General features: G+C 58.3%; 13 protein-coding genes and 2 long non-coding RNA genes across 35 annotated transcripts; 7 read left to right on the top strand and 8 right to left on the bottom strand.

Annotated features, from left to right (window-relative positions):
• Nucleotides 1-13,504: 13,504 nt before the first annotated feature.
• UBXN6 (UBX domain protein 6) lies at nucleotides 13,505-25,626 on the top strand. 6 transcript variants are annotated; one of them, XM_058282063.1, is made up of 12 exons: nucleotides 13,515-13,661; nucleotides 15,276-15,350; nucleotides 16,399-16,562; nucleotides 16,924-16,988; nucleotides 17,965-18,093; nucleotides 21,906-22,003; nucleotides 22,307-22,382; nucleotides 23,060-23,144; nucleotides 23,219-23,438; nucleotides 23,912-24,042; nucleotides 24,340-24,488; nucleotides 24,981-25,626. In XM_058282063.1, exons 1-12 carry the CDS (start codon nucleotides 13,579-13,581, stop codon nucleotides 25,107-25,109), a joined length of 1,404 nt encoding a protein of 467 aa, XP_058138046.1. In that variant the 5' UTR covers nucleotides 13,515-13,578; the 3' UTR covers nucleotides 25,110-25,626. The 6 variants fall into 6 exon arrangements, with proteins under 6 accessions (XP_058138048.1, XP_058138046.1, XP_058138044.1 ...); XM_058282064.1 differs by lacking the exon at nucleotides 13,515-13,661 and adding an exon at nucleotides 14,640-14,665; XM_058282066.2 differs by lacking the exon at nucleotides 13,515-13,661 and adding an exon at nucleotides 14,731-15,190.
• An 886-nt stretch (nucleotides 25,627-26,512) lies between these two features.
• Nucleotides 26,513-56,825, bottom strand: CHAF1A (chromatin assembly factor 1 subunit A). Of its 4 annotated transcripts, none has more exons than XM_004464207.4 (15): nucleotides 56,705-56,825; nucleotides 54,243-54,293; nucleotides 52,011-52,879; nucleotides 44,914-44,970; nucleotides 42,345-42,574; nucleotides 41,958-42,018; nucleotides 41,479-41,547; nucleotides 37,780-38,006; nucleotides 36,693-36,861; nucleotides 36,430-36,510; nucleotides 35,929-36,021; nucleotides 34,636-34,894; nucleotides 33,638-34,128; nucleotides 27,868-27,964; nucleotides 26,513-26,990 (listed from the first exon to the last, which is right to left on the bottom strand). In XM_004464207.4, exons 1-15 carry the CDS (start codon nucleotides 56,754-56,756, stop codon nucleotides 26,890-26,892), a joined length of 2,907 nt encoding a protein of 968 aa, XP_004464264.1. In that variant the 5' UTR covers nucleotides 56,757-56,825; the 3' UTR covers nucleotides 26,513-26,889. The 4 variants fall into 4 exon arrangements, with proteins under 4 accessions (XP_004464264.1, XP_058138050.1, XP_058138052.1 ...); XM_058282067.2 differs by lacking the exon at nucleotides 56,705-56,825 and adding an exon at nucleotides 56,076-56,535; XM_058282069.2 differs by lacking the exon at nucleotides 56,705-56,825 and adding an exon at nucleotides 56,239-56,534.
• On the top strand, nucleotides 41,676-54,343 carry LOC111765529 (uncharacterized). The gene is made up of 4 exons (XR_002797842.3): nucleotides 41,676-41,909; nucleotides 42,012-42,129; nucleotides 42,218-43,792; nucleotides 54,129-54,343. It is a non-coding gene; the product is annotated as an uncharacterized lncRNA (long non-coding RNA).
• Nucleotides 56,826-59,283: 2,458 nt separating the features above from the next.
• On the top strand, nucleotides 59,284-85,527 carry SH3GL1 (SH3 domain containing GRB2 like 1, endophilin A2). Its single transcript, XM_004464205.5, has 10 exons — nucleotides 59,284-59,483; nucleotides 79,250-79,318; nucleotides 79,646-79,718; nucleotides 80,531-80,674; nucleotides 81,281-81,414; nucleotides 81,491-81,649; nucleotides 81,955-82,058; nucleotides 83,811-83,935; nucleotides 84,103-84,159; nucleotides 84,461-85,527. Exons 1-10 carry the CDS (start codon nucleotides 59,439-59,441, stop codon nucleotides 84,655-84,657), a joined length of 1,107 nt encoding a protein of 368 aa, XP_004464262.1. The 5' UTR covers nucleotides 59,284-59,438; the 3' UTR covers nucleotides 84,658-85,527.
• A 219-nt stretch (nucleotides 85,528-85,746) lies between these two features.
• MPND (MPN domain containing) lies at nucleotides 85,747-93,301 on the bottom strand. 2 transcript variants are annotated; one of them, XM_058282071.2, is made up of 13 exons: nucleotides 92,804-93,301; nucleotides 92,046-92,305; nucleotides 91,157-91,393; nucleotides 89,651-89,786; nucleotides 88,397-88,481; nucleotides 88,147-88,243; nucleotides 87,831-87,903; nucleotides 87,675-87,751; nucleotides 87,434-87,602; nucleotides 87,273-87,343; nucleotides 86,888-86,977; nucleotides 86,408-86,449; nucleotides 85,747-85,966 (listed from the first exon to the last, which is right to left on the bottom strand). In XM_058282071.2, exons 1-13 carry the CDS (start codon nucleotides 92,808-92,810, stop codon nucleotides 85,880-85,882), a joined length of 1,431 nt encoding a protein of 476 aa, XP_058138054.1. In that variant the 5' UTR covers nucleotides 92,811-93,301; the 3' UTR covers nucleotides 85,747-85,879. The 2 variants fall into 2 exon arrangements, with proteins under 2 accessions (XP_058138054.1, XP_058138053.1); XM_058282070.2 differs by having other exon boundaries at nucleotides 86,408-86,500; nucleotides 92,804-93,299.
• A 5,586-nt stretch (nucleotides 93,302-98,887) lies between these two features.
• Nucleotides 98,888-112,210, top strand: STAP2 (signal transducing adaptor family member 2). Of its 2 annotated transcripts, none has more exons than XM_058282074.2 (14): nucleotides 98,888-99,098; nucleotides 101,988-102,059; nucleotides 102,213-102,335; nucleotides 103,201-103,257; nucleotides 104,093-104,193; nucleotides 105,450-105,584; nucleotides 106,441-106,510; nucleotides 106,613-106,715; nucleotides 106,832-106,897; nucleotides 107,830-108,000; nucleotides 108,106-108,198; nucleotides 108,272-108,346; nucleotides 108,523-108,588; nucleotides 109,057-112,210. In XM_058282074.2, exons 1-13 carry the CDS (start codon nucleotides 99,012-99,014, stop codon nucleotides 108,585-108,587), a joined length of 1,218 nt encoding a protein of 405 aa, XP_058138057.1. In that variant the 5' UTR covers nucleotides 98,888-99,011; the 3' UTR covers nucleotide 108,588; nucleotides 109,057-112,210. The 2 variants fall into 2 exon arrangements, with proteins under 2 accessions (XP_058138057.1, XP_058138058.1); XM_058282075.2 differs by having other exon boundaries at nucleotides 110,720-112,210.
• Nucleotides 108,839-119,418, bottom strand: FSD1 (fibronectin type III and SPRY domain containing 1). Of its 2 annotated transcripts, none has more exons than XM_058282073.2 (13): nucleotides 119,330-119,418; nucleotides 118,335-118,430; nucleotides 118,031-118,162; nucleotides 116,848-116,949; nucleotides 116,300-116,322; nucleotides 115,985-116,106; nucleotides 114,690-114,899; nucleotides 112,443-112,541; nucleotides 111,567-111,726; nucleotides 111,160-111,239; nucleotides 109,472-109,632; nucleotides 109,200-109,288; nucleotides 108,839-109,116 (listed from the first exon to the last, which is right to left on the bottom strand). In XM_058282073.2, exons 1-13 carry the CDS (start codon nucleotides 119,342-119,344, stop codon nucleotides 109,092-109,094), a joined length of 1,314 nt encoding a protein of 437 aa, XP_058138056.1. In that variant the 5' UTR covers nucleotides 119,345-119,418; the 3' UTR covers nucleotides 108,839-109,091. The 2 variants fall into 2 exon arrangements, with proteins under 2 accessions (XP_058138056.1, XP_058138055.1); XM_058282072.1 differs by having other exon boundaries at nucleotides 109,381-109,632.
• Nucleotides 119,419-120,095: 677 nt separating this feature from the next.
• TMIGD2 (transmembrane and immunoglobulin domain containing 2) lies at nucleotides 120,096-127,705 on the top strand. 2 transcript variants are annotated; one of them, XM_058282076.1, is made up of 5 exons: nucleotides 120,096-120,753; nucleotides 122,707-123,060; nucleotides 126,838-126,882; nucleotides 126,967-127,077; nucleotides 127,359-127,705. In XM_058282076.1, the coding sequence occupies exons 1-5, from the start codon at nucleotides 120,573-120,575 to the stop codon at nucleotides 127,679-127,681; spliced, it is 1,014 nt and encodes a 337-aa protein (XP_058138059.1). In that variant the 5' UTR covers nucleotides 120,096-120,572; the 3' UTR covers nucleotides 127,682-127,705. The 2 variants fall into 2 exon arrangements, with proteins under 2 accessions (XP_058138059.1, XP_004463336.2); XM_004463279.3 differs by having other exon boundaries at nucleotides 126,967-127,065.
• A 652-nt stretch (nucleotides 127,706-128,357) lies between these two features.
• On the bottom strand, nucleotides 128,358-133,725 carry SHD (Src homology 2 domain containing transforming protein D). The gene is made up of 6 exons (XM_058282078.2): nucleotides 133,051-133,725; nucleotides 131,942-132,047; nucleotides 131,675-131,863; nucleotides 130,557-130,680; nucleotides 129,497-129,616; nucleotides 128,358-128,729 (listed from the first exon to the last, which is right to left on the bottom strand). The coding sequence occupies exons 1-6, from the start codon at nucleotides 133,321-133,323 to the stop codon at nucleotides 128,543-128,545; spliced, it is 999 nt and encodes a 332-aa protein (XP_058138061.1). The 5' UTR covers nucleotides 133,324-133,725; the 3' UTR covers nucleotides 128,358-128,542.
• Nucleotides 132,216-151,796, top strand: LOC111765320 (uncharacterized). Of its 4 annotated transcripts, none has more exons than XR_011646569.1 (7): nucleotides 132,216-132,390; nucleotides 135,428-135,521; nucleotides 141,728-145,278; nucleotides 146,197-146,327; nucleotides 147,549-148,848; nucleotides 149,333-149,424; nucleotides 150,380-151,796. It is a non-coding gene; the product is annotated as an uncharacterized lncRNA (long non-coding RNA). The 4 variants fall into 4 exon arrangements; XR_011646571.1 differs by having other exon boundaries at nucleotides 151,151-151,796; XR_002797700.3 differs by lacking the exon at nucleotides 135,428-135,521.
• YJU2 (YJU2 splicing factor homolog) lies at nucleotides 140,022-156,256 on the bottom strand. Its single transcript, XM_058282077.2, has 8 exons — nucleotides 155,808-156,256; nucleotides 153,992-154,092; nucleotides 152,221-152,365; nucleotides 150,599-150,733; nucleotides 147,754-147,935; nucleotides 146,661-146,781; nucleotides 143,203-143,353; nucleotides 140,022-142,327 (listed from the first exon to the last, which is right to left on the bottom strand). Exons 1-8 carry the CDS (start codon nucleotides 155,829-155,831, stop codon nucleotides 142,215-142,217), a joined length of 972 nt encoding a protein of 323 aa, XP_058138060.1. The 5' UTR covers nucleotides 155,832-156,256; the 3' UTR covers nucleotides 140,022-142,214.
• Nucleotides 156,257-158,804: 2,548 nt separating this feature from the next.
• On the bottom strand, nucleotides 158,805-164,248 carry EBI3 (Epstein-Barr virus induced 3). The gene is made up of 5 exons (XM_058282080.2): nucleotides 163,949-164,248; nucleotides 163,320-163,443; nucleotides 162,014-162,189; nucleotides 160,181-160,338; nucleotides 158,805-159,252 (listed from the first exon to the last, which is right to left on the bottom strand). The coding sequence occupies exons 1-5, from the start codon at nucleotides 164,016-164,018 to the stop codon at nucleotides 159,100-159,102; spliced, it is 681 nt and encodes a 226-aa protein (XP_058138063.1). The 5' UTR covers nucleotides 164,019-164,248; the 3' UTR covers nucleotides 158,805-159,099.
• Nucleotides 164,249-164,928: 680 nt separating this feature from the next.
• On the bottom strand, nucleotides 164,929-188,432 carry ANKRD24 (ankyrin repeat domain 24). The gene is made up of 23 exons (XM_071209694.1): nucleotides 188,255-188,432; nucleotides 186,621-186,697; nucleotides 186,011-186,082; nucleotides 180,238-180,315; nucleotides 180,006-180,136; nucleotides 179,839-179,927; nucleotides 178,778-178,842; nucleotides 178,255-178,312; nucleotides 176,716-176,786; nucleotides 176,413-176,519; nucleotides 176,066-176,253; nucleotides 175,615-175,643; nucleotides 174,911-174,991; nucleotides 174,701-174,808; nucleotides 173,084-173,128; nucleotides 172,902-173,000; nucleotides 171,517-171,589; nucleotides 171,314-171,432; nucleotides 169,851-171,224; nucleotides 167,605-167,772; nucleotides 166,041-166,166; nucleotides 165,723-165,788; nucleotides 164,929-165,472 (listed from the first exon to the last, which is right to left on the bottom strand). The coding sequence occupies exons 1-23, from the start codon at nucleotides 188,430-188,432 to the stop codon at nucleotides 165,395-165,397; spliced, it is 3,480 nt and encodes a 1,159-aa protein (XP_071065795.1). The 3' UTR covers nucleotides 164,929-165,394.
• Nucleotides 188,433-189,425: 993 nt separating this feature from the next.
• SIRT6 (sirtuin 6) lies at nucleotides 189,426-197,792 on the top strand. Of its 4 annotated transcripts, none has more exons than XM_058282087.2 (8): nucleotides 189,426-189,538; nucleotides 190,719-190,846; nucleotides 191,898-192,080; nucleotides 194,560-194,619; nucleotides 196,094-196,189; nucleotides 196,271-196,351; nucleotides 196,721-196,844; nucleotides 196,927-197,792. In XM_058282087.2, the coding sequence occupies exons 1-8, from the start codon at nucleotides 189,473-189,475 to the stop codon at nucleotides 197,218-197,220; spliced, it is 1,032 nt and encodes a 343-aa protein (XP_058138070.1). In that variant the 5' UTR covers nucleotides 189,426-189,472; the 3' UTR covers nucleotides 197,221-197,792. The 4 variants fall into 4 exon arrangements, with proteins under 4 accessions (XP_058138070.1, XP_058138071.1, XP_058138069.1 ...); XM_058282088.2 differs by lacking the exon at nucleotides 189,426-189,538 and adding an exon at nucleotides 189,698-189,949; XM_058282086.1 differs by lacking the exon at nucleotides 189,426-189,538 and adding an exon at nucleotides 189,959-190,327.
• A 563-nt stretch (nucleotides 197,793-198,355) lies between these two features.
• CREB3L3 (cAMP responsive element binding protein 3 like 3) lies at nucleotides 198,356-208,240 on the bottom strand. Of its 3 annotated transcripts, none has more exons than XM_058282085.2 (11): nucleotides 208,083-208,212; nucleotides 207,506-207,664; nucleotides 207,283-207,411; nucleotides 206,577-206,862; nucleotides 205,532-205,641; nucleotides 203,478-203,615; nucleotides 202,671-202,777; nucleotides 200,683-200,751; nucleotides 199,546-199,630; nucleotides 199,237-199,289; nucleotides 198,356-199,048 (listed from the first exon to the last, which is right to left on the bottom strand). In XM_058282085.2, exons 2-11 carry the CDS (start codon nucleotides 207,548-207,550, stop codon nucleotides 198,799-198,801), a joined length of 1,272 nt encoding a protein of 423 aa, XP_058138068.1. In that variant the 5' UTR covers nucleotides 207,551-207,664; nucleotides 208,083-208,212; the 3' UTR covers nucleotides 198,356-198,798. The 3 variants fall into 3 exon arrangements, with proteins under 3 accessions (XP_058138068.1, XP_058138066.1, XP_058138067.1); XM_058282083.2 differs by having other exon boundaries at nucleotides 199,237-199,333; nucleotides 208,083-208,210; XM_058282084.2 differs by lacking the exon at nucleotides 207,506-207,664 and having other exon boundaries at nucleotides 199,237-199,333; nucleotides 208,083-208,240.
• Between the last annotated feature and the right edge of the window lie 21,451 nt (nucleotides 208,241-229,691).

Below are 229,691 nucleotides of genomic sequence, written 5' to 3' on the forward strand. Positions count from 1 at the left end.
GCTGGACAAGCCCTTGGAAGGGGTGCACCCCACGAGGCCCCGAGAAGAAACCATATTCTGCAGATGACGCGCAGACTTTGAAATCGAATGGAGTACGCCCTGCAGGGTTTCGGGAATTGTCTGGGACCCGCGATGCCTGTTTTCCCTCCAATTTCTCCCTCCGGCACTGGAAACGTCTAGCCTGTGGCTGTCCCTCCTTGGTATATTGGAAGCAGATAACCTGTTTTCTAAGTTTCACAGGTCTACGGCCAGACGGGAATGTTGACCGAAGACTGGCTGTGTGCCTTTCGTGGATTTTTATGCCATTTTGTACTTAGCATTGCAACGGAAGTAATTCGAGGCTTTTGAAATGTGGTGAGGGAATGAATGTACTTTGCATATGGAAAGCACATGTCTCTTTGGGATTCAGAGGGTGGAGTGTGGCGGTCTGAATTTGGGTGACTCCCACTCCCCCCCCAAAAAAGATTATGTCTTTGAATGAATCCAATCCTGTGCCCGTGAGACCCTTGGATTGCCTTGAGGCACCTAGATTAGGTCACTTGATTAGATAGCCTTTTTTTAAAGTATTCTTGTATTTTTAAAAATTAATTAATTTTATTTATTTATTTCTCTCCCCTTCCCTGCCCTCACCCCACCCCCAGTTGTCTGCTCTCTGTGTCCATTCGCTGTTTGTTCTTCTGTGTCCACCTGCATTCTTGGCGGCACCTGGAATCTGTGTCTCTTTTTTGTTGCGTCATCTTGCTGCATCAGCTCTCCATGCACATGGTGGCACTCCCGGGCAGGCTACACTTTTTTTGCACAGGGCGGCTCTCCTCCCAGGGCACAGTACTTGCGCGTGGGGCTCCCCTACGCAGGGGACGCCCCTGCATGGCACGGCACTCCTTGCGTGCATCAGCACTGCGCGTGGGCCAGCAGGCCCGGGGTTTGAACCCTGGACCTCCTATGTGGTAGGTGGACGCTCTATCCGTTGAGCCACGTCCGCTTCCTGGTTAGATGGCTTTTGACTGGACTAAGTCAGTGAGGTGTGACTCAGGCTGGGTCTTCGCCCTCTTAGTGGAGTCCTACAGAAATGGAGACGGAGAGGAGGCAGAGGAAGGAAGACGCCATCTTGGTCCTGCACACCAGCGAGGGCTCAAGGAGGCCTGGTGGCCGAAGCCGGGAGAGGAGGCCCAGACAGGGGCAAGCCCTGTTTCCAGCTGCCCACAGCCGAGCTCTGGGAGACGGTGAGCCCGGCGGAGGCCAGGGACCTCGCAGCCATCAGGCGCCATCTTGCCTCGCCACGTGGCAGGATGCCAGGCTCACCAGTGGCCGACTTTGGCGAGACAACAGCTCTGCTGGTGCCTCGATTTGGACAGTGTCACAGCCTCGGAGCTGTCAGCTCTTACCCTAGTGCATTTCCCATGATAAAAGTCCACCCCTTTCTGGTACTTTGCATCCGCAACCGTGGTGGCCAATGAAAACACATCTCCCTGTGGATTTTCCTCGTGTTGCCATCCAGTTCCCACGACCACGCTTCCTGATCGCTGTAGAGTATTCCAGCGAGGGGGCGATTGGACAACACATTGCTCGCTCTTAGCCGGGACTCTCCTCCCCTCTCTCCTTCACTTGCTGTTCTGTGAATTATCCCCACCTTGGGGCCTTCTGCCTTTTTTTCCTCTCTGCCTGGAATCCCCTTCTCCCAGATAGCCTCATGATTTGGCCCCTCGCCCCCGTCAGAGACCCCTACTCAGGTGTCCGGCCGTGTCTAAATGTCCGTCCCTCTCTGCTCCTTCTCCCCTTACCTTATTTTCCTTCCTAGCACTTCTCGCTCTCCAGCAGTAGCTGCACTCCGACTTGACCGTGAGCCCTGGGGGGGCAGGACCCCGTTTATCTTGCTCCAATTGCAGTTCTGCTGGCACGTGATAAAAGTTCTGCGATTGGAGGAATGGCTGCTCTCGCGCTCCGCTCCATGCAGAGAATTCCTACCCAAATGTTCCCACGGGCATCCGCCACAGCTGCCGTCTCCCCCCGCCACCCAGTTCTGATTGAGAGGGGGTCTGAATCCCAGCCCCCTCCACCATCTCTCTGACCTCTCCTCTCCTCTTGGGAGTGGCTGGGGGTTCAGATCTCAGCTGGTCAGCTTTCTAGCTGTGTGACCACAAGCAGGTTCCTTAGCCTCTCTGGACCTCTGCGTCTCCACCTGTAAAACAGGCACCCAAAGTACCTGTCTTGCCAGGCAGTCGTGAGGACAAAGGTGCTCACAACAGTTCCTGGGACACGGAACGTAACTTGGAGTTTAGATGTTTTTGTGCCAACAGCCTTTGAGCACATTCGGGCTGTTTCATCTTCAAACCTCGTTGGGAGACCCACAGGTCTATGGTCCTGGCAGTTGTCTCTGGGGTTCAGGGCCATGTCCGTTGGCCCTGCTTTGGAGCGTGTGGTCCTGAGTGTGATGGAGCTGGACTCAAGTGTGATCTTTGTTCACAAGCCCCCCCTGTCACTTTTACCAGACCTGCGTTTGACGCTGGGGTTTCAGTGTATACTCAGGGGACCTGAATCTCTGGACTGTCCACGTGACGGCCAGGCCCTGAGCCTCAGCAGACTTGCGACTCCTACCCTCTCGTTTATTGGACTTACCCCAGCCAGCTAACAGGGAGGTGAAGAAGGTCAACCACCACACCAGGGAGCCAAGAGTGCCTACAACTGAAAGCAGGAGGATTTCACCCAGCATCCATGTGGGATCTAAGCCCCCTCTCGATACAGAGGTGGAGTGGACATCACCATCCCAGGGTCCACAGGATGGCGGAATAGAGTGTGGATTAGAGTGGACTTGCTGATACTCTATTCTGGAACTAATGTGATTAGTAATGGAAGAAAATGTGGCACTGAGATGGAGAGAGTGGTCATGGTGGCTGCTGGGGGTAGGGAGAGGGAAGAAGAGATGTGATGTGGGGGTGTTTTCAGGACTTGGAGTTGTCCTGGGTGGTGCTGCGAGGACAGTTACCGGACATTGTAGGTCCTCCCATGGCCCACTGGGTGGACTGTGAGAGAGTGAGGGCTATGATGTGGACCATTGACCATGAAGTGCAGCGGTGCTCAGAGATGTGTTCACCAAGTGCAATGAGTGTCCCAAGATGATGGAGGAGGTTGTTGCTATGGGGGGAGGAGTGGGGTGAGGGGGGTGGGGGGTATATGGGGACCTCATCTATTTTTAATGTAACATTAATACATAATTAATTAATTAAAATAATAAAACATTAAAAAATAAAATAAATCACACATACACAAAACCTCATGGGGGCAGCAGATGGGGCCCAAGCGACTGGGCTCCTGCCTACCACACGGGAGGCCCGTGGTTTGGTTCCCAGTGCCTCCTGGGGAGGACAGCAAGCTGGTGCGATGGGTAGGCGTGGCACATCGACACAACAAGATGACGCAATAAGAGACACAAGAAGAAAAACATAATGAGAGACACCACAAAGCAGGGAGCGGAGGTGCCTGAGGCAATTAGGTGCCTCCCTCCCACTTCAGAGGTCCCAGTTTCCGTTCCCAGTGATCCTAAAAAGAAGATGAGCACACAACAAGCAGACAGAGCAAAATGCAAACAACGAGGGGGTGGGGAGAAATAAATAACTAAATAAAATAAATCTTAAAAAATATAGAATGAGCTGAGGGTTAATCAGCAGAATTAGCAGAGAAGTTATTTGTAAATCTCTAGAAATGAATAGGAATGGTGAAAGCACATGATAGTATTTGTAACTAACAGAGCTGTTACATGGGTATGACAGCGGTTGAAAGGGAAAATCTAAGAACATGTATATAATTAGAAGGACAGCTGAAAAATGTAGCAGGATTGTATGGCATAGTAAAACCTCGTAAAAGTATGAGTATGGGTGATATTGCATATATATGACTCTTTTTGCAAAATATAAATACAAATAAACTAGAGAGATGGAAACAATAGCAGCTCTGTATGGCAAGAGAAGCATAGAGAGATTGAGAGGTGATGAGTTATTCGTCGTTTTATTATTATTATTGGAATAGTGAAAACACTAAAAGTGATTGAAGTGGTGAGTGCACGACCGTGTGATTATACGAGTACTGTTGATTGTACTCTTTGGATGGCTTTAAGCTTTATTAAAATGAATCAATAAAATTGATTTGTTTAAAAAAAGAAACTGTGAGTTATCGAGTTTGTTGTACTATTAGAAAGAATAACCACAATTATCTGAAAGGCATTAAAGTAAACTTTCCTTTTCCAACTTAAAAAAGTGAAAACAAAAACACCTGCTGTCTTGACACACTCGCTCTTGGAAACCAGCTGGGCAGCCTCTGGCACAACCTGCAAGGAGAGAAAGCAAGACTTGCAGCCTACCAGCCCCAGCCGAGCATCCAGCAGACACTGAGGGGCCACCTACCAGCTGCCCCGAAGGTGTCCCACCAGCCCCTGGGTCTCGATGGCCCGATTAATGATGTGCAGAGTAGAGATGAGCTGGCCCCCCTGAGGCCTGCCCAAACTGCAGAGAGATTTGTGAGCCACACAAATGATTCCTGTGGTTTTAGGCCTCTAAGTTTGGGGGTCTATTTGTTACACAGCAGTCGATAGCTAATACATGACACTGTTTGGGTTTTGTTATTTTTTTTCCTACCTGACTGGCAGTTCAGTCTCCTCTGTCGGATCCTGGGAATGATGGAACTCTGTTTTAGTTTCCTGGGTGCTGAAACTAAGACCACACAATGGATTGCCTTAAACAACAGGACTTACTGGCTCACTGTTTTGAGGCTAGGAGAAGTCCAAAATCGAGGTGTCACCAAGGCAATTCTTCCTCCCTGAAGACTGTGGTGTCACAGGGCTGGCTGCCTTCGACCCTCGGTCCTGGTTTTCCCATCACATGGTATCGTCTTCTTTTAATTCTGGTTCCCATTGCCTTCCAGTCTCTTGCTTCCCTCTGTGCCCGGCTTTCACTCTGCTGATAAAGGTCTCCAGAGATCTGGATTAAAGTCCAGCCCGATTCTGTGGGGCCGCCCCTTCCCTGAAGTAACTTCTTTTTTTTAATAAAGATTTATTTTATTTATTTCTCTCCACTCCCCCTCCCCCCCCCCGCCCCAGTTGTCTGTTCTCTGTGTCCATTTGCTGGGTGTTCTTCTTTTTGTCCGCTTCTGTTGTTGTCAGCGGCACGGGAATCTGTGTTTCTTTTTGTTGCATCATCTTGCTGTGTCAGCTCTCCGTGTGTGCGGCGCCATTCTTAGGCAGGCTGCACTTTCTCTCGCGCTGGGCGGCTCTCCTTAGGGGGCGCACTCCTTGCGCGTGGGGCTCCCCTACGCGGGGGACACCCCTGCGTGGCAGGGCACTCCTTGCGTGCATCAGCACTGCGCATGGGCCAGCTCCACACGGGTCAAGGAGGCCCGGGGTTTGAACCTTGGACCTCCCATGTGGTAGATAGACGCCCTAACCACTGGGCCAAGTCCACTTCCCTGAAGTTACTTCTTGAGGAGCTCTTACGATAGGTCCACACCCACCAGAAGGCGGACCAAGGCCGAGAACACGTCCCACCAGGCTCCGTGGGGGACAGTCCTGAACCGTCCTCTTCTCCCGCCACAGATTTCGTCTTGAAGCATCCTCCCCCTCTGCAGCAGTTTGATGTGGTTATGAGTTCCAAAAATAGATATTGGATTATGTTTGTCATCTGGTCTGTACCTGGGTGTGATGGAGTTATGATGAGGGCTTTGATTGGGCCACGTCATTAGGGCACTGATTCCCCGCCCCTTGGTGGGTGGGGCTCACAGATAAAAGGCATGGCTCAGGACACAGGTGAGGGTTTCTGATGTTGGAGGTTTTTGGTTTTTTTAAAAGATTTATTTATTTATTTAATCCCCCCCCTCCCCCGGTTGTCTGTTCTCTGTGTCTATTTGCTGCGTCTTGTTTCTTTGTCCGCTTCTGTTGTCGTCAGCGGCACGGGAAGTGTGGGCGGCGCCATTCCTGGGCAGGCTGCACTTTCTTTCGCGCTGGGCGGCTCTCCTTACGGGGGGCGCACTCCTTGCGCGTGGGGCTCCCCTACGCGGGGGACACCCCTGCGTGGCAGGACACTCCTTGCGCACATCAGCACTGTGCGTGGGCCAGCTCCACACGGGTCAGGGAGGCCCGGGGTTTGAACCAAGGACCTCCCATGTGGTAAGCGGACGCCCTAACCACTGGGCCAAGTCCGTTTCCCCAATGAAGTTGGAGTTTTGATGGAGTTTGATGCTGAAGCCTTAAGCTGGAGCCCTGGGAAGTAAGCACACAGAGGAAACAAGAGAAAGCCCCGGGAAAGGAGGAACCCTGAGCCCAGAGAGAACCAAGACCCTGGAAGGGAGGAGCCCAGGAAGCCTGAGCCCTCGCAGACGTCTGCAGCCATCTTGCTCCAACACATGGAAACAGACTGGTGAGGGAAGTAATTATGCTTTATGGCCTGGTGTCTGTAAGCTCCTACCCCATTTCTGGTATTTTATAAAAACCAACCCATTTCTGGTATTTTGCATCAGCACAGTGTCCACTTGTGCCACTCACTCACTCTGCCTCTTGTCACCAGTCCCCACCTCTGGGTGGAGAACCTCTTGGGTGGATCCACTCGCCTCCTTGGGGTCTTCTCCAAATGTCCCCAGGCCCCTCAAGGTCAATGGGAACCAAATTGCCCTTTGGGGACCTCCCATCCAGCTTCTCCTTCCAAGCCCCACAGACCCGGGCAGTGGCTTCCGCTCTCTCGCGCTTGGCTGCCACTGCCCCCGCCCTGTTCTTTGGCCCCCAGGCCATTCCCTTTACAGCAGCCGGAGCTTTTTAAAAAGTCACATCCCTCCTACCACACTCCATCTCTGCCTGCTTGCACCCAGCGGTCGCCTCCCCGCTGCGCGGCGCTCCCTGCCCTGCCCCCAGCCTGTTCTCCCTGCAGCCGCCAGAGGGCGCCGGGGAGCACCTGTCTGTACCGCGTGCACGTGCTCTGCTCCCAGCCCTCTGTGGCTCCCCAAGTCCCACCAGCAGCACCCCTCCTGCTACCATCTTGTGCCTCACTCACTCCGCTGCGGCCACCACGGCTTCCCTGCCGTTCTTGGAAACACCTGGTCTGCTCCCACCCCCGCACATCGTTTTCCTTCTGCACCAGAAGGTTTTTCCCTGTCTGTCTGGAACGATCTTCTTCGACATACCCTCACCTCCTTGGGCTCTTTGCTTAAAGAAATGCCTTCCCGCAGTCTGCGCATGTGTACAAAAAGCTTAACCAAATTTCCAAAGTGTAACACGCACACGGCAAAGCCTGAAAATCCTAACCGGTGAAGCACGATGAAAGAGCACGAAGTGAATACACCCAGGCAAGCACCACCCAGGACAAGGAAGAGAACATTCCAGATGCCAGAAGCCTCTGGATTCCCCTTCCCGGTTACCCCCAAACCCTCATCCCCCACATCACCCCTGTCCTGCCTCCGAAGAGAGATTGGATGGACTATTTTTGGTTTTTAGAGAAATGGAATTGTCACCTGCCTACTTTCATATGTGGTTTTTCTTCAACATGTCTGAGAGTCACCCAGAACGGCTGTTGCGTATAGCAGTAGTTCATTCCTTTCTGTAAAATTTATTTTTTTATATCAATATTACAAGTTACTCAGTTAACACAAGATAATAACTACAATAACAATGAATCTGCTTTAGTTAGCAGTTATACTCTCCCCGTATTTTATTTTTAGATTTATTTACTTAAAAAAAAATTATTTCTCCCCACTCCCCTTGTTTTTTTCACGTCTTATGTTTGTTCATCTTCCTTGTTTCTTTAGGAGGCACCAGGAGCCAAACCCAGAACTTCTGATGTGGGAGGGAGGTACCTAATTGCTTGAGCCACCTCTGCTCCCTGCTTTGTTGTGTCTCTCATTATGTTTTCCCGTCTTGTGTCTCTTGTTGTGCCAGCTTGCCATGCCCACCCGTTGCACCAGGTCACTGTCTTCTTTAGGAGGTACCAGGATCCGAACCAGCGACCTCCCATGTGGTAGGCGGGAGCCCATTCGCCTGAGCCACCTCTGCTTCCCTATTTACTTTTATTATCTCCTCCCATCCCCCAGACGGTTCTCTCATCTGTCTGCTTATTGTCAGCTTCCCTTCCCCAGGAGGTACCAGGAACCCAACCGGGGACCTCCCACATGGGAGGCGAATGCCCACCGGCCTGAGCCACATCCACTCCCCGTGGGCTGCAGCGTCTGCTGGCTTGTGGCATCTGCTCGTTGTGGTGGGTGCGGCATCTATTCATCTTCTTTTGGAGGCACTGGGACCTGAACCCAGGACCTCCCATGTGGTAGGCGAGCACCCAACGGGTTGAGCCACATCTGCTTCCCTCCCCCCCTTATTTTTGTTCATTCCTCAGTTGTGAGGGATCTGGGATGACGTCCACTCTGATAGCTTCAGACTGAGAAGGGGCATAGATATTAGAGGGCAGAGGAATGGGCTTCTTTTGCTTGCAGTTGAAGGCATTCCTTGCTTGCAGGATGGGGCTTGTCCCTCTCCATCATTTTGTTGGGTGTCCAGGGCAAACCTGAAGAACTGGAGAGTAGAGCTGACCTCAACTCTGCTGGGTTTCAGGACTCCACTGGCATAGGATGACTCCAAGGTCTTTAAGTCCCTGAGAAGTGTACTTAATTAAACTGAAAATTATAGGTTAAATAAAAGAACTAGAAGAATCATGATTAGGTGACATACAAATGAGTATAACTATGTTATATTGGGTAAAGAACTTTTCATGTATTCCCTCTGAAGGGGTCTTAATTTCATACGGCCATGTGGCTTACCTCTGGTGTCCAGGCATCCCAGTACCATCAGGAGCACTTTTATCTGAGCCTTTGGTTACTGGGGTATTTTGTGAAGTCTGGTTGAGACCTACATAAGCATGACCTCTGGGATGACCTCCTGACTCCTTAGCCATAAAAACTCTATTTTAGTTCATATTTCCCCCTTTGGGTCAAGGTCTCTCTCCAGATGCAATGCTAATTAATACCAGGTAATGATCCCTCTGTACCAGGGAGGCTTATCCCTGGGAGTCATGTCCCACATCAGGAGGGTAGGTAGTGAGTTCGTTTGCAGTGTTTGGCTCAGAGAGAGGCCACATTTAGGTAACAAGGAAGTTTTAATGCAACTCTTAGGCATTAATTATAATTAGGCTAGGTTTTATTATTACAGGAATAAGGTTCATAAGTGCAAGCATTAAGATCAAAGGCTTGGGGAGCCAATGTAGCTCACTGAGCTCTGGCTTGCAACAAATAAAGTCCTGGGTTCAATCTCCAGTCCTCAGAATCTGGAAAAAAAAAAAAAAAAAAAAAAGGGCTTGACTTATTAGCCTGGATCCCACTACTTCTTATTTGGCCATCTCATTTGAGAAAGTAGCAAGACTTCCCCATCTTTTTTTTTTTTTTAATTGCTGTGCTGTGTCCCCTTGGGTCAGTATATGGCTAGTTATCTATTCAGTCTACGGTTGATGAACATTTGGGTTTCTTAGTAGCCCCAGTTGGAAAACTGCTCATCTATGAACACTGTACAAGTCTTTGGATATCCAGATGGATCCATTTTCCTTGGCTGTGGAAACCAACTGCTGGGTCATGGAGTACGGACGTGTTCAGTTGTAGCAAACATTCTCAAACAGTTTTCCAGAATGGTTGTGCTCATTCACGCCCCCTGCAGAAGCACAAAACACAGCAGGAAATGACGAAAATGTTCCAGAAACAGATCATGGTGAAAGTTCCACACCCTTGTCCATTTACTTAAAGTCAAGATTTGTCCACTTACATTGCCCAAATGAAATGACTTTATTTAGTTTGCCACTACTGTTTCTGTTTGCCAAAGGGCTGCTGATGCAAAGTATCAGAAATGGGTTGGATTTATAAAAGGGATTTGTTTGGGGTAGACGCTCACAGTCCCAAGGCTGTGAAAAGTCCAAATCGAGGCACCGTAAGAGGTGCTTTCTCTCCAAAGTCAGCTGCCGCGTGGCGAAGCAAGGCGGCTGCGGAAGTCCGCCAAGGTTTGCCTTCTCTCCTTGTAGTACAGCTGTGGGCGAAACTGGAGATTTTTTCCCTCACGGGCAGGATCAAATATGGCAGTTTCCTTGTCCTGTGGGTGTGTCTCTCTCTTTGTCCACATTTGTATCAGATCCAGCAAGAGGGCAGAGACTCCACCTGAGTCATGCCTTATTGACATAGTCTGATTAAAAGCCCTGGGCAGCAGCTTTAGCTCAACTGATAGAGCATCTGCCTACCACACGGGAGGTCCGCGTTTCAAACCCCGGGCCTCCTTGACCCGTGTGCAGCTGGCCCATGCGCAGTGCTGATGCGCGCAAGGAGTGCCCTGCCACGCAGGGGTGTCCCCCACATAGGGGAACCCCACGCTCAAGGAGTGCACCCCATAAGGAGAGCCGCCCAGTGCAAGAAAGTGCAGCCTGCCCAGGAATGGTGCCGCACACACGGAGAGCTGACGCAGCAAGATGACGCAACAGAAAGAAACACAGATTCCCGTGCCGCTGACAACTACAGAAGCGGACAAAGAAGAACACACAGCAAATAAAAACAGAGAACAGACAACTGGGGTGGGGGGGAAGGGGAGAGAAATAAAGAAATAAATCTTTAAGGAAAAAAAAAAAAGGCAGGGCAAAGGCCAGAGTTGGAGCTTTTGATGCGAGGGTTTCTGATAGTGGCGTTTTCGTGTCGGAGTTTGATGCTGAAGCCTTAAGCTGGAGCCCTGGGAAGCCAGCTCACAGAGGAAAGAGAAGCCAGCCCCAGGAAGAAAGGAACCCTGAGCCCAGAGAGTAGCAAGCCCCAGGAACATAGGAACCCAGGAAGCCTGAACCCTCGCAGACGTCGGTAGCCATCTTGCTCCAACACGTGGCACCAGACTTTGGTGAGGGAAGTAACTTATGCCTTATGGCCTGGTGTCTGTAAGCTCCCACCCCAAATAAATACCCTTTATAAAAGCCAGCCGATCTCTGGTATTTTGCATCAGCGCCCCTTTTCCTAAGTAAGAGAGCTATTGAGAGGAGGAGCTAGTCTTCTGGATGATTAGAGTGAGTGCTAAATGCCGTCACAGGTATCCTGATAAGAGAGACCCAGAGGGAATGTTGAGATAGACACACGGAGGGAAAAGTGACGTAATGGTGGAGGCGGAGATGGGGATGCAGATTCCAGCCAAGGAATGCCAGGGATGGCAGTACCCGCAGAAGCTAGACGAGGCAAGGAACCGATCGTCCCCCGAGAGCCTCTGGGGAGCACGGGAACCTTGCCGGCCCCTTGATTTGGGATGCCTGGCCTCCAGAGCTGCGGCGTCATCAATCTCTGCCATCTGAAGCCTCCAAGTTGGTGATAGTGGGTTACAAGAGGCCCAGGAAAATGATGCATGTTCACAACTTTATTCACAACGGCCCCTGACAACCCACTGTGTCCTGTCCATCAACAGTAGAATAAATACATTTTGGTGTCTTTAGATGATGGAATTTTACTCAGCCAGGAGCAAGAGTGAACCGCTGCCTGGACCTGCAGCGTGGATGTTTCCCACAGACATAGTAGTGAATGAAAGAAGCTAAACACAAAAAAAGTACATGCTGAATGAATCTATTCCTGTGGCCTTCAAGAACAAGGAGAGGGAGTGATTGAGGCTGAGTGGTTGAGCACCTGCCTTCCATGTATGAGTCCCCGGGTTTGTTCCCAGGTACTGCCTAAAAAAAACAAAAGAAAGAAAGAAGAAAAAAACCACACACACACAACAACTCTCCTGGGCAGAAGGAAATCAGATTGGCAGTTACTTTTGAGAGAGGTTTTTTTTCCTGCTATGGCTCAAGGAGACTGACTGCTCAGGACCAGGAAATGCTCTGTAACTTTAGCTGGTCAATGGTCACACAGAGGTATCCAAGTTAAAAATCCATCCATCTGTACACCTATGATTTGTGCCCTTTAGTGTATACAAGTTATAACCCAAATAAGAAAGTTAACACCGCCATCACTACCATAAAAAACAGCAACCCTGCAAACAACTGGCAAAAATTTAAAACATCTAATTTTATAGTATTTTTGTAAAAAAAAAAAGTGGTGGGAATGATATAATTAACTCTGACGTATCTAACACCCAGCAACAGTGATTGTGAAAATTTTACCCATTTTGTTTCCTATTTTCCTCCCACGTACATAACAATTTACATATGTAGGTGTGTGTGTTTTGATTTGGTTTTGCAGAAGTATTTTAAAGCACAGCTCATATATCATGTAATTTCACCCAGAAATAATTCAGAATGCATCTCTGATAAAAACTTATTCTTTAACACAACTACCGTGTCTGTATCACCCCTAATACAACTAGCAATGATGGGGAAAAAAAATAGCAATGATGCTTTATATTATCTAGTGTCCGAGACATTCGAATTTCCTTGATGGTGTCAAAAATGTCCTTTTACTGTTCCTGATTCCCTCATTTGATGTTGCAAACTGCCTCCACCCCCCTCTCTCCTAATTTTGCTTTCAACTTTTTTTTTTCTGCTAACCTACCTTAGACTTTATTTACTTATCATAGTATGTCTTTCTTTCCCACCCCCTCAAAAAAAAATCGTGAGCTCACTGGGGCAGGGAATTCTGTTTTCTTTGCTGCTGGTACAGAGTAGCTTCGGAAGAAATAGTAAAGGAGTAAATCATTACAATAGCTGCCATTTATTAACAGCTTCGTACTTGCATGAGGTGGGTGCTATGTAACTGCAGTTCAGAAAGATTCAAGTTTGGGTTGCACTGTCTTTCTTTTACAACGATACAAGGCCTGCAGGATAATCTCGAATCCTAATTTAAGCCCCGTTAAAATCAGGGTTGTGAACGACCTGAATTCTGAAGAATTCTCTCTCCCCACCCGTTACCCCAGCGACAGCCCATGATATATCTCTGTGCAGAGTTTTTGCTCAATCTCCTTGTCTAGCCCTCAGGTTAGGTATCTCCTCCCTCACGTCCCGTCCAGCGCGGAAACTCCAGTTCACTTGCCCGCCCCCGGGCCCCCCAGCCTCGAGCTCGGTGTACCCTCTTCTCCAGAGTCTGTCACACAGTGGGCACGGGGGTGCGGATCCGAGGACTGAAAACGGGGTTGGGTTGTCGGATCCTGGCAGACCTGGTTGAAATGGGAACTTGATCACGTAAAGCACTGGAGAGCCAGGGAAGGTTGTTTTTTTTTAAATACATATTTTTATTATCTTTTTTTAAAAAGATACATAGATCATACAAAACCAGAGAAGGTTCTTGAACAGGGAAAAGGACAGGGCCAGCGCTTCCTCCCTGGGATTCAGTCCACTCGCTTCAAGGAGCCGCCTCGCCAGACTCCAGCGAGACGCGCGCTCGTCGCCCCTGGCAACGGAGTCCGGAAGAACCACCGAGACGCGGGTCGAGAGGGGCAGAGCGGCCGCTCCGGAGCGCGCAGGCGCGCGCGGGGGACGATTGTCACGTGGGCGAGCGCGCGGAGGCGGGATTTCCGGCGGCGTGGTGTTTTCCTTCCGGGTGCTGGCTCCCGCCGGCCCCTCCCTGCCTGGGCCCCGCGCCCCCCGCGCCCCGCGGCCCCCCGCCGCCGGGCCCGCCGCCGCCATGAAGAAATTCTTCCAGGAGATCAAGGCAGACATCAAGTTCAAGAGCGCGGGGCCCGGCCAGAAGCTCACAGACCCGGCGGGGTGTGTGGCGGGCGCGGGAGCGGGGTCCGCGGTCTCGGGGCCCGGGCTGGGGGTCGGGGAGCCGGGGGGGAGGGGCGAGACCCTGGGGGCGGGGCGAGACGGGGTGGAAGGGGGGGTGACAGGAAAGGGGGCGCCCCTTAGGGGGCGGGGCGAAAGGGGCGGGGCTGCCAGGAGGCCGGACCTCCAGGGGCGCTGGCGGGGGCGAGGCCCTGAAGGGGCCGGGGTGGTGTGGGGGGATGTCGGTGACCAGAGGTGGGGGCTGGTCCTGGAGACGCCACGACAACTGGGGGGTCCCCGAGGAGTCGTCGTCAGGCTTGAGGGGCCTGGGAATAGGGATTTGGGCCCTGGGTCGGGAGTGCATGGGAGGATGAGGCGAAAGAGGGAAGGATCTGGAAGCCCCGGGAGTGTGAGGCGGTTGTTGCAAGGGAGACTTGGGAGGTCTGGGGGAATTGGGGTGCTGGCAGGGGCCGAGGAAGGTCCTGGAGGAGATTGGAGGTTGGTGGGCGCAGCGGGGGATGTCTGTGCTGGGGAGAGCTGGTGGCCTCGGGGTTGCTGGTTGGGTCAGCGGGGAGGAAGCTGGAGGGGAGGCTTCTGGGACTTGGCTGGAGCCGCGGCCGGAAGAGAAGAGCCTGGAGCAAGGCTGGAGACGCAGGGAAGCGTGTGAGGGGCCAGCGCCCTGGAGGGGATGGGGAGGAGGTGGAGAGGCGTTTGCGGGGTGCTGCTGCAGGGGAAGATGGGCTGGGAGGGGCTGGGGCTGCTGGCCGGACGGAGGGGGCGGTAGGGCCAAGTGGGTGGGTGGAGGCTGAGAGAGGTGTCAGCCTGAGGAGGGGTCTGTGGGGGAACAATGGAGGTGATTGTGAAGAGGCGGCGACATTGACATTGAGGGGGCCGAGGCAGCAGGATGGGGGTGGGCAGGGGCGGGCAGGGGCTACAAGTCCCGATAATTGGGAGGCTTTTGGGGAAGACAGTGCCAAGCAGGGACGAAGGCGGCTCATGAGGGCCAGGTCCGTGAGTGGGAGAGGGGAGGGGAGAGGGGAACCAGGCTTTGGAAGGAAGAACCTGGTTTTGTCTGGGATCAGGGGCCTGAGGAGGGAGGGGAGGGCAGCTTGAGAGGGGCCGTGGGCCAGGGGAGGGCAGCTTGAGAGTGGTGGGCAAGACATGGGGCTCTTTTCATTTATTCAATAAACAGTGGTCAGGGGGTCGCTGGGGCAGCTGGGACTCTTTTGTGACGGGAAGGAAATGGGGGCTGTGGGTGGGTGGGGGGTGTCACAGCCTGGAGGTGCAGGAGAGGGGAAGTGGGGCACGTCTGGGGCAAGACTGGAGACCCAGCGGTGGGGGGTGGGGACTGTCTGCTCCCACTAAGACTAAGAGGGGAGGCAACGGACAGAAAGATGGATAAATGTATAAGTCAGCTGGCACTTGGCACCATGGAAAAAATAATCAGGGTCAGGGGTGTGGCCGGGAGGACCAGCAGGTGCTCCCGGAGCCCCTTTCTGAGAAGGTGATGTTTGCGCCGAGGCCGGGACGAGGTGAGAGACTTGGCCACGCGGTTGTCGAGCCCTTCTGTCGCTCCCTGCAGGAACCCCAGCCTCATTTTCCCTCTCCCACCCCCAGACAGAACGTTCCAAAGGGAAGCCTGGCCTGGAGACCAGCGCGGATGGAGAGGAGTGCGCCAGGGAAGGAGGCCAGGTGGCCGAGAGCCTGGTGGGCCGCAGGGTGGAGGGTTTTGTGCAGAGGAGAGTGACGGGGGCTGGCAGAGGCTTGAGGAAGTGCCCTCTGGCAGCTCAGCACAGTGGGATCCAGCAAGGGTCACACATAAGCAGTGTTTGGGGAAGTGCAGTTTTTATAGAAAGATCTAGACGTCGGAGGGGCCTGGAGTGGGTCTGCGTGATGCATTTTTCCTCCCACCTTGAGGTAGTGGGGGGAGGACTGGAGTGAGATGGGGCTGGTGGGGCAGAGGCCCGGGGGCCGGGAGAGGACGGCTGCCTGGGATGGTGGGTTGGAGGGGGGTGGGAGGAACTTGGTTCCTGGGACGGTCCTAGGGAGAGCGCACAGATGATTTGAGCAGCTGGGGTCGGTAGAGGATCTGGAGGGACGCAGGAAGGCACAGGTGGGAGAAAGGACTGGAAACGCACCGTGCTGCCAGGTCTTTTCGAGCTAAGAGCCCAGCAGTGGTGAAACTGGCGGAGGGAAATGTGGTGTTTGTAAGGTGTCCCCCTGCCCGTGGTGGCTCACGTGGCCTGGCCCCCTGGCCCCTCCACAGGGCCTGAACTTCTGTCTTCTGCGCGCCTCTCATTTGTGGGGAGGGATCCGAAGAGCTCCCTTGGGGACCGGTCAGGAACTAAACGCGTGGAGTCGCAGGCAGCACCGAGCCTGGGCCCCGACATGCAGTCGGCGCTCAGTCAGTGACGCTGCCCTGCTGTCGCAGACCGGCAGGGCCGAGCATCCCGTGAATAGGGGGGGAAGATCACGTCCCTTGGCCCCGTCAGCTCCTTAAGACGTCGCGGCTCTCTCGCTCCTTCACCCTGACGGGCACCCTCTGGGGGTGTTAGGGGCCCGTTTTGCAGCTGCAGACTCAGGCCCCAGCCGGCTGCGGGGCTGGCCCAGGGTGGCAGAGCCGGGGAGGGGCCACGCGCCCCTGCCTGCTGGGGGTCCCCTGCGTCAGGACCGCCTCCGGCCCCACCGGGGTGGCGGCAGAAGGGCTTCCCGAGGGCCGCTCACTCGCCCTCCGCCGCAGGGAGAAGGCGCCCAAGGAGAAGGCCAACCCGCCGGCCCTCAAGCAGCCGCGCCAGGGCCCCACCGATGAGGCGCAGATGGCGGCCGCGGCCGCCCTGGCCCGGCTCGAGCAGAAGCAGCCGCGGGCCCGGGGGCCCACGTCGCAGGAGTCAATCCGGAACCAGGGTGAGGCGGGGGCTGGGGACCGATGCCCTCGCCCTCCTCCCGTCCTCGTGGCCGGGTCCACGGCTGTTGATGGGTCCCAGAACCCTGGGCTTGGCTCCATGTGAAGGGGCTCTGCGGGGGGAGGCGGTGAAAGTCGCTGGCACCAGAGCCTCTCCGGAGGGGAGCTGCAGCTTGAAGGGGTGGAACTGGGGGCTCATCTGATCTGGGGGCCTGGATGTCAGGGCGCGTCCTCGGGCAGGGGTTGGAGGCAGAGGCTTGGGGGAGGGCTCTCGGGTGGTCGGGTGGGGGGTGGCTGGGCCTGGGGAGGAGGGGGCTCCGGGCAGGGCCCACACCTGCCCCCCTCCTTGTGTTGCCCTTCCAGTGAGAAAGGAGCTTCGGGCGGAAGCGGCGGCCAGTGGCAACCCCGAGTCCCCAGGGACCAACGCGGTAAGAGCGTCAGGGGGCGGCAGTGCGGGGAGCCGAGCCCCCGGGAAGGCCCGATTTCACGCCAGCCCTGTGCAATGAGCACCTGGTGCTGGGGGGGCGGGGGGAGGGACCCGGGGCTCCAAGGCAGGTTGGGGGCACCCCCACTTGATGGCCAGAGGCAGGGCATGGGTGAGTGGGGCGTGGCTCGTCAGCACCTAATGACACCAGGCTCGGGCGCTCGGGCAGCACTTAGCCCCTGTGAGCTCGTTGTTTCCTTCCTGTGACTATGGGGGAGGTGATTTGCAGGAGAGAGAACTCTCGAGGTTGTGAGAGGTAAAGCCAGCTGTTCTTGGTCATACACCCTGAAACGGGGGGCCAGGACTGGAACCCCGGTTTGTCTGACTCCAAAGCCCATACCCTTAGCACCGTCCTCTGCTGCCTTCCTCAGAGGACCTGGTGTAATCCGGGAGACCTTCCCGTAGGAGGCAGGCTTCAAAGGAGAGTGAAGTGCAAAGGGGCTTCCAAGCAGCTTGGCCATGAGGACTCACTGCATTTCCAAGCAGAAGGAACCCCTGAGATTGCCTAGAAACCGAGGCCCAGAGACAGGCCGGGGCTGGCCCCGGGTACCCTGCGACTCCTGCTCCCAACCTAGGACAGCCTTCTTGCCAGGGCACGGGGCAGGATGTGGCCCGGCCCGAGCAGGTGACCACCACAGCTGTTGTCGGCCCTGCCCCTCGGCGAGCGCTTGCTCACGTCAGAAGCCGCTGACGGCTTCCCAGCCCCGCCCTTGTTTCACCCCGTGGCTCCCCGCAGGATGTTTTACCAGAAAACAGGCTCGGGGGGCTCGGTTCACTTGGCCGAGGTGTCCCACGGCGAACGAGCAGAGGGGCCCGGGCTGTCCGGCTCTTTAAGGGCCGCCCTCCAGGGCCCAGGGCACTGGGCTGGCTCGGGAGTGCCCCCCCACCCCGGGCCAGGCTCAGACACCTCCCCCCCCCAGGTCCCTGAGCCCAAGGAGGAAGGCGCGGCGCACCTGGCTGTGCCTGGAGTCTACTTCACCTGCCCGCTCACGGGGGCCACCCTGAGGAAGGAGCAGCGGGACGTCGGCATCAAGGAGGCCATCCTCTCGGTGAGCGGCGGGCCTGGGCGTCCCCACCCTTTCCATCCCAGAGGTTCCAGCGCCCGAGCCACCCCCAGGGAGCCTGGGGGTACGAGTCCCTCGTAGAGTTGTGCAGTGGCTTTGTTTGGTGTTTGTCTGTTTTTCTGTTTGCTGTTGCAGTCTTTGTATAGAGGTAATATTTATATGTATGGGGTAGGGAACTCAAGAGGTACAGAAGGGGTGTGTGGAGAAATACCTTCCCCCGTGCTCAGCCTCCCTTCCTAGTCCCCTGCTGTAAGTACTCTAGGTCCCCGGCAGAGCTGTCCCTGGTACATTTGATCCTCATTATTCAGGTTCTGTACTTAGAAATCACTAGGATCTGCTCCCCCCCCATCAACACCCAAGGCTGCCTTGGCGGACATTCGCTGACACACGCAGGGCGGTGAAAAATTCGAGCCATCCGACGCGCGTGCTCCCAGCTGAGGTCAAACAAGGTGACGCCGTGCCTTCCCGTTTGCACTTCTGTGCTGTAAAAAGTGCCCTGCACACGGTCTACCGAGCGTCACACTTTGTGCACCGTCGTGCTTTCTGCAGCCGCTCCCGCTGTCGAAGTGGCCCCTCAGGGTAGTGCTGAAGTGCTGTCTAGTGTTGCTCAGGAGACGAAGGCCACAGCGTGCCTCGCGGAGGAGACAGGCACTCGGGGAGCTTCGTTCAGTCGTGCGCTGTGGTGCTGCTGGCCCTGGGTTCAAGGTTAATGAGTCAGCACTACCTAGAAAATAAGGTCTCTGAACAGAAAGGCTAGGTATCGATTGGTTGGGAAAAACGTGACCAGAGTCTCACAGAATCCTAAGCCTGTGTCCCCCCGGAGCAGTGGGTCCGTGTTTGCTAATTCAGCATTCACGCCTGACTACCGTGAAATCTGAGAATTGACTCTCTAGAGAAACCACTGATGTTTTTACATCTCATCCATCTGCTTTTGTTTTACATAAAAGGTAACATACTGTGTCTGCCCAACGTTATAAACTTTATGCCAGGGACTCGGACGTGGGCATATTATTCTGCCGACCACTCCACTCCACACTTACCAGGTGTTGACATTTTTGTTCCGTTCGTTTCGTTGTTGTCACTCTCGTCTGAGGCATATGAGGGAAGTTTCCACATTCTCTTTGGCATCTCCCTAGCATTCCACTGCAAGCTGTTCCAGAACTTACTTACCCAGCCCGCACTGATGAGCAGAGGACGCCCGTTTCCCATCTAGTAAGAACAGTTATGCAAGAGAGAGGCTGCATGTCCCTCGCTGTGCACTGTAGGCTCAGCTCCAGAAGTGGCTTTCTTGGGACAAAGGGCACAAGCATCTGTGATTTGGATACTCATGACCAGATGAGTATCTTCTTAGCGTCATGGAGAAAGGACAGTATGCAAAAGTGCCCCCTTTTCCCTGTCCCCTCACCAGCACTGAGTCCTCCAAGCTTTTTGGCCTTTACACAAATTGATAGGTGAGAAAGCATCTCAATTGGCATTTCTGTAATTTTGGGTTAGGTTGGTCATGTTTTCCAGGAGAACGCATCCTTTGTCCATTTTTCTATTTGGTGATCAGTTTTTTATCTTATTGATTTAAAGATGGTCTTTATTTTTTAAAGATTTATTATTTCTTTCTCACCCCCCAACCCGGTTGTCTGCTCTCTGTGTCCATTTGCCGTGTGTTCTTCTGTGTCCACTTGTATTCTTGTCAGCAGCTCCGGGGATCTGTGTCTCTTTTTATTGCGTCATCTTGCTGCGTCAGCTCTCCGTGTGGGCGGCGCCATTCCTGGGCAGGCTGCACTTTCTTTCGTCCTGGGCGGCTCTCCTTACGGGGCGCACTCCTTGCGCGTGGGGCTCCCCTATGCGGGAGACACCCCTGCATGCCACAGCACTCCTTGCGTACATCAGCACTGTGCACGGGCCAGCTCCACACGGGTCAAGAGGCCCAGAATTTGAACCCTGGACCTCCCATGTGGTAGGCGGACGCTCAATCAGTTGAGCCAAATCCACTTCCCTAACGATGCTCTTTATATATTAGGTGAAATTGCTTCTTTGTCTCTAATATAAGTTGCCAATTTTTTTTTCCAGTGACTTTTTTTTTTTTAGTTTTTCCATGCAGAAATTTTGATCTTGGTGTAATTGAATTTGTCAGTCTTATTTTACGGCCTTTGGATTTCGTGTCACACTTAGAAAAACCTTTCCCAAGTCAATGTTGAAACAATCTTCCTGTGGTTTTTCTGGGATTTTTTTGTTTTGCTCTTCACTGCTGTTTTGTTTGCTTGTTTTAATACTTAATGCTTAGATCCAACTAGTATTTATCTCGGCATAAAATATGAGATAAGAATCCATTGTTGTCGTTTTTTTCCCCAGATAGCAATGCGGTTTGTTCCCAACCCTGCTTATTAAAAACAGCTGTCTTTTCCCCACTGATGGGAAATTCTACTTTTACTGCAAAGTGAATTTCTTTATAGACTCAGGTCTTCCTGGGCATTCTGTCCCTCTGTCCCTGGTGTGTCCACGTGCTGTGACTGCAGTCACCTAGAAGAGCAGCTGCCCTCCGAGGCGAGGTGCTCGTCCTGGTAGCACTGGGAACACATGGCCGCGGCCCAGGCGTGCCCTCTGCGTCTCTCTCTCTCTCTGCCCCTCTATGTCCCTACCTGCTGCCTGCCCCTGTCCCCTAAATTGGCAGGCCGGGCTGGGCCCCAGGCTGAAGTTTGCAGAGAACTGGCTCAGTCTGGATTAGAAGCCCAGAAGCTCAGCCAGGCCCCGGCCTGCCCCCCTGGGCTCTCCAGCAGGCTAGGCCAGGCGCAGAGGGACCGTCCTGGGCCAGGCCGTACATAATCGGATGTGTGGCCCCAGCTGGCCCCGTCACACCCCCAGATGAGAAAGCCGCTATTTCCTGGGTGGCGCAAAGCCTTTGGGGCCCAGAGTGCCAGCCCCGCTTGCTGTACGACAGTGGACTTTTGAGGGCAGCGGGGACTCGGGCTGCGCGCCCTGGCTGCCGTGGGCGTGACAGCTTTGCTCCCCAGTCTTGTTCCTCGCCGAGGTCACTGGTTCTTGGCCTGCCCCCCCTGCCCGCCGCCGGCCACCGTGGGTGGCACCCCCCGGGCTGAGGCCAGGAGAGGCTGCGAAGCCCTCAGCGCCAGCCGGGCCTCCTCCCTGCCTCGCTCGCGCTCGCCTGGCAGCCAGTGGCACGCAGGGCGCTGCGTCTGTCAGGAGCAGGCGCTGGCGGGTCGGCAGTTGGCCCCCTCTCTCACCCCCGGGCCGCAGGCTTCAAGAGGTCGCCGGGTGCACCTGCCGCCAGTCCCTGTCGCATGCCATCTGTGCAGCCCTGGACGCAGGGCCTGGCGTCCACCTCGTCCTTCAGAAACTGGCGGTCGTTAGGGACCGTCCAGGGAGCACCAGGAGGTCGGGAGAGCCGACGCCCGCGGCGGCTCAGGAGGCAGCAGCGCTCGGGCCGGGGGCACGCGTGCCCGTGGGCTGGAGGTTCCAAGCCGGGGTGCAGGCCGAGGTCAGCGGAGCCAGCTGGACCCCGAGCTCTCAGCCTGCGCCTCCAGCAGGCGGAAGCGCGAGGCACGCTTCCGTGTTCACAGGCTCCCTTCGCCTGGAGGTGGGGACGTGGGGACGCGGCCGGGCCCGCAGCCCTGGGAAGGGCCTCCCCCCTTCCGGTTTCGCCCGCACATATGGTTGCGTTTACTCTGTTAAGCGCTGCCGCGAGGCCCTCACCATCACTCTGTTGTGCTTGTCGCGCCGCCTGAGTGGCGAGCCGGCCCGGCCGCTTGGGCACGGGACGGTCCCCGACATGCCTCCCCCCCCCCCAGCACTTCTCCACGGACCCGGTGGCCGCCTCCATCATGAAGATCCACACGTTCAACAAGGACCGGGAGCGCGTGAGGCTGGGCGTGGACACCATCGCCAAGTGAGGCGGCGCCCGCCCTTCCCTCCCGCCAGCGGCCCCCGCGTCCTCGTCCGGCCCGCGAGCGGGTCTAGACCGGGACCGCCCAGCCCTGGCCTCCCTTCAGGGCCATCCGGGGGCTGCGGGGGGGGGGGTGCAGGCCTGGGCGCCCGCAAGTCCGTGTTCTGAGGAGCCCCCCCTGCCCCAGCGGACCCCTCTCGGCGCAGGAAGCCCGGCCCGCACCCTGGCCGGGGCACCCACAGGACTGAGGAGGCGGTGTTTTCCCGCGTGGGGGCTCCTGCCTCAGCCTCCCCTCGCGCTCACCAGGTACCTGGACAACATCCACCTCCACCCCGAGGAGGAGAAGTACCAGAAGATCAAGCTGCAGAACAAGGTGTTCCAGGTGGGCTGCCACTCGGGCCAGGGCTGGGGACGGCGGGGGCACGAGCGGCACGGGCCGGGCGGGCCGGGGACGGCGGGGGCGCGGGCGGCACGGGCTGGGCGGGCCAGGGACGGCGGGGACGCGGGCGGCATGGGCCGGGCGGGCCGGGGCCGGCGGGGGCGCGGGCGGCACAGGCTGGGCCGGCAGGGTCCGGGCAGGTTCTGAAGGAGCCGGTGGATCTGGCCGGGCCTGCGCCACAGGCCGCGGCCCCCCCGCCGCGCGTTTTGTTTGGGCCTCGAAGCTCGTTTCTTCCTCTGTTGGAAGCTGCGAACACATCAGCTTTGGGGAGGTTTTACCCACGCAGACCTGGGGCGTCTCTTGAGAACTCCATGTTCTGGCCAGCCTGGCCTGGGTCCCCTCCACTCTGCCGGACACCCAGACAGCTGCTTCCTGTGGGCCCTGCAGGCCCGGCGCCCCCAGCTCCCCCTGCCTTTGTGACCCCCTGGCCCGCGCCCAGCCTGTGGGCCTGCACCCCTGCTTCCCGCCCTCGGGCTGCACACCCGTCTCCCAGCTGCCGAGCAGCCTGCACCGCCCCTTAGAGATGCGGGTCTGCGTCGGGCAGGGTGGGTGGCGTGGGCTGGAGGCTGCAGGTGCCGCCCAGGCCCGGGGCCCTCACGGCCCGCGGCTCCCCCCGCCAGGAACGCATCAACTGCCTGGAGGGCACCCACGAGTTTTTCGAGGCCATTGGCTTCCAGAGGACGATGCTTCCCGTTCCCGGGCAGGGTAAGAGGCGCGCAGGCGGGCGGGGGGCGCGGTGGGCGCGGGGCCCAGCGGCAGTGCCCTCCGTGCGCCCGCAGACGACCCCGAGGAGTTCTACGTGCTGAGCGAGGCGGTGCGGGGCCAGCCGCAGAGCCTGGACAGGCACAAGGAGCAGCTGCTGCGCGCCGAGCCCGTGCGGGCGCTGCTCGACCGGCAGCGCAGGGTCTTCCGGCCCTCGGCCCTGGCCGCGCAGTTCGACCTGCCCGGGGACTTCTTCAGCCTCACGGCGGAGGAGCTGCGGCGTGAGCAGCGGCTCAGGTGGGCGGGGCCAGCCTGGACAGCGGGGCGGGGCCAGCTGGGGCGGGGCCAGCTGGGCGGAGCATGGGCTAGGGGCGTGGCCAGCCTGGGCAGTGGGGCGGGGCCACCTGGGCGGAGCAGGGGCCAGGGGCGTGGCCATCCTGGACAGTGGGGCGGGGCCAGCTGGGGCGGGGTACCTGGGCGGAGCAGGGGCCAGGGGCGGGACCAGCCGGGGCAGTGGGGCGGGGCCAGCTGGAGCGGGGTACCTGGGCGGAGCAGGGGCCAGGGGTGGGGCAGCCTGGGCAGTGGGGCGGGGCCAGCTGGGGCGTGGCTACCTGGTGGTGGTGGGGGGGACCAGTGGTGGGGCCAGCTGGGGCGTGGGCAGCCTGGGCAGCGGAGCGGAGCCTGCTGGGGACTTGGGCGGTGGGGCGGGGCCAGCTGGGGCGGGGCTACCTGGGCGGTGGGGCGAGGCCGAGCAGCTTCTGGGCGCCCAGGGCGGACGCAGTGGAGCGGCTGAGCGTGCTGCGGACCAAGGCCATGCGGGAGAAAGAGGAGCAGAGAGAGCTGCGCAAGTACACCTACACGCTGCTGCGCGTGCGCTTCCCCGACGGCTGCCTCCTGCAGGGTGCGTCCCCGCGGCTGGCGGGCCCTGGTCGCGGGGCCGAGAGCGGAGCCCCTGGAGCCACGGTGTGGTGGGAGACTTTCCCGGGCAGCAGTGGCCTGTTTCCCTGTCGCTGAGGCTTTGCTGCCCCTTCTCCTCTCCTGCCATCTCTCCTCTCCTCTCTCCCCCTTCCCAAAGTTGCTTCAAGTCCCCTGGGTCTGTGTGCCAGTTCCCAGAGGAAGCTCAGGGAGCGCCGTGGGTCAGGCAGAGGGCCTGGGTGGGCCCCGGGGTGCCCGCTCTGACACCCCCTCATTTCCGCAGGGACCTTCTATGCCAGGGAGCGGCTCTCGGTGCTGTACAGCTTCGTCCGGGAGGCCCTGCAGAGTGACTGGCTGCCTTTTGAGCTGCTGGCTTCGGGAGGGCAGAAGTTGTCGGAGGAGGAGAATCTGGCCTTCAACGAGTGTGGGCTGGTGAGTGGGGGGCGTCCCCAGGACTCAGGGTCCCTCTAGCAGCCCCCTTGGTCCCCCGTGCTGTCTGTTAAATACCCGGTCCACTCCCTTGCAGTGACTTTGCGTGAGTTGCTTTCTCTGCCTCTGTTTCCCCCTGTAGGACGGGGACAGGGCTGTTACTTTGGGTCTTCCCAGAAGCAGAACCAAGACGGGGTGGGAAGCGCAGGGACTCACTGGGGGCGTGCCTGTGCAGGACAAAGGGGAAGCCGCAGGAGGCCACGGAGGGGCAGGGAGGGGAGGAAGGGGCTGCACAGGTGAGTCAGGTGCTGCCGGGGTCAGAGCTGCGGCCGGGCTGGCAGCAAGGGCCGCCTGCGGGGGGCTGGCTTGCTGTCACCCCGTCCTTCCGGCTGGCCGGGAGCAGCCCGGGGCAGGTGTGGCTCCAGCGCGAACACGGGCTTCACGGGCTCCCGAAGGCCGAGGCGAGGCTGACGGCTCCGACGCCCTGTGCCGCAGGTGCCCTCGGCCCTCCTGACCTTCTCGTGGGACGTGGCCGTCCTAGAGGACGTCAGGGCTGCAGGTGCCGAGCCAGATGGGAGCATCCTGAAGCCCGAGCTCCTGGCGGCCATCGAACAGCTCTCGTGAAATAAAAGCAGGGGTGGCCTGAGCCCCAGCGGGCCTGTGTCGTGCGGCCCCTGCTTCCTGCTCCACCCGGTCCCTCTCCCTCCCTCCCTCACCTTCCTCCAGGAAGTGAGTCCTGGCCCCAGAGCACCCGAGAGGCCTAGGGAGGGGGCCCAATGGTTTTGGCCCTGAGTCCCATCCTGGCGACCAGCGCGGGCCTGGGGCCACAGATGTGCACCTGTGGCCGTGCCTGGCGCGGGCCATGGCGGGGCCCCCGTGCCTGCCCTCGCTGCCCTCACCAGCATTTACGCTAAGCATTCTGGCCGCTGTGAATGTATTTAGTGGGAACCTGGGTGTGCGAGTGACGCGGGCACCGCCCTGGGCAGGAGGCAGAGCAGGTCTGCAGCACGGGTTGGTGGGGCACGGCTTCCCGCGTGGTGGGTTGCCGTGGACAATGGCAGAAGAGGAGACACTGGCCGGCCAGTGAGCAGATCTGTGGTTGCTGAGCGATGAGCCTGAATAAACAGATCTGTAGATGTTCTTTGGAGGCTGATTCCTAGGAGTGGGCGGCACGGGCCATGGGCAGCACCGGGGAGACGGGACCCCAGGCTGGGCCCTCCCCTTGGGCGGGTGTCAGGGCGTCTGGGGCTTTTCTGGGGAGGGGTCACAGCCACAGGCGCTCCCTCCACCCTTAGCGAGGGCACCCCCTGAGCGCCGTCAGCAGCCACCAGCTCTCAGGAGCCCAGCTTTACTCCTGTGGGCAGACGGTGGCCCCCAGGGACACAGAAGTAACTCCCAGGGCCTGGGCACGCGGCCCCCTGCAGATGGAACTACGTGAAGGATTCTGGAGATGGGAGACCATCTGGGCTAGTCGGGTGGCCCTGTGGGTGCTCGGCGGCTGCTACTGAAGCAGCCCAGGCCCCAGCTGTCCTAGGACTCGGTTACAAGCATTTGACACGCAAGCGTTGGGGATGGGGTTGGTTTGGGGAGCGTGTCCCCGGGTGGTCTCTGCTTCGACACCGCTGGATCAGGGTCCCTGTTCCAGGGCCGAGGTTCACTGGCCTGAGACCAGGGTGACGTCAGCCCTCCCAGGCTTAAGGGGACACCGGGGCCGGCTGCCTCCACACTTCACCCCAGGAAGGCCCGGGAAGCTGGGGGGACGGGTCCTCAACACGCCTAGCAGGAAGGCACAGCCCTGAACCCCCAGGACGGGCAGGAGGGGCCTGCGTGCTGAGAAGCCCCAGGAGCCGGGTGCGGAGGGGAAACTGCAGACAGACGGCTTCCGCGAGTCCGTGAGCAGCGCCGCAGCCCCATGCGGGCCGGGCCCAGGAGAGGCGCGGAGGCCGGGGGGCCAGGGGCGGCGACGGCACAGCACGGGCAGAGCCAGGCACGCCAGCCTTTAAAGAACAGACAGACCAGAGCAGGGCTAGAGAATAAGAGTTTATATACTCCCTCTGCGCCGCCGGGTGCCCACGTCCACGGCTGGCGCTCCCCCCGGGCCTCCGGGTCCTGTACAAGCGTCTGGTGGCAGCTCCTGCCCGAGAGTCTGGAGGGTGAGCAGGCGCCCCGTGCAAGCACATCTCCATAATGCTTTATTAAAGGGCAGGTCATATGCAGCTTTAAAAATTTTTACAAACATCCAAAAGAACTAATCAAGCATCCTATATAAAATTTTCCAGACTTCCGGGGAGGTCTGTGAAGCAGGACAAAGTGCTCTGTACACGGGGACGGCGGGACTTTCAAGTATCTGGTCTGCGCTGGCGAGTTCACCCTGCCGTCCTACTCTGCGCTTAGCCGGGAGGGCTCAGGAGGGGCCGAGCGCGCTGGCGGGCAGGGCGCCCTCGCTGGTGTCCATGGCCGCCAAGCCCTCAGCCTCTGCAGTGGCTCCACAGGGGGCCTGGGCCTCTGGAAGGCAAGGGGGGGGTCTTCAGCTGGCCACGCCCACCACGCTCCCCGAGGAGGCGCTGCGCCACCCACTCAGGCCAGAGCAGCCCTGGCAGCCTTTGAGGGGCAGGGGTGGTGGAAGAGTGGGGGTGGTCCCGAGCCGACCGCGGGAAGAGGCGCAGCTCAGCCCACCAGACAGAGGCTCAGGTTGGCCGGCCCTTCCAGGGCCTTCGACCCTGCCCCCTCGGCTCGAAGTCCCCCGGGGGTGACCCCCCCGACCCTGCCCCTCGGCTCGAAGCCCCCCGGGAGCGACGCCCCCCCCCCCGACTCCTGGCCTGCAGAGCCCGGCGGGGCCCGGCACTCCAGCCTTCCCGCTCTGCTGTGCACGTCCTCAGCCTGGAGCGCAGCCCCCCGCTGCCCCTTCCCCACCGGCCTGTTAACAGGGACCTGAGAGCCCCCACGCCTCTGCCCTGGCCCTTTCCCCTTTCAGCACTGAGCCCACAGGTAACGGTCCCTATGTCATAGCTCTGGGCAGAGCCCCCGGGCACCACCACGGCCCAGCACGCCTGGGGGACCAAGAGGAGGGCCCTCCACACGGTCCTCCACGAAGAAGGACGTTCCCATCACGGGAGGGGGCTGTCGGGGGAGCTCGGCGCCTCCGCGAGGCCGGGTCCAAGCCCAGCCGCCCGCCTGGCCCTGGCAGAGGCCGCGCCTCCCCGATGCGGCCCGACCACCAATCCTCTAAACGTAACTCCACAGGCGGGCTGGAACCCACCGCCCAGCACGCCAACCAGCCCCCAGCGCCTCTCCAGACCTCTGCACTCCATCCCGTTGCGCAGGGAAGGAGAACACGCGCGCTTGACGGCAGGCGCCTACGAGGGTGTGGACCCCTTCTCACCCCCAGCGTCCGGGATATCCATGCTCGGGCACTCGCCCTCCTCTTCCTCCTCCTCCTCCGTGTCCGCCTGGAAGCCGTCCATGTCCCCAGCTCCAACCTGAACAGGTAAGGATGGGGGCCGTCAGCAGGAGACGCCGGCCAGCACGCGGCGGGGCCTTTCCACCAGGCTGACGCCGGAGGCTGCGGCGCTGGAGTCCCGGGTCTTGTGACGCACCCTTCGGGCCTACTAAACCCCTAACACATCCAGACAGTCTGGGTGTCCTCCACCCATGGTGGCATCTGAGTCACCAGCTTGGAGAGGCTTGTTTGCTGACCCGTGGCCATGGGAAAGTGCTGGCGTTCTCTGCTCTGAACACTGCCGTCATTGTCTGACCTGAGTATGGAAATTATCTGTGACTAAGGAATTCTTGATGTTTGGTTTACTTTGAAAAGAAACTGGTAAAGCACTTTGAATTTATTTTAAGTCAATGGCTGATGGGAGCAGGTGTAGCTCAGTGGTTGAGTGCCTGCTTTCCATGTATGAGGTCTTGGGTTCAATCTCTGGTACCAACTGAAAAAACAAAAAAGGGAAGCCGATGTGGCTCAAACGACTGGGCTCCTGCCCGCCATACTGAGGGTCCCGCGTTCAGTTCCCAGAGCCTCCTGGTGAAGAGCAGCCTGGCCCATGCGGCGCAGAGAGCTGGTGCGACAAGGTATGATGCAACAAAAAAAGAGACAGTGAGAGACCCAACAAAGCAGGAAGCTGAGTGGTTCCGGCAATTGAGCGCCTCTCTCCCACATCGGAAGGACCTGGAATTGGTTCCCACTGCCTCCTGAAGAAAAGACGAGAAAAGAAAGACAAGCAGACACAGAATGCACAGCAAATGGACAGAAAACAGACAGCGAGCACAAGCAGCAGGGGTTGGAGAAGGGAATAAATAAATAAATAAAACAAAAAGATGATAAACAGGGAAAAAGTAGCGGGGCAGGTGTAACTCAGTGGTTGAGCACCTACTTTCCATATACGAGGTCCCAAATTCAATCCCTGGTACCTCCTAAAGAGAAAGTAACAAATGGCTGAGAATTCTTTGCCCGTCCTCCCAATAGCTTAACCCACCCTGCCCCAGCGCCTGACAACTCGTTTAAGTTAGGTGTAGACCAGTTTTGCCAGCGAGAACACCAGGCAGCCGTGGAGGGGTCAGCAGGGACAGGGACCTCCGCCTGAGGGGCGGCATTTCCTACGACATTCCACGTTTTCCCCAGAGAAGGCGGACGACAGCAAGCAGCAGGACTGACTCCAAACCTTAACCTCTCACACGAGCGCTTGCAGCCTCTGTAAACCCAGAAGAAAACCCAGCGGCGGAAAAGCGCATCACCACCTCGAGGGTCCGCAGCGCTCGCGCGCCGGGAAGCCCTCACTGCAGCATGCCCGTGAAGGATAACAAAAGCCGCAAACCCGTCAGACTGGGAAACAGGTCCCCGCGTGGCGTTAGGAACACAGACCTGGCCCGCGGCCCCGTCAGCTCTGAGCGGCTCAGCCCTGCCCCTGGACTCACAGGCAGATGGAGACTGAACGGACCCCCGCCCGGGCGCCCGGGAGCAGTGCCGAGACGGCTCCAAGGCCTTTGAGGAAAGAAGGTAACACTTAACTATGTCGATGGAGGCCACTGGTGGGAAGACATTCATCAGAAGGAACAGACCAATTTCTTTATAGCCATCCCAAGTCCCTGGGCCCACCAGAAAGGAAATGCAAGCGTTGATGAACTAGGTTTTCTTAATTTTTCTTCTAGTACCAGGGCCGGGGAATGAACCTGGGACCTCCTACGAGGGTAGCTGGCGCTCAGCCACTGGGCCACATCAGATACCCCGAATTGGTTTCTTTGTTTGTTTATAGGAGAGACCGGGGATCAAACCCAGGACCTCATATTTGGGAAGTAGGTGCTCAACTGCTTGGGCTACACCTGCTCCCCTAGGCTTCCTTCTGATGCAAAACTTTTTAGAGGAATGACACCCACCCATAATCCTCCAGGCAAAGCCTGGCTTTTAAAGCGTTCTGAGAAATGAGGACAGTTCAGGTCCCGCTCTGCTGAGCTGTTGTCAGCAGCTTACTGCAGTGGGAGAAGTCATTACTGTACCTGACATTACTGCATGTGGTATGTCAGAGATAGAAATGGGGGACTGTGTAGACATGCCATAGTTAAGAAAATAGCAAATACACAGAAAGAAGATCGTGCAACACCTAGTATTGAGTTTCATTTTGATCATAGAATATATTTTGTTGGAAAGGTCAAAACACCCTTTCAAAACTTTAAAAATAAACCTGAGGGAAAATGTGGTTTAAGCAGCTGGGTGCCCGCCTACCACCTGGGAGGTCCTGGGTTTGGTTTCTGATGCCTCCTAAAGAAGACGAGCAAGACAGCAGGCTGGCATGGTGGCTGACACAACAAGATGATGCAATGAGAAGACCCTATGAGTATACACAAAGAGAGACACAACAAGCAGGAAGCAGATGTGGTTCAAGCAATGAGGTGCCTCCCTGCCACATGGGAGGTCCCGGGTTTGGTTCCCAGTGCCTCCTAGAAAGCCGACGAGCACACAACAGACACAGAGCTGCAAACAATACGAGGGGGAGGAGAAATAAATAAATCTTTTTTTTTAATTAAAAAAAAAAAACAAACACCTGAGGCCCAAGGTCACAGTGAGTGTCACAAAGACATCTGGCAGGGAATTGGACTTGGCCCAATGGATAAGGCGTCCGCCTACCACATGGGAGGTCTGCAGTTCAAACCCCGGGCCTCCTTGACCCGTGTGGAGCTGGCCCAAGCGCAGTGCTGATGTGTGCAAGGAGTGCCGTGCCACGCAGGGGTGTCTCCCACAAGGGGAGCCCCACGCGCAAGGATTGCACCCTGGAAGGAGAGCCGCCCAGCACAAAAGAAAGTGCAGCCTGCCCAGGATTGGCACCGCACATGGAGAGTTGACACGGCAAGATGACGCAACAAAAAGAAACAGATTCCCAGTGCCGCTGATAAAGATAGAAGCAGTCACAGAAGAACACGCAGCAAATGGACACACAGAGCAGACAACTGGGGGGGAAGGGGAGAGAAATTAAAAAAACAAAAACAAAGACATCTGGCAACCAAGCTGGAGCCTAACCCAGCCCCACTAGATTCTGAAGCCTTTTGAACATCTGACTATTATAACCTCTACCTTAAAAGATTTAAAAATTCTCAAAAAGTAAAAGACCAACTCCCGTTTAAAACATTCATATAACGTGGCAAGTTTAGCAACAACTCTCTGAGGGTACAAAAACATTACCAGCGGCTTTATCAGAATGCAGGGGAGATTTCATCTGTGGGTGTGCGTTTCCAATCCAGCACTCTCAGTTTCATTCAGTTTCCCATTTTGTCTAAGTGTCATACTGGGGAAGGCCCTGCCGTTGGTACCCATTCCCTTCCCCTTCCCAAATGGCTCTGGGATTTGTTTGGGGGCTAAGGTCTCATTTCCCCAGATTCTGGCAGTCAGGGGCGGCTATGCCAAGGAAACCTGGCCAGGAAGACAAGGGGAGCCTGCCAGGAAGCCTCCTAGGGAGGGCTCTGGCCTCCCCCAACCCCCTGCACACGAGAAAGGCCACACGCCAAGGAAGGTGGGAGCAGAAGATGGGAGGAAGCAGCCCTGCCCAGGACGTGCTGCTGTGGATAGACCCCTGTGGTCTCCGCCACAGTGGCAGGGCGTCCTGTTCTTGCAGCCCAAGGCAATCCTAGCAGGCTTGAAGTGCTCAGGGAGGCTGCTCACAGGACCCCACACCCCCAAGGCAGCTGCTCTCGAGCTTTCCTTCTATGGTGCACCCCCCAGCGCGTTAGAACCCTGAGAAAGCAGAGGTGCAGAAACATTGCTCAGGCCGGACATGCCCAGGAACCTGAGCTTTTAACCCACTCCTTGAGTGAGGGGTTTAGACCCCCAAGTGCAGCGGTCAAGCAGGCAGCTGGTGTGTGCCCATGTTCCCAGCTGCGTGGCCAAGTACAGTGGTCAAGCACGTGGCTGGTATGTGCCCGTGCTCCCAGCTGCATGGCCAAGTGCAGTGGTCAAGCAGGCAGTTGATGTGTGCCTGTGCTCCCAGCTGCATGGCCAGGTGCAGTGGCCAAGCACGTGGCTGGTGTGTGCCCGTGCTCCCAGCCGCGTGGCCAAGTGCAGTGGTCAAGCACACAGCTGGTGTGTGCCCGTGCTCCCAGCTGCGTGGCCAAGTGCAGTGGTCAAGTACGCAGCTGATGTGTGCCTGTGCTTCCAGCTGCGTGGCCAAGTGCAGTGGTCAAGCGTGCAACTGGTGTGTGCCTGTACTCCCAGCTGCGTGGCCTCAGGTGGGTCCCTCTGTGCTGTGAAGGGATCAGAGACCGTGGGGAGCACACGGGGCCCTGGCCTACGGGGTTCATTACCACACGGTGCATGCTTCCCACCTGTCAACCTCTCTGACCTTCATTTAATTGGGAGCATTTTTTTCTTGGCGATTAGTAGGCAGCTTTCCATCAGTGAAACTTGGCAATTCCTGCCAGGGAGCTCAGCACAGTGCCTGGCACATGAGAATGTGTAATGGTGCTCAAGTGACTATTTTCCACGCAGAGACCCTCAGGCACACACACTGACAAGCAGGGGGTAGCGAGGTATCACATTCCCCATGGGGACAGGTGGGTGGGGGTGAAGCTGCCCAGGACTGGGAGACCCAACCAAACCTGCACCGGGCACAGGGGCTCCCCGAGGCAGGGCTGAAGTTGCGAGGCCTGTAATGGAAAAACAACGGGAGCCCGCCAGCCCCAGGGACGGCGCGGCAGGGCGCGCGGCCGCTTCGGGCTCCCCCAGCTTGTTTCAACCCAAGCTGCCACACCTGGGTGACGGTGAGAAAACCATTCTGTGGCTCAAATGTAGCTGGGGAGGAACGGACCCGAGGGAGCACGTGACTCGGGGGCCGGGCCCAGGGAGGGACGTCTGCAGAGGGCTGGAGCCGTGGGCCAGCAGAAGCTGTGCACACCCCACCAGCTGCACCCACACAGGTGCCGGGGAGTGACCGGGAAGAGAGACGACACGGGACGCTCCTTTACGGTCCCTCTCCACCTGACAGGTGAGGCACCAGGGAGACGGCTTCCAGGAGCAGTTTCTCTTGCCTCCTGCCACTTTATTTTCTAAACTAAACAGCACGTAAGGCCAGAGAGGACAAGACAAGAGCTGCCAGGGGCTGGGGGAGCACACGCGGACCCCATCCTCTTTGTTACCACCCGAGCAGCCACCCCCTCTTCAAGGGGGCGTGGACATGAGCCAGGAGACCCTGGCACCTGCCACGCCTTCTCTCATCCTTCCTCCCTGAAACCCAGTCTCTAAAACGCTGGTTTCCAATCAGAGTAGATACATGGAAAGCAACTCATTTACATTCACATTTCAATAGGGAAAAAATACATCCAACCTCAACAAAGGCAGTGGCGAGGGCAGGGACGTCCCGGGGGACTCTTCCTTTTGGCTCCACAGATGTCACTGAGCATTTTTTTTTGCTCCTCAGCATGAGGCCAGTGCCACCCGCTCTCCATCTTTGGGGCCCCGTGCACCCCCCTCGTGGTGATGGGCCCTGACGCCTGCTCCTGCTCCACAGTGGCTGCCCAGCACCACAGGGAGCCTGGCACAGGCCAGGGGCTCCAGCTGTGCGCACAGAGCACGGAGAACACAAGACAGTGGAGAAGGTGCCACAAGGGGGCTGCTCACCCCGTCAAGGCCCTGCCCACAGCTCACGGCCAGGGGCGCGGGCGCTCACCTGGCCCTCGTGCCTCCGCTTCTTCATGAACTGGGTGATGCACATGGTGCCTGCAGACTTCCTCTTCAGCGAGACGGGTGTCATCTGCCCGGGCCCCACGGCAGGGATGCTGCCACTGTCCTCTCTGGTGGCCGAGGGCGGCGTGGTGACGTAGCTCCACTGGCACGGCACGGGCAGGTGCTCCTGGTCAAAGCTCCTCAGCACCTGCGGGTGGACGTACCAGCACATCCTGAAGTCAGGCCTCTTCTCGTACACCGAGTTCTCAGAAATAATCCGCTTCAGCCTGGCTTTGGAGGGGACGGCGGCGTCCTCGCTGGCAGTGGGAGTCTGCGGGCGGGAGGAGCTGGGGCTGGGGGGGCTGGCGGAACTGCTCGCGGGGCTGCCGGCGTCCTTGCGGAGCAGCCCTTGGCGGCAGCACTCCTGGAACTCCCGGATGATCACTTTGCTCCCGTTCACGTTCCCGTGCAGCAGGGGGAGCAGCTGGGCCAAGACTGGAGGGAGAGGAAGGGACACGGGTGGGTGCGAGGCAGTGGGGCTGGGTCGTGCAGACAGCGCCCTCCTGCCCAGGCCCAGCGGCGGGCGCCGTGGTGGAGCTCTGGGGAGGTGCGGGGCAGCACAGCGCACACGCAGAGCTCCAGCCTCACAGGGCGAGCCGGGTCTGGGGAAGGCCTCACAGCTCAGCCCCCGCGCTCATGCGTCCTCACTGGAGTTGGTATCCCTCCCCTGGTTTGTCCTGGGGGCCTGGCTCTGCCCCTACCCACCTCTGTAACCTTGGGAAAGGCACTCTTCAGGCCCGGGTCCTTGTTGGCAAAACGAACTCATTATGGCACCTGCCTGGTATTGCGGCCGTGCACGTCAGACAAGGAGGAGATGTGCTCCTTAAGCCATTTGCGGAGGGAACGTGTGGATTCTCATCCAACGGCCTGAGAAGCCCCCTACCTGCCCTAAGGCCTGGAACCACTGGGCCTCCAATCCCCCCTGCCCCAAGCTGCACTCACTCTGCTGGTCCTTCTTCTCTCTCTTCGAGGCCTTGGGCGTCGGCTCCTCCTCAGAGGGGACCGGGGCCAGGAGGCACTTGCTGAACTGCTGCAGCACCTTCAGGTCACCGCTGGCGCAGCTGTCCTTCGCCGCCGCCCACACGCAGCCGATCTTCAGGGGCTGGAGGACGCGAAACCTCTTCCCCTTGGCTAAAAACTCGTCCCACTCCTTGGCTTTCAGCTTCTGGCGAACCTTGTAGTTCTCGGGGTCGGCACACTCCTTGCGGGTTAAAGAGCAGAAGCTGGTTTACGATGCCTGGCCCCCTCAGACCCAGGCGCCCGGCGACAGTTCCAAATACCCCGTCGGCTCAGGGTGCCTGGGGAGCAGCGAGGAGGTGCAGGCTATTCTTGGAGTCAGGGCTAGCACCTGTCCAGTCACTTGGAAGAGACCCAACGGGCAGACAGCATATTGGGGGAGCATGAGAATTTGTGCATTCGCTAGGCCTGTTTCCTCTCTGGTGATCAGATGTTTTTATAACTCTGATCCACTAAAGCCTCTTAATACCAGTTGGTGAGTTTTCTGGCACAAGACAAAAAGCTGGCCCATCTGCTGGTCAGACATGCATAATGAACCCTTCGAAGCCAACTTTGAAATACAAGATCAGATCCCTAGCCACATCCTTCCTTTCACTTTTCCCCCACTGGCCAAATGATTTCACCCAACAGCCTTTGGAGCCCTGAAATCAGCTTTCTCACAGGTTCCACAGTCTGACAGAACTTAGGAAGTCATGTCGAGGGTTTAACTGTAAAGGGTGTGAGGAAACATTCTGGCGGGGACGGAAAGGTGATTTCACAGGAGTAGCCAACTGTCAAAACTCTTCAACCTGAATGAAAGCTTAACATCTGTACGCTTTGTTGTATGTGAACACTTGCACTAAAGGAATATATTAAAAAAAAGGAAAAGAGTTTCACCACCTGCACGAGTCCCCTGAGTCCGTCTGGCCCATGCCCACCAGCCTGCCACCACTCCCAACTGGCCCCAGCAACTCCCCTCACCAGGTTTCCTCACAGTTCCCTTCTCTTGGAATTTTTTCCTACTACACTCCCAGGCAAAACCAACTCCAGCTTCAGTGGCCCCACAAATGAAGCCACACACCAGGAACCCCCTTTAGGGTGGAGGCGAGGAGCTACGAGGGAGGAGGGAGGGCATCAGCTGGCTGCAGACGGTCTGGACCCACCTTGGCCATCCCTGGGCCAGCAGCTACCGAGCCCCGGCCTCTGAATGAGCTCATTCCTGACCCAGTCACCCCTCACCTCGGTCACTCCTTCGTCCTCAGACAGGTACCCATGGGGCACAAAAAAACCATCATCCTCATCTTCGTCTTCTCCCACGTCATCATCATCATCCTCAAAAAGAGAAAAAGATAAGTTCAAAATATGTGGACACACTATTTCTGCTTCGTGAAGTGTTCACACCTGCTGGCACCCGAGGAAGAAAAGCCCACCCGCTGCTTCGGGGGCTCTCTGTGGCCGGCATGAGGACAGCGGAGCCCATTCCCCTGCTCTCTGGCGCCGCGGGGGCTGGGGGGGGAGGCAGAAAGCCAGCAAGGGGCGCGGCCCGCGGCAGGCCGAGGGCGTGGCGGTGCCAGGGGTGTGCGCGCCCTGACTTCAAGGGCGGGCGCTGCCCGGGTCCCACCCGCCGGGGCCACAGGGGCCCACTGCCACCAGGGAAGATTTCCCAAGAGTGGGTGGAATCCCAGCTGCCTGTGAGCGGAACCTGCCTAGGGAGGCGGACACCGGGCCACCAGCTCTCACCCCTTCACTGTGGGACAGGGATTCTCCTGGCTCCTCTTCTTCCCACTCCTCATCACTGTCGACCTCGTAGTCAAGGAGCGTCTGAAAAAAGAAACACACAGCCCATCATGATTGTTTTCAGGGCTGGAAGAAAAGGCAGAACAGAAGAGCTAGAATAATTATAGAACCCAAGAAACCAGTGTAAGAACCAAAAAAGGCAAAACTGGGAGGAAACACGAGGAAGCCCGAGGCGCGTGCGCCCCAGCAGGCCTGCGCACGCTTACCCTGTCTTGGGCCCAGGGGTTCTTCGGTCGGATGGCGGTGGTCCTCTTATTCCACGTTCCCCAGTACGCCGGCCGGTGGTTCTCGGAGAACTGCAGGAGCTTCATCCTGCCAAACTTCTTCCTTTCAGGAACACCATCTGCTTTGCTGCTCTCCACGATCACAACGTCACTGCGGAGTAAAACACAAACTCATGACGACTTCCTTTGCCCCTCGTTCACGTACCACCTGGGAGTCTTCCCAACGAAGCAGGCTGCACACTTCTAACAGGACAGCACCTCCACCAGCTCCTAAGGAAAGCTACAGAACGTTTCCCCAAACCAAGAAGGATCAGCACAGGGAGAAACAAGGAAGAAGGAAAAACCAAGCTTGCCAAATCAGGCAGCCTTTTCTTTTTTTTTAATTTATCTATTCCCACCCCCGCTGTCATTTGCACTAGCTGTCTGCCCTCTGCGTCTGTTCATTGTGTGCCAGATTTCTTTTTGGGAGGCACCGGGAACCGAACGAGGGACCTCCTATGTGGGAGGGAGGTGCCCATTGGCTTGAGTCACCCCCATTCCCCGCTTGCTGTGTCTCTCACTGTGTTTCCTCGTTGTGTCTCTTCATTGTGTCATCTTATTGCGTTACCTTGCCATGGCAGCCCGTCACATCAGCTCGCTGTCTTGCTTGTTCCTTAGGAAGCACTGGGAACCAAACCCAGGACCTCCCATATGGTAGGCAGGTGCCCAACTGCTTGAGCCACATCGGCTTCCCTGTAGCCTTTTTAATCAGAGACAGGGAAATGCTCCTCTAGGGAGCTCAGCTCTGAAGCGAGAAGACCCTTCTGGCAGCGTGGGGAGCTGGAACAGGCAATCTATACTCTGAATCAGCACATTCCTGATATTTTTGATAATAGAGGGAGAAAATCAGAGCGGAGAAGCCTGAGCCAGGAGGGAAGCCCAGAGCCAGAGGCCAAAAGAAAACGGACTTGTCCAATGGCCATGGCAGGTCGGCAGCCCAGCGAAACCCAGACCCCTCCCCAGGGCTCCGGGTCTCAGACAACTGCGCTCCGGCTCCGCCAACGGGAAAGGAATGGTCTTGGGCACAAACCTGCTAAAAATGCCCGCATTCTGGTTACAAACAATGGTGGGTCCAGATCTGAGAGGCTGTCGGCCTTTCAGGTTGTTGAGGAAGGAAAATCGGCCACTCTGCTGCTGGAGGAGCTGGTCGAGCTGATCGCAGAGGTCTTGATCAAAGGCAACCCGGCAAAGGGGGGCGAGAACCATGTGCTCTTTAATTTCAAAAGGGGCAAACTTCCCACAGGAGCCGGCCAGGGTCTGAAATCAAGAAGAGACTGGATGGTGGATCCAAGTGACGGACTAACAGCCAGCAATTAAAAGGACGCACTGCAGACATCCAGAGCCACCTGGAGGGCACCCAGAAGGGATGTGCTAAGTCAGGAGCAAAAACGATATCACTGCTGTGACTCCATTTCTAAGTTTCTGGAAAAGCAAAATGATAGGGGGAAAATGCCCAGTAAGTTTTGGTGAAAATCAAGGGAAACTGGAACCCTTGTGCATTTTTGGGGGAAATGTACACCAGGACAGTCAGTTTGGAATAGAGTCTGATGGTTCCTCAAAAAGTTAAATATAGAATTACCATACAACCTGGCAGTTTCACTGCTAGGTATAGACCTAAAAGAACTGAAAACAGGGGCTCAAAGCTACTTGTACACCAGTGCTTATAGAAGCATGATTCCCCATTGCCAAAAGGTGGAAAAAAGGGTGTACTGGCAGATGAACAGAGAATCTAAATGTGGTATTCCACGTAAAGGAAGTTAAGTTCCTGATTCAGGCTACAAGATGGATGAACCTCAAAAACATTATGCTGGGAAGTGGACTTGGCCCAGTGGTTAGGGCGCCCGCCTACCACATGGGAGGTCCGCGGTTCAAACCCCGGGCCTCCTTGACCCATATGGAGCTGGCCCACGAGCGGTGCTGATGTGCGCAAGGAATGCCGTGCCACACTGGGGTGTCCCCCACATAGGGGAGCCCCATGCACAAGGAGTGCACCCCGTAAGGAGAGCCACCCAGCGTGAAAGAAAATGCAGCCTGCCCAGGAATGGTGCCACACACATGGAGAGCTGACACAATAAGATGACGCAACAAAAAAGAAACACAGATTCCGTGTGCTGCTGATAAGGACAGAAGTGGTCACAGAAGAACACACAGTGAATGGACACAGAGAGCAGACAACTTGGGGGGGGAGAAATAAATAAAAAATAAATCTTTAAAAAAAAAACAAAACAAAAAACATTATGTTAAGTGAAAAGAGCCAGACACAAAAGGACAAATACCGCATGGTTCCACTTACATGAAATATCTTAAATAAGCAAATCCATTACTTAATGAATGTGTACAGCGTTTCTGTCTGGCATGATAGAAAAGTTTTGGAAATAAATAACTGTTATGGTTGCAGGACACTGTGAACATACGTAACGCCATGAGTTGTACACTTAAAAATCACTAAAATGGCAAGTTTTGTTATCTATTTTTATGACCAAAAAAAAATCAAAAACAAAAAAACAAAAAGCCCACAAAGTCTACAAGAACAGAGATCAGAGCTGCGGTTGCCAGGGGCAGTGTCGACCAAAGGAGCACCAGGCTCCGATGACGCGCTAGGTCTTGATCACAGTGGTGGTCACGTAATCATATACAATTGTCAAGACTTATCGACTGGTATGCCTAAAAAGGGTGAATTTTACTGTATGTAGATTATACCTCAAAAAAGCTGGCTTACAAAAAAAAAAAAAGCAGCAGCAGCCACGAGCCGAGACAGAGGCAGAGTCCCCAGCCCTTCTCTCCACGTCCCCCAAGAGCACAGGAACTGGGACCTGAGATCTGGACAGGGTCCAGCTCACTCAGAGCCAAATCATCACGAAATACTAAAGCCTGACGTGAACTTGGAGCGTTACTGCCCATCTCCTTGGCACTGTCACGAGCTACATTTGGATAGTTTTGATTTCCTTCTCTATACCAGTGAATTCCAAACTTGGCAGCATGTCAGGACGACTTTGAAAGTGAAGAGAAAATGCTATGTCTGTAAAAATTACATATAAGAAAGCTAGCCTCGCCTCAGTGGGAAAAGAGTAACTGAGACCAGCAGTTCAACGCCGGCTGCACGACAGTCACCTGGGGAATAGCTAGAAATCCCGATGCCCAAACCAATCCCGCCAGCATCTCCAGGGTGGGATCCTGGCACCAGTGCTTTTCAAAGCTCCCCAGTGAGTCCGACAAGCAGCCGTGGGTGAGGACTGGCAAATCGCTCTCCTCATTCAAGGGAGCTGGGACCATCGGTTATCCAGAAGGGCAACCGTTAAAGACCCTGCCCTGAACACAAGGAATTCCAGATAAAATAAAGAACTAAACATCAAAAGCAAAACTGAAGCCAAAAGAAAAGAGAAAACTGGAAACATGAGGAGGATATATTTATAGGCTTTTCAATCAAAGGCCAATTGCCATAAAGTAAAAATGCTGGCGTTAAAATGAGAAACTTCTGTATAATAAAGGATACCATTAATCAAATTAAAAGACAAGTAACAGACTGAGAAATATTTGCAACTTATGTCACAAGGGATGAAAATTCCGACTACACAAAGAACTCCCACAGGCAAGGGAAAAAAGCCAATCTTGTATAAAAATGGGTAAAAGATAGGAACTGGAAGAGGAAGAAAAATGAAACAAAACAACAACATAAAAAAACATGAAAAGATGTCAACTGCACTAGCATTCAAGGGAAAATGTAGAGTCAAACAAGGATTTCAATTTTTTACCCATCAGATTGGCAAGCATAAAAAAGAATTCCTAATATCCAGTGCTGGCAGTGGTGGGAAGAGCGCACTGTCACGTAACACTGGAAACGTCTTACAGCAGTGTTTCCTGCTTAGAGAGTGACCTGATGATAACTGATAGGATTCTGTCAGCGTGCGCATCCTGTGACCCTGCAGGAAGACTGGGTCCAGACGGAAGTCCTAAAGAAACGCACATGTGCGATGAGGCGTGTGCTGGGGCATTCGCAGCAGCCTTAACGGGCAGGGGTGAGAGGGGGCTGTGAAGAAAACTCGATAGGGGAATGGGTCTGTAAAATGGATTCCATCAACATTATGAAATGTTACACAGCAGTGAAAAAGAACAAAGAAGATCTAAATGGGGCAAGAATCCAAGATACAGAGAAGTAAACAAAAAACCCCAAGTTCAGGATGACCCTGATCTATCCGTGTATATAAATGCACACATATTCACAGGGATGTAACCACAGAGAAGGATCTGGAGGAGATGTGTCACCTCTGGAGACTGGCAACAAGGGGGAAAGGGGGTCCCGGGGCGCCCCATGCAGGTGCTGGCTCAGGAGGTCTGAACTGCCAGGTGACTGGATGATGCCACACGGAAGAAGCAAAAATTGCGCTAAATTCTACACTACCTTTATGGTTAATTTTGCCTCCTGTCCTGAGGCATAAATTTGCCGAAAGTATGGATTAGGTCTTTTTCTCTTCTGTCTTCCTACAAATCTAACACAAAACTGCTCATGAAGCAACCTCTAAAGATTTGGCAATTCTATCAAACCATCACTCCTTGCCTTTTCAGAACAGAGTGAGTGGCCAAATCTCCAACTTCCAGACTTCACCAGAAACAAAAGCTCCCCCTGTTGATGAAAGAGAAGCTAGCTGGTCAGGCGACACCTTTTATTCTTAAAAAGAAAAAAGCCCAACAAAACACAAAAAGGTAAAACCAAAAGAAGCCAGTTTCTCACCTTGGGGGCTTGTGGCGTCTTTGGTTTCTGAAAGAACCTGGTGATTTCAGCCTTCTCCGCTTTAATGCGCTGCAGTTTAAAAGAAGATGAGGAAGAAGAAATGAAGAGCACAGGGGGTGTTTTAAAACAGGCAAAGCCCCCAGAATGGAACCCCAAGCATTTTTATGTTGAAGACATTATTTTGATTTTGGCTTTAAAAAACCTATTGACCAGCAACTGAGTCCCAGCCCTTCTCAAACGTCAGGGCTTTTCTTGGTGGATGTGGAGCTGGCAGGCACGAGCGCGGCCGGCAGGGACAAAAAGCGACACAACCGCCCAGCTCCACACGCACACACACCGGTCCCTGCGGGGCCAAGACCTAAGGAACGCAGGCAGCAAATTCAGGCAAAACCCCCAAGTTTACGACAAACCCGGGATCTGTATGCTGAAAGGTCAAAATCAAATAGACTGGAATGTTGACGTTCTGTGAGAATATTTACCTTTTCTTCTTCTTTTAACCGTTTCTCCTCTTCTTTTTTCCTTTTCTCCTCCAGTTTAGCCCTGTGAAACAGGAAATTAAATTTTGGCCAATCAATACAGACTCTTCAGAGACAAACTACCTTCCTGAGACGAGAACCCCCGAGCTGGTGCGAAGTCTGAAGAAGCATCACAGTAAGACAGAGGCAAGAGGCTCGGCATGGGGGTGGGGGCTGGGGATGGTGGCAGAGCCCGACACTTCTTTCCATCCCTTTCACCTCAGGGACTTGGCCTATAACCCACACAGAAGGAGGAGAAAGGAATTAAACACTATAGCCACAGACATGTCAAAATGGCCGGCTCCAGGAGCTAACAACGGAGAGATGAGAGCTACAATGAAAGACGCTTACTCCAAAGCTTCCTGTCTCTCCTTGCGCCTCTCCTCCTTTAGCCTCTGCTTCTCGGCCTTCTCCTTTTCATCTTTCTCCCTTTTCTCTCGCCTTTCCTTTTCTTTCAGTTCCTTCTCTTCTTCTTTCTTCCTTTTGGCCTCTTCCTTGGCCCGTTTGGCCTCTTCTTTGAGCTTCTCCTTTACTTCTTTTTCTGCTTGTAACTTTAATTGTTTGCCCAAACGCTCTTTCTCCTACAGCCAAAAGACAATTCAACAGATGTATTCCCTGCAGATCTCCCAGGAAGGGTCAGGTTAGAACCCTGAGGAGACTGTGTTTAAATAGAAGGGAGAGAAATAAGGAACCAGCTACAAGAGAGCCTTTAAGTTAAATGTCCTCATACGTTTCCATTTTTTAATCCATTACAAAGATTTCCTTCTGTTATGGGAAAAATGGTGAGGATTAGCTGTTTGCCACAGTACCTCATGGGCAATTCAAAATAAGATCCATCTAAAATAATATACCTTTAGACACAGGGTAAAGTTTTTCCTATTAAGTTTGAACTGTGTTCGTTTAAGCAGAAAGTTATGGTAAAACAAATAAGCAAAAACACCCACAGATTTTGCCTCCCCTACCTTTAAAACAAAAACATTTTTCTCCCTCACAAAATATACCAGATTACAGGATTTATTTCTTTCAAAATGAAAGAGTGGGGTGAGGCAAGGACAAGGAATCAGCTGGGTAAGTTTTTAAAACAGTAGAGAATATGTGAGAAAACATTTGAAAAATAAGAACAAAAAAACAGTGAAAATTTTCTTTAAAACCGTTTCTCAGGATCTGGGGGAAATAAATGTTAAGTACTTAAGAAAGGACAAGAGTGATCTCTCTTACTATAGCACTATCATTTCATTTCTGTCAGTAAAAACAACTGGTTTCTTCTATACTCTTTAGTCAGAACCTTTTACTTTGTCACATCAGTTCCTCATTCCAAAGAACTGGTGCACTGAGTGCATCTGAAACCAGTTCAGCTCCTGACAGAAAGGAGGGCCACCTTTAACACACTCCAGGAGATTCTCGCAGGACTGTCGCCCACCAGCCGTGGGTTTCCCAACTGTCGAGAACATGGCAAATCAGTTTTCAGTCTGGGCATATGAGGGAGAACATTCTAAACTTCCCAAGTAATCCTCAACAGCTTGAACAAAAGCCACTGGGACATGCTTTAAAAAGATCTGCGTATCCATGTCTTGCCACATATCCTCCACACTTTCATCTGACATGCAGGGTATTTGGCGGAGGCGACTGGGCTAATGATGAGACCCCCAGACAGGAGGATGGCAGGAAGGAGTCTCTTTCCCTGTTGTTAAATAGTAAGAAAACAGATGACTTCTAGAATCACGGAAAACCTTCACCAGCCACACTTGAGTTTTTTCTCGTGTGCCGGGCCCAACTTGGAAATCCCAATGAGGAATGAGGTAAGTGCAAATAAAAAAAAATAAAAAGCCATTAAAATCTGACATGCAAAAATTGAGTGCAGCCATGAAAAGGTCCAGAAACTTCCTGGTGAATACACAGGCAACTGTCATGGGGACCTCTTCTGTGCGCTAGCACAGGGTGGAGGAGCCCAATGGCCTTCTCGGCTCTCTATGGCCAAAGAAGGCTCCCACACGTTGTGGGAAATGTGGGGACCCCCAGATAACTGAATGCAATCCTCTTCAGGGAACTGCCGAACCATCATCACTGCCTAGTGCAGGGGCCATTAGACTGTGGGAGCACTTGGGAATGAGTGAAACTTAAATTCATCCGCAGAGGGTAGGGATGCAAGGAAAGGCCGTGGGTTTTTTGGAAGGCAATTTTAGGCTACACCAGGAAGCACAACTATTACAGTTGTCTGTATATTGAAGTACTAATAATAGGGGAGCAGATGTGGCTCAAGCACTTGAGCTCCTGCTTCCCACATGGGAAGTCCCCAGTTCAGTCCCCTGTGCCTTTTGAAAACAAAAAAACAAAAAAACAAACAACAAGCAAACAAATGAAAAAACCAACTCAGGAGAGCCCATGTGGCTCAGTGGTTGAGCCCGCTGTTCGCCACATATGAGGTCCCGGGTTAACCCCTGGCCCTGGTACCTCACTGTTACTACCATTTAGCTATTTTACATATGCCACATTTCAGAGAAATGTGTGAAAGACTGTAAATTTTATGTGGTCAATCTATCAGTGTTACATATTGCCTTTTTCCCCATTCCTTTTCAAATGTGGAAAGTTTTTCTGCATGCCTTGTGCTAATGAACTGCTTATTTGTTTTAAAAAAATAACTATTAAATATCTTTTCCAGCAAAAAAGAAAAAAGAAAAACAAATAATAAAAACTTAGAAAAGACTGCACAGAAAACCTTAGGATTTAGCAAAGCTAAAAATGATGCAGTCCACAAGCCGTGAGGCCCAATTATGTGACAGGAAGCAAGAATCAAAATGATGGTCAGAATAAGCAGGGCAAAGGGTAAAAACTGGGCCAAAGGAAGCACAAAGGGTCTTGCTCACTATTTACTGCAAAAAGCACAGCAGGTTAATTTTCTATTTCAGGGAAAATGTCTTACTCTTTGAAGTTTCAACTTGTTCTTCTCTGTAGAACCTTTGACGACTTTCTTAGTTATCTGAAATTAGAGACATATACCTTTAAACATGGACCTTCCAATCACTTTAACATGCTAACTATATCACACATTTCTTAGGGGAGGGGAAGGAGGAAATAACTGACCCAGACTATTAACTTCTTTACAAAACAAGAAAAACACAAACAAACAATGAACACTTTTACATTGACTGGGTTCCACAAAGAGAAACAAAGGATCCTGGTGGGATCACAAACTCCAAAGAGGTGCTCCCCTATGTAACTGGGGAGGAAAGCGGGGACCATGGAGGCAGATAACGCAATGAAGTGGGCCACACTCAAAGACAAGGGAAGCTTGAAAAGAACAGCCTTGTACCGCCAAGCCCCAGGGCACCTGCCCTGGCACCGCTAGAGATTTTTCCCAAGAAAAGCTGATATTGGGAATTCTAGGTTGATTTTTTTTAGGTAACTTTAAAAAAAAGAGTTAACAGTGTGAAAACAAATACAGTGTAACACAAATCACATGTCTACATGTCACATTTCCTGGGGGCCACTAACTTGTACTCTATGCCTAGTACAATGCTGCTTCTTTGAGTGAAAGCTCAGTTTGCCAGAAGGAGCAGTCTGGTCTAGAACCCCTATATTCTAGAACACAATGGTGTTTATTGTCCAGCTTCAAACTGAACTCAAACTATAAGGAATTATCAAGTTAAGAGTGAAACTTAGACGTACAGGTAAAGTTACCCCCTCTGGCTAGACGGTCCTAGTTAGAAATGATGAACAGGGAGTTCAGACTCTTGCTACTGGCCTAAGCCATCTCTGGAGCAGGGAATGCTGGTAACCAAACTATAAGACTAAAGAGCAATGGGAAGAAGGAGCTAAGGCTGGCAAGAAATGACTCTGCAGGTTCATTTTAGCTTTGTCGAAGCAGTAAAGAACGAGATTCAAGTTGCAATGAAAAACTAAAAGGCCATTTCTCTGAAAATGGTCTGATGAGAACTCTATTTTCTGCATGATTTTTCTGAAACCGTCAACTGCTCTAAATTTTTTTTAATCTGGTGCTTAGATTTCAAAAACTATGATGATTAAATAATCAGTGGGGGAAGTGGCTGTGGCTCAAGCAGTTGGGCTCCCATCTACCTATGGGAGGCCCTGGGTTTGCATCCCGGGGCCTCCTTGTGAAGGCAGGCTGGCCCACCTACTGCGGAGAGCTGACACAGCAAGATGACAGATGCAACAAAGGGAGGACAAGCAGACACAGAAAAAACACTCAGCGAATGGACACAGAAACAGACAGCAAAAACAAGTCGTGGCGGGGGGGAGGGGCGTGCGTGTGGGAAATAAATAAATAAATAGATCTAAAAAAAAAAAAATTCAGTGGCAATTATTTTTTAAAAATGGCCTGGCATGTCCATGAAACTAACAGTGACTTCTTCATCTGGGAAAGCCTCTTCTTAAAGAATAAAATTTACAGGTTAATAAGCTCAAGAAGACATCCTTCTCACTTGGGACCCACAAAATTCCTCTTGGACTAAACGTTTCCTTTAGGAAGGAGCCACGTGCAGGCCTAGGAAAGCCATGCTTTTCAGCGCTGGCTTGGAAGCTCATCTGCCCAATGTGATCAGGCCTTAGTTTTCAATCTTGTCTCCAACACTGAGAGTGCACCGACAGAAGTGCCGGTGACCAAAGCAGCCTTACCAAACGCCTCAAAAAAAGCATCTGCTCCTCCAGAACCAACTTTCCCTGCCAAGTCTGTGGACTCCACCCGCTTGTGAAAGTATGAGAGCGTTTTGGGGAAAAAATGTTGAGTCTTGTCCATACTTGTTCTTGAACTTCAGCTGCAAAATCTGCTGCCTTCTACCATGTGAGTTCAGGAATAACATAGTTGACATGATTATCAAGACCCAGCTCAGTAACAGACAATAACCAGAAAAAATGCCATTTAATTTAATACCAGTACCTCTACAGCTTTACTAAACATTCAGATGGACCTTACTAGTCTGATATAATTTTATCTTCTTGAAATTCGGCCCAAGCATTTATTGAACTATCTCTCAAAATTACATGCCATAATGCCACATTTTACCGATATGGAGCTCTGCCAAATGGCAACCTCATCTGCCAAAGACATGACCAAGGACCTCAAAAGGAGCTGAAAAATAAAAACCAGGGGAACACAGAGACAGCAGCAGCTGAGAAGGAGCCAAAACCCAAAAAGCTGAAGGTGGAGGCACACTCATTCCTTTTGGAACGGAAATCCTCTTCTGGGACCTCTGCTGTATAGGACAAGGATGTCCATCCTAAGTATTTAAGTATTCTCTGAAACCAAATGACCAAATCTCAGTGGAAGGCAACACAAGGAACCCAATTTAAAGCCATATCATGAAGACTAACTGAAGAAACTGTAGTTTTAACTTGGAGAAAGAGAATCAAAATGAACAAGATGGCACTCTTCATTTGAAAGGCTTCCTGCATGCGGAAGTGAGAATAGTTTTATTGATTTATTTGTAAAACTTCAAGGATAGAAGAACCAAAGAGGAAAGACGCAGGCTGAATCATTTTACCTCAATAAAGGAAAATCTTTCTACTCGTAAAAAAAAACAAAACGCAAAAATAGAATCAGCTTGTTTTAGAAGTAGTGAGGTGCTTTTCCCAGGCAGCCGGATCACCGGCTCTCGGTAGGACTGTGGCAGGTGAGAAGAGGCGCTCTCCCTCACTAGGCTGAGGGCCTTCAGGATTCATTCTGTTACTCTGTGTCTGTGTATATTTATTGAAAAGAATTTATTAAGGATAAGAGTTTATTTCAAAAAGACAACTGGGTTGGCAGATGTATTCTATTTTTTTTATCAGCTGGTCAACAAACATGAAGCTATTAGGTAGGAGAGGGGAACAACTACCCCAAGTAGTCGAGACAGATTTAATGCAAAGGCGTTGCATGGCAATGCCTGCACTCTACTCAGGTGAATTCTCTCTGAGGCGATACACTCTGATTTTATACATCAGGATATCTAACTTCTAAGCCCACCGAAGACAAGCAGCAGCGAACGAGGTGCGCAAGGGGCTGCTGAGGGAAGGCCTGGCAACAGCAGCTAAAAGTCTCAGAGCAGGGAAGAGAAGGCAGCAGGGAAGAGAGGACCCCGAGTCGGTCCAACCTCACGGAGTGCACACTGGCAAAAATCAACGTATGCACTCCCAGGAGGGAGCCACCAATTCCATTCGCACAACAGCCCACGGGGGAAATACCAGGGTGCTTATTACCAGTGTTGTTCTGTAAAGGCCAAACACCAGAAACAGCAGAAATCTCCATTAAGAAATTGGTGGTATAGACTGCAGTATAGCCACCAGAGAAGCACAGTAACAGCAGTCAAGAGGTGGATCTCTCCATCCAACATAAAAACTATCCAGGACACCCTTGAGTGATAAGGAACGTATTTACCATGTGTCTCTTGTGTAAGAGAACCAACAGCACACCACAGAAAAATACAAGCCGATACTAATGACAACCGGGTGGGGGCAATGAGAGAGGAAGCCGAAAGGGGGCTATAATGTTTCGATGATTATTCTTTTGGAGGTACCGGGGGACAGGGATTGAACCTGGGACCTCGTATGTGGGAAGCTGGCTCTCAGCCACTCAGGTACATTGGCTTCCCTGAGTTGGTTTTCTCTTTTTCGTTTTGTTGTTTTTTCCGGAGGCACCGGTTTCCGAGCCCAGGACCTCCTATGTGGGAGGTGGGCACTCAACCACGTGAGCCACATCCGCTCCCAACAATTTTTTTTTTTAAACAGTTTTGATTATTTTTTCAAATAGAGAGAACGTAATGTCTGTATGGGATCATGTGGTCATGAGGCAAACCAAGTATTCCAGTAACGCATCTATCATAATAGGCATTTATGGAATAATAACCTTGAATCATCAATAAAACATACTAAATTACATGTCTAACTGCAAATAAATTTGAGAAATGTTTCTAACCTAAGAGGTAAAAAGCTCTAATGCTAAAAAGAAACTCTTCAGAAGAGCTATTCAAGACCTTGGGATTACCTAAAAATATGTTCCTAAATCACTATTTTTCCAAGTGAGATTCTCCTGATCCCCTGGAACACTTTTTTTTTCCTTTAATGAAACTCTCCCAGGCTACATCAGAATCCCTGGGAGGGACCTCGGGATCTGCATCTTAAGCTTCCTGGGAGGTGATGAAGTCTACAAAATAGAGGACTAATAAATGCCTGGGGTTCCAAATGGAGGAGGTTTTACTGTCTGAGCTCAAGTGCCAACAGACCTCAATAAAATTTAAAAACACACACACACACAAATTACAAAATAATATCAAACAGTCTATAACCTTCCAAGTCTCTACCAGTCTGGAAGTGGGGAAGGGAAATGGAAAATAAACATATTTACCAAAGGAACAGAGGCCAGGAAACACAAGCCCCATGGCAGGAAAAGGTGAGACTAAGGTACCAATTATAAAACAGACAGACCAGGAAGTGCAGCATTCCTAAGAGGTAAGGACAGAAACCAGGAAGATGCGTATGTATGGGTAGAGGCAGGAAGCACCTCTTGAACACTAGCAAAAACGAATCTCTCCCAGCTGGGCTTGCAGGCGGGTCTTGCCAGAACCCAGGGGCCTCCTGATAACTATCTGGCTCTTCTATCTTTGGTGTCACCAACGTCAGGAGACTCTACTTCCATTCTTGTAATGGACAGACTGTGCCCATCAGACTATGTCTGCTGTGGGTGGCTGTGGCAATTTTTGCTGCAGATTTTGGGGCAGCCTGAAGCCTTTACCACTTGCGGTGCAAATTATTTGAAAAGATGAGCAATGACACTGTCTTCAGTGGCATCAGAGAACAGTCTGAGAAGCTTCAAGCCTGTGTTCAGAATAGACCCAGGATCTTAGATGCAGGAATTCTAAAATTTAGCATGCTTGATCTCCTTGCTCCATTGTTTTCAAAGAGTTTGGGCAGTGACAAAAATAAAATTGCTTATTCCAATTCACAACTACGTGGCTTCCCAGTGTACTCAGCTATGGACATAAAAAGAAACTGATGGGCCTTACCTTGGAACTTATGCTCCCTAGTGTGACAGAGTTGGACTCACTTGTAGTTTCCCAACACATGGCTCTTCTGCCCCTTCTATTGGAACCTATAGTTAGTACTACTATACTTAAGTCTCTGGGACATATATTTACAAAGTATAGTGTCCAAGAGACTTAAATCTTTGGTCCATCCAAGCGCCAGTTGGGTCCTGAATCTCAGCAGTTGCAGCACCTACTCTCCAGTTCATTGGACTCACCCAGGACAACTAACAAAGAGATGATGATGGACAAAGAATAGTGTCCACAACTGTAAGCAAGACAGTTCCATCCATCTGCCCTAGGGATCTAAGCCCCCTCTCAATTAGAGGCAGAGCGGTCATCACCATCCCAAAATACTCAAGATTGAGGAATGAGCGAAGGACTTAAGTAGATTTACTATTATTCTACTATAGACTTATTGTTATTCTAGCAATGGAAGAACTTTTACCATTGATGTGAAGGCAGTGGCCACTGGAGGTTGAATAGAGGGAGAGGGAAAAACAGGTATAATACAGGGGCATTTTCGGGACATTGGAATTGTCCTGCACAACATTGCAATGATGGATACAGGCCATTATATCTTTTGTCATAACTTACAAAATTGCACTAGACAGAGTATTAACTACTATAATGTAAACTATAATCCCCCATTAGTGGCAATGTTTCAATATGTGTTCATCAATTGTAACAAATGAAGGATGTTGTTAATGTGGGGAAGTGTGGGAGGGGGAGGAAGTGGGGCTTATGGGAATCCCCTACATTTTTATGTAACATTTAGGTAATCTAAAGTTTCTTTTAAATAAATACATTTTTAAAAAACTGAAAATTAAGCTGCTATGAAGAATGGAAACATCTGTATCCATCCTCTTCTCAGTACAGCAACTGGCTCTATTACATTATGTGACAAAGTTCTACAAAGCAGAAACAGTAGCCTGGAAGGGATTCAAGCACTGAATTTACAGAAGATGGCTGACAGCAAGAAATTAAAACTGATTTTGAGAGTCTGACTAACAGCTGAAGTAGAAGATTAAAAATGTATATTCCAGCCTGTCACATTTAGAAGCTTTGAAGGAAAAAAAGACTGCTCCGTTCTTGATCGCCATTTTGCCAACCTAAGGAGATAAGTCTTTTTTTCCCTTTCTCCTATTCTCCTCAGGAGATGAAAAGAAAGACAAAAATGGAGTCACCTGGAAAGACAAAGTGAAATAGTCCCTTAAGAAACCAAATTCAGAACATTATCGAGATTGAGGTTTCATGGCATGGCCAGATGAAGCAGGCATCACAGAGATTAAATGGTCCAATCTCCATGCTGCAAAACCCAAAACAAAAGAAGGTGGTTAAATGCATGAGAACAGAGACACCTGCCATTTTGGGGGTCAGGAATCAGTAATAGAAGCGGACATTTCAAAAGTGGTCCTTCTGAGATCCTTAGGATGACGCCGCGTTCCTCACCCTTCCATCCTTGGCACTCTGGGCGAGTCCTAAATATGGGCAGCCACGCTTATAAGAGCTGACTCTACAGAATTCCCCGTTTTATTCTTCCTGCTGGCACCACTGCTTAGCAACTTGTCACCAACACTCCTACAAGTCTGTGTTGCAACAGGAAGGAATGAAGGAAGCTGAAGCTAAAATCTGAAAGGAGGGGCCAGAGGTGTCTGTTCACACTCATGAGTCACTAAAATGACTGAGTTGGCTGTAACATTCTTTAGGTGTGAACGAGAGCCACCACAGTGGCAGTGCATCATTCATGGAAGACACTCGACAACGCTGTCGGTGAATCAGGTTACTAGCACGTCACAAGGCACACATAAGTGAACAAGAACCGGTTTCTAACAGTGGAAAGAATTCCTCATTGGAAGTCACGGGACCTGGCTTCTGGTCCCACCGATTCAGTCACTAACCCTCTGGGGGACGTGGTATGTCTACCTGAAAAGTGAGGGGGCAGTTGAAAGCACTCCAGGACCCATCAGCACCGACGTGCTGGGATTCTGTGGGAAATACTCACCCTGTGAATGGGTGTGGAGGTAGGAAAGGGGCTGACACTGCTGTGCTGCTTTTCGGGAGCAGACTGTCCCTCAGGAGAACTGGTAGGCGAGGAAGTGCTCAGAGACAAAGGGCTAAGAACAGAGTCTTCTTCGGGACAGGACTCCGGCACCTCACCCTCTGAGGTCACGCTCTTCTCTAAAGACGTTGTTTGAGGAGACTGGGCTCTTGGCGGTCTCAGGGCCAGAATATCCCGCAAGACCACTACGGGCACCTTCCCCTTAACCAGGATGCCCCCAGCGTCATTCCACCCGTCCCGTCCCTGCTCGGAGTCAGTTCGCTGACCACCTGTCAGTCCGGGGCAGCTTTCCGGCAAGCCTTTCTGCAAGTCTCCACTCCTCTCGGTGCCTCCAGAGCCAGCTGTCTCCTCTGTCTGGCATGGAATGTCTGAAAGGGTCTCTTCTGGAAATGCCAACTTGCTGTTGTTCTGATGGGCCTCCAAAAGACCCCTCTGATCCTCGTCTTCTTCTCTGACCCCATTAATAGCCTCCCTGGAGGGAGAGACTCCGGAAATTAGTTCATTGTGGTCCATGGTACTTCCCGGTTGGTCACTGGAGTCCTCAGTCAAATCAATTATGACTGCGGTCTTGCTAATATTGGCTCTGACTCGTGTTCTTAAAAAATTATCTAAGGGACCCTTTCCATTCACAAGTTTGGGTCTAAATTCTACATCAGAACCCAAATGACAGTCGTTCTCCAAGTTGTCCAAACTGATTTCTAAATCGGGGACTTTATTTTGTACAGAAGAACTCTGAGAACTTTTCACATCATCCAAACTGTCGTCAGTTTTCTCCTTTGGGGCAAGATTCAAGCGCTTGAAAGGCAGACGGGCTGGAACAAAGGTAGAAGGAGACCATCTTTTTAGTGACAGTGTAAAGATGTGAACAAAAGCTATAACAATGTTCCCAATGCTTGAAAATTATCGACCTTGTTGGGCATGGGGGGGTGTTAAAATGTGAAAAGAGGCTTTCTCGTTCCATACTTTCCCAACACCCTAACTAAAAAAAAAAAAATCTGACAATACCCTAAGCAGGGATGTTGTCAATTTCAAAAGCGACATTGTCTGATCTGTTCGAGACCCAGTTCGAATTACAAAATTATTTCTGATGGGTGAAAATCCCATTTTAAGACAAGTCTGCATCTGTCTCTGAAGAGCAAAATACAGAAACCCATTCCCGGAAAGATGTCTCTGCTCTCAGCATCCCAGGCTGTTAGCTGCTTACAGCAGGAACGCAGTGACTATGCAAAAAGCCAGAGTTGCCAACCAAACCATTACTTTCCCTTGGCCTGCCAGGCTTCAATCTGCTTGTAAAGGATACACAGGGTAATGAGGAAACTCAGATGAGTAAGCGTCTCAAGTGGCCCATGTCTACTTAAATGCCTGTTTCTTCATTAATTTTTTTTTCATAGACCAAACAAACCTATTCTTGATCATTTATGCTTTGCCAGCTCCTACGACAGTGATGCCCTCAGATTCTTTGGTTGGCTCCTAGGCCTAAACGAGGGTTTTACCCTTAACATGATTCCCACCCACACCCCAAACCTGCTGCCAACCATCACACAGGCAAACTGCTGAGAGGGTTGTGGGGGGGGACAACACCAGATAACCAAGTTTTAAAAATCAGGAAACCACAGTTTAAAAAAAAGCCAAAACAATCCTGTCACTAAGCTGGCCTAACAGTAAATGCACTCCCTCTTTTACACTAAAGGATTTGGGGGCATTTATCCTCCCGAAGAGAAGTTCCCAACCACAGGCAATCCTGCACACATATACACACCCCTCCAAAGGGACATCCGCCATGTCTGGAGACATTTTTGGCTGTTCTGACTTGTGGTGGTGGCTACTGGAACCTGGGAGGTGGAGGCCAGGGATGCTGCTAACCCCCTGTAGTATGCGGGATGGGCCTGCATGACAAGGAATTAACTGGCCCAAAATGCCTCTACTACCGAGGTGGAGAAACCCTGGTGTGGAAGCAGGCACCTCTGGTTTTGCTGCTGGGTGCCCAAGGGAATCTCAGTGTAAGGAAATGACTTCCCAACTTTCTCTTCTGAGGAGTTACTGTTTTTCTCTCCTCTCCAGGTCCCTCTGCTGAGGATCCCAATGGACGGCCATTGTCCAAGGGGAATTGAAACATGATTGAAAATATGATGAAAGATATAAATGGACAACTGTTCAACCCATTCCCAAAGTTACCTTGTTTTAACTTCTTGACTGGAAAAGCTTGTCTGTCTTTGCAATCCATGGCTGTGGATAAAAGTGTCAAAGAATAAGGTATTAAATGTTGGAAATAATCATATCAAACACATATGCAGAACTTATTTGTGTACAAAGCAATGGGGGCCATTTGGCACAAAAGACATTTTTGGTTGTCAGGACTGGGGATGGGGGTGGGTGCTACTGGCATGGAGCAGGGAGGGGTCAGGGATGCTGCTAAATATCCCATAGGACACAAATGACCCAGCCCTGAAGGGGAGCAGTGCCTGGGCTGAGAAACCCTGCCCTGGAGACCATCACATCCTGTTTTACTTTCCTCATGGCACCCATGCTTCTGAAACTGGTGTGTTTATGAAATCTCCATCAATAGAAGCTTTTCTGTGGCAGCGAAGAGACTTGTTCCTCACTGAATCTACAGCACTGAACTCAGGGAGTGGCACGTGGTAGGAAGTCAATGAATACAGTTGCAAGAACAGCAAAAAGTTGAGTGGGCCAAAGAGCAGGTAAAAGAAAGCCTTGTATTAGCCATCTCATCATTAGTACGACCTCCAAAACATCCTCTTCCTATCCATACCCCCGCCGCACCCCCCACACAAATTTGTAGAATTAGAATAAGGCTCACTTTCTTTTTAAAGAGTTTATGAAGTTAATACAATTCAAAGTACGGTGAACTTGTCAGGCAGGAGCTGAAATATGGGAGAATGTTTTCCTGTGCCAAAAAAATTTCAAGGAAAGCATCTAATAATATCAGGGCTGATGCATAAGGAACCATAAATAGGACCAAGTCTTCGGATAAGTAACTTTAAATGAACCAGTTTAGAAGTATGCACCTGCTAGGAAACCTGGCCTGGAAAAATCTGATTTATTCTGGGTAACTACATATGGTTTTGCAAAAGATACACAGAAGTTTAAAGGCAAATTGGGCTTTTCTAAAAAATTTAACTGTCCCTAGATGAAAATGCCCCCTCCCGTGCCCACCCCTGCAAGGCTCAGAGAATAAGAAAAGCTATCCAGAAGATTCACATTTCCCTTCCACCCATTTCCAGGGAATGAAGGCAATACCATCAAGTTGCGAAAATCATGAACTTTTGCCCCTCAGATAATAATTTTCAGCCACTCCAACTTATATTTATTTCCAAGGCCCTGAATCACTAGCTTTGATGCAAGCAGAAAAGAAGCAACAGGGCCCAGAAGCAACTTTTACGTACTTTTATATACATAGCACATAAAAGTTGCCAACTGCTCTTCTTTTTTCTTTTCCCTTGTATCTTCATTTTGAGATTACAACCTTCCTAATCATTTGGTGTTAAAACATCCCTTCCTTTTATAATTGTATGATCATAGTAGGTGTTGCTTTTTTAATTTTTCCTTTAAGGATCCTTAGTCAAATAAAAGTATCACAGCTTCATGACAGTCAACACCCTCCCACACACACACACTTTATAAAAATATTACATCTCTGTGACACTTCAAAGTCTGGAAGCAACTAGAGCACGAGTCCCCACAGCGGGGTGGGGAGGGGATTCTGCCCTCATCGACCCCTCCAAGGGGACATTTGGCAGCAGTGTCTGGAGACGTTTTTGGTTGTCATGCCTTGGGGGGGGCGGGCGCTACTGGCATTGAGAGGATGGGGGCCAGGGATGCTGCAAAACATCCTAGAATGCACGAGATGGTTCCCATACACACACGAAGAATGAGCTGGCCCCAAATGTCAGCAGTGCCCAGGTGGGAAACCCTGGATTAGACTAGTTGGTGGCCCTTCCGGATCTTCATTCATTGAGCCAAAACATATTTATCTGGCACTTACTGTACCTCCGAGAGCTGGAGATCCCATGGGGAGTCAGGCAGGGGAGAGGGGGCAGTCTGGTCTTGCTCGGTACCCCCACTGATGAGGGGACCTGTTATGTGCCAGAAGATGCTGGGAGAAAATACAGGTCTTCAGCCTCCTGGCACTCCCCCCTTCCAGGCCTCTTACCAGGACCTGCCGTGATCTGCAGGCCCAGCTGTTCTGGTCCCTACAGTCCGTGCGGCCTCGGGGCCTCAGTTTCCCCACTCGGCCATCCGGCCGCTGCCCGGTTCAACGTGCTCAGGGGTCGCAAGCGCACTCGGTATACCCCGCAGGGCCGACCCTTTCGCCTCGCCGGGCCTCAGTTTCCCCCCTGGGACTCCACCGACCCGCTGGCCCAGAGGGTCCTTGGAAGGACCAAGTGACTGCAAAAAGCGCCGGAAGAAAATGGTCGCGGCCTCAACAATAACGTCAAGGAGGGCGCCCTCCGGGTCGCAAGGCCGTTCCTCGGGAAGATACCGGCCCCTGCGGCTGACCGCCCGGCGCGGAGCAGCAGGCCCGGGAACCGGAGGCCCGGCAGCCCCCAACCGCCGCCTCGGCCCGCACAGGCCGCGCGCCGCGCCCCCCCTTCCCCTCGGCGCGGGCCCCAACCGACCTGCGGCCGCTCCCCTGGCGCCCGGCGCCCCGCACCCCAGCTCCTCCAGCATCCCCCCGGCGGCGGCTCGAGCTCCCCTCAGGCAGCGGAGGCGGCGGAGGCGCGGGCTCCCCTCAGGCGGCCACTGCTGCTCGCCCTCCCGCCGGCGCCGCTGCTGCCGCGGCCGCCGCGCTCGTATTTGGCGGGAACCGCGGCGACCCCTGCAGCCCGCGCGCCGATTGGGCGAGGCCGCATCACGTGACGGCCCGCCTCGGGAAGAGGGGAGCTCCGGGAGCATCCTCGCGAGAGCCGTTGCTTCCATTCCTCCCAATGCTCCTCTATTGATATTCCCGCGGAGGGGGGGGGACTTCCCCTCGGCGGCCTGTCATTGGCTGGGGGGGGGAGGTGCCCTGCGATTGGAGAGAGGCGGTGTCAAGCTTAGAGCTGGGCGCTGTGATTGGCTGGACGCGTGGGATAGGTTGTTGGAGGAGGGATGGCCAGGCTCTGACGTCATGATTCGCCTGTCTTACGTAAGGCGGTGGGTGACCACCTGAAAGCCCTTGGGCAATTTAGATGAAAAGATTTAAATCGCAGTTTTGGGTTCATCCCAAGTGGACATCAACTGAATATAGCAACAGCAGTTGATTTGATAAATTACTTTTAATATGAGCAATGAACTAACAGCGGAGTAGCGCTTCAGAAGCATTTGCTCTGCAGCAGATATATTTGAGTGAATGAATGAAATGGATGTTCCTGGTTTAATCCTCAGGATTTTTGCACATGCTGTTTCTTCTGCCTAAGGACGCTCTTTTCGCAGCTCTGCGCCTTGCTAATTTCTAGCTAACCTTTTTTTTTTAAGGTAATATTGCTTTTTTTTTAAAGATTTATTTATTTATTTAATCCCCCCCCCCCCCCCCTTGTCTGTTCTCTGTGTCTATTTGCTGACTCTTGTTTCTTTGTCTGCTTCTGTTGTCGTCAGCGGCACGGGAAGTGTGGGCTGCCCCATTCCTGGGCAGGCTGCTCCTTCCTTCACGCTGGGCGCCTCTCCTTGCACGTGGGGCTCCCCTACGCGGGGGACACCCCTGCGTGGCAGGGCACTCCTTGCGCGCATGAGCACTGCGCATGGGCCAGCTGCACACGGGTCAAAGAGGCCCGGGGTTTGAACCGCGGACCTCACATGTGGTGGTCGGACGCCCTAACCACTGGGCCAAATCCGTTTCCCTCTACCTAACCTTCTTTCCTCTTTGACTCCCATCAAGATCAAGCTACTCTTCTTCTCTTTGAAGCAATTACGATTTGTGTCTATTTGACAGCGTATTATTTGACTAATGAATTCATTTCTGTTTTTACTGTTAGCTCCATGAGTGCAGGAATCATGTTGTTTTTGTTTATCACCATATCCCCAGGACCTGTCGTTACTCGATGCATAGTAGGTGCCCAAGAAATATCATTCGATTGCATCGTGCAGATCATGTAGGTTAAAAGCTTCACACAGAGCAGAGGCCTTTAGTATCAGTATGCAAGTCTTAGAAATAAGTTTTCTTCTGCATCAACTTAATCTCTCAAACGGAGCAGAAGCAGGGATGAGGAAAGAAGAGAGACACTTAGCTCAATCTGGAACTCTACCTAGGTAGATGTATAATTAAAATTAGTTGGAAAAAGATGCTGGAGGAATAAGAGAACTGGAGGATATCACTTCCGACAAGTTGTGCCATCACTCAAGCGTTGGTTTCCCAATCTCAACCATGACGGTGTTTTCCTTCTCTTCTCTGACATTCTCACATTGCAATTCTGCAATGATTGAGATGGTTGAGTGAGCACATCAGAATCACGTGGGGAATTGTTTCAAATTATTCATAATAGACCCACCTACTGGATCAGGATCTTGGGGAGCAAGGTTGAGACATAATTAATATGTATTCCGTAAAAAAAATAAAAATAAAAACTCCCCTGGGGATTCTGAAGCAATCCTCTGACTAATCTTCTGTTGAGACACTTGGAAACGTTCGGTAATCGTTTCCCTTCAGAAAATCGCTCAAGTCTATCGGAGACTTCGGCATAAAAGTTCAAGGCACGTTGGCTCTGATCACTTTTTTGTTCATCTTTCAGTCTCACTTATTCTAACTCATGTGTTATTTCTGAAGGGCAGAGAGGGCAGGGGATAATAGAAAGGTGGTAGAGAGTAACGCCCATTGTCTGACTTGGGTAACCGAATGGATGAACACGAGGCAGATTGAGGGGAGAGAAATAAACCCATAGAAAAACTGGGCATAACTGAGATTAGCAAACAGCTGCCTGAGACTCTAATTCCACCTGCACCTCCGCCTTCCCGCTTTCCTAAGACTTTACAGCGACCTCCGAGGCTCTAGCGGTCGCTGCAGCCGCCACGGCCCCTCTAGGCCCGGCCAGGGGGTCACTCTCTGGTAGAGGCGTCCTCTCCCGCGGCCCGTGAAATGCGCGTGCGCCCTCCCCTACCCCGGCCGGCAGGGGGCGCGCGCGCGCAGACGGGGGCCGGAGCGGGGTGGAGGGGCGGTGCGCGCGCGGCCGGCACCGGAAGTGTGCGGTTGCCATGTAATATCCTGGCCGCGCGGGCGCGCGAAGGGCTGAGGCGGCGCCGCGGCGGGCGCGGGGAGCTGGCTTGCGGGCGGCTGAGGCTGACACCGAGCGGGGCCGCGGCGGCGCGCGGGAGCCTGTGCGTGGCGCGGTCCCTCCGGTTCGCGGGGCCCGGGCGGGAGGCCCGACGGCGGGAGGCAGCATGTCGGTGGCGGGGCTGAAGAAGCAGTTCTACAAGGCGAGCCAGGTGAGCCGAGGCCGGGGCCGGGGGGCTCGCCGCGGGGCCCGGGCCGCCGGGAGGGCGAGGGGGCCGGGCCCTGGCCCGGGAGGGGCCCCGGGGGCGGCGCTGGCACGTGGCCCCCTTCCCCGCCGGGGTGGGGAGACCCCCGGAGGGACGCGGGCGCCGTGGTGGCCCGGGCCCTGCCCGCCCCGCGGGCCCCGGTCTCCGCGAGGAGGGCGGACCGAGCCCCTGGGATGCGCCCAGAGCTGTCCGGAGTCGCGGGCCTCTCTCCTCCTTAACCCCCCGAGGGGAAGAAACGAGGCGATGGGCCCCGGAACCTCCCTGGGGCAGGCAAGACGGGCGGCTGAGAGCTGTGCTTGAAAATGACTTTCTGGTCGAAACTTTCAGGCCCGCGTTCCAAGGGTGGAGGGGAGAGTCATTCTCCCGCCCCCCCCCTTAGCCGTCTGGTCCCTCTCCAACAAGGGCTGTCACCCATTTCTGACGCCTCTTGCCACGGACATGCACCCTTCTTTTTCATACACACACACAGCGGTGGAGTATCCTACATACTCCCCTGTGCTTTGGAATTTTCTTCTCTGTGCCTTGGAATCAAACCGGACTTCCTCAGCCTCGGCACCCGATGTTCACCCTTCATTCTCTGGGGAGTGGGGCGGGGGCCATCCTGGGCCCTGCAGGGTGTTGAGCAGCCTCCCCGGCCAACCCCCACTCGATGCCAGGGGCACCCCCCTCTCCCCACTCGGGACAACCAAAAATGTCCCCAGACATCGCCGAGTGTCTGGGGGGAAGGGGACAGTCTCGCCTCTCCTCCTTCCCTCCTTGTCCCCAGAAGCACCGGGCTAGAGCACACGCCTAGCTCTCCTTGGATCCTTTTCGTGGGTACGTGGCGTTCTGTGCCGCGAAGTGTACCGTCGTTATTTAACTGGTTGTCTCTGATGGAGGTATAGATTGCCTCTGGTCGTTTCCTACTAGAAGCAGTAACCGTGAAAAGACAGCATCTATCTTTGCTCACAGGAAGGATTGGATTCATAGCATAAATTTCTGGAAGTGAAGTGCTGAGTCCAAAAATCTGTGCATTTTACGTGTGACAGATAACAGGTTTTTTGGGAAGCCTCTGCTCTGTTGTTCACGAATCTGGCAGAAGCTGGGCAGATGCAAAAATGCCATATTTAATACTTGAGGGTTCCCTGATGGCTTGATTCCTCTTGTATCCCAGGGTATGCATTGTCAGTTTGTGTGGCTCGACTCCACGAAGGAATGAGCACTTAGGAATTGTTTGGGCCCTGCCGGCCAATGGGGCTCAACCCACAATTTGGAAAGCCCAGGGGGAGGGAGAGAAATGAGTGCCAGTAACAGACAGCTGGTCTCTCTTGCCCCTTGGGGGGGGAAAAAACGTAATGGCCTTTGTGACTATCTGGGAATAAAAATATTTGGGGTCTACCTCTAGACTCCCAGCTGATGGCTCAGTTCTGAGAGAAGGGAGACTCAATCCAGAGGAATTGGGGGATTGTTGTTGAACAGGGCCCCAGGAAGAGGGAAGTGAAATGACCTGGCCCTGGGTTAAGCCTAGTCCAGCAGGCATCCTCCTCCTGCGGGTTTGGCCAAAGTTCCTCAAAGCGCTGCCCAGTAGCTTGGACCCTGCGATAGTCCTTTTAGGATGGTGCCTCTCGAGGTCTTGGAAGAATTCCTGAGACCCTTTGCCCTGTCGTAGAACGGCCCGCAGTAAGCGTCCCGATTCTCACGCTGCTGGCCCAGACAGGCCCTCTGCCAGAGGGATTAGCCAGCCTCAAGCCAGCCACGAGAAGGTGCTCTCCAGGGGGGACGCGGGACGGGCAGCGGGATTGGTGCAAAGCGCTTCGAAACCTGGAAAGCAGAGCACGGGCAGTAGCTGCTTGTTACGCACAACTTGCTGTTTTGACAAATGGGGCGCAGTGGGAAGAACGGCGGCAGCGGCCACCTCCGCTCCGCGAGCTGTCTTCTTGGCCGCCTGCTCCGCCTGTGCTGAGCTGTGCGTTCAGGAAGCCCCCAGCCACCTGCACTTCTTTCCTGCCACATCTTCCCACGGTCCTCCAGCCGCCCGCCTGCTTATCTGTACGTGGCCGCCTGCTTGTGGCTTTCTTTTCTCGTCTTTGATAACAGCTTCTCTCATCTTCTTCTTTACCGTCAGAATAGGGTGGTCTGTTCAAGAGGGACGTCCCTCCGTGTGCGGCAGCAACGCGTATTTATTGCATCCTCACCAGGCGAGCAGGCAATATGCTTTAAACCAGTTGGTCCCGTCGCGGGGGCGATGTTGTCCCCCAGTGTCTGGAGACATCTGTGGTTGTCACGACTTGGAAGGGCCGGGTGTGACTGGTAGATAGTGGGTGGAGGCCAGGGAGGCCGCTTAACATCCCACAGCAAAGAGCTGTCCGGTCCTATGTCAGCGTGCCTCAAGGTTTGAGAAAAGTGAGCGTGATTATACCAGGGGGAAAAAGCAAAGCCCCCTGGGCCTTCCTCGTAGTAGCTGCCTGACTTGCCTGGTTTTCAGAACGCAGGTGGCCATGGAAGAAGTTAGGAGCGTCTCTGGCCTGCCCGCCCCCACCCCGGGGCATCCGGCACTATCTGGAGACATTTTTGGTTGTCGTGGGCAGCAGGGGTGAGGGCGTTTTGGTTGTCGTGGGCAGCAGGGGTGAGGGTGTGCTCCCGGCCTCCAGTGGGTGGAGGCCAAGGAGGCCCCTAAACCTCCCACAATGCACAAAGAACGAAGCAGGCCCCTGTCGGGTGCAGAGGTCGAGAAACCCTCCTCAAGGCTTTTATTGTCGTCTCACAATTGAGAAACAGAGGCCAGGTGGATGCAAGAGCTGGGGGGAAAAAAGATCAAGGAACTTGGTCTCCAACCAGCGAGTGTGCGACACTGGTGAAAAGTTCCTGTCTCGCCGGTGGTGGCAGGAGCCACAGCTTTAGCAGGTTCCTCGCCGGTGCAGCTCCTCGCCTCTCGGGTCACGTTCACCATCGGTTTGGGCTGGCGTGGAAAGTTTGAGCCTTTTTGCAAAGGCATGGACCGGCTGTGGGCTGAAACTGAGGCCGTGCGTGAAGGAAAGCTGGAGAATCGATAGAGAGAAGGGCAGCAGAGGCCGCCAGCTGCCTGTCCCCTGTCCCATCGCTCTGGTCTGCCTCAGCTCTACCCGGGGAATGCTCACCACCCCCCCACCCCGCCCCCAGCCGGCTGCAGCACGTCAAGAAGTGGGGGGAGGCTTTCAGTCTGGGTGTTTCTGGGGAACCAAGGAGGATAAAGGAACTCCACCAGCGAGATCCGGACCTGAAAGTTCACCTCTCAGCGTGGTGTGTGTTTGGGTGAGGTTACTGCCAGACTTACCCTGCACCCTGCTTTACTGATAATTCTTGTCGCCTGACTGTGGAGTTTGGAGTGCCACCAGGGATGGAGCTGGCAGCTGCCTGGCACGCGAGGGGGAAGAGCATTTCCAGCCGAAGGTTTGGTTTGGCTTGAGCTCGGAGGGAAATTCATGAGCTTCGGAATTCCTTGGACGCGCTCTAGGCCTTGGGTTGGTGCCTGGGAGGAGGCTCCGACTTCACGCGCAGGGGCGCAGGGGGTGGCTCCAGGCTGCAGCTGCGGCCTGGGGGCACAGGACCCCCGACCTGTTAGAAAGGCAGGCCCTTCTAAAACCCACAGGAAGTCACTGCTGCCTCCCAGCCTGTCCTTAAACCTGATCTTGCGGGATTCCGCTCCTGATTTCCTAGCAGAGTGGCTGGCTGGTTAAATCATAAACGCGGGCGGCTCTTAGTAAAAGGAGGACAGCACCGTAGACCCGGGCGCCCAGTTCGCCCAGCGGTCTGGGGAGGGGTCAGGTTGGCGTTTCAAAGACCTGCTCTCAGCAAGAGGGCCGGCCGGCTCAGCAGCTGCGGCCTGACCTCCGGAAGTCCCCTCTTCCTCTGGAAGTCTCCGGCACCAGATGTGGGAAGGGGTTCTGTAGCTGCCACGTCCACACGCGACGGGCTCTGGGCTCAGTCCAGGCGCACAGGAAGCCACGAGCGCGTCCGAGAAAGCGTGGCGCCTGCTGACTTCGCGCTTCTGGGCCGGGAAGCACCGCCCTGGGCCCTCGACGGCTCGTCAGCTGGCTCTTGGCGTCGCCAGGCATTTTAAGAGCTGGACGGCAGAGATAGGGAGTGCGAGGGCGCCTGCCCAGAGGGGGCCCAGGGCCTGGCCGGGGGACAGGGTCCCCCGACCTCCTGCCCAGGGGAGCCTTGGAAAGCCAGCATCCCCCCGCACCCTGCTCCTGTCGGGGTTTTGCTGCCCGAGCCCCTCAATGCGCCCGCGCAGGCCCCTGTTTACTGGAGGGAGGCTGCGCCCCGGCAAGCTAATCGCCTGCTTATCTGGGTGTGTTGGAACCCAGAGCCCCGTGACACTTCATTAAACTCCAAGTGCGGCTTAATCACAGCCCACAAGGCGGGGTGCCGCCTTCCCTCCCTGCCTGCTCAGGTGCAGGAAGTGGGGCTGCCGCGTGTTTGGAGACCCTTGACCTGCCGAAAACGGAGCGAGGGTTCTGTGGCCCACCCGTCTACCTCTCCACCCAGCCTTTGGCTCCGTCACCAGCCCCTGAGCACGTCCTAGGTTTGGGGGCCCGCGCGCCTCTGGCCTCCCCGTTTTGCCCTTCGGTCGCCCGAACATGCCTCAGCAGGTTGTCACTGGTTCCACGCCGCCACCCCCCCCCCCCCCATTTCTAGCTCTGTGTCCCGCGACCTTTGGACCCGGGATGGGGAAACACTTGTCCCCTCACTCCCCCCTCTGCCCTCCTCCTCCTCTCCTGGTTGTTGCCATTAGTTTGAAACACATCTCATTTGCGGAAACGTGGTTTGGACCCGTGGGCACGGAGGCGGGCAGGGGAGGCTGGCTCTGCGTTTCTTCCAGGGGGAGGGCGCGTTTGCCAGCTTGCGGGAGGCTTTCCCGCTGCAGCATCTCCAGCCGCACGGGCCTGTGCCGCTGGGGTTGGGGCCCAGCAGTCCCGCAGCGCCTTGGGCGGGGGCGGGAGAGCTGCCTGGAGAGCTGCTGCAGGGGCGTGTCAGACCGCGGGAGCAGCTGGGCCCCCCCCTCCCGCCGGCCCTTCACAGGGGTGGATTTGGCAACCACTTTTCCTGAGCAGTGCAGTCCTGTTGCGTTTCTGTTCATTTCCTGTTAAGCCGTGACCAGGGCCCCGCACGCCCGGCTCCCGGAGGACCCACGCCGGCCTTTCCCGCTCAGCTCCTCCGAAAGCCTGCTGACTCGACCCCCAAACGAGGTCACAGGGAGGCTCCCCAGCCCCGGCAGGAAAATACACGTGTGACTTCCCCAGGGGGCCTGACTCAGCACCAGCTGCCGGCGCTTTCGGGGGGGGCTGCTCCTGCCCGGCTCGCTTAGTCTCCACACATCTGTCTTTAGCTCCCCGGCATGCCCGGCGCGCAGTGGTGGGTGAGGCGGGCGGGCCCATCCCGTCAGCAGTCGCCATACATCCCTGTATGGGGCTTGATGTCCCTGGGACACCCACCTCTCAGCAGCCTCAGGCACAGTGTGTGGGGGCTCGCCCTCCATGTGGAGCCTGCCAGGCCCCCAAGTGGCCAGACCTCCCCATCTCAGAGCACTGTGGGCCCCTGCGTCGATTTGGGTCCTCGTCGCTGGGCTTGGGAACGCCTCGAGCTCTTTGAGTCAGGGATCATGTGCTTCTGCTCGCTGCTGTCCCCGGCATGTCCCAGAAACTCCGTGAATATTGGGCGGGTGGACGAGCAGCCAGATGGCCGGGCGCCTGCAGATGTGCGTGAGCAGGGGCACAGTGGGGCAGGCTCGGCTCAGGGGCACGTCCCGGGGGAGCAGAGCCAGGCAGGGTGGGCAGGGCGACACGGCGACTCGCCTGGAGCTTGGGGCCACCACGCGTGCGTCAGCCTTTCCTGCTGCCTTCGTTTGGGTGGCACCGTGCCCCCTCACCTGCCTGTATTCTAGTTTCATCTGTGGCGTCCCCCCATCACCCCGTGGGACCTGCGTCTCCACCCAGACGCCCCGGGCCGAGCCCACCCTTGTGTCAGGTGTGCTTCGTGCCTGCCTTCCCCCCGACGGCAAGTCCCCGAAGGCCCGGGCTGTGCCTGGCACCACCTTGTGACGGCCCTTGCTTGCTGGTCCTGGCCTGGGAAAGAGGCACCGGGAGAGCGTCCTGGAAGGCCGTCGGGCGGGTGGCTCCTTGGAATGGGAGGGGAACTGTCCGGCGACAGGGCGTCCCTGGCGGCAGCTCTGGCCCCAGAGGACAGCAGGCAATCTGCTTGGTTCCCAGGGCCTGGCCAGGAACAGGTCCTGCAGGTTGAAAGGATGCAAACTGTAAAGGGCAGAGATGACCCCTGGGGTTCCCGAGCTGCCTCACACGTGCCTGGGGTGCCGGCCAAGAGCACCCCGCACCGGCCTCGGCCAGAGGGGCCCGGCTTGGGCTGCGGGCAGTGGGCAGTGTGCTCGGGCCCAGGCCCGGCTCGATCAGGTGTGCCCGCCCGTGCCTGGCCTAGCCCAGCTGCTCGAGGGCAGGGCAGCTCTCCTCAGCTCGCCCGGCCCCGCGCTAGGCCGCTCTCCGGCCTGGGGAACGCGGCGCAGGTCGTCCTTTCTGGGGCCTGGCCGCCCTCGCCCCGGCAGCCAGCGCTCCTGCTCGGCCCCGCTGGCGCTCCCTGGGGGCTTCCCTTTCTGTTTCTGGACCTTCTCCCTTGGGGTCTCAACACCCTCCACCCCTCTCTGCACCTGTTCCCCCAACTCCCTGACGTGACGGGACGTCGGCACCTGACCGCCCTGCTGCGTCTGAATCCCGACAAGCTTAGGGCACCTGGTGCGGCGTCCCCAGCCCCTGCTCCACGCCAGGCTTCTCCTTCCACCCCTGATGAGGGGCGGCTCCGCTCGGTGACCCCAGCTCACCGCCCCCCCAGCAGCGCAGCATCAGCCTGTTGACACCGGCCCCCCGAACGCCGAGTGGACCCTCGGAGCCGTGGCCTGCTGCTGAGACAGCTCAGTGAATTTGACCTTTCTCCTTTAAACCGATTCACTTTGTAAAGCTTTGATTTGCTTTGAAAGGAGTCTTAAAGGTAACCCTTGCTATAAAGAGTAGTAACCGGAAAGCACCTCCCGTGGAAGAACTCCAGTGTCATCGGTTCTTCCAGGTCTGGGCCTCCTGCTGAGGAGCTGGAATCATGGTGGCGCCCCCGAAAGCGTCTCCTTGCCAGTGGAGCGAGCGGCCGCCAAGGCTTGCTGTGGGCAGCGTTTCTCCCCACATGCGCCTGCCAAGCAGCCCAGGCCCCTGCGAGCCAGGTGAACCCCCTGCCTCCCCTCGCCGGGAGCCCACCGCCCCACCCCTCGCGGCTCACGGGAAATCCGGAGCTTCCGTGGGCTCGATGAAGGCTCCCAGGCCCCCGCGTGGAGAGGGCTTTGGGGTGCCGGTGGCCTTGGGAGGGGCCGCGGAAAGCCCAGCAGTAGGCGGGCGGCTGAGTCAATATTCTAAGGGAACCCCTGAATTGTACGCGGGCAGTAATGTAAATGCCTCTCCCCCCGAAACCTCAGACGAGGCCTGCGTGCTTTAAAGCAGCAGCAGGCTGACTGGGGACGTTTTTCCTGCTCTCCTTTTGGACCTCAGCCCCAGGAGCACGTGGAAGAGAGACTCTGCTTCTGAGGAAGCTGCCGAGCGGGCAGGCTGGGGCCCTGCCACCCTGCCTGGGGGGAGGCGCCCCGCTGGCTGGGCGGTGGGCTCCACGCACCGGGCCCCCTTGTGGGCAGCCCGGCCCGGCCTCGCCACTGGGGAAACAGGGCCGCGGGCCAGTGTTTCCTGGACCCACCTCGCCACGGTTCCCTTCCCATCTTTCCCGAGGCCTCTCACCCGGCCTTGCGCTTTCCCCCTGTTGAAAAGTCCTCGCTGGCATTTTAGGAGGGGGCGTTAGCGTCTGACTTCCTGCCCTCTCTGGTCGAGTCAGCACTTCCCCCAGGAGGAATCTTGGAGTGGTTGGCGGAGGCCACCAACGCAGCAGCCACTGCCCGCCGTGCCTCTGTGAGGGCCGTGCGCCCCAGCTTCCCAGGAGGCTCCCCCTCTGCCTTGGCACGGGCCCCTCCGGGCAGCCTGGGTGCCTCTGCCACCCGTGGACGGGGGATTCTGGGTTCCTAAGGGGACGCTGCAGGGACAGGGAGGGGCGTTGGGCCCCGGCAGGAGCGCACTTGTCAGGGCGGGTGGGACCGCATCTGCTGTGGACACGGTTCTGGGGCCCAGGGCTCTGCTGAGCCTGGCCGAGCAGCCTGACAGAGAGCTGACCTCCTTCCAGAAGGCGCTGCCCTCTCGCCGGCCCAGGACATGCTCACCAGGCCTGCAAGCCAGCCGACGCCAGCAAGACGCAGCCGGGGCCCATCCCTTGCCAGGCGTCTCGTTAAACGAGCTTTGTAAAGTGTTGCAGACGTGGAGACGTAGCTCAGCCACGACCAGCGGGTAACCAAGTGCCCGGCACGAAGCCCCCCATGGCGGCCCCCTCCTTGCCCTCAGGACCACGTCCGTGGACGGGGTGCTGGTCACCCCTGGATGCTCGTTTCCTTCGCTGTGGAAACAGCACTGAGGACCACACAGGCGGCCCTGGGATCACGCCGTGGTAGATGCTTTGCCCTGGCCCCATTGTGGGCGAGGCTCATGCCACACGCACAGCCCTAGTTCCTGCCCACAGCGTTGGCTCGCTCCCTGGTGGCTCCCTTCTCCTGGCGGTGGCATCTAGGCGGTCTCAAGTGTTGGTGGCCCCCACTGCTGCTGTGCATGGCCGCTAGGCGCTCCTTGGGCCTGTGTCCGCAGACCTGCCTGTGGCTCAGGTCTTGGTTCACGTCAGCACACGGGCCTGGAAGACAACAACCTGTTCAATTTTGCATGATCCAAAGTCTTGGCCTTCACGCCGGAGGATGTCTTGTGTCTGTGTGCCAGCCAGGTGTGCGGTTTCAGCTGCACCCTGTTGTGCCATGGGTGCCCGGAGGCCTTGGCCTGTCAGCGCAGGGGGCAGGGAGGAGCTCTGGGGTCCAGGGTGAGCACAGACTGCAGAGAGCGCTCTGCCAGCCACAGAGCTGGCCGCTCGGCCAGAGAGACCCGTCCCCTGGCAGCACCGCCACGGCCTCCACTTCTTCCCAGCTAGTAGCTCCATCGAGAACCTCTCTTTCCATGTTGAGCCTGAGCACCTGGAAGGCTTCTAGCATTTAGCATCGTCCCAAATTGCTAGTCAGGCTAGTAGAGAGCTCCTGTGGCCTTCCTAGACCCCGGGTCCTTCCTCGTAAGACAAGGGGACTTTGCAGGTGGGGTGGAGGGCGTGGCCTTTGAGGTGGAGACGTTCTCTTGGATTGTCTGGGTGACCCCTAGAAGGGGACGGGGAGAGACCCAGGGGAGCTGGCAGCACAAATAGCCTGGCCGGCCTCAGAGCCAGAGGGAGGGGCCCGAGCCCAGGAAAGCGGGCGGCCTCAAGGAGCCCCAAAAGGCCAGGGCCCCCCAGCGCTTCCAGAAGGAGCGCAGCCCTGCCGCCAGCTTGATCTCAGCCCCGTGAGCTCCGTGTCGGACTTCCGACCCTTTTAAGAAAAGGAATTGGTGGCGTCGAGTCACCAAGTCCCTGGTGATTTGTTTCGGCGGCACTGGGATGACCCCGCGATGCCGCAGTGGCTGGCCGCCCCAGCCCTCGCCTCAGTAGGGGTTTTCAGCTCCGTCCTTAAGGGCGGCGCCTGCTCCTTTGTTTTGTTCGCCATGACCTTCGCCTCCAGCTCGAAGGCTGAAGTCGGCAAGAAAGTCGATAAGTCGCTCTGCCAGGTTGACTCCCATGAGCTTCTGCCAAGAGCCAGCTGCCAGGCTCCAGGGCCCCGCCGTACCCCCTGCAGCAGCATTTCCTGGATCCTGAGCCCCTCCTCGGGGGCCTGGGCACTTTAAGCCAGTGGACCCGGAGGGAACCCTCCGTCGCCCTTGTTCAGCGTGAACTTGGCAGACTGGCCCTGTGGTCGGGCTCCACGCCGAAAACGCTCCTGCCCGGTGAGACCTGAGGGCACCGCCTCCATCCCGGGCGTGTACCAGGCACCTGTTCCTTGGTGACGCCCCTTCAAACTCACAGCCAGGGCTTCGTCTCCTGCAGCCAGGCGCCGTCTTGCCGTCTCGGAGCCGGCCCCCACCGCCCCCTCTCCTGCCTTCCTCCATGTCGTGCCTCCTCCTTCTTCCTGCTCCACTGTCACCCCAAGGCGCCTCCCCAAATCTAGCCCCATTCCCGCCCACAGGACCTTATCTCCCTGTCTTTTGGGGGGGACTATATTGCACACTATTTTCTCCCCTGCCTGCTGCATAGAAATAACAGGTATCCGTTAAATGAGCAAGTACCACCTGCTTGAAATGGGAATCTTGGTCATCCGACTCGAACCCAGAACCTTGCTGGTGGAGGGTGTGCGCCCTCAGCACCCCCTCCAGGCAAGGGAGGGCCTCAGCGCTGCTGTGCTCTTGCCCCTCGCCCCAGGCCACCAACACCATCCTGGGTGGGGAGGAGGCCCTGGCCCCCAAGACTTCCGGGTGGGTCGAGACTGGAGTGCCCTCCTGGCTCGGGACGTGGGAACGCAGACACTGGTTACCCGCGGGGGTGGGGGGGCGGGCAGGGCCGTCGCCTCCTGCCGAGAGACTCTGCTGCCAGCAGTCCTCACAGCCAAACGCAGCAAGACACCCACATGTCTGAGAGGACGTCACGCACAGACGGCACAGACTCCTGGAAGCGCCGCGCAGGCGGGGGCGGTCCTGGGTGGTGGGGAGGTGGGGGCCAGCCCAGGGGGTCATGGTGATCTGTGGGTGGCCGGTGGTCAGGGTGAGCAGGAAACGGAGGGGCGCCCTGGTCCGCCCAGACGTCACGGCTGCCCAGGGGAGCCGTGGTGGCACTTGTGCACTGGGCCTGCGCTGGCCGAGACACAGGATTCTTGGCCAGCTCCCCTGCGCAAAGGGTCATTTTACCCCTGGTCTCCGTGCCCTCCCGCCGGCCTCCGGCTCGCGCTTCAGGAGTGCTCATCAGAGCCACTGGCAGGCGCTGGGACGCTGCCGCGCGTGGGTTAGCCCCGCTCCCAGCTTCACGTGCTTCCTGCCGCCAGCCTGGCTTCTAGAGCTGCCCTGGCGTGTGGGACCCTGGGGGCACAGCCACAGAGTCTCTGGCCGGGGGCCCTGCTCAGGGGAACAGCATTTCTGTCTTCAAGAGGCATCTGCACGAACCCGGGCTCCAGGAAGACTGGCACTCTAAGGGTTCCCCCACCGGGTGGGCTCCTCACAGAGCCCCGGGGCCTGCCTCATCACCACATCGCACCATCCATGCGCAGTCCTCACGCTGACCCAACAGCGGGGACCAGTAGTCAGGCCAAGGGGCCAGCCCCCAGGGCTTCGCCGTTCACCTCTGCCCATTGGCAGCTGTCGTCCCGGGTGCCATGGGCGGCCCCACCCGAGGAAACCGGTCTCGCTGGCCGCCATTCCCATGCCTGAGTCACCATCTCCTGGGACCCATGCTCACCTGCGGTGACAGGTGAGTGGTGGCGTTCCGTCCAGAGAGGGCACATTCCCCGGCTCCCACTCAGCCCTTCTGTCTCGGGGCTGGGTCACGGACAGGTCCAGATGCCGGCCCCACCCCACGTCCCGTAGGGGACCGGAATCACCACTCTGGCTCCTGCGGGGCAGTCGCCCTTCTTCCTTCCTGCTGCCTGGTTGCAGGCGAGTCAAGACCCCAACGCGGGAGCACGGCCCCCTGGGTGCGGGCCATCAGGTGCTCCGGCATTTTCTTTTCAGACTTCCCTGACCAGGGAGCCAGCTCTGGGCAGGCCTCGAGCTGAGAGGGGGCATAGGCCAGGCAGCCTCCAGAGCCAGTGCCACCCTGACTCAAGAGCCCACAAGTCACAAGGAGGAAGCCGGGGGGCGGGGGCGCCGGGAGCTGCGGGCGCCAGCTCAGCCTCAGGCCCGGCCGGCCCTAGCAGGTGACCCAGGTATCTCCCTGCGAGGTCACGGTCGGGCGAGGTCCGCGAGCCAGCGAGATGATTCAGGAACACGATGCGGGGGACGGAGATGAGAGCACAAGGTTCTGCGAGCGAGGGCCGTGTGTGGGACGGGCAGGGCCAGCCTCTCTGAGGACATTTGCACTGAGAGCTGGTGACGAGACCCCGTCATGGGCAGACCAGAGACAGCCGGGCAGGGCAGGGCAGCCAGGGCAGAGGCTCTGGGGGGGTGTGAGGCTTGTGCTTCCAGTGACAGAGAACGCGGGCGAGGGAGCCCGGCACCAGATGAGGCCCCGAGCGGGCAGGGGCTTGAGGGAGGGGGTCGGCGGCTAGCTCGTGCCCATCTGGACAAGGAGGTGGGTGGTGGAGAATCAGGAGGGACTTCCTGGAAGAGGCGGCTTCCGATGAGTTAGGCCTTTACGAATGGAAGCGGCCTTAGAGGCGGGGAGCTGGTGTCTCCCTCAGGAGGGCAGAGGAGGGGCTCGGGGGGCCCTGCCGGGGCCTGCGCAGACGGTGTTCTAGTGCTTTCCGGAGGCCTGCTGCCCGCCTGCCTCCTGGAACTTCCGAGCCCCACTTCCAGGCTCTTCCTGAAGGGCAAGCTCAGCGTCTGCCCTGAAGACCTACTTACCACCTCTGTGCGCACAGAGCAGAGCTGCTGCCCCGGGCAGGGAACGCCTGGTCGTCGGAGCAGAGCAGCCGTTTCCCTGCTGTGAAGGGACTTCGGGGGTGTGTCTTATTTGCTTGTGGGCTGGCTGTTTCTTTTTATAAGTTTTCTTCTGAAATCAGTCTCACAGGTTGTGCGACCTGCAGCCTCCTGGCCTTGTCCACAGGACAAGAACGGAAAATCTGTACGGCTGGCTGGTAATGGGTACCTGAGCCCCGGCACGAGCCCGGTCCCTCGGCGACAGCCCCTGCGTGGCCCCGGGCAGGAGCTGGCAGCACGCCCCTGCTCTCCAAGCCGGGCGGGAGCCAGCAGGTGCCTGCAGCACCCCCAGAGCTGCTGCTTCTCACAGCGCCGGGGCCGTTTCCCAGTTTCCCGCTCGAGTGCAGCTGCAAGCCCGGGAGGGGCTGAGTTGGCCACAAGGAGCCCCCACAGCGCGTCACCAGCCACTGGCATCTATCGAGGCTGAGAACATTCCGGGGCCTTTGGTGCAGGTGGTCCCTCTGGAGGGTCACTCAGCTCCTGCAGTGGGTATCGTTAGAATTCCTGTTTTACCTGCAAGAACAGCATTCTAGGGGTAGCTGGCCCTGGGTGGGCAAGGAGCAGTTTGAGACGGGCTGGATCTTGTAGAAACACTAGAGTCGCGTGTCCGGGAGCCATCCCCTCCGCAGCTCTGCTTCCCGCCGCACGCGGCCACGTGGGAAAGAGGCCCACAGAGTTCGGGGCCCTCTGGCCACCAGCGGGACCCTGGCCGGCTGCAAGGGGAAGCCGAAGGCGCTTTGTGTAAAGGCCACTTCTTCCCTTGGGGGGAATTGGAGGGCTTTCGTGGACCTTGGACTTGAAAGCCGGCCAGATGCCCACTGCCCACTGCCCAGGTGAGGGGACACAGTCACTCCGAGAGGCCCCACCCCCCACGCATCAGGGTTGCTCAAGACACACTTCCGGGCAGGTCAGCTGCACGGGGCAGCCCCGTGCCCACACCGTGCCGCCAGCCCACCCATCCCTTGCCACCCCGTCCCAGGACTGCTGAGGCGCCCAGGGGGCTGCACCTCGTCACCATGGGCACCGCACCAGCAGGAGGCGGCCCCGGGCTGCCCAGACCTTCCCCGGGTCAAGAGCTGGGGCGCGGCAGTGCCCGCTCGCCCGGCCACCCTCTGGGGCCCCACCCCCATCCTCGGCCCTGCCCTGGGAGACAGGCGCAGCCCCAGAGGGGGAAACGGGAGCGCGCGGAAGGCCTTGCGGACACAGACAGGAAGTGGCGCCGAGTCGAGACGTCTGAGCGCGCCGCAGGAGCCAGGCCGCCGAGGGGCTGCTGGGGAGGGCACCCTTCCGAGGCGGGGAGGCCTGGAAGAGGCTTCCACTGGAGCCCTGGGGAGCGGGGGGGCCCAACCAGGCAGGCGGGGGCTCGGGGGCGGCGGGGGCAGCAGGGGCTGCATGCCTCAGCACTTCTCAGGGGCCGGGCGGCCCAGGGCCCCCCAGGAAAGCCAGGGTTAGAGGGCCGTGGGGAGTCGGTGCCCACCCAGGGCTGGACCTCGGCCGTCAGAGCTGTGCGAAAGGGGCAGCTTGTTCTCGCTGCGGTGCTGGGGCCTGGTCCCTGCAGAAGTGGGGTTAGGGCTGTGGGGTGGGGGCCAGGCCCCCTCTGGCGGCCACTCCTGCTTTGGGACCCGGACCCTGTGGTGTCGATCCCGGGCTCTGGATCAGGCTGCAGGATGGTCCCTAGAGGCTTAAGCTTTAGGCCCCACTGCCCCGCACAGCGGTCCCCGCGAGCCACGCGTTCCTAATGGGGCGTGCCACCGCGCAGGGGGCGGCAACCACATCACCAAGCGACCGCAGCCCCTGCTCCAGCCGGGAGAGCCGAGGAAGTGGGCGCCCACGGCCCCCTGAGCTGGCTGGAGGTCCGAGCGGCGTCCTGCTCGGGTTCCAGATCCGAGCAGCTCCCCCAGCCCCGGGGCCGCCCTCGGGCTTCCAAAGCCTTTCGCTGCCAAAACTAGGTTCCCACGTGAGCTCATGAGGTGCCTGTCTCCATCTGGCTTGGGCGGCGACAGCGCCTGGTTTGGGTTTCCACTCGAAGGTGACTTCAGGCCACGGGGACTCACTATGTCCACGGCTGTCGAGGTGCCCACGTGGCCTGCGAGAAAGGCAGGAGTCACGTGCCCCGGCCATGCAGGCCTGGAGCCTCTGTGTTCTGGGGGGTTGGAGGAAGCTGGGGGTCAGGTCGCCCCTCCTCCCGTGCTGTAACGGGGTGGGGAGCGCGGGCGAGGTCAGCGCCCGGGGCCCGGCTTGAGGACTTGGCTTCCTCCCTCGCCTTCCTCACGTCCAATACGCGGGCCGCGTTTTTCCAGCTGCTTCCCACTCCCCTCCTCTCCCCTGGGAGACCCCTGCCGGGTGCCCGGGTGCTCTCCTGCGGGTGTCGCAGGCACGCTTCCATCGTGCCAGTCCCGAGGGTTCCGAGCAGGGACCCCAGAACCAGAGGCTTCCCCCGCTCCCGTGGCTGCTTTCCCAGAAGGGAGCCGGTTCTCCCGGGAGCGCGTCGCCGGGCGTCCTTAGCGGCTCCGAGCTAGGGACCAGGGCACCAGCAGAGGGCAGGGAGGGGCTGCTGCTGACGGGCGGCGGGCAGCAGACCCGTCCCGGGCCCCTGCCGTCGTGGGCCTCTGCCGCGCGGTGGAAACTGTCACGGAAACGCACCACGGTTGCTGTGGACGGGTTTGGACGACACCCTCCAGGTGGGGGCACCTGCGGCTGGAAGGGCCTTAGAGCCCAACGCCCCCGTCCTCGCGCCCGCCCTCCCCTGCGCCCGCACACCGTCGTCGCCGGTGAAGAAGTCCCCCAGGCCCCTGCCCCACGCTTCTGCGACAGAAAGTCGTCAGCGCCCCAGCCTTCCAGGCCTGGTCACCGGGCAGCCAGGGGCAGGCCCGACGCCGCCCCAGCCCTCCGCCGCCGGGTGCCCGGGGGTCCTTAGCCAGCCGTGGGCCGGGCGGCCGGGCGGGCTGAGGTCCCATCCCGCTGCTCCTCGAGCCGGCCCCGCGACTTGAAGCTCTCTGGGCTCTGCAGTCCTCGGCTTCCTCCTGGGGTGGGGGTGCTGGTCCCGCTGGCGTCACCGCGTAGACGTGACCCCCGTGACGGGTACGATAGGTGCCCCCAGCCCACCTGCCCTGGGTCCGCTCTGCCGTGGCTCTCGCCACGTCCCCGCCGCCTGGCCTTCTGCACTAGGCCCTCGTTCCCCTTGGGGCACAATCGCTGCTTGCGCCCAGGTCGCTGAATAAGCGTGTCGGTGCCCAGAGCCCCCCAGGACGCCCGTCCCTGGAGGAAGAGCCCCGCAGTCCGCCCGTTCTCGTGAAGGCTCACAGGCCTGCGTGGGGGCGCGTCCCCTGCCCCGGAACGGAAACCCACCTCCACGTCAGGGGCACTCCCTTCCCCAGCGCGAAACCGGGCCTGGGGCCGGCCCTGGCCTGCCTGGGCCAGCATGTCATTGAGAGCAGCAAAGTCCAGGCCGGACCCGGGCACGAGGGTTTCCTGGGGGAGCCGCCCAAGCCGCCTGGACAAAGCAGGGCAGGATCGGGGCCCCCCAGCACGAGCCTGTCCTCGGGGCGACGCTGCCTGGGAAGGGCCTGCGCAGTGGTGCTCCCCGCACCCGAGGCCCGGGCGCCCCGCCGCAGCACCCTGTGCCCTGTGCCCGCGCATCTCTGGCTGGCGGCCAGCACGGCAGGCTGGCCTGCACGGCCGTGCTGCTCCCCTCTTCCCTCATGCCCTTCAGCTTCTGCCAGCCCAGCCGCCTCCCCGCACCCCCATGTGCAGCCGGGGTCTCCAGCGGGCCTGGCGTCAGCCCTCGTCCCCGAGCCACGGGGGCTCTTGGCATGACCAGGGCACAGGGCTTGTCCCCTCCAGCCGGGTAGGGCCGGGCAGGGAGCCGGTGTCAGCCCCGTGGGCGCCGTCTCCCCACCACTTGGGTGGGACTCTGCCTACGGCCACATCAGCTCCCCTTCGCCGTCTGGCCTTGCTGGACACGGGTCCCCGCGCACAGCGCCTGTCCTGATGCTTCTTCACCCGAGCCAACCCCTGGGCCCACAGCTCCCTTTCCCACCCGGCAAAGCCCTGCTGTCCCCGGAGGCCTGCCCCTGGGTCACCGCCTCCGGGAAGCAGGGGGCGTGGGCGCCCCGTCCCAGCCGTCTCAGCAGTATGCGTGGCGTCACCGCAAGCGTGGAGCTCCCGGACATCTGCCCGCGTTTGCACCCTGAGCCCGCGCTGCCCAGGAGACACGGCCGCCCCGAGCCTCGGCTTCCTCAGCCCTGCAGTGGGCGGACCCCACTCCGTCAGGTGGCCGTGAGCAGGAATGAAGATGGGGGGTGCCGCACCGCCGGGGCAGGCTGCACCAGGGCTGTCGTGGGTGCTGGGGGGGGCCTGCCCACGTGGCAGCCCGGGGAGGTGGGACGGGGGTGCCCCTCCAGGGAGGGGAGGCGCACGGTGGGGAGAGGCGATGGGGGCAGGCGGAGCTCAGAACGAGGGCAGAGGACAGGGGTCCCCATGGCGCCGAGGTTGAGGACGTGGGGGGGTGAGACACCCAGCCAGGCTCTGCCCCGCCCCCTGGGCACCCTGAGCCCTCGCCGGTGCTGAGACCCGCCTGCTGCAGAGCAGGCCCTGGGCAGCCCCTCTCCTGGCGGGCTCCTCCGCCCACCCGCTCGGCAGACCTGCCGAGACCAGCAGTCCTGCCCCCTCCCTCGGGGGTCCACGGGCCTCACGGCCCAGCTTCTCGCCCGGCTGCGCCCCAGGCTCGCGGGCACCGCCCCTGGGGGCTGGCGGTGTCACGGGGCGGGCAGACCGGCCCTCTGCACTCCAGGCGAGGACCAGGTCGTGGAGAGCTGCTCGGGAGCGCTGTGCCTCCAGCAGGGCGCCCCTTCCTTGGTGGTCCCCCCGCAGAGGCCACGTGAGGTCGGCTTGCCCTCCTGGTGCCCCCCCACCCTCACTGCCTCTCCTCCCTTAACTGCATGCACGTGGGGGCCGTCGGGCGCCCCGTCTAGATCGGGAGCTCATCGGAGCTGGGCTCTGTGTCCCCCCCAGGCCGGGGAGGGTCAGGTTGGGCCGGCGACTGACCAGGAGGGAGAGTCGAGGCCCCTGGCGGGCACCGTCCTGCAGGCGTCCGTGCCTTTGTCCGCCAGCCTGGCGGCCGCTCTGCTCACCTAAACAGGAATGGAGGCTGCTTTGGGGTCCCTAGCGGGACTGTAGGGGCTGGGGATGGCCAAGGCCTGCCCAGGTCCTGCCCCTCGGGGCCACCCCCAGCCCCGGAGATGTGGTTTCTGCACCGTCGGCCGCGGCGCTCCCCCCCACTTACCAGAAGCGTCTGCTGCCCCGCGGCTCATTTCCTTTTCTGGCAATCACCAGATTTGAGAATGTCCTGTTTTACTATAATCACGAGAAGCGAAACCACCCTGTGAGAGACTGTGGGACACCCCAAAATGCCTGGGAGAGGTGGGCACGCCTCTGGAACCTCACTGAGCAGAAAGGGGGAGGAGCCCGCCTCCTGCCTGCGCCCCCTCAGTGCTGGGGCTCTGCCTCTCCCCTGGGCCCGCGCCCACGCCCCCCGGCTGGGACGGGGTGTTTCTAGGGTGCCTCTGGGCAGCAGAGCTAAGAACCGCGGACCCGCGGGGGTGCCCAGCCCCGTCCGCTGACTGCGGGGCTGTGGGACTGAGAGATGCGTGGGCCGGACCCCACCTGGAGCTCTGCACAGCCCCGTGGAGGGACAGGCGCGCGGGAGGTAGGCAGCAGTAGGGGCGCTGGGTGCTGGTGCCTCCCCTCGGCCCGCTGATCCCCCAGCAGCCCCTTTCGCCGAGGGGAGACAGGTCAGGAGGGCCACGGGTCAAGAGCACCCAGGTGGAAGGTGGCCTGCCCCGGGGGCGCAGCCTCACCCCCGCGTACCTGCAGGCGTTGCCCCTCGGGTCCCAGGGCTGAGCCTCCGGGAGGGCCGGCCTTCCTCGGGCAGCGGAGGCCGGTCTCTGGGCACTGGGTGCTGGAAGAGCCCGGGAGGGGCCCGAGGAGGGCGCCCTCCGCTGAGTGCAGGGGCCGGGGCGGGGGCAGGGGGCAGGGCTCCACTGAGGGGCAGAGGGCAGCTCGGCGTGCCTCTCCCTGGGAGAGCGAGCACCCGGGTACCGGCCATCCCCGCGGTCCTGCCCCTGCCCCCTGCCCCCAGGGGCTCCCTGCCCCGGGCCCGGCCCCTCCTGGGGAGAGCCACAGGCCTCCCACTCGTGCCTTCCTCTTGTGACGCCTGGCTCGTGTTGCCCACGGGGCTGTGGGGACAGCCGCCCCTGCTGAGTTGATGGGGTCTCACTGCCACCAGAGGGGGCTCTGACTCAGAACACGTGTGTCCTGCCGCCGCCACACCCCCAGGCCTGCGGGCTCTGTGCCCCCTCATCAGGCCACACGGCCATCTAGCCGTCACAGCAGCGCTGAGCGGTCCCCGAGGGGCCAGACATGTGCGAAGTGCAGCCCAGGTGTAGGGGCGCAGCCACCGCCACCCCCTGCTCCCGACCTGCCTGCGCCGCCTCTCAGCCCCCACACTCGGGGCTGTGGGGTGCCTCCGGGACCACCCCCCAGGGCGTGTGCTTCCCACGCTTAGCCTCACGCCCAGCTGAGCCACCGCGGCAGGGACACTTGTCCCTTCCCAAGAACCACTGTCCCCGGGGCCACCTCCAAATGCCCCACGGCCCCGCAGGCCGCCCGTGACCCGCCGTTGCTGAGATGTGCCGTCGGGCGGTTCTGGCCCCCCGGTGTGAGCGCGCCCTGGTCGTGGCCTTGGCGTCACCCTGGGTGTTGCTTCCTGGGCATCTGGAGTCCCCGGCTCAGGGGCGAGCGCCCCCTCGGCACGCAGCCCCGGGGGCCCATAGAGCGAGGCAGGCCCGTCCCCCCCCACTTGCCGTCCTCCTCCCTGCGCCTCCGCACGCAGCGGCCACTCCCTCGTGGTGGGTTTGGGGCACGGGTCTCGCCAGCGCGCCCGGCTTAATGTTTGCCCCCGTGTTCAGCGTCCCTGGGGGCCCTCCGGGCGCCCGGTCGCCCACCGTCTCCCGCCAGCAGGGATGGGCGGCAGAAGGCCAGGGGCCCCTTGGGCTCATGCTGCTCCCTCCTCTCTTCCAGCTGGTCAGTGAGAAGGTCGGAGGAGCCGAAGGGACCAAGCTCGACGATGACTTCAAGGAAATGGAGAAGGTGCTGGGAAGAGGGAGGGCGTCCCTGCCAGTCGGCGCAGCGGTGCCCCCCGCCAGTGCCCACGGCCAGAGGGGAGGGGGCGGGGGGGCACGGCTGTGATGGGCCTGAGCCGGGGGTGCTTGGGCTGGGGTAGGGGGCAGCACCCTTCAGGAGAGAACTGGGGGCAGAGGCACCCTGAGCGGGCGGCGGGCAGGTGCGATTTAGTGAGGACGGGGGGCAGGCCTGGCAGGCAGTGGGTGCGAGCGCGGGCTCCTCCAGACCCCCGAGCCCCGGCTTTGGCTCCGGGTCCCCGGCGGCTGCAAGCCCCGTGCTCTCCTTCCTCGGCAGAAGGTGGACGTTACCAGCAAGGCTGTGGCGGAAGTGCTGGCCAGGACCATCGAGTACCTGCAGCCCAACCCAGGTAGGGGTGCCAGGCAGCGCCCAGGGCCTGCCGGCCCCAAGGCTTCCAGTTGCTGGGGCCCACAGGGGCCGTGTGGGCACGCAGAGGTGACGAGCCCTGGCCGGCAGGCCTCAGGCGTGGCTGGACCCAGGCGTCACTGGCAGCTCAGCTTCCTCCACGGCGGGCTCGTTCCTCGGGGCGGCCCTGGGCTCCCGCCGTCCTGACAGCTCACAACCCCAGCAGGAGGCCTGTCTTCTCCCACCGTTCGTGCGCCAGGCCCCCACCCCCTCAGCTGGCCGGTCTGAACTGGCCGCCCGCCCCCCGTTTACTGACCTGCACCACACACCTCCCTTGCGTGCATGGGGCAGGGGTCTCCTGGACCCCGGGAGGCTGGGGCACCTCCCCCAGGAAAGCGGGAAGCCAGTGCCAGTTCCGCAGCAGAGGCGGTGGGTGCAGGCCGGCAGCTGTGCACTCGGCCTCGAGGGGCGTGGGCCCAGGTGGATGGCGAACGAGGCCGGCTGCTCACCCCCTCGGCCCCCAGGCCTGGGTAGTGCGGGGAGCCCTGCGGCCTGGCCGCCACCCTGCGGGGCTCCCCTGCCAGGAAGAGGAGGGGCTGCCGCAGCCTCGGCCCAAGGCCCTGGGGCTGCTGAGAATCCACGATGGCACCTGGGCCAGGAGGGGCTCACGCTGCCCACTGCCCCTTCCTCCTGCCCAGCTGCAGGGAGCAGCCGGGGGGGACCGGGGAGCCCTCAGGCCGTGGACAGAGGCCCCCGCAGGCCTGGGGGCAGGGAAGCGGCCCCCCGAGCCCACGCCCGCCTGCCCGTCCTTTCCAGCCTCGCGGGCCAAGCTGACGATGCTCAACACCGTGTCCAAGATCCGCGGGCAGGTGAAGAGCCCCGGCTACCCGCAGCCGGAGGGGCTCCTGGGCGAGTGCATGACCCGCCACGGCCGGGAGCTGGGCGGCGAGTCCAACTTCGGTGAGCCCGCGCCTGGGGGTGCCGGGGCCCCCTCCCCACCCCACCTGCTCAGCTGGAGCCTGGCTCCGGCCGAGGAGGCGTCGTGGCTTCCCGGGAAACCCCGTGCCCACCGCCGCCCGGGTCACCGGGGGCCTGAAGGACAGGGCGCGTGAGGCGTAGCACAGGGCCGGGCGTCCGGAGGGGGCTGGGGCAGTGCCACTGTGGTGACTGCGTCCAGAAAACGCTTCTTGAGCACCTGCTGTGTGCCGGGAACCGTCCCGGGCATGCGGCTGTGCAACGGGTGAAGTGGCGTTCCTGCGGGGGGCTGAGCAGACAGGCGGGTGTCCGTCAGGGAGGGGTGGGTGTGCGGAGCAGGGGCCGCTGGGCAGGGTGCCTAAACGGGGTGGTCACGGGGGTCTCCGAGGGGGCAGCGGGCGTGAGGACGGGGGAGGCGGGCGCTGCCTCCCGCGGCTCTGGGAGCTGCAGGCGGCTGGTCCCCGGGCCAGGGAGCAGCTCGTGTAGTCCGTCCCCGCCAGCGCCGGCCGGGCTCCGGGGCCCAGTCCTCGGGCTGCCTCTGGCGACCCGTGGACCACAGCCCCGAGCGCAGGTGCTTGCCCCTCCCCGCAGGCGACGCCCTGCTGGACGCGGGCGAGTCCATGAAGCGCCTGGCCGAGGTGAAGGACTCCCTGGACATCGAGGTCAAGCAGAACTTCATCGACCCCCTGCAGAACCTGTGCGACAAGGACCTGAAGGAGATCCAGGTGCCGCCCCCGCCCCCGCCCCCCGGGAGCAGCCCCCTGCGCCGCCCCTGACGCCCGCCCGCCCCTGTCGCCGCAGCACCACCTGAAGAAGCTGGAGGGCCGCCGCCTGGACTTCGACTACAAGAAGAAGCGGCAGGGCAAGATCCCCGACGACGAGCTGCGCCAGGCCCTGGAGAAGTTCGAGGAGTCCAAGGAGGTGGCGGAGACCAGCATGCACAACCTCCTGGAGACCGACGTGCGTGGCCCGGGCAGGCAGCCTCCGAGGGTGGGGGAGCTGAGGAGCGGCGGCTGCTGGGGGGCCCTGGCGGCCCAGCCGGGCAGCGGCCCGCCCCCTGCTGTGGCGGGCAGAGCTGGTGGGACCCTGGCCCGGGGTTTCGGAGTCCCCTCTGGGGCCTGTGACCTCCCCCGGCTTCTGTGTGGGGTCGGAGCTGATGGGGCGGCGGCCGGGTCCCTGTGGGCTGGCGTGGCTGGGAGGGCTTCCTGCAGGGGGTGGCCTGGCAGTGGGAGGCGGAGCGTGTGCTCAGGGCGGGCCCCTTGCAGATCGAGCAGGTGAGCCAGCTCTCAGCCCTGGTGGACGCCCAGCTGGACTACCACCGGCAGGCCGTGCAGATCCTCGACGAGCTGGCCGACAAGCTCAAGCGCAGGTGAGCCCGGGCCCCACCCCCGTCCCCAGGTCTGCCCGGCGTCCAGGTGGCCGTCCATCAAGGCCCCTTCCGTCTCTGCCTGGCAGCGGGCACTGTGGGTCCCAGGGTAGGCTTGCAGGGATCCGATCCAGGTTTTCATCGAGGAGGCCAACGTAGTGCCTCAGTTTACAAGGACGGTGTTGAGCACTTGCAGGTTACACACCCAGCTAGGAGCAGGGAGGCCCCTGCAGTAACCCTCGGGGAGGTCATGGGTCACAGGTCACGGGTCCTGTCCTCGGCGCCTCAGGACCCCGTGTTTCGTGGCGGTTGCGCAGCGCCCAGGAAACGTGGTCAGCAGAGAAGTCGCTCAAGCAGTGGCCCCGCAAACCCCTCCCCTCGCCAGCCCAAGGGAGGGAGCAGCTGGGCCTCTGCGTCCGAGAGGAAGAGGGTGCGGTCACACCGTCACGCCGTGGCGACAGCCCTGCCTGGGCGTGCCGAGCCTGCCGTGCGGTGCCCGAGCGGGGTGTGCGCGGCCGAGGCAGGTGCACACGGGCTGAGAACGAGTGCCGGCTCCGCAGACCCAGGCCGCCTCGGGTGGGGTCTGGGGCGCCCCTGCACCCCAGCGCGGACCAGCAGGAGGCAGCCGCGGTGCCCGCCCGCCTCCCTCAGCTGCTGGGTGTGGACAGAGGTGCTGCCAGGGTCCCCCGCCCTTGCTTTCCTGCCAGCGTGGGTGGAAGCCTGTCCCTGCCCCTTGTGGTGTAAACCGGGCTGCCCCCAGTAAGGGCTGGGTCCCCACTGGCGAGTGTCCCGGGCATGAGGGGCCCACAGGGGCCCGCTGGGTGGGGGCAGGTGCAGCCGCCTCCACTTCCCGCCCCTGAAGCAGGCGCCACCCCCTGGGCGACAGGACTCGACTGGCTCCAGTTTCAGCTGCTCAGGTTCCCCATCACGCCATGGCGGCGGCTTCTCCTTTCCCTTCCTGTCCAGCTGACTCCCAGCCCGCGGCTGCTCCTGCTGCTCTCGCGTTCAGGCTCGTTAGCGTCTGGAGCGGCAGGCCTGCTGGAAGAGTCTCCTCTCCCAGTTGGGGCCCAGGCTATTTGGGCGCAGACTGTCCCCAAACTTAGGGCAGACTGTCCCCAGAGGGCCTCGTGCCCGTGGGCTCACACCCGGAGCGGGTGAGCAGAAGCATCCGTGTGGGGCTGCGGCTCTGTCTGGGCCACACAGGCCCCAGCGAGCAGCACTGCTGCCACGCTGTCCCAGGCCCCAGGGTGGCTCTGCACCCACCACGTGCGCCGGCGAAAGAGGACGTGCCCCTTCTGCCCATGCAGGCAGCGGGCAGAGGGGCTGGCCGGGCACGGGCGGGGGGCCACCAGAGCGCTGTCCAGTCGCGCCTGCCCGCCTCGGTGCCGGGCAGCTCGGGGCGTGTTTCTCCAAGAGCGTCCTCACAGCCGCCACCACCGAGGGCCCTCGGAGGGCAAGTGGGCGCTGCCGCACGTCCTGGGGGTGGCAGTGGTGGGCACCAGGCCCCCAGGCTCCGAGGGCGCTTTGCAGCGCCCTGCACACGTCGGCGGGTAGCGGCTTTCCACAGGCCCCGGCTGGCGGCCTCACGGCACCCGGGCCCCAGGCCGCGTCCACAGGCTCCGTGTCTGCCCATCATGCAGTGCCCCAGGGCCCCTCCTCCCCCCGCACCGCAGCGGAGACCCTCGAGGGGGGTGGCGCAGCGAGTGCGCGGGCGCGGTCCTCGGCGGGCGCCCCCAGCTCTCCTTCCCCCCGCAGGATGCGGGAAGCCTCCTCGCGCCCCAAGCGGGAGTACAAGCCCAAGCCCCGGGAGCCCTTCGACCTCGGGGAGCCCGAGCAGCCCAACGGGGGCTTCCCCTGCGCCACGGCCCCCAAGATCACAGGTAACGGGCGGCCGCACACCCGGGGCGTCTCCCGGGGCCACTTGGGGGATACCCCCAGGCGCGTTCCCCAGCCTGCCACAGGCCCCTGGGAGGGGGAGGGGTCCCCGGGGATCAGGAATTGGGGCCCCCGAGGGCCCCTGCCCTGACCCCGTGTGGTCTGCGCGCAGCTTCTTCGTCTTTCCGCTCCTCCGAGAAGCCCATCCGGACCCCCAGCAGGAGCATGCGTGAGTGTCCCCACCCCGGCCCCGCCCTGCGGCCCCCCGTGAATGAGCCCGGCTGCCCCCCCAGGCGCCCCGCCCCCGCCGGAGCCCCTTCTGGCCCCATGTGCGTAGCCCGGTGGCAGAGCCTCTCAGACGGCCACGCTGGCTCGGACGGCCCCGTGGGGCAGTGGGGGGAGGCAGGGTCCCTCCCGGCTCCCAGCTCAGCCACAGGCAGGGAGGCAGGGGCGCAGGGCCGGGTGGGCGCCTGGTAGCCCGGGGTCTGGGCGGGGCCGCGGCCCTCACGCCCCCCCCCCCTGCCCCCCAGCGCCCCTGGACCAGCCGAGCTGCAAGGCGCTGTACGACTTCGAGCCCGAGAACGACGGGGAGCTGGGCTTCCGCGAGGGCGACATCATCACGCTGACCAACCAGATCGACGAGAACTGGTACGAGGGCATGCTCAGCGGCCAGTCGGGCTTCTTCCCGCTCAGCTACGTGGAAGTGCTGGTGCCCCTGCCCCAGTGAGCGGCGCCCGCGGCGGCCCGCGGCCCGGCCACACTACGGTGCTCCTCAAACACTAAGGCCCCTGCTCGGGCACGGGGGTCCCCGCGGGCCTCTTCTCCAGCACCCCCCCGCGGTCCCCACCTCCGTCCTGACGAGGGGGCACGCCCCCCCCGCCCGGGGTCCACCCGCAGCGGACGGCAGTGACCGTGGGCAGGGCGGCCCGGGCTCGGGCCCACGAGGCTCCCTTCCCAGCCCGTTGCCGGCGATGGGCCCCTGCCCCGCCCCCCGCCCAGGTGCTCCCTCCCCCCGCCCCCCTCCTAGGTGCTCCCTCCCCAGGGCTCCTCCTCCCAGGGCCTCCTAGAACCAGGGCCAGGCTCACCTTCCCGCACACCCCACACCCGGGAGAGGAGCCTGGCGGGCAGCGTCCCCTCCCGCTAGCTCAGACGGGCCCGCGGCCCCAGCCGCCCACAAGACCCCCCCCCAGCCCTCCCGACGCGGGCCCCTTCCTGCCCCCACCAAGCACACAGGGGCAGGTTTCTCTCCAGCCACCAGCTACACCCCTCCAGGTCACCCAAGGTCAGGCACAAGGCTTTGGCGAGACCCTCTGCCGGGCCCCGGGGGCAGGCGCTGGCACCCCCTGCCCCAGCCAACCGCCCGCCCCAGCCGCGGGCCCCTCTAGACCAAGCAGGAGCTCTCGGGACCCCGAGCCCCTGCCCGGCGAGCGGCCCCCGCACCGCCGTCACTTCAGCTTGGACCACAGCCCCCCCCACCCCCCGGGCCCCGCTCCCCCCCACCCATATGCGGGGGCGGGCCCGCGGCAGTGCTCCCTGGGGGCAACTCGAGATGTCACTCTGGTTTTTATAAAAAAAGTATTAAATGTCTCTTTCTATACTCGGCTGCCTTGTCCCGGCGTGCACACGGCAGGGTCTTCCCCCATCACACTCCCACACCCCGACAGTCACCAGCCACAGCAGGGTCGCCCCGGACCCCAAGACTGCGGCTCCCCCCTGGCTGTGCACCCACAGCCGCCACCAGGAGGGCAGGGCGGCGTGTGGGGCCACCCCCGCCAAGGCGTGGGCCCCGGGCCCAAGGGAGACACGCGGGTGCGGCTTGTTTCTCGTGTCTTTATTATCGGCACCAGAAAGGAGACAGCATGACAGGGCCTCAGACCCGCCCAGGCGCCCCCGAGGGGGCAGGGCATGGGGTTCCCCGAGACCACCCCCACACGCCCGGCCCAGGGCCCTCAGCTGCCCTGCCTGAGGGCGCTGTAGACCTGCTCCAGCGCGGGGCCCAGCCCCTGGTCCCTGGGCGTCCTGCTGGCCAAGGAGAGCTGGAAAGAGGGGCTGCGTCAGATCCCCGCAGCCGCAGGCGCCCCTCGCCGCGCCCCGGTCTCCTGCCTGAGCTCGGGGCCCGGGGACGCGTGGCTGGTGGAGGGGGCACCTGCAGGGCCCGTGCCCCGCTCGCACCCCGTCCGCCTCCAGCCCTGGCCGACAGGGCGGCCTGCAGGCAGCGCCCCTCCAGATAGCCCCAGCGGGTCCCGGTGCCCAGGGAGCCCTTGCGTCACACCCCCCGGGGGGCGGCCAGGGCGGAACGAGGAGCCAGGGCGGCTGCTCTCCTGGGGCGTCGGGGGCCGCGAGTCCACGGGCTCCTCACACTCTACGTGTGGATGGCCCCCACCCCCGGCCCAGGCCGGCCTGCTCCCCGCTCGTCTGCTTTGGGGCAGGAGGCGGCAGGGGCTGCCCCTGGCTCGGGCCCGGGGCCCTGCGCTCACCTTGAGCTTGTCCAGGTAGGTGTGCTCGTGGCTCCAGGGCTCCTGGAAGCGCACCAGGTCGGGGGCCCCCTTGTAGAAGTCCAGCAGCAGCGTCTGCGGGCGGCGCAGGATGGCACCCTCCCTCCCACCCCCCGCCGGGCCCTGGAGACGGGGCGCTGCCTGCCCCCCGCAGCTTCCAACCCCACACAGCAGGGGCCAGCAGCCGAGACCCACCTCGAGGGTCCAAACGAGGGGCAGGAGGGCAGGGCCCGACCCCCGCGCGGCCCCAGCCCCGCGCCCTGGCTCCGTCCAACAAGCCCGTCCGGGGCCTCTCAAACCCCCACGATCACCACTACCTGGGCACCTCTGACAACCCGTTTCTCTCCTTGGGGACTGGGTGGCCGGGCAGAGGGGGCCGGGGGCCGGGGGCACGCAAGCGGCCAGGACCAGCTGTCCCGACACTGCGAGGTGGTGCCGCGCTGCGCCCAGGCACAAGCTCACCATCTCGCGCAGGATGTCGTTGGTCAGGAAGCCGTCCTGGACGCAGGCCATCTCCACGTCCATGGGGATGCCGTAGTCGCCCGGTCTTTGCTGGCGGGACACGGGTCCGTCAGCGAGGACTCACCGCGACCCCCGGTCCCGGGACGGCGGTGCCCCGGGCTCCAGGCTCGACTGTCCCTGGATCAGTGGTCCAGAGCCACTGGGGGCCCCGCAGGGGACAGCGAGGGGAGGGGGCGGCGGTGTCCAAAGCTGGTCCCGGCAGGAACCTCAGGCCACGCTTGTCCCCATGTCACAGGTGGCAGCAACCGAGGCCCCGCCCCCCAAGAGCCCTGCTGGCCCGGCATACCTCCCCCGCACCCCGCAGCCGCCCCCGCTCCCCACCTACCTCGGGCGGCGGCATCACCCAGAAGGGCGCGATCTTGGACTCGGGGCCGGGGTTGCCGGGGTAGTAAGGGGCTGGGGGGAGAGGGGGAGACGCCAGGCCTGGATGGGGCGCTCGGCGGCCCCCGCCCCCCAGCCCCGGGGCCCCGCGCCCGAGGGGCTCACAGCAGAGCAGGGCCAGGCAGGGCTGGAAGCCATTGCCCGAGCCCTGCAGCCGCAGCTGGTACTCCATCTGCGCGTCGATGTCCCGCAGCGAGGGCAGCGCCGGGCCGTGCGGGTGACTGTGGTACCAGCCCACCAGGGACAGGCCCCGCAGGAACAGGCTGTGGCAGATCTGGGGGACAGAGGCCAGCTGGAGCCCCGGGCGCCCCCAGCCCCCCACCCCAAGCCCCCGGCGCCCCCTCACCTCCTCTTCCACGGCGGCCGCCGTGTCGGGGTCCCCGAGGCGGCTCCGGCAGGGAAAGGCTCTCAGCACCGTGAGCACTGCGCGGAGGCGGGGTGCGGCGTGGGTACGGCTCCCGCACCCCAAGCGGCCCCCAGCCCCCCCGGCCCCCATACCCACTCTGGCTGGTGGTGTCCCAGCGGCCCCCCAGGTAGCCCACGACCTCGCTCCGCGTCAGGTGACTGTGGAAGTCCTGGGGACAGGATGGGGGGGGTTAGGGAGGGTGACATCAGAGAACGGCCCAGGCCACACCCCCGCCCGCTCCACCTCGACGTGTATGCAGCGCCGGCTGTTTACCACTGCGAGCCAGGAAGACAGGCTCCTGCCCTCGTGGACGGATGCTCCAGGGTCCCGCCCTCCCTTGGGTACCCCAGGCCCTGGGAGCCCCTGGCCCCCCCACCCACCCCGGGCAGGGGAAGGGCGCTCAGCCACCCACCAGCAGGAACAGCACGTTGCTGGAAACAGCCACGTTGAACGGCTGGAACTTGTTGATGGCTGCAAAGGAGGTCACTTCCACCAGGGTGTGGGGGTCCCTGGAGGGGCCGGGAGGGGCCCTCAGCCTCAGGGAACCCCAGCCAGCTGGGAGGAGCGGAGGCCTGGCTCCCCGAGCCCTGTCCCCTCCCACGCCCAGCAGGGGCTCCGGGGCAGCCGGGGAGGGGTCGGGGCGGGCAGGAAGCAGGCCTCACCTGGCAGAGTCCCGGCTGCCCAGGGTGCAGTAGCGGACGGGCACCCGGACCCTGCTTTCCACTGGCTTCCCGGGGGGGGCGGCTTCTGGGGGGGGGGGGGGCAGGCAGCGTCAGTCCCTCCCCAGCCCAGAACTGGAAGACAAGGAAAGGGCAGTTCAAGAAGAAACAAGTGCAGAAAGGGGAGGGGAGGGGAGGGGAAAAAGAGGACAACAAGAACAAAAAAAAGAAAAAAACAAAACAAAATTTTTAATAAAAAAAAAAAAAGAATAAAAAATGTGGATATTTTTTAGGAGGTACTGGGGCTTGAACCCAGGACCTCATACATGGGAAGCAGGTGCTCAGCCACTGAGCTACAACTGCTTCCCAATGAGAATTGGTTTTGTTGTGCTTTTTTAGGAGATACTGGGCATCGAACCCAGGATCTCATACATGGGAAACAGGCACTCAAGTGCTTGAGCTACATCTACTCCCCAGAGTAAAAGATTGAAAAACACAAGAGTAAAACAAGAAATAGGAAAAAATGAAAATCGGGACACAGATGTGGCTCAAGCGATTAGGCTCCCGCCTACAACATGGGAGGGAGGCCCATTTGTTGGGTTCCCGATGCTTCCTAAATAAGACGCAAGCTGGCGCCCAGATAGGCACAGCAAGCTGACCCAACAAGAGACACAAGAAGAAAAAACATAACGAGAGTACAAAGTAGGGGGCAGAGTTTCCCGGTGCCTCCTAAAGAAACAAAACGAACAGACACAGCAAATACAAACAACGAGGGGGTGGGGAGAGAAAATAAAATAAAAAATCTAAAAAAATAAAAATAAGTATAAATAAATCAGGCTGCGGGGCTGGGAAAGCAGGCAGCAGGCTAAGAAATTGGGCAGGGAGCTATGAAATCAAACGGGGAGCTCAGGAAAGGTGGTGATGATTTCAAGAAGTCAAGCCGTGGGTGAAAGAAATCAGGCAGCGAGGCTGGGGAATCAGGGTAAGGCCTAAGGAAATCAGGCAATGGGGGGGTAAAGAAATCCTTTAGGGGAGCAAAGAAATCAGGTGGCACATACAGAAAGAGGGTCACGGTACCAAGAAATGCATCCTTAGAGCTGGAGAAGTCAGGCAGTGAGAGTGAAATTAGGCAGCGGGGAAAGGAAAAATCAGCGGGGCATCTGGTGGGGTGGGGGCTGAGGAAAACGAAGGTCTGGCCGGTGGGCAGCCCCTTCCCCCAGCGGAGCCCGGCCCTGCCCGCTCCCCGATGCCCCTCACCAGGGTGGGCAGTTTCCAAAGCGCCCTTCCCCGGGGGTCTGCGGCTCTTGTCCTCTGCAGACACTCCAGCCGGAGCCTCCTCCTCCTCCTCCTCCTCCATCAGCAGCTCCTCCTCCTCCCCTTCGCTGGCCGGGCTCTGGTGGGGACAAAGCGGAGGGGAGCGGTGAGCCCCTCAGCCGGGTACCCCCGGTCCCCACCAGGCTCCCCCAAAAACCTGACCCAGGCGAGCTGGAGCCCTAGCACCCTGCCATTGCGCCAGGTGCCCGCTAGAGGGAGGCAGCGAGCTGAGGCTCTGGGGGTGGGGAACGGGATGGGGGGCAGGCACTTCACAGGTTGGAGTCCCTTGTCCAAGCTGTGTGTCCTCCGGCAAGTGCCCTAACCTCTCTGATCATCACATCTGGAGAGCACTGACAGACCTCCGGCCCTCACAGAGGTGGCGGTGTCGGGGTGAAATGGGGTCGTGTGTGTGTCAAGCATTTAGCAAATGCGCTGGAGCTCCCTTCACCGGCCAGGCCCCCCCATCGCGGCTGAGGGCAGCTCTGCCCACCCACTCGCTCAGGACAGCAACCTTCCCCGAACCCCCACGTCCCAGCCATCTGCAAACGCCGTCAGCTCCACTTTCAAAATCATCCAAACCCTGCCCCCTTCTTCCCTCGAGGCCATCTCCCTGGTCCAGCCCCACCAGTGCCCACCTCGTCCCCCAGCTCCCACCGTCCTCCCCGCAGCAGCCAGAGGGCGCCTGTGAGCAACTAGTTGGGGCCCACCCCTCCTCTGCCCACAGCCCTCCATGGCTCCCACCTCCTTCCCAGTAAAAGCCCACGTCCTCCCCGCAGCCCTCCAGGCCCTGCACGCCCCGCACCGCCCCTCCCTGCCCTGCCCCCTCTCTCCCTCCCCTCCAGCCTCGTGGGCCTCCTAGCCTTTGCCAAGTCCCTTCCCCATTACTTCCCCCTCCCGTCCCCTGCTCAAATGTCATCTGAGCATGCACAAGGATCGACTTATTGGTTCTCTCTCTCTCTCTCTCTCTCTCTCTCTCTCTCTCTCTTCTCTATTTTAATCAATACACCCAAAAAAAGAGCCTGGCTGAAAGCATTTCCTAAATACCTGCTAAATGAATAGCCAATGAATTTTACAAATAAAGAAAACCGAGGCACACACAGGGTCCCTGGCCAAGTTCACCCAGCTGGTAAGTACTCGAGGAACATGGACACTTATAACCTTGGCACTCAAGGCCCCCCAGCACCTGCTCCCTGCCAACATCTCCAGCCCCACCAGCCCCCCAAGACATCTAAGCCGCCAGCATCACCAGCTATTCAGTTCCCTAAGCAGCATGTTGTTTTGTGCCTATATGGCTTTGCACATGCCATTCCCAAACTCCTACCTATCCGTCAACACCCCAGCTCCAACATCCCCTCTCTGCAGACCAGCCCTGGGAGGATCTGTGTCCAGCGGGGCACCCCTCCTCCGACGAGCTAGGGAAGGTTTGCCACGGGAGGCTGCAGGACGCACCTCGTCAGTGGCAGCTGATGGCACATGGAGCTGGTGTCGCCTCAACCAGGCAGCCTTGTACTTGTCCAGCTTCTGGCCCTTGTACTTGACGGAGGCCCAGCCGCAGCCCGACTTCTTGGCTGGGTTCACCAGCTTCTTGCAGTGGGTGGCCCAGGCGCTGGGTGAGTTGAACACCTGCCCCGTCTCCTGCCAGACGATTCTCCCATCTGGCTGCAGGTCCCCCATGAACTTCTTCCCCTGGAGCGACAGTGGGCTGCCTGGGCCTGGGGCCTGGCACCCGCTGGCCACCAAGCCCCCTCCTCCGGGAAGCCCTCCTTGATCCCTGGCTGCTCCCGGGGGCCCGGCACCCACTTCCCCCTACAGCACCGCTTCCAGGACGCCTTCCTTGGATCCCAAGGTCAGCTTGGGCCTCTGCCTACAATGCCTGGGTGTCCACCCGAATCGGCATCTCGTCACCTGTCTATCTGCCCCACTGGACTGTGTGTCCCCTAAAGGCAGGGGACAGGGACTGCCTAGGTCAACACTGAGTCTCTAGCACCCAACACAGCCTGGCACACAGCAAGTGCCTAATTCACCAATTGCTCCCACTCAGAATTGACACAGGAAGGATGGCAGGCTACAAGCCATGGGTTTTACTCCTTTAATCCTCACCCAACCCCAAAGAAAACAGTCCCAAGGTTACAGACGGGAAAATCGAGTCACTGAGGGGTCCAGAGAACCAGGAAGACGCTGCCCATCGCCCCTCTCTGAGCCTCAGTTTCTCCCTTTGTGGGATGGGGTGTTGGGCGAACCACATCCGCCCGCCCAGAAGGGCTTGCCCTGGGTCTGGAGGCTCCGGGCCTCAGTTTCCCATCCCCACACCAGGACAGACAGCGAGATGGGCGCTCACCAGGTAGTAGATGGACAGCACCCCGGTGCCCGGCTCCAGCAGCGAATCTTTGAGCAGCACCCGCAGCGTGACCGCGCGCCGAGTGAGTGCACCCCCCAGCCCGCCGCCGCCCCCGCACCCGGCCCCGCCGCCGCTGCTGCCTCCGCTGCGCCCGCCGGCCGTGCCCGCCGGCCGCTCGTGGTCCTCGGCCTCCACCTCGTCCTCGTCCTCATCCGGCGCCTCCTCGACCGCGCCGCCCGCCGGGGACAGCGGCTCCGGAGCTGCGGGAAATGGCAGGCTGCAGCGGAGTCCCGCGCGCCGAGCTGCTCCGCACGAGGCCCGCCCAACCCCCTGTGCCCGGCGCTCTGCACATCAGCAGCCCCCGCCCAACCCGCCCAACACGCCTTGGCCGCTGCGCCCCGCGCGTCCACCGCCTCCCGCGAGGCCCGCCCAACCCACCCCGGCCGCTGAGCCCCGCGCGCCCACCGCCTCCCGCGAGGCCCGCCCAACCCGCCGCGGCCGCTGCGCCCCGCGCCCAGCCGCCCGCGCGAGGCCCGCCCAACCCGCCCCGGCCGCTGCGCCCCGCGCGCCCACGGCTCCGAGCGAGGCCCGCCCAAACAACCCCGGCCGCTGCGCCCCGCGCCCAGCCGCCCGCGCGAGGCCCGCCCAACCGGCCCCGGCCGCTGCGCCCCGCGCCCAGCAGCCCGCGCGAGGCCCGCCCAACCCGCTCTGGCCGCTGCGCCCCGCGCGCCCACCGCCCCGCGCGAAGGGGGCCCTACCTGCCATGTCCGCAGCACCCCGCGCCCGGCCCCCTGCGCGCTGCCGGCGCTTTTCTCTCGGCACGTGACGCGGCCCCGCCCCGAGTGGGAGGGGTGTGCCCGAGCCCTGGGCCGGGGCAGGTGGGCGGGTGAGGGACGCTTGCTGGGGCCAGCAGGGAAACTGAGGCCCGGGCCCTCCGAGACTGGAGAGTGAGCGTGGGAGCTCGGTCTCTTGGGATCATTCGGGAAACTGAGGCCACCGTCCCTGGGAGAGGGTAGAGCCTGGGAGCTCTGCTCATGGATCCAAGCGGGGAAACTGAGGCTGGGACCTCTGCTTTCGGGGCGCTCAGTGGCACCACCCTATAGGGGCTGGAGGACGCGGGGGACTTAGCTCACTGGGATGAGCGGGGAAACAGAGGCCCGCGGCCACCACTCTTGAGAACCTTGGGGACCGGGGGAGAAACTGAGGCCCGGGGAATGAAACACGGTGTCCCCTGGGGCTTGCGCGCTGGACTCGAGAGGCAAGTTCGCGCCCAATGCGGGTGCCAGTCACTAAAAGGTTAATGCCCACCCTCGCGGTCCCGCCCTCGCTTCCGCTGAGTCCACGATTGGGCCAGAGCGGGAGCCCGCCAGCCTATTACAAAAGGCCTGTCTCATGTTCAGCCAATGGACAGCAGCCGCCGCGCTCCTTCGAGCCAATCAGTAGTAAACGGAAGCTTCCCTGAGCTCAGCCTCAGCCAATGGGCAGTCGTCTACCTCGGCCAATCCGCAGAAGAGCCTGAGTTTCATGTATCCAATCGGCTACAAGGGCTGGTACTCAGCCAGCCAATCAACGCCCGAATCAAACCTGCCCCGCCGGCCTGGCCCGGCCCCGCCCCCAGCCCTCTTGGGGCTCCGCCCGGGGGGCGGGGTCTGGCTGTTGGCGCCCCGGCTGGGGCAGCCGGGTCCTTTGTCCCCGGCCCCTGTCCCGAGACCTTCGCCCCGGTCGCTGTGCCTCCTCCCAGCGCCGGGATCCCCCTCCCACCGGGTCCCTACAGCGCGGGAAGAAGGGAGGGCAATGGGGGGCGGGGGCCGGCAGGATTGCATGAGTTAATCCATGCAGTGAGTTTCGAGCAGGATTTGTCACATAGTAAGAGCGGGAGCGATGTCAATTATTATTTCTCTTTTTGGGCTGCCCAGGCCTCTTGTGAACCCCCACCCTGGGGTCCAGCCACCAACGGGCAGCCCCCAGGCAGGCGCCCAGCAAAGCCCAAATTGGCTTCAGTTTAGTCCATGTCCTCACCCACTTATTTCCACTCTCTACCTTCCAGGGCCCTCTCCCTTCAGCCTCTCCGGCCCCCAGTTCCTAACAATCCCCTCCCTGAGTCTCAATCCCCCTCCACTTTCACCCCCACCCCTGTCCATCTTACACCCTGACTCAGGGGGGTCTTTCTAAAATACAACTGTTACCACCTCCCTCCCTTGCTCTAAACCCTTCCATGGCTCCCCATTGCCTTTGATAACTGAAATTAAAACGAACCGCTGTAACCTTATTGTCCCTACGTGGCAGATAGTATTACCAACTTTATTAGACAGCTGGGCAAGATAAAGGGGTTGGCCAAGGGTCATCCAGCTCTTGAGTGATTTACAAAGATCATTCTTTGCTCCATGTATAAAGTCCACACAGCCTAACCCTGTAAATATTAAGGAAATTGAATGTGTAATTTAAACACTCTGGAAAAAGAAGTCTCCAGGCCCGGGTGGTTTCACTGGAGGTCTAACAAAGTTTAAAGAAGAATTAACACCGATTTTACACACTCTCTTTCAGAAAATTGTAAAGCAGGAATACTTCCCAATTCACTTTTTGATGCTTATATTACCCAGGTACCAAAACTAGATACAGACAATCCAAAACAAGACAGCTACAGAGCATATCCCTCATGAATTTAGAAGCAAAAATCCTTAACAAAATATTGGGAAATAGAATTCAACAATATATATATAAAAGAATTATCCACATGACAAAGCAGGGTTTACTGCAGTAATGCAAGGATGGCTTGATCATCAAAATGCAATCAATGTGGAGGAGATGTGGTTTAAGCAGTTGAGCACCCACCTCCCACATGGGAGGTCCTGGGTTCAGTTTCCAGTGCGTCTTAAAGAAAAAACAGACAGAATACAAGCAAAAAAACAAAAAACAAAAACAACGAGCAGACAATGAGCACAAACAACGAGCAAACAGATGAGGGAGCCATCTGGGGGATGCGGGGATTTCTATCAATGTGAAAGAAAACTGGAGAATAATCTAGAGATTGTATAACATCGTGAACCTGGTAGTGGATGAGGATTGTGTTTAATAGTACAAATACAAGAATATTCTTATATTAACTAGAATAAATGTATGTATTATTACAGGGCAGCAAGACTATGGTAATGCATGGGGAAAATACAATTAATGTATTTTTGTACATTGTAATATGTACAAAATATTATACATATATTACATTGTACATTGTAATATTCTTGCATCAGTGTCATAGAAGGTGCTCTATTAATGCTATCAAGGGTCTCAATAATGGGGTATGGAATTTTTTTCTTCTGGGCTAAGGAAAACATTCAACTGAGGCAGTGACTACACAACTCTGTGATGGAAGTGAGAGCCACTGAGTGTACACTTCGGATGGAGGGAACAAGGCGTGTATAACACAGGGAATCCAGTGGCAGATGGAGGGCTCTGGTTAACAAGACAAATATGAGAGTTATATTTGTCCCCCTGAATTATAACAAATCGACAATACTAATACATGGTGTTAATAATAGGGACATATGGAAAAATATACCAAATATATGCTACAGACCATATCTAGTAGTAATATTTTGAGGATGTTCTTTTGTAATCTGTAAGAAATATTCCACAGTAATGCAAGGTGTTGGTGGAGGAGTGATGTATGGGAATTTTGCATATTATGCATGATTGTTTTGTAAACTCACAACTTCTCTTATTAAAAAAACATTTTTTAAAATTCACTCAAAGTAATCCACTGTATTTTACAGGCTGTGGTAGGCAGAAAAGTGGTTCCCCAAAGATATCCACATCCTAATCCCCAAAACCTGTGAATATATCAGGTTACATAGCAAGGGATTTAGGCTTGCAGGTAGAATGGAAGTTGCTAATCAATTGACATTAAAAGAAGGAACTTATCCTGATTATCCAGTTAGGCCCCGTATAATCACAAGGTTCTTAAAATGGGAGGGGGAGGGTAGTGGATATGGCTCAAGTGATTGAGCTCCTGCCTACCACACGGGAGGTCCCAGGTTTAGGTTCCTGGTGCCTCCTAAACAGGATGATCAAAATAGTGAGCTCATGTGATGGGCAGGTATGGCGAGCTGCCACAACGTGATGATGCAACGAGAGACACAAGGAGGAAAAACCAGGAGACACAACAAAGCAGGGAGTGGATGTGGCTCAAGCAATTAGGTGCCTCCCTCCCATGTGTGAGGTCCTGGGTTCAATTCCCAGTACCTCCTAAAAAAAAGTTCAGCACACAACAAATAGACACAGCAAAATGCAGAAACAACAAGGGAATGGGGAGAAATAAATAAGTAAATCTTTTTTAAAAAATGAGAGGGGGAGGCAGAGAGAGACTGATGCTCTGGGAGAAGGACTCAACCCACCTTTGCAGGCTTTGAAGATGGAGGAAAGGAGTAGGAGCCAAGAAAGGCAGGTGGCTTCTAGCAGGGGGGAAAGGCGAGGTCCTAGATCCTTATTTGAAGTCCTTTCATGATTAAAAAACAAAACAAAGCTCGGCAAACTAGGAATAGGAAGGGAGTACCTCGATTTGGCAAAGAGCAAATCATAGGACTGGAACATACATAGTACTGGAAGTTCCAGTCATGCAATAAGGCAAGAAAAAGAAATCAAAGGCATACTGATTGGAAAGGAAGAGATAAAACTGTCCCTATTTACATATAACGCAATATAGAAAATCCCAGGGAACCTACAACAATTTTTCCAAAACCTAAAAAGAGAGTTCAGCAAGAAGGCAGGATTCAAGGTCAACAAACATCCATTGGATTTCTGTACACTAGCAACGTTTTCACCAGAACTTGCAAAAAGTGAATTTAAAAATACAATGTTGTTTACAATTGCTCAGAAAAATTAAATATTAATTGTAAACATCACAAATCACGTGCAGGATGTTTTTGTTTTAATTTGTCACATATTCTTTAAATGAGAATATTCTTTTTTTACTGCAAACTGCCTTTTTAAAAACAAATCAGGGAAGAGGACTTGGCCCAGTGGTTAGGGCATCTGCCTACCACATGGGAGGTCCACGGTTCAAACCCCGGGCCTCCTTGACCCATGTGGAGCTGGCCCACATGCAGTGCTGATGCGCACAAGGAGTGCCCTGCCACCCAGGGGTGTCCCCCACGTGGGGGAGCCCCATGCGCAAGGAGTGTGCCCCGTAAGGAGAGCCGCCAAGCGCAAAAAAGGTGCAGCCTGCCCATGAGTGGTGCCTCACACACGGAGAGCCGATGCAGCAAAGTGACCCAACAAAAAGAGACACAGATTCTGGGTGCCACGGACAAGAGGGTGAGTGGCCACAAAAGAACGCACAACAAATGGACACAGAGAGCAGACAACTCGGGGGGGCGGGGGCAGGAAAGAGGAAATAAATAAATAAATAATAAATCTAAAAAAGAAAACAAAACAAAAAAACAAATCATTTGCTTTTTTTTTTTTTTTAGGAGGTAGTGGGGACTGAACCTGGCAAGCAGGCACTCAACCAGTGAGCTACACCTGCTCCTCCCCAAATGATTTGCTTTTAGTTATAAAGACTCTGAAAGGCAATACCTTCTTTTGCAAAACCAATAAATACAAGAATAAATTGTAAACATATGCAAAATGCCCAAGATATTAGAAAAAGGGAAAAAAAAAGGAGACTGATTTATTTCAGTATTTTTAAAAATCAGAATTTATTCCCTAAACTTTTCAAAGAGTAATTTTGAAGGTATGACTCAAACCAATTTTTTTTAAAAACCATGAAATACCATTTTATAGCTGCTTTTTTTTTAAGATTTATTTAATTTATTTATTTCTCCCCACCCCCTCGTGGTTTGCACTCACTGTGTCTGTTCATCTTCCATGTTTCTTTAGGAGGCACCAGGAACTGAACCAGGGACCTCTGATGTGGGTGGGAGGTGCCTAATCAGTCGAGCCACCTCTGTTCCCTGCTTTGTCGTGTCTCTCATTATGTTTTTCTTCTTGTGTCTCTTATTGCATCATTCTTCTGCATCAGCTTACCATGCCAGCTCGCTGTTTGGCTCTTCTTCTTTAGGAGGCACTAGGAACTTCCACTCCCTGCCTTGTTGTGTCTCTCAATGTGTTTTTCTTCATGTCTCTTGTGGTGTCAGCTTGCCACACCTCCCCTTGGTGCCAGCTCACTGTCTTCTTTAGGAGGCACCGGGAACTGAACCAGGGACCTCTCATGTGGTAGGTGGGAGCCCAATCTCTTGAGCCACATCCGCTTCCCTATAGCTGTTTTGAAAAGCTTTTGGTAATTCTTAGGAGGTTACCTTTCCTCCCTGGAATCCATATCCTCACAAAATAGCTGAATTTTAAAAATATTTCTAAGGCACTGATGAATGGGAGTAAAGAAAATATTTATCAAGCACCTACATCAAAAGCATCAAAGGAGATATAAGTAATTAGAGAGGCAGACCATGTTCATGGATTGGAAGATGACAATTCTCTCTAAATCAGTACAATTCCTAGCCAGCCCCCAATAAGATTTTTGTTTGTTTGTTTTGCAGATATGGAAAAATTATTCTTGCATCCAGGCAGCCTCACTGAGCACGAATTATCCTATTTTTCAAGCCCCTTGGCCCCTCTGCTCTCCGCTCCTTTCGTTCTCACTTCCAGGTCTTTCTTTCCCTGTGCCAGTTGTCCACGGCATCCTGTGCCCATCTTTGGCCAGCATCCAAAGCCTTCCCCGGGCATCCCATCCCCCGGGAGTCTCCAGCAGGTTCCTCCTGGCCCTGCCGGGAGGACAGAGAAACCGGGATTCCCCTGGCAGCCCTGGACCTGCCCAGGCCCAGCCCCCGCCCAGCGCCGGCAGGGGCGGGAGCTCGGGAGCCTGGCAGGCGGACCGAGGAGAGGAAATTCCCCTGGAACCTGTTTCTCCGCTTCCTGGCCCCGGCTGGGGTGCCCGGCTGGGACGGAGAGGACGGCCAGAGACCCCTGCCCGCCATGGCCTCGGCCCTGGGCCCACCCCGGGGCCCCAAGCCCTCTCACTACCATGAGGGCTTTCTAGAGAAGAAGGGTCCCCGTGACCTGGTAAGCTGGGGCGGGGAGCCGGGCACTGCTGGGCGGCTCGGGCAGGTGCAGTACCTCTCTGAGCTTCGGTCTTCCCACCTGGCCAAGGGGGCTGGGCAGATGCCGGGGGCCGAGGGGGGTTCCCTGTGTCTGTTGGTCTGTCTGACCCTCTCTCGCCCCCTGAATTGCTCCTTCACTCTGTCTCTCTCTCTTCCTGTGTCGGCTGTCTTTGTCCCTCTGCCTCAATCTCCCTTTTGGTCTCTGGGACACAAACAAGACAGGCATTTTCCACCGGGAAGTGGGGAGCCCTCTGCTTCCCAGCCCAGAACTGACCCCAGTGAACCCTAGCGGCGAAGGTCAGGGCCGGGGCAGGACGGGGGACGGTGAGCGCTGATGGGGGTTGATTTGGGCAGAACTGGGGCCCGTGCCTGCGCGGTAGGGGTGGGGGGCTTTTCATCGAATAGAGTCCCAGCCCCTCAGCTCCACCTCTCCCTCCCCCATCCGCACTCTCCTCTCCTGCTATGACCCAATCCAAGCTCTCCCTGCTTCCCTGCCCCTCCCCTCCTTTCCCACTGCAATCCCCTCTACCAGGAATGCCCCCCCCCCCCCGCCTCCACACTCTGGGATCCTCCCAGCCCCCACTGCATCGAGGGTCCCAGTGTGAGAGACTGCTCCATACTCTTCTCCAAGTGGTTCTAAATCATTAAGCCTCAGTTTCCCCATGGGTGAAATGGGTATAAGAATCTCTGAAGAGGGAAGTGGATGTGGCTCAGGCAACTGGGCTCCCGACTGCCACATGGGAGGTCACTGGTTCAGGTCCCGGTGCCTCCTAAAGAAGACAGCAAGCTGGGGTGACAGGCAGGTGTGGGAAGCTGATGCAACAAGAGACGTGGGGAGGAAAAACATAATGAGGGACACGACAAAGGCAGGGAGTGGAAGTGGCTCAAGCTCCCTCCCACATCAGAGTTTCCAGGTTTGACTCCTGGTGCCTCCTAAAGAAAAAAGGAAGACAAACAGACACAGCAAGGAAAAAACAAGGGGGTGGGGAGAAATCAACAAAATAAAATTTTTTTTAATAAAAAAGAGTCTCTGAAGAGGTAAATAAGTAATAGGTTGATCATAATGGAACCATAGGTATTGCCATTTTATAGGTGGGAAACTGAGGCACAGAGAGCTTCAATAACTTGCCCTACCACACACCGCTGGCACAAAGCATATCTGACTCCACAATCCGAAGGTTTAACCATACTGAGTTTAATCCTGTATCACACTATTCTGAGTATCTGGTACTTGGTAGGCTGTATGAGCTTCCCAAGGCTGCTAGAACAAAATAACACAAACCAAGTAGCTTAAAACAATAGACATTCATTCCCTTAGCCCCTTCTGGAGGGTAAAAGTCTAAAATGAAGGTGTTGCCAGGTAGGGAAGCATCCTTCTTTGACTCTTCTAGCTTCTGGTGGCTCTTGGCCATCCTTGGCTTGTAACTGTGCCAATTCTACTTCCTGCCTTCTCCATCTTCATGTCTTCCCTGCATGTATGTGTACCCTCTTGTCTTGTAAGGACTCTAGTCATTGGAGAGCCCACCTTAATCCAATATGGCCTCATTTTAACTGGATTATATTTGCAAGGACCTTATTTCCAAATATGGTTATAATCTCAGGTCCTGGGGTGGGGGGCTGAACCTGTTGAATATATCTTTTGGGGATACAATTCAGCTACCATACAGGCCCTCAGTGAATGTTAGTTGGATGGATGATGGATATACATGGACAGATTGATGGGAGAATGGGTGGGTGGATGGATGGATGGATGGATGGGTGGGTGTGTGGGTGGGTGGATGTATAAATGGGTAAGTTGATTGGTGAATGGATGGGCAGATGGGTGGATGGATGGATGGATGAATAAATGGGTAAGTTGATTGGTGGATGGATGGGGGGATGGATGGATGGGTGGATGGATATATAAATGGGTAAGCTGATTGGTGAATGGATGGGTGGATGGATGGATGGATGGATTATAAATGAATAAATTGATTGGTGGATGGACGGGCAGATGGGCGAATGGAGGAATGGATGTATGGATGAATAAATGGATAATTTGATTGGTGGATAGATGGGCTGATGGATGGACGAATGGATGGATGAAAAAATGGGTAAGTTGATTGGTGGATGGATGGGTAGATGGATGGATGGGCAGATAGATGGAAGAATGGGTGTATATATGTATGTATGGATGGATGGATGGGTAAGTGGATGTATAAATGGATAAGTTGATTGGTGGATGAATGGGCAGATGGGCAGATGGATGAATGGGTGAACGGATGAATAAATGGGTAAGTTGATTGGTGGATGGATGGGTAGATGGATGGATGGGCAGATGGATGGAAGGATGGGTGGATGGATGGATGGATGGATGGATGGATGGATGGGTAAATGGACAAATGGGTAAGTTGATTGGTGGATGGATGGGTGGGTGGATGAGTGGGTGGAAGCACGGAGGGTTTGATTTAATGGGTGGATATATAGATGGGGAAGTGGATTGGTGGATGGGTGGGTGGAGGAGTGGGTAGATGGGTGGATGGAATGTCAAAAAGCCAGTTAGCTCAACTCACTCCTGACTCCCTCCCACCCCCACAGACTGGGGGGCCGCTTTGGGTCCCCCATCCCATCAAGAGTCTCCCTGGTCCTTCCTTGAAGGCTAACAGACCCTCCAGCAGGTGGGCCTTAGGTGGGGAGGACCTCCCTGAGAAGGTAAACTTTTACCAAACACCTAAAGCCGGTGATGAAAGCAGCTACGTAAGGATGTAGGGGAAGAGCGTCCAGACAGTGCAAAGGCCCCGAGGCAGCGGGTGTGCCCGGGCTGCTCAGCTTTGCCACCTCACCTCTTTTTCTCTCCACCTCTGGTCTCCAGGATTTCAAGAAATTCTGGGCGCGCCTCCAGGGTCTCAGCATCTATTTCTACAACAGCGGTCGGGACTTGCAGGTAGGAAAGCTGGCCCACTCTTGCCCCCAGGAGTCGAGCGGACAGTCTGTGTGTGGCGTGACCCAGCCAGCGCCTGTGTCGTCCAGGGCACCTGGTGGCCGGGTGGGAGGGTGTCCCAGGTTCGTGCTCAGTCCCCTGCCTCCGTTTCCCCAGCACGTGGAGAAGCTGGACCTGGGAGCTTTTGTGAAACTCACAGATGAGGCTCCCTGGGGGAGGTCACGGGACGCTGGCATCCACTTCAGCCTGGTCCTCCGGAACCAGGAGATCAAGTTCAAGGTAGGTCCGTGGGGGAAGAGGGTGGCTGGTGGGAGAAGGCCCCTCGCCACTGGACCCTCCATCAACACCCAACAGCACAGAGTCATTCAGACTCTACGTGGATGATGCCGGGCAAGCCATGGGGTCGGCCTCTTGGGCCTCGGCTTCCTCAACTGCAAAATGGGTTATAATAGGTGTCAAGTGCCCGGTGTAAGACCAAGCCACGACAGACCTTTATGGAGCACCTACTGTAAGCCAGACCCTGTTCCAGTGGGGAGGCGCACAATAAACGATGTAAACAGTGTGACCATACAGAGGGTCAGGTGGTGGGAAGGGCCGGGGGGTGAATCCTAGAGAAAGGGCATATGGGGAGGCGGAGGGTTGCAAGGTCAGACAAGGTCATCAGGGGAGGTCTTAACTGAGAAACTTGAAGGCGGCAAAGGGAGACAGCAGTGTGGACACCTGGGGGGAGGCAGGGGGGAACGGCCAGTGCAAAGGCCCTGAGGCAGGGCTGAGTTGGAAGAACAACGAGGAGGTTGGAGTGGAGGCAGCAAGGGGGAAAGCGGGAGGAGGTGAGGGCAGGGGCAGGACAGGGCAGGACACACAGGGCCTGCTGAGCCTAGGCACCCTCTATCTAAGTTTAGAGTGGGAGTTTTATGATCTGATTTATGTGGTTTTTTTTAGTGTTAAAATAAAAACACTAAACAACAGCAATAGCCCACATTTACTAAAAACAACGCAGGCATCATCCAAAATTAACCCGTGCTAAGGTGTTTCATCTACAGAACCGCCCTTGGAAACAGGGCCTTTTATTTCCCCACTCCCGTTTCACAGAAGGGTAGACTGAGGCGCAGGGAGGGACCCTTTTCTTTCCTTCCCTCCCTAGGTGGACAGCCTGGAGTCCCGGGAGATGTGGAAAGGCTACATCCTGACCGTGGTGGAGGTGAGGGTGGCCGCCCTCTGCCCCTCTTCCCACCAGGGCTCCCAAGAAAGCGTTCTTCTTTCTTTCCACCCTTCTTTCCCCAAACAAACTCTGGAGTGTAGCCCACGGGTCTCAACCTGGCAGCGGAACAGGCCCATTTTTGTTTTGCCAACAAAGTGCAAACACGTTTAACGTGAGCTGCCATCACTGAAAAACCAGTCTGCCTTCCTGGTTTCTCTGTTACCCGTTTGTGCCCTGCCTGGCCTCTGCAGACTAGGGTAGGAGACCCTAGATTCCGGCTTCTCCTCCGCCCCCCCATCCCTCCGTATCTTCTTTTTTTTTTTTTTTTTTTTTTTTTTAAAGATTTATTTATTTATTTAATTTCCCCCCCTCCCCTGGTTGTCTGTTCTTGGTGTCTATTTGTTGTGTCTTGTTTCTTTGTCCGCTTCTGTTGTCTTCAGGGGCACGGGAAGTGTGGGCGGCGCCATTCCTGGGCAGGCTGCTCTTTCTTTTCACGCTGGGCGGCTCTCCTTATGGGCGCACTCCTTGCGCGTGGGGCTCCCCTACGCGGGGGACACCCCTGCATGGCACGGCACTCCTTGCGCGCATCAGCACTGCGCATGGCCAGCTCCACACGGGTCAAGGAGGCCCGGGGTTTGAACCGCGGACCTCCCATATGGTAGACGGACGTCCTAACCACTGCGCCAAAGTCCGTTTCCCACCTCCGTATCTTCTTGAAGCCCTGTCTGCCCCTGAGGTCCAGGGTTCCGCGGCTCTGCCCTCCCATCCCCCCCTGGTTCAAGGGCACAGCTGCCCGACCCTTGACGGCCGGTCTGGTCGCCCTGTCACCCCTCAGCTCCGCGTGCCGTCCACCCTGACCCTGCTGCCCGGGCACCTCTACATGCTGGCCGAGGCCCTGGCCAAAGAGGAGGCGCGCCGCGCGTTCCAGACGCCCCCGTGAGTGGCGGTGGGGGGCGTGGGTGCAGGGTGGGGCAGAACCAGGCCTGGGGCCAGGTTAGGACCCCAGCGGGGAAGGGGCTTGTCGGGCGGGGCAGAGGCTCCGGGGGCGGATCTGGGTGGCAGGTGGGCGGGGCCGAGACCCCAGGGATGGGTCTAGGCTCTGGAGGGCGGGGTCGAGACCCTGGAGGCGGGTCTAGATGCCTAGAGTCGTGTCTAGTCTCCAGGGGAGATTCTAGGGGTCAGAGGGCAGGGCTGAGATGCCAGGGGCGGGTCTAGGTGCCAGGAGGGCGGGGCTGAGTCCCGGGGGCGGGTCTAGGCTCAGGAGGGAGGGGCTGAGCCTCCGGGGCGGATCTAGGTGGCAGGTGGGCGGAGCCTAGACCCCAGGATGGGTCTAGGCTCTGGAGGGTGGGGCAGATACCCTGGGTGCGGGTCTAGGTCTCCAGGGGAGATTCTAGGGGCCAGGGGGCGGGACTGAGATTCCAGGGGCGGGCCTAGGTGCCAGGGGGGCGGGTCTGAGTCCCGGGGGCGGGTCTAGACTCAGGAGGGCGGGGCTGAGTCCTGGGGGCGGGTGTAGGCTCAGGAGGGCGGGGCTGAGCCTCCGGGGACGGATCCAGGAGGCAGGTGGGCGGGGTCTAGGCTCCAGGGATGGGTCTAGGCTCAGGAGGGCGGGTCTAGGTTCAGGAGGGCGGGGCTGAGTCTCCGGGGGCGGGTCTAGGCTCAGGAGGGCGGGCCTAGTGTCAGGAGGGCGGGGCTGAGTCCTGGGGGCGGGTCTAGGCTCAGGAGGGCGGGGCTGAGCCTCCGGGGGCGGATCCAGGAGGCAGGTGGGCGGGGTCTAGGCTCCAGGGATGGGTCTAGGCTCAGGAGGGCGGGTCTAGGTTCAGGAGGGCGGGGCTGAGTCTCTGGGGGCGGGTCTAGGCTCAGGAGGGCGGGGCTGAGCCTACGGGGCGGATCTGGGTGGCAGGTGGGCGGGGTCTAGGCTCCAGGGATGGGTCTAGGCTCAGGAGGGCGAGTCTAGGTTCAGGAGGGCGGGGCTGAGACTCCGGGGGCGGGTCTAGGTTCAGGAGGGCGGGACTGAGTCTCCGGGGGCGGGTCTAGGTTCAGGAGGGCGGGGCTGAGTCTCCGGGGGCGGGTCTAGGCTCAGGAGGGCGGGGCTGAGTCCTGGGGGCGGGTCTAGGCTCAGGAGGGCGGGGCTGAGCCCGGGGGCGGGGCTGGGGCGGGGCCTGTCTCCGAGTGGGTGGTGCGTCCCGCCCCAGGTGCTTCCTGAAGGTGAGCCGGCTGGAGGCGCAGCTGCTCCTGGAGCGCTACCCCGAGTGCGGGAACCTGCTGCTGCGACCCAGCGGCGACGGCGCAGGCGGCGTGTCGGTCACCACCCGCCAGCTTCTCAACGGGTGCGCATGCGCGACTCCAGCGCCTTCGGCGGGGGCGTGGCCTCGTGTGTGGGCGTGGTCAGAGTCGGGGCGGTGGCGGGTCCTGCGGACGGAGCCAGAATTCACAGATTCCCGGGAGGGCCCCGCCCTGGGGCTGGGGATCAAGGTCCCGGGGCGAAGCCGGGATCCCCTCTGAGATCCTGGGGCCTGGAGCCGGGCCCGGAACTGTCGGTGCGCGGTCAGACGCTTGGGGTGGGGTCGGCTCCTCCGGAAAGAGGCACGTACTTGGGGTCTCTGGTTTGTCTGGAGCGGGACACGCGTCCTGGATTTCCCTGGGGGCGGTGCTGGGCCTGGAGGCGGGGTCAGAGCTGGGTGGGCGGGCCTCCGAGGGGGCGGTGCTGGGCCTGGGGGCGGGGACAGAACCGGGGAGGGCCTCCGAGGGGGCGGAGGCGGGGTCAGAGCTGGGTGGGCGGGCCTCCGAGGGGGCGGTGCTGGGCCTGGGGGCGGGGTCAGAGCTGGGAGGGAGGGCCTCCGAGGGGGCGGTGCTGGGCCTGGGGGCGGGGACAGAACCGGGGAGGGAGGGCCTCCGAGGGGGCGGTGCTGGGCCTGGGGGCGGGGACAGAACCGGGGAGGGCCTCCGAGGGGGCGGAGGCGGGGTCAGAGCTGGGTGGGCGGGCCTCCGAGGGGGCGGTGCTGGGCCTGGAGGCGGGGTCAGAGCTGGGTGGGAGGGCCTCCGAGGGGGCGGTGCTGGGCCTGGAGGCGGGGTCAGAGCTGGGTGGACGGCCCCCGGGGGCGGGGTCAGAGCTGGGTGGGAGGGCCTCCCTGGAGGCGGGCCCTCCTGGGGGTCGCAGCCACTGGCCCTGTCCCCGCCGCGCAGGCTGCCCGTGGTCCGGCACTACAAGGTGAAGCACGAGGGACCCACGTACGTGATCGACGTGGAGAAGCCGGTGAGCCGTGGGGCTCCGGGGAGGCGGGAGGAGACTGTCGAGGCCCTCCCAGTCCCTTCCTTCCTCGCTGGCTCTGACCGTGCCCCCCCCCACCGCCCCCAGTTCTCCTGCACCTCCCTCGACGCAGTGGTCAACTACTTCGAGACACACACCAACAGGGCGCTGGTGCCCTTTCTGCTCGACGAGGACTACGAGAAGGAGCTAGGTGGGTGCAGCTAAGGGGAGCTGGGGGGAGCCCAGCCCGCGCCCCTCCCCACCGCCGCCCGCCTGGGGCCGCCCCTGAGACGCCGCGCCCCCTCCAGGCCGCCCTCTCTGTTCCAGGCTACGTGGAAGCCAATGAAGAGAACGGCGAGAATGTGTGGGTGACGCCTCCCGCCCCCGGACCAGGTGACGTCCCCTCCCAGGCCACAAGGCGGACCCCGCTTCTGAGTCAGCACGCCCTATATTGCGTGCAGACATGCAGAGACCCAAAAATCACCCAGACTCCATCCTCGGGGGGGCTTCCAGGTGGTGGGGTGCACAGAGCCGGATCCAGACACTCCCGGCCCTGGGTGGGGGGCATGGAACCTTGGACTGGGGATAGTGACCAGAGTTGGGGAGAGGAGGGGAGCGGGGTGAGGGGAAGGCTTCCTGCAAGAGGGAGGTCGCAGAGGACCCCTGGGACCTCCGTAGGTGGAGATGCGCCCCCTGGGGTGCCCCTGCAGGAGGACGCTGCAAGGGCTACACCCACAGAGGCGAAGCCGGGGCTGGCTGTGCGAAGGGTGTGTTGGAGGATGTAGCACGAGGAGGGAGGCAGGGGGGTCCTCCCCAAGCTGGCAGAGGCTGGGGGCCCACGTGCCCACCTCTGCCCCCACCTACAAAATTGGCAGCTCCCTGGGGTGGGGAGACACAGCGGTTCTGCACATACCTGAAGACGTGTGTCGCACGCGTCTCCGGTCACCCCTACACCACGTAGTGCACGGCTCCGTCCTTAAGCCACACGTGTGCACACGCAAATGCGGACATGTCCCCTCCCAAGCACAAAGCCAGAACGCGGTGTCTTTCTGGACACGTCCGCGTGTGACAGCCCCCGGGCACGCACCGCGGGAACCCCCGCCACGCCAAGCGCAGATGCGTACTCTCGAGGCGCGTGTCCACACCCGCGGTGCAGCCACAGCCTGCACAGACATCCCACGCAGATCCACCCAGGGTACCTGGGGCTGATCAGGGGGTGGGAGCAGGCATCCATGGGCACACACGTTCCTGTTCACAGAGAGCCAGACGCCCCCCCCCAGGTGGGTGCCACGCGAGCCCCGACACTAACCGCCTTTTCCCAGCAGGCCCTGTGCCCCCTCTGGGCGGCCCCAAGCAGCCGCTTCCTGTGCCCACCCCCACACCCACCCAGGACAGACCGCCTCCCCTCCCCCCTCTACCCCCACCCCCGAGCCCGAATGAGGACTACGTGATCCCCATCGCGGACGACCCGGCCGCCGACTACGTGAACGAGGACGGTGGGTGGGGGTCCGGGGACGGGGGCTGAGCGCCAGGGTTGGGGGGCGCAGGCTCCGGTGGCCCCGTGTGACCCGCCACGCCTTCCCCGCCCGCCCCGCGTGCAGTGCCTCCCCCGAGCCGGCCGGTCATCCCGAAGCCCAGGAAGCCAGCGAAAGTTCAGGCCAAGGCTGCGAAGCCCCCCGTTGTGCCCAGGCCAGGTAGGGGGCCCCCCAGGTCCCTCCGTCACGGGTCGCCGGCCGGCCTCGGCCCTCACCTGCCCTCTCCTCTTAGAACCCAGAGGCCTCCACGCTGGCCTGGTCAGAAAGCTGGCGGCCGGCTCGGGCCAGGCGCTCTTCCCCTCCCCAGGTAAGGCGGCCCGAGGGGTGGCGCTGGGGACCCCGCCAGGCTCGAGAACCTCTTCTCGCCAGCTCGAAACCCCTCGTGCTTTTTGGACAAGGGGGAGCCGGTCCTGGGGGGTCGTGGCACGGGCGGGGACGCCCTGGCCCGGCTGGAGCGTGTTCTGGGACCCCCTTCCACCGCAGGGCTGGCAGAGGTGACCGCAGAGCTGGAGGAGAAGCTGCAGAAGCGGCGGGCCCTGGAGCACTGAGGTCAGACACACAGGGGGACTGGCGGGCCAACCTCGAGGCCCAGCGAGCCAGGCCGAGCTCCCCCCCCAGGGTTAAAGCGCACGGTGTGGCTTGGCTGGTGTGTGTTGTGGGGGGGTGTTTTCCGGCCGACGTTTACCCTCCCGGGTTCCTCGGCTCAGCAAAACGCGCTGCCCGACCCCGCAGGGCGAGCCCGTCTCAGAGCTGGGAAAGCTGAGGTCCGGACCCCAGAGAAGCAGCCTCACGGCCGGGCCAGTGTTTGACTTTTATTAGGAGGCAAGGTGGGGGGCTCCCCGTCGGGGCCCCCAATCACTTAAGGCTCCAAGCAGCGAGTGTGTGAGGAGGGGGCCGGCCGAAAGAGCCGAGGCCTGCCGGCGGCCCCTGAGACAACCCGGGTGGGAGGGCCGGGGCTCGGGGCGCCTAGGAGAGGCTGGTGGTGGAGCTGCTGGTGGCACTGCCGCGCTTCTGCAGGCAGCACACGGAGCTGGGGACCTGGAGGCCGGTCGTCACCTGGAAGCTGCCGCACCACACCTGGCGGACAGGGAGGGCGAGGCGGGGAGGCTCGGACGCGGACCCCAGCGGCACCTGGCGCCCCCTGCCCCCCCATCCCTCACCGTGAAGGCGGGCAGCAGCGGCTGGGTGAACTTGGCCTTGAACGTGTGGAGCAGCTGCTTGGTGCGGGCATTGTAGAAGGACAGGAGGCCTGGAGTGCAGGACAGAGGGACGGGGCGAGGGGTCAGCAGCGGGGAGCGGCGGCCGGAGGCAGCGGCCGGGGGGGCGGGGGGCCGGGGTCACCTTGGTGGAAGTCGCAGTGCACACCCAGGCAGTCGGGCACGGCGGCGTCCAGCGCCTTGACCTTGTTGGCGTGCTTGGCCGTGAAGCTGACCTGCAGCCAGTTGTTGACGTGCAGGCTCCACGACGCCGCCGTCTTGCCCAGCTGCTCGAAGCGGCCCAGGCTGCGGTAGGCCACGCCCACGCCGAAGGCCTTGCTGTCGGGCTCGTAGCGCACCTCCCAGTAGTGCTCCCCGCCGTCGATCGGCGTGTCCCCTGCGGGCGGCGGGGAGCGCGTGGGCCCGGATGCTCCCAGATACTCCACGGGCGCCCGCTGTTCCTTCTGGGTTGACCGCCCAGGCTGCATCGACCCCCTCGAGACACTCCCTCAGGCCCAGCTACCTCGCCAAGCTTCAGTTACTCCTTTCAGATTCTCCACAAGCCCAAGCTGCTCCTTCCAGAGACCGCCAGGCTTGAGGAAACTTCCTCCGGTTCCTCCTCATATTCAGATACTTGTCAAGTCATCCCAGATAACCCCCAAAGCTCTGATCTGGACAGAATCTTAGTATTCCCAGAGGCCTCGAGACCCATTTGAGTCCAGATACTCCCCAAAATCCAGAGACTCCTTCCTGTTGCTCTCTGAATCCAGATTCAACCCAGATGCCAGCTCCAAGGAAAAGCCAGATTCTCCCACTCCTCAGTGACCTCTGAGCCCGGGAGTTCCCCAAGCCAGTTACTCTCAAGTCCTCAGCTCTTCCCTGGAGTTCAGACACTCCTCAGGCCTCAGCTACTCTCTCCAGCTCCCCTCTAAGTCCTGATGAGTATGAATTCACCAGGAACATTAGGCTTTAGCTCCACTCCGGATCCTGGGGTTCTCCATGTCTCAGCTAATCCCTGCATCCAGATTCTCCCAAGACCCCAGATCCAGATTCTTGCCACCTCAGGTACTTCCCAGATCCAGTGATTCCTGGGCTTCAGCTGCTCCTCACACTCCAGCCCCGCCCAGACCACAGCACTTCCCAGCTACTCGAGTACCTACCCGCCATACACTTCTTCTCCAGGCCCTGCTCCTCCCTGATCTCTCAGCTACTCTCCCAACCACAAAGTGCTTAGGCTCCTTCCCAAGGATTAGTTCTCTCTCTCCAATCTCAGCTATTCTGCAGACAGCCCCCGTTCCTCCCCACACTACAGCTCTCACAAATCCCAGGTGCTCCCTAGAAAATCCAGATGTCTCCTAGAACTTTAATGTCTCCATGGTTCCTAGCTATTCTCCAACTTTCTCCCCCTTTCTCCTGGCCTTTTCTGGATAGCAGCAATTCCTCTAAACTCCAGTTTCTCCACTGACTCCAGCTTCTCCTTCCAGGATCCAGTTGCTCCTGTGACCCTAACTCCTCCTCCAATCCTCACCGTTCTCCCAGCTCCTCCTGAAACACCAGCTACTCTCTGGCTCCTCCACACGCCCAAAGCTGCTTCCCCAAGCTTGTTCCAGCTTTGGTCACACCACAGACCCAGCTGCTCCACAGGCAACCACTATTTCCAGCTCCTCCCAAATCTCAGCTACTCCTGGGAGCCCCAGGAAATGCCCCCCATCTCTTGCCCAGCCATTCCCTAGTCCAGAGGCTCTGGCCTCCCCCAGTGATTCTCACCCGAGTCTTCTCCCCTCCCAGCACCAGAACAAGCACATGCTCTTGGGACCTTGGGGGCTGGCTGCCTTGGTTTCCCCAAGGCCAGTTCTTCCCCACCCTCACCCCGAGAAGACCCCTCCGAGAGCAGCCCTCTCCCCTGCCCCATCCCACTTCTTACCCAGCACTGTGTAGGACTCAGCTGTGAAGCGGTCCCGGCCCCCACGCCCAGAAGGCATCCTCTTGGGAGATGGAGTACCTCTGTGGGTGGCAGGGAGGGGGAAGGCTCAGGCTAGCTCTTGCCTCCCATCCATGGGAGGGCTTCCTGGTCCTCCCCAGCCACCGTGGACTTCTGGTCAGTCCCTGAAAGTATATGGCTTTTTCCATACACTGGGCCCTTCCCCACCTGGAAAAACTCCTATTCAACCATCAAAACCCCATTCAAAATCTCCACTCCCCTCGTTCACTTTCTTAGCCCTAGGTCCCTCTCTCTGCCCCGGCTGTGACCCCAACCCCCCAGGCTGAATGCATCCATATCCAGCGTGATCCCCTCCATCGGAGACCCAGGGAGGGTAAGGGACGGGATACCTGGCGGGGGAGTTGATGGGAGACGCCGTCCGCCCCTTGCCATCTTTCTCCCGGGCCTTAATGTCCTGCACCTTCCCGCCCGTGGCGTCCCACTCCACGGAGAGCTCGTCCACCCGCAGGTTCTGGTGGGATGTGGACGCATCCAGGCGGAACATGAACGCTGGGGCCGGGCAGGCGCGGGAGCCACAGAGACGGGGAGACCCGCAGAGACACAGAGAGACGGAGAGAGGGAGACGGTAACCAAGACAGACCGAGACAGGGGCAGAGGACAGAGAGTGACGAGGGCACAGAGCCCAGGAAGACGGAGACACACACGGGCTCAGAGACACAGAGAGCCGGACCGGCAGAGGGACGCCAAGAGGGACGGGTACAGAGAGGTGGGGGGGCAACATGCAGCCAGGGGAGTTGCATGAAGTGAAGGCCAGGTCTGGAGTCGCGTCCCAGCCATCGGGCTGCCCTGTGCTTCCCCGGTGAATCCCCAGAAAGGGCCGGGGCTACAGCATGAAGGACATAGGCTAGACAGCAGAAGGACTTCCTAGTCAGGCATGCAGTGGTGTCACCGTGAAAGGCTGGAGAATCTCTCTTCCCAACTGATAGCCCATCCCATCCCCAAATCTATAAAGGCTTTTTTTTTTCCTTCTTAAGAGTGTGTATGTGTCATGGGATCAACCTCACAAGCAAAGGACAAAAAAGCAGGGTTGTACCAGACACTCGGGCTTGGCAAGACGCTGTGGATTGTACTCTGAGCTTCCTGGCAGCCAAGGCAACAAGGGCCAGGGTGTCCCGACTAGAGGATTCTCGTTTCACACGGGGCACTGGGAAGGAGGGGCTGTGGCATCAGGGACAGGGTCGGGGTGGGGTGTGGCAGCCAGTCACCTGGTGTCTCCAAGGTCACGGGCTCGGAGAACTCGCCTGCAACTGCCTTGTTACAGGCCTTCACACGGAAGTTCATGTATTTCATGTCAAACTTGAGACCTGGGGGCCAACAGGGAGAAGTCAGCGTCTTACCCGCCCTCCAAAGTGGCTTGGAGCCCTCGGGTCTCACGGTAAGCCCCTGGCCCCCCACTCCAAGGAGCACCCGGCAAATCTTATCCCCGCGGGACCTTCCGTGCCCTCGCTCACCTGCCGGGCACCCAAGGACCTGGCTCGTCCCCTCCACCCAGGCCGGCCAATCGTGACGCCTGACGTCCAGGTCACGTGGGTTGGGTCAGGGGTGAACACGTGACTTAGGCTGCCCAATCAGAATCTGCCCTGGGACAGTGGCTGGAACTGGGGTGAGTGGCCTCGCTTTTCTAGGAGCCTGGGGCAAATGTGGCGGCATGGGGGCCCAGCCTCCACGAGGAGGCTACCCCCATGGAGGTGGGCCGAGCAGGCAAGTGCGGGGAGCAAGACCCCGCCTCTGGCCGTACCCAATCCCCCAATGACTTGGATATTCTCTAACCTCCCTTACTGTCCTTAGATTTTTACAAACACTCCCCCTTCTCCACACTCCCCATCTTTATTTTTTTTTTTCCAGTTTTGCTTAACTTCTTGGCTCACAACTCTCTCCCCCTTCTGGAACATTCTCTTTCCTTGGTAGCAGCGACCGCCTCCAGGTGCCTGCCCAGATTGCCTCCCCCTTCCCCTTTGGGTCCCCTCCTTGGAGAGGTCAAGGCTGTGCTCAGCGACACACACTGGAACCCATATCTCTCGCAACCATCTGGACCCTCAGTTTCTTCCTCTGCAAACCGGCAATCAAATGCCCCACACCGAGCAGGAATCACAGGAGGCTGAGTCGAGGCCAGGGGAGGAAGCTGTAAACACTTAACCCAAACCCTCCGGTCTTTCCAAGCAATCAATGACATAGCAGGTGGATTAAAAATAATCAGGCAGGCAAAGTGACGTTCGTTGGTATGCTCGCCACACACCGCTTTTGATCGATTCAACTTTCCTGCCCTGAGGATTCACTTGCTAGGAATTTTGAGAAGGCAGGAGGTTGTGAGCGGGAGCTGTAGCATGAGGGAGCCTGGGGGAGATGGTTACACACATCTCCACGTGTGATCAAACTGCACGGATTTATACACGCACCTGCGCATGAGCGCACACAAAACTGACACCGTCTAAATAACCTCTGAGAAGCGTATCAGCGGAGCGGACCAAAATCAACCTCCTGGTTACCGTGCTCTGCTAAAGTTATGGAAGGTGCCTCCCTGTGCCTCTAGAATTATTTCAAAATTTACAAAGTCACAACGAAAGAAAACTCAACGGCAGGCGAGGTTTGTGGAATCCTGGCACACACAAAAAAGGGGCTGTGTTTATTTGGATTCCCACGCCAAGGACACACCAATCGCTTCCCAGGCCCTCTGGCTGGCTGGTGACTTCTCTTTCCCACAATTAGCATGCTCATTATTAACCATGTATGCTAATTACAGATAACGAGCAAGCTGATTACAGCCCACAAGCCTGTTAGTGAATGGGGTAGTTATCTTGTCAGCAAGGCCCGCGCCTCGCCTGGGGGTTTCCCCTGGTTCCGGATGGCTTTTTCAAGACATGGGGGATCCCCAATTTTTCAGCCCCGCCTCACACCAGCTGGGTGGATTTCCCAGGCTCTGGGATTTCTTCTAAGTGCCAAGGAAATCCCGCGAATACTTAGAAGACGCCTCTGGGAATGTCTGCTTCACTTCACGAGGACAGTATACACCACAGGCGCTCAGTAAATGAGGATGAAGGGAATGATGGGTGGAAGTTGGAGAGTGGAGATAACAGGAGGCGCGTGGCTTCGTTCCATGCGCCTCAGTTTCCCCACTGAGTATTAAGCAGGGCCACTACCTGTGGTTTCGTTCCATGTGCCTCAGTTTCCCCACCTGTATAAGCAGGGCCACTACCTGTGGTTTCGTTCCATGTGCCTCAGTTTCCCCACCTGTATAAGCAGGGCCACTCCCCGTGGGTAAAACGCTCGGCACACAATAAGGACTCGATAAATGGGTTGCAGCTGTCACCAAGATCGCCCTCCTTATGATCACTTTCTGACCTCCTGACCAGCGCCCCCAGGCTGCTCGCAGGCCCCGGGAGCTCCGGGGACGGCCCGCCAGGCGGCAGGCGACCAGCGGGGACCGGCGGCGGGGACGGGCGCAGCGCCCTTACCGGTCAGCGTGTACTCCGTCTGCCGGATGCCCTCGACCACCATCCAGGGCTGGTCCTCTTTGAGGCGCGGCGGGCCCTCGAAGTTGGTCCTGCGGTACTCCACCACGTAGTGGTCGATCTTGCTGTCCTCGTCGGGCATGCGCCACGCCAGGGTCACGCAGTTGTCGGCCACCAGGGACTCGGCCAGGTCGATCACCGGCGCTCCGGGCACTGCGGGGGACGGGGGTGGGGTCCTCGCTGGGGCCTCGGCCGGGTTCTGGGGCCCGGGGACGGGGCCTTCTTGGGATTCTGGGGGCCTGGGGCGGGGCCTCTGCCGGGCTCTGGGGCCTGGGGGCGGGGCCTCTGCCGGGCTCTGGGCCTGGGGGCGGGGCCTCTGCCGGGCTCTGTGGCCTGGGGGCGGGGCCTCTGCCAGGCTCTGGGGCCTGGGGGCGGGGCCTCTGCCAGGCTCTGGGCCTGGGGCGGGGCCTCTGCCCGGCTCTGGGGCCTGGGGGCGGGGCCTCTGCCCGGCTCTGTGGCCTGGGGGCGGGGCCTCTGCCGGGCTCTGGGGCCTGGGGGCGGGGCCTCTGCCGGGCTCTGGGGCCTGGGGGCGGGGCCTCTGCCGGGCTCTGGGGCCTGGGGGCGGGGCCTCTGCCAGGCTCTGGGGCCTGGGGGCGGGGCCTCTGCCAGGCTCTGGGCCTGGGGCGGGGCCTCTGCCCGGCTCTGGGGCCTGGGGGCGGGGCCTCTGCCCGGCTCTGGGGCCTGGGGGCGGGGCCTCTGCCGGGCTCTGGGGCCTGGGGGCGGGGCCTCTGCCCGGCTCTGGGGCCTGGGGGCGGGGCCTCTGCCGGGCTCTGGGGCCTGGGGGCGGGGCCTCTGCCGGGCTCTGGGGCCTGGGGGCGGGGCCTCTGCCGGGCTCTGGGGCTTGGGGGCGGGGCCTCTGCCCGGCTCTGGGGCCTGGGGGCGGGGCCTCTGCCGGGCTCTGGGGCCTGGGGGCGGGGCCTCTGCCGGGCTCTGGGGCCTGGGGGCGGGGCCTCTGCCGGGCTCTGGGGCCTGGGGGCAGGGCCGCCGCAGGGCCCTGAGGCTGGGTCTTCCCAGGAGTCTACCACAAAGAGCTGAACTTTTCCAGAATTCCCTACCACCTGGCGCCATGACCTTCTTGGGATTCCACCACCAGGGACATGGCCTCCCAGGGGGCCCACCCAGGGGCGGGGACTTCTCCCGGTTCAAAGGCCCGGGGGTCTGCCTTCTTCCCGGCAGCCTTCGGGGCCTCCCAGCCTCCCAGGCGGCTTTCCCTGAAATCCCCCGGCCCTCGCGCTCACCAGGCAGGAACTTGAGCGCCTGCAGCATCCGCCGCTCCTGCGCGAAGTCCACCATCAGGTGACTCATGTTGTCGCTGGCCTTGGCTTTTAAGGACAGCCGGAAGGCAGGGGCCATGGTCACGCTGGAGGGAAGGAGGCGGAGGGACCGGCTGGCAGCAGCCCAGGGGGTCCCCGGCCGCGTCCTCTCGGGAGAGTGCGGGAGGGGGTCCCCCTCTGTCCTGTCTGGAGCTCTGGGCCCAGGGACCCTCACCCGGGGGACCTGACCTTCAAACAGGGGCCAGGCACTGGGGTGGGGACCAGATCCCAGCCTCTTACCCATCTTTGATTTGCTTGGCAGCCTGGAGAGAGGGACAGAACACAAGTCAAAGGCTTGACTCGACTGGATCAGAAAGAGCCACTGTACAGACAGCAAGACTGAGGCCATTTCCCAAACGGTTCTTCCCCAGAGGCTGCGCCCCGAAACTGAGAAGGGCCAAGGCAGGCTCCCCAGCCCAGCCCCTCCGCTGCCCAGTGGCCGGTATATGGGATGGGGTTGCCAGATTTAGCTCATAAAAACCCACCCAAGTCAAATGTAAAATTCAGATAAACAGCAAATAATTTTTTTTTAAGTAGAAATATGTCCCATGAGTATCGGGGACATACTTACACTAAACAGTACATAGGATCAACACACTAAAAATCGTTGGTCGTTAGATTTGGATTTCAGGGAAACGAATATATATTTCGGCAGAAGTCCATCTCGGGCCCTATTTGGGACATACCGCGTGGGCGATACTTATACTAAAAAAAAATGACTTGTGGCTCATGCGAAATTCAAATGGACCCGGGCGCCCCGTATTTCACCCGGCCTCCGAGGCACCCACCTGAGAAAAGTCCTCGCTCTCCGCGGCCTGCAGGGTCTGGTTGGCTGTTTCCAGAAGCTCCTCGGAGCTCTCCAGCGCCCGCGCGCAGGCAGCCAGCTGGTTCTGCGGGTGGCAAGGCGCCGACCGGCGTGACGGCGGGCGCCAGAGAAGGGGACCCTTCTTCCCGCCGCACCCACCCCTGCCGGGGCTCTCCCCGCTGCCCGTTCATCCGGGTGATGCTCGGAAGATTCGACGCCCTGACGATCTGAGATGCTGGCCCATCCCAGTGGACTGGGGCGTCCCAGAGGCCAGGCCGGGGGTAAAACCCCGAGCCCCTGCACTGTGACAAATTCCAGGGCGTCTCGGGAGAGGGAAGGGCTCAAGGAGTGGGGGGCCGTTCGGGCGGCTCGAGGACCCGGTTCTTGGAAACCCGAGGCAAGGTTCTGGAAGCAAGCGGGAGGCGTCGAGCTGCCTGTCAGCTCCACGGGGCCCCCACTTCATCTCTTACCGCCCTCCCCCAGCCACACTGGGCTCCCCTCTGGTCCTCGGCCTCCGGGTTGGACAGGGAGGCTGGAGCCTGCGTGGGGATGAGGGAGCTGGGACCTCAGGAAGCTGCCCTGGAGGGGTTTTGTTTGTTTGAGGTACCAGGGCCGGGGATAGAACCTGGAACGGGAGTGTGAGAAGCCGGCGCTCAACCACTGAGCCACGCGGCACTCCTGGGTTGTTTTTTGTTAGTTTGTTTGCCTGTTGTTGGCCTTTTTGTTTTTAGGAGGCCCTGGGAACCGAGCCCGGGACCTCCCACATGAGAAGCGGCGCTCAACAGCTTGAGCGACATCCGCTCCCCCTGGAGGTTTTAATGCAGCTCGAGGGACCGGGGCTTGGCGTCTAAAAGCCCGTGGGAGCTATGGAAGGTGGTAGAGTAAGGGAGGTACCATCCGATCTGGGTGCTCAATAGGAAGGAGGGAGAAACGGGGTGTGCTATGTAAGAAGGACGGGAGGGGGAAAGATGAGCCAGAGGGGCCAAGAGGGAGAGCAGGCGGATGTGGGGGGACTGAGGGGCCACGGCCAGGAAGGGGGCAGGGGAGAGAGTGGGGGAAAGACGAGGGAAAGCAACCCCGGAATCTCTGGCTCGGGACCCTGGAGAGACTCAGGGTGTCTCTGAGATGGGACCTGGGTGGGGGTGCAGTGCCCTCCCCGCCCCCACCTGCAGCTCGTAGGTGCGGCTGGCGCGGTCCTGCTTTATCTTCATGAGCATGCCCTCCTTGAGCTCCTCCAGGAGAGAGAAGAGGGACTGGAACTCAGCCTCCAGGTCCTCCTGCACCTTCGTGGAATTCGCCTGGGAGAAGGGGGCGCCATGTCCGGTGGGGAAACCGAGGCCCGGCCAGGGCCAGCCCGGCCCCCAGGGCGTCAGCCGCAGCAGGCCGGCCCAGGTGGCCGCCCCCGCCCTCCCGCCACCCCCCGCCACCTCCCTCCCGGAGCCCAGGGTGACGGGCTGGCACGTCCCTCACCTCCACATTCAACAGCATCTGCTTGAGAGAGTAGATGAAACTCTGAATCTCCTCATTCTTCACCGCCAAGGTCGTGATGATCTTCCGCAGGGCTTCCTGCTCCCCCCCCAAAGAGGACTGAGCTGCCCGTGAGCCCCGAGCCCCTCCGCCGGGCCCCCCCTGCCCCCGGGCCCCCCTGTCCTGTGCCAATGAGCTCTTGCTCTCTGTTGTTGCATCTAGCAGGTGGGTAGCCGGGGGTATCCCCATTTTACAGAGGAGGAACTTGAGGCTCAGAGCAGATCCCCATACCCCGAGGGTGGGCTAAGGAGCTAGCCCGGGGAAAGAAAACCCCAGGGAAGGAGGACTTCAGAAAAATGGGCTAGCCTGGAGAACAGGGCCACCTGTGGAAGGAAAACTCTAGGGGAGGTGGGATAGCCTGGGATAAAGTCTCGCCTGGGGAAAAGGGGTGGCCCGGGGTAAGAGGGACCTAGTTAGGACAGGGGGGCCACCTGGGAAAAGAGGTTAGCAAAGAAAGCGGGTGGCCTGGAGAAAGGGGGACCCGGCAGGGCACTGGACGCCAGGGCCGGTGTCCCGGTGGTGGGGCTAGCCTGGGGAAATGGAGTGGGCGGGGAGGCCCTGTGGACCGCTCCGGCTCCGGCCTGTGACCTCTAACCCAGGCTTCGGGCCCGGGGTCAGCGGGGTCACTGGTGGGACGTCACCAAGGGGCGGGGCGGGAGGCCGGGGGACACCTGGGCGGCGCCGCGGAGGGAAGGTGTGGGGGAGGGGTCAGGGCTGGGAGCAGGACCCAGGCGGGAGGGAGGAGGTGGGGGGCACGGAGGGGACCCAGGCCAAGGTGGGGGGTGGGGTGGGACCGCGTCCGCGATGAGGGGGGAGGGGGCCGGGTGGGGCTGCAGTGGGGGTGGGGCTCGCCGCAGAGCCGCGGGCGGGCGGGGGGCGCCCCGCGGCCTCACCTGGCCCCCTCCCCACCCGCGGCTCGCCCCGGCCCCGCCTCCTACCCGCTGATCTCCCATGACTGCAGCGCAGGACGCCCGGCCCGCGGGCCCCGCTCGTGCCTGCGGTCCCCGAGCCGCCGCCGCCGCGCGCCAATGGCCCGCCGAGCCCTCCGTGGCGCCGCCGCCGCGCCCCCGGTCAGCGCTCCATCACTGCGCGCAGTGCGCAGGCGCGCGCGCCAAGGCCGCCTGGGAGATGTAGTCCCGCCCCCAGGGCCGGCCACCCTGGTCCGAGACCGGGGGAGTCCGGGGCCCCGGGGCCCGCTAGGGCCATCAGTGATGTCTGGGCTGGAGAGAGCGCCGGGAGGGAAGCGGGGAGCTGTGTGACCTGAAGACCAGCCCTACCTCTCCTGGTGCCTCGGTTTCCCCTGCTTTCCGACCTCACTTCTCAGATGCTGCTCAGAGTAACCCGCTAGCCCCCCAAGACCACTGGCACGCCTTGCATTTATTGAAAAGCCGGGGCCTGGGCTTCATCCCGGAGTACCTCCTTCTCCGCCCCCCCTTGAACTCCTATGCATCCCACAAAGCCCCAGCTCTAACATCTCCTCCTCCAGAAGTCTCCAGGACGCCATGAGTAAGGTCTGCGTGCACTTCGGCCTCCCCTATCAGACCGACAGGGCCTGGGCCTGGACCTGTCCGGGGTCTCTGCGAGAGGAAGCTGGAGAAGGCAGAAGAAGGGGCTACGCGCGGGCAGGGAAGCTGCGTGAGTCTAGCCGGGCAGGGCGGGTAGAGCGCCACTGCAGGGGTCTCGCTGAGGCTAACGGAAGCACTTTTTCGAAGGCTGCAGGCCTTCTGGGATCTGGGTGGAAAGCAGGTCACCCTGTGGTTTGTGGGTGAAGCATCGAGACCTGCAGGTTTGAACTCCCGCCCACGGCCGGGCCGCGCGGGGTGCAGGCTTCTCGAGCGGGCTGGGAAGAACCCTAAAGCCTTCGAGCCCCCCCTCACCTGCGCCCCCAAGCCTTAGCCCTCCGTTGCCTGCTCACTCCTCCACCCCCAAGCCCGTCCCTCCTCATACCTGGGAAGCAGGTGCTCCACCACCGAGCTACACCTGCTCCGCTCACCCGCCCTGTTTACGTGGCCCCCAGCCTAAGGACCTTCACGTAGAGTCTTCCAGAAAGATCTCCCCTCCCCGGGACATCGTCCCCCCACCCCCACCTTCCGGCACCTTCGCTTTCGGGCAAAAACCACTTTGGGTAAACTGAGGCACGAGGGGCCAGGAAGTGGAGCCCCAAGAAGCACCAGCCACCGGATGTCTATTGACTGCCTGTCACATTCGCCGCTGCGGCAGGTGGGTGGAGGTTGCGGCAGGAAGTCTGTCGAGTGGGAGGCCGGGGAAGGGGTGTCTGGGCTCCAGTGGGGAAAGGGGGGTCCCGAAGGGCCAGGAATGGGGACCCTGGGCACGGCGCTGGTCCTCCTGGTGCAGGTCTGGGGTGAGTATCCGGGTCTCCCTCCCCACTTTTCTCCGTTACCCCAGCCTGCCTGCTCCTTTTGCTCAGGGCCGCTCTGACCCTCAGTCTCCTGATCTGTGGGTGGGAGGATTCCTAGGATGAAATTCATACCATCAGCCACAGCCCAGCTCTAGGGTGTCCTGGCTCCGCCAATCACTCTGACCTCCCCCGCCTCCTTTATACCCCCCCACCCCCCACTTATTCCAGCCTGCTGCCTTTTTTTCCAAATCCACCAGGCTGGGCGCCACCCCAGGACCTTGGTACCTGCTGTTCGCACTTGCTGGGAACACGCTTCCCCCAGCTCTAATCCCTTTGGCCTCTGCTGAAAACTCATCTCAAAGGTCAGGGACTTGGACACAGGCCGCCTCTGGGGCGTCTAAAAGGCACCCCAGACTTATCGCAGCCCAGAGCCAACTTGGATCAAACGCTCCTTGGAAGCCAACCCCTTCTCTCCCTGGTCTGTCCCCGTCTCCTCTCGCCTAGACCAGTGCAGCCACGTCCTCCTTGGTCCCTGGCACCTGTCCCCACCCCCCAATCTGTTCTCCCCACGGAGCAGTCAGGGTGATCTTTGAAAACTGAAAGTGGATCACGTTTCTCCCTCGTTACCTTGGTTTCCCGGTTTGCAGAGATTAAATTGCCATCTGTCCCCACTGCCCTATTGCCCCGTGGCCCACCCGGTTCCCCCCCTCCCCCCGCCCTCTCCGCCTCCCACTCGACCCCCCCTGTGCTCCCTCAGCTCCGGCCCCACTGGCCTCCAGCGCTCCAAGCCCGGGCCTGCCTCAGGGCCTTTGCACTGCCTGGAATGCTGTCCCTCCCCGTGGCTGGCTCCTGTCTGCTCTCTGACCCCTGCTCAACCCTCCTTCCCTGGCCCCGTCCCCGCATAACAGGGGCCCCTGACCCCATCGCCGTCCTCCGCCTCCACTCCCCACTCTTCTCCTCCACCACCGTTCTCCTCTCCTGACTTCCTGTGTCTCTCCTAGACCGTCGCCTCCGCCACGACAGGGGTTTTGTCCCGGGCACGGTGGGGTCCTGGGCAGCCCGTCCCTGCGGGGCCCGGCCCACGGGGGGGGGCTCTTTGCGTGGACAGAGGCCCCTCCCTGAGCCTCACGGGAGCCGAGCACGGGCGCCCGTTTCACATATGCGGTCCCTGGGCCTCGGGGAGGAGAGGTGACCTGCCCGAGGTCACGCAGCCCCAAAGCTCTCCAAGCCTTCCCGCCTCACCCTTGCAGCTTCCCGCACAGACACGTTCACACGCGGGCGCGTCGGCACACACAAACGCGCCCCCGCCCCCGCCGACACCCCGTTTTCATTTCCTGGCTGCTCAAGCAAGGCCGCGCCATGGAGTGGCCTAAACAGTGGGAATTTGTGGGCTCGGGGTTTTCGGGTCCAGGAGAAAGTCCAAAGCAAGGCAGGGCCGGGGAGTGGGGGGAGCTCAGCGGTGAGGCGCCTGCTTCCCACGTCCGGGGCTCAGGCCCTGGTACCTCCCCCACACACAAAAAGTACCAGGTGCTGCTTCCTCCCAGAAACTGACTCTCTGGGGCTGGCTCTGGCGCGCCTTGGTCCCTGTCGCCTGGCCAGGCACAGGTGGCCTCCCCCGGCCTCTCCCTTCTCTTTCCGGCTCCGCTGACGCTCAGCTCCTGGCTGCTCCTTCTGTGACTTTCTCCCTCTCTCTGTCTGAATTTTTTTCGGGTTATAAAGGAGTCCAGGAGGAGGGTCAAGACCCAGCCTGGGGGAGGAGGCCGCGCCCCAACTGAGGTCACCTCCTCAGAAGTCCCCCTCACCCACAGGAATGGATTAAGTCAAAGAACATTTTTGGGGGGGACCGACAGCTCCAAGCCCCTGAGCACACAGGCGCAGGTACACACACCTGCACGCACAAGCACGCGCCCCCCGCGCCCGAGGCCACCCTCACCCCCGCCCTCTCTGACCCCCCAGGAGGCCCCGCGGGCCTGAGCACCCGGCAGGAGCCCCCGGCGCTGCGGGCGGGGCGGGGCAGCCAGGTGAACCTGTCCTGCCAGGTGAGCGCGGCCGGGGCCTGGGAGCAGCTCCGCGTCCGGTGGACCAAGGACGGCGAGCCCTTGTGCCACCTGCTCGTCGCCAACGGCAGCCTCGGGCCGGGGGGCTGCGGGGCCCGGGGCCGGCTGTCGTGGCGGGCCCCCGGCCACCTCTCCCTGCTCCTGGAGCCGGTGGGTGTCGACGACAGCGGCGAGTACGTGTGCTGGGCGGCCGTGGAGATCCCCGAGCTGGAGCAGGCCCGGGGCAACGGGACGTGGCTCCTCGTGGAGGCCGGTAAGCGCAGGGCGGGGAGGAAGCCAGAACCTTCTAGAAGCGGAACCACCTGGACCCCGAGGGCTTAGAATCAGGCTCCCGGGAACAGAAATCCTGAAAAGTCGAGAAGGTCGAATTTGAGAATCGCAGAAGCAAAGATGCACCGGAATGTGGACTTCCAGACCAGGCCGGGAAGCCTCATTCCTGGAAAGGGCCACGTGGCAAATATTTTTGGCTTTGGGGACCCTAGGGGTCTCTGTTGCCACTACTCCACTCTGCTGCTCTGGCGTGGAAGTGGCCATCGAATTAGGGTCCTTTCGATTTTCCTTAGTAGGAATTGCCTTATGGAAAGAAATGGGCATGGCTGCATGCCAATAAAACTTTATTTAAAAGAGCAGGCGAGGGGCCACATTTGGTCCGCAGACTACGGTTTGCTGACCCCTGTGCCAGCATAGTACAATCCTAAAGACTCTTTGGGACCTACGGGTCTGGAATTTTGACCGAGTTGATTCCCCGTTGTTTTGCGCGGCTCGCTGTGATAGCTGGAGAGTCACCATGTCCTTGCGGGTAGCGGTGGGTCAATCTTTTTTCCTATTCATCTAACTTGCTGTTGATGAGCATCTGGGGTCGTTTCCGGTTTCTGGCTAATATGCTGAGGCCGTGAACATTCTGGGGTGTGCCTTTTGGTGAGCATATGTGCACATTTCTGTGGTACCGAGGACAGTTCTAGAAACTCAAACCACAAAATAGAATCTCACAGTTCTAGGATCTCAGGAACTTAAAATTCCAGACTCTTAAATTAAAGCACGCATTCTCAGTGGAGATGATAGTGTTCCCAAAGGAACAAAAGTCGGTTCTTGAGGGGGGAAAATAAATCTCACTCTTTTTATATTTTTTTTAATGTTTTTGAGGCACAGGGGGCTGAGGATTGAACCAGGACCTCATTTGTGGAGCTGGTGCTCAACCACTGAGCCACATCGGCTCCCCTGAGCTGGTTTTCTCACCTGCTTTTGCTTGTTGTTTGTTCCTTTTTTACAGGAGGCTCTGGGAACCGAAACTGGGACCTCCCATGTGGGAGGCAGGTGCTCAACTGCTTGAGCCATATCCGCTCCCCCTTTACTCTTTCTTTGTATAAAGCATAAACATAATACAATATGTAAGCAGATATACAAGCGATCTGTGATATTGAAATTCCACAGGAGAGCAATTAAGAAAAAAGAAATCTGAAACATTTCCTTGTGCGTGTGTGTGTGTGTGTATGTGTAATGTGGGGGGGAAATAAAGAAAAAAAAAGATTGGGAAACACTGAATGAAAGGAATGGACAGTTCTAGAATCTTCCAGTTACTGTAGTTATCTTAAACTCTTTGCATAGATTCTTAGAATTTTTGTGATCTCAAAGTGTGGAAGAACCGAGAATTCTAGAAGCCTAGAATCCAGAAGGAAAGCTGTCGGCCCTCCACGCCGCTGCATTTTATAGACGAGAAAACTGAGGCCCAGAGAGGGGCAAGATTTGTGCAGTGCTGTGCATGAGCCAGAGGCAGGGTTTTGTGTGTCTGGCTCTCTCGCCTCCCCCACTCTGTCCCGGCGGGGAGCTAGGGGCCCCGTGGACTCGCTGCTCCCTGGGTGGGTCCTGCTTACCTCAGGTGCGTGCCCAGCCCCAGCCCCAGCCCAAGGGGTGCCCAGCCCTCCCTGGCTGGCAGAACCCCGCCTGCTGGCAGGGGCACGGGCTGACCCCTGGGCGATGGGCTATGGTTGTCCTGCGCCCCCTACTCTTTGAGTGGCGAGGGGGACAATTATCAATTAGCAGAGGCGGGGCAGTGGAGGCATCAACTGCTGGCAGTTGCGAGAAGCAAGGCAGTGGGCGCCAGTCCAGCTCCACATGGCTGGTCCCTGCATCACCCAACACCCTCTCAGAGCCTCAGAATCTGCAAGAGGAGAGCATGGGATGCTTGGTCTTCTCTTCGTCACAGCAGACAGGGTCTCTGACTGGAGCTCTTGTCAGTCACACAGACCTGGGTTCTAGGGCCTGTGCTGGCCTTGACTTGCTGCATGATCTTGGGCAAGTAGCTTGACCTCTCTGTGCCCGTGTTCCTCAGCTGCCAAAACACAGATACTAGCCAGCGCCTTCCTCACCGGTTTGGGTGAATATAAAGGGATGCTGTCTAGAGAGCTTAGTTCAGGGCCTGGGACATAGTAGGCCCTCGATAAAATAGAGTGGTTATTATTATTATTTCTGTGATGTTGATTTTTCGGCATGACGCAAACATCCAGGCTGGTGTAGGCATTTTTTTTTTTTTTTAATTTTCAGAAACAGGTGAGGTCTTGGCTGCTCTTATCTCCTAACCCAGGGAAGGAGCGGGGGCTATGGTGAGTGAGGCCCTCGTTCAAAGCCAGACCCTGCTCCAGGGTGTGTGGCCCCAGGGGAGTGACTTGGGTTTTCTGAGCCTCAGTTTCTCTGTCTGTGACATGGGGCACACAGCACAGGCTCAACAAACAATAGCCATGAGGATGATGGGGCTCATGAAGAGGATGGTGGAGCCCATGGGAAGGGTGGCGGAGCCCATGCTGAGATGGTGGAGCCCACGTTGTGGCTCGTGGTGGATTATGGGCTCATGATGAGGATGTGAGAGCTGACAGTGAGGGTGATGGGCTCAAGACAAGGGTGAAGGACTGGTGGCCAGGATGGTGGAGCTCTGATGAGGATGGTGGAGCTCTGATGAGGATGGTGGAGCTCATGATGGGGCTGATGGAGCCCGTGATGAGGACAATGGAGCCCATTATGGGAGTGATGGAGCTAATGATGAGGATGGTGGAGATCACAATGAGGGAGACATAGCTCGTGGTGGGTTATGGGTTCATGACAAGGATGTTAGAGCTGACAATGAGGATGATGAGCTCAAGATTAGGGTGAGAGACTGAAGGTGAGAAAGGTGGGGCTCATGATGGGGGTGCCGAGGCTCACGGGGGGACGGTGGGGCTCATGATGGGGGTGCCGTGGCTCACGGGGGGACGGTGGGGCTCATGATGGGGGTGCCGTGGCTCACGGGGGGACGGTGGGGCTCATGGTGGGGGTGCCGAGGCTCACGGGGAGGATGGTGGGGCTCATGATGGGGGTGCCGAGGCTCACGGGGGGACGGTGGGGCTCATGGTGGGGGTGCCGAGGCTCACGGGGGGACGGTGGGGCTCATGATGGGGGTGCCGAGGCTCACGGGGAGGATGGTGGGGCTCATGATGGGGGTGCCGAGGCTCACGGGGGGACGGTGGGGCTCATGGTGGGGGTGCCGAGGCTCACGGGGGGACGGTGGGGCTCATGATGGGGGTGCCGAGGCTCACGGGGAGGATGGTGGGGCTCATGATGGGGGTGCCGAGGCTCACGGGGAGGATGGTGGGGCTCATGATGGGGGTGCCGAGGCTCACGGGGGGACGGTGGGGCTCATGGTGGGGGTGCCGAGGCTCACGGGGGGACGGTGGGGCTCATGGTGGGGGTGCCGAGGCTCACGGGGGGACGGTGGGGCTCATGGTGGGGGTGCCGAGGCTCACGGGGGGACGGTGGGGCTCATGATGGGGGTGATGGAGCTCATGATGAGAAAAATCAGGTGTCAGTTATTCCACTCTAACTCAGCAAGGTGGACCGATTAGGCCCATTTTCAGAAGAGAAACCTGAGGCTCAGAGGGAACAGCTGCCCGAAGCCCCGCGGCATGGCAGGGGCAGGAACCCTGAGGATGGGGGAGGGAGGCTCTGCCCCGGGACTCGAAAGTGGGCAACCCCCCCCGCGACCGAGATTTCTTCTCTGCAGATGGCCCCCGACTGAACCGGCCTCCCCAGGAACTGGTCTCTCCAGGTAAGAGCCTCTCAGGTGAGCTCCGCGGGCGGGGGCCTCCTCCAGCCCCGCCCCCCACCCGCTGTGTCCCCTCTCCGCCTCCAGGACTCCTCTTCCCGCTGGTGGCGGGGGGCGTGGCCGTGGCCGCTCTCGCCCTGGGCACGTGGTTCAGGGGCCGCCGCCGCTGCAGGCCCAGGGACTCAGGTAAAGGCCCAGGTAACCGCGCCGAGGGGTCTCCCGCGGGCGCCGCCCTCCGCTGGCCACCCCGCCCCCGCGTGGCGGAGCCTGGAACTGCAGCCGCCTGACCTGGTGGACACCCCCCCCACCTTAGGCTAGGGAGGGGGCGCTGCTGGGTAGGAGGTGGGGTAGAGGGAGAAGCTGTCCCCTTCACCCACATTTACCCCCTCCAGGAGCAAGACAAAACCCCCAGCGGTGGCCTGGAGAGGACCAGGGTCTCTTAAACATGGTTTCCTCTTGACCTGATTCCTTTCCCCCAGGACATCCGGTCTACTGCAACGTCCTAGTCCGGCCCCAGGGGCCCCCAAAGAAGAGCGAGGCCTGGCCTGGGGAAGCGAAGGCCCTGGGCACCCCCCGCCCTGACAAGAAAAACCAGAGCGTCTATTCCATCTCCTTCGCCCGGCCTCCCAGCCCCCACCCGCGCCTTCCCCCCAAACCTGGCTGCTGCCCCAGGCCCCCCCACCCCGCCTCTCCGGCCAGGGTCTCTCCCACGCCAGGCCCTTCTGGAGAGCCGAGGCCGAGAGGGACACCTGAAGTGGGAAGGGGGTACCTCCCCCAGGCCCCCAGAATTCTCAATACATAAAGTCTCGTGTAGAAAGCAAGGAAAGCAGAGGCTGCTCTGTGTGTGTGTGGAGGGGGTGTAAAGAGCTGGGAGGGGCCTCCCTGGGGATCCCCGAGCCCCCAGGGTTGTCTGGAGAAGTTACTTGTGGCGAGGAGGGTCCTGTGACAACTCCCTTGTCAAGTAGGGACAAGTGCAAGGACCCCCTGTGCCAGGTCTGCAAGCAGCACCCAGCAGCAGCCTCTTGTCCCCAAGGCCAAGGCGGGAAGAGGACCCGGGCTGGGGCGGGGTGGGGGGAGGGAGGTCAGCCCCAGAGCCTCCAGCCCCCGACTGTCACCTTGAAGTGACACCAGCTGGGCCCGGCTCCCCTCCCCCTCCCCTGCTGTTTCCATGGGGACAGCTGTCCTTTCCGCAGCATCTGGCCACAGGAGGGGGGCGCTTCCGTGGTCTAGAGCTTTCTGTGTTGGGCCCTTCCCTGTGCACGATTCAAGTTCCCAGCCTCAAGGCTCCCGCCCCAGTTCCCAGCCCCCCGAAGGAGCAGCCTGGGAGCCCCTGCCCCTCCAAGGGTCTCCGCCTCCCCATCTTCCTTCCAAGAGGCTATTGGACTCCTGGGGTACCCGCCCCCCCAAATGCTGCCCCTGATACTCCAGGGATCCAGGAGGCCTGCGTCCCCCGCAGCCCAGAAACCACACTTGAAACAGACAATAACTTATTTACTTTCCAGGGCGGGGGTGGCCTCGGCCCTAGGACCCCGCGGGGGGCAGGAGATGGGGCTCCCTCGTAAGCCCCGGGGCTGGCGGGGCAGGGAGCCCGTCCGTCCATCGGTCCTTCCCGGGGCCACCGTCCCTCCGCCGTCGGCAGCCAGCCGCCCCCCGGCAGCGCGGGTCAGGGGGCCTGCGAGCCCACGGGGTAGAGCAGCGCCAGGTGCTCGGCGCCCTGCACGGGCAGCGGGCGCGCGCTGTAGTGGGCGACGAGCTCGGGCACGCTGGCGAAGGGGCCGCTGTGCTGACCCAGCACGAACTGGCCACTGGGGGTCTGCGCGAACTTCAGGTGCAGGAAGCCCTGGCTGCTCCTAGAGGGGGGGCAGCCATTGTCGCCAGGATGTTTGGGGGGGTCACTCCAAGCCCCTCCCCCAGCAGCACCCCACACTCTCTCCGAACCCCCCTGGCTCTACGTGCTGCCCCTCTTGCGTTTCCCCTCCAGGCCAATGTCTGGGCTTCCCTTCTTGTCTCTCCCTCCCCCACAGGTGGAATGATCCAGAACCTGGGAACCATTGTTCCTTCATTAACCGAGGCCCAGAGAGGTTGAATAACCCCACCAAGGCCACACAGCTAGAAAGCGGGAGGGTCGTGATTTGAACCTGCCTCCAAAGCCCTCTTCCAAGCTCGTCCTCCCAGGAATCTCACACATGGATGTCTCGGGGCATCTTACAGGCAGGTGCCCTTAGACTTGTTGAAACCCAAAATGCCTCCAGGGCCAGCCAGAGATTCTGGCCCCAAACGGACACCGAGGGCTGTACTGGGGCTGGGGCAGGGGGTCCTAATGGACCTCGGACACCTAGGTCCCAGTCTCACCCAAGGTTTCCATTCCATCGGCTTGCATCCCTCCAGTGTTGCGGAGCTCATTATTAGTCAGAGCCATGCCCGAGACCTCCCGGAAGCCCCGCCCACTGGCCCCAACCCCACCCGCTGATTCCAGAAGCCCCACCCACTGGTCCCGGAAGCCCCGCCCCCTGGCTGCTGGAGCCACACCCATCTGCTCCCACTGAATGAACCCGATGAAAGGGTTCCTCGTGCAGTTTTTGGACCCTCTGTCCTTCCAGGGGACTGGGGGTCTCACCTGACAGAGAGAGAGCAGTCGTGGGGGCTGGTCTTGCTGAGGCGCACGAGGTAGCTGCCTTCCTTGCAGAGGGACAGAAGGTTCTCGGCATCGGCGCGGCCCAGTGGGCCGTGAAACCACCTGGGGTGGGAGAGAGACGTCTCCTGAAGGGTCATTCCCAAGGACTTAGCCCAGGTCGCCAAGTGGGGGGAAACGGCCTGGGAATTCTCACGTGGAACCCGGCTTTCAGGTAGACATGGTCTTCTCCAGGGGGCAGCCGAGCCCAGGCAGGGGGGCAACTGCCACCTCCCATTCAACAGCACACCTGACCTTGATCTTCACCGCCTCCCTCCGCTGGGTTCCCACGCCCCCTCCCCACCCCCCTTCTGTCGCTTGCATGTCATCTCCAGGAGCTTTTTCCTAGCCCACCCTCACTCAGGGGTGCCATTTGCTACTTAATATTTTCCTCTAATGTGTTCGAGGAAAGAGTAGCGGTTGTGACAAGGTGTCAGGGACAGAGCAGCGTTGCACCGAGACTTGCTCGTTGTTGGATTTCCAAAGAAAATTGAAAAGAAAATGACCTTCCGGCTCTCTGCTTCAGTGTTAACTGAGGCATAGAGGTTTGGGGGTTTGGAAATAGGCCCTGGCACCCACCGAGCTGGGCTCCAGCGCCTTAGAGTGTCCCTCAGGGATCTCCCAGGCTGGAGGAGCACAGAGAAGACACACGCCCTCCCAGCTGGGGCTCCCCACCCCCAAATCCTGCTCCTCCTCTCTTTGACCTTGCACAGTAAGTCCCGCTCAGCGACATGGAGGAAACTCTGAGCCACTGCACCACCTTGTAGGTTTTGAGCCTGAGGCTCAGAGAGGTTAGGTGATTTGCCCGAGGCCACACAGCTTGGAGACCCAGAGCCTAATGCCACGGAGGGAAAGGGGACCAATCTGATTCTGCTTATGCGCCTCGCAGGCGCTGGCACCCAGAGAAGATGAGTTGGAGAAATGAATGCACCCTCGGGAGTCTACAGCTGGCACCGGGCTGGGAGGGGCTCAGCCTGGCGCTTCCGCCTTCAGCTTCTCCACTCACGGCTGTTTCTCCAGGGGCAGGGCCATGTCCACGCGCTCTGCGGGCTGGGGGCTTCTGGGAGGGGGTCTCCGGAGCTCCTTGGCGGAGCCTGGAGCCCTTTCCCACTCGGGACTGTCAAACTGCACTGGAAGAAGAAGAGAGAGGAAAGGGTTAAGTCCAGCCGAGTTCATGGAGGCGGGGCTGCAGCAAACCAATGGGATTTCAGTAGGAGGGCGGTGCCTTGCTTGGGACAACCTCTCAGGATCCAGAGGAGGCGGGGCTTAAGGCTGGGGCAGGACTGGCACATGGAGCAGCCAATTGGCTGTCAGGAGAAAGGGGTGTGGTCACTGTGAGTCAGGTGGCATGAAAGGGGCAGGGCTGCGCCATGAGTAACAAATCCGAGAGCAGCGAGCAGGGCTAGAGAGAGGTTTGGAACCTTCCATGGAGGAGCCGGGACCCCCGAGCTCCCTTTCCCTGGTTCGGCCAAGTCATAGAACTAGAAGCCAACCCCACTGCAGACAGGTAAACTGAGGCACCGAGTCCCAACCCCACTCTCAGTCATTCAACTTCTGGAACAAAGTCAAGTTCATCCAACTCTTCCAGGTCCACGTTATTGTATTTCTTAGAGCTGACCATATTTATTGCCCATTTTATTATGGAAGAGGAAACTGAGGTCCAAGGATTGATTCAAACTCACCCAGCTCAGCCAGGAACTGACCCCCTGGCTGACAGCTCCTAAGAATTGTCACACATACACACACATCTGCCCCACAACGCCACTGTCACCGAGCACAAGTGTCCTTGTTCGGTAGGTATTGTAAGTTCATTAGGTATTTTATAGCTAAGGAAATGGAGACGCAGGGAGATCAAGAGATTTGTCCAACCCAGGAACACAAACCCAGCTCTAGTGTGACACTGAAGCTCTCTTTCTATCCCATTGCACTCTAAAAGGTATTTTGGTTTCCAAGGAAGATGGAGGAAGCTTTCTGATCGGGGAAATTTCTGTCTATCAGTCATTCACAATTTAGCGAGAACTAATACATCCTCCTGTGCCGGGTGATCGGAACAGAGAACTCGGCCAGATCCCAAAGTGCAGGGGCAGGATGATGAGCGGTCAAGGGCCAAGGGCCAAGCGGTACCTGCAAACGCCCTGGAGATGTGATCCTTCTTCCACTCCCACGGCTGGTCGTACTCATCGGCCGGCCGCTCGTCCCCCTGGGGCAGCCGGCTCTGCCGGGGCCTCTGCCCGGAGAGGGGCCCGTCCTCCGGCTCTGGGCCCTCCTCCTCATAGGGGGTGTCGTACAGCTGCACGCCCCGGCAGGGCAGCTCTGAGGGCCGGGACACCGGTGAGCCCCCGCTGCCGCCCCCCGCGGCCCGCTGGGCTCCCCCGCCTCCCGCCCGCTCACCGCTCACGACCCCCTGAGCGTCGTAAGGCTCCATGTAGCCATCGTCCGAGGGGGGCGGTGGGGGCTGGGCGTCGAAGGGGTCCGCGTACTCCGTGTCGCCTTCCAGCTGGGGACAGAGGCAAGGGGAGGGGGCCGGGGATCAGGGCGCCCAGGCCTGGCTCTGGACATCCCCTGCCGGGTGAGGTGACACCCCTTGCCTGCCCTCTCCAGGCTGTTGTGCTTTTTTTTGGGGGGGGGCGGCTAGGGACCCTTCTCTACCTCCCATGACACAGACGCCAGTTTCCTTTCTCTCGCCTTCCAGGCAATTCTGATTCTCCCAGACACCCCTGCCTCCCGCCTTCAGTAACTCAAGAGCTCGTGTTTGTCGGGTGCCAGCCCCATCCCGAACGCTTTGCATGAACCAGCCGGTCACGGCTGCCCTGGGTCAGGATGTTATTTCCACTTTCCAGGTGAGAAAAACCAAGGCACAGAGAGGTGGGGTGACTTGCCCAGGGTCACACAGCTGGTAAGGGGTAGAGGCTGGGTTCGATCCCGGGCCGACTGGGTGCCCCGAGCTCCTGCCTCCCACCCTCCAGTCCTTCCCCCCTTCCTGCCTCTGGTGAGGATTTGGGGATCGAGCCTTTGACCCTGAGGACAACGACTAAGACACGCGTGAGCGCTGGCACGTGGTCTGGGTTCAAATCCTCTCGAGCTGTGGCTGTGCCGCCCGGGCGAGGGGACTGGCTATTTCTGTGAGCCTCAGTCTTCACCTCCGTCAAGTGGGCGTAAAAGCAGGCAGCGCAGAGGACAGCGAGTGGGGAGGGCGGCAGGGGAGTGCCGCACTCAGATCTGTTTTAGGACGACTCCCCAGGGGCCCAGAGTCGGGGAGGGGAAGGGTTGGGGGGCAAGCTGAAGGCTGGGGACCCCAGGGGGGGGCAGGATACACCCAGAGGATGCGGGCAGGGCAGAGCCAAGGGCAGGTGGAAGCCCAGGAAGTCACCAGGCTGGAGGCCTGCGCCACTGCCCTCTCCTCTCCAGGGTCCCACACAAAACCAGCTCCCCCAGATCCAGACCCCTCCCCCCCCAGTCTCCTAGAGCCCCCCGGCCTCTGGGCTCGGCCCCCCACGCACCTCCTCGGCGGAGCCGCCCAGCAAGGCCTTGGCCCTGGCCAGGTCAGCCGCCTCCACCTTGATGAGCCGGTGCTTGGGGGATTCGGACTTGGCGTCGCCGGCGCCCGCGGGCTCCGGCTCCAGGCGGCCGCCCTCGTACGGGTCCTCGAAGTCCAGGTTCTTCTGCTCGCGGTAGGCGCGGAGGATGTCGCTCTCCGAGTAGTCGGGGGTGGGCGGCTGCGGGGGCGGCCTGCGCCCGCCGAAGCTCAGGTAATCCCGCAGCCACTTGGCCATTGGGGCGCGCCCTCCGCTCCCGCGCAGCGTCACAGGGGCGCCCGCATCTCCCCGCTCCTGGGGCCCCCGCCTTGGGGCAGCGTCCCCCGGGGAGGAGGAGGCGAGTGGGGGAGAAGGAGGGAAGGGCGCTGCTTGGATGGGGGGGGAGAAGAAGGGCAGATGGGCTGGGAAGCCAGAGCCCCCCAAGCCCGGCTCCCGCGGGGCCCTGAACGCCGAGGTGGGCGAGGGGCACCCGCGGAAGCGCGCGGACTCGGCGCCGTCCCCGTGCGTGGCTCGGCCGCCCGCCGCCTCCGGGCAGCTCCGGGACGCCTTCGGGGGGGTCCGCGGGCCGACGCAGCCCCCGGCTCGGCCGCGACCCCGGGGTCCTCAGCGCAGCCGGCGGGCTCCCCCGGGGGCGCGCGCGCAAAGTTGGACCGCGGGGAGTGTGGCCCCGGCGCTGCGCCTCCTTTGTTGCGCTCCTCTCGGCTGCGGGGGTCCACCCCCCCCGGGAACCCCCCCCAAAAGATTTCCGCAGCCCCCGGCCGGGCCGCCTCGATGCGGCCGCTGCCAGCCGCGGGCACAAAGGGAACGCAACCCCTCCGCCAATCCCCCTGCTCGCTGTCGGAGAGCCCTTGCCCCGCGGCGCGCGCCCGGGAGGGGGGATTTAGGCGAGGGGGGCGAGCCGGGGGCCGCCCCAACCCCTCCCGGCCCGGGCGGCAACGTCCAGGCTCTCCCGCCTCCCCCCTCCGCCGCTCCCCCAGTGCCCTCCCTCTCCCTGCGCTCCCCTCCGAGGTGACCGAGACCTTCAGCTGTGCCGGGGAGGGAGAGGAGCCGCTGCCCGCGGACGGAGGGGGGAGGCCGGGGTGCGGGAGGCGCTGGGGCCGAGGCCGCCGCAGCCGACCCGCACAGCCGCAGCTGCGTGGCTGGGTGGGGGCGGCGAGAGGTGCGGGGGACAGGAGAGGGGCGCGGAGGTGGCACTTGACCGAGAAACGGGTGTGTGTGGGGGGCTGGACTTGACCGCGAGAAGGGGCGAAACTGGCCAGTAGAGGGGGCGAGAGTGACCGCTATGCGGGAGGGAAATTGAACCCGTATCTGGTCGTGACACTGACCGGGGGGTGGGGTGGACATCGTTGGAGAGGTCACTGGCTAAAATTGATATTGTCGCAGCTCAAGGACAGGGGGCGGCTGCAAGGGAGGGGGAGGCGGCTTCCCCTCCGTGGAAGGGGCTCCTCTCCCCCCCCACGTCCCCGGGGACTCATTGCAGGGCAGCTGGTCCAGGGAGGGAGATGGTATCTGGGCCCGGCTGTGGCCTCCGCATCTGTCCCTTTTGTGGCTTCTGAGGTTGGGGAGGGGAGGGGGGCAGAGGCACAGGGGTCTGGCCTGGCCTGGTGGCCCGTGCAGCTGTCTGGGCGGGGGACACGGCGGGAGGTGGGGTGGGGGGACAGGAAGAGATTTACCGGCTGAGGGAGGATAAGGGGGCTCCCGGCCAATTCGGGAGCGAGCTAGTTCTCCTTCCCCCATTTGGGGGCTCGCTGGGTCCCCGGGAGATTTGAGTAAGAGAGGGGGGTGGTCGGGAAGATGGGACCCCCACATTCCCTTCCCCCATCTCCCCGCGCTCTGGTGGGGCTGGGGGGCCAGCCTCTTTTTGCCTTTTGGTTTCCTCATTTTGAAAAATGGGGCTTCTGGTAGGAAAACCCGGAGAGCCTGGTGGGCTTACGGATGGGGAAACTGAGGAACAGACGGGGGAGGGACTTCCTGGGAGGGGCCCGGGAGCTCGTTCCTGACCGGTCTAGGGGTGGCATTCGAGGCCCACCGGAGTCGCTTCATGGAATTGCTTGGACCTCCCCCTCCTTCCTCTCTATGCTCCATTTGCCAGATGGGGAAACTGAGGCTCAGAGCCGCCTGGAAGGCAGCGGGGTGGGGGGCCTGATCTGCCGGTTTCCTCCCGTTTCCTCCAACACGGACCTGTAGGCTTCGGTCCTCCCCCTCCGAGGCGCATCCACGCAGCCCCCCGGCCCCGCCGGCCCTGTCAGCCCTGCCCTCCCCTCCCCAATCTGGCGACAAGGCCGCGTCCCCCAGGGACGGCCTCGGGAGCACGGCGGGTAATTGTCCTGTTTTCTGTCAGCCGCCAGGCAATTCCCAGCTCGCGGACGAGCTGTTGACACATCTCATCAAATCCTGCGCGCCCTCCCTGCCGGATAAATACCGCGCTGTCTGAGGTATAAATATTTGAAAGGGGCTTGCTAATGACTCGTGTGTCGGGAATGGCAATGAGGGGCCCGCGGGCAGGATCAAACGGGCGTTTGACTTCCCTGCGCTTTTGAGCCGCCCTCTCTGGGGGCTGTCCCCCCCCCCACCGCAAGGAGATGGGGGGGGGCGGAGTTGCGGTGCGACCTTGAGCCCCGGGACCTCCTGGGGCAGCAGCTTTGGGAGAGGAGGGGGGCGTAGGGAGGGAAGCTGGAATCTGCACCGACCTGGGCAGGGATGGGGCGGCCGAGGGCTTTCCCCTCCCCCACGCAGTCGTGGCACGAGGGCTAGTTAATGGGGGGGGGGATTCGTCGGAGGGGAGGGGTTGCTCTCAGGAGCTCCCAGCCTGCCCTTGGCCTTGCTATCCTGCCTGGGAAATGGGGAAATGGAAGTAGCTAACCTCGGTTGAGTGGTTCGTGGGGGTTTTTTTGGAGGCGCTCAACCGCTGAGCTCCACTGGCTCCCCAATTCTTGCTTTCTTGGATTGAGATATAAGGCACCATGTTCCAGTGCCCAGTTCAGGGGCTTTTATTAATTTTTCTTTATAAATCTTCCTCCCTCCGTGGCTTCGTCATCTGTCCGCTCGCTGTGTCTGCTCCTTTTCTCTGCTCTCTGTTGTGTCCATTCCTTGGCTGCTTTTCTTTAGGAAGCACTGGGACGTACCGTGTGGGAGGCGGGTGCCCAACTGCTTGAGCCACCCCCGCTCCCTGCTCGTTGTCTCTGTTCGTCCCTCAGCTCATTGCATCAGCTCGTCTTCTTTAGGAGGCACCGGGACCTCCCATGTGGGAGGCGGGTGTGCAACTGCTTGAGCCACACCTGATCCCCAGTGGCTTTTAGTGTAGTCACAGAGTCGGGAAACCATCACCTTTGTCTAATTCCAGAACGTTCTCATCATTCCCCCAAAAGACCCCATACCCCTTACCCCCGCCCCCCCCCCGGGCCCCTGCAGCCACAAAAGGAAGTCTCGCCTACAGCTTTGCCTCTTCTGGACATTTCCTAGCAACAGGACCATATATGCGACGTGGTCCTCGTCTTACTTCCCTGGGCATCGTGTTTGCCAGGGTCCCCCACGCTGGAACACGTGGCAGGACTTGGCTCCTTTCCTCCTTTTTCCGTGACTGAATCCTGTTCCACTGAAGGGACGAACCATGCTTGACCGATCCGCTCGTCCGTGGAGGGCTGTGGGGGTCGTTCTGACATTCGGTCTCTGATGAATAACACTTCCGTGCGTGGACGTCGGGTTGGAGTCTCTTGGAGGGGAACTGTCTTCTTTCCTGCTCTCTTTATGCGGATTAAGTGGATTAGTGCAACCGAGGAGGCGCGGAGGGCGAAAGCCGCGTGCCCAAGGTCACAGAGCGGGCTGTGCCTGCGACCTGAACCCAGGAGGCCTGGCTCCAGTACCCACACTCATAACCACTGGTGGCAAACAGTAGGTGCTCAATGCATGTTGAATGTGAGTCCTCAGGAAGGGGTCGCTCTGTCCCCTCACCCATCTCACGGCACGGCCTCCAGGATCCCTGGGCACGATGGCCTGGGAGAGGGTCCGACAACTAATCTGACGGGCAGGCGTGGCCCGGAGCCAGGAGCTCCTAGTCTGACAGGGGAGGCCAGCTTTGCCGGCAGGAGCCCCTCGAGACAGCTCTGCCTCCCTTGGCTCAGTCTGACGGGAGAGGCAGGGCCTTGTCTCCAGAAGACCCCAGTCTGATGGAGGAGATATGTGCGTGCTTTTACTGGCCCCAGTCTGATGGGTGAGGCCTGATCCTGCCCCTTGAAGCTCCCAGTCTGATGGAGACGGGAGCCTGCCTTCAGGGACCCCAGTTTAAAGGGGAGGCATGGTCCTTCCTTCAAGTGTTTCTGGTCTGATGGGGGAGGCAAGGCTGCCTTCAGAGGCTCCCAGGCTGATGGGGGCAGAAACACCGTTCTTCCTTTGTGGGCCACAGTCTGATGGAGGAGGCATGAGCCTGCTTTCAGCGGCCCCAGCTTAGGGGGCTCATGGCCCTGCCTTCGAGGGTTCCGTATCTGATGGAGGAGACATGGGCCTGCCTGCCTAAGTCCCCAGCGTGCTGGGAGAGGCACAGGCCTGCTGGGAGACGCCCAGTCTGGGCGAGGCAACTGAAGATGCACCTCGGGAGCCCCCTGAATCACATCCAGGTCCTGTGCTTCCTTGACTGGGAGCCCTGGGCCGAGGACCCCACCCCCCACCCCCCGCCTGGGTAAAGTGCGGCAGGGGCAGCGCCTGGGAGGCTTTGTGGAGGCTCAGGCGGGGGTAGGGGGCTCCGCAGGGCGACACCCTCCTCCCCGCTCTGATGTGCTCCGGCAGCCTCGCAGCCCCAGGGGAGGTGATGCAGGAGACCGGATGAGGCCTGACAGCTGAGGACAGGATGACAGGCAGGGAGCTGGAGGGGGCAGGGGGCTGTCGGCAGAGATGGGGGCGGGGGCAGAGGGGACTGTCTGCAGCGATAGGGGCGCAGGGCAGGCTTCAGAGAGCTGGAGAGGGGGTCCGGGGCAGGGCAGGGGTCAGCACAGATGCCTGTCCCTCCACCCGTTCCGCTCTGGAGCCCACCCAGGGAACTGGGGGTCAAGGGCAAAACGGCTCCCAGGACGTGGCCGGGAGAACAAAGCCTGAAGGCCTTCGGGAAAAACAAGGCTGAAGAAAAGGTCCTTTAGAAATAAAGGGGAGGGAAGTCGACGTGGCTCAACTGATAGGGCGTCCGTCTACCACATGGGAGGTCCGCGGTTCAAACCCCGGGCCTCCTTGACCCGTGTGGAGCTGGCCCATGCACAGTGCTGATGCGCGCAAGGAGTGCCTTGCCACGCAAGGGTGTCCCCCGCGTGGGGGAGCCCCACGCGCAAGGAGTGCGCCCGTGAGGAAAGCCGCCCAGCGTGAAAAGAAAGTGCAGCCTGCCCAGGAATGGCGCCGCACACACGGAGAGCTGACACAGCAAGATGACGCGACAAAAAGAAACACAGATTCCCGGTGCTGCTGACAAGAATAGATGCAGACACAGAAGAACAGCGAACGGACAGAGAGAGCAGACAATGAGGGGGAAGGGGAGAGAAATAAATAAAATCTATCTTTAAAAAAAATAAAGGGGAAAAAAAAGTAAGGAGGAAAAAAATTAGGTTAAATTACAAGAGAAAGCAAGCAAGCAAGAAAAAGAAACACAATCGTGGTGGCACATGGATGAGTGGGGGGGGTGCTGGAAGGCCGGTGGAACTGGGGGGCCCCCCGGGAGCCTCAGTCCCCGCATCTGCGAAGGACAGACGCTCTTCCACTGTTTGGGGGGTTTCCCAAAACAGGCCCATTGACTCATTTTCTCACGGCGCCCTGCTCAGCGCCGGGACAGTTTCAGGGGCCGGCTCAGGCTGGCGGGGTCCGGCAGGAGGGCTCTAAGCGACTCCCGCCAAGCTCCGCCCCCCGAAGCTCGTGTCCTGTGACTTCCTCCCCCTTGACGGTGGGTGGGGCTTGGGATTTGCTTCTGACCAATCGGACACGGTAAGGGTGACGGGGCGTCGCTTCTGGTACACTCCTGTGGCTCGGACCAGGCTGTTGGAGGGTCCACGTGGCAAGGCACTGAGCGCAGCCTCTGGCCAGGGCCCCGCCGGAAACGGACTTCGGCTAGCAACCCCGTGAGCGGGCTTGGCGGGAAGTCCCTCCGCCGAGCCTTCAGAAGACACCTTGATTGCCGCTGTGGGAGCCCCTGAAGGAGACCTCCAGGTAAGCCACACCTGGATTTCTGACCCGTCGAAGCGGTGTGCTTTTAAACTGCTAAGTCTGGGACTAATTTGTCACGCAGCAGTAGATAACTAATACAAGCGGAGATAGGTAAAAACTAAGTAGATTCCTTAAGAACATCTTCAGTGCTTTTTCACTGCAGTTATCTAGTTCTTTCACACGTTTTTTAATTGTTCTTATGTATGTTTAAGGTCTTATTCCCCTCCTCCCACCAAGAACATCAGCTTTCGGAGAGCAGGGGCTTTGCCGGTTGTTTCTTCGCTGCCGTGGCCCCAGTGGCCTGCACAGGAGTTGCCTCACTGTAGGTGCTCAATCAGTACTTTGTGAATGAGAACATGGATTTATCCACCTGCGTGGGGACACTTAAACGAGTCCACAACAAGAGTTGAGGATAAGGGCTGGCAAACTGGTAAGGGCTGCCCACAGGTCAGCTGCTATTGGTAGCCGTGGAACAGGATCCCGGGTCACGTCCAAGAGAGGGCAGCCCGTGCCTGACCTTGGGGCGACCTCGGCCAGCAGAGCCCCAGGGATGGGATGAGCCTGGAAATGGGGGGGCGGGGCAGATCCTGGCCACCTCCCCTAGAGGTTGTGGGCGACAGACCTGGAACGCAGAACTGGATGACTTAGAAAGGGGCTGGCCAACTTTTTCTGTGAGTAGTTTCAGCTTCGTGGGCCATCGCATCACTGCTGTTAAATACTCAGCCTGGACACGAAAGCCATCCACAGACAAATGGACATACAGCTGTATCTCAATAAAGCTTTATTGACAAAAACCAGCAGTGGGCCGCCTCTGGCCCGTCCTGTAGTTGGCTGACCCCGGTTTTAGGATCTGTGGGGGTTGAGATGGATTAATATTATGTCGATAACAGTAACAGGTGGTCTGAGCCTGTGGCAGTGACTGTGGAGGGGGATTGAGAATGGGAGTTTAGGAAACGGCTGGAAAGAATCAATTGAAATGAACTGGGGCGGCGGTCCGAAACCTCAGAATTGCTCTCTCAACAACTTTAGCTGGATGATGGTGTTTAGTTTTGTTTTTTAAAGAGTTAATTTATTTCTCCCCACCCCCTCGTTGTTTGCACTTGCTGTGTCTGTTAAGCAAACCTGGGGCCTCCGATGTAGGAGAGAGGTGCCTAGTTGCGTGGGGCACCTCTGCTTCCTGCTTTGCTGTGACACTCATGTTTTCCTCCGTGTCTCTTATTGCGTCATCTTATGGTATCGGCGTGCCGCACCTGCCCGTCACGCCAGCTCGCTCTCTTCTTTAGGAGGCACCGGGAACCGAACCACGGGCCTCCCGTGTGGCAGGCGGGAGCCCATTCGCCTGAGCCACATCTGCTTCTCCAAGGAAGGGTTTTGATTCCATTTGTTTGACTCAAAATGTTTACAAAAGGCAGATCCATGGAATGCCTGGGTGAAATTTTTTTTTTAAGTAAAGAAATAAAAGCTACGTGCACGTGGGCAGGCAGGGGCAGACAGAAGGGAACAGGGTCTCCGGCCTTCTGGGAAACGGGAATTTCCAGGCCCTGGGCGGTGGGGGAGGGAAGGCCGGCTTGGAGGGCGGCGCTGAGAGGCTGTGTGCTCTTCCCTGGTTTGTCGGAACACTCTGGGCTTCTAGGTTTTTGGCTGATGTCACGTAAAAGAATTCAAGGACGTGCCCCAGGGTAGGCGAGGGAGTAAAGGGTTTAGTAAGAAGTCAGACGTGGTGGCGGGCGCGCTGCAGGGTGAGCCGTGCTTGTGGGCCCCAGCTCAGGCCCTTTCAAGACCTTTCTCCACCCCCTTCCTAAGCCTGGGGAGGCCCCCGCTGTTTGCTTTTTTTCCCCAAAGATTTATTTATTTCCCCATCCCTACCCCGTTGTCTGCTCTCTCTGTCCCTTTGCTGTGTGTTCTCCTGGGTCTGCTTATCTTCTCTTTAGGCAGCTCCGGGAACCGATCCTGGGACCTTCTGCATAGGAGAGAGGCGCTCAATCTCTCGCACCACCTCAGCTCCCTGGTCTGCTGTCTCTTATTGTCTCTCCTCTGTGTCTTTTTGTTGCGTCATCTTGCTATGTCAGCACTCCATGAGGCACCACTCCTGGGTGGGCTGCGCTTTTTTCATGCTGGGAGGCTCTCCTTACAGGGCGCACTCCTTGCACGTGGGGCTCCCCTACGCGGGGGACACCCCTGCGTGGCAGGGCACTCCTTGAACACGGCAGTACAATGTGTGGGCCAGCTCCACGCGGGCCAGGAGGCCCTGGGTTTGAACCCTGGACCTCCCACGTGGTAGGCAGATGCTTCCCATAACCGTCTTTGGGGTAATAAAAGAGCTGTGCTCACGGAGGCCTCGCCACGGGCCCCTCCTCGGAGGCTGGCAGAGGGCAGGTGCCAAGGCCAGCTCAGGTGAGGGCTGAATTCCGTGCCCCGACAGAGACACGTTTTTCATCGTAACCCACGTCCCCGTTTATTTCAGATGTGGCCCGCTTGCCCGGCTGGGTCTCAATCCAGACTCCTCACAGAGAGGACCCCGGAAGCAGAGTAGGAGGAAGCCGCGGGGACGGGTCACAGGCTGGAAGCCGGCAGAGCCCAGGAGGGAGCGGAGGGGACGTCGCCACGTGACGGGGGAGCCGAGGCCCAACGGCGGCCACTGCCGGAGTGTCCCAGCCCCAGGGGAGAGAGCTGGGCCTCGCTGACCCCGTGACCTTGACTTCTCGGGCTGAGACCCGGCGTGCTGAGGAGTTCCCGCCAGCGCCTCCGAGGCCATCTGACCAGGAACTGTGCCGGCGGCCTCAGGATGTCGCAGCCCTGGACGTGGTCCGAGGCCACGGGAAGCTGGTGGCAGCTACTCATGGCTCCGGCTGGTTCCAAGGCCCCCTGCCCCGTCGGCCAGCTCGCGGGGCCTCGGAGGCAGCAGGAGCTGTCCCTGTGACCTCTGGCCCGGGGAGGGGCCCGGCGGGGGCTCAGTTGCTGCCGCTGCTGTCCTCGCTGTCCGAGTAGGCGCCCAGCTGGCTCAGGGAGGAGGCGCCGGGCGGGCAGGGGGCGGGCCCAGCCGCCTTCCCGTTCTGCGGGGCACCTGGGGGGGGGGTGGGAGTCAGCCCCCACCCCTCGCTTCAGGAGAGGTCTGGGGGGGGCAGGACAAGCTGGGAGAGCGGGGCGTGGGGCTGGGGCAGGCGAAGGCGCCCGGCCGCCCTCAGACCCGGAAGCTCTGCTTCAGAAAAGCGGCCTGCAGGAAGCGCGCCCGCCCACGCCGGCAAAGGGGTCCACGCCAGGGGGCGCCTCCCGGCCCGTTTATGACAACAGAAAATGGGAGTTGCCCCAAGACTGGAGTTGAACCACAGACTGCTGGGAGAGGCGCAGGCGCTGGCCCTCCCGCGGCCCCCCACAGACTGTGTGGCCCTGAGCAGGTGGCTTGGCCTCTCTGGGCTGTGTTCTCCTCGTCTGACTAGTGGGGATGTGACCTGAGCTGACAGCGGAGGCTCCGTCTGGGCCAGGACCCAGCACGAGTGGCTGGCAGGGATGAGCTCTGAACCCCCTAGGGGGGCGGTTCCAGAATTATCCACGATTGACAGAACAGGAAGCTGAGGCCCGAGAACCAACAGGCAGAGGCGCGGGGGGAGGGGCCCTGCTTCTAACCACTGACAACACGCCCCCCACGCCACCATCTCCTGGGGGGCCGGGGCAGGGTCTGCCGACGACGGAAGACACATGTTTTGTTTTGCACACTACCGCACGACTTGGGTTTTAAGAGCAAGCACGTGCTCCTTTTTTGTAATTAAAAAGTCGAGAAAAGAAAAATGAAAGAAACCCTGTCCCCTCCTCTCCCTGGAGTTGGGGGGCACCCACCCCCACCCAGCCTGGGAAGGCCCTTGAGTGGCAGAGGAGGGCCCCGCTGCCCCTGGCGGCTGCGGGGGACACTGCGCTCAGCTCCCGGGGACCAGGGGCACTTACCGGGGGTGGGGGCGGGGGCTGCGGGGCCCCGCCCGGCGCTGTGGTGCAGGTCTGTCCCCCTCACCACGACCAGGCCCGACAGCTGCGGCGCGCAGCCAAGGGTGCCGACGCTCCGCTCCCAGCTCTCTGCCTTCCTCTTGGCCTTGGGTGCCTGTGGGTGCCGTGGGGTGGGGGGCAGCAGGGTGAGTGGGCTGCCCCAGACCCACCCTCTCCCTGCCCCCAGCTGCTTGTGGACCCATCCCAGCTGCTGGGGAGACCTTTGCTGCTCCCTCCTCTTCTGCTCTCCTGACCAAGCCTCTCCCCTGCTCTATGCTCCTCTATGGCTCCCCATCGCCCTAGGTGTGGTACCCGAGGCCCATTCTCCAGCCCTTCTCTCTGCCACGTGCTCTGCACCCACATTTTCTAAATCTCACATTTTCTAAGGCTTCCTGCCTTTGTCCATATACCACTCCCTCCACCTGGAATGGTCTCTTTTCCTCTGGCTCACTGGGTAAACGCCAACTCAGCTTTCATCCTTCAATACCCAGCTCAGGTATCCCTGCCCCTGGGAAGCTTTCTCTTGCACTTCCTCATCTCCCACACCCAGCTCAAGCACCTCCTCTGCCGTGACGCCTGCCTTTGCAGCTGCTCGTTCTTCCATACCCAGCTCAAGCACCTCCTCTGTGTGACGCCTGCCTTTGCAGCTGCTCGTTCTTCCACACCCAGCTCAAGCACCTCCTCTGCCGTGACGCCTACCTTTGCAGCTGCTCGTTCTTCCACACCCAGCTCAAGCACCTCCTCTGCGTGACGCCTGCCTTTGCAGCTGCTTGTTCTTCCACACCCAGCTCAAGCACCTCCTCTGCTGTGACGCCTGCCTTTGCAGCTGCTCGTTCTCCCACACCCAGCTCAAGCATCCCCGCCCACGTGTGGCCTCTGCTGGCATGGCCTCGTCTTTCCACACCCAGCTCAAGCACCTCCTCTGCTGGGGAGACTGCCTTGCAGCTATTCATTCTTCGAAACCCATTTCACGAACCCCTACCCTTATTAAGCCTTTTTTTTTTTTTTGCATTTACTCGTCCTTCGATATCCAGCTCAAGTGGCTCTGCCCTTGTAATGCCTTTCATTGCAGCTCCAGGTCACACAAGTTCCGCATGTCTGTGCCCACAGTCCCTTCTGCTGCCTTATGAACTATGTCTCAAATCAGGCTGGGTTCCTGGCTTGTTCACTGCTGTGCCTGCAGGGCCACAGAGTTACCCTAAACAAAGTGGGTACTCAAGCAACGTGCTGAGTGAATAAGTGAAAATGGAGACACCGGCTTTGGGGTCTAGCTAGGGGGAGACAGACAGGGCTCAGTCCACCTCCTGTTCTTCTATTGCACCAAAAGGGACCCCTTTAATCTGCTTTTCATGACAAACAGGAACAGGAAGCCACTGGACTAAGGACGCCCTAATCTGTGCCCTGCCTGTACTGGGAGCTGGAGATGCTGGGGGGATATGAGTGGCATGGGGGACAGAGCTCACCATCCGTGAGGTGAGGGGCAAAGAAGTATGGCACACAAGTCAGGAGGTAATGAGGACCACATCCATCTTGATCGGGAAAGAAAGACGTCGGGTGGTGTGAGAGCCTGAGGGCAGGGCTGGCCGGGGTGGGCAAGGTGGCCTGGGAGAGTCTCGGTAATGAGGTGACATGGGAGTCGATATGAGAATGCGGAAGAGGTGCTAACAAGAGACCTGCAGAAGGTGCCCCCGGAAGAGGGAACAGCGCGGCAAAGGCCCCAACGTGGGACGCAGCTGGCACGTCAGAGGGGTGGCAAGGAGGCTGGTGCAGCTGGAGCAGTGAATGGAGGAGAGGCGCAGGGCACAGCGGCCATAGAGCATGCAGCCTGCTGCACATGGGGCTCGGCCGTGACCAAGACAGACAACATTTGGGGGGGTGGGTCCCATCACCATGGAATGAACTGATGTTCTCTCTGCCCTTTGTCAGACACCATCACGGCTTCTCACGGCAAGGAGGGTGCTTGGAGTTACATGTACCTGTTCCCCAACCTGTTGGTGCCAATTGTATGCACTGTCACACGACTACACCAAGGAGGTATAGGTGAGAAAAGGGAGAAGCTGCCCCTATCAAAGCGAGGGGGGTGGCTTTAAAAAAGGCCGGATAAAGGCATATTGTGCAAAACAAAACAGAAAAACCTGTTAGCGGGTTAGGTGTTAAGTCAAAGAACTAAAAATGACTGGGAGAAATAGTAAACAAATATAAAAGGTCAGATAGCTTGGAAAGTGGCTTCAATCTTTTGCTTTGCTTAAAAAAAAAAAAGGAAACTGTAGACAATGCATTCTGGGGGGTGGTTTATGGAAGAAAGACAGTGTAAAGACTCCAATTGGGGGACAAATCCTTAAAGAGAAAGTCTTTGTTCTGATAAAAAATGAAGGGTAAGAGAACATGAGCTCCCTTCTGACAGGTATATAGAGTTCTTAGCTGGAGTGTCACTGCCTCCGTGAAAGACTGCATTTCCCAACGTCCTTTGCCAGCTGGATATGGTCAGGTGATTCAGTTCTAACCAATGGGATGCGAGCAGAAGTTTAGGCTTCGTGCCCTTAAAAGCCCCTCTCCTTCCCTCTCCCCTCTTGCTGTGTGAGTAGATGGGGATGCAGGCACGGCACTGAAACGCCAGGAGAGGAGGCCATTATCCTAGGGACGGATGGACAGGAAGTCTCCTGAGCTCCTGGCAGCATAGGCCTGCCTACCCTGTTCTGGATTGCATTCTGTCACCTGAAACAAAAGTAAACTTGTCTCCCTGAAGCCACTGTTCCCTCGGGTCATGGCTGGTGGCTGAACTAATGCAGAACCCAAACATGTTCTGAATTAAAATAAAACGTTTCTGGGGTACGTGATTTTTTTTTTTTTTTAACAATTCCTCACTTCAAATCAAAGGGGGACCGTGACCACCTTTGATAAGACCGTGGTGGTGGAAAATGCTTTGTCCACCCAAATCCCTTCTCCCCTTTTTTCTAGCGAGAGACGCAGCTACGCACTGAGCCATGTTCCTGCGCACACCCTCTGCCTCCCTGAGGGTGCTGAGCCAGCTGTGATCACAGATCTGGAATCAACACTCCAGATGGGCGAAGAGCTGGAAGGAACCTGAGGTACCTGGGAGTTCTGGACGGTCACCCAGGACTTCTCTGAATTTGGGGGTCTCCTGTTTCAACAGCTTATTCAGGAGTCAGCTGATGACAGGATGGCAGGCCTGGCATCTGCCTTTAGAAATAAGGTTTTATTGGCCCATGGCCACACGCTTTTGTGTCACCTATGGCCACTTTCACGTAGGCAGAACAGAGCAGTTGTGGTAGAGAACAGTCTGGCTGCAGAACTGATGATGTGTCCAAGCTGGCTCTTTAAGAAGCAGCTAAACCAACCCCTGGCTTAGCCTGTCCCTGCCTCATGTGGGCATAAATGGGGAGTCGGGCAGCCCCACTCACCTCGTCCAGGATGGCAGTGGGTTTGGGCCGGACGGGTGGGCGGGGTGGCAGAGAAGCAGCCTCGTCCTCCGAGTCAGAGTCTCCCAGCAGGCGGCGTTTTCTAGATTCTTCCACCAGGGCCCTGTGGGAGAGAACATGGGTGCCTGGGGATGGTGTCTGGGACACCCCTACTGAGGCAGCAACACCTCATGGGGGCCAGTGGAGTGGTTAAGTCCTCGGACGCCAGAACCAGCCCGTCTGGATTCCGATCCTGGCTGGGAGAGCTTGGGGCATCCCGGGCCCCCATCTCCTCGTCTGTCGAGATGCTCCTGCCAAGTCCCACAGCTGCTGCATGGGACGGAGCTGAAACAGCGTTGGGTGCCCAGAAGGGGCTGCATAAATACTCGCCCCTGGCACCGTCACTCATCCTGATGCTGACCTGTCCACTGAGCACCTACTATGTGCTGGAGAATGTTCCAGGTCCTGGGGATGTGGGAGAAGCTGGACAAGGTCCCTGGTGCTGCAGACCTCAAACTCGAAAGGAGGGAGGGTAGCCGATAAAACGGGTGAGGAATAATCAGAGAGAAGCTCCAGGGAGTGATGGGTGCTGGGCAGATGTTAACGCAGCCGGCCTGGGACCGTCGTTGGGACAAGTCCAGGGCTCTGGGGACCTGGACCCCGGGAGAGGTCCCGGATCCCTAAATGGCACCTGGACTGTCTGTGCAAGTATTGTGGTTTGTGTTGAACACCTGCTGTTCTTCAGGGGACCTGGAATTTGGGTCCGTGCCAGGCAGAGGTGCCCACGTGACCAGCCCCTAATAAAACCCCTGGGCGCTTCTGCCAGGTGTCCCCTGATGTGGCCGCATGTGCCGGTTCCCTTTGCTGACGTGCTTCTGGGCCTTTCTACAGGGATAAAACTTTACCCATAAGGACAGCTATATGCAGAGTCCTGCGAGTTCTCTTGGAGGGTCTCTGAACCTGGGTGTGGCCTTGGGGACCCCGACACAGATGCCCGGAGAAAGTGAGATGGAGGGGACGGGGGCCAGGGAAGGCTTCCCAGAGCTAATGCCAGGAGGGGGGAAGGGAAGGGGCTGCACGAGGCTGGGGCACTCACGCCGTCTCCCTCTCGTCCTCCTCCTGCTCCTGCTTCTGCCTCTCCTCCTCGGACAGGCGGTGCTGCCGCAGCATGGCCTCGAAGTCCACGTGCGCCTGCCGCTGGTTGAGGTCCTTGAGCTCCTGCAGGTTCTCCAGCACCTCCATCTCCAGCTTGGAGTCCTTGGTTCGGTTCTCCAGCACCTGCGGGCACAACGGCACGGGGCGTGGGCTGCCGGGAGGCTGCCCTGCGCGGGCCCTGCCCGGCCACAGGTTCCCCCCAGCCCTGGCGCCCTGAGCTGCAGCACCCACTCAGGGACCTCTGGCTCGGTCCCTTACCCCTGCCCATTTCACTGGGGCGGGGAGGGGAAGTGACGCGTCTGACGGTTGCCTGGCCAGTGGGGATTTGCACCCAGGGCACAGCAGGGCCCTGCCTTGTGCCATCTTTCAGTATTAATAAAAATAATGAAGACAAGAGAGGCAATCTGAACACCGATGTGTGCCAGGGCCCGGGCTAAGACAGTTCCAGATGGAATCTCCTTTTATCCTCCTCACAAACCTCACTTTGCAGAGAAGGAATTGGAGGCCCAGAGAGGTGAGCTGGGCAGGCTGGGGGGTGGCCCCTCCTGGGCTCCCTCTCTGTGGCCTGGCCTTCCTTTATTTACCCCTGAAAGATGGCCACAAATTCTTGGACACATATCTCTGTAAAAGGCAGAGCCTACTCCCCCTCCACTTGAGGGGGTGCTGGGCGGACTGACTGGCTTCAAAAGGACAGAAGATGACATCAGTGAAGACGTGTCACTTAGGACAGCGGGTCATAGAAGGCACTGCCGCTTCCTCCTTGTGCGCGCTCTCGGATCGGTGGCCCTGGGGGAAGCTGGCCACCATGTTGTGAGGATGCTCAAGCAGTGCCCTGGAGAAGCCCACATGGCAGGGAGACAGAGGCCTCCAGCACCCGGCCATGTGAACGAACCAGCTCGGAGGCGGCTTCTCCAGCCCTGGGCGAGCCTGAGGAAGATGCGCCCACTGACGGCTGGACGGAGCCCTCGTGAGAGACCCCCGAGGCGGCCCCCAGCGAAACCATTCCCGGATCTCTGACCCTCATCGATTGCGTGAGGTGATAAATGTTTGTGGTTTTAAGTTGCTAAGCTTTGGGCTAACTTGTTACATGGCAGCAGCTGATACTGAGTTAATAACCCCCTGCTGGCCAGTAAGGGGGAGACTGAGGTGGCACACGGGTGGCACTGAGGCAGCTCCAGGCACAGAGCAAACCTCACAAAGGGCAAGCTCCCTTCCCGCAGCTCTGCCCAGTTGCTGTCAAGACTGGGTCAGTTACAAGGGACTGCTTGGATAACTTGTGTCTGGCAGAGGCACAAGGATCCAGGAATAAAGGGGGAAATCGGGAGCAGGGAGGGGACAGGAGGGCACATATTCATTATTTCCTGAGAACATCCAAAAAGTCTACTGGGAGGTAAAAATGATGTATTCTGTGGATTAGCAGTAATTATATCGACATAGTGACATTTACACAGCACAGAACCATGGGAGGCTCTGGGGAGTTCTACGTGTATGAACTAATTTAGTCCTCCCTGCAACCTTAGGAGGAGGATGTGGTTATCAAAACCACTTCACCAATGAGACCATGGAGGCACAGAGAGGCCAAGTGGCTTGCCCAAGACTGCACAGTCAAGAGGTATTCAAGAGAACTTCTAAAACTTTTAAGGTTCCTTAATGCTCACTGGCCTAAAGGTCAGAGGAAACTTGTTAGGAAACTGGGGGGGTAGGTGGCTGCAGGAAGCACCTTCTATCCTAAAGGCCAATCTCCTGACACTCTGTATTAGTCAGCTAATGCTGGGTAGCAATGTATCCCGAACTGTGTGGCTGAAAAGGTCACAAATTTGCTCTCTCAGTTTTTCTGGGTCAGGAGTCTGGTATGGCATGGCTGGGTTTGCTGCTCAGGGTTTTTTGTGTTTTTTTTTAAGATTTATTTTATTTATTTCTCTCCCCTTCTTCCTGCTCCCCCCACCCCCACCCCATTGTCTGCTCTCTGTGTCCATTCGCTACGTGTTCTTCTGTGTCCGCTTGCATTATCCGACAGCACTGGAAAACTGCGTCTGTTTCTTGTTGTGTCATCTTGCTGCACCAGCTCTCCGTGTGTATGTGGCACCACTCCTGGGCAGGCTGCGCTTTTTTCATGTGGGATGGCTCTCCTTGTGGGGCGCACTCCTTGCACATGGGGCACCCCTGCGTAGGGGTACCCCTGCATGGCATGGCACTCCTTGCACACAGCAGCACTGCACATGGGCCAGCTCACCACACGAGTCAGGAGGCCCTGGGGATCAAACCCTGGACCCTCCATATGGTAGACGGATGCTCCATCAGTTGAGCCACGTCTGCTTCCCGATGCTCAGGGTCTTATGTATCTGAACTCACGTGGCAGCTCAGGGTTCTTTCCTGAGCTCGTGCAGGTTGTGGGTAGAACTCAGTTCCTTGGGATTCCCAGACTTGGGTTTGCGTTTTCCCCTTGGCTGTTGCCAGGAGGCTGCTCTCGGCGCCTGGGGGAGGCCAACAGCTCCTTTCAGGCCAGCAGAAGAGCATCTGCTGCTTCCAACATCGCTGACTTCCTCCTTCTCTGACTCGATTCCCAGATTAAAGGGTGCAGATGATGAGTCGGACCCATACAGAGAATCTTCTTAGGGTCAACTGTGCCATGTAACCGAACCCAACCACGCAAGTGAGACTTAAGATTCGGCTGGAGGATCACGCAGGGTGTGGAGTGTGCCCCGCTGCCCTGGGACAGGGCGGGGCACTGGCCCCGCCACTACCACGTGCACCCACATGTGCGTGTGTGCACACGCCTGGCTCACCTTCATGGGATTGTTCAATTCTTCGTCCTCGCGCTCCTTCTGCACCCTCTTCTCTTCTTCCTCCAGGAGCTTCTCGGCCTGGAAGTTCCGTGTGGCTCCGTGCTCCATGGTGTAGTCTGTGTTTTCAGGATCTGTCTGTGGAGGCAGGAGGGATAGGGGGATGTTGGAAGCTTATTCTAAGTTGAGCTACCAACACTCTGGATATTTTCTGGGCCTTTTAAAATTGCTTGACTTTTTATTTTCCTTTTTCTTGTCTTATTGCTTTGTCTAGCAGGCTAGGGGGTGTTGTCTTTCTTTCTATTGCCTCCCATCACCTTCTGCAGAAATGCCCGACTCCTTAACTTGGTTTTAAGAGCCTTCCCTGCCTGCCTACTGCCTCCCTGCAATCCATCGTCCTCTGTTTCCCACCCTCGACATTTCTGCAAAAAGAAGTCTTCAGCCTTAGCACATGCTGTGACTTCTGCTTTTTTTTTTTGGATTTTTTGCATTTCTTTTTGGTTATCAAACTTATATTCAAGCATATGGCATACATGCTTCTATTTTTATTTATAGAACCGAAAATCCTGGAAGAAAAAAAGGGAACTCGTATTGTCTGGAGTTTTGTCATCATGCACCAATGTTGGCTTCAAGTCTGGGCAAACATACTGACCCCAGTAGGGTCAGGTGTTGGCAAAAGGGAGAGTGGGGAGTCTCTGGACTGTCCTTGTAACTGTTGTATACATCTAAAATTATTCCAAACTAAACGTATTAAAAAAAAAAGGGGGGGTATCCCTTGTGTACACTGTGTAATAGAGTCTGGATGGCCTTTGCCCCCAGCTCCTTGGAATTTCCTGAGTGGCAAGTTTCTCTGCTATTTGCGTTCAGGAGGTGACTTGGGATGGAGCAGGACACACAGAGTGCCCACCCATGTGACCGGGGGTTGGGCTTTGAGCCACCTCGTGTCAGCCTGAGCTCTGGAGAGGGGACGGGGCTGGAGAGTGACTTCACACATTCAACCGCGTGGCCACTGCTTCTGTCAGTCGTGCATTGGTGATGAAACCCCAGTAAGAACTGTGGACACTGAGGCTCTGGAATTAGATAGTGGTGATGGCTGTAAAACTCCCAAAAATACACTAAACACCACTGAACTGTACCCTTCGAGTGGCTGAATTCTACTACATGTGAATTTAACTTCAAAATAAAACTGTTATAAGAAAGTAAATATTCAACTATAAAAAATAGAATCTTCTTAATTAAAAAAAAAAGTTTAGGGCAAAAAAATATTCTAGCAGTCCAGAACTAAACGAAGAGAAGACTGTATAAGTTCTTTTTGTACTGTCTCCAAAGCCCAGTACCACCCTAGTGGTAACAATTAGAGTACAAATGTGGCTTTTTTACTGGCTATCTAATAGTCCACTGTACAACAGTCTGTTCATCAAATCCCAGTACCATACATCTGGATTGCATCCAGGTTTTTGCCTTTATAAATAACCCTGCAATGAACATTCTCCCCCAAACCTTTGTCGTTTCCTGGGGATAACTCAAACGGGGTTTCCCTGGAGGGGAGGGGCATGAGCGGGCCACCCCAGAGGCCTCCCTGACCTGAGGGGCTGCGGCGAGGGCCGGCCTGGTCGACCACCTACCTTGAAGGTGATCTCTGCCAGGCAGCGCGTGCACTTGATGTAGAAGCGGAAGATGGGCAGGCCCAGGTAGACCTCGTCCTGCACCGTCTCTTTGCGCGCGTTGAACTTTTTGCCCTTGTAGATGTACTCTCCGCACGTCTTACACCTGCAGCGTAAAGCAGAGGGACTCGGGCTGTCCTGGCACTCTGGCTTCCACTGATAGGACACTATGGCATTCGGGAAGATGGCTGCTTGCATGCCTCCCAAGACAGGGAGCTCCCTCCCTCCCAAGGCAGCCTGCGCCTCCACCAGTGCACATTCCTCCTAGTTAGCGTTTGCCTGGGCTCGGCTGGTGTCTCCTCCGTGGGAGGCAGCCCCGTCCTGCCCTGTCCCCTGCAGCCACCACGTTAGGTGAGGCTTGCCAGTCATTCACTCCCAGGAGCAAGCCCGCTGCTAACAGGGCATCCCTGCCTCCATGGAAGGGAATTCTGGCTGGGAGTGAAGCCACACAGAGGAAGGTAGAGCTGGCAGCCCAGACAGTCTCCTGTCCGCTCTCGATGTTCCCCGTGTGAATCCACCCGAGTTTCTTATTATCTCAACTTCCCATTGGCCCATGGGCTAAATGAGGACAGGGACTTTGTCAGGCTTGGCCCCCAAGGGTCCCTGGGACCCAGCATATTATCTGACCAATATAGCAGGTACTGGGAAGCGGACTTGGCCCAGTGGTTAGGGCGTCCGCCTACCACATGGGAGGTCCAAGGTTCAAACCCCGGGCCGACTGACCCATGTGGAGCTGACCCATGCGCAGTGCTGATGCACACAAGGAGTGCCGTGTCACGCAGGGGTGTCCCCCGCATAGGGGAGCCCCACGTGCAAGGAGTGCGCCCCGTAAGAAGAGCCGCCCAGCGCGAAAGAAAGTGCAGCCTGCCCAGGAATGGCGCTGCACACACGGAGAGCTGACACCACAAGATGACGCAACAAAAAGAAACACAGATTCCCGTGCCGCTGACAAGAATGCAAGCGGACACAGAAGAACACACAGCGAAGGGACACAGAGAACAGACAATTGGGGGGGTGGGGAAGGGGAGAGAAATTTAAAAAAATATATATATATATACATATAGCAGGGACCCAGTGTTTGCTAAGCGAATGAATCAATGAAGGGGAGAGGAAATAAAACGGGTCAGCACTGCCTCAACGAGGGCTGAGTGTCATCAAACTACAGGGGTGTCTGATTTTTAGGTGCACCTGGGTTCGGACGTGTGAAAATGTAAAAAATGCCTGGGTTTTAGAATCAGTAAAATACAGTCATGTGAAGAACAAGGTCTGGGTACGATAGGGAGGATAGTGGAGGGGTCAGATGGGGGACGGGACGGCCTCTCTGAGACAGGGAGGTTTGAGCCAGGACCTGCAGGGTGGGAGGGGCCGGCTACGGTGAGAGCAGAGGGAGGAGTGCTCCTGGCAGAGGAAACAGCTTGTGCAAAGGGCCTGCGGCAGGAAGGGGTGTGATGCGTCGGGAGAAGCTAAAGTGTGTGCACAGAGGTCCCCGCCAGGGCTTCACCTCTGCGTTCACATGGTAACTCACGATTAAGACTTCGAGCGGGTTCAACAGAGGTTGGGGGATTAAATCTCAAAAGGTGGGCAAAGTGAGGGTCAGCGTGGCCGCCTGCTCGTCAAGTCAGGCCTGGTGACTGGACTGAAGGCTGGGCTGGGCCACCGCTCCGGGGATGCTGGGACCTGTGTCGGCCTGCCGCGGCCGAGGCGAGGGGCTGGGCCACACGGGGTCACTCACCTCATGTTGAAGGGAGCCATCAGCCGCACCACGTACTGCCGGTCTTTGGGGAGCTTGAGCTTGGGGATCTTCGAGGGGTCAAAGTCTGGTGGGTAGTATTTCTGCAGGGGGGAAGGCATCAGGGTGAGATTCAGGCGTAGCCCACGGATAGCGGGAAAGGACTCTGGGGAGTCACACCGGGGGTCTCTAAGACCACCCTGGTTTTGCTGATTTTCTGGGAGGTCTCCCGGGACTCAGCACGTAGCTGTGCTCGGGGCTAAGATTTAATATACCAAAGGATACCAAGCAGGATCAGCAAAGGAAGGGGCACATGGGGCCAAGTCCAGGGGAGACCGGGCAGAAGCTTCTGGAGCCTTCTCCTCTGATGAGCTTAATTTTTCATTTCCTCCCGCAATGAGATGTGCCATGTGTGAACCGCTGTAGACTGGGGAAGTTCATGAGAATTTCCGCGTCCAGGGTTTTTATTGGGAACTGGTCACGGAAGCTTCTCTGCCTGGCAGAGGCCCAAATTCCAGCCCCCTGGAAGGACAGCCGGTGTTCGACATAAACCATACCGTGTGCACAAAACAGTTTAGAAACAGCGAGCTCCCTCTATCAGCTAGGATGGTGGGAGCCCCCCCCAAATCCAAGTTCCCAGATCAGCAGGCCTCTCTGACTTGTTTTAAGAACTCTTCTACACGGGAGTTCGAGGTGGGAGAGGCACAGAGGGCGAGTTTGGAGCATGACAAACAATTCAATCACCTAATCGGGAAGTAAAGTACTTTGTTTTGAGCACCTACTCGTTGTCTGCCTCAGGTTCTTCTTACAATGACTCTACAAAGTAGTGAACAATGTGCCCACTTTACAGAGGACAAAGTGAGAGCTCGATCACCTGGTGTGAGCAGCCCAGCGGGGATTCGAACCTGCGGACACGGTGTGCTTCAGTGATTAGGGGTGTAGACTGGGCAGTCAGAGGGTGTGGGCTCAGCTCCTTCACCCTCTGGCTCTCACGTTATCCTCTCTGAACCTCAGTTTCCTCATCTGAAGCATGGAGCTAATCTAAGCATCTATTTGGGAGGACTGTTGAGAAGATTTGATCCGGAAAGCTCGGTGCCTGGCACAGGGAAGTATCTACCAGCAAATAACGTTAATAGCTAGATTCCTGAGTGGCCCATCGGGTGGAAGGAGCAGAATGGTGGTGAAGTCCAGCCGACACATTAATCTCCAGGCCTGGGGGGGGCCCTTTCACGCCGCACCGTCATGCAAGGGCTGGTGCTGGACTCTGGATACCAGGCACCCTCCACAGGTCTGTTCTCTACTTCATCCTGACATCCTGGACTTACATACTCCCCAAGCCGGCGAGCTCACCACCCTTCAGGGAGCACAAACCCTGAGCCCAATCCTGCCTTCCAGAAGCTTCTCCCCCCACCCCTCACGAGTCCCGGCTTTCCCTCAACAGAGTTATAAGTTGAGACCAATTCCCATTCGGCTTGGCAAAGTCTAACCCCTCCAAAGCCCATTATTGGCTAGTGACCCCGAACAGGGCGGAGCTTAAGGGAGCCCCGTCCCTGGTGATGGCTGCACAGAGCAGGGCCGTCAATCTGTTTAAAGGAAGTCCCGCCCCAAGGAACGAGATTGGGTAAAATCCTTCGGGAACGCCCAATCAGGGGAAGTGATGGGTAAACAGCCGAAGCCCCGCCCGCAGAGCCTTAGGCCTTTGGGAAGCTCCGCCCTCGAGGAAGAAGGAAAAGGGTCTCCTTAGATCATGAGGCCCGCCTCGGCTGGAGCTGGGGGGCGCCCTTACCGGAACAGAAATCCCCAGTCGCCCAGCACTTACGTTTAAAACCTTCCGCTCCGACATCTTTGCCTCTCACTTTTCTCAGAAGCGCCGGAGAACCGCTTAGACTCCGTATTTAGCCCGACTTCCTCGACCGGCCCCGTACTTCCGTCAACGTCACATGCTCCAGCCACGCTTATTGGCTGCCGCATCCACACCTTGCCTCTTCATTGGCTCAGCCCCCGCCGCCCGCCAGTCAAGATCCGGCTCCTTCCGTCGGCCCTCCGGCGCTGCAACCTCCCGAGCGTGGCACGAAGGTTCCGCGGGCGCCTCTGGATTTGGAGACTTTCCGAGCTGGCCTAGCTCCCTCTGGAGGTCGGCATCGGCAGGTTAAGATGTTGTCGTGAAACAACCTGGCCGTTAGTCGCCTCGCCCTGTGTTTTTTCTTTCTTTCAAACAAGAGATGTGTTGATGGCCTACCTTGTGTGCTGGAGTCTGGGAAACCAGACACCGCTCCTGTATCCTTGGCCCTCCAATGGGGACTCGGGGCTACACTTGTCGCGAGAAAGAAGCACACTGGACGCAAGCCCCCCCCGCTTATCTTCAATCACAGGCATAGACTTAGGATCATGATCCAAACCAGATTCCCCATACACACACACCATCTCTCAATGTCCCTCCATCGCCCGCTCGTTCACCCCCAGCTTGCCCAGTCTCCTCCCTTCCGTGTCGTGGACAGTCTCACTGTCTGTGGACACATCAGAGAACCAGACAGGATTTCTGTCTTCATGGGGGAGCAGTGTCTTTTGAGGCAGACAGACAATAAACAGGCAAATCAAAGGACCGTTTTGGAGGATGGTAAATACCCTCAAGACAAAAAACAGGGCGACCTATGGAAAATACTGGGAAGGGGATTTGGTTTAGGTGGTGTCTTGGTTTCCTAATGCTGCTTAAATAAAAATAGTGGCTCAATCAGTTGGGCTCCTGTCTACCATATGGGAGGCCCTGGGTTCAAGTTCCGGGGCCTCCTTGTGAAGGCAGGCTCACTGGCATGCTGTGGAGAGCTACCGGCCCCAGCACTGTGGAATGCCGCCTCCTCCTGCCCGCCAGCACCGTGGAGCGCCAACTCAGCAAGGTGATGCAACGAAAAGGGAGACAAGCAAAAAAACACGGAAGAGCGCACAGTGAATGGACACAGAAACCAGACAACAAGCAAGCTGCAAGGCGGGAGGGAGATAAAAAAAATAAATACAGACACAGAAGAAGGCACAGCGAATGGACACAGAGAGCAGACAGCAAGCAAAAAAAAGGCCACAAGGCGGGAGGATTTAAAAAAATAGATCGGCCCACTTTCTGACACATGACAGGGACATTTCTAAAGATAAAAGCTGACCAAGGAGGGGACTTTCTAAGGGGGTGGAGCAGTCTCAACAAAATTGCACTTTTTGTTACATTTAGTGATTGGCTGATCTGGGTGTGGTAAGAATAGCTTATTAAAAATGACCCAAAAAGGGACAAGTAAGCTATACTAACCAACGTATATCTGCTCTCCATTTTGTAAGACATATCCCCACACAAATTGGAAACTAACAATCAGCCAACCAGAAAATCTCCTCACGGGCTTCCTGTTTGCCCTATAGAGGCTCCTTTTGTGAGAGCTCCCTCATCTTTCTGGATTGATACCGCCCAATTCATGAAAATCACTCAATTTAGCTTTAGTTGTGAGAGCCTACATGGCATGAAAAGTTTTTTTCCTTTTACACTGTTGTAACAAATTACCCCAACCTGAGTGGCTTAAAACAACACAAATTAATTTTCTTCCACTCCTGAAGTTCAGAAGTCTAAAGTGGTTCAGCAGGACTGTGTTTCTTCTAGGAGAGAATCTGTATCCTTGTCCTTTTCCCGTTTCTAGAGGTTGCAAGCATTCCTTGGCTCGTGCCATCCTGCGCCCCCAGCCGCACTCTGCTCTCTGACCTGTTTCCATCCTTACATTTTCTCTCTCTCGCTCTGACCCTCCTGCTTCCCTCTTACAATGGCCCCTGTGATGACAATGAGACCCCCTCGATATGCAAAAATAACCCTCCCATCTCAACATTGCCAATTTATTCACATCTGTAAAGTCCCTTTTGCCACGTAAGATAATACATTCACAGGTTCCAGGAAATAGGACGTGGGCATTTTGGGGCATCTCTTATTGTTCCTGTTGCAGATGGAGTAACCAAGGAAGGCCTCTCTGAGGAGGTGACGTTGGAGCTGAGACCTGAGCGAAAGCCACAGAGAAAGACTTTCTCTGTCTTTCAGGACCTGGCCTGCTCCCTCCTTTGAGAAATCTTCTCAGACTCCCTCCAGTCCCCTTTGGATCCCTGCACAGTGGGGCTCACATCCTGGGCAGCTTTTGAGCAGGTGGGTGAATTAAACTGCTGAACTGAATGAATTCCACCATCCTATCCCAGGCAGAACCGTTCACTGCCCCTGCCCCAACTCCCCCAGCCCCAGGTCCCTCCCCCAGCTCAGCCCCGACCCTGCGGGAGTGGAGATTTGCTGTGGCCAGGACTGAGTCCTCTCTGGGTCTCCATTAGGGTTGAATGAAGTGATGAGGAAACTGTGGTAGTTTGAGGCATTTATGGACTCCAGAAAATTCACATCTTAGTTGGGACCTTTTGATTAGATTACTTCAGTACGGCGTGACCCAGGGTGGATCTTAATCCTCTTACGGGAGTCCTTCATAAATGAGATGAACACAGAGAGACACACAGAGGGAAAAGCCACAGGAGCAGAGAGAAAACTCAAGGAAGACAGAGGCTGAAAGCAGCAAATCCCGGAAGAAAAGGGAGAGCCCAGCGGATGCTGCCACATGCCTTGCCATGCAACAGAGGAGCCCAGGATCACTGACAGCCGGTCTTTGGAGAGAATGCATCGCCTGATGATGCCTTGATTTGGACATTTTTCTCGGCCTCAAAACTGTAAGCTTACAACCTATAAATCCCCATCGAAAAAGGCAACCCATTTCTGTTCTCTTACTTTTTGGCAGCTTACTGGACTAGAATGAGACCTGAATCCAATAACAAGGATTGTTTTTTAATGAAGCAATTTAAAAACAAAAACAACAACAATTCACATTCATGATTCAACAAGGCCTGCCCTGCGGACAGAGGAGGGAGTACATCCCCATTTCACAGATTAGGAAATTGAGGCTCAGAGAGGTGAAGCCGCTCATGCAAGGTGGCCCAGCAGCTTGGCAGCCAAGCCAGGACTCGAAACCCCGGCCAGATCTTGTCTACACTGCGGATGGCCACCAGGGGGTAGAAATCGGAGGCCCCGGGCCTTCTGCAGGGGGGCTGGCAAGACCCTGCTACTTGCCCTGGATCCGGGGGACAGTAGCAGGGAGACTCCAGTCGCTGGGCTCGCCGGAGTCCGTGAAGTCCTGGGCCGACACCTGGACGCAGTACCTGGCTCGGGGCCGCAGCGCCCGGAGGGTGAAGGAGGTGCCTTCGACGGGGCCCACCTGAGGGCAGAGAAGGGGTCGGGCCACTGGGGACAAGGCGGCGGGGAAGGGCCGTGGCACAAGGCACAGCCCCGTCTTACTGGACCTCAGAGACCCAGGCCTCTCTGGACTGTGGCCCCCCTGCCCGCCCTAAACAACACAGCAGAGCCCCCACCCCTCCAGCCCCGCCAGCGCCTCACCTGGCCGCCCTGCAGGGAGGGGCGCCCCCGGGGCTGCCCACCGGGGAGTGTCTTCACCCACCAGGACCCCCACCCCCGGCCAACCTCCTCCTCCCACCGTGGCCCCCACCCACGACCGCTGGCACCTTCCCTCGCCGCCTCCTTCCCGCCTTAGCCTGCACAGCCGGGTCCTCCCCATCCTCTCTCCCGTCCTTTCCTTCTTCGATGTCCCCTCGGCTCCCCTCTCCCTCCTGCAACTTGACTTTCTCCCTACCTGGTCCCCCTCGGCTCGCCCGCACCCCCATCCCCGCCACCAGCGGGACCTTTGGGACTTCAGAGCTAACTGTCTGCCCCCTGAACTCTGTCCGAGCTGTTCCGTACAGTCGCCGCCTCTGTGAATTGATTAAGCAGTAATTCATTACAGGTAGCGGTTGTGGCTCAACCGATAGAGCGTCCGCTACCATATGGAGGGTCCAGGGTTCAAACCCCGGGCCTCCTGACCCGTGTGCAGCTGGCCCACGCGCACGTGTGGAGCTGGCTTCCCCCGCTGAGCTCTTATTGAGTAATGCTGCGACGCGTATTTGTCCAAATCCCTGCTTCCAATTCTTTAGGGCCCCCCGTCTAGGAGTGGAATGGCTTGGCCAGCCTTTATTTTACGTACTAGTCACCCCGAGCTGTGTGCGAGCCCCAGCACCCCTGCAGGACCCCCCCCCAACATGCCCGGGTCCCAGGCCCACCCCCTTGCCCGGCCTCCCCCTCGTCCTCCTCACCTGGTGGAAGTGGGCGGCCCCGTGGCGCTTGTAGCGGATCCGGTATTTGAGGGAGAAGAGGTCCGGGAAGGGCCAGGACCGGGGGGGCTCCCAGCGCACCTGCAGCCGCTGCCCGGAGGCGGGGTTCAGGGACACGGCTTCTGGGGGGTCCGGTTTGACTGGCGGACAAGCAGGGGCAGGCTCATTCATTCATTCGACCGACAGGTATGCGAGGGCCCGGCGCCGTCCCAAGGGTCCAGCCGTGACCAAGGTAGACCCAACCCCTGTCCTCGCGGAGCGCCCGCTCAGTAAGTCCCACGGAGCAGGGAGGAGAGTTGGGGAGCGCGAGGTGCGGAAGGGGTTGCCATTAAAATATAGAGAGATGCTATTCATGGGAAGTGGACGTGGCTCAACAGATAGAGCAGCCGCCTGCCACATGGATGGGAGGGTCCAGGGTTCTAACCCCGGGTCCCCTTGACCCGTGTGGAGCTGGCCCACGCGCAGTGCTGATACGCACAAGTAGTGCCCTGCCACGCAGGGGTGTCCCCCGCGTAGGGGAGCCCCACGCGCAAGGAGCGTGCTCCACAAGGAGAGCCGCCCCACTTGAAAAAACGCAGCCCGCCCAGGAGTGGCGCCACGCACACGCAGAGCTGACGCAGCAAGATGACGCAACAAGAAGAGACACAGATTCCCAGTGCTGCCTAATAATGCAAGCGGACGCAGAAGAACACACAGCGAATGGACACAGAGAACAGACAACGGGGGAAGGGGAGAGAAACAAAATAAAATTTAAAAATCTTTAAAAAATTTAAAAATATATATGCTACTCCTATACCACCAACTTCACCCCTTTAAAGAGTATGATTTAGTGGCCTTTAGTGTATTCCTAAGGTTGCGAACCATCACCACTATTTAATTCTAGAACATTCTTCTCACCCCAGAAGAAACCCGGCACCTATTAGCAGTCTCTCCACCCTCCCCTGAGCCCTAGGCAACTGCTAATTTGTTCTCCGTCTGTGGATCTGCCTCTCGTGGACATCTCGTGCTCCACGTACGGCTGGACCAATTTTGTTGATTTTTCTGTGGACAGGCTGTCTCCACCCTTTGGCTGTTACGAATACAGCTGCGATGAGCCTGCGCGTGCAGGACGTGTGTGGACATGTGTTCTCGTTTCTCTTGGGTAGATACCGAGGGGGCATTGCCACGGTAACCCCGTGTTTAACCTTTCACGGCACCGCCAGGCCGTTTTCCAAACGGTTGCAAAACTGGCTTGAGGGAGGGGTTGTGATTTTTATTTCATTTTAGTTTATTTGGATTTGTGATTTTCAGTAGCGTGTTCAGGGGAGGCCTCCCCCGAGGAGGTGAAATTTGAGCAAAGACCCGCGGGGGTTTCTGAAGTGGCTGAAGGGAGAACATTCCAGGCAGGGGAATGGCCCGTGCAAAGGCCCTGCAGCACGGGCCTGGCCCGCTGGAGGAACCGTGGGGCTGGAGGGAGCGAGAGCGCAGGCGGAGGGGGCGGTGGGTCATGGAGGGGGGGCACCCAGAGGCCGCCGGCTTTTCCCCGCAGGGAGGTGGGAGCCATTGAGGGCTGCAGGCAGAGGGGGGGCCAGGTCCCGGACTCACAGGCGCCCCCTGGCTGCTGCGGAGGGTGAGGTCGGGAGCCCGAGGGACCAGAGCTGGTCCAGGCGGGGGATGACGAGGATGGGCGAGAGGAGATGAGGGAGAAGCAGGCGGATCGGGGGTGGACAGGGACAGCGGCGCAGGCCGACAGGTAGCAGTGGCGGGCGCCGAGAGGGGCCAGGGCAGCAGGAACCCGACGGCGACCCCCTCCCACCGCCACGGCCCCCCACTCACTGATGCGCTCCGCGACGAAGGGCACGAGGGCGCTGCTGGCCCCGCGGGGGGCGACGGCCGTGACGTTGAGGATGTAGGGCCGCATGGAGAACAGGTGCACGTCCTGGATGGCGCAGCGGGTGGCCTCCGGGGCCGGCTGCAGGCAGGGCCGGCTCTCCTGGGCGGCCACCCCGAGCCTGCGGGGGAGGGGCGCCATGAGGGTTTGGGGGGCTCCTCTGGCCTCGGGGTGCCCTGGATCCCAGGGGGGGGGTGGCGGATGGGGAGCCGAGGGGCTGGCCGGGTGACCCCCGGGCGTGCCGTTCACCCCAACCCCCCAGAGGCCACGGTGGCCACGGCACGAGGCTCCGGCTTTCAGATCTTAGAAGTCTCCGGCACGTCAACATTCCAGCTTTGGAATTCCAGCATTCCAGAGGTCTACGGACTCACAGATGCTGGATTCTGATTCTCTAGATTCCCGAGTCCCCAAGATTTCAGAACTTAGAATGTCAGTCCTGTCTGTAGAACTTTCTGCAAGGTTCGAAGCCTTCTCTTGCTCTGTTGGCCAGTATCGTAGCCACTGCCCACTTAGGGCTGTTGAGCACTTAGATGTGGCTAATGCAAGTGAGTGTGGCTCCTTCATTTAATTTAATCTCATTTAAATAAAAAAAAAACAATGCTGGATTCGATTACTGGAAAACTTGGAAAAGCTTTCCCGAGCCGCTTGGAAGTGTGGCTCTACTTCTTGATTGCAAATTTTGCTACTTACAGCTTGAGGATTTCCAAAGGAAATTTAGCACCTGCCTTGGAATGCGCCGTTTGTGTCAAATGCACAGGGGATTTCAAAGGCTTAGTACCAAAAGAAGTTTGGTCATTCATTCCATCGATCGCTTAAAAATTTAACAGCGCAAATTTGAAAAGTATTAGCTGCATGATGAAACGATCATCTTTGTGATATCCCCGTGAAATCATATTAATTTATATCATAGACGCTAAATCTATAAACGTTCAAGTTAAATCACATTAAGTGACACATCTTTTGACTAGTTAGATCTTATGGAGATAACAAGGTAAAAGTCATTTCAACTTTCCTTTTCTTTTTTAACGCGGCGACTGGAAATTTAAAAATCTCCTGCGCGGGTCACGGTATGTAATTTTAGAACTGCGTCGGCTGGACGGCGCCCCTCGAGCATTCCAAGGCTTTTGGATTCCCAACTCCCCGCCCCTCCCCGGGTCTCCAGGTCCCCCGGTCTTTGGAGTATCAGGCCCCAAGTTCTGGGATCCCCGAGAAGCGCCCGGCCCCTCCCCTCTCCTGCCCCCGCTCCCTGACCTGTAGGTGGCGATGAAGGCCGTGGGCCTGGAGGCGTTCGGGGCCGGCGGCAGCGTCCAGGAACAATCGATGGCGACCGGGTACCTGGAGGCTCGGCAGCGCACCCTGGGCGGGCTCGGGGCGGCTGGGGGCCGCGGAGGGAGAGGGAGGAGGGCGTGAGCTGCAGATGCCCCCGGGGACCCCACTGTGTGCCCCGCCCTGCCAGGCTGCCAGCTGGGAGCGGGCATCCAGTAGGCGCCTAATCCGTGTTGGTGGGAGGAGTGGATGAATAAAAGGCACCTCCCTCGCCGCTCACCTACCCCCCACCCCAAGGCAGGAATTATCAGCCCATTTTCCAAGTGGGGAAACTGAGGCTCAAGGAGCCGCCGAGGGAACCGCGCGTCACTGTATCCCCCCCTTCGGTAAGATTTTATGTCGAGGTACAGGAATGCATACAATTAAAGTCTCCATCCATATCTGAATCCAGAGCTGGGCCTGCGCCCGTGCCTCAGTTTCCCCTTCGGTACAAGGGGTTGGGAGCCCCTGCCCCCACCCCATGGTTGTCCAAACACTTTCCAGAGTCCAGGGGGCAAAGTCCAACTCCTTCCTCCCAGCCCTTCCCCCTCCCCGCCCCCAGGGGCCCCACGCACCTTCCCTTCCACGGCAGGGCGCGCAGCCCGCGGCGCAGAGGGCGACGGCCAGGAGGAGCCTCGGGCCCATGCTCGCCTCGCCGCCCGCGACGCCGCCCGCCCAGCGAGACACTCAGCCCGGGTTCCGCCTTGGCCGGCCAAGGTCGCTGTCAGGGGCACAGGAGCAGGGGCCAGCCGTCCCGCCCTTTCCCGGGCCGCCCTCTGCGGAGGGGGCCGGGCCCGAATGTCCCAGGAGGGGGGAGCGAAAAAAAGGGAAGAAGTGGTGGCCGCTGGCTTTCCCAGCACAGCCTGTCCCCCTGCTCTCCTTCCGGCTAGAGCGGGCGGGGAAACCCCGGGGAGGGAGAGCGATGACTCGGGAGACGAGATGGGGGCAGAGGAACAGGGAGAGACACAGAGAAAAGGGAGAGCGATAAGGGGAGAGACAGGTGGAGACAGAGAGAAACAGACCACGGGGGGGGGGGAGGGACATGGAGGGACAGACAGACCCCGGAGAAAAGAGAGAGGCCCAAAGGGACAGAGCCACGGTGAGGCGGTCACTGCCCAAAGCCACCCAGAAGTCAGGCCATTCACCCGGGGGGCCGCGTCGAGGGGGACCCACCTGCAGGCCACTCAGCTGGCGCACACAGCCCCCAGCGCTGCCTGGTGCCTGCCCCCGAGCCCCCGAGGAAACCCCCCGCCCAGGGCAGGCCGGACAGGCTCGGGGACTCCCCCGGGGCTGAGCCGGAAGGAGAAACCCCAGGGGCTCTGGGGGGATTTGCCAAGGGGCGGGGAGGCCCGGGGTGAGGAAAGCGCGGCCAGCTGTGCCCCCTGCGGGCTCGGAGCCCGACTTCACTTAAAGCCGCCGTGACTCGGTGTGCCGGGGATGCTGGCACGGTCCCTTCGAGGTTTTCAAATGTATTTTGTTTTCAGGAGGCAGCGGGGGCTCGAACCCGGGACCTCGTGCGTGGGAGGCAGGCGCTCAACCACCGAGCTCCCCTCCCCGCTCCCCCGCTTTGATTTTTAAAACTCAGGCAGCACAGCCTTCTTTACCTGGGTGACTGGGCTGTTTGCAGAAATTCTGCCCAGGGGGACAGCCTCCCCCTTGCCTGGGCCCTGCTCTGCGGGAGCCCGCCTCCCCCTGGCAGCAGGGGGCCCAGCAACGAGGCCACACGCTTACGTCCTGTTCGCAGCAGGGTTTTTTATTTCCGGGGCCTGGACGGGGGTGAGGAGGGGGCTCACAGATTTCTCTGGTTGGTGGGGGGTGGGGGGGTGGCCGGGGGGACTGGCCGTGAGGGCGGGGACCGGGCAACGGGGTCCCCTGCGAGAGGCCGAGGCTGGTCTCCCAGGGGGAACGGTCAGTGCGGGAGCCCAGACAGCCCTGGGGGCCAGGGGGGTGGCCGGTCAGCGGGGAGGGGGCGCTTGGAGGGCCCCAGTGGGGACAGGCAGGAGACGCCGGCCCCGCCGGCCTCAGCGGCCCTGGGCCTGCAGCCTCTGCATCTGGAGGATCTGACTGAGAATCCGCTGCACGTCCTCGTCCATCTGTCCCTGGGGTGGGGGGGTGGGGGGTGCAGAGGGAGACACTGACGCGTCGGAGCTGTCCCGTCCCCCTCCTTCCCCACCCCCGGAACTAAGCGAGCTGACCCGCGTGGGGCGCCCACGTGCCGCGGGGCCAGGGCCGGCCGCCCCCTGCGCAGATGGGGAAACCGAGGCCCAGAGGGGGCCGAGGTGGGGGCCGCGAGGCGGGGCTCGCGCGGGCCCGCCCGCACCTGGGGCGACTTACCTCCCACGGACTCACCTGGATGGCGTAGAGCAGGTGACTCCGGTACAGGGCCACCACGGCGCTGTGCCCCTTGGCAGCCTCCTGCGGGTACGAGAGGGGGTGTCAGAAACACGGGGGGCCTCCCCCGAGACGCACCAAAGCATCCCCTCGGCACCCGGAGCCTGGAGGTCGGCGGCAGGCACTGAGGCTCCGCTGCCCAAACAGGGCAACCGTTTCCTGCCCGCGCCCCCCGAGCGCCCCCCACCGTCCGGCCTGCCCCGGGGTCCCCGCTCCTGGGGTCCCCGCCGCGCTGATGGCTAAGTCCGGGACAGCCCTGGCCGGAGCAGGCCTCACCTCCAGCTCCTGCTGCAGAGCCGCCACCTGGCCGCGCAGGGCCTCCGCTTCCGGGCTGGCCGCGGTGGCAGGCTGGTCCCTGAGCGCCTCTTTCAGGCTGAACACTTCCTTCGAGAGCTCTGTGATCTGGGGAAGGGGCTGCTGTCAGGGGTCACCCGGGGCCGGGGTGGAGGGAGTCACATCCCAGGGGCCAAATCCCACCCTCAGCCTGTGTTTCGCACGGCCCACGAGCTGGGAAAGGCTTGGACGTTTTGAACTGGTTGGGAAAGAAAAGAAACCACCGAAACGGGCCCAAGAATCGTCATCTTTTGCGACGTGTGAAAAACGTGAAATGCAAACTTCCGTCTTTGTGAATAACGCTGATTGGCAACAGGCACACCCCTTCGTTGCCAGGCTGTCCCGGGTAACCTAACATTTTGATTTTTGGGGGGGCCCTTTTCGGAGGAGGTTTCGGAAGATGCCTGAACCCTCCCAGCCTTCAGTCTCCTTGTCTGTAAAACGGGGAGAATCACAGTTCTCACCTTATCGTCGCTGCATCGTGTGTTGAAATCTCATTTAAGCTGCGCCCGGCAAACAGTAGGCGCTCAATAAATGCTGGATTTATCTTTAATACCATAGATCAGAGGTTCCCAGCCGGGGGCAAGTTGGCCCCGTCAGGGGACACTCAGGCAACGGGTGGAGACGTTGTGGTTGACAGGACTGGGAAGGGGGCGCCGCCGGCACCGAGTGGGGGGAGCCAGGGGGGCTGCTTCACAGCCCCCAGTGCCCAGGACGCCCCCCACCCCAGAGAAGGACCCGGCCCCCAAATGCCAGCGGCGTTGAGGCTGAGACACCACGTTACAGATGAACCAGGATCCCTGCTACGACTTCATCCCCATTTTCCAGAGGAGGAAACTGCGGCCCAGAGAGGTGCACCGACTGGCCCAAGGTCACCCAGCGAGCCAGGGCCGGGTGGCTCTTCCTGCTAAGAGGCGTGGGGCCCATCATCCACTGATGGGCTCTGTGACTTGGAGCCCCTCACGTCACCTCTCGGAGCCTCGGTTTCCTCATCTAGAAAATGGGGATAAAAATGCTTTCTGGGGAAAAAAAAAAAGTTTTCTGGCATTCAGTGTTGGGGGGAGATTAAAAGTGACAGAGGGTGAAAAATGCCCGACTCAACAACCGGAGGCTGCTGTGACCATCACCGTTTTTCAAGAACACGAACTTGGGAACTTGAGTCTGGACCTGACTGAACCACCACGCGGCTGTGTGACCTTGGGGAAGTGGCTTCCCCTCTCTGAGCCCGTTTCCTCAAATGGGAATAACAAAGGCACCTATTGGACGTGAGGAGCAGGGGAGTTACTTGGTGCTATCATGCAGGGTCTGATACACAGCGGGCACTGCATAAATGCTACTGCGGTTACAATCAGCAGCGGAAGCAGTAGCCTCTGTGTCGGAGTCGCTCCGTGGCCACAGCTGAGTTACCTTCTGTCTCTCATCTGGAAAATGGGCTGACTCCCCAACCCTCTTTCGGCTGCCCTTAGACTGCCCACTGCGCCGGCCGAGCAGGGGGAGGGCCACCCACCTTCTTGTCCTTCTCCTTGGCCTGGGCCAGGGCCTCCTCGGCGCGGCTCTGGGCCTGGCGCGCCCTCTCGGCCTCGGTGCGCAGCCCGCGGAGCTGCTGCTCGGCCGTGGCCAGCTGGGCCTCGGCCGCGTGGCGCTCGCTCTTCATGAACAGCGCCTCCCGCTGCACCTGCAGCCCAAGCCCACGTGTGACCCCGAGGACGTCGGGAGCCCGCAGACGTTTGGAGTCCGGGGCCGTTTGGAGGCCAAAGACGCTTGGACCTCGGGCTCTTCTGACGCTTCTATTTTGGCCAAAGGACATTCCAGCATCACCGGTTTGACCTTGAAGCTCTGTTGTGACCTTCAAGGATCTGACCCACCCAAGTTCTGATTTGCCCTCCGTTCTGCAAATATTCTGACCCTGTCAGGTGCTGCTGGTGTTTGGACGGTGACTTAAAGTCTCTGTGACTCAGTTTCCTCATCTGCAAAATGGGGATAATAATAGCCCCCACGTCACAGGGTGGCTGTGAGGAGGATAAACTGAGCAAGGACGTGGAATGGACTTAGAATGGTACCCGGCACACAGGAAGCGCAATATTCAGATGGGTGATATAATGATCGATACTATTTATTATTATGATATCACAAATGTTCTTTTCTCTGCCAGTGGTGTGGAGGTTTCTAGATCTCTTACAAAATGAAAGGCATGTAAACAGAAGAAATGGATGTGAAGCACACGAATGTCATAAAGTTTGATGACTGCAATTTTACAAAAATATTAAGACTGGGACACTTTAAATTTGCAAAAATTGATCCTAGGGGAAAATTGGCCTTGATAGAACTAAAACTTCCAGGGGAAAAGTGGATTATAACTATACGGTCCAATTAGTACAGTTTGGCTAACGATGAAAGAAAAACAACACCTAAGCTGAGTGGCAAATCAAGTCAGACTATAAAATTTACCATGAAAGAAGTGACCACGGCAAAGGTAAATTTTAGAAAATAAAAATGAAGACTAGAAAAATTAGGGTGGACTGTGAACTCCAGGAAGTAGACTGAAGGTTTCATTGGTTTAAAAGAGCATGTCCTTGGGAAAATAATAGTTCTGGCTTGATTTATTGAGTATTTACTGTGTACCAGGGACTCTCCTAAGAATTTTCTAGAAATTAGCCTATTTAATCCTCACGTGAGGATTCAGAGCTACTATTATCTCCACTGTACTGATGAGCCAACAGACGCACAGAGAGGAAAATGCTTTCCTGACAACAACCAGTGAACGTGGCCTTGCATTCAAATACTTGTCAAAGCAGCTGTCAGTTTTGTTTTGCTTTTTGAAAAGAGATGGAGTTGAAATATCCACTATCAGGGCCAAAAAAAATATTCACTGGGTTAAACAAATAAACAAACTCAGCACCAAAGTCTACTGGTTTAAAATCAATGAGACCCAAAAATCTCTGGTCAACGCCCTCCTTTCAGAATGAAGGGTCAAACATGATCAGAAGATTAAAATAAGATAAAAAAAAAAAAACAGCTGAAAAAATAAAACAAACAAAAACACAGGGTCAAAATGACCACGAGAGAAAAGGGACATCAGGTAAAACATGACGGCAACAAACCAATTCACTGTGTACAAAAAGAGCCAGAATCTTAATGCCCAGCTCACACCTTACGTCAAAATCGGATTAATAAGAGATGAATCCTAGAACTCATTGGGAAACGAAAACAAACGGAAAAACACCGAAAGAAAACACAGGAGGGGAGTGGGTATAGCTCAGTGGTCGAGCGCCTGCTTCCCATGTACGAGGTCCTGGGTTCAACTCCCGGAACCCCCTAAAAAAAAGAAAGACAGAAAACACAGGGGAACATCGTTGTGACTCCAGATTAGGCAAAGGCTTGTACACAGACTGCAAATAAAGCATTAACCAGGAAACAGATGTGGTTCGGGCGGCTGGGCACCTGCCTCCCACATGGGAGGTCCCAGGTTCGGTTCCTGGTGCCTCTGAAAGAAGATGAGCAGACAACGAGCAGACACAATGAGCAGAGACAACGAGCAGACAGACCAAGGAGCCTAAGGAAACAAAAAGGAGGAAAAAAAAAAGAACACCCCCAAAATATAAAAGCATCAACTATTAAAAAACAAAAACACGATGGGTGTCACTATGGCCAAAAAGCTTTTTGAAAAGGGGGGGAAAAAAGCACGTTAAACTATCCTGGTGGTCAGAAGGTGGACGGACGTCGATGGGGAGCCTGGGGGCCCGGCGGGCTCACCTGGAAGACCTCGGCGCTGGTCTTCTCGTGGCGCCGTCCCAGCTCCTCCAGCTGCCCCTCGAGCCGGGCCACGTCGGCCTGCAGCGCGCCCACCACGCGCTCGTGCTCCGAGCGGGCCACGCTGCCCACGCGCTCGCGCTCCAGCTCGGCCCGCAGCCGGGCGGCCTCCTTGCCCGCGGCCACCACCTCCTGCTCCAGGCCGGCCGCGCGGCCCCGCAGCTCGAGGGCCTCCTCCCGCAGCCGCCGGTGCTCGGCGGCGGGCACCGCGCGCTGCCGCAGCTCCTCGGACGCCTCGCGCAGCTCGGCCAGGCCCCGCCGGGCCTCCTCGCAGGCCGCGGCCAGCTCGGCGGCCCGGGCCTCGGCCGCGTCCCGGGCCCGGCCCAGCTCGGCGGCCGCCGCCTGCTGCTGCTCGGCCGTGGCCGTGGCCGTGGCCAGCTGCCCCCGCAGCGCCTCCAGCTCGCGGCTCTGCTCCAGCCGGGCCTCCTCCCGCCGGGCCAGCTCGGCCCGCAGCCCGCGGGCCTCCTCCTCGGCCAGCAGCCGGCCGGCCCGGGCCTCGTCCAGCCGCGCCGCCGCCGCCTCCAGCTCCCGCAGCCGCGCGTCCCGGGCCCGCAGGTCCTCCCGGGCCTGCTCCAGGGCCGCCCGCAGCTGGGCCGCGTCGCCCCCGACGCCCCCGGCCTCGCGGGCCTGCTCGGGCCGGCCTGCCTCCGCCGCCAGCTCTGCGGCCGCCTCCTGCTCGCGCCGGCGCAGCGCCTCCTCCAGGCCGCGGATCCGGGTCTCCAGCTCGGCCTGCAGCTTCTCGGAGGCCTCGGCGGCGCTGGGGTGCGGGGCGGGATCCGTGGCGCCCGTGGCAGGGTCCGGGGCTGTGGCCCCCGTGGCCGTGGCCTCCACGCTAGCCGCTCCGTCAGCTTTCATTTCCAACCCCCCTTTCGTTTCGGTGGCCTCGGCTCCCGTGGCCTCGGCACCCGTGGTTTCCGCCACTTCCGTGGCCTTTGCTTCTGAGGCCTCAGCTCCTGTGCTCTCAGCCTCCGCGGCCTCCATGCCCAGAGCCCCGGCTTCTGTGACTTCAACCTCCGTGGCCTCCTCGGCTGTCGTCATCTCCACTCCGTTAACTCTGGTTTCCGGAACGGGGGAGCTGTCCAGCTCCATTTCCGTGGGCCCGTCTTCTGTGGCCGTGGCTCCCGTGCCCTCGCCGGCCGCCGCCTCCTCTCCCCCAGGAGGCTCCCGCGCGTCCCGCAGCTCCAGCGCCCGCAGGGCCGCGGCGTGCTGCTGGCGGAGCTGGTCGAACTCAGCCCGGAGAGAGTCGTAGAGGACGAGAGGGACGGCCTCGGCTGGGCCATCTGCCTCCAGCTCGTCCTTCTCGAAATTCTCCAGGATCTGGGTGGAGGGATGGCAGGGCCGTGGGGCGGCTCTGCCACCGCCCCTGCACCGGACCCACCCCGCTCTCTGGGCCTCGGTTTCCCCACCTGGACTTTCTCCATTAGCTCCTGGTTCTGCCTGGTGAGGGCGGCCACCTGCTCCTGCAGCGAAGCCAGAAGATCCTGGGCCGATGTGCTCGGCCGCTTGGAGAGGAGGGTCTCAGGCCCTGGGCAGGGTAGGAGGCACGGGAGTCAGGCCCCCGGCGGCACCTGGCACCCAGAACGCGTGGGGGATGGCGACAGGGACTCACCCGGGAGGTCGGGCAGCTCTCCCTCCTCGTCCTGCAGCGTGGCCACGTCGTAGCTTGTGTTCTCCCGCTCATTCTGGGGCAGGGCGGGGGAGAGTCTGACACGAGGTCCCCCCCCCGCCCCCCTCCATCCCCCCAGCCTCCGGCATCCGACTCCCCAGGATCACCTGGCCGATCTGCGTGCATTTATTGAGTGCCTACTGTATACCTGGCCTCCGCCGGGCACCCCAGGAGTGGCGATCACCAGCCCAGAGCCCTGGACATGTGCAGCCCCCAATTTCACAGTGTGCGTGCAGCCTACATCTCCCCTCCTGGGGGCTGCGAACGGCATGTCACAGGCACCCCCCCTGCCTGCCCCGGTGTCCGTTACACATGCAGACGGCTGGCTGCAGGGGTTCCACGCCGATCCTCGTGATTTGCAGATTCTGCACTTGCTGGTTCGCCTCCTCGCTAACCTTGATTCGTGACCCTCCCCCGTAGGTACTCAGGGGACTCTCGTGGCCATTTGCGGCCAGGTGCAGGGGGGAGAAAAAATCTCAGCCACCTGGCTAAGATGGCCCCAGGCGGCGCTCTGCCTCCTAGTTTCAGCCCCTGTGCTGTAAACAGTGTCCATTCTACCGCGAGCGCCGTGGTTTTAACACCATGTCTCCCTGGGTGATTTCACTGTTTAAATCGGCCCCCGGGTGTAGTGCCGAAGTGCTGTCTAGTGTTCCTAAGCGCAGGAAAGCTGCGATGTGCCCCACGGAGAAAACACGTGCGTTGCTTCCTCCGGGCACACACTATGGGACTGTTGGCCGGAGTTCAACGACCAGGACTCAACAGCACACATTAATAAGGCGTCTTTCAACGCAAATACGCATAAGACAAGGTTAGGTACGGACAGGCTGACGGAAACGTTGCGACCAGACGCCGGCGGGAACCTCAGCCTGGGGTTCCCCGGGAGCGAGGGGCCACCACATGCTAATTCGGCGGCGTCATAGAACACAGCTACCACCAAGAACAAGCATTGGCTGTGTTTGTGATTTTGTGAGTGTATGTCCATGGGGGTGTGCTGTGGGTCGTCTCCTGTGTGTGTTCCTGTGATTGCACGGGATTGCTTGCCGGGCGTCTTTTGTGTGTGTGCGATGGTGCGTTGAGTGCGTGGGTATGAGTGCACATTCGCCTTCCTGGGCGTGTTTGCATGCTCGCGATGGTACGTGGATGTCTACGTGACTGTGGATGTCTACGTGTGTGTACGGGTGTGTAATTGTGTGACAGTGTGTGTGTGTGCATTGCCTGTGGGTGTGACTGTGCGTGGCGTGCGTGCTGGCGTGAGGCTGGACGTGTACTGCTGGGGTTGTCCCGCAAACGCGGCAGGAAGCCCCGCCCCTGCTCCCCGCAGGGCCCACCTCCAGCAGGGACAGCCGGCTCTGCAAACTCTCCACCTCGCGCCCCAGGTTCTCCTTCTCCTCCTGCTTCTCCGCCAGCAGCTGCTGTAGCTCCTGCACCTGGGGGTGGGGCGGGGGCTCAGCTGGGCTCGGGGAGGGGGACCCCGCGGAAGCACCGGGCCTCCCCGCCCCTCCAGGCTCACCTGTCTCTCCAGGCTGTGGAGGGAGCTGCCTTCGGCCTCCTGCAGCTGACCGGGAGAAGAGGGGACAAGGGAAGGGGTCGGATTTGGGGCTCGGGGCCTCCCTGCCTGGCCTCCGGCTTAGTGGCCGCCCATTCAATCCACAGACGGCCACTGAGCACTGCTCTGCCAACTCGAAGGTTCCACGAGAATTAAGCGCACGCCTACGGTGCCAGACACAACTCTGACTTCTCGTTCACGACCGACTATTGCTTGAGTGCCTGCTAGAGTGCCAGGCACTGCTTTTTTCCACCAACTCATCTTTCCTTTTTTCTTTCCCCACCCTCTTCTCCATTCCAGGGGGGAAGAGCTTTCCAAGCAGAGGGAATAGCCAGTGCAAAGGCCCTGGGGTGGGGCCTTTAATATTTGAGTAAATGAAAAAATAGAACTTCCTCCATTCATTTACTCAAATATCCATTCACCTGATAAATTTTTATCAAGCGGCTTTTATGAACCAGGCACTGTTCTAACCGCTGAGGACAAAGAAATGAACAAAATTGTCTACCTGCCCTCGTGAGGCTCACAGTCTAATGGCAGGATGTCATACTTGGGTAAAACATATGGCAGGTCTGATGGCAATAAGTGCTACGAATAAAAATAAACGGGGTGGGGGGAGCAGATGTGGCTCAGACAGTTGGGCACCCGCCTACCACACGGGAGGTCCTGGGTTCAGTTTCTGGTGCCTCCTAAAGAAGGTGAGCAAGACAGCGAGCTGACGCAACAAGATGATGCCTCAAGAGGATGCAATGAAGTGACATAGCAAGGAAACACATGAGAGACACAACAAGCAGGGAGCAGAAGTGGCTCAAGTGACTGGGTGCCTCTCTCCCCCAAGGGAGGTACCAGATTCGGTTCCCAGTGCCTTCTAAAAAGAAGACGAACAGAGAGCAGACAGTGAATGCAAACAACGAGGGGGGGAGTAGATAAATAAATAAAAATAAATCTTAAAAAAAAGTGGGCAGGGAGCGGGTGTAACTCAGGGGTTGAGCACCTGCCTCCCATGTATGAGGCCCCAGGCTCAATCCCTGGTACCTCCTAAAAACAAACACACAAACAAGCGAAAAAACCAACTCTCACTGGGGAGCGGGTGTAGCTCAGTGGTTGAGTGCCCGTCTCCCATGTACGAGGCCCTGGGTTTGATCCCTGGTACCTCCTTAAAAAACAAAAAAGAACAATTCTCATTGGGGAGTGGATGTAGCCCAGTGGTTGAGTGCCTGCCTCCCACGTATGAGGTCCCGGGTTCGATCCCCGGTGCCTCCTGAAAGAAAAAGAAAAATAAAGGGGGAGGGGAAGTGAGTGGCATTCTTATCGATTTATTTTACAATCTTACACGTGGCGGTCAGGAGAGGCCTCTCGGAGAAAGGGCCTTTAGAGCCAAGACCCTAGAGAAGAGAGGGAGGAAGCCAACAGCCTGTGCAAAGGTCCCAGGGCAGGACCGTGCCGCGTGCTTTTAAAGGAACAACGAGGTGGTTTAAAGGAACAACGAGCCGATGCTCAGGGGGGTGGAGAAGGTGGGGGTGTCTCCCCCCGAGAACCGCCCCTGTGACTCTCGGGCCGAGCCCCTCTGTGGCACCCCCTCACCTCCTGCTTCCTCCGCTCCTGGTGCTGCTCCAGGCCCCGGATCTTCTGCAGGAGGCGCCCCCTCTCCTGCCGCAGCCGCACGATCTCCTCGTAGGCGTCGCGGTCGTCCTGGCCGCGCCCCCCCCGGGACCCGCTGTCTTTAGACGAGGCCCGAGGGCTGCCCGCCCCTCACGGGGGACCTCCCCGCTCCATGCCCGGGGCGCCTCTCACCGGCACGGGGATGCTGGCTGGGGGCGGGGGCGCCTTCCGCTTCTTGGGGCCCCCTCGCTTTTCGTGGCTGGACCCCGAGTTCTGAGGGTGTATACGGGGAGCACGTTGGGGGCCTGCCAGCCTCCCCCCCACCAAGAAAACCGAACTGCCTGCCACCAGCCCTGGCACCAGGAACCAAACCTGGGACCTCCCGTGTGGGAGGCGGGTGCCCAACTGCCTCCCGAGCAGGGGCCTGCCTCGCTCATCTCAGCATCAAGGAGGACAAAACAACACTCCTGGAGACTTCTAGATCTTACGCTTTCCTCTCCGCCCCTCTCTGCCCCTCAGGGCTTTTCCTGGCTGGACCAGATTGTCTACAGGTTTTCTTTCCCTGTGGGAGCCAACATGCTGCCGAGCTAGAGGAGGGAAAGAGGCCTGCCTCCTCCAGAAACGCTTCCCTGATTTCTCCAGCCCTCACCAATCTCAGCTCCTTGGTTTGGCCCCATGTCCTAGTGCTCTTATCCAGTTCTGGGAGTTAGGCGATGATGCTGCCGCCACTTGGTGGCAGCGTACGCCAAAGGTAGTACTCTTTCCAAAGAGGTTCTCCCAGGTCACAACCCTGGGGAATGGGCTTGTCTCTTCCTTCTCTTCCTCTGGAATCATGGGGAGAAGGGAGCTGTGCCTGGAGAGGGGACCTCATTCCCTGCCTGTTTAGGCAGCCGTACCTGCGACGACGCTTCGCCTGAGTCATCCTCTAGGAGGGCAGGGGAGAGAGGGAGGCAAGGTCAGGCATCTGTTCCGGGGACCCCATTCCCAGCCCCCCAAGGGTATTCATGGGCCCCTGAGACTTGGGCAGGGTGACCCCTAAGTTTCTGAGAATCAGGATGTTTAGAGGACAAAGTCACCACCTTGGCAGAAGGTTGGGGGGGCCTTGAAACTCTCCCAAAGGAGACAACTGTGGCCTCTGCAGGAGTGGGTGGAAGGGGATGCCTTAGGAAAGGCAAAGATCCAGGAAAGCAGGGGAGACCCCCAAGTGCTCGGGGGCTCCTTGAAACTGTCACAAGCAGGACTAGCCAACAGCGGGTTTCTCTCTCCAACAGAGACGGAGGGATGACTTGAAACTGCCTCTGAGGAGACGGGAGGTGCCGGAATTGCCTTGAGGCGGGGCCGACATACCGCTGGGCGGTGAGGGGCGCTGGGCCGCCTCCTGCAGGAGGTGCAGGACGAGCTTGTCCCCCGCCAGGGCGCCGTAGTGAGCCGCATCCTGGCCCAGCGCGTCGGCGATGGCCGGCTGGGCCCCGCCCTGCAGGAGCACCTCCACTGTTTCGGGGTTGGCACCCTCACACGCCAGCATCAGGGCCGTCCTGCCAGGGGACGGGGCTACTGAGGGGGTGACAACACCCCCGGACCCCCACGCCCTCCTCAACCCCCAGGCCAGGGCAGCAGAGAAGCCCAGAGAGGTCGAGAGACCCGCCTGAGGTCATACAGCCCAGGGTGGACTGGCCAGGAGGACAGACACTCACCTGCCCTGCAGGTCCCGTTCATTCACGGCAGCCCCCTGCTGCAGGAGGAGGCGGCACAGATCTGTGTGACACATCTGAGCTGCTATGATGAGGGGTGTCGCGCCCGACTGGTGGTGGTGGGGGGACGAGACGGGCCATGAGGGACTGACCCCGGGAGGAAGGGAAGCCTCTACGGCGGCCCCCGAGCTTCACCCCAAACCGTCCTCACGTGTTCACCAAGAGCGCCTGGGAGGCCAGGCCGCCACTTGGTGGCAGCGTACCTCGAGTACGGCATCTCTCCCAAAAAGCGTCCCAGGGGCTCACCCGGTCTCGGGGGTTCAGATGCGCTTTGAAGGAGCAGAGCAATTCTGAGCAGGAGAGGCAGCCGCCAGCCGCTGGGAAAAGAGAAAGGGGAGGGAGGAAGGGCGAGGCTCGGGCATTTGTCCGCAGGTCTTTGCCAGGCTGTGATTCTTATCCTTAGTTCATCAGAAATCCCCACCTCCCCTGGGAGACCAATGACAGAGGTGCGAGTCCCGTTTTACAGACGGGGAAACTGAGGCTCAGCCAGGCCCACGGTGGGGTCGGAGGCAGGGCCACGTGCAGGAGGCGGGCCCCCGGGCTCGCAGCCCCCAGCTTGGGGCGTGACTTCCCCCCGATTTTCCTTCTGAAGGAAGACATTTGAACAGATTTTCATGTATTTCCCCGCTTAGAGTCAGCCAGCATTTATTGAGCACCTACTATGTACCAGACCCTCATAGAGTATTATGACTGTTGATTGGAGGGACTGAACAGGCTTCAAAGGGGTGGGTGTGGGTTCCGGGTTTCGAAGGTGAAAAGGGGAGGGAAGAGGGCCCCAAGCAGAGAAGGTGGTACAGGCCCTGTGAGGTAAGGAGCTTGGAAACGCCAAGAAAGCGGAAGAAGGGGCGTCTTTCCAGGGCGTCAACCAGGGAGGGTCTCGGGCAGTGGAGTGGCTCCATCTGTTTACATTTTCAAGATCCCTCGGTCGGCCGTGTGGACAGGGCCAGAGTGGAGGCCAGGCTGTCCCGGGAGCTACAACATGGCCTCTGGCATCCGCGGGCTCCAATTCCAGTATATGGAGGCATAGGCTGGTTAAGCACAAGGATTCAGTTTTCAGTCAACAAACTCAACCTGCATACCTACTATGTGCCCGAGGGGATGTGGGGTTTTGTTTGCTGCCGCATCCCCAACTCTTCCAAAAGGGCCTGGAACACTCAATAGTCGAATTCAAAAAACTGAGCTTCCACGGTGTAGCCAAAGGCATTGCCGCCACTAGGTGGCAGCGTACCCAACTGCATGGAATTTTTGAGTGGGTGAATAAAAACCCCAAAGCAAACCCAAATGCTGTGTTTCCATAGAAGAGATGTGTCTTGAGTCATCAGGGAAAGCGAGGCCTTAATCTCCCGGGCACAGTGGACAGCTGCTGGACCGGGCTCTGGCTCAAGTGGGAGGGTCGCTTCCGCTTCCTCCAGGAAGGAGATCGGATTTGGCGATTACAAAGGTGGCCAAAGTGGGATTTCCAAGGAGTTCCTCAAAGGAAATTAAACTTGGGGTCACCGCCCCCCGTCCTCACACAGGTCCAGCACGCGGGAGGCTGGGTTTTGGGGTCAGAACACCCCGGTCTCCCCTGCCCCACTCGCTCGCTGTGGGTAAGTGACGGAGGCTCAGTGACATCTGTCCAGCGGGGCAAGAGTCCATGGCAGGAGGGTTGCTGCAGATGAATGCTGGCGCACAGTAGGTACTTGGTGAGGAAGGAGGAGCAGGAGGCAGGAAGGCTGGTTCCCAGGGCCCCGGGGGAGAAGAGCCCCCCCCAGCCTGGCAGCTCCCGGGGTGGCCAGCACCCACCTGCATGATGGAGGGCCGTCCACCCACTGCTGTCCACGGTATCCACCACGCAGGAGGCCTGGGGAGGGGGGCAGGTCAGCGGGGCTCCCCCGTGCTCACGCTTTCCTCCCGCCCACCCACCTGCTCTGTGGAGCCCGTCTCCTTACAGCGCTTTCCCGAGTGAGGAGGGAACAGGTGGGAGTTCAGAAGCAGCTGGGGGATGGAGAGTAGCTGGGAGCTCTGAGAGGGGCTGAGGTTAAAGAATTATCCAGGGCTTGGGGAGAAACTGGGGCTCAGGAAGTATCTGGCACTGGGAGGATACCTGGCGGTGTGGGAAGTAGCTGACACTTGGGAAGTATCTGGTTGTCTAGGGAGCAGCGGGGGCTCGGGGAGTAGAAGGAGTCCGGGAATAGAAAGAATTCAGGTTGTGTCTGTGAGTTCAGGCAATTGCTGGAGCTCAGGAGTAGTTGGGGCCAAGGGAGAAACTGGGGCTCAGGAGTATTTGGGCAGGGCAGGAAGTAGCGGAGATAAGGAAGTAACTGACCTGTAGCAGCTGCTTCAAGCACTGTGGGTGCCCATACTTGGCCGCCAGGTGGAGGGCGTTGTAACCTGAAAGGAAGAGATTTATTAGCGCTCCAGCTACTCAAGGAACGCCCAGCTGCTCCCCTAGCCTGTGTCAACTATTTGTGACAATTTCCGTGTCTAGCAGTTCCTCAGACTCCAGGACCTTCTCAACACTTTCCTACTCCGTGATTTGGCCAGACTCTCCAAGCCCAGCTAGCCTGTGTCCCAGATAATCCTTTCTCAGCTACACTCCATGCTCACCTTCTCCTCCAGCCCTCTTGCCTGTTACTCCCCATGTCTCCAGCTACTCCACATGCCCATCCACCCCCAAACTCCAGCTATGCCCTCACAATTCACAGTTGTTCTATATGATCCTGCTAATCCATGCCCTCCTGCTACTCCATGTACCAGCTGTGATCTTGTCTTTGGTGCTCTACAAATCCCCAGCTAGTCCATAAATTCTGGCTGGAATGCCTGCTACCTCTAAGCCTCAGCTAATAGCCAAGTCCTGTACCTAGCTACTTCTTGAGTTCCAGCTACTCCCTTTGGCCATGCACTCTATCTCAGTTATTCCCTCGGGGACCTAGTTAAGTCATACGCCAGATGCTTCTTTTGTCTCAGCTACTCTCAGAGCTCCAGCTACTCCACCTATCTCAGATACTCCCACAACTCTGCTTCTTAGTCTCATGCCCCCAGCTACTTCTCAGCTTCAGATATTCCCACGAGCCCGGCTCTCTCTCCAGCCTCCAGGTGCTTCCCGTGCCTTGGTCGCTTCCTTGATTCCAGGAACCAGGTAGCTCCCCGAAGCCTAAGAAAGTTCCCCAAGCTCCAGACAGATACTTCCCTGTGCCAGCTACTTCCTCTGGCCCACCCGCTACCTGAATCCCGTGTCTGTTTTCGACCCTCCTCGCTCGGCCTGGGTCTCTGGGCACTGCAGCCTAACCCGCCCCCATCTCCCAGGGGGCAGGGAAGGGACCCTTCCTTTCAGCACTGGGGCCAGTAAGGAACCCCCCGCCTGCCCCGGGGCCCCGCTGGCAGTACCTGCCCCGTCTCTGCTCATGACATCGGCCCCCTGCGCCAGCATCACCTCCAGACAGCCGGCCGCACCCCGCATGGCCGCCAGGTGGAAGCTGGAGGTCAGAGGTCAGGGGTCAGGCGCCCGAGCCGCCGCCCCCAGCCCCGCAGCCCCCCCGGGGGTGGGCACTCACGCCGACTTGCCCTCGGGGTCCAGCTTCGTGGGCACCAGCCCCTTGCGGGTGAGGAGGGCGGCCACGCGCGCCGCGTCGTTGTTCTCCACGGCCTGCAGCAGCCGCTCGTCACTCTTGGCCCAGTCTTGGCTCTGTGGGGGGAGTCAAGCCCGGGGGGGGGGTACGTGGGGCCAGGTCAGCTGCTGCCCCCTCCCCCCCCCGCGGGGGCGCTCGCCGCCCCCTGGGCACTTGCCTGGCGCCGGCCTCTGGCCGCGGGCTTCGGGATGGGGCAGGCTGGGCAGGAGCCGAGGTCGGCGGGGCTGAGCCGCAGCTGCGGGGGGAGGGGGGCCTGGGTGGGGGCGCCCGGGACAGGGGGGCCCCCCAGCCTGCACCCCCAGCATCGGCCCCAGCTGTCCAACTGGCACCTGCTGCCAGCATCACCCCGTTAAAACATCTGATGGGCATCTGCTTCCCCAAAGCTCGTCCCCACTGGCCCCTCAGTGAAGAGTCACCTGCCCCAGGCGACCCCCAGCGAGGCGACCCCCAGCGCCCCATCTGAACCCCTGAAAGCGCGCCCTTAAAAAGTCCCCAGACGGGCTGGGTAACAGACAATACTAAAATTACTGGTAATTTTTTAAAGGTGTGATGGATTTTACGGTTATTTTGAAGGACCTTGTATTTAGAGACACACAAGGATTTATGGATGAAATCTCCAAAGTCTGGGCTTTGCTCTGAAGTAGCTGGGGCAGGGACAGAATAAATAAAGCAAGACTGGCCGTACGTTAAAAACCGGAAAATCCCCCCAAAGCGTCCTCCGTCATCAGTCCCTCCGCGCCCACCCCCGAAAGGCCACAACTGCCCCCCCAATTTCCCAGATCTGTGCCCCCAAAACGAGTCCATTCCAAAGCGTCTCCCCAAAACTCCTGAGGAGTTCTCCCAAATCCCATCCCCCCGAGAGCCCATCATCTGTCCCCAAAACTGCCCCCTCCCTAAGAAGCGCTCAGAATGTGCTCGGAAATTCTCCAAATGTCCGGATCTTTTTCCCAAAACGGTTCTCCCAAACCCCCTCCCCCTCTACCCCTCCTTTGAAACGATTTCCTCGGTCGCCAAACTGTTTCCCGAAACCGGGTCCCCAAACGCCCTCTAAATTCCATCCGGCCTCCAAATTGTCCCCCGCAATGTCCCATCCCCCCCCATCTGCCCGGGTGTGGCGTGGTGGGTGGGGGAGGGCGAAGGTCAAGGTGGCCCCGGGGAGGGGAGGACCCGGGCCCCGCGCGCCCCCGCGCGCTCCCCCGGCCCTACCGCGAAGGAGGTGGCGGCGCAGAGGCACAGCTGCTTCATGGCTCCGCGCGGGCGAGCTGGGCCGCGCCCCGCTCCCACCCCACCCCGCCAGGCCTGCCTGCGCCGCCCCCCCCGCCCCCCACAGGCTGGGGAGGCCCCGGGGGGGCGGGGTCCGGGCTGGGGGGGGGCGGCGCCATCCCCAGGCTGACCTGCTCACCGCGAGGAGAGGACGCGGCCAAGGTCACCGGACCCCGCCAGCGGCGCACGGGCCCCCGCGCTGGGCCCGCCGGCCTGGTGCGAGCTGGCTGGGGTGGACAGCTGTGTCCCCGCCAGGGACCTCCCCTGCTGCCCGGGCTCTCCTGGGCGCCCTCAGTCGCCCGCGTGCTCATTCATTCCTTCATTCGTTCGTTCATTCATTCGTGGCAAGGCATGCACCCCGATTCATTCATTCATTCATGGCACTGCACACACCCCGGATTCAAGCACGCACCCCGGATTCATTCATTCATTCATTCATGGCACGCACCCCAGATTCATTCATTCATTCATGGCACGCACCCCGGATTCATTCATTCATTCACGGCAAGCACCCCAGATTCATTCATTCATTCATTCATTCATGGCACACATGCTCCCCGGAGTCAGGCTTTCCAGTCGCACAAACCTGCATTTTCCCTCACTTCGCTACCTCTGCGACTTGGCCACCAAAGCTGGCCTGGGTTCTTCTCTTCTGCGAAATGGGTTCAACGAGAAATGTGTCGGGGTTCCCAGGAGAGCTGAGAGAGCCGCTCCCTGCGCGGTGCTCCATAAAAACAGGGATTCGCTCGTCAAAGAAAGCTCTGCTGGGGCTGGGCCCGGGGCTGGGGACACCGGACCTGGGGCCGAGTAGCTAATCAGCTCGTTGGACTTGGGCTCTGCCTCCCAGGGCTGGCGTGGGGGGTGCTGTCTGGGTTCAAGTCGTGGGAAGAAGTTGGCAGAGTGAATGAGTGACACAGGCGACGCCCGCCTGTAAGTGTTTCCCAGTCAGTCCAGCAGGAAACGGGACCTACGAGGAGACAGGCCCGGACCCACTGGGCCTGGGGACTTGGGCCCTGGGAGCCCTGGGGGGGCAGGCTTGTATGCACAGGTTTATGAACTGGGTGTGGTGGGAGAGTGGAGGGGAGGAAGTCAGGGAGGGCTTCCTGGAGGAGAGAGCATGTGAAGCGGAAACTAGAAGAAAGGGCAAGTGTGGAGCAGGCAGCAGGGCCAAAATCCGGCAGGGCTTTGTCCATCACGCTCAGGGAGAAATCTGTGCCCGCCTGGACACCGGTGCCCCGGTTCTCACCCTGGCCCCCCACCTCTCACCCTGGCCCCCAGTCTGTCCTCTCCGCAGCAGCCAGAGGGCGCCCATGACCACCCAAATCAGGGCCCAGCCCTCCTCTGCCCACAACCCTCTGTGGCTCCCACCTCCCTGGAGGAAAAAGCCCACGTCCTCCCCGCGGCCCACCGGGCCCCGCACCCCCTGCCCCGCCCCCTCCCCTCCTTCTCCGCCCGCTTTCCTCTGCCCCCCACCCCCCGGGGCGCCAGCCCCACGAGGGTGGGCTCTTCGTCCACCTTGGTTCCCAGTGCCTGGAACAGCATCTGGCACCCAGCAGGTGCTCAATGAATATGCATACAAATAAACACTGATCGAGCGCCTTCTGGATATTGGGAGAGGCGGGGTGGGGGGTGGGGGGCGGAATGGATGGCAAGGAGGACTCTGAGGAAGGGGCAGGCGTGGGCAGAAGCGGGCGGGGCTGACAGGGAGAAAGGACGAGAGTCTGGAACGCGGGCCAGAGGAGTTGGCGAGCGCACAGTCTGAAACCCCGGAGGCTGCCGCGGGGCCACGCCCCCCACCCCGCACCCTGCACCCCGCAGCGGCTGCCGGGTGATGATGGCCGGGCGACTTCACAAAGCAGCGGCTCTTGAAGGATTCGAGGGACAAGGACAGACTTCCGGAGAAGGCCGGAGGCCCTGGAAGCTCTACAAAGCCCCACTCCTTCCGCGGGGGACATTTTTTTAAAAAATCTGAAATAAGGGCAGGAGGGCCGGGGGAGCCTCCAGAGAAGAGGTGCGTGGGCTCCCATCTTCTGGAAGAAAAAACCGAGGGCCAGGGAGGGCCCAAGGCTACCTGCCCAGGGTGGGTGGCATGACCTGTTGGGGCAGTGTCAGCGACACAGAAAGCAGCCAACGTTCGAGGAGGGGGGAAGAACCAGCCAAGGGGAAGCTTTGGAAGGTGCCAGCGCGAGTGGGACTAAAAGAGGGGGGCGGGGGGGCGGTCACGGGTGTCCGCTTGCTTCCCCCGGGAACGCCGAACAAAAGCCGAAGCTGCCGGAGGAACTGGAGAAGTGCAGGGGAGGGAGGGAGGGGCGGCGGGCGGGGAGGGGGCAGGACAGGCTTCCCCCCCTCCAGAGCTCCACGGCTCCCACCCGGCCTGGCCCAGCGCCCCCCGGGTCCCCCCCGCTGGTAGCAAACACTCCCCCCCAAGACCCCCCCACACCAGTTCTGAGGGTTTTAAGAGCTGTCCCCCCCCAGGTCCACTCCATCCCTGCAACCCTGACGTTGCGCCCCCCACCCCGGTCCCGGCAGAGCTACCCCGTGGAAACAGACCCCTGCCCCCAGGAGGCGGAGCGCCGCAGAGCCGCGCAGAATGTTCTAGAGATTTCATTTGAATGTCATTCCGCTCTTGAAACTTAATTAAAAGATGGCACGGTCGGCTTTACCGCCGGCGGCCACTGCTGGGGACTCCTGGGGGAGACTGAACACCGTCACTTAGCGAGTGCTTCCAAAGCGGAGGAAACGTGAGCCACGCTGCGCAACCAAGGCAGCTGTCCTGCTGCCACGGCGCAGGCCTTTAATGGGCACGTATCCCTCCCTTTGTCTCGCTCTATCTCTCAATGAACGCATTTACCCTCCTCCCAAACCCCAGTCATTTATTCATTTTCATCGTAACAATTCTGGTTCACGTGGGGGAATCATTTCCTGGCTGGGTGACTTTGGGCAAGTTCCTTAACCTCTCTGGGCCTCCTTTCTTCATGCATAAAATGGGGAACATGAAAGTTTGGACCCCAGAGGACGGCCGCGGGGATGAAATGAGCGGACACCTGAAAAGGGTGACATGAGCGCTTTGGGGTGTTTGGAAATCCGAAAATCGAAACTAAACTAAAACGGAAGGAATGAATAAAGATATCGAGATGATATTAAATCAAAAGAAAGATCTAACACGATACAAGTCAATCGAAACCAAAACTCAAAAGGAATAAAAATGAAAAAGAAATAAAAATAATTTTTAAAAAAACACAAAAATCAGTGTGAATAGCAGTAAAAAAGAAGTGAATAAAGATAAGTAGAAATAAGTCAAGCATAAATTTAACAGGTAAAACCAAAGAAAATGAATAAGAACCCAGAGAATAAAATAAAGGTAAATAAAATAATCAATTAAAATAAAATTAAGGGAGCAGGCGTAGCTCGGTGATTTGAGCGCCTGCTTTCTACGTACGAGGTCCTGGGTTCAATCTCTGGTACCTCCTAAAAAAAAATTAAAAATTAAATAAATAAAATTAATGAACGACAGAAAATAAAATACATTGGGAAAACTGAGGGAAGCCACCGAAGGGCAGTGCTTACCCCAAATCCCCCAGTCCTCGGAGCTGCCTGGATTTAAATCCAGGCTTGGTGCTCTGCCTAGCACTGCCTCCTCCAGGCAGGCTGCCTGATTGCACTGAAGAAAGACAAAGGCTCTGCAGCCCAGCATCCGTCAACTTGAATCTTGCCCCTGTGCCTTGGCTAGTGGCTCGCTTACCCTCTCTGGACCTGAGTTTCCTTGGGGCATTGATGGGAATTGCAGCCCAGGCAAGGTAGTGGAGGAAGGCTGGTTCTTGGCCCAGGGTGGGAAATTCTTAGGGTCTCACCCTGGGTTCTCGAGTGGCCCCATGCTGGCAGGGGCTGGGGGCGGGGGGCCGGGAGGGAGTGAGTATGCCTGAGAAAGGTGCACCCTCCTTGGGGGTCCCACAGTCCACAGCAAAGATTCAAGGAAGACAGCTTGGCCCACCCTGGGGCCTTTGCACACCCTGCTCCTTCACCCGGACCCCTCTCCCTGCCATAGCCACACGCTCCTTCCTTCTCCCCCTTCTTTGCTCTAACGTCACCTTCTCCAGGAAGCCTTCCCTGACCACCTCTTTAAAACTGGAGCTATATCCCCCGCCCCCGGACGCTCCCATTCTCTTCCCCCGCTTTCTTGGTCTCCCTAGCACAAAACGTGCATTCCCGCTTCTTCAGCTTGCTCAGTGTCCCCCGTCTCCCCCCCTCGACCGTCAGCCCCACGAGGGCAGGCATTTCAGTGCCCAGGACGGAGCCCGATACAAACAGCTGCTGAATAAATGCTCGAATGCGAGAGCTCGGCGTCCGGGGAGAGCCAAGTGGTCACTTCAGCGGGAGAAAGTGGCCTTGGAGGCAAACCGGGAGGGGTGGGGGCGGCGTTAAGGGGAGAGAGGACCCAGCAGGGGGAGGGATGAGGGGTGGAGGTGGGGAGCAGAGGTGGGCAGCGGCCGAAGGGCGTGGTCACGGCCAAGCTGCCCCGAGGTGAATCCGATGAGGGACCTGGTGCAAGCCTGGAGGGCAGCCTGGAGGCGGGGACAGGTCCAGAGACCCAGTGGCTCTTCCGCCAGGTCCTGGGGGCAGAGGCCTGGGGAGGGGGGCTCTGGGCCTCTCCGTGGCCCCACACTCACCTCCGTCTTCTTAAATCGTGCCCGCAGCGTCTTCATGTCCAGCGCCCGGCCTCTCTCCTCTCTCCAGGCCCCCTGGGGAAGGGTGGGAGTGGGGTGAGGGCCCCCAGTCCTGGTGGGCAGGGGGGTCGGCGGCCTTCCCCTCCTCGAAAGGACCACTTCCTTTCCCTGGGCAATCCCAGCCCAGACCTGCTCTGTCTCCTACATGCTGTGTGCCCTTTGACAAGCTGCTTGCCCTCTCTGAGTTTCACTTTCCTCTCTTGATCGACTCAGGGTCAGTGTTCAGTGAGGTCCCTAGCACAGAGCCTGGCACAATAAATGTGCCTTACCTTCTCCCTACCTTTCTAGCCTTCCCCCCTCCGACTCCAGCTCCAGATATCTCCTGTAATCCAGGTGAACAAGGGTTTCCAGTCACCAGGCTTTTATCTGTGCCAGTATTGCTGCTAGAATGCTTTGGAAAAAAAAACTTCTCTGGTGAACTCCTATTCATCCTTCACAGCCCAGTTCCAAAATTTCCGGCTCCGATCCATTTTGCCTCTTGCCTGCAGGCGGGGTCCTAACTCCCCAAATGGGCCTCCCCTAGCCCTGGCTCCACAGGCTGGGGTGCTCTGACCTCCTCATGAATCTGGGGCTCCTTGGGGGCTGGCCCTGGGCTAAGGCCTCTCTGCAACTCTTGTGCCGGTCTGGCTTCTGCAGATGGTGTGGAGGCAGGTGGCCCAAGGCGGTGGCGGTCTGGGGTGACGGCTGTACGCACGTCTGTCCCCCTTGCCCGGCGATGCGCGCTGCGCCCGTGAAGAGGGCAGGCAGGAATCCCTCGGGGGGGTTTGTGAGGTGCGTGACTGGGGCACCCTATGTCTGACGGGACCTCTGGGAAGGAGGATTCCTCTTTGTCTGCCTCTGGGGAGGGGGTAGGTGGCTTTCACCTGCTCGCCTGCTCGTCAAGTCCCCACGCCACCCTTCCACCCACCCATTCACCCACCTACACACCCTCTTTCTTGACAAGCATTTCTACACCCACCCGCGAGCCACCACCCCAGCTCACCCACCCCACTCATCTCATCGTCCTCTGCCAACACTTCCACCTGCTTCATCTACTGTCCATCTGCCAGCCACCCACCCATCTGTCCACCTACCCACTCATCCAGCCACCCATCCACCTACCAAGCACACACCCAGCCATCTATCCAGCCACCCATCCAGCCACCCACCCACTCATCCAGCCACCCAGCCACCTACCCATTCATCCACCCACCCACCCATCCATCCTTCCACTCATCCATACATCCATACATTCACCCAAATACCAACTCACTCGTTCATCCCCCCACCCATCCATCATCCAACCATCCACCCACCCATCCATGCACCCACTCATCTGTCCATCTACCCATCCATCTATCCATCCATCCACCTACCCAATCATCCATCCATCCATTCACCAACCCATCCATCCCTCATCCATCCATGCATGCACCCACTCATCTGTCCATCTACCCATTCACCCACCCAACCACTCACCCTTCATCCACCCATCCAAATATCCATCCACCCACTCATCTGTGCATCCACCCACCCTTCAACCCAACCAACCCATTCATCTGCCCACCCACCCACCTAGCCACCCATCCACGCTTCATCTACCAACTACCCACCCAGCCGCCCACCACCCACTCTCGCGCCTACTCACCCACGCATCGACGGCCCACCCCTTCCTTCGCCCTTCCGCCATCCACGAGTCCTGCTGCTCACCCCCACCCCATCCCTCTCCTTCTCTCCTGACTAAAGGTCTCAATCACACCCAAAGTGGCGTGGAATAAGACACCCAAGAGAGGATTCCACAGGGTGCCTGCTGCAAGAGGGAAGGGGGGAGCTCGGGGTGGGGGTGTCCCTCCACCTAGGGGCTGCTTCCTGGAAGAGGCGACGCTACATAAGCAAGGCCTGGTGGCGGGGGCGGAACGTTGGGCAGCGGTGGCAGGAGAGGACAGCGCCCTAGCCAGGGCAGAGGCTGGGCAGTGGGCGGTGCGCGCCTGAACGAGCGGGGCGTCAGGGCACCAGCGGGGCTACTCAGCTTGTCTGGGACGCAGTACAGGACCCTCCTCTCTCACTCACCCGAGGGCGCAGGAGGAAAGATCCAGAGGCCCTGAGGGGCACCCCCCCCCACCTCCCTCACCTTCCTCTCCTACCTCCGGCAGCGCCAGTGCCCCGGGGCGAGCACAGGCCGCGGTCCCTGCTGCCGGCTCCGGTTACCGGCTCCCAGCTGGGCGGCGAGCTCGCACCCGCAGCTCCTGGGGCTCAGCTCTGACACCCGATCGGGGCGGGCGGGCGCCCCAAGGGGCCGGGGATGAGCCGAGGGAGGAGACAGGCTGGCAGCGGGGATGCCTGTTGGCCGACGGCCGCTGGCGGGAAGACGGAACTCTCGTCCCATCGTCGCCGGCCTGATTTCAGTTTCTAGAACGAGCCGAGCCCTTCCTCTCCTCCTGGCCTTTCAACCTGCCGTCCTCTCTGTAGGGAACACTCTTTTTGTCGCCCGCGTCACTCTGGAATGGCTCCCTCTTCCCATCTCCTACTTACTCCTCAGGTCTTCCTGGCAACGTCCCCTCCTCCGGGAAGCCTTCCCGGATACCCCCAGGCTTGGGTCAGGAGCCACCTCTGAGCGCCCTCCCTGCGCTCCTGCTGTTTCCCCCACTGCACCCCATCACGTCTGGGTCCCTGTCTCTATCATTAGCCACAGGTCCGTGTCTCTATCATTAGCCACAGGAGGGAGATGGCCTCTTCTTTGTTCTCCAGGGACTCCCCAGCACACAGCTGGCGCTCAGTATGTGTTTCTTAAATGGTTCCTCAAGGCTCCCGGCCAGGGACCTGGGCAGGTCCTGCCAAGCGCTTCTGACCTGGATAACGCGCCATTCCAGGCCCACGGTACCCCGGCCAGGCACGCTGCGCTTGTAACTTCTCTTTTATTTATTCTTTTGTTCTTTTTTTTTGGTGTTTTTTTTTTTTTACTCTTTCGTTTGCAACTTTTGTGCTGCAAACTTCTGAAACGTGCAGGGGCAGGAACTTCGCGCTGCAGGCACGAGGCCTGGGTGCCCGCCCTCCCCGCGCTGACCCCATTGGGAGGCGGTCCGCCGGCTCAGGTGTAAAAAGGGAAAATAAGAGGCGCCGATCGCTCAGGCACCTCATTTGTCGGGCAGATGGGCGCCCTCTCACGCGGGCGGCCGCCCCCGTCGTCCCCCGGCTCCCCGCGGCCGCCCCTCCCGCGCCGCGGAGGGAGTGTGCCCAGAGCCGGCTTCCCTTTGCCAGCAGTTAAGATGGCGCCCGCGGAGTCAGCAGGCGACGCATGCGCCTTGGAGGCAGCAGCCGGGCGCCTCGGTCCCGAGCGCGGCTCCACCTTCCTCCCCGGCCCGCCCCGCTTCCGGCGGAAGCGGCCTCAACAAGGGAAACTTTATTGTTCCCGGCGGGGCGGCGAGGATGTCGGTGAATTACGCGGCCGGGCTGTCGCCGTACGCGGACAAGGGCAAGTGCGGCCTCCCCGAGGTGAGCGGGGCCCCGCGGGCCGCCCCCGGGGGCCCGCGGGCTGGGAGGCGCCGGGCGGCAGCAGGGCATTGTGGGAGTATCAGGAGGCACCGAGGCTAGACAATGGGAGGGACTTCCCAGGGAGGAGGGGGAGGGAAGTGACGCCCCCTGCGCGCCCGGGGACGCGGACGCGGCCAGCTCTGGGTCGCCCGGGCTGGGGCAGAGGGAGGGACCTGGGCTAGGGACGTCTTGAAAGCCAGGGGGGTGAGGGGACCTCGTTCCAGGCGGAAGGACAGCAGGAGCGAGGGCAGGGAGGTGGGAGAAGCACAGTTTGGAGAACAGATTAGAACAGCCCCAAAGGCCAGGCCGGGAAGGTGGCACTTTATCCCCGAGCCTTGTGAACTGCAGATGGACCCCGACCGGTGTAAACAGGTGTCAGAAACTTCCCTAGACCGGGAGCAGGTGCAGCTCCTTGAGCGCCGCCTTCCCCTTACGACGTCCCGGGTTCAACCCCCAATAACTCCTAAAAAAGAAAAAGTTCCCGAGGGAAGTGGAGGGTCAGGCTGTCCCCTCCTCTCGCTGGGGGCCCTTGGGGAAGTCACTTCCCTTCTGGGCCTCCGTTTCCCTTTCTGGAAACTGCAGGCAGCAAATTCCCCCGTCTCACCAAGCCCAGGCTGTCCCTTCTGAGTCATGCATTTAAGGAGTGCCCAGGTGGCAGGACTCCCTCCCGAAGCCCCACCCTTCCCTGCTGCTTTCAGTCATCTTGTTCCGCCAGCATTTATTGAGTGCCTGCTGTGTGCCAGGGACTTTGTGAGTCGGTGCCGGGAGCTCGGCAGGGAACAGACCAGAACGCCCTCATTCTAAATGTAGGGGAGATGGGCAAGAAGCGGAGTGGTCCAGGGAGGCCTCTCTGAGGAGGTGACATTCGAGCCAAGACTCAGGAGGGGGTGAGGGCGGGGGAGTCACGGGGACATCGGAAAGAAGAGCTCTCTTAGCTGGAGAGACTAGCTCGTGCAAAGGCCCTGAGGCGCGACTGGCCTGGCATGTACAGGAACAGGGAGGAGGCCCACGTGGATGAACTTGGGGAGCGGGAGGAGGGGACTGGGGGAGGACTTGGGCCCCCAGCCCAAGGAAGGTGGGAGCCATGCAGGGCTTCAGGTCGAGGAGGGATGCGAGGACAAGCTCCCCCTCCCCCCGGCAGATCTTTGACCCCCCGGAGGAGCTGGAGCGGAAGGTGCGGGAGCTGGCGCAGCTGGTGTGGCGGGCGTCATATGTGGTTTTCCACACGGGGGCTGGCATCAGCACCGCCTCGGGCATCCCCGACTTCAGGTCTGTGAGCGTGGAGGGAGGCGACGGCCTGGGCACGGGCCCCTCCCGCCGCCGCCTTCCCTCTCGGGTGGGACTGGGGGGGGGGTAGGCTCCTCCCTATCAGACACCCAGCGTTCCACTGACAGCCCACTGGCCGGGACCTTCTCACCTGACCCCCTAGCTGCAAGGGAGCCGGGAAATACAGTTTTTCCCTGCCCACGTGCTCTGCTAAACTTCGCGGCACTGTTGGCGGAGCCGATCCATCTCGGGGACAGTTACCCCCATGCTCCCTGGCGGGTGTTTTCCGTGGGACCTGGTGTCAGGCCAGTGGCTTAGCCGTCCGCGTTTTCCGTTTCCTTCCCCGCAGACACCGGTGTGTCGATTCCTTCCTGCCCTTGGGCAGCCCGTGCATGCCATCTGATTGTGCCCCTCCCCGCTCTAAATCCTGCCATGGCTGCCAATTTCCGAACCCCTCCGGCTGGAAGTCAAAGCCCGTCCCCACCCCAGCCCTGGGTCGTCTCTCCCATTTCAATCCCTGCCGCACCCACCATGGCCCCCAAACCTCTTATGTTGCCCCTGAAACACAGGTTGCCAGCCCCGGGCTTTTGCTTTACTGCCTGTCCCTCCCCTCTCACTTCAAGAGACAGCTCTGCCTCCTCCAGGAAGCCTTCCCACGCTCCCTTGGCAGAGCTCTGACCACCTCCCCAGGGCTCCATCAGCCTCGGGAGGAGCTGTGCCTCCCCCCATGGATGCCTCATGGGCAGGGGTCCACTTAGACCCCAGGGTCAGCCAGTGCAGTCTCAGCAGGGCGGGCCGGCAGTGTTGGTTGAAGTGAATGATTCATTTCCAAGCTTTCCCTCCTCCTCTCCTCTCTCTCCCCCTCTCTTTTTATCCCTTCATCTTTCTGTCTTTTTTCCTACCCCCACCTCCCTCCTTTGCCCCAAACACTTTCTCTGTTTCTTTCTGCCTGGCTGTCTCGTTCCAATTCTGTCTTTTTCCGCCCCCTCCTCTCCCTGCCCGCCCCCCCGGACCCTGTCTCGCTCTGTGTCTCCCCCCCACCCGCCGCCTCCAGGGGCCCGCACGGCGTGTGGACCATGGAGGAGCGCGGCCTGGCGCCCAAGTTCGACACCACGTTCGAGAACGCGCGGCCCACGCGCACGCACATGGCGCTGGTGCAGCTGGAGCGCGTGGGCCTGCTGCACTTCCTGGTCAGCCAGAACGTGGACGGGCTGCACGTGCGCTCCGGCTTCCCCAGGTACCCTCGGGGCCCCCGCCCCCGGGCTCTCGGCTTCCCCCAGTCTGAGCCCCCCGGCCCGCTGCGCCTCCGTTTCCTCCCCCGTCGGAGGGCGTGGATGCCAGCCCACCCCTCCTGGCACGCAGTAGGGCCCCGTAAACAGAGCCGCCGCAGCTGGGGTGTCCCTGCCCCTCGTCTCCTCCTCGTCCCGGGCCCCCTGGTCTCTCTCGGCCCGTGCGGGGTGACGGCCCCTGCTGGGTCCCTTGGCTCTCAGCTTGGGCTGGGACCAGAGGCAGCTGCTCGGTCTCCCCCAAGGTCCAGGAGGAATTGGGGTCAGGGACAGGGCGAGGACACCGCCTTAGTCCCCTAGTGCTGCGGGGACAGAGGACCACAAACCGGGCGGGTTCCGGGCGACAGCAGTCCCTTCTCTCCCGGGCCGGAAGGGCTGACGTCCCAAATCGAGATGTGGGCAGAGCAGGGCTGGCTCTGCAACTGGCCCCTTCCAGCTTCCGTGGACTTCCGCGGCGCTCCGGGGCCGGCGGCTGCGGCCCTGCAGCCTCTGCCCCCACCTTCACCCCACCTTCTCCCCTCCGTGCCCCAAGCTCCCTCTTCCTTTCAGCGCACCCTACCCCAGCCCGACCCCACCTGCCAAGGCCCTCTCTCCAGAGAACGTCACCTTCCCAGGGCTCACGGCTCACCCCCTGAACCTGTCCTCTCGGGAGACACAACGTAAACCCCTGGCGGGTGGTGAGGTCGCCGGGGCCGCCCAGGGGCGTCTCCCGGTTCTGGGGCGTCGGCCGGGACCTAGTCGGGCTGCCAGCATGCGGCCCTCTCGTGGACGCCGGGGCCATGTCATTATCCTTCCAGATCAGAGCAGCCTAGACTGACAGATCGCGAGCCGTCCCGAGGTCTGCTTCGAGAAGCGAGAGCAGGCCCTGGCTGGCTCGGTAGCAGACGCGTCCCCATGGTGCGGGAGGCGAGGGCGGGACGCGGAGAAATCCAGGAAAGGTTTCCTTTCCCCACACAGCTGGACAGCAAGTGTCGTGCTTTGTCGTGTAGGGGAAAAGCCACCTGTGGGAGGGGCCTTTCCGGGCTCGCGGTGGCGGGGGCGTTCTGTGGGATCTCCTTGCCCCTGATTTCCCGGAGGGGTCAGCTTCGACCCAGCCCCCTCGCCTGCCACCTCCGGCAGCCCCTGCTCAGGCCTTGGGACAACACCAGTCCTCTGTGTGGGTGTTTTGAGGGGACCACCCACCGGGGACAGAGTGCGCTCCCCAGTGTGCCTTCACCTGTAGACTCAGCAACCATTTTTTTCTCTTTTTTTTAAATTGAAGTATATCATACCTACATAACACACATAAACAATAAGTGTATAGTAAAGATTGCAAACTTACTAAATACTCGTACATAATATCACACAGGGGTCTCATTTATCACCCCTCCACCAGCTCTTTGCATTGGTGTGAAACATTCGCTACAAACCACGCAAGAGCATCGTCAAAATATTACCAACTATAGTCCTTATCTTACATTTGGTGTATTTTTCTCCCAACCTATACTGTTTTTTAAAAATATATTTTTGTTACAGATATTGTGAACTTGCGAAACCATCATACAGATGCGTAGATTTCCCATACAACTCCACACTCTTTGGAACATTTGTTAACAGATTATGAGATAATATCAGACTCTGACCACCAGTCATGGTCCACAGCCTGCGTCTGGCACCCTTTGTCCATACACTGCCGTTATCAGCACAGTACGGCTTTGGCAGTGATGCAAGAAGGTGATAGGATTGCTGCTAACCAGTCTCTAGGTCACAGCAGTTGTAGTTTTCCCATATTTCTCCATATTCCTATTACCCAGCAATAGTGGTGTACATCTGCTCTAGCTCACAGAAGGACTCTCTTGCATTTGTACCTTTAAACACAATTCTCAATCGGCTCTAGGTTCACCGTGTTATCCAGTCCCTAGATTATTCTTTAGCTTTCTTTCCATTGACATTTACTTCCCCAGACTACCTTTTTCAGTCCCATTTATAAACCAGTTTCGGCAACCATTTTTTAGTGCCATCTGTGAGCCCCGCTATGTTCCCGAGAAGGCATGGGGAGAAGGCATGGGGATGGGGCTGAGGCCCAGAGTGACCAAGCCATTCATTCCCCGGCGCACAGCAGAGCTGGGCTCTGACTCCACCTTCCCCTGGCTCCAAAGCCCACCCCCCAGGGCCGTCTTGAGTTTTGCAAACTGGGAATAAGCATTCCGGTCCTCCAGCCCCAGGCACATCGGGAGGTTCTAAGGCCCCTGGGGAAGGGGAGGGCATTTTCAGTGGGGCGGGGCTGGCCACGGGGGCCAGTGGTTCCTCGGGCTCAGGCCAGCCCGCCTGCCCAGAGGGTGGCGCCGGGAGCTGGGGGTGGGGGGCGGTGGGAGGGAGTAGGGCAGGCTTCCTGGAAGAGGTGGGCGTGGCTGGGCCCTCTCCCCACCGAGCCCTCCCCTCCTCCCACAGGGACAAGCTGGCAGAGCTCCATGGAAACATGTTCATAGAAGAATGTGTCAAGTGTAAGACGTGAGTGCGGGGGGCAGCACTGCCATTGAGGGGGGCCCCCACCAGCACCCTGTTTCCTGTCACCCCCACCCCCACGTCGGGCTCTGCCAAAGGGCCTTGGGAATTTCTTTTAAGCTTTATTTTATTTGTTTATTCCCTCTCCCTCGTTGTTCGCGCTCGCTGTCTGCTCTGTGTCTGTTCGTTGTGTGCTCGTCATCTCTTTAGGAGGCACCAGGAGCCAAACCCGGGAAAGAGGCACTCAATCGCTTGAGCCTCCTCTGCTCCCTGCTTTGTTGTGTCTCTCATCGTGTCTCCTCGTTGCATCGTCTTGCTGCACCAGCCTATTGCATCAGCTCGCCATCTTGCTCGTCTTCTTTAGGATGCAACGGGAACCGAACCCAGGGCCTCCCCTGTGGTAGGCAGGAGCCCAACTGCTCGAGGCACATCCACTTCCTGGGCCTTGGAAATTAGATCTGGTTCCCATAGATCCAGACGGTGTGAATCTCTGGGTGGGGGTGTGCCAATGGGGGTTCCTTCTGGGCCAGGAATGCAGTATGACCCCAGGTGTGTGTGTGTGTATGTGTGTGTAACCATCTTAGACTGAGCCTTGTGAGGGGGGTGGGGTCCCTCCTGGGGGAGCTGGCATGTTGTCTCCCCCTTTTATGTGAGGGCTTACAGGTACACAAATTGGGTGGTTGATGCTCAGACCTGACTCCAGGTGTGGCCCCCACTTAAAATTTTTTCCCCGCAAGTTTATTCTGAAAACGTTCCAACCCCTTGAAAAGTCACCAGAATTAGGCACCGATCGTCTTACCCGTCCCCCCAGACCCAGGGGCCAGCAAACTTTCCATAATGGTCCAGAGAGTGAATGCATTCGGCTCATGGGCCACACGGTTTCTGTCAGGACCACACAGCTCTGTCGTCGTGCAAAAGCCGCCACTGAGAACACGTCCACAAACAAACGTGGCTGTGTACCAATAAAACTTTATTTACAAAAGTGGGCAGGGGGCCGGTGTGGGCCCTGGGCTAAGGTTGGCTGTCTCCTGACCCGGAATAAACTGCAGGCTGCATTCGCCTGTGCGCCAAGCCCCTGAGTGTGTTACAGCCCACGAACTAGAATGTTCTCTCCCGGAGCCACAGCGCCACGGCTGAAGCGGGGCCCTTTCGATCAAGTCCCCGGTTCTGTTTTCGGATTCGGCCAGCTGCCCCCGTGCTCGTCGAGTGCCACTGCTTCCCCAGTCCCGGGTCTCATCCGGGGTCGCCCTTTGCGTGTCAGGCCCTTAGTCTCCTCCTCTAGGCCTTTGCCTCCTTTTCTTTGTCTTCCACGATGTTGACGCCGCCTAAGCGGCTGGTGGTTCCGTCCACGGTCCCTCACCCCGGGTTTGTCCCGGGTTTCCTGGGCCTCTAGTTTCTCCAGGGGCGCGCCTCCACGGAGAGCGCGAGCGGGGGGCCCCCCGGGGCCCTGGCCCCACCGGCCACCTTCCTCCCCGCACAGCCAGTACGTCCGGGACACCGTCGTGGGCAGCATGGGACTCAAGCCCACGGGACGTCTCTGCACCGTCGCCAAGGCCCGGGGCCTGCGGGCCTGCAGGTGCGTGAGTCTGCGGCGTGGGGCGGCGCCCCCTGGGGGGGCGGGGACGGGTGCCCCGCTGACCCGCACCTGCCGCCGCAGGGGCGAGCTGAGGGACACCATCCTGGACTGGGAGGACGCTCTGCCCGCCCGGGACCTCGCCCTCGCCGACGAGGCCAGCAGGTGGGGTGCCCCAGCCCCCGCCCAGCCCCCACCCTGCCGCGCCCAGGGTGGGGGGGCCAGGGATGCCAGCCTGGACATGCTCGGCGGGCGGGCCTCAGTTTCCCCGTCCTAACAGCAGCTGCCGGGCCTGACGGCTTCCCCCCACCCCAGCGCCCCCAGGAGGGCGCTGCCCGAGGCCCGGTTCATAGGTGACCAGGCCGGCCGAGCCAGGTGGTTCCGGGGCCACCCAGCCAGGGTGTGGCCGAGCCGGGATCCGAGCCTGAGGTCGCGGTGACACTTCTGGGAAGTGGACGGTGGCAGAGTCGGGGGGGTGGCGCGGGCCGGGGGCAGGCGCGGGGAGGTCCGACCGAGCCCCCTGCCCGGCCCCAGGAGCGCCGACCTGTCCATCACGCTGGGCACGTCGCTGCAAATCCGGCCCAGCGGGAACCTGCCGCTCGCCACCAAGCGCCGGGGAGGCCGCCTGGTCATCGTCAACCTGCAGCCCACCAAGCACGTAGGTGCCGGCGCCCCCCCCCCCCCCCCCCCCCCGCGAGCCCCGGGCCCGCACCGCGCCTGAACCCCGCCTCGCCCCGCAGGACCGCCACGCCGACCTCCGCATCCACGGCTACGTGGACGAGGTCATGGGGCAGCTCCTGGAGCACCTGGCGCTGCCCCTCCCCGCCTGGGAGGGCCCCCGCGTGCTGGAGAGGGCGCTGCCGCCCCTGCCCCGCCCGCCCGCGCCCAAGCAGGAGCCGCCCGCCAGCCCCCAGCGGCAGCCCCCCGCCCAGGTCAACGGCTCCGGGCCCGCCGCCCCCAAACGGGAGCCGCCGGACACCCCGGCCCCTGCCACGCTCCCCAAGAGGCTGAAGGCCGAGGCGCCGCCCCGCTGACCGGGGTGCTGGGGCGGGGCGGGGCGGCCTTCCGCAGCCACTGGGGCGCACTCTCGCTCCCCCGGCGGTCTCACCTTGCTCCTGGAGCCTGCCCACGGGGGCCGGGCTTACCGAGAGCTGAGCTCCAGGCCCCGGGGTCAGGGGGCTTCTGGTGGGAGCCCTTGAAGGACAGACCCCCGCGGACCCAGAGCCCGGAGCCAGCACCCCAGGGCCCTCCCCCCAGGCTCCCGCTCCTGCCCTGGGGTGTCCTGGAGAGGGTAGTGGCCAGGCCCTCCCCGGGCCCCAGACCACACCGCAATTGCCTCTGTGCCCCCAGGGCCTCTGCCCTGCGCTGCTCCCCAGCCCCTCCCCAGCTCTTGATCCCCCCTCCCCAAGGCCTCGTTCCCAGGTCAGGTCCCCGGGGGAGCACAGGAGGTGGAGCTGCCCCGTGGGCCACGGGGCCGGCGGCAGGACGGACCGTGGGAGGTTTGCAGTGCCTTTGGGGCTGGAAGGGGGGAGACCGGGGCCACCCGGCTTCCTCCAGGCTCTCGGGAAAGTCTTAACTGCAATAAAAGTGGAGCTTCCTTCTTGCAGCCAAGCCTGTGCTTGCCAGCCGCAACCGCAGCGGGGTCCTGCTCCCCGGGGGCCCCCTCGCCCCCGGGACATCCCCCTGGGCTTCTGTTGCAATCCCCCCACCCCCCAGGCAAGGAAGGAGGGCTGACCCTCCCCCCCCCGCAGCCCTGCAGGAGCCCCCCCGGGTCTCAGGGGTCTCAGCAGCAGCAGGCGGGGTGGTGCGCGCTGCTCCCTCCTGGGGGAGCAAGCCCAGTTCAGCAACACGGCAGGCGCAGGCCGGGACTGGGCCGGGGGTCCCCCTTCCAGGCCGTGACCTTGGGCGGGTCACTTCCTCCCCGACCTTCCGTTTCCTCATCCACGAAATGAGCAAGGTGCGTCCCCCAGGCCCCGCAGGAAGGCGGCTGCCCTCCCCCACCCCAACGCCGCGGGGACCCTTTGAGAGGCCTCCCGGGGTCCCCCGCGGCCGCCGGGCCAGCTGGCCGCCCGCGCGCCCCTCTCCAAGGTGCTGAAACGGCGCCGGCTCCCGCCTGGGGGTCGGGGGGCCTCCGCGCCCCCACGCGGCTCCCCCGCAGCGCCAGCCACGTCCTGCCCAAACGCTTTTATTCCGAGTCACGACAGGTGTCCCGTCCAGCGCCCGCCCCGGGGCTCACCGCGCCCCCCTCCCTTTGTGCCAGGCGGCCGGGGGCAGCTGCCGAGGCATCCGCCGGCGTCCGTGTGTCTGTCCGCGTTCACTCGGGGTGGGGTGTGCGTTTGCGTGTCGGGGTCTCCGGATCCCGCGCCTTCCTCCTCTGCGTGCCTGCGCACCTGCGCCCCCGCGCGCCTCCGGGTTCCTTGTCCACAGCGCCGGGGTGCGGCTGGGAGTTCGTGCGTCTCAATCTTGGGGGCTCCGCCTCCCCTCCGGTCCCCGCGCTGTCCACCGCAGCACCCCCAGGCGCGCCCGCGGGGCAAGAGGACAAGGTGCCAGGCGGTGCTCACAGCTCCTCCCCCGCCACCTCCAGCCCCGCGCGCCCCGGGCCGCGCCCCGGCTCAGGCCTGGCCCAGTCCAGCAGGGTGGCGGCGCCCAGCTCCTCTGTCGAGTTGCCCAGCACCAGGGACGAGTTGCCCAGGACCAGGGACGAGTTGTCCAGCGCTGCGGGGGCCACGGAGCCCCCGGGGCCGTCTGGAGACCCTTCCCAGGGTGTGCCGACCTCGGGCCGGGGTCCTCGGGCTCCGGAGCCCGGGGCAGCGTCGGGGGCCACCCGGGACGCTGCGTCGTTGTGCAAAGTTCTGGAAAACACTGGGTGAGGAGCGAGGGGGTCACGAGGGCGCAGGTGGAGCGGGAGGTGGCTGTCCAGCCTTCCTTTCCCGGACCTTGGGGAAGGGGGGTCTCCGCTCCCCACCCTCAGGGCCCCAGAACGGGGACTCGGGGAGCCCAGGGGACTGTGCCCGCAGAAAGGGGGTTCGAGGCCGCCCCTCGCTACCTACCTCGCACGGGCGCGAAGTCCCCGGGGCTCTCGGCTTTGTTGGAAGCGAAAGGGCTGATGGAGGGGAGGACGATGAGGGCAAAGGAGAGCAGCAGGACCTGGTGGAAATGGGGGCGGGGGTCACCCCATCCCTCCCCCTCCCCTGCCAGCATGCTCATCTCACGGGCAGGGGAAACTGAGGCCTGGAAGGCCCCTCTGTGCTGGAAATGGGGCTTGAGGCCGTGCCTCTCTTCACCCCCCCCCAAGAACCCCTCCTCCACGGCCTAGGGCCCCCGCAGTCTTGGGGGCCCGCTGGGGGGGCAGGACTCACTGCTATGCAGGTGCCTGTCTGGGCAGACTTGCTCGTGGACTGGACCACAATGGCTTGCAGTTTCTTCAGCTGCTCCAAGAGGGACCTGGGGGGGACAGGCCGGCCCCGGCTGAGCCCTGCAGCCCCTCAGGCTAGCTTCCGCCCACTTTCGGGGTCCCCCAGCCGTTCTGATGTCGGGGTTCCATCCAGCCCTCAAGGCGCTGGTGCTCACTGCTTCAACACTGCTCCCACCCGCTCCTCCACCCCTCGCCTCCCCCGCACCCAAGCCTCCTCCCTGGTCCTCCCGGGCCCCTGCAGCCTGCCCCGGCCTTCTCTCTCCAACAGCAGGCAGGCGTGTGACTCAAACGCGAACCCAAATTTCAGCTCGAATCCACCCCCTGCTCCCAACCCTCCAGGGCTGGCAGCCCACGTGAGGGCAAAATCACAGTCCTCCCCGCAGCCCGCCAGCCCTGCACGCCCTGCCCCCGGCCCCTCCCTGCCCTCCCCTCCTCCCGCTCTCTTCTTCACCCGCTTCCAACACTGTTCCCCCAGGGCTTTATGCAGCTGCTGCTTTCTCCTCCAGCAGGTCTCCTCTCAAACGTCACCTCCTCAGAGAAGCCTTCTCTGACCTCCCTGTCTAAAAGGACCTGTCACTCTCTAATCCTTCACCTGGCTTTAATCTTCCCTGTGGAATTCAATCTGTGAATTATGTTAAATATATAGATATATTTTTTCTTCGTCTTCAGTGTGTTTCCCATTAGACTGAGAGGTGTTCAGTGGCGGGATTGTATCTGTTTTGTTCACTGCCATAGTCCTAGGGCCCAAAACTATGCCTGCGGCAGAGGAGATTCTCCTGAAATATCAACTAACTGAATACACCCTTCAGGTGAAATCACATGTGGTTCTCCATTACACTATGCTCCCGGCCTCTGGGTCTTCTTCCACCAGTTCCCACTAATGAACTCCTACACAGCCTTCAAAGCCCCAAGTCCAAATGCCATCTTATATGCAGCTTCCCCCCAAGTGTCACAAGTCCTTACCCTCCACCTTCTGCCACACCACTGAACAGGCTCCCCCCACGCGCAGTGTCCCCCTCGAGTGCATGGACATTTGGGGATGGATCCCTCTGCCCCCTGTCCCAGCTGGTCCCAGACTCACAGGTTCTGCTTCTCGAGATGCAGCACTTTTCTCTGCAACTCCTGGTTCTGGGCATTACAGGCTGACATCCTGCAGGGACAGTGTCACAGTGACATTCAGAATATGCCTGTCACCCTCTGGCCCAACTTGTGAGACCCCCACTTTACAGGCGGGGAAACTGAGGCTGGAGAGGAGAAGTCACTCGGCCAAGATCAGTCAACAAGTTTGTGCAGGGCCGGGATTTGAACCCAGTGTCAGGTGTGAGAAGACTCATTCAGGCCTGTGTCCCCAGGGCTGGGAATGGAGCGGCAAGCTCAAGGAGTGACCAGGTGTCCAAGGAGATTCGAGTTACAGCCCTGACCTGCTCTGTGACCTTGAGCCACTCTGCTTCTCCGGCCTCGGTTTTTCATCTGTAAAATGGGTACGATCACCTAGCTTATAGGGTGGTTGGGAAGTGACATGATTTAAAGTGAACCAGTAGACTGAGGAACTGGAAAATGATCATTCCATCTGGAGTTCAGGGGTCCACTGGGGACCCCACCTTTCCTGTCTGCCTCCATCCGTGAATGTGGACTTGGCCCAGACCCTTTGGATGTGGAGTTGAAATACACAAGTCAGGGAATGAGGAGGAGAAGGAGGTGGGCATCAGACCAGGTGTCCACCCCCAGGCAGAGAGGCATGGAACACAGGGGCTGGAAACGGGAAACGGGGGACCACAGGAGCTCAGCGTGTGTCTCTTATGGGAACCTTTTGGACAAATCCCCATTCTAAGACTCTTGGACCTGCCATATCTTTTTTTTTTTTTTTTCTCCCATGAAAAGCAGAGGGGATATGTGCCTTGTTCTCCAGTTTTCCAGGAAGGTGCCTATTGATCTGGGGCCCTTTTCCAGGAGGTGGGCCAAATAGAACAACAGGGGAAGAGAATAAATTCTCCACTGAAGGGCCCTCCTTCTAAATAGCTCATGCTATAAAGAATTCATCATTTCTATTAGGAAAAACCCAAGGGCCAATGATAATGACAGTAGTACAAATTGAAATATATGGGATGCAGCCAAAGCAGAACTGAAAGGGAAATGTAGAGCCTTAATGCAACTGAATGAGCTGAGCATACATTTAGAAATTAGCAAAAGAACAACAGAAAAAACTGAAAAATGCATAATGAAAGGGTATAATAAAGATAAGAGTAGAAATGAAAGAACTAGAATGAAAAAAAAACAAAAAACAACCTAGAATGAACTAGTAAACAATTGGGGGAAGGAAGCTAGAAACTCATTCTTCAAAAAGAGCGACATAGGCAAACTTTCGGCATGATTAAGAAAATAAAAGAGAGCTAGGGCACAAATAAACAACATGATGAATTAAAAAGAAGGCATAGCCACATCTGTTGCCGAGATTAAAAAAGTAATAGGAGAGTGCTCTGAAAATTTTTACGCCAATAGATTTGAAATGGAACACTTCCCAGAAAAATACACCACCACAAAACTGACTCAAGAAGAAATGGAAAGCCCAAATAGACAAGTGACATTCAATAAAGTCACTCTTCGGTTTTCTTTCTATTAGAGAATAAAAAGGGGCCTGTCCCCTTCATATCACAAATGAATTAAGAGAGGCGATTGGATGAAACCTGGGCAGACAGTTTTTTTAAGTTGAAAACGTTCTCCCTAGAATGAAGTTCCCTCTTTCCTCCCCTCCCCAGCCAAGGAAACCACACAGGCTTGGGGAGCAGTCATGTCCAGACGAGAGAAGTCAGCGTCTGGGTGATTCCTTGTCCTTTCTTGGCACTACATTTTCTGGGGGACAAAGGAACCCCAAAACCTTTGCCTTGCATCATCTCCAGCCGTCTCTTTATCCCGTCCATCCCACTGCCATCAATACAAAAAACAACCTCTCCCAGAGAGGAAAAACAACTCTACTTTTGTCTGGTCCTGAAAATCGTGACCTTGTCCTCTCAACTCCCGCTCCGTGCCTCAGTTTCCTCCCTGCATGTGGAGTCCGGGTCCCAGCCTTACCGTGTCTCCAGACCATCAATATATTCTTTCTTCTTCTTCCTGCTTTCTTGAGCCGACTGCTTGTTCCGGATTTTCCGGCGGATTTTTTTCAGCACTCGTTCCTCGTACTGATGAAATGGGGTGGAGGCTGGTATCAGTCAGCCCATGACTTCACCCCATTCTCTTCCCACGTGAGCCATCTCAGACCCAGAGACCTGGCAACACGCTCCCTGATACCCCGAGGACCAGTTCTCCTCTCGCTAAATTCTTGGTGGAAATTCCTGGGTTCTGACAGTGTCCCCAGACTCCAACCCCAGGCACCACCTGACTTCACGGATTAGGGCCACTGTGAAGATCGGGCCACCCCATTTTAACGCTCGGCAGCCTTCAAATGGGGACCGCAAAAGCCAGGAGAGGACTGCGGCAAGCTAGAGAGCCTAAGTCGGGCGACCGGTACAACGTGGAAACTGAGCCCACGGTTACCGAATTCTGTGAAATCTCCTGGTCAGAGAAACACGTCAGCCATGAATTAAACTTTTGTAAAAGGCAGGGCAGCCCAGGAAAAACCTCCCTGGCCTGCAGGTCACCCAGCGATAAAACAGAAAGGCACAAAGAAGCCTCTGCAACCCCAAATCGCCCCTACTCGAACGTCCACCGTTCAATGCCAAGTTTTGTCCTTTCTGAATTGTCTCTGAGGTTGAGGCTTTGGGCTGATTTTTTTCTCGCTCGGGTGACAGATACGTCCTCGCATTCCAGCGGGGGGGGAGGCCTAAAGGTGAGGTTCAGGATAGGGGGAGAGACCCGGAGCCGGGGACCCCACCTACCCACCTTGGTGAGAGGCAGCTGGGTGGGCAGGGTGATGCCCTCTTTGGCCAGCAGCTTCTTCTCGTCCTCTGTCAACACCAGTTCCTGGCAGTGCCCGGCGCCGGGTCGCAGCAGGTGGGGGACGGCCGGGTGATGCTGTTGCTATGAGGGGATAAAAAGGGGATTTGAGTTGGAGGCAGGGAGCCCGATCAGGTCTGGAGGGGGGCGTCGGATCTGAGAAACAATCTATGCCCTGCCAAGTCCTCGACGGCCATAGGGCCCAGAACAACCAGGGCACCGCCCTCGGACTCAGCCACGCCACTTCCAGGGAGCAATGCTCCAGCGGCCCTCGCACGCACACGAGGATTTTCATCCGTTCAACCAGCAGTCGTTTGACAACCATCTCACTGAGCACCCACACATGCCAGGCATGGTTCTGGGCTCCGGACATTCACCGGGGGGCTGTTGGTAATAGGGAAAGAAGCCAGGGACATGTTCTACAAAAAGGAACAGGTTAGATGAGGCACAGCCCATCCGTGCAGTGGAGTACTACGCAGCCAGGAAAAAGAACCGGGCTTTCTGTAGCATCACAGGGAACAAGTGTCACGATGCATTGTCAAGTTCAGCAGTGGTAAGGGACAAAACTGTGCATGGACGGAATGCTGCTTTATGTGCGTAACTAAGGACGAGAGAAAGGAGGAGTGGGAGGGAGGGGAAAGTCTCTTTGGAAGCAGGCATTAGTTACAGCGGCTGCTGGGCGGCTGGACAACGGGGGTGGGGTGGGAGTCCTCCTCCATGCTCATTTGTACTTTGGGCTGTTTGGACCCATCTCGCCTCTTCCCCGATTTTTAAATTAAGTTTAAATTGGGGAAAATCAATGTTAAAAACATGGGAATCTTGCCACCAGCGTCAAAGCCTCAGAAAGGTCTCTCCAGGGAAGCAAGGTCATCGTGGCTCCTTCCCCCGCCTCTGGCCACAGCCCCTTTGCCAAGAGGCCACGTGGTGTCTGCTGGGGCCCCTGGGAGCCTCAGTTTCCCTCGTGGCCACCTGGGCTCTGGCGGCCCGTTCCTTGCTCCTTTCTCGTCATTTCTCTCTGGGACAACTGGCTGAGAGTTCACCGAGGACACTTCTCCACGTCTTTCTTTGGCTCAAACTCCTCTACCTGGAATTTGGGGCCCTTGATCAGCCCAATCATTCTCTCCGTGTTCCAAGCATCGCCACCCTTATGTACAAAAGGGGGGCAAGTTTCCCGTGTCCCCGGGCACGGAACAGACACGCAGCGACGGCTTTCGAAAGGCCAATTCTATCCAAAGCAGCCATTCTCCTTTCCCATCCTGCGAGGCCTGCCGGAGTGCCGTCTCCTCCAGGAAGCCTGCCCAGACTTGCCATCACCCCTCACCCCCCGGTTCTCTCTCTCCCCCACATCCCCCCGGCTCCCCCACGAGTTCCTCACCCCACAACTCTCAGCCAAGGGGGTCCACCCTAGTCTGGCCTGGAGGTTGTCTGGACCGACTTTGACATCAGACAGACAGACGTTCAAAGCCCGAGCCGCCCAACCCGCTTCCTGGGTGACTTTTGAGTTTGTGGCCGAACCTCTCTGCACCTAGGGTTCCTCGACTACAAAAATGGGGTCACCGAATTGGGGGGTCCACTCTGGTTTCCCAGGGCGTGAAAACTCTGGGCGGGAGAGCTGGCTCTCTTTCAGCGCACAGTGGGCTCGGAAGCCACCAAGCCTGGGTTTGGAGCCAGAAGCAGCTGTGTGGCCTGGGGCACGTTGCCCAACCTCTCTGGGCCCATTTCCTGGCATGTAAAATAGAAATCCCGAGAGCCTCAGCGGCCGGGGCTGCTGTGAATTGACAGGCGAGCGACTTACAGCATTTAGACTCGTGCCCAGCGTGGAGCGGGCACTTAGTAAGGTTTTGCAAGGGTTATTACCGTTTTTAAACTATCACCACGGGGGACGGTCGCTTGCTCTATGTACGACCCTGGCCGAATCCCAGCCCCTGGTCAGTTTTCCCATCCGGGAAACGGGAGGATTGGGGCTCCGCGAATGCCGCGGGGAATTGGGGTGCACTCACCAGATCCCCGCTGATGCCAGACAGGAGCAGCTCCTTCACCGTGAGGCTGCAGGGTGGGGGCGAGTTCGACAGCTCCTCGGGGTACAGGCTTCCTCCCGGACCCCACATTTCTGAGGGGAGCCGAGACAGATTGGGTGTCAGGCTGGAGGCCCCCGAGAGGGCAGCAGGCACCCGCCGCCTCCAGGGAGCCTTCCTTGATTGAGCCCCCACGCCCTTCGGCCTCGGGGGTCTCCTTTTTGGCCGCACTTGGGGTCCCCGAAGCCTGGGTGGCAGGGGCCGGCCCCGGTGGGTGCCTCAGTTTCCCCTCTGCTGTCAACGGGCACCTAAGCACATCCAAGTCTCAGCCCATCCCCAAAGGTCGAAGGAGGCGCCGTGACATTGCCGGGACACCCACGGGCGACCGGGGAGTGGCTGATAGTGTCCGGGGCGGTCGCCCTGATTTGCTGGCGGGGCCTTATCTGTCCCGGGGAGCAGGGACCAGCTGTGAGTCACCTCTGGCTTCCTCCCAGCCGCCACCTGCCGCTCGGGGTGGGGGGTGTAAGGAAGAGGACCTGGGTGTCAGGCTGTCCTCAGTTCTGATCTGGACCGGGTCAAACTGTGTGACCCCGGCTAAGTGGCCTGGCCTCTCTGAGCCTGTTTCATCAACTCCACGGTGGGACCCGTAAGCGCTCGCAGGCCACCGCCAGGCGCCAGGGACAAAGGAGGCCCCGGCAGCCTTGCTCCAGCCAGGGCTCTGCGCCCGGCTTGCCCTGGGCGCCCAGTGAATGCTCCTGGGGTGCATTACGGGGCTCCCTTTAACTGAGTCCCTTTGCTGGGTCCAAGGCGAGCACCCTCAGCTCCCTTTAACTGAGCATCTACTACGCGCGAGAACGGAAGGAACAAATGGGAGAAAGACGCGCCCGGCCTGGCGTGGCCACCGGCCTGGCCCCGGGGTCCCCTGGGGTGGGGTCCCGACCCCGAAGGGCCGCGCGGGAAGCGGGCCCACCGCCGAGGCCGGTCCCGGGCGCCCCGCACCCGGAAGAGGGCGGGAGCGGAGAGCACTCACCCAGGTCGATGGCCACTGAGACGTCCGGCATTTGGGTCCCCGGCCCCGGGGTCCCGCTGGGACAGGGGGCGCCGGGACGATAGGGGGGAACGGGCTCTGCCGGGGGGCAGGCGGCGGGGATGGCGGCTGGCCCGCGGCGGGGGGGGCTGTCCTGGGGGTCGGACGGCACATCGTCGGAGATGCCGCTGTCGCTGGCCGCGGGGGACCAGAGGGGAGAGCTGGACCCGGAGTCCCCGGAGCCCAGGAAGGAGCTGAGAAAGTCGTCCGGCTGCGGCCCCGGCGGGACCTGGGGGAAGGGGAGACAGGACCAAAAGTGAGGAGGGGACGTCTGGTTTGGTCCAGCCTCGGCTCCGGGCCTGCTGTGTGATCGTGGGCAAGTCCCAAGCCCTCTCTGGTCCTCAGTTGTCCTTCTCCCAGATGCCCGGGCTCCATCCTCCCGGGGTTGCCAGGACTGGGATGCCAACCACGGGGTCTGCCATGACCCCTCGGCCATGCCTTGAGTGTGGACCCAGCTCCAAGTTGCTGTGTGACCCTGGAGAAATGGCTGCCCGTCTCTGGGCTTGCAGCCCCATCGGAAGGCACTGGTGCTGTCTCGTGAGAATCGAGCCCGGGGCGTGCGCCGTGCAGTCGAGCCGCATCCTGCCTCGGCTCCCAGGGGGCTCGGCCGGGGCTCCGGGGCCCAGGCTGCCCGCGGTGGGGTGCTCACCTGGCCCTCGCCGGGCTCCCAGCCCTCGCCCAGCTCTAGGTGTCTCAGGATGCCGTCCTGCCGGTCGAAGAGGAGATCCAGCAGCTCGAGGCTGTCGATGGAGCCCAGGGTACAGGCGGTGGAGGCCATCTGGGCAAGGAAGGGACCGGCGTGAGGGCCACACAGCCCCCCTCCTCCCCACCTGCTACGGGCCCCCTGCCCCGGGCTCCAGGGCCATCCCCACCTGGCCACCAGGCCGGGTCAGTGCTGCCGCTGGCTCAGCCTTCATCTTGAGCTCTGTGCCATGAGTCTGATACAGAGGGTCTGGGAGGACCAGAGGCACGGGGGCCGATTTCTTTACAGAGTGCTAGACAGAATCCCAGGTGGAGAAGATACAGAGAGTCTAGGAGGACGAGAGTCATGAGGGCAGATTTCTTTATAGAATGCTAGCCAAGCCCAGGTGGGGAGGGTCTAGGAGGACCAGAGGCACGGGAGCCGATTTCTTTACAGAGTGCTAGACAGAAGCCCAGGTGGGGAGGATACAGAGGGTCTAGGAGGACACAGGGCACGGGACCCGATTTCTTCACCAAGGGCCAAACAGATGCCCGGCGGGGACGGCGACAGGGCCAACTCCTGTGCGGTGGACAGTGCCAGCCCTTGGCCGCCACCCCGTGTGTGCCCAACTTTCTCCTCCGGGGGAGGTCGTGGGACCCCGGGGATGAGAGCGGCTCCCGATCAGAGGTGCGATTTGGGGCGTCGCTTCCTCTCAGTCTCCCCGCCTGTCCGGGGAGGGACCCCCGCGCGGGCTCCGGTGCCCTCACCTTGCCGGCTGCCGCCTCCCCATGCACGGGCCCGGCTCCTCGGGCAGCCCGTCCGCGGCGCTCTGCTCCCGGGGGAGTCCCACCCCCCTCGGGCTCCTCTCTGCGTCTCTGCCACCAGCCCGAGGATGCTGAAATAGTCGCGGGCGCTCCCAGCCCACCCCTGGGTGCCCATTGGCGGCCGGGGCGGAGGGACGCGGCGACGGGCCAGCGCCGCGGGGGCGGGGGGCGGGGCGGGGCGGGCAGGCCGTTATCTCGCTGTTTTGTGCTTTTCCAGGCAGCCGTGGGCAAAGGCCAAAGTCTGGGGTGCCCTGGCTGCCGTGACCTCTCCCCTACTTACCGAGTGTCTTCGGAGCGGCTGGCCACCGGGTGCCAGGGTGGCCCAGGGGCCCCTGTCGCTCCCGGAACCGAAAAAAGAAAAAAAACAAGTCTCATCCCAAGGCTTTGCCGACGGGACCCCGTCCAAAGGGGGTCTTTCCCCCAAGTCCGAGTTGGCAACCTCCAACCCACCCTCCAAGGCCTCCTCTAATCCCTCCTGCTCAAGCGGTTCCTTCTGGAATCCTCCGTCAGCTATTTATTCCACACACGGCGACTGAGCCACACTCGTTTCTGCCACAGGGCCTTTGCACGCCCTTTCCCTCTGCCCGGAAGGCGAATGATGAGCAAGAGCCAGCCGTGGGGAGCTCCGGGGGTACAGTGCTCCAGGCGGCGGAACCCTCAGAACGTGCAAAGGTCCTGAGGTGGGATGGGGCCCGGCCCGTTGGAAGAGGGGAGGGCCGGGAGGGGACGGGGCAGGCGGTGGGGGGCTGGTGGCCCGCAGCAAGGAGGCCGGGTCCACGCTACACACGGCAGGGGGCCCCTGGGAGCCTCACAAACGCGCGGCTCCACCAGGCGCAGAGCCGGGGGCTGCGATGACAGCTGTCACTAAGACACCGCCGGGCGCTTCAAGGAAAAAACAATTCACATCCCGCTTCCTACTTCCCAGCGGACCAGTGGTCAGTTCTTCCTGCAACAAAAATTTAACAAGGACCTACAACGTCCCAGCCCGACGTGGCGGGGGACACCGGGTTCTATCTGGAGGCATTGGAGGTGGTCGTGTGGGGGGGTGAGTTGCAGGTGGCATGGACTTGGCAGAGAGCGCAGGGGCGCTGGCTGGGACGAGGAACTTATTTCCCTCCCCAAACGCTCTTGGGAGGATTTTTAGGAGGCTGCTGGGTTTGGCTTGGAGTGTAGCGATCCCAGTCATAATATTTATTCAGCATTGCACGCCGGGCACTTTTCCAGGTCGATCTCCAAGCAGGTTGATAAAGGAGGTGAAGTTTGACTTCTGGACTTCTCCCCCCCCCACACCCCCGTTTATTGCTCTCAGGAGCCTGATGCCTGGAGCCTCCCGCTCTTATCAAAATCTCCCCAAAGGACGATCCTGCATTAGTCATTTACACCTTAGCACAGATTTAGACCACCCCGTCCCCTCCCTGAGGTCTCAGGATCGGAAATCTTGTTTTAAAAGTAAGTGTGGACTTTAAAAGGCTTTCGATCCCCAGGGGAGCTATGTCATAAAGAAGTAGTGTAAGTAGTTGGGGCGCAGGAAGCCTTTTCAGTGCCTTTGACGTCGTATGGTCCCATCTCCCCTATTTCAAAAGAAAACTCATTTGGGATCGACAATAAAATTCCTACCACAGCTTCTGGCCGTGTGTTTAAGTGTGAAACACAGCTGCAGAATGATTCTGTGGCCAAACGAAGTCGAGGAAGACTGGGTTAATTAATAGCTTGGTGGAACAGCCCAGAATTCCAAATGGAGTTCACAGCGTTTCCCAAACTTAATTTTGCAGAGGGGAGTTTTTGTTTGTAATTTTCACTTGCTCAATCCAGAACTATTTCCGGTATGCGAAGATGTGTATAGATGCCCTTGGAATGGCTAACATTAAAAAGACTGGCACGTAAGCCTGTAACTTCGTTAATTAAGAACTATAGAAAAAAGAAGACTGACAACATCAAATGGTGGTGAAGGAGGCAGAGCAACTGGAACTCTCCCACGTAGCTGGTGGGAATCAAGATGGTACAACCCTTTGAGGGATAAAGAGACCCACGGGTTCTATGGTCATGGCAGAAGGGGTTCACTGCCATGACAGATGGCCCTTCTTTGGAGCTGGTGTTTCTGCGTGATGGAAATGGACTCAGAGGGGATCTCTTTTCACAAGACTTGCATGCTACTTTATTGGAATTGTAGTTGGTGCTGGGTTTAAGATATATGTAGGGGATTTGAATCTCTGGACTGATAATATGACACCCAGGCCCAGAGCCTCAACAGACTTCAGCTCCTACACTTTGACTTATTGGACTTACTCCACTCAGCTAACATGGAGTTTAAGAAGGTCAACCACCACAACATGGAGCCTAGAGTGTCTACAACTGGAAGCGGGAGGAGTGCATCCAGTATCCATGTGGAATCTAAGCCCTCACTTGACATAGGTGTGCAATGGACACAACCAATCCAATGTCCACAGAGAAAATGTGGAATGGGTGTGGGAAGGGTGGCCATGGGGGCTGCTGGGTGTGGGGAATGGGAGGAAGAGATGAGATGTGGAGGCGTTTTCGGGACGTGGAGTTGTCCTGGATAGTGCTTCACGGACAATTACGGGACACTGTAGATCCCCCCAGGGCCCACTGGATGGAACGTGGGAGAGTCTGGGCTATGATGTGGACCATTGACTATGGGGTGCAGTGATGCTCAGAGATGAACTTACCAGGTGCAATGGATGTATCACGATGATGGGAGAGAGTGTTGCTGTGGGGGGAGTGGGGGGCGGGGGCGGTGGGGTTGAATGGGACCTCATATTTTTCATAATGTAATTAAAAAGAATAAATAAATAATTAAAAAATAAAAATAAAAAGCTTTAAAAAAAAAAGATGGTACAACCTCTCTGGAAAACTGCTGGACAGTTTATATATTTATGTTTAAAGTTGATCATTCCTTTATCACATGACCCAGAATTTTCACTCCTAGGGGTTTTCCTAAGGGAAATGGAAAGGTATATCAGAAGAAGATTGTGTGTGAATGCACACAGTGGCTTTGTCTGTAATTGCTCCAAACTGGAAACAGCCCAAACACACAGCAATAGGAGAACAGATAAATAAATTGTAATATGCGCCTACAACAATACCGTTCAGTGATGAAAAGGAACAAATTGCTAATACATGCAACCACGGGAATGAATCTCAAAAGCATTTGTTGAGTGAAGGAAACCAGATGCAAAAGATTATACACGAACCCCAAAGAACAGGCCAACCTGGACTTTGTTGACAGAAATTGCAAAGTGGTTGCCTGGGGGTGGCGAGGTACTGGAATTGAGTGAAGCATGAGGGAATTTTCTAGGGTGATGAAAATATTCCCTATATTATTTTCAGCGGGGTTTACATGGATGTATAGAACTGTCAAAACTCATCAAATTGAACACCTAAGACTGGTGCATTTTTACTGAAGAGTAATTACAACTCAATTACAGAGATGTATACAATGAACATTCATGGTCATAAAACATTTAGCAAAACATTAGAAATAACCAACACATCCGCCCAATAGAGGATTGTTCGATCGAGATTGGGCATTACAGGATGGCATATTATGCAGCTGTGAAAAATGAAGGAAGACCGTTCATTTGTACTGAATAAGACTAACTTCAAAATATATGGTTAGGGAAGCGGATGTGGTTTAAGCAGTTGGGCACCCGCCTACCACCTGGGAGGTCCTGGGTTTAGTTCCCGGTGCCTCCTAGAGAAGGTGAGCAAGACAGCGAGCTGATGCAATGAAGAGACAAAATGAGGAAACACAATGAGAGGCGCAACAAGCAGGGAGCGGAGGTGGCTCAAGCCCCTGGATGCCTCCCTCTCACACAGGAGGTCCCGGGTTCAGTTTCCGGTGCCTCCTTAGGAGCAGACAGCGAGCTCGAACATCGAGGGGGTGGAGGGAGAGAAATAAATAAAACAAATCTTTAAAAAATAATAACCATATATTTAAGTCAGTGTTTCTCACTTATTTTGTCATTACTGCCCCACCTAAGATGCTTTTCCAGGCAGTTTTCCCCTAACTGCCCTCCTTGAAAATGTTTTAATGCCGTGGACATACTGTGTATCTGGGTTCTTCGCCTACACCTGTACTTTTGCAGAAAAAGAGTAAGATGGTTTCAAACCCCAAGGACCAGTTTTGGCGTCCCTTGAAGGGAAAATCACCCTCGCTGAGCAGGCGTGTGCATTCCCTGCCGGACGAATGCGCAGAGCAGGAGATGCAGCACGTGTGCAAAAAAAGGAAAGCAAATGCACGTATCTTTGCAGGCTGTCCCTGCAATGAGATCGGGGAAGTTGGGGACAGTGGTGGCCTCGGGGAAGGGGCTGGGGGCAGGGGGAAGGGGCGGCTGGTCCGTACTCGTTTCCACCTTGGGAATGTTGAGCCATGCTCCCGTTCCACGTATTCTGAAATCGATAAACACAATTTCACTGTTTCACCTAAAAAATAAGCCACGGCAAATAGCAGAAATGAAATAGACAAATCAAAGGCGGGGCCCGACGTCGATATAATTTCCCAAGGCTGCTGCCGGCCTTGTCTCAGCGGTAGCTTTTAGGAGCTGCCTCTTCCACCGAACTAAATCCCGCTCGCCTGTGTCTCCAAGCTCGGCGCTCCCACTGGGACGCGCGGCCTCTCCGGTCACACTCCTTAAATGGGACCATGCTTCCTTTCCACCGTTACTGCTTTATTCTGACGTCCACACTGAAGTACAGGTGCTGCTGGCTGAGCCCGGCAGGCCCGCTGCCTTCCAGCTGTGCTTTTCCCACTGAGCCCTCCTCCCTTTCACTCCTGAAGTTTCCTCGGGTGGCTTCTAACAGGACCGAAGCACACGGTAGTCAGAGCTCTTTAGGCTAGCTCTAGCTAAAGAGTGAATGACTGATGGCAGGCACATAGATTGCTTTCCTGAAACATTTTCCAATGGGGCTTGAAGGAATTGATTCTTAGGGGGAGAAAACACCCTCCTTATATAGGTCTAAGGTTTAGTTACTTCTAGCTAAAGTGTGAATGACTGATATCAGACACATGTATTACTTTTCTTAGGCATATTTATATTTTCTAATGGAGGCTTGAAAGAATTCTAACCCAGTTTTTTAAAAATACATTTATTTATTTTTACAAGATACATAGATCACACAAAATGTTACGTAAACAAAATAGGAGATTCCCATATGCCCCACTCCCCACACCCCCCACTTTTCCCACATCAACAACCTCTTTGGTTAGTGTGGTACATTCACTGCATTTAATAAATACATTTTGGAGCACTGCAGTACAGCATGGATTATAGTTTATGTTGCTCTTTACACTCTCTCCCAGTTCATGCAGTGGGTTATGGCAGGATATACAATGTCCAGCATCTGACCCTGCAATATCATTCAGGACAACTCCAAGTCCTGGAAATGCCCCACATCACGTCTCTTCTTCCCTCTCCCTGCCCTCAGCAACTCCCGTGGCCACTGTTTCCACATCAGTGATATAATTTCTTCCATTGTGCAGCCCAGTTTCAATCAGCTTTTTGTTTGTTTTTTTTTGCATTAAAAAAATATTGAAATATACCACACACGCATAAACAAACATAAACAATAAGTGTATAGTAATAGTTGCGAACTTAGAAAACAAACATACCTCACATCACACAGGGACACCATACCTCACCCGACCAACAATACCTTGCTTTGCTGTGAAACGTTTTTAATTAATGATTGAAGAGCATCCTTGAAATATTACTACCAACCAAAGTATCTTTCATTTGGTGTATTTTTTCCCAACCCTCCCTATTATTTTTATATCATTTACATATGAGCATACATAAATAATCAGTGTATAATGAAAGTTGCGAATGTATCGGCTTTTAACTTTTCTTTCCCAGGGAAAATCCCTCCTCCCCTGTGGGTCTCAGGCACATTCAGGCCGAGTGGCAGGATGTCCAGAAGCCGGTGGGTTCTTTGTAAAACACCGTGAAATTTTAATATTTAACATCGAATTCTTAAGCACACAGGTTTCCTATCCATAAAAACCCAGCACCTAGTTTAGAGTATGTAGGAACGGCTTCCTGGCTCTTCATTGATTGCATTTTGTACCAGATTCTTGCAAGAACAGGTGCTAGTTACAGACCAGAAATGAGTGAAGAAAATTCAAACAAGAGGACTCTTTTTTTTTTTAAGATTTGTTTTCATTTCCTTATCTCTCCCTGTCCCCTCCTTGTCTGCGCTTGCTGTCTGCTCTCTGTGTCTGTCTGTTGTCTGCTCGGCTTCTTTTTGAGAAGGCACCAGAAACCACACCCGGGACCTCCCATGGGGCAAGCAGGAGCCCAACTGCCCGGACCACCCCGGCTTCCCAAGAGGACTCTTTCTCTTTTAAACTTATTTTATGCATTTAATAATTGAAAATATAAACAATTAAAAACTAAAAAGAAAACACAGTTGAATAAAAACATCCATTTCTCCATTCAGTATGCTGGATACATACAAAATTTATTTTTTGAATCACACGGTATGTTACACAATATATGTGGTTCATAGTAACGCAATCCTACAGTATCGAGAGGACTCTGAAAATTGAGAAATCGCTACCCATTTCTTAACTTCCTCTGCAACCTGGAACAGTTTGGGGAGAGGCAGTATGGCTCAATGGTTAGGTAAAACTCAGGCATCAAAGGGCATTACCAAGAAAGAGAAAAAGCTTACAGGATGGGGGAAATATTTGAAAACCATATATCTGGTAAGAGTGTGATAACCAGAATAGAAAAAGAACCCCTACAACTCAACAACAAAAAGAAAAACAACCCAATTTTAAAATTGGACAAAAGTCTTGAATAGACATTTCTCCCAGGAAGACATACAAATATATCTTCCTGGGAGAAAGGTATCTGAACAGGCATCTGAAATGATGCTCAATGTCGTTAGCCGTTAGGGAAATGCAAATCAAAACTCAGCAATGAGCAGAGTTTAATGAAAGCTCAACAATCAGACTTCTCCACATATATAAAGTTCCACGTTGCCCAATCTGTTCATTGGCCATTGTCAATTCCACAGTGAAATGGGCTCAAGAACTGCAAGCTTTTCCCATGCGTGACAGCTCCAGGTCATAAGACAAGCAAACAGCAGCCTGTCTTGATTTAATAGTTGGATCTTCTGTTCATTATGGACTTTATTTTGCATTTATTCTGATTTTTTTTTAGTGGTACGACCACTTATTTGGTTTTGTTTTTTGGAGGCACTGGAAATTGAACCCAGGACATCGTACGTGTGAAGCAGGTGCTCAACCACTGAGCTACATTCACTCCCTGTTCTGATATTTTAAAGCCATCGCATTAAATGTTGGTTCATGAGATTCTTGGCACCCCCTTAAATTTTGCATCCAAGGCCCTGGATGGAACCCGCCTCCTTTATCTGTACGGGGCAGGGGCATGGCCGGGGGAGTGGGAGGCGATTCAGAGGCAGGGAAGCCTCCAGGGAGGCTTGTTACCAAGCTGCCGCAGTGGATGATGGAAATGCAATCTCACCGAGCAGGTGTCGGCTTTCTCCAGCCACTGGGCGAGACGGCTGGGGCATTTACATTCCACATATCGGCCCCCACCGATGGGCAAGGCCCGGGGAGGGCGGCTTCCCGTGGACTCACGAGGCACACCGGGCAGGGCTGCTCCAGGCAGCCTGGGCGCAGAGGCCAGGCGTGGGTCCCTGCGAGTCAGGGGCCTGCACGGAAATATCCCAGACACCGTGGGCGGGACCCTAAAGTGTTGGTTAGAGGTACAGAATCTTGGCAGCCCTAGTGGCTTGAAAGATGCCTCCCCCGCCCCCCAAAAAAGTAAAGATCTGTCCACATTCTCATTACCAGGGTGTGGGAAGAGGGGCTTTGCAAATGCAGTTTAGTTAAGCATCTGCAGATGGGGGTATCCTCTCCAGGCTGGGGGGGTCCTAAAGTGAGTGCAAGTGTCTATTTTTTAAAGATTTATTTCCCCCCTCGTTGTTTGTGCTCACTGTGTCTGCTTGTTGTATGCCCGTCTTTCTTTTTAGGAGGCACCTGGAACCCAACCCGGGACCTCCCGTGTGGGAGGGAGGCACCTAGTCACTTGAACCACCTTCGTTTCCTACTTGTTGTGTCTCTCATTGTGTTTTCTCATGGCCTCATCTCGTTGCGTCAGCTCACTGCGCCAGCCTGTCGTGTCAGCTAGCTGTCTTGCTCGTCTTCTTTAGGAGGCACTGAGAACCGAACCTGGGATTCCCATGTGGTAGGCGGGAGCTCAACTGCTTGAGCCACATCTGCTTCCCACAAGTGTCTTTAGAAGGACAGGGACTCATGGAGTTAATAGCTAGGATATACATCACCAGAGAATAGAATGCATAGAGAATGGAAAACTGAGGCTTCATCTGTGCAGAATTGGTAAAAAGTGGTTTGGAAATGAACAGAAATGGTGAAAGCACATCATAGGACTTGTAATTAGTAGCACTGACATGTGGGTATAATAATGACATATGGGTATGTTTTTTGTTGTTTTTCTTTCTTTTTTTTTGAGTAATGAAAATGCTATAATATTGATTGAAATAATGAATGCACAACTTGGTGATTATACCAAATGCCATTGATTATACAGTTTAGATAAATTACATGGTTTATGAACCAAAAAAAATTGTAGGGTAGGTTAGGCAAAAAATACACCAAAGGTAAGCTATAGGCTATAGTTAACAGTAAATTTTGGCGATGCTCTTTCATAGTTTGTACAAATGTGTCACAACAGTGCAAGGTGTTGGTGACGGGCGAGGTGTGGGACCCTGTATTACGATAGGCGGGTTTGTTTTGTAAGTTCAAACTTTTCCTAAACCCTTGTTTATGTATGTTCATGTATGAATGATGATCTTCAACACATTGTGGGGTTTCCCTCCCCCTCCCCCTGCCCTGCTGTTTTTGCTGTCTGTGTCCATTTGCTGTGTGATCTTCTGTATCTATTTCTCTTTTTGTACTCTCTTCTCATTTTTTCTGCTCTAGGATTCACCAGGATTCGATCCTGGAGACCTCTGATGTGGAGAGAGTTCCCTGTCAATTGCACCACCTCAGTTCCTGGTCTCTGCTGTGCTTCACCTTGACTCTCCCCTTTGTCTCTCTTTTGTTGTGTTATCATCTTGCTGTGTGACTCACTTGCACGGGCACTGGCTCACCACGCAGGCACACTTTCTCTTTTTCTTTTTTACCAGGAGGCTCCAGGGATCGAACTTGTGTCCTCCCCTGTGGTAGGCAGAGGCCCTATCATTGAGCCACATCTGCTTCCCAATAAAAATTTTTTTTAAGATTTATTTTATTGATTGATTGATTTCCCTCCCCCTCGTTGTTTCCATTTGCTGTGTCTGTTTGTTGTATGCTCGTCTTCCTTTTAGGAGGTACTGGGAACCGAACCTGGGACCCCCCATGTGGGAGGGAAGCACCTAACCGCTTCAGTCACCTCTGCTCCCTGCTTTGTTGTGTCTCTCATTATGTTTTCCTCCTTGTGTCACTTGTTGCATCAGCTCGCTGCACCTGCCTGTCACATGAGCTCCCCGTCTTGCTCGTCTTCTTTAGGAGGCACCAGGAACTGAACCCAGGACTTCCCATGTGGCAGGCGGGAGCTCAATCACTTGAACCACACCTGCTTCCCAATAAATTGTTTTCAAAAAATAAAAAATAAAAGAAGAACTCGAAGGAAGACTTGTGAAGACAAAGGCAGATATCGGAGTGGACTGTCAAAGAATGTTGGCAGCTACGGGAAGAAGAGAGGCAGAGAAGAAGCCTCCCAGTGTGTGGGAAACTCAACGACAGTGTAGGCCACTGTTTGGGCACGAAAAGGAGAATAAAAAGAACATTTATGTGCGTGTCTCTTTAGAGAAGAGGGCAGTGCTTCTCAAGCAGGGACACTGGGAAATGCTGGCGACATCTGTGGTGGTCCCAACTGGCGTAGAGAGGACAAGGGACGTGGAGACTACTCAACCCCCACAGTGCACGCGGCGCCCCCTACCGCCACCACAGAGCATTGCTCATCCAAAATGTCAACAGTCAAGGGTGGGAACCCTCCCCCAGGACGCGTGAGAAACTGTGGACAGTGGTTGCCTCCAGAGCGGGGAGCTGGGGGGCGAGGGGACTAGGGGGACGTGACTTCCCTGTCTACCTGGGACACTTGTACAGTTATGAACCATCTGAACATTTACCCGTTCAAAGAGAAATTGATTCTATTTTTTAAATTTACAGCTTAATGAGGATGACGAGGATAAGTGAAAGTTTGCCGTGTGCCAGGAACCGCTCCAGGCATGAAAAGTGTGATTCACAAACTCAGAAGGAGATGCTTCTGTTATCCTTGTTCTCCTGAGACTCAGAGAGGGTATGCCACTGCCCCAAGGTCACACAGCCAGTGAGTGTTGAAGCTGGGATTTTTTTTTAAAGATTTATTTTTTTTAATTTCACACACACACCTGTTGTTTGCGCTTGCTGTCTGCTCTCTGTGTCTGTTTTTTGTGTGCTCTTTGTGTTTTCTCATCTTCTTTTTTTAGGAGGTGCTGGGAACCGAACGTGAGACCTCTCATGTGGGAGGGAGGTGCCCAATCGCTTGAGCTACATCTGCTCCCTGCTTGTTATGTCTCTTGTTGTGTCTCCTCGTTGCGTCATCTTGTGTCAGCTCGCCGTGCCAACCTGTCACGTCAGCTCGCTGTCTGACTTGTCTTCTTTAGGAGGCACCAGGAACTGAACCCGGGCCCTCCCGTGTGGTAGGCGGGCGCCCAACTGCTTGAATCACATCCGCTTCCCATGAAGCTGGGGTTTGAATCCAGGCTCCCTGCGCTGGAGCCCCTGCTGTTGGGCATCTGCAATGAGTAAATCCTAAAAAATGGAAGGATTTCAGGGGACAGAGAGGACGAGAACCTCTCATCACCTCCGTGGCCCCCTCAACACACCTTCCAGCCCACCCGCCTCCCTTTTCCTTGCGTACAACAAGCTTGTCCCCACGTCCCGGCCCTTCCTTACTAAGCCGCCGCCTGCAAGGCCGTCTTTGTCTCTCCGGGCTCAACTCAATTCAACTGGGACCCTTCAAATCTGCTTTCTGCCTGCCTGGCCTCCATCTGCCCCCTTTGGGGTCCCACCCTCCAATTTTCCTTCCCCATCCCCTCTTTCAGGCTCTATGGTTCAGGCTCTAATGACAGCCTCGAGTCTGGAGCAATGGCCAATGAGAGCCTGCCCTGAGCCGTTTTCTGGAAGCACAGGACAAATGGAGCTCTGCTTTGGCTCTGGGTGTTGAGCCACAAGGAAAGTAGTTCCGGGACTGCTGGCCATTGTTACCCGCTGAGGGAAGAAGCTGCCGTGGCGCGAGTCCACCCAGAGGACAGCAGAGAAAACAGCCACCGATCTGACAACGTGGACCGAGATCCTGGATCCAGCCGTGCCTGAAGCCCGCCCCTCGACTTCAGACACGCGGCAGTGACAGGAGACATGGATTCCCTTTTTGGCATAAAAAGTCTGAGTTGAGTTTCTGTTCCTTGCACTGAAAAAAAAAAAAAAAAAAGCTATTTCTCTTCCCTGATTCATTCAGTCCACAGAATTCTCTCCCACCCAAATTCCAAACTTGATTTTGGACCCTAGCCATTAGCTTTTGAAAACGCGCTCTGCTTAGCTGCTTCCTGATGAGTCCTGCCTGTCCATGTGGTTTTCCACAAGTCGATTGGGCGCTCCTCGAAGGCAGGTCTTGTCATCTCCCCCTGACGCATCTCAGGGCTTGGGGTGGGGGCACCCCAAGAAAGCTTGGCTGGACCCGAATCTGCCAAAATGTTCCTGCCTTACTCACCCACCTTCGCTTGTTTCCCCTCCTTTATTTCTTGGCTCTCAAGTGCCCGTGATTAAACTGCTCAGAACGGAACCTCGTGGCTTACTGTTACCATTGGGCTGCACCAAGACCCTCTTTTAAAATTAAATGAAAATACACCGTACAAATAGTGACGCTCGTGAATCTTACGGCTTTACACGTGCGTGTGTGATCAAGGCCTAGAACATTCCAGCACCCTAGAAACCCCCTCCCAGCCGTCACCCATCCCTGGACGTAACCATTATTTTGACTTCTATGCCATTTTGTACCTTTTATTTTTTTATTTTTTATTTTTTTTGCGGTGTGTTCTTCTTCGTCCGCTTCTGTTCTTGTCAGCGGCACGGGAATCTGTGTTTATGTTTGTTGCATCATCTTGCTGTGTCAGCTCTCCGTGTGTGCGGCGCCATTCCTGGGCAGGCTGCACTTTCTTTCGCGCTGGGCGGCTCTCCTTATGGGTGCACTCCTTGCGCGTGGGGCTCCCCTAAGCGGAGACACCCCTGCGTGGCAGGGCACTCCTTGCGCGCATCAGCACTGCACATGGGCCAGCTGCACACGGGTCAAGGAGGCCCGGGGCTTGAACCGCGGACCTCCCATGTGGTAGACGGACGCCCCAACCACTGGGCCAAGTCCGCTTCCCATTTCATACCTTTTAAATTGCTTTTTTTATTCTTAGGCAGTAGTGGAGATTGAACCCAGGACCTCGTACATGGGAAGCAGGCGCTCAACCACTGAGCCACACCCTCTCACCAATGAGAGTTGTTTTTGTTTGTTTGTTTTTAGGAGATACGGAGCCTCGAGCCCAGGACCTTGTCCATGGGAAGCAGGCGCTCAACCACGGTGCTACATCGCTCCCCTATCTTGCTTTAATTATTTCTCCTGCACTCATCTCCTTCCTTTACCCACCGCCCACGCGCTTAGATTTATTTTGATCTTTTAATGGACACTGCAAAGGTTTTTGGCAACCCATTCGGCACATCTTGACAGCTCTGCCTCCAAAATGTATTCATGTCCTTCCCCACTGCCACCATCCTGCCCCGACCCTGTCGCCTTGAGGCTGGACCAGTGCGGTCCTCTCTCCCCGCGCTCCCAGCTCCGTCCTCAGTCCTCCCAGTCTGCTCTCCTTATTGTGATTTCTAAGGTCCTACATGAGCTGTGCCGTCTCCCTCACCTCTTTAGCATCACTTCCCATCGCTTTCCCCGTCCCTCACTGCACATTGGCCACAGGTACACCAGGCACAGTCCTACCCCAGGGCCTTTGCACGTACTTGTCCTGTGATTCTGGAATACCTTTCCCTAGATCTCCCCATGGCTGGCTCCTGTCACTTTTATTCTTTCATCCCTCCCTGAGATGGCTCCCTCTCCTGTCTGCTCATTGTCCACTTGTTGTCTCTGCTCATTGTGTCTGCTCATTGTCTGCTTGTCTTGTTTAGGAGGCACCAGGAACTGAGCCTGGGACCTCCCATGTGGGAGGCAGGTGCCCAACTGCTTAAGCCACCTCCACTCCCTGCTCGTTGTGCCTGCCTGTCTGCTTGTTGCACCAGCTCATTATATCTGCTCATTGTGTCAACTCATTCAGTCCGTTTGTTCCATCCACTAGTCTTCTTTAGGAGACACCGGGAACTGAACTTGGGACCTCCCATGTGGGAGGTAGGCACCCAACTGCTTAAGCCACATCTGCTCCCCTCCTGTCACTTTTAGGTCTCTGCTAAAATTCGTTTCCTTGATGAAGCCTTCCCTGGCCACCCCATTTTTAATGGAACCCCTCTCCTTAGCCCCCACCCCCCTTCCTGCTTCATGTATCTTCACAGCACGTTTGTTTTATCCCCCCCCTTGCTGTTTGTGCTTGTTGTCTGCTCTCTGTGTCCATTTGCTGAGCATTTTTTCTGTGCCTGCTTGTGTCCCTTTGTTGCGTCATCTTGCTGGGCTGTCAGCTCTCCGTGGGCGCAGGCGAGGCTGCCTTCACCAGGAGGCTGCAGGAACTGAACCCAGGGCTCCCATGTGGTAGACGGGAGCCCAATCGCTTGAGCCACACCCTCATCCCAGCACATGTATTTTGACACACCATTTATTGTTTTACTGTCGCCCCAGCTAGAGTCAGTTCCAGGAGGACAGGGGTTTTGTCTGTCTGCTCATCTGCAAAATAGGGACTGTTACAATGGCAAGAACTACTGTGTGGGGTGGGGTATCCCCAGTATCCGGAAGCATGCTGGCTCACAGAGCAGCCCAATCCCTGCTTCCGGAAGGATCAACCACGTCTCAATCTACTTGCATAGTTTAGGTCAGTGTCAGCAAACTCTACAGCCCGTGGATCAATTCCGGCCCTTGACTTATTATTGTAAATAAAGTTTTATTGGCACACAGGCACGCCAGCGCATTTACGTATTATCTCCAGCTGCTTTTGCACTACGACAGCAGAGTTGAGTAGTTGTGACAGAAATCTCACGGCCCATGCAGCAGAAAATATTTACTACCTGGGCCCTCCCTGTATAGAAAAAGTTTGGGAAATGGATGTGGCTCAACCAATTGGGCTCCCATCTACCATATGGGAGGTCCAGGGCTTGATGCCCAGGGCCTCCTGGTGAGGGCGAGCCGGCCCACATGGAGTGCTGGCCCATGTGGGAATGCGGCCCTGCATGGGAACTCCGCCCTGCGCGGGAGCGTCAGCCGACACGAGGAGCTGGCACAGCAAGATGATGCAACAAGACACACAGAGGAGAGAAAAGAAGATGTAGCAGAACAGAGGAGCTAAGGTGGCAAAAGACAGTAATCGCCTCTCTTCCATACCAAAAGGTCCCAGGATGGGTTCCCAGAGCTGCTCAATGAGAAGACAAGCAGACACAGAGGCACACACAGCGAGTGGACACAGAGAGCAGACAAGGGGGGGGAATGGGGGAGGGGAGAAATTAAAAAAAAAAAAAAAGCCTTGCCAAAATATTTAAAAAAAGAAAAAAAGAAAAATTTAGTTGACCTCTGGTTTAGTGGATTAGACCAGCTCTGCCCAATACAGCAGCCACGAGCCATTTCTGGCTCTTGAACACGTTACCTGTGGCAAGTGTGACAAGGAACTGGATTTAAAGTGTTTTTTTTAAATAAATCTCCCTATAATCCCTGCTTCAGCTGTATCCCATAATTTTAAACAAGGTTTATTTATTTATTTCTCCCCCCACCCCCCCGTCTGTCTTGAGTTTTGCGCTCGCAGTCTGCTCTCTGTGTCTGCTCATCTTCGTTAGGAGGCACTCGGAACGGAACCGGGGGCCTCCCGTGTGGGAGGCAGGCGCCCAGCTGCTGGAGCCACAGCCCTCCCCCCTTCATTTCATTTATATTCATTCACATTTAAACACCGATACTCCGGAGCGGCTGTGGCTCAAGCGATCGAGTGCCTGCCCACACAGGAGGTCCCGGGTTCAGTGGCTCCTTAAAAACAAAATAAACAAACAACGAGCAAACAAACTAAAAAACCAGCTCAGGGGAGCCGACGCGGCTCAGCAGTTGAGCACCCGCTTGGCACGTACGACGTCCTGGGTTCAATCCCCGACCCAGGTACCTAAAAAGAAAAACACAAAAACTGATACTCAGTTCAGTTCACAGTACACTTTCAAGTCTGCATAGAACAAACCGGGTTGTGAATTTACACTTTTAACTGTGAATTTTATGAACTCCAAATACAGAGCAAGGATTTCTGATGAAGAGCATTAGTGTCTGAATTGAAACATGCTGTCAGTGTGACACACACTGGATATCAAAGACGTGGTATAAAAATTGTGAAATTTCTCATTCATAGTTTCCGTATTGAGTACATGTTGAAACGATAATAGCTGGAATTATTAATCCTAAAGCTTGGATTCATAAAATATATTCTTACGATTCGTTTGAAAGATTTAAGAGTTCACAGGCTACTTCTAGTGGATGGTGCTGGGTTAGCCCACGACCCGGGTTCGAATCCCAGCTCTCCCACCTGCAGCTGTGTGGCTTTGGGCAAAGGGAATTTGCTTTTCTGTGACTCGGTTTCCTTATCTGTAAGATGCGGATCAAGGACCTATTACAGGGAAGCGGACTTGGCCCAGTGGTTAGGGCATCTGTCTACCACATGGGAGGTCCGCGGTTCAAACCCCGGGCCTCCTTGACCCGTGTGCAGCTGGCCCATGCGCAGTGCTGATGCGCGCAAGGAGTGCCGTGCCACGCAGGGGTGTCCCCACGTAGGGGAGCCCCACGCGCAAGGAGTGCGCCCCGCAAGGAGAGCCGCCCAGCGTGAAAGAAAGTGCAGCCTGCCCAAAAATGGTGCCGCACACATGGAGAGCTGACACAGCAAGATGACGCAACAAGACGAAACACAGATTCCCGGTGCCGCTGATAAGGATAGAAGTGGTCACAAAAGAGCACACAGCGAATGGACACAGAGAGCAGACAAGGAGGGGAGAGAAATTTTTAAAAAAAGGACCTATTACACCAAGTTGTTGGCAGGACGCGTTTATTTAAAAGATGTGTTTTAAGGGAAGAAATATCACTGATGAGGAGGCAGCGGCCACTGGAGGTTCTGGGGGCAGGAGAAAGAAAAAGAGCATAATCCGGGGGCATTTGGGGGACTTGGGAATCGCTCTGAATGTCAATTACCGCGACAGATACGGGCCATTCTATCTCCTGCCATACCCTTCAGAGTCCAAAGGGAGAGAGTGTCCGCGACAGCGCAACCGCCCTCCGCGCCGGGGCAGGGCTCCAAGGTGTGCAGCGATCGCAGGGGACGGGCCACGCTGCTGAATGCGGGGCCGGCGCGGGAGCGCGTGGGGAGTCCCTGTGCGCCACGCACCGCCCTTGGCATCTCAGCATCTTTTAAAAACAGAAACGCCTTTTAAAAACAAAGAAGTCAGTAAAAGCGGGGCTTTGAAACGAGACGGGGCCCGGGCCCGGGGGTCGGGCAGCCCTGGCAAAGGGCCGTCGTTCTTTCCAGCACCAGCGTGTGTCCCCGCTCCCCGATTGGCACACGGGGACAGAGGGGCCTGGGGGTGGGACGCGGCGCCTGGCAGCTCTCCCGCGAGGCAGCCGGGGCCCGGGCCCAGCCCTGGCAGCCCCCGCCTCGAGCTGGGGGCGTGTCTCTTGTCACCGTCCCCTTGGCCTCCTCACCCCAGGCTCCCCGGTCCCCCCTTCTCTCAGGGCGGATCCGCAGGGAAGAGGCGACAGAGCCTGGAGGTGGCCGCGGCTCCGGCCCCTCCCCTCCCCGGGGACAGGACCGGCGGTGAGTAAAAGCCTCCTGACTCGGGTGTGTCGGGCCGGCTGGGGCCGGGTGGGGGGCCGCCCGGGGGACTCTGCTCGCCTCGCGGGTGACGCCAGCTGATTAGGCTCCGGGCCTCGCGCTGTCCCTCTTACATCACCCGCTGCGCTGTGTCCCGGAAGTTGCCTGCTCTGGGGGGGAGCGGAGGGCCGGAGGTTTGAACCAGGTACCCCGAGAGGGAGGAGGGAGTGGGCCGGTGCGCCCCAGAAATCATGCCCCCTCCCCCCCCACACTGGACCAGGCTCTCTGGGGTGTGCCCGGCCTCTGGACGTGGTAGGGAAAGTGAGAGACATAAAAATAACAGCCCCTCCTCGGAGCTGCCCTGCCCTTCAGGGGAGAGACGCTAAGATGAAATCGTTCCCTGGTGAGCGAGAAAATCCGTGAAAGGAATCGACAGTGTGGACAGAGGCAGAGTCGGAGAGCGGTGATGCCTGACTGCACGGCAGGCAAGGGGCAGCTCAGGCGGGGTTCTGGGGAAAGGCATTCAGAAGTGGGAACAGCCAGTGCTAAGGCCCCGAGGCATCTGGGAAAGGCATTCAGGGGCACAGGGAACAGCCAGTGCAAAGGCCTCAAGGCATCTGGGAATGGCATTCGGAGGCACAGGGAATGCATTTGGGGGCACAAGGAACAGCCAGTGCAAAGGTCCCAAGGCATCTGGGAAAGGCATTCAGGGGCCCAGGGAACAGCCAGTGCAAAGGCCCTGAGGCATCTGGGGAAAGCAGGAGGAGGTGAGGCAGGGAGGGGACAAAAAGCACTGAGCCAAGATGCAGAGGCCACCTGGCTGCATCCAATTTTTCTTAATTGTCCCCAAAATGCTGTTCCTGTCACGGCCTCAGAGGTTTCTGCCGGGGGCCGGGTGGGATGCAGACCTGGACAGGGCTGGGAAGTGAGACGTCAGGGAGAAGTTTCTGCAAGCCCCGTTCTCAGGGGCTTTTCCATAGCCGGCTTCAGAAGGAGTTGGCCCTGAGTCAGGGCTCTGTAAGGGTCCTTAAGCCTAGAGCTGCAAACAGAGCCGCTCCCGCCACCCCCCCCCACCCCCGCACACCCCTTCTGGCCCGGCCCCACCTCTCCCAGTCTAGCCACCACCTTGTCCTGAGGTGATTGCTTTATGACTGGAGGATCCAAGGGTCACAGTGGACCCTGTGACTCGGAAAAGAGGCAGCAGCTGCGAACGAGGTCATCTCGGCTTCCTTCCCCTTGGTGGGGGAGGAGACCGAGGCGTATCCATCAGGGGGTGCTGGGAAGGGCACGAAGGAGATGGGGGTGGGGGCTCCCCTCCTCCCTCGCCATCTTGAAGCTGTCAGGAAACCCTAATCTGGTGGCCTTGGCGCCATCGTCACTTCCCGAGGAGCCTGTCCTGGGAACATTGCCCCCGCCAGTCAACCGTTCCCATCACCCTGTTTGGGGGTGCCCCTGCCCCAGGAAGCGGGGCTATGTGTAAATCAGTCACGGCTGTGCCCCGGGCCCCCCAGATATCTGCGGAGTGACCCCCACAGCCCAGCTTGGACCGGGGAGCCCAAGAGAAACGGGGCTGAGGGGGGGTCAGCCCGGGGTCCCCGGCCAATTCGTCACCTGCCCGTGCGGTGCCTTTCTGGAAACCCTCAGTCCTACCACCGCGTCAACCACCAACTTGGGGCGACACCAGGAAGTCCCGGCCTTGGGGCACTGTTTCCCCATCTGTGAAAAAGGGCTGAGCTGAAGGGTTTCCCAAACCCCTCATCGCTCAGCCCTGGGGGGTGATGCTCAGTCCCCCCGAGAAGTTGATGGGATGGCATTTGATTGGAATCGGGGGCCCAGTGTGTGCAAAAAGATACAGAGGACAATATCCCAATATCCTGATTTTTCTCCCCGGGAATCTGTCGCTGCCCGGAATTTCCTGCCTGCCCGCCGCCCTGCACCTCGTCCTCGGGAATTCCTCGAGATGGAGCATCTCCAGCTGCGGGAATTCTTGAAGTGATCTCCGGGTCCAGGACGCAGCAACTTTGAGCAAGATCTAATCACACTTTATTGGTCTGATTTATTTCTTTGATTTTCAAGAAGTTGTAGATTTACAGGAAAACCATGTCGAAACTCCGGAGTCCCCACTACTCCCCGCCGCTGCGTCAGCACACTACCTTGGCTACAGTGGGTGAAAGACTATGCTAATGGCTAAACTACTACGTTTAGCCCACAGTTTACATTAGCGTGTCTTCTTTCCCATTGACCACCCCCCTCCTTTTTTTTAAGAAGCACCGGGGATTGAACCCAGGCCCTCGTACATGGGAAGCAGGCGCTCAACCACTGAGCTACATCCCCTCCCCGCCACCCCATTAACCCCTTGCCTTAGTCTTGCGCATTTGTTAGAATTCATGAAAGAACACTTCTGCACTTCCACTCTTAACCAGAGTCCACTGCGTGGAACGCCGTGTTGTACAGTCTCACATTTTATTTTTAAACTTTACCCAGGAACAGGTAGACGACCTAAAACTTCCCCCTTTTAACCACATCCATGGCTCTATTTTATGCTGTTAATTAAACTCATAAAACTGAGCTACCATCACCAGCCTCCATTTCCAAACCTTTCAAATCAACCCACATAGAAATTCTGTACAAATTAAGCTTTAACTCCCCACTCCCAACCTGCCCCCTGTAACCTATATTCTAGGTTTTAACTCTATGAATTTGCTTTTTCTAGTTATTTGCTATCAGTGAGGCCACACAATATTTGTCCCTTTGTGTCTGACACTTCACTCGTCACGATGTCTTCAAGTTTCATCCAAGGTGTCACATGTATCCCAACTTCATTGCTTTTCACAGCTGAATAATATTCCCTAGTATAGACGGACCACATTTTCTCTCTCTGTTTGTGGAATTTGGGTCGCTTCTATCTTTTGGCAATTGTGAATAACGCAGCTAGGAATATTGGCGTGCAATACAACTTTTATTTTGTTGCCTTCTATTTGGGGTGCCCAATTCTGGTTTGCAAGTTGCCACAACATGGTAAAGCTTCTTCATGAAAGAGATGTATTTAAGATAAAAAGTTAAATACACAGAAACCACTGAAGATGGTGGTTTTCTCTTGGAATGAATTTTATCTTCAAAGGAAACATTATACCACTTGGTACATTAAAAAAATAATAATAAAAGTATCAGGTGCCCAAGAGAGATGCTAAAAAAAAAAAAAATTAAGCCATTTCATTCAATCCCAGGTAGTTACTTTGTCTTTGGGAGTTTCTGGAGTTTGATGATTATTTTAAAAAGAGAGACTAGTATATGTTAGTTTTATTTATTTTTTATAAGATTTATATTTATTTATTTCTCCCTCTGCCCCCTCCATCCCCCGTTGTCTGCTCTCTGTGTTCTTCTGTGTCTGTTGTCTTCTCATTAGGCGGCTCCGGGAACTGATCCTGGGACCTTCCGGAGAGGGAGAGAGGCGATCACTCTCTTGCGCCACCTCAGCTCCCTGGTCTGCTGCGTCTTCTCATTTTCTCTCCTCTGTGTGTCTTGTTGCGTCGTCTTGCTGCACCAGCTCTCAGTCGGCCGCCACTCCTGCGTGGGGCAGCTCTTCCAGCACGAGGCGGCGTTCCCACTCAGGCTGGCTCTCCCGTGCAGGGCCGCATTCCCGCGTGGGCCGGCTCGCCCTCGCCAGGAGGCCGTGGGCATCGAACCCTGGACCTCCCAGATGGTAGATGGGAGCCCAGTTGGTTGAGCCACATCCATTTCCCTATGTTAGGTTTTAAAGACACAGTAGCACTCAAATGAGTCTTCCTTGATATAATCAGGCAGCTCAAAAGAAGATCGAACAGGAAGTACTTTCTCATATTGGATTAGATCTGTTTGTATGCATTTCACCTAGAAACACGCAATGAAAATGCAATGAAAATGAAGTGGTTGTGTCTCAACTGATAGAGTGTCCACCTACCATATAGGAGGTCCAGGGTTCAAACCCCGGGCCTCCTGACCTGCGTGGAGCTGGCCCATGCGCAGTGCTGATGCGCGCAAGGAGTGCCCTGCCACGCAGGGTGTCCCCCGCGTAGGGGAGCCCCACGCGCAAGGAGTGCGCCCCGTATGGAGAGCCGCCCCAAGTGAAAAAAGCGCAGCCCGCCCAGGAGCGGCGCCGCACACAGGGAGAGCTGACACAGCAAGATGATGTGACGAAAGAGACACAGATTCCCGGTGCCGCTGACAAGAATGCAAGTGGACACAGGAGAACACACAGCGAATGGACACGGAGAGCAGACAAGAGGTGGGGGAAGGGGAGAGAAATTTTTTTTTAATCTTTAAAAAAAAATAGAAAAAGAAAATGTACCAGTTCCAGTAAGTGCTTTGCATATTTTAAGGCATTTAATTCTCTCAACAGCTCACCTTCTTGGACTTTCCTCTCTCAGAAAACAACCCCGTTTTTGACAGGCACAGCTCCTGAGTCTAAGCTTTCAACTGAATTGTAAATAATGAGCATTTACTGAGCACTCCAGCTATACCTTGCTC

Source organism: Dasypus novemcinctus, chromosome 19, assembly GCF_030445035.2.
Source record: "Dasypus novemcinctus isolate mDasNov1 chromosome 19, mDasNov1.1.hap2, whole genome shotgun sequence".
Classification (NCBI taxonomy): Eukaryota; Metazoa; Chordata; class Mammalia; order Cingulata; family Dasypodidae; genus Dasypus; species Dasypus novemcinctus.

Excerpts from the sequence above, each read along its gene's own strand:
- UBXN6 (XM_058282061.2), top strand. The coding sequence starts at position 14,029 with ATGAGGCGAAAGAGGGAAGGATCTGGAAGCCCCGGGAGTGTGAGGCGG. Across the intron at positions 18,094-21,905 it reads TCAAGGAGGCCATCCTCTCG|CACTTCTCCACGGACCCGGT; the intron begins GTGAGCGGCGGG and ends CCCCCCCCCCAG. Across the intron at positions 23,439-23,911 it reads CGGCGTGAGCAGCGGCTCAG|GGCGGACGCAGTGGAGCGGC; the intron begins GTGGGCGGGGCC and ends CTGGGCGCCCAG.
- CHAF1A (XM_004464207.4), bottom strand. The coding sequence starts at position 56,756 with ATGCTGGAGGAGCTGGGGTGCGGGGCGCCGGGCGCCAGGGGAGCGGCC. Across the intron at positions 54,294-56,704 it reads CGCCAGGGGAGCGGCCGCAG|CCATGGATTGCAAAGACAGA; the intron begins GTCGGTTGGGGC and ends TTTTATCCACAG. Across the intron at positions 34,129-34,635 it reads AGAGAAGAAGGACCAGCAGA|TCTTGGCCCAGCTGCTCCCC; the intron begins GTGAGTGCAGCT and ends CTCTCCCTCCAG.
- SH3GL1 (XM_004464205.5), top strand. The coding sequence starts at position 59,439 with ATGTCGGTGGCGGGGCTGAAGAAGCAGTTCTACAAGGCGAGCCAG. Across the intron at positions 79,719-80,530 it reads GTACCTGCAGCCCAACCCAG|CCTCGCGGGCCAAGCTGACG; the intron begins GTAGGGGTGCCA and ends CGTCCTTTCCAG. Across the intron at positions 82,059-83,810 it reads GCCGACAAGCTCAAGCGCAG|GATGCGGGAAGCCTCCTCGC; the intron begins GTGAGCCCGGGC and ends TTCCCCCCGCAG.
- MPND (XM_058282070.2), bottom strand. Across the intron at positions 88,244-88,396 it reads GGCAGCCGGGACTCTGCCAG|GGACCCCCACACCCTGGTGG; the intron begins GTGAGGCCTGCT and ends CGGCCCCTCCAG. Across the intron at positions 87,904-88,146 it reads GCAACGTGCTGTTCCTGCTG|GACTTCCACAGTCACCTGAC; the intron begins GTGGGTGGCTGA and ends TCCTGTCCCCAG.
- STAP2 (XM_058282074.2), top strand. The coding sequence starts at position 99,012 with ATGGCCTCGGCCCTGGGCCCACCCCGGGGCCCCAAGCCCTCTCACTAC. Across the intron at positions 105,585-106,440 it reads ACCCGCCAGCTTCTCAACGG|GCTGCCCGTGGTCCGGCACT; the intron begins GTGCGCATGCGC and ends CCCGCCGCGCAG. Across the intron at positions 106,898-107,829 it reads GCCTCCCGCCCCCGGACCAG|GCCCTGTGCCCCCTCTGGGC; the intron begins GTGACGTCCCCT and ends TTTTCCCAGCAG.
- FSD1 (XM_058282072.1), bottom strand. Across the intron at positions 116,107-116,299 it reads GCCAAGCAAATCAAAGATGG|CGTGACCATGGCCCCTGCCT; the intron begins GTAAGAGGCTGG and ends CCTTCCCTCCAG. Across the intron at positions 111,727-112,442 it reads CGTGACCTTGGAGACACCAG|CGTTCATGTTCCGCCTGGAT; the intron begins GTGACTGGCTGC and ends GCCCGGCCCCAG.
- TMIGD2 (XM_058282076.1), top strand. The coding sequence starts at position 120,573 with ATGTCTATTGACTGCCTGTCACATTCGCCGCTGCGGCAGGTGGGTGGA. Across the intron at positions 120,754-122,706 it reads CCTCCTGGTGCAGGTCTGGG|GAGGCCCCGCGGGCCTGAGC; the intron begins GTGAGTATCCGG and ends CTGACCCCCCAG. Across the intron at positions 126,883-126,966 it reads CCAGGAACTGGTCTCTCCAG|GACTCCTCTTCCCGCTGGTG; the intron begins GTAAGAGCCTCT and ends CTCCGCCTCCAG.
- SHD (XM_058282078.2), bottom strand. The coding sequence starts at position 133,323 with ATGGCCAAGTGGCTGCGGGATTACCTGAGCTTCGGCGGGCGCAGGCCG. Across the intron at positions 129,617-130,556 it reads CTGCCCCTGGAGAAACAGCC|GTGGTTTCACGGCCCACTGG; the intron begins GTGAGTGGAGAA and ends CTCCCACCCCAG. Across the intron at positions 128,730-129,496 it reads GACTGCTCTCTCTCTGTCAG|GAGCAGCCAGGGCTTCCTGC; the intron begins GTGAGACCCCCA and ends CCCCCCCTCTAG.
- YJU2 (XM_058282077.2), bottom strand. The coding sequence starts at position 155,831 with ATGTCGGAGCGGAAGGTTTTAAAC. Across the intron at positions 150,734-152,220 it reads TGGCAGAGATCACCTTCAAG|ACAGATCCTGAAAACACAGA; the intron begins GTAGGTGGTCGA and ends CTGCCTCCACAG. Across the intron at positions 146,782-147,753 it reads GAGGACGAGAGGGAGACGGC|GGCCCTGGTGGAAGAATCTA; the intron begins GTGAGTGCCCCA and ends TCTCTCCCACAG.
- EBI3 (XM_058282080.2), bottom strand. The coding sequence starts at position 164,018 with ATGGGCCCGAGGCTCCTCCTGGCCGTCGCCCTCTGCGCCGCGGGCTGC. Across the intron at positions 163,444-163,948 it reads GCCCTGCCGTGGAAGGGAAG|CCGCCCCGAGCCCGCCCAGG; the intron begins GTGCGTGGGGCC and ends CGCGGCCCCCAG. Across the intron at positions 162,190-163,319 it reads GCCTTCATCGCCACCTACAG|GCTCGGGGTGGCCGCCCAGG; the intron begins GTCAGGGAGCGG and ends CCTCCCCCGCAG.
- ANKRD24 (XM_071209694.1), bottom strand. The coding sequence starts at position 188,432 with ATGGGACGAGAGTTCCGTCTTCCCGCCAGCGGCCGTCGGCCAACAGGC. Across the intron at positions 186,083-186,620 it reads AGCCCCAGATTCATGAGGAG|GGGGCCTGGAGAGAGGAGAG; the intron begins GTCAGAGCACCC and ends ACCCTTCCCCAG. Across the intron at positions 171,433-171,516 it reads AGAGCTGCCCGACCTCCCGG|GGCCTGAGACCCTCCTCTCC; the intron begins GTGAGTCCCTGT and ends TACCCTGCCCAG.
- SIRT6 (XM_058282086.1), top strand. The coding sequence starts at position 190,208 with ATGCATTTAAGGAGTGCCCAGGTGGCAGGACTCCCTCCCGAAGCCCCA. Across the intron at positions 190,328-190,718 it reads TGCTGTGTGCCAGGGACTTT|ATCTTTGACCCCCCGGAGGA; the intron begins GTGAGTCGGTGC and ends TCCCCCCGGCAG. Across the intron at positions 194,620-196,093 it reads GAATGTGTCAAGTGTAAGAC|CCAGTACGTCCGGGACACCG; the intron begins GTGAGTGCGGGG and ends CTCCCCGCACAG.
- CREB3L3 (XM_058282083.2), bottom strand. The coding sequence starts at position 207,550 with ATGAAGGCTGAGCCAGCGGCAGCACTGACCCGGCCTGGTGGCCAG. Across the intron at positions 203,616-205,531 it reads CTGGCATCAGCGGGGATCTG|CAACAGCATCACCCGGCCGT; the intron begins GTGAGTGCACCC and ends ATCCCCTCATAG. Across the intron at positions 199,334-199,545 it reads AGACAGGCACCTGCATAGCA|GTCCTGCTGCTCTCCTTTGC; the intron begins GTGAGTCCTGCC and ends CATTTCCACCAG.